Source organism: Myzus persicae, unplaced genomic scaffold, assembly GCF_001856785.1.
Source record: "Myzus persicae strain clone G006 unplaced genomic scaffold, MPER_G0061.0, whole genome shotgun sequence".
Lineage (NCBI taxonomy): Eukaryota > Metazoa > Arthropoda > Insecta > Hemiptera > Aphididae > Myzus > Myzus persicae.
Window position 1 is genome coordinate 30949 of NW_019102587.1, and position 239154 is coordinate 270102.

At 29.4% G+C, this 239154-nt stretch overlaps 4 protein-coding genes and 2 long non-coding RNA genes across 7 annotated transcripts; 2 read left to right on the plus strand and 4 right to left on the minus strand.

The window, feature by feature from the left end:
* Nucleotides 1-3139: 3139 nt before the first annotated feature.
* LOC111032624 lies at nucleotides 3140-11478 on the minus strand. Its single transcript, XR_002604324.1, has 4 exons — nucleotides 11128-11478; nucleotides 4476-4566; nucleotides 4035-4113; nucleotides 3140-3898 (listed from the first exon to the last, which is right to left on the minus strand). It is a non-coding gene; the product is annotated as an uncharacterized LOC111032624 (long non-coding RNA).
* A 19766-nt stretch (nucleotides 11479-31244) lies between these two features.
* Nucleotides 31245-32129, minus strand: LOC111032626. Its single transcript, XR_002604326.1, has 3 exons — nucleotides 32093-32129; nucleotides 31775-31880; nucleotides 31245-31699 (listed from the first exon to the last, which is right to left on the minus strand). It is a non-coding gene; the product is annotated as an uncharacterized LOC111032626 (long non-coding RNA).
* A 4576-nt stretch (nucleotides 32130-36705) lies between these two features.
* On the plus strand, nucleotides 36706-42375 carry LOC111032623. Its single transcript, XM_022313021.1, has 7 exons — nucleotides 36706-37165; nucleotides 37244-37370; nucleotides 37443-37592; nucleotides 38448-38672; nucleotides 40208-40475; nucleotides 41571-41718; nucleotides 41791-42375. The coding sequence occupies exons 1-7, from the start codon at nucleotides 37107-37109 to the stop codon at nucleotides 41828-41830; spliced, it is 1017 nt and encodes a 338-aa protein (XP_022168713.1). The 5' UTR covers nucleotides 36706-37106; the 3' UTR covers nucleotides 41831-42375.
* Nucleotides 42344-75048, minus strand: LOC111032627 (DC-STAMP domain-containing protein 1). Its single transcript, XM_022313023.1, has 12 exons — nucleotides 74973-75048; nucleotides 69427-69536; nucleotides 65370-65603; nucleotides 60092-60226; nucleotides 58035-58152; nucleotides 56680-56820; nucleotides 55863-56032; nucleotides 53025-53161; nucleotides 52755-52950; nucleotides 48354-48597; nucleotides 42893-43332; nucleotides 42344-42634 (listed from the first exon to the last, which is right to left on the minus strand). Exons 1-12 carry the CDS (start codon nucleotides 75046-75048, stop codon nucleotides 42344-42346), a joined length of 2292 nt encoding a protein of 763 aa, XP_022168715.1.
* A 464-nt stretch (nucleotides 75049-75512) lies between these two features.
* LOC111032620 (dual 3',5'-cyclic-AMP and -GMP phosphodiesterase 11A-like) lies at nucleotides 75513-166493 on the plus strand. 2 transcript variants are annotated; one of them, XM_022313018.1, is made up of 17 exons: nucleotides 75513-75645; nucleotides 126588-127127; nucleotides 151381-151864; nucleotides 157244-157408; nucleotides 158740-158829; nucleotides 158905-159110; nucleotides 160100-160281; nucleotides 161230-161297; nucleotides 161396-161488; nucleotides 161586-161636; nucleotides 162097-162243; nucleotides 164012-164119; nucleotides 164199-164308; nucleotides 164676-164766; nucleotides 164847-164947; nucleotides 165809-166109; nucleotides 166175-166294. In XM_022313018.1, the coding sequence occupies exons 2-17, from the start codon at nucleotides 126652-126654 to the stop codon at nucleotides 166292-166294; spliced, it is 2793 nt and encodes a 930-aa protein (XP_022168710.1). In that variant the 5' UTR covers nucleotides 75513-75645; nucleotides 126588-126651. The 2 variants fall into 2 exon arrangements, with proteins under 2 accessions (XP_022168710.1, XP_022168711.1); XM_022313019.1 differs by lacking the exon at nucleotides 75513-75645 and having other exon boundaries at nucleotides 126652-127127; nucleotides 166175-166493.
* LOC111032622 (WD repeat-containing protein 60-like) lies at nucleotides 166469-187067 on the minus strand. The gene is given in 16 exon segments (XM_022313020.1): nucleotides 166469-166920; nucleotides 169183-169303; nucleotides 169405-169574; nucleotides 175142-175200; nucleotides 175551-175696; nucleotides 175786-175949; nucleotides 176197-176288; nucleotides 176359-176453; nucleotides 177705-177859; nucleotides 178387-178683; nucleotides 181413-181547; nucleotides 181739-181879; nucleotides 181937-182188; nucleotides 182245-182486; nucleotides 186798-186945; nucleotides 187020-187067. Coding segments are annotated over 16 exon segments (2376 nt in total). The 3' UTR covers nucleotides 166469-166809.
* Nucleotides 187068-239154: the final 52087 nt, after the last annotated feature.

Here is a 239154-nt window from a genome sequence, read left to right on the forward strand (position 1 = left end):
TTGTGGTAGAGTTTAAATGTGTCCATAGTACATATACAATATGCATATATGTACATGGATAGGATAAACATTGTTTTCAAGTGTGATCGAAGAGTAAACTAGTTTCAAAAGTGTTTACATGCAATCAAAGTTGTGGTATTCTCGACATTTCTCGCCACTGATAATATTAAATTATGTTAATATAAAATAAACAATTTAAAACACAATATGACAAATGTTATTATAGTATTTATTTTTCACAATAATAACAAAAAACAAAGGGTATAATTGAATTCAACATTTGGCGCATAGTGGATTTATTAAATGTTTTTCATTATCATAAATCGTAGCCACAACCGTATAGAACTATTATGATTTATGCTAACTATTAAACTCTTCGATCACAGTACACCGTGCATAATAGGTGTAGGAATGTCCTATTCGTGTATGTATTATTATCTACATGGGAATATCTACCATTGTAAATGCACCTTTGCACACACAACGACACTACTATACTAGCTGATTCACCAGTGTGATATTTATGTTTTTACAAAGTTGAATTATAATTTGAAAAATATAAACTTATATATATAATATAAATAGTTAAAATTATTTTTATGATTTATGTCTGACTATGAAAATGAATTATAACAGATTAAACGGAACATTATTCAATTTTTATTACTATAACTGCTCGTGTACCTATATCTAAACCATTTCAAAGATTATTCATTTGGTAAATGTTTTGTTTTTATAGTTCATATAAGTGTAATAAAAAAACACGTGGTTACATGATTTATGAATAATGTCGTGTAGTTTGTAGGTGCATTGCAACACCAACATGGATTATGTAATACCAATACCATATGTGCATTTATTACACAATACTGAGGCCTTTAATAACTTTTTTCGTTAATCGTTATTCCTATTGAAATTCTGTGAGAAATTTCAAGAACATTACTCCACCATACTTTGAATATTTAAATTTCTTTAAAATAATACAATCTCTCTAAATATTCTTGGTTCTTTATGAAAAAATCTGTAATTCAAATTGTAAACGCTAAAAAAATAGTATGGGTACTTAAAATATTTCTTTTATCTCAAGTAAATACTATCAATGAGTTTCCATAGCATAAATAAAATGAGAAATCTTTAAACTTAATCATGTACGGCGTACACACCTACTATAAGAATAAACCCGAATAAAAGAAACCGAGAACTTGCTTCTGTTGTATATAGTTGATTTCGAGAATACCATCTTGGGTAGTTCGCTGGAGGTAATGAATGTGTCAAATCAAAATCCATCATAATAATTGTAGGAAAATGAAAAAGTAAGTAAATAGTAAACGAGTGGATTGGCAACTATTTCTATACATAGTTTATGTTATACTATGTTATATTTATATATTGATACATATTATGTCATAAAGAGTATAAACTATGAAAATTAATAATAAACGCAATAACTTTAAGTATCAAGTCATCTTCTACTGTTACAGAAAAAAAAATAACTAAAATAGTTTGAAGAAAAATGTTCACTTATCGTTTAAATATCTTATGTCGACAAATTGTTTAAAATTTTAAATATCTAATTTTGCCAAAATGTCTTCTTCAGATGGTTATCAACAATACACCGAGAAGACTATATTTTCTTATCAATATTATCAATTGCTGTGAATATAACTTATTATGAGGCTCTTTGTAATAAATTTCCAAATTTTACAAACTGGAAAAAAACTATTCATTATTTTAAATGTCTATTAAAAACTAAAAAACACCAAAATATTTTCCATTTTACCATTAATAAAAAAAAAAATACGTTATTTAGTGAACATTTTAAGTTGACATTTATTCCTAATGTTATGTAAATATTCCCCTTTTTGAGCTGTATTATATTTATGTAAGAATATAATTATAATATGATGTTTCCTACTTCCCTATTATATTTTAAAAAAATACTGGGAATTTTTTGATCCCTCAAAATTTTAAAAAGGAAGATCAAATTTGATTCCGGAAACCACCCTCAATGTTGAAGATTAGTTTAAAATTTCAATGCAATTTATCAATACCAATGGTAGATCGGGCAGTTGTGCCCCATCACAAATCCATCACAGATCAGTGAATGCCAATCTAGGGGTGAACAATCATAGTATAAGATTAAAATATTCAATTATACGTATACTAAAATCTATTACGACTAGAAATTCTTTTTATGAGCCACCTGCAGATTGAAGAAGTATCATAATAGTGGGTAACCACATCAAAAAAGTTGGAAAACCCTATAGGTTATAATAATTAATAATTTTTCTATTAATGTATTATAATATTCGTGTTAGATACGTAGTATCTATCTATAAAGTATAATACTAGTATTTATAATCAATGGTGGTATCTAGAACTACGCTGCAGACTAAAGCGGTGGGTCCAGAGTTGAACAAATATCCACTGGTTTGGCTCAAAAATATGACTACACATTTGGTAAATAAAATGTAAAATGTCAAGATAATGACTTATAACACATGACCACCCTCCATGATAACGCAGTTAGTTGTTCTATGAAAGGAGAGATTTATCAATTTTCCGCACCCAAAAGACGATAAACAGGGCCTGCTGTTACGATTATTCAATCTGTTATCAGCCGTTTACAAAACATGTGCCGTTTAATATCACAATATTCACAACTGACGGTGTACGGCGTGTGACCCAAAAGACTGGTACGGACTAAAACGAAGCGTCGGAGCTGTGTTTGGCAGTGCTCGGCGGCGGGCCGAACCGGAAACACCAGACACCGCCGCGACTTGGCTTATCGGCGGAGGCGGCCACGTGACGACGCCCATTACCGCCGAGCACGGTCCGGTGAACTTTGCGTAGAACATAATAATTTAATAATATTATATTATATTGTATAACTATTAACTATACCAACCATATTATTTTCTATACTTGTCTATAATATTATTCAATAACAGTATGGGCAACATTGCTATTACGACTCTAGCTGTTACTACTTAGGTCCTACACATTTTATTATTTTTTATATGTACTAGGTAATTGGTACACTGGGTTTATCGCAAATATTTGATCACAAGATAGTTTATCGAAAGATAGTTCATCGCAATAAATAATCAGCGATATGCATCACAAATTATAACAGTATAGTACTGTAGTACCTAGCTATTTCAATATTAATAGGTACAAAATGTATAATTAATGAAAAAATAAAAAAATGACGGGGCCTGGTGAGGCTTGATGGTTGGTCTCAGTCACTATCGTGTTCTGAGGTCAAACATCGGCCGGTGTCTCTAGTTCACCGATGGGTGACCATCCGAGTCTGTAGTGACAAATTTTCACCACATATACACATGTTCCTCGGCATGTTCCTCAACCAACCATACAACTTCTACAACAATGCTAATCGCCATAGTTACCGATGCTTAAGATCAATAATAAAAATTTTAAAAAATGATAACACAAATGTATTAAGCATAAAAAAATTGATTGTATTAAAAATAACAATAACTAATAGAAACAATTAGCAACATTTACCAACTTATTATAATACATTACACATTATCTACATTTTAAATATGAAACTTGAGCTTGCAATGCCAATAAAACATATCTTAATCCAGTGTTAGCGAATTTCTGCCCAATCCCTAAATCAAGCAATTATTCACTATAGCTGCTTCCTGTGGATTTATGAAAGAAATTGTGACTTGTGGCCACATAATAATTAGCACTTCATATCAGCCTATTAGCTCGATACTTTGCAGGAGACACTGTGGAAACGTTGGCTGATTTGTCTCCCCATAATGTGATTTTTTTATTAAGCTTATACAATTATGCTTTGCCAATGATACGGTTTGTCGTCATGCTTATTTTAAATTATTAGTTTGGCTAAAGAAAATTAAATAATCTGAAAATATAACATGTATATTTATAGAATAACCTTATTTTTAACGTTATCGTGCGATAAAAGTTTCTAGATAAAACGAGCATTTTATTTAAATGTAATAACTATATGATCGATAGTTATTCGGGCCACAACTCACCTACATAGGTAAAAGGTTATTGGGCCAGAATTCAGCGGTCTTCGACGACGTAAACAACACAGTGAACCGTAACTCAGCCCTTTAATCATCTCATCACATAAAAAAATAGATTTTATATATACCTACTATGGTAAGTGATCATTTATCGATCAATACGAACAACCAAATATAGCGACTAACTCAGATAAGATATTATATTATGATCGGCGATTAACGTTCAATAATATTGTTGGATACGCGTTATAGGTCTTAGCGATCAATTATTGTTGTTAGGTAAAATTATTGCGATTGATATTTGATTGTCATGCGATGAATTGTTTACGATTAATTGACGTATATCCATTGCACGTACTACTTTGTTAGTATTTGGGGCAGTTGATAAATTTCGTTCGTAAAACGTTGAAAACTAAATGTAATTTACACTACAATACGCCAACTTACCGAATGTTGCCCCAACTTGTTTTGCACCTGATACTTGGTAGAAGTGTTATGAACAGGATTACACGCATCGACAGTCTATAGTGAATTTCACCTAAAAACAGTTAAATATTATTTACAACGTTTTAGATTACGTTCTTTTGAGGAGGATGCGAGCATATGTTAACTCCATCTTACAAACATCCACCCTCAGCAGATCCAAATTTGTGTTGTTAGCTTTAATATTAGAATAAATTAACCTATTGTCAAACTTATATTTAAGAGAACATTATCTAGGGAACGTCGTATAACTGTGTTGATGTTTTAATTTTAAAACAATGCATAAGCATTTTAAAATAGTAATATTCTATTAGTTATAACTCATTTTAACATTAAAAGTCAATAAAATTCTACGAGGTGCCCTATGGATAATATTTATTCCTTTAAATTTAATAAAAAAAACAGAGGTTCTGCTGAACTCAAATTTGCTATATGTTGGACGTTTGATGGATACAACACATGCTGGTCGAAAACATCTTAAGTTTGTATATTTTTCAAAAAGTAGTTGGGTTATGTTATGCGAATTGCGTACAAATGTATTTTCATCAGTGGGCATACTATATATTAGTATACTAATGTACAATTTCAATATTTGTTCAATGTGTTATATGCAAAACCATTAACTCTTATTAAGTTGGGTTTGATATCTTTAGTTTGAAAATTCACAATTTATTGCAAAGTATAGGTAAGTACCTACTATATGGGACTGTTGAGCATAATTAAAAGAAATAACACGAATAGTTTAGTATATTCGAGAAACAAACATTATTTTGTTTAATTATTTCAACATATCCGTCATAATAATTTAATGTGTACCTATATAATTGTGTATTGGTACGTATAAGTAAATATTTATCATTCACAACAGAAGTAGCTACATCCGTTGTGTAATAAAATTACATTTTCCAAGGGCATATTTTGTGCTTTTAGAGGTCTTTTAACACATTGAAATGATATCTAAAAAATATATTATTTGAAGGTTTAATTATTTGAAATTGAAACCTTTGCTCTAATACCCAAGTAAGCCATGCAATAAAAACAAATGATTAAAATATATGAAACAAATAAAAAAAAATATATAATATTTTTCACATTCGTTTTTATTAAATTGAGTTAACTTTGCCATTCGACAGAAGAGACGTCTAAAGGTAATGAAACATATTGTACGTCATATGAATCAACAAAACCATAGCAATCTGAGATAAGATAAATGAAGTAAAAATGTTAAAAATTAAGTAAGTACCTATCCAATAAAAAACCAATTTTACTAGATAATCAACCTTGTTTATAACTATACCTGTTAATGTTGTTAGTTTTTAATTTTAATCGTATAAATTTAAAAAAGAGATAAAAGTGTTTTTGTAACTTTTCATTTAAAATAAGAACTTGAATTTATTTCTTTACAAGTTCAACATATTAGTACCTGATTTATTTTAATCTACAGGTAATATTATTATTATATATTATGTTAGAAGCGTTCCATTGTATAAGTAATGTAATCGTGACTTGATATAAAAAGTAAGAAGCACTAAAATTAAGTCTAGGTTTATCTAAATTAAATATAAAACATAAGCATAATAAGTCTTGAAAACGGTTTTGTTCTTGGAAATTGAAATAACATAAAGAATATAATGAGTTGTATTTGCTTTACAACTAAATAGTTTATACTAAATCTGAATAATGCAGTGTTATATTATTTCGCAATTAACACAAAGGAATTAAAGGCGATGTTTTTTTTATATTTATATTTTTATAGTTTATTTTAGGCATATGAAGCTAATTATTAATATTTGGTGATTTGGTAATTAAAGAATTATGTATTGGAATTTAAGACCAAAAATTAAAAAGTTTACTCTACGTACATACATACTTTAATTATGCATCATCAAAAAATGTAAATGTTTCATATTATTTTATATTCAGTTAATTTACAGATGTTTTGAATAGTTTTTTTAATACCGTCCATTGGTCTTGCGGGCAAGGGTTATTTTAGTTAATAAAATAAATTATTATTATTAGTTATACATATGTTTTTATTAATAATAACATTTCGAGCTTTATGTTAAAAACGTTTTTTTTTCATAAAATTCTATTTGGCTCAATGTTTATCGGTATGAAAAGTATTTCATATTTTAATTGTATGTAGTTGTAATTGACATGCGTTAAATAGTTAAATAACTGAATACCTATGTGCTTATGAATGTACATTCAACAGTGTAGAAGGTAGTGAAGATACGTACTGTCATTAACAATTATGGTTAGCATACTTATTAGTTATTTGTACTAGCATTGTAAAATGAGTTACAGCTACAACTCCTCCCTAGCATAAAATTAATAAATTATCTTACAAACGGTATAATATAAATTCCAATAATATATTTTGTTATGAATTATGATTGCTAACCGTACACAGAAATAAGTTAACTTTGAGATACCACAAAAACTATTGTAAGTTGTGACTAACAACATCTTGATAAGAACATACCAAAGCACTTACAACAGTGTTTATAGTTAATGTATATTGATAAGTTACGCACCTATAGGTTTTCGACGTGCTGTAATGACGTTATCTTTTAGACAAAGATGAAACTTTTTATATATATACGAATATCTACACATCTACATTTTTGAGTAGGTTTAGACCAGTAGTTCTCAACCTTTTTTGATTCATGTCACCTTTAGGCACTAGAATCAAACATCGCGTCACCCTAACTGTGTAATGTAAAAAAAAAAAAACCTAACATCAAAATAATAAATAATCTTAGCTGTATATATTAAAATTATTCTTTTATTAAAAAAAAAATACAGTACAGAAAAAAATTAAAGTTAAAAAAAAAATAATGATTTATATAAATTTAATGTGAAATTTGACCCTGGTGTTTTTTACAAAGTTGGGGAATCCTAAGTTTGATGGTGGAAAGAGCGAGTCTCATATCGTCTTCTATAGTTGTTTTTGTGAGTCTGTTGCGTTTTTTTGTTTTTATATTTGTTAGTGCACTAAAGCCATGCTCACATAACCAAGACGTAGAAAACTGAAGGAGCACATTAATAGCATTTTTCGATAATCGAGGGTATTCATTGTTAAGAGCCACCCAAAAGCTGTCTAGCGTATATAAAGATACGAACTTTGAGGTATGTTATGTACATGACAGTGGTGGTATAGGTGAATAATATATGTATTATAAGAAATAATATGATTGTTTTCGAAATTTTATTATTATTATTATAATTTTACTATTATCGAAAAATTTATTTTTTAAATTTTTTCTTTTCTTGTTAAAATTCTGCGTCACCCCTAAGCTAGGTCCACGTCACCCTAAGGTGACATGTCACCCCGGTTGAGTACTACTGGTTTAGACTCAATAATATTAATTATTTTTAATTTAAACAGAGAAACATATCATGACTAATGTGGCTAAAAATGCGGTTATTTCACAAGTTCATACATCTTTTTGATTTTCAGAATTTATAGAACCATCAATTCTCGAATAATAGGCATGTGCGAATATATTGAAGTGCATATATATATTATATTATTTGAAAATCTCAACAGAATCTGGGCGCGATTTTTTAAATTGACTTTTTGTATAACTTGGATATATTTTAAATATAAAAATCCACTGTGTAATATTTGTACTAACTTATAGGAGGTGAACGGTGAGCACAATTCTTTGGTGAACCATTCAACTTATAAACTATACATAGTTTTGTACAGTTTAAATGTATATGCCAACGTACAACACTTTTCACGATTACAAATGGCATTTTTAGGGGTAGGAGAGGAGCTTAATGTGTGTTGTTTGAATATCACAGTGAAAACAGAAAATCGTAGGAAACGATTAGAAAAAGAAAAATAAAATCATAAGACGCGATGCATATAACAGAGCACGTATAATATTACACCCGCCGTAAAAATAAAATAGCTTTAATAGTAATAAAAAAAAAATCGACACAATGAAATGTTGAAAACACAAAACCGGCGCCTTGTGAAAAAAAGAATAGAAAAAAAACAGTGAATGGTTATTGTGGAACTGGCTCGTGGGGAGGGATGGTGTAGGAGAGAAGCATACCAAACGCACCCGAGAGTACATAATATTATATAGGTATATAGAGTCGGTACTCGGTACGGGTTTTTGTTCACGCTGCTTTGAGGAGCCACGTCGGAGAGCCCGCCAAAAAAAAAAAAAAAATCAAATTCCGGGGCCAAGCCGGTTTTCTTGAAATAATACGAAGACTGCGGTGTCGCGCGGTGGTAATATCATCACATTTCATCGTCCGCCGCCGGGACGTTGTGTGGAGAACGCGGTATACAAATACGACGAGAAGCGGTAACCTCCACCCGGGTTGCGGGTATAGAGCGCGGGAGAACGCGACACGCGCGCGCAGGTGAATGAGCCGCCGTGGGAATCGCCGGCACATTTTTCTCGTCTCCTCCGCTGCATATTATCATTATCTCGTAATATCATTTATATTATATTATACGTCCTTTCCTCGCCACCACCACCACCACCACCACCACCACTACAATAATTAATACTACGCTACGCTACTACATAGATACAATAATAATATTATAATATTATAATACAGAATACTTATGTGTAGTAGGTGTATAGTATGCACGTGAGTTGTCGGCGGGCGGCCGTTTTACTCTTTCACTCACTCTACCTCTCACATGCCTACACACGCTCTCATACCGTCGTCTTGTTATTATTTACGAACGCGTTATAGTAACACTACTACTATCACGGCCATCGCCACCAGCGTCTTCACCACGCCGGGGAGGCCAATGCGCGACCGCGTGCACCACTCGTTTTCCCGCCAAGACGGATGGTAATAATAACCATAGCCATACGATTATAATATTATAGAGTACTTATACTACGAAGCGGAAATCACACACTACTTGGTTCGGAGTACACTGCACCGCCGCCATTCCACGACCCCAAAATCGACAAAATATGACAATGGTATAAAACCGTCCAATTTACGTGGTTTTCCGATGTATGTGCTCACTATACTCGAGCACGGACTTTTTTTATTATACCGCGCTCGCGTTCTTCCGTTATAAATTAATCCACTATTGTTAATAATACATAGTATGCCTACACAATAAAAAAAATAGAAAACTGTGGTCGATTTTTTCCCAACATCCAAAACACTTATTTTTCTTGGTACTTGGTTGACAAAACTAAATGAAAAGAAATGACTAGCCGTTTTGTGATAAGAGTCATGATATTATATAACACACAAGGTAACAACTAACAATATACATTCTTCAGAATAATTCTACAAAATCGGAGAACAACCAGCCTTGCTCTACTATTAATCATAACTCATAATAGGGTACGATAAATTCTATCTATCGTTAAGAGAAACTCTCTAGGTCAACTATTTACGCGTTGGCTATAACCGTCATCATAATACATATTATTGCCAAACCGAATAAATGTTTGTAAACGATTTTCTCCTATTCTTCGAAACATCATTAAACAATGCTAAACCAAAAAAAAAGGTAAGGCACGACTTCCTCCTATTCTTGTAAACACGTTTACCGTTTAAATCATCACATTGACATAGTAGTTCGCAGTAGTGAAGTTTAACCGCATAGGTAATACAAATAAAGCAATACCTGCCATTAAATTTAAAACCGTCAATAAACATAACGGCGTGACCATTATGATTCAAACAAATCCAAATTGTAAATTAATAATTACAATGGTAAAATATAATAAAATATAACGTATTTTACAAACAAATTCTTAGAATATTTTCAAAGCCGATTCTACAAAATACTTTATAGTCATGCATTTCGAATAATGTAGGGGACATTATTCTAGGGAATCACCTTGATGTATTCGTGCGATTTGTTGGCATGAATTTTCATTACAAGACTCCATAATTTATAATAATATATGTCATGAAGTTATTATAAATACTTGTAGAGATGAATTCCATAGCCTCGTTGAAGAACTATTAGATGGTATTATTATTATTGCACGTCGAATTGGAGTTATTTAATTAAAAAATGTATGAGAATTTATATTTTATGCGCGAGCCTGTCTTCTCCCAAAATTGATAAGATTCTCTAAATATTTTCATACAGAATGATACTTTTTAAGGCGTAAACTAATTTTTTCTAAAAGGTTTTAAGTTTTTAGAAATATATTTTTTAGATAATTTAAAGAAATTGTAAAACATAATTGAAAACATTTTTTTTGTAGTTGTCATTTTAATATTTTCACATTTTTTATTTCATATTCCGAAGGTGCATATATTTGAAACTTAATGAAAATATAAAAATATAATTTCTAACGACTATAGTTAATAAGTTATACGAGTTTTAAGGTTAGATACGTCAAATAGATGAATAGTATACAAATATTTTCTAATTTTGGTATTTTCCGGGGTACCCTATACCAACCTGCTCACCTAAAGTGTTTATACTTTAAACTTATAATTACCTTTAAACATTATATAAGTATAAAAAGTGCAAACCATTTTTTATTTTCTAACCAACTTTATAATATATAAATTATACATTATACACATGTATCATGTTCACAGCTTCCTGGCTGTTTAATAACTTATAAGTAATAATTTGATAAATAATAACCATCTCGGCGGGATTAGTTTCTGAAAATTCACTAACGGAGTCGACACGAAATACGCGTAACATTTAATTCTAAAACACAAAAATACAATACAATTATTTGACATTTGAACAACAAAAAGGTGTACTAAACCAACTAATTTGTAAATAGAAACAAAAATAAACAATTGTATAATATTATTCAAAGTGTATTAAATAATAAGTATATTACCTTCTTATATAGTACGTAGCATGTACCAATGTACCGTACCTACATTAATCGAAGAGCGTTTTACATATTATGCAGACTTGTAGTAAATTCATTAGGGTATAGGTATAATTAAATAATTTAAGCACAATATGCTTATATCTACACAGCATACATTGCGGTTCCGAGTACAATATAATTTTAATAAATACAATTAAATAATATTATGAGGAAAATAATTAAATTATTATTGTGCAACTGTAACAAACCTGGTTTATAAGTAAAAATATATATAATTTCATTAGGAATTGGTATTACAATTTAATTATGAGTTAAATGAAATACCATGTAACTATATATCGTGAACTGTATGTAAGTTCCTTCATTATTTAATATATAAGCATATTATGTTACACAAACATGTATAATGCATTTGGAAAATATATTATTTAGTCCCATGACAATTGAAATTTGAAAATCGACCAAGTGTATGAGTGCAAAACATATAAACAATGAGCCAACACTATAATTTCTCTTTAGTTTGTATGGCAAATGTCCGATAAATACTATTTATATGTTTATTAAAATTAAATTACGTTTTCAGATTTATACAAAATCTTCAAATAATCGTCTACATCAAAACCCAGTGCTAGTTTATTGGTATGCTACCAAAAAGTCCGTAGTGAAAAAGTCCAGGACATATAATTAGGTAAAAGGAAAAATATGATGTGATGCACAATCAAACTTTCAATTAGTATTAATATAAATTGTAACTAAATGATTTACCTGAAAAAATTAATAAATAATCTTGTAGGGTCCCAATATCGGTTAAATATATTATTTTAAATATTATTGTACCTGAATTTTTTTTTACATAGGTATATTATTTTATTGACGATAGTTAATTGAACTGATAAATCGTATTATTATAGATACGCAATATAATTGTTGAATTTTTTATTTTTAAGATTGTAATACATAATATATTATATATATCGGATTTGTTTAGTTAAGATAGTTAACTAGATAGTTAATACTTAATTAAACTGAGAAATATGATACCTTAGTATAATCATTGAATTTTATTTTTTTTAATTTATTATTTTAAATATTGTTACATATACATACAAGGTATTTTTACCTAGGAATTTTTTACCCCGGGCTTATCTACTACGGATTTTTTAGGCTCGGACTTTTTTATCCGAACTTTTGTACCACGATTCTAGTTTATTACATTGCATCCCTTTAGTTGTAAATTATAACTATTTGCATTTAATAAATTGAGATTCATAATATCGGTATACTTTAATGATAGTTTAGTTTATAAATTGCTAATATTGATCGTGATATGAAAGGATTAAGATTTACAAAATCAAAAGAAAATATTAAAATAATGAATCTATATAATACATTAAAAAAACACTAACCAAAATATTATGCGTTGTAAATTATTATGAACGATATATGCGTTTTCTGTTATTGCAAAAAGTAATAGGTAACGTACAAGGTTTGGATACATTTAATGTGCTAACTAAAATCTGAACAATTTCAATACATGAGCTGAACAAAGCCGGTGGCGGCGGATCAAATACAAATGAAAGGGCGGGAAGAATAGAACACTTGGCCTTGGTGCACCTTGCTCCCGCGAGTATTTCGCAGAAAATGACGTTCGCGACAATAATAGCCACTGATTTTCAAGAAGCAATATATTATGTTATGTTTTTGGCCGTGAATTCTAAGCCCGACAAAGGACATTTTTCAACACGAAACAATAGACCGAAAAAGGTACGTTGACCGCTATCGAAAACCGATTCATATCGCTTTATTGGTCATCGGTGAATCACTGGAACTTAAATAACTAAACAATATTCACACAATTATACCAACACATAAATACCTCTATATACATGGTCGGATGGTCTTAGTCACTAAATCTACAATATACAATAAGTCGATAACTATGATTCAGCAGCAATCAACCAATTACGAGTTGTCATCGTGCGTAGCCACGAACTAGCTAGTGAAGTCATTGTACGTTAGAAGTAGAGGGAGAATGTAAACGATCAAATTAATGAAAGTATTTGAACAAATTAAAAACACACGCTTATAATGACTAGTCTTAAGTCAAATACACAACCATGATCTACTGGATTGCAGCAGTAGCATAGGCGCAACTATAACTCTAAAATGTGGGGTGCTACAATTGTGAATGCTTCACAGAACAGTGGGGGGCTTTGCTCTCCACCTCCCCTATTACCAAAATTACATGATCTTGCAAGTTACTAATTGACAATAATCCACACTTGAATTCTGCATACACATTTTAATACACCTCATACTAATGATAAAAACAATATATATATATATATGTATAATATACTCTTTTTATATTAATATATTAGATTTGACCAATACAACATGTGGGGATTTACCAGTAATAAACAGTCCACCATATTATAGTTTAATCTATTTATTGCTTTTTGAAATGACCTATTGTCAGCTCGTAAGCAATCCATTTTTCCTTTATACATAAATGCTAATCTCCCATCAATTATAGGAATATGTGAAAAGCTATTGAAAAACTGCTATGCTTTCAGCAGTACAATGTTAAACAATAATAGGGAATAAGGTTTTTATTGATGGCTGCAATTACTACTTCCTTCCAAATTTGAGCATTTGCTCTTCTTCCCAGATATTTTAGCACAGCGTCTCGAGGATTAATATGTGCAAATTGAAGTCCCTGACAACTCGCGAATAAAACGAAAAAAGGTAGATAAATACTAAATATAGGAATAGAATCTAATTACGCACCCATAAAAATGAGGATACACACTGCAGTCTAATAATTTTATAAACATAATGTCCCAAGTTGATATCTCCAAGCAAGCACATACAATTTCACTTTCGTAAGAATCGTATCTAAATATTATGTATAATTTGATCTATAGCTGTTCCAATCTACATTTCCACTTTACACTAGGTACATTGTTTTCATACATTTCGGTATTGCCACTTCAAATTGCAGTGACTTCTAAATCCTCGTATTTTTGCCATGGAGATTATTCGCAACGAACCTGCGTCATGACATTCAATGACTTATAAATTATAATGTATTGACACCGTCATAAAAGAATTTACAATGGAACTTTGATGACGCACGTGTGCTGTGCGACATCGTATAATAATAATAATAATAATAATAATAATAATAATAATAATAATAATAATAATAATAATAATAACAATAATGATATCGTGTATCGACGAGCGTGCCGTAGGAAGTTATAGGTGTATCTATATTAAATCTGTACTGCGCGGGCACACGTGTGGCAGAGAAACGTTTCGAAACATCGCGGCAGTTGGTCACCCGGTTGATTAGCTTTCGATCCATTCATTGAACTCTTTCGGCGCCGCGACTTCGGAAGACAACGGACGAAAACATCAACAAAGGCAGCCGCGACGATGACAATACGCAGTGAAAACGTCAACATTATAATATGCGAACGGATCGCGATGACAACGACCCGTTACACGTCGTTATACCCGGAATACGTGCCGGGGCAACGGTCGCGGTTATCTCCGCCTCTGTGTATACGCTCTGTGTCCGCCACCGCCGTCATCTACGCAGCCGAATCAAAACAGTGTGTTTACTATATAATAATGTTATTATTGTTGTTGTTGCATTTTTGTAGTATTGTAGGTATGTATATACGTACTACTATCATCGGTCGGTTCATCGACATCGACGGTGGCATGCACGACACGGCCATTTCGTCGGAATCTGCCGCGCAATAGATGCGCACCTGTACCAGTCTTCGTATCGCGCTGCACGGTGCACATGATACCCATCGTGCCGGAGAAATTCCAGAGTGGGTAAATACAGTTTGTGCGCGCGTCGGGCGGGGGAGGGATAAGAGGCCCCCCCCCCCCTCACGCACCACCACGAGGCCCGATGCAGCACGAGTTATTTTCCCAGTATTCGCTACGTGCAAGATACAACTATATACTAAATAATATGATATACGCACGATACGTCACGTGCCATAGTACGACCGTAGACATCCTCAAGGCCGTTCTAGTAGGTATGGTCAATGATCGACCACGCCCACGGTGGACGGAGAAGTGACAGCCAACGAACCCGCAGCCGCTTTTACCACGCGATAAGCGTTATCATGCGGTTTCCGAAGATCGGAGATTTGCGTGAAAAAATTGACCACCGACGGAAAAAAAACGAGCTTAAAAACTATGCTACTCATTCGTCGTATTATATTTTAATGGAGTAAAACCGTGCTCCGAGTCCCTTTCTTTTTCCGGGACTTCGATTTTCAAGTTTGCAATTTTCTAAATTCTAACGTTGGCGGGTCCGTAAAGGTACGTTTCGAAAACTGTCGGCCGTCACGTCAGCTACTGCAGTAGGTCCGGCCGTTGAGGGGTGTGTGTTCTATAGGTACCTAAGCATATTATTATACTACGTCTTATATTATAGTTACCTTCGATCACAGCTTCGTGAACGTGAAACCTATGGCAGAAGTATGCAGCAGTGTTTTTATAAAACTTTTTCACTGGTTTTCAGCTGCTGGGATATAATACGATCAAAATAAAAAAAAATCCATGGGTATAATATTATGTACTAGTTAGTAGTCATACTATGTAATATAGTACAGAATGCATACAGATATAATACAATTCTTTAGGTACTACAACTACTGCAGTTATATACCGAGGTGTCGTGAATAGTCGGTTTTATTCTATTTTAAATTAATTTTAAATTTTCTCAAGCACGTTTAATATAAATTATTGGATTAAATGTTTATTGGGAAACATTTTCTCTTCTCACAATGTGTATATAATATTGTGTCCCACACTGCTTACATAATAACTAAATCAAAGCATTTATTATTTGTATGTAGTTATAGTTATTAAGTATAATAAGTATCGGGTATAATATTTAGTAAATCGATCATATTCATAATAAATAACAATATATACCTAATATTACAGAGCAATATAAAATAAGTCACTAATTACAATAATATTATTTATTTGTATAGTGTTTTCGAATGATTAAAATCATAATCAAACTTTCTATTATTGAATCATGACTGTCAACAATACAACATTGTATGAATTTAATTTACATAAAATTCATTCAATTGACGTCATTTTCTAGGAACTGGAACGTACAACGACATTAAGTTTATTTTAGAAAACAATTACGTTTGTAGTGTTTTTCATTTTCCCAAGAGTGTTGGATAATATTACGCATAAGAATATTTTTCATAATATTATAGAATAAGTAGATGTCTATAAATAAACCATATAAGAAATAAGTATATCCAAAACTAAATATATTTAATATTTTATTTTTATAAAATATGGTTTATGTTGATACAAACTTTGAAAAAGGTCAATAATATATTAATTTATTAGATATAAATGTATAATATTTACAAAGCATATTCTGTTATTATTATAAAACAGTCCTGTTACAAGGGGTCAATGATTGGCAATTTACGTTCATGTTCAATATGTATAATATTTTAGTCTTTAGAGTCCATAGTTTAAACTTATTTCTCAATTATTTAAAAATATAAAGGCTAAACTGGGTTGTAGTGTATAATACGTTTTAATTAAATTTAAAAAAAAGTCACGTGGCCATAACTAACATAAGTTTTCAGAAATAATATTTAATAGTGCAATACCATAGAGAGAAAAAGGTGTATAATACATTGTATTTTATAGAATCTATATCGGTAGTGTCCGGTAAAATACCTGCTATATTATAATTTGTAGATATTTAATATGTACAATTATTACAATAACAATAACAATCTAATAATAAACTCAAAATAAACCATCAAGGTCGTACAAACCAAGTTAACCCAGATACTAATGTTTTTCCTACCTATGCGTGGCGTTATTTTAAATAAAACCACACTTCTTAAAATCGAATTCGCAATTAGTCAAAACAAATACTACATACAACACTCCTTCTTCTGTCGATTCTGACCACCTGTCCTTAAGACTCTTGTCCTTTTTTAAATCTACAATCAACCCATTTATTTCTCTTCTAACCATCAATCACTTTTTGATTTCCAACAATAGTTAAATACTTAAATGTCAATATCAATAATTACCTCCAAACATTTAAAAATGAACTTACAAAACCAAATTTAACCTAAACTATCTGAATTGCCTAATATCCCTTTGGTCTCGTCTTCCAGTTATTGTAATTTTCACGGATAGAACTCGTTTTCTTTATTACATAAATATTGTAGATTTTCTTTACTACTTTACTAGTAATTTAATAGAAAAAGAGTCAATTTTGTGTATTTAAGCTAGATAGTGATAAATATTAATGATTATAGAACTAGAATAACAGTAATAATATTATATTCATAAGTGGAATGTTAATTTCATTGCGGTATATTATATTATAATTTATAACTTATAAGTTATAACCATAGCGGGACAGGCAGATGTTTTTAGAAAAAGAGAAGGACCAATCGAAAATGACAAGTCATGACTTATGAGGGGGCCGGTGTCTTGGTTAGGAAAACAAAGGAAAAAACCGAATGGAGATTAGGAAAACGGTTATATATGATCTAGGTCGCTTTGGGGAATTGGCAGTAATTAGATAGCTGGTATGAGGACTAATTTTAAATTATAATTAGATGATAACTTACAGTATTGAAAAAGCGATTCTAAAAGCTGATTAATATATTTACATGAAAATATCTAAGAATTCGTAAGGGTGTTATAGTTCATTGTGTTGTCATTTTAAACTTTCATTTATAATTTTTTTCCAAAAACGACTGTGCAATTTAAAAAATGATAATTTCTGTTAATTTTATAAAGTATAATAGTGTTTCCCGTTAAAAAACACTATTTGTGTTATCGATGTGTATCTTGTCACTGCCGGTCATTATATTATTATAAATATATCGTCGTCATCGCCAAACACGCGTTGGCGACTCTTGGCTTTGGTGGCGGTTCGAAGAGAACGGTAACGGTATATTTATATCTATCAAAATAGCGTTTTTAATCGGTTGACGAAAAAGCGAAAAAAATGCGCTTCCGGCAAAAGCGTCTGTCTGCTTGCCTAGTTACCCCCTCCCCCCCCATAGTCTGCGGTCTCGAACCCGTCATACGAACCGCCACGGCGCCGCCGGTCGTAGTAATAAAAATATATAATGTTTCTGTTTTCCTTATGTATATAAAAATAATTATATTGTAATATGTATTTTAAATCGAGCCTCGTGGCCGCGCGAGGGCGACGGCCGCCATGGCGGGAAATGCGTTTACAAGCGTGTACTCTATAGTACAGTTGCGCGCGCACCGACACCGCCGCCGGGGTCATTGTACCCGAAGAGAGACCGCCGCCATCACACCACCCCACCGCGCGCGACGATACAATGTTACTATTATTGTTATACGACTTCGGCGGCGACTATGCAACGGTCTCGCATGGTACGCGGAAAACGGAACGGAGGCGGTGGTCACAGGCAGGCGCGCAATCAATGAAGCGGCATCGTCGTCGTCGTCGTCGTCGTCGTCGACGTCTCCACAACTATAAAACAACAAGAAATAGGGTCACAGGAATTATCGTTTCGATTAATTATAATTATTATTATACGAATTATTTTCCAATATTATTGTTGATTATCGATAGGCGTACTACGATGCATGTCCGTTATGACACATTGTGTCGCCACATCGCAGGCGACTATTACAAAATTATTACAACACGCAATAGGATTGAGACACGCGTTTTTCACGTGGCTATCGGGGCGAGGGTGCACTCGCGCTCCGGGTTTATCGTGTGTTTAGCGCCATCTGTCGGCCAAAGTGCGTGCACGAGAATTTTGTTTGTTTTCGTCTTCTCGAACGGGTCCCACCCCTTCCATAGGATCTCGACAAAATCAGACCAACACTGTTTAGCCGTCGACGTGTTGTAACCGGAAACGAGTTTGTCGTCGTTGTTGTTGTTGTTGTTGTTGTTGTTGTTGTTATTATTGCTATTATTTCTCTCTTCTTATATTATTATTCGTTTCTAGAAATATTCGTTTCGACGTCCCCACGACCATAATATTGTTCCGATTTTACGAAGGAAACGCGTTGTCTCTCTTCTTTCGTCGTTATTCATCTGCCTCTACGCACTAATCTGACTAATCTCTGTATACAAATAACTAATAAAGTACAATAACTATCAACTATGATAATAAAATACTTCAGGGGGTTCATTGTTACCGGTTTGGCCGATTGGGGCATATTCCATATCATGATTTTTCAATGTACACAATATAAACCTGTGCTAGACGCCATAGTGTATTATAATGTAATAATCAATTAATATGAGATGGAAGTCTGATGTAATCGCCGCTGCCCTTATATGCACAATATAACATAATATTTTCATATACAAGACAACACAATACTTTATCGCATTAATAGCACGTTTACGCCTTTACGGACGAATGTTTACGTCGATTTCGGGGAACGGAATAACGACCGCTGAGGACCGATACTAGGAAATCAACCCTTGGAACTCGGCGGCTGTGCGTCGTTAAATATGAAGATTATCGTTTAGAAACCGAAGGATTTTTATAGGGCCATAAAACCCACATCCCGGATATTGACCGAGCGTGGTGTAATCGACCCTGACCACTTCTGTCTGCTGCGAGTAGTGCAACGCCCTTGTTATTGTTCACCAGTTGTTAGCGGTCGGCGTAGGCCGAAGACTTTGCAGCCACCGATAATGATAATATAATATAATTTATTGTATTATGTTCGGCACACATTGTTTATTCTTTAGCAATCGACGTCTCTGGAGACGACACTCGGCCAACGTCCGCCGGACGTCGGTAGATAATTTTAAACATAAAACCTTATACTTAACCTAACCTCAGTTTAAGGTCTATGATAAAAACGTGAAACATATTACATACCTACTTGGTATCAAAGTCTTTTAATATTTGTGCACTGAGACATAAAAAAAAAACAAAGAAAGTGGCTCTACGTTATAGTTGTACACTGTAATTATCGAGTGTACGGTGTACCTCGTCATCGTATGGGTCACTGTAATGGTTGTGTTGAATTTGAATTTAATGATGATAAATAAATCATTGTAGGTATGCGAAAAACGATTCTTAAGAAAGGTGGTTTGTCAGTTTATATATTTTCAAAGGATATGCTTGTTAAATTTGTAATCGCTACAATTGGTATTTGGTAATAATTTATTTTTCTATACTACTATTTTTTTGCCAAATATAATATTATATATTAAGGCGCGTCTAGACGGAATAGCTTTTGTCGTGAGGTTAGTTAATAGGTTTTGCTTAAAATTTAAGTTTTAATCTAATTCTTCATTTATGAGTGATGAGCCCTAAAAATACTAAGTAATGCTAATTTTTTACAAGAAATTACCTCAAAGTTGAAAATTGAAACGATTTTAATGCTTATAAAAGTGATGTTGGACACATAATTGAACTTGTAAGATCAATACATTCATCATTCTGTTCAGAATCTACAATAGACAACCGCTGAGAAGTGTTGTAATTATTCGTAATTTTCCACGAATAAGGTACATTACCTATCTTCATAACATAATTTAATATTTTATTATAATATTATAATTTGATTGGTCAAATAATATGTTACGAAGTGTTTAAATACAAATGCGTGTATTGTGTATAAGTGTTTATAAGCATGGAAGTATTTGAAGTTTATACAATTTATTCAAGTAACAACAACAATAAAAGTATAATAAGTGTAATTAAAATTATGATATTAAGTCTAAATTATTGAAATGAATATAATGTTATAATTTAAAATACATTTTTTTAATTAATTAAAAAATATCCAAACAACTAAAAAAAATTGTCAATTTACATGTAAATGTACAAATTTTACCATAATACTTGGAACATTTGCTATGTAGGCCCCTAGTAATTACATTTTCATAAAGTTGAAAAGGTATTTTTTAATTGTTTTTCAGTTGTAAATTTGATCTTGATGAATATTGTTCTTATAGGAATAGTTGAAGAGAAACTTTCTCCCCTCTATTTTATTGACCGGATGTCTAAATAACTTGACCATACTTGGATACACGCACACTTCCGGATCCCAACAAACGGAAATTGCGCAGCGATCTAGAGATCTATAAAATAGCATGTGATAATTATCATTATTGTCACGAATATGGTACTCTAAAATTATTGTAGGTACACATTGTAGGCTTGTTAAAAAAAACTGCATAAAAAAGAATAGGTAATAAAAAAATGCACTCATGAATATAATCATATAATCATTTCGAATGACCTAGTGGGCTCGGTTAGAGCCCATTCATTTTATTTTCATTTTTTATTCATAGAGTTCAACTATAAATTGTATTATCTAGGTGTGTGTGTTATTGCCTTTTTTATGAATGGCTTGTGAGTGTGACATCAAACGTACACACTACACACACAAATACACACAGGAAGTTGCATGCCAAGCAGATTAGAAAACTAGACAGACGGTTTTTGCGTGGGAAGGGGAAGTAATAGTGCAGACCGGAAGGAGGAATATAATGGCCAAAGAGTAGATTGATGTTAATAATTGAAATCTATGGAATCAATCTAATTCTTTTTTTTTTTAATATGTGGGACATTTTAAGTCCAACTAATAAGTAATTAAACTATTATTACTAATTATACTATACTATTTACTTTGCTTTATAGATGATTATATCTGTTTAAATAATAAGAATAAATATCATATAATATACAAATATTCAAATGTGTATATGTATACTGTTTACTTTATAGGGAAATATATAATTATTAATACAACACACATTACAATTTAAAGACTAACTTCTACGTAAATACACGCCTATTAGGAAAAAAGCAAGACATTAATAAAAATCACTGTAATTCATTAATAATACTACAATACTATTATACCTCGTTTGATCTAATGATTTAAATACATACATTAAAGATGACTAACAATTATTTTGCAGCAATTACAATCTAAGATATAATAATTATAATGAACAATTAGCAGATGTCATAGTGTCACACAATAGCCATAAAAACAATATTATACAAGAATGAAAATATTTCAAAACTAAAAGTATTAAAAAATATTTCGTTTAAAATTTTTTCATTACTCCAAACAGAGATTTGTATTATAGAGATTGCTATGAGCCATATTCTAGGAACTACTTTTATTACATTTTTAATGGAAATTTCAGTTTTACGTTCATACGTCAGAGTTATTGACGTTTATTAAGCTTTTAAACGTACAAAAACCGGTAAGAAATCCAAGAACATTATTACTTATTAGTAATACATCACAAGTGGTTCAAACTTCAAGTGAGAAATTAAATATACGATTGTTGCTTATTATAATTTTTATAGGTATACTACAATTATATTATATGAAAATAACTATTATACACAGTTATATAGGATATAATTTATTGATTATAATATTTAATTTGAATACCCTTTTTTTGATATGTAGACTGCAGATTATAATATTTAATTTGAATAAATTAAATTCATTCATCATTTATTTAAACGCGTAACACGTATATGTATAACAAATCAATGAATCAGATTGAATATAACCTAAGACCACACAGACATTTCAATCATTACCAAATTTTAAGATGTAAATAATTGTTTCACAATAAATGTTCAGTTAATATAATTATTAAAGTCTAGATGGTTTATTATTTTTCTTCGATAGAAACTTTGAGGTACAAACTACAATGATTTGTTAATACAATTTTAGTATTTGAACATTCTTTTAAATACAAAAAATTATGTTTTAAACAACCATAAACTTACTTATATTACATTATATTATATTAAATCGTGACTCACAAAATTTTCAAAACAAAATAAAAAATGTGAATTAAATATACATATGTATATTATACCTAAATATATTAAATTATTATGAATTAAGTATAAAATAAAAAGTAAACTGGTGCAAGATGGCTGTAATAATACATTTTACTTAGCCACTTAGACATAAACTTATATATTATACAATACACAAGGTGATTCTTGTAAGGATAAACAATCATTTTCTCGAAAAGTATGAATGTTTTTGGAAATACTTTTTTTCTTCACCTAATTTGAAGATATTACGGAAATACATTGTATTCTATTTTTTATTAATATAATAAATTGTAGATTTTTTTTAACTTTTTAAATGATAAAATAAACAGCATATATTTTTAATTTTATATTCTGAAGTATATATCTAGAATATTTTTTTGAGAATTTGAGTGTATTAAAATCAAATTTCAAACGAGTATTTAATTAGTTATAACTTATAACTATTTAAAGTTTTTAAAACGGAGTAGAATGTAAATATTTTTGTATTTTGGCATTTTGCAAGGCACCTTTATATATACCTCTCTACTCTGTAGTAGATCCGTAGACCTTACTTGTACTACATTGTACCGAACACAATAAAATAGAGAATAGGCATTAACCTTAAAATATTAACACTTCTTCATAATTTAAAATTACATATAATAATTTACGTTTAAAAAAAAATCACCTTATATTTAAATTAGGTACATTGATAATTTTAATTGTGTTAGCGTTACATGAATAAAACATGATTGTTTACGTGACACTTTTTAACCCATAATTTTTGTCAATTATAGTTGTAAATAATTACGTATTCGTTATTTCTAGTAATTACTCATTAGTTCACTTTATTTAATTGACTAATAAATCACTATTAAATATATGGAATTGTTTATAGGTATATGCATCTGCTATTACTATAGGTAATCCTAATAAAATGACAAAATTGTTCAATTACTTCGATTAAAAAACAGTAGTGTTAAATTATTATTATTACCTTTTAGGTACATAATCAAATTAAAATATATACATAGTATAATATGATAAAAAATAGATTGTGTCACCTAAGTATCATATTTATCAATTTCAAATGTAATAGAAAAGTATATTATAATATTATGATATCAGGTACATTATTTTCTCCTAAATTAAATACCTATTCAATATTAATTAAATTTTATTGAAGAGTGTTTCCTATGAAGTTCCTATGTCTATATACTTATTATTTTGACAGTCGGAAAACGTTTGAGTATTATTATATATTTATGTGTTAAAATAAATATATTTTTATAACCCATTAAATTTCAATCGTTTTCTATTGGCTAAGACGATAATTGAAATATCCTACAACGTTATGTTATCCTACTAAGTATATTTATGACAACCACAAATATGCACAATACAGTTTTGAAAAAATTATGATTTGAATATATTCACAATAATATTGCAGTACGCAATAACGTAGTTGTACATTACGATTTAGAGACGTGTTTTGAAACGCATCCTGAATAAGGTAAATAGGATCAAGCACGCAACCGGATGCACCGGATCTAACTGTATTTTTAAACTTTAAATTGCCTTGACAAAGAAAATAAATAGATACAAATTGTGTACATACAATTTCTCCTGTTATGGCACATATTACACTTGAAGGCTGACCGCTGAGGGCTGTGATATACCTTTATTGAGGGTTAACAAGTAACAGAAAATTTCTCGTCGAGAGTATTATATAATACCTTATATCATAATTTATTGTAATAGTTATACAACATGATAATTGAAGAAAATTGGTGTGAAAAGTGAATCTCAAAGGTTCAAAATTACAAATTTCATCGAATGAAATCCATTTAAATTACCTAACAATTAACAACTTAAAATTATACCTCTTGCACAGATATATTTATATGTATATTTAATATGTACAAGCCCGGGTTAAAGATCCATAGGACCCTGGAACACCACAAATACTTGGTTCAACTCTCAAATTTCAACCCTTATTACTAAATTGTTAATTAGGTACTTAATTTTTGGTTGTACATAATTTTATAATTTTAATTTTTGTACAATTAAGAAAAAAAAATAGTTATTTAATAATAGATTATAAATTAATTAAGCAAAGATACTTTAACACAACCATTGCAGTAACAAATTATTTTTAAGCATTAGGCACTACCTAATATCCTATTATAAAATATCAGTTTAATATGAAGATGGTGAGCTGGTAATCTATGAAGTATTCTAAAGAAGTATAGTAAAATAATACGACAGTCGACAGTCACAAGTATATTATTATGTTTTAAAATACATTCTTTCATGTAACAATATTGCGTCATGCTACTTCACACCTATAATTACTCTATGATTATAATTTTATAACATTGACTGCTTTAAGATTATCCTAAATACTATATTGTATACATTCGATTTTTAACACCAAATCAATATCGTCTAGCCTACACAATAATCAATAATTGTAAACACAGAATAAAAAAAGAACAGATTGAACACGCCGACTGTGAATGCAATTTCAAGTTTTACGTGTAAAAGTTGTTTGCTGTTTTCATAAAAATTTAACACCTGGTGATGGCGTTAAGCCAAAACTCTAACAGCCGTCAATATTATTGTGCTAACAAACACCCACAATAAATACAATACAATACAATACAATACATACGCATACTGCATTTACTATTGGGGAATTACTAATTAAGATATAGGTATTTAATATGCATTGGTATAATATGTTGTTTTCTAAAGAATATATTATTAAAATGTACTTAGTTCGATATGCTTAATTATAATTTAACCAAGGAAAAACTAAAAAAAACATTTTAATTCCTTTTTTTAACTATTAAATAAGACGGCTTGTTTACTTTTGCAATAATCAGGTATCGCTTGAATTTAATAATTACCTATAAAATAGAATAAGTAAAATATCCATTGATCGTATAGGTAGGCAGACAGTTCTAAAAACGGCGTATCAAAATGTTGTCATAATTTTGAAGTTATCTGGATAAAATACCAATTCAACATAATATATATAGATAATATAATACATTAAGTACCTAATATCTAGTAATACTTAGGAACGCCTTATGAATATGAATCAGTGGTCATATTATATAGGTATTTATTTCGAATTTGAAATCACATATACAATATACAATATACATTATAGATAATAATTTAGTTAAGTGTTAAAATACCATTAAAATAATTATATGAACAGAAAATAAAGACACCTAAGTTCCTGCGTTGATTCGTGCGTAGTCTGGCTTTGTTTTGGTTTTGTGATATCGGTATATTCCTCAATATATTCTTTATAATATTTCGGAAAAGTCATCAAAAAAATTGATAATAATGGTGACCATAGTGATTAGTTATACTATAGCCGACCGAACACATTAAAGTCCAATAATACATTTACGCTTTTTATTTCATTGGTTGGTCGATCATATTTAGTATTTAATAATATTATATAAAGTAATATAATATTATATTTTGTTTATTTCTATCAATTGCAATAATTGTAAAAAATATAATTAGCAAATTAACATATTCAAGAACTATTAAATTCTTCGTTTCCAGTGGTCGAAGTAGTTCAAAATAAGTGGAGGGATGGAAAATGTGAATTATAAAAAGTGGTGGCGGGATGCCATCCCACCGTATCCCCCACTTCTACCACTTTTCGTTTCAAAAAAACTTCAATGGTTTATTTATATAGGTACAATTTTAGGTTTAAGGTGTCTTGTTAATTAAGTATTATTATATTAACATTTCGTATTAACATGTTTCATTTCAAATTCAGTTCAAAAATATATTTTTTTTTTTGGTTAACAAACAAATGATTATTGCAAATATGCATATGTAAACAAAAGACTCATTCAAGCATGTTCCAGACACAGACACAGTATTTTTAAGCGAGAAATCAACGTAGTCAATGGTTGTAATTACCCATGTATGAAATGTAACATATTCCTAAAATATAATGAGATTACAAAAATGTATGATAATACTCGCTTTTAACGACAACAATTAAACATTGATGATTTGGCCTGCAGGGTCTGTGAAGTGCATAAATTATAAAAATGTAAAAAAATGAACTACTTTAAAAAAAAAGTTCCAACTCTTTTTTGAAAAATAATTGTATTCTTAAAATGACAAAAGTTTTGCAAAAAGCTTAAAAATACAAATGTTCAAATACTTTCAAAGTTTACTTCATAAGAGTTGTAATAATTTTGAGTAAATATTAGATAAGTTTTTAAAAATATAGAATTATTTTTGAGATAGTTTTTTTCCTATAAGGTTGAAATTTTTTATAGTTTACAGGAATATTTTTTCATGAAAATATTTACCAAGCAATTCAATAAGAAACATATGAAACATATTATATAATAGTATAATACACAAAGCTAGTTCCTCGGTTTTTATCTCTGATTCTAATTAAAATCGTAGTAAATATGTGCTTCATAGACTTGATAAACCAAAAAAATTATTTTGTTTTGTATTATTTCGCATTTATAATTCGAAGTTGTTTTAGGGACTTAGGGTCTTTTGAGGACTAGAGTAGCGGTATTACTTCGAGGGGCGGTGAATAAAATGATTTAAAATGCTGCAAATGCAAATGGTTTTGTAAAATAGAAATGTGTATATATTACTGTGTAATTTATGTGACATGCAACTTATTATTGCTCACTTTTTGCTCCTTGTCCAACAAATATGTCATCTTTGACGGATTGTTAAATAAATTGTATAGTCGTATGATTATACAGAGAAAGCGGCAACGACTAATACGTGTGCTTCAACTAGCGCAAAAGAAAAAGGGTCGTCCAGGAAAACGTTGCCGTCGGTGTGACAACGGTAGTGAAAAGTTTACTTTAACCCCGCAGAATTATGTCAAATGGGGACAGCTGTTTCTCATACACATAATATTATGGTCGTATCGCGATTAAATAAATGAATAAGCACTGTTTGGGTTTATCATACGAACATTTAAGTAGACCACGTATATGATTTACGTAATCAAGAAAGAGAAAGACGTAGACAATCTGTAATGGTTGAATAATTGACCCCGCCTATCATTTACCACCCTTTATACCATAATCCCGTATCCATACGGCATACGATGTTCTAAGAGTCTAAAAAAGATATTTATCTTTCAACTTAGAACGTAATCAACGACCACTACACGTCTGACTTGGATTTTCCCGCCTATGCCCCACGAAGTAGGTATGTATTTATCGTAAAACGGATTGACCACTTTTACTTATTAGTTATTCCTAATGTTCGGCATGTATAATTTAGATTTATCACATTGACCTTACAAATAGTCCGCGTAAATATGACTTATCGTCAATAACCAATGCATGCACATTGCATATAGGCATATAGCATACCAAATAGCGTAACAGACAAACAAACTGTACGTTTCGGGGTCGGGAATGAAATGTCCACGTACTTTTGATGAGTGGTGACGACAATAGCTGACAACCTTATTATTATTTACGTAGAGTCCATGAATACGTCTGCGAATAATGCTCAGAGATGGCGCAATAAATAAACCGTGCAGTCATGACGTCATCGATTGCCTGACACTTTATCGGACACGTCCGGGTACGGAACGGGGCCAAGGTCACGGAGAGGGTGACGACGACGGCGACGACCTCGACTGGGGGATCTTGGAGGAGAGTGAGGGGGGGGGGTGGACGAAACGAACACAATACACCGTCTGATAACAATAATAATACCTACAATAACACTGAAGCTTAACATATTAGTTGTCGAATTCACGTATTTTGTACTCACACGATTCAATGATGGTGACAGATCTGGTCTACAGCGTAGTGTTGGAGTGCGACGGCGAGCAGAAGATGCTGCGGGCGAACACGGGGGCGGCGGCTCGGGCGACAGCGGCGTAGTTCACTGGGCATTGTGTCACCCAAGTAGTACGGGCCAAAATCCAGTCCCGTGGGGTCAGGTGCGAGCTTCTGGTCCAGTGAAACGGTCCGGCTGCCGAGATCGTGGTACAGGGTTTTACGAAAAGAAAAATGTGAAAAATCGAATTGAAATAATATTCGTCATGCGATGAAAAACAAAAATGCCGGTTTTTTCGCCGTTTGGATGTTGTTGTCCTGTCCGCAGCAATAATTGTTCGGTTTTGCACTTTTGCACGCACTCGTAATATACTCGAAGGACTTTTGACGAAAGAACTCTGTTATCAATCATGTGGATAAATGCATGATAAACATAGGCACAATATGAGCAGGTTGGTTACGACGATCCGTGATAACGAGAATCGTTCTCGCACCCGAGTCTCACGTGCACAATAATGTAATATCGCCACTACGCTAAGATTATCATATGGCTGGAAAGCGTTTTTTGTGCACCGGCAGATCGCGCCGTGCCCCAGAAACCTTCAAAATCGTTTCTCTCTTTAACTCTACCACTTCTACCACAGTAGTCGGTACTATAGCGCCATTCATTCGGAAATATTTCTCGAAGTAATGCAATTTTGCGATTCTACTGACACCACACCGCGTTCTACTGGATGGCGCCTCATGAATTGTTAGCAACGATAATATCGGTTTTTCGCCATAGTTTTGTTTGTATAAAAATGAAATGAATCTAATGATTAATCTTTATTAAATACGCAAATTTCCTAGACCGGCCAGAAATTACCATGAAAATTAAACTACTGTTAAATTATGCACACACGGAAAGAGAATGATTAATATTTAATAATTACGAAATTCAACCCTAATGCCACTTTAGTGACTTGTTAGTTGTTGGTCTGAAACAAGTGCAATAAAAGCACTTTGTGTGACAGAGGCCGGTCATGGCCACCAGAGTACGCCAGTGCACCAGCCCGAATGCAGGATAAGTCAGTGGCAACGGCGGTGCATTAGTGGATTTTTACAAATATTTTTCACTTGGGTGCAGTGGCATAGCCAACTCAAGTTTACCACGTGATAGCCACTCCTGCCACCAGCTTAAAATTGTCATCGACCTACGTTTACGACCCGCTGCGACTATAATAATATTAAATATACTATGTACAGTATTTACCTACATGCCATGATATTATGGGAGCGTGTAGAATTCGTGTTTTACGTATTATATTAATTTATTATAGAGGCAGCATGAGCAAGCGTGAATCTTTTGGTCGAGGAGATATAGGAAAATAATAAATCAGCATTAATGACAATATTATTGATACTCATATAATGACATATTATAGAGGTAGTCAATATCACACCAAAAATAAAGAAACCGTAAATTAAAAACTGATCACGATAACGAGTTTGAGTGGTCGATAACACGACATAGATAACTGAGTTAAGAGGATTTTCCAAGTAATAAAATACAACAAAAATATGAACAGTGAGAGATATTTCATTGCGTAAAGATCTCCCTCAGATTTCCAACACCCCCTGTTTAGAAAAATTTGACATCGTCTTGTATTTATTTTTATACATTTTCTCACTGTATTGAATGTTTACAAAATTAACCCTCCAGGTGCCAGTTACTGCGCCCTATGTATTTTATGAATTATAAATACCCATACTACAACAAAACAAATATTTTGACAAATATAATATATATATTATTAGTTATTAATTCAAATTTGTAAAATAATGTTTAATTTAAATTTCAAATATAATTAAATCAAATTATTTGTGCTTATTCTAAGTGGGTAGATTGGTTTAATATTAGAATTGCGGGAAAAAAGCCCTGAAAAAAATTTAACGGGAAAAGGCCCCCCCCCCCCCCCCCAAAAAAAAACACACTACGACATGACTGCTGAAATATTCATTTTTGATATTCAAAACAAACTTTATATAGTTTCAGTGGTTTAACTAGGATTTTTTCAAGAGGGCTGTTTATTATAAATATTTAACAATATAAACATACAAATTAAAACTTTGATTTTTATTATTATGAACATATTTATACATTATGTCTAGTACGAATGTACGATCAATAGATATTTATAATAATTTATAATAAATTATAAAATTAAATTAATATTCTTTTAAAGTTTAATTCATGTAATCATATAATAATTTGATTTGATACTGCTCAAAGGGGAGGGGGGGTGTCATAAACCAAACACCCACTGCATGATTATTAGATACTGGTATTACTATATATTTAAATAGGAAAAACAAATTTGACATGATTAACAATTACTTGATACTACAATAACTGTCGAGCTATCATTGTATTTTAAAAACGAATAAAAAGAAAAACAATTCCTTTCTACATTTCAAAGAGCAATAGCAATCAATACATATAATTTAGAAAGTTTATATTGTAGAAATTATTAAATATAAATCTGTTCAATACTTTAATGCGCAATACTTATATTTGGCTACATCTAGTGAAATTAATTTCTAATGATAACTAAATAAGCTTTAATATAATTAAATAATTATAAACGCAATTAATAGTATGTTAATATCAAAAAGTGCCATTCCTAAATTTGTCTTCGGTTCTTGCTTTCATTCTGCCGCTATATCAATATTATAATAAATCTATGAAATAATATTTCTAATTGAAAAATATTTTTTAATAAATAATATTTTACGTTTAAGTTCCATTGTCAGAACACCACCAACCACTTATTTAATTTTGGTTGCATTGCGAAACAGCTGCAGTCACTTAGTAAAAATTTGTTTCTGCACAGGATTGGACTGAAACAGAGTCATCATTATTATTGTTATTATAGTTATTAATTTTCCTCCCCCAGTTTTTAATCATGTTTTAGTTTAAATTATCAATTACTAGGGTCTGCGCTGCTAATATAACTCTATAATCCCCCCCCCCCCAGAAAAAATGGCTAAAAAAATAAAATTGCTGAATAAAAATTATGAGTATAAAATCCCGAGAATAAAATATTACTTACACAGTATTTTGAAATGAAAGTGATTAAATAAATGTGTTTAAAACTTTGATTAAATTCAACTTAATTGAAAATGTCCACCAACAGCTGAAAACAAATCAAAATATTTTGAAAATTGTTTCAAGTATATGAATTGACGAATTAAACGTATGGTGTAAATTTTAAGTGCCTACTACAGTTATTCGTTTTTGAATTACAACAAAATAAGAAAATCGTTACATGAGAAATCGAAGACACTTCTAATCTACAAACCTCAGCTTAGACAACTTTTAGTTTAGAGAATTATAATAATAATAATAATAATAACCATGGTCGTACATTCATTAATATCTAATGGCTAGTTAAAAAAATTATTATTATTACGCGTGTGACATTGACACCCATTCTACTGTGAACCGAGTTAATAATAAGACTATACATTTTAATACTGAGCTTTGTATTTCATAAATTGTATTCGATTGATATTAATGTCAAAATTAAAAACAAGTGTGAAAAAAAATTAAATTATAAATCCATTATGACTGACGTACAACTGTACAAGTGTATTGTGTACAACGCATTAATCCGATTATCAGTGTCTGCAATATTCATAATAATATAATATATTATTATAATTATACTATAATTTAAAGTACTGACAATCACAAGTCGTATAATAAGTGTATATACGCGTCATTCGACAACAATGGGTTTCTGAGGGTTCATTGACTAGTATGCTCGGCGTCGTGTATCAATCAATGGATTTTTCTACGAGTAGGAGACGGAAGGTTATAATATGTGTGTGTTGCGTGTGATGATATTGTTATTTGTTATTCTTATTATTATACACTGAGAAGGTATTTAGGTATTATATTACCATTTATCAATTATGAAGAAAACAACTACTCTCCGATAAAGAATTTTGAATAGTGGAGTAAACTATGTTTTAGGTTTTCGGTTAAAGTCTATACAGGTTAGTTTACTATATATAGTGTGATAACTATAAACGAGGGCAGCCATGATAGGTATTTTATCCGCAGGTTGAAATTTGGCTTCAATTTTATCAATTTACACAGCTCGAAGACATTTATAGTGAGCAATATGTAAATAATGTTTATTACAATTATAATATAGGTTAGCCTTGGCAAAAAAAATAATATTATAAGGTGCCTCATCATGAAACTTGACATAATATAATATATTGTATCAACCGAGACCGTTGTTAGAGATCAACGTACGCCCATAGTATCTACCTATATATATAATAGTATCTACAAATCATTTTTATAAAACAACAATACCAATTACGAATTTTTTTTTCGAACTACGACTTAATTTAATCGAAGAATAATACTACTGCGATGCAAGAATATCCTACACAGCTACTCAGCATGACCAAAATGCAGATTATATACACATACATGGTAGCCCGTAGCCCGTAGGTATTTACATAATACAGAGAATTTGGTTATCCACTTTATAGTTATACCAATAAGTATACATGACGATTGATAATAATGGTAAAATATGTTAAAATAAATTGATTACTTAATAACATTATTGTATAGAAAATGTAGTATTTTAATACAATTAATTTAAACATTAAACAGATATTTTACTTGTTAAGTTAAAATCTTAGTATAATTGTTTACCTAACGTGATCTTTTGATCACACATTCTTATCATCTTCAAAATATTTCGGCTCTTTTTGTATTATTTATAGATGTTTGAAATTATTAAGTTTTTTTCTTTTACTTAGGTATGTATCAGTTTTCGATGTAAAAAACTTTGGAAGTATAATACTAAGTTCCTCATAAGTTGTTCTTTCGGAAAATAATCAATATTAAAAATACCTACATGATTACATTTTATTTATAGACATTTCCATTTACAACTTGATAAAATTGAATTTTTCAACAAAAATTAGATGAAATTTGGTTTTTTGTTATTTGGTCGGAATTCCAAATAAAAATATTTATAGGGATTTGAAACTTTTTATGAGGAGAATGTGTTGTCTCCGCGGTATTACAAACATACATTGCAAATTGTACGTTCACAATAATAATTATACTTAATTCAGTAATTTTAATAATAACAGAGTAAAATGGATTATTGTTAATATGAAATTTGCTATGTTATATATTCAGGATAAAACAAAAGAAAAAATTATGGAAAAAGAGAATTACATATTACTCAAACTAGTTTTTGACAAATCGATATTGTATTTTTGGTATAATTTATTATTAAATATTTTTCTTCAAATTTCTACCAAATATTATTAATGACCATTTTCAGAGCAAATTAACATTTTCAAAATATTTTGACCCTTTTTGAGACAATCATAAACATTTGAAATTTGAAATTCATTTTTTTTTTTTTTAAATTCATAGTATTATATTATTATAATATTATAATATATTGAACTATAAAAATTGATGTTGGTATACTCGTCACGTTCATAGCTATGAGATCTGGATTTTAATGTATAAAACAAAATAAAATATACGAAAAAGGTCTTGAAGTTGAGATATTACCCCTCCCAGAGGGCTACCCCTTCTCAATATTTTAATTGTTATGACCTATTATAGAAAATGTTATAATTTTAACAACTCAGACTAATGAACTTTTATTTTTATTTTATTTTTGATCACTATTTTTGTGATACCTTTTAGACATCATGGTACCACTGGTATACTCTTGTAAGTAGTAATCGCAGCAGGTAATGAAAAATAATATTTATAAATTATTATTATTTATCATTTTACTTTTTATTAATGATTTTATAAAATTAAATTCGAACATCAAAGTACGTCGTATAAAATTTCACTTAGGTACATAATTAAAATGAAACTTTCCAGAAGGAAGGGATCCGTAAAAAAGCAGATAGTTTCGATTTAAAAAAATTGTTTAGAAAAAAACAATTTTTATTTTTTGGGCTATCCTATATTTTAACCAGAATTAAGTATTTAAAAATATTATTTTGGAGAGGATATCTGGTTTTTCAAAAGGAAAATAAACCCAGGCAGTTCCAAGTAGGTTATAACTTATATTTTTTATGCAGGCTGTTGAATTTGTCTCGTTCTTGCACAAATATATTCATCATTTTTTTTTTATCAAATATTATCTAAACCGGATTTGTGATGAAAATGGAATTGTCTTAATATTTTTGCACTTTCAGTTTTTTCCACTACGTCTAACATTCGGAATAATAAATCAAATACAATTTATTTCAAATAAATCAATATATTAATTATGTCGTTGTATAAACCGTGATCTATACAAATCAATTAATTGATAATATAAATATTTGTAGTTTGTACTTTTAATATTTTATACATTAAAGTTTACTAACTAAAATTCTATTTAACGACTTATTCGTCTATTGATGGTTAATAACTCTTAACATGAAATTATGAGAATCGTAAATCGTCTCAGATGTCAGATGTTAGATTATATTATAAATATATATGATACATCATTATTTTCTTTTATAGAACTATTTCAACTTATGTGATACGGTTTTCTTATGGTTTGTCGCATTACAAATTGAACCATACAAATTAGTCAACAAAATAGGAAGTAGCAAAATCTGCAATATTTCATCCAAATGTAGATGAGTCTGAATGTGGGAAACATAATTTATTAAATATATAACAAGAAATTATTATTGAATGCATTTCAAATAAACATAATATCTATGACTCTATACCTATCAAACGTGTGTAACATGCGTTTATTTTAGAAGAAGACAATATACACAGTTGAACTGCATTACATACTTGAGTACTATACACCTACACGCGTCCATTATTAATTTTGTTTGTTAAAAATTATTATGCGATAAGGGAAAGAACGACTTTTGCTGAAAATTACGATAAATCGTATATTCAGTTGCCTATTGTATAACGCCTGGTGATCTCGAGTTTAGTGTCGAAAATGATAAATCACCTAAAATGTCATGTAATAAAATATTAATTAACCGTCTCTTATTTATTGTAAATTGTTATATTTATAAGCTATGATTACTCTTTGTAAATGAATAATCACGAAGTAAAAAATATTCTAGTATTTATACTTATATGAGTTAAGTACCTAGTATTTTATGTTTTTTATCTTTAACAGTATGTTTGCATGTTTGTAGGTACAATTTTATGCTGAAAAATTATAAGTCATGTTCTTTAATTATATGCAATCTCATTTATTTTAAAAAAGTAGATAATTTTTTAGTAATTCAATAAGTATTAAAATCTGAGAAATTTTACTGAATTACTATTATAGTGATTTTGTTTTTAATGTGCAGATTTCTATTGTTCTGCGGATAAATGGGGGGGAAATGGGCGAATAGATTAGATATTGGTTCTCATAACGTAAATCTCTCTATAAAGTTATATTTTAAATTATATTTAATACATTGACCATGTAAGTAACTCACTAGTTTCTATGAAAAAATGTTCCAATAAATTAATGCTTGTTTGAAATAATAATTTTTCCAGTAACCACTTTTTCTACATTGATTTAACACTTTAGTTCCACTGGCCACTTGTTCCAAAAAAGCATGGAACATAAAATATGTTTTCCAAAACAACGCAATAGAAATTTTAATTGTCCCTTTACGATCCCATAATACAATTTTTATATCGGGTATTTTATTATTTATTTATTTATCTAAACTATTTATATACACACATTAATATTTAATATCTTGAATTAGAAGTTGATACCTCAGATACCTACTCATTAATCATTATAGACCATAATATACGAGATTATATGCACTGAATAACACTCAGTGTCTATCACATTATTATATGTTTTCGTTTACTGTACAATTGTGGTGATAACAAATCAATTTTTGACAGAACTACGACTAGAGTACAGAAGACTAGGAGAGTTAAGACTAATTAGACTAACAATTTTGTTCCTATTATGTATTAATTAGTACATACAAAATAGCTAATTACTTGTTGTTCCTTTAATAATTTAAATTTTTCCGTTTGTATATGTACAAACAGTTACAACAGCTATTAACCATAACAAAATGGATTTTGAAAGCAATTTTCTGAAGAAATATGGAATTTTGAAATGGGATGAGTTTACGTAAGTATACATTGGTGTATTCTTTGCAATCATAGTACATCATTGTGTGTCTAACCTAACCTTTTTTGTTTTGTTAAGCGTGCTGAACAATGACCGTCTGTCAGTCAATGAAAAAATCACTAACAAGGTGATCACCGAGTCCGAGTTGCTACAACAGTTTAAAGTGGAGTTGAGTTTGCTTAATTCTTGTAAAATAAAAATCAAAGTAATTTTTATTTTTACAACCTTAAACAATGTTTTGAATATTGTGTACAATGTTAACATTTGTATTTAATAGGACGAGTTGGAAAAAACTCATGATGTTATCGACACTGGAATACTCACCCTTTTGTGCAAGCGTATTATTGACTTGTTTGACCATATGCATGTATTGTTTTCCATTAAAAAAGAGCTGTTATCTGATTATATCAACGTTTGTCAAGATAATGTATGTGAAAATTTCAAATATTTTTAATTTTTATAATTTTTAACTTGTTCTATTATTCTAATTGTGAGTTTCTATAATTGGTTTATTAAACTAGAATGGCTAATATAAAAAATTTTAATCGAGGTATCTAGTTATTTACTTTAAATAATTAACTATTGCATAAGAAAATAGTGAATATTTTTAAAAATTATTTTATGTGTAAATTAATACATACAGCTGAATACTATACCTAAACCTATATTGTTACGTAAACCTAACCTAACCTATATTGTTACATTAAGTGATAATTTGCGTAAAATGCTAGTATGCATACTGATTAAGATAGTGTCCTGATAAAAAAATTATTAAAAATTATAACATAATACCATAAAATAGAAAAATTTTGTACCAGTGTATGAAATTTATCACGATGCTAAGATTTACATTTACATTTACCACACGATGCAAATAAATGGAATTACTCTTTATTACCTAATTATTTGAAGTGGCTTTTATTACTGTTTCAGTATTAATTGATATTATAATAGAAAGTTTTTAAGTATTTTAATTTCAAATATTCTACTTGTTGTGGTATTTTACATAGATATGTATTAAAAATCATTTTGGTTTTGGTACATTTTAAACACATCAATTAATTTACTAAGTGCTGTATTACTATGATACTCATAAAAGATTGTTTCTTTAAATTCTGTTAAAATATTTCAATAAGTACATTATTTTCTAATGAAAATAAAAGAATCCATTATTTATTTAACATTGAACAAGTTTCACAAAGTGTTTTTTTAATTATTAAATAGGTGTGTATAGTAATAATAATAATAACCAATAAGTTGTATCTGTTAATTATTTTTTTAGGCACTCTATATAAATGCAGAGCAGTTAGATATTTTGTTAGACGCTGTTTTGTGTTTTGGAGATGATCAACATATTTGGATACAACTATTAAAGCTTCATTTGAAATTAAACAACTTAGATAAGCTGATGAATGTTTTTCAAGAAGGTGTTCGTTCATTGAAGGAGAATTCACTACCTTTATGGAAGATGATAATTAGATATTTGGGAGATAAGCGTCCAGATATGGTAATGATATATTCATAATATAATATAAGTTATAACTGATTGTGGTTCACCTCCTGATATTTAATTATTTTATAATTTATTTTTTAAACACAATATCTACTTAATGTTTAAATTATATAAATGTATTTAAAATTTTCTCCTTGGGTTTTATTATGTTGTAAAACAATTTTCTACTTATTATTATTATTTGTTTAATTGTTATCTAATGAACAATACACTTATGCCAGGTTTCATGAAAAATACATTAATTTAATGGTTAAATACAATTTAATGGACCAATCATAGGCCACTAAATCAAGCTTAAGGGACTTATCATATTATTGATTCCTTAAATGTTAAATGTTAAGCGATTTTTCATGCGACCCAGGCTCTAGTCCAGGGGTCGGGAACCTTTTCGTAGGAAAGAGCCATTCTTTTAAAAAAATACAAAACTATGATATCCAGGGAGCCGCACAGGTTTGAACAACTTTTTTTTAGTAGGCAATAAAATAAAAACATAATACATAATACGTCTTAAATTTAGAAAATATAGAAAAACTTTTTTTCATTAATTCATTATTATTATTATTATTATTATTGTTTATACAAATATAATATTATTTAATTAAACACAATAAAACACAAAACAACGTATCTATTTAATATTAGTGGGATTTTTGACACTGAATTTCTCCAGACAGCTTATTCAATTCTGGAAAGTAGTCTGTAGTTTTCAACTTCAAACAAGCATCAAGGCTGATATCATTCAGTTGATTTCTTAATTTATTCTTAATAAAGTTCATGTTTGAAAATGTTTGCTCACAAATGTAAGTAGATCCAAAAATGGTCAAAATTCCGAAAGCGACCATTTTTAATTGGCTGAAACTTTCGGGAAGACTATTCCATACGTCAAATATAACTTGCTCTTCTTTTTGACATTTAGCGAGTTCCGTCCATTTATGGTTCGCAGCTAAAAATCCTTTTTCCCTTTCCAGATTTTCAATATCCGTTTTCAAATTCTCAAATTTTGTAGACCAAAGATCTTTGGTTTTTAGTTCTATTAATTGCAATGAAAATAGTCTTTTGTCGACAGATGGAAACAATGGAAAATTAATTTGTCCAGTATCCGCTATGAGTGGTGATGTCAAGAACTTCAACGTAGATTTATATTTTCGAAAATCTTCAAAACGTCTACTAAACGAATTTTTCATGGATTGAATGGCCAATTTAAAATACTCCAAATCAATAATACAACCTGAGCTTTCCGTGTACTCTTTCAAAGATTCAAAATGATCAAGATTTCCGCTCTCAATATCTTCTGAAAAAAGCTTTTATTGATAATTATCCAAAGAGCTGCAGGTTGCATTAACAAGAGCCGCATGCGGCTCCGGAGCCGCAGGTTCCCGACCCCTGCTCTAGTCAGATAGTAAAAATATCATTCCATAGATACTTTAATTTGAAGTGAAATATATGATAAATTCATACATAAATTAATAACATTATAAAATATAAAAGCAATATTATGTGTAATTATTATATCAGTTCATATTTTATAGGTTAGAACATTACTTGAAGAAGGATCAAATATATCATACGAAAATATTTCTATGGAAATCAGACCTAAATATTTAAAATGGTGTATAGAGTTTGAGGACATAGATGTTACTCGAAAAATATTCAACGAGCTAAAAGTCTTAAAGCCACCATGTTGTAAATTGTATTTAACAATGATAGCTATTGAATCTGAGGAATCAGATTTTGAATTAGATACTGCAAGAAAATTGTATGATGAAGCATGCACTTTGTTTGGCAAAGATAACATTGGTAAGGACTAAAAACCCTTTCCTCTATTAAATTAATCAAATTGTATACTTTAGGGTTCCTCAAAAAAAAATAAAAATACAAAATTACAAATCATACAAGTAGTCCAACCAAAAATCACGATTCATAACTAGAGTTAGGATGTGTTTGACCTTAATAACTTGCCCTTATAACTCAAATATGATTATGTAATTAATGAAAAAACTGAATTATTCATTTATTCATTCAAAATAAACTATACATTTTTAATCGATTATTTTTAAAAACTACACGTTTCATGTTTGCTAGTTACGCCACAAGGTAATAGCGGCTTCTAGTGGGGCTATATCAGGCATGCTCCTCCCAGACCGTAAGTTATCTAGACAAAACTACACTATTCAGAAAAAAATGATAAAATAAGCATTATATTATTATAACTATTACGATTAATAGCAAATTTCATATTTTTGAAAGCCCTTGGTATTTGACATAGGAATAATATTATGTCCATAGAAAAATTTATTGTGTAGCACGAAGCAGCTAACCTACCTGTAGGTATTGATCTAATATAAAAATATTATTTGAAGTTTAAATTTTGAGAAAAATTATCCATAAACAAAAACAATTTGATTAGATAAAAAGTGTGTTTAAAGTAAAAAATGGAAAACAATTGAAAATAAAATGTAGTTTAGCTGCTTCTATGTCATACCCAAAATTTTTATAATTTGTTCAGCAGTGTGTACAACTAAATGAAAAATACATGTTAACACATTCCTTAAGTAACTAAAATTATAGCCCAACAAACTTACTCCCATTTCAGAAGCCTTCTTCAAAATCATAGCAACTCTCAGATTATAAAGAAATTATAGAAATCTCTAGAACTATAATGTGTCAACGGCCCTAGGTCTTTATTTTTAAATTAATTTAAAACATATCATAGCCTCTTATTAATCTTATTCCAAACTACAGTCATTAAATGGTTTTTCCTAAATGACAAAAAGCCCTGTAATGAATATAATATTCTTTATGCTTATTGCCCTACACATGTATAAATTGTATAATTTTCTACATTAAAAAACAACCTTGAAGTTTATTTTCATTATAATATTATATTTTTAGGATTGTGGATTGATTATGTACGTTTTGAACAAACTAAAGGCTCAATGGTATTAAAAAGAAGGATTTGTAATAAAGCAGTATTTACTTTGGAATACAATTTAAAGGATATTTTTGTAGATGAATATTATAGTCTTGAACGTGAATATAGGTTTGTATTATAAATATTACATATTATTTTACAACTATTGAACTATTATTCTTGTTGAATTTTATATTTTAGGAAAAAATTATGTGCTGGACTTATAATCATTGAGGATTGAAATATATACACAGATATATTATGTATATATATATAAAAGAAAATTGCAAATTTATTCAGAGATGTTTTATTCTCCATGTTATATTTATTTTTGTAAAAATTAATACTGTAAGTGGATCATTTAATAATTCGTATAGAATTTAGTTTCTTTGGTTTGTGTGCAGTAGTTTATTGCAAAAAGCAAGTAGTGTAATACAGTGAAACTTTTTTTAATGATTTACTTTTAAAAATCTCTAAATATATAAACTATCATCTCTGTAAAGCTGTAATTTCTCCTGATTCCTCTGGGGTTATAGTAGAGAAATCTCACTGTAGCATATAAACAATAGTAAATTTATCTATAGAAAGTTCACGATATCGATTTCTATTAACAAGTATTACGTTAAATATAATTTAATAGTTGTAACTTATTTTAACACTTGATTTTTTTTTTTTTTATTAGCATAGTTGTCATTTTTACAATATTAAAATTAAAAATATGTTTTTAATGAACTGTAATGTTAAATTTATATTTCTAATAATCAGTGTCCACATAACCCTCGGCAGTAGTATCTATATCTAAATTGTATTTGTTATCTTCTTTGTTGAATGTGTCTGAACAGGCATAACAGATACCAACATCTTTCCAACACTGTTCGCAGTGTATGTAAACGCAACCAATGGTGTTGCAACCATACTGTTTGCCGGCAATCGTTTCTGGTTCTCCACAAATCAGACATTTTCGACGACCACACTGAAACCACACCAGCCATCCGAACAATGCCGGGAACTTAAGTCTCAGCATCAAAAAAATGTCAAGATCTTCCTAAATAATAAGAAGTAATGGAAATGAAAGATAACGTGCCTAATGAATGTTGGCTAACATAGTTTCAGAGACAACGCAATTCGATGGTTCTTAAATAAACAACTTACCTATAATGCGTTGGAAATAATTTATGCATTGTAAATCACATTTGCCCCTTAAGTTGTCCCCCCCCCCCATTAAATTGCGTCTGCAGTGGATAACTATTGTTGTCTAGTAAACACAGTTTTTTTCAACTATACACAGGAAGTAGATACCAACCGATAATTTGTTTTCGCGTGCCAATTTCGACACCTTTTGCTTCATATACCTGAAGAATGCCGTTCGCTTCCTTAATGTCTCGTTGTACAGGTACAGCACTCGTCGTTTTTCTCTCTTCCTGAAGAATACAGCGCAGATCAGTCGTTTTAGTCGGCCTGAGTAACCGGCAAATACGGTCATTGCGAACACCAGCATTAACGTGCCGTAAATCTTGTGCAAGTAATACGCGTCCAACTTATGCGGATTTGGGAGACACACTGTATATATAAGTTGGTACACATAAATAATTTCCCTTACACTATAATATTCTAATGATAGGACTATAGGAGATATTATAAATTTATAAATTATAATAATGTAAGTGTTGATGGCAACTGACAAGTGTCCCCGTGCCGAGTATTTATTCGAGTAGTATAAAGTACTATACGTACCCAGGATTTAACGATGCTTTTTTATGTGGTTTGTAGACATTGCTTTATGTTTGGTATGTTACAATAAAATACCTAATAATAATGTAATCTAGTATTATGAGGACGCCACACCCGCTTGTGTTGTCGCCGTCTTGCAAACGTACAACAGCAAAAACTATTTTGCTCGAAATAGAACTACTCAAGCTGTAGTTCAAGCTAAGAAATCAAATGTTCACGCTACAAACAAGAGAATATTTACTGTACAACATCATTTTTATTTTTTCGATATCACAGTTACAAGAACAGTTCTTATTGTTTAAAAATTCATTATTTTAAACTTGAATAACTTTATTTGTACTTGCGACATCGAAAAAATAAAAACGAGTTGGGTAGTAAACGTTCTCTTAATAGAATAAAAATTCGATTGCCGAGCTTGACTACAGCTTGAGTGGTTCTATTCCGCGCATAACAGATTTTGCTATGTTGTACGTTTGTAACTAGGCTAAACAACACATGCGGGTGTGGCGTCCTCTAATGTACTGAAGGTACATAAGACATAACTAAGTGGTGTATTGTAAGTTGCCTATTTACGGCGCCGCTTTGCGATCGTCGTTCTATAATTGAATATTGAATATTGCAACTTTTATTTTCTTAGCGTAAAATGTGAAAAAATATCAAATTTTGCATTGTTTTAAATTTACAATATAAATTATTATATTTAATTGTCACATCGTGGTAATGACTGATATTACGTATGTACTATTATGACGTGTCTACTGTCTATATTATATTATAAAATATAGTTTCTGTTAACAGGTACGTAGCCGGACATTTTCCTATAAGGGACCAACATTTTTGGCTACTCCCTGCTTTTTGTACCCTTGCCCCCTCTTCTTATAACAAAATCTATGAAAAAATACTACTTTCAACAATGTATTGTCTGAATTGGTTAATATGTTTAAGAGGACTCTAGAGTGTTATACACTTATACAGTTATACCCACATGTATTATCTTCGTGTTCCAAAATATGTACAACATAGCAAAAACTGTTTTGTCCGGGAAAGAACCGAGGAGGACACAGTCATAACTAAGAAATACAATTTTCACCACATAAAAAAGAAAACAGAGTCTGTGACGTTATGTTTTTTTTTTGATATTGGAAGTAAAAAAAGGGTTTTCAAGTTTGAAAAACACAAAAATAATAGATTTTGAAACAATACAAACTTTTATTATTAATATCAAAAAAAATAAAAAAGATATTTCTCATACAATGTTCTCAATTATATATTGTATATAAATTTGGATTCAACTACAGCCTGAGTGGTTCTAAGGTTTTCCAGTTTTCAGTTTATTATAAGACGTATTATTGTGGTAAATTGTAGGGTAATAAATATTTATGAAATCAAATCTTGGAATTCAATTAGAATTTTCGATTGTTAATTATTTTTATACAGAGATAGGTACTCTGTATAAAATATAATAATATATAATATATATCTGGGATTTCGGACAATTAAACTCCATAATATTTAAGATTTTAAAAAATAAAATTGAGGGGGCTAGTTCAGGGCTACTTACTTTTCTTAGGGAGCCAGGCGGCAGGGCCCTTGACACCCCCCTTGGTGGCGTGACTGTCTATAATACGATAGGTACAGTAAACGGGAGATGTCGTTTTCCCATTTCCCATAACACATTAACAGACTTGTGTATACTATATATGTGATATGTATATATATAGGGTTGCCACCTCTCCGGGTTTCACCCAGAGAATCCGGGTTTACGTATAAATCTACGGGCTCCGGGTTCTGAGAATTTTTCTCCGGGTCGGAGATAAAGATAAGATAACATACGATTTATAGTCTTAAATAGACTTGTTTTTATTATTATGCCTTTTTTTTTATTAGTTTCCGGTAAAAATTATTAAAATGTGCAACAAATAATGTTAAGTATGATTTTAAATTTAAATAATTTTTCTTGTTTGGGATTTCTAATCATATTTTTATAATATAGTTTGCAATTTTGAATGATAAAATATGTGATTACTGATTATATAAATATTTTTTTGTTTGCATTTCATTACTTATCATTTTACTTCAACTAAGCTATAGATTATAGATTATACTATGTACTGGTGTGTATACTAGCGTCTAGCGGATGACATTTTTTTTTGCTTATCGGCCTGTCTCTGGGGCTGCTTTCTTTCAAAGGTGGCAACCCTATATGTATAAGATATTAGTTATTATAATATTGTATAATACACCATAACTATTCACTACTCATCAATTTTAACAACTCTTTTATTAGCTAAACTTTACTTAAAGACTAGGTTTCTCGTTTGGCCACTTCTACTGTGCAAGTGTGCCACCTATACTCTTCTCGTTAAAAAGAATCCTCGGCGGCCAACCATGAGTAGGAGTACAGTAATTAGTGGGGATGGCAAACGGATGCTGCCTGACCACCACTTGATGAAAACTGGTCGCCGATATTCCTTCTTAACTTGAATAGAGTATAGGCACCGCAACAATGGTTATGACTAATGATTTGATCGTCTAGGTTTTGGTATGTCGACGTGTTACCCACAGCCCAAGTGTAGTAAAAAATACGTAATGTGCATTTACGATTTCATCGGATGTACAATATAATATTACCTATTATAATATACTAGTATTGTCTACCTATATTATGTCAAAGGCACCACGCACATTTTATGTGACGTATTAAATATAGGTAAATATACACTCGTCGGCTGTCTTAATGATCGTATAATGTGTATGTACTTAAAATTACGCAGTGTTATATAGTTTTACGTCTACATTTCTTTAAAAATGTATACACACACGACGTACCTACTATACCTTGACATAAAACTAATTACGTACTTAATATTTGTCATCGAATGATGTCGGATAATTAATACTATCTCTACGGATGATAATATTTAGTAGGTAAGTAGTTAGGTACTAGGCATTAGTACCACGGGTTGGTTTCCACAAGATGCGATATTACAATTCCTTTGGATTTAACGACGACCATTAAAAGTTAACGATGACGAAGAATTAAATTAGACACTAATTTATAGTACTTAAGCTGAAATATTATGTAGATATATACCACGCTAATATGCTTATTTGTTTTTCCTGTCAACGTGCCTATATCATATATTAATGTTCATATGTTAAAATTTCTCATTCTCTTAGACTTCGGTATTATTTCAATTTTCAATTACCTACCTATTAGGGTATTCGGCATTCAACACTCGTGGTGTACGAATAATATTTTTATATTACAATTTACAGGTAGACTTAAATAATAATTGTCTATTATTATGTTGTTTACGTTTAAAATAGGTTATCTAAGTATATATATATATATACACAATACATTACATTATTTAATATAATAAATAGTTATTATTTGCTGTGTAAATCATTACATAGCAATGAGAAAAATACTGATTGTATTAGCTGTGTCCTGTGTGACTGCTTAGCCGTATAGGTACATAACAATTATTAATTAATATTATAATTCTAATAATAGGTAACTATAATATCAATATAATTAGATTATTGTTGTTTTTTTCTTATTGCGTTTATTAAATGATTATTAAGCATTAATTGTTTAATATGATTGTTTTATCATAAAATAATGATCGTATATATTTTTCTTTAATAAATATTATTTATTTATATGTTATGATTATTTTGGATGGTTAAAGTAGCAATATGGAAATCGGCAATATGGTAATCGTTATATTCTATATATGTTTATATGAACACTAAAAGTAAAAAAAAATACTCAACAAGTTGGAAATTGATAGCTCGTCTATTTTCTGTTCACAACGTATTATAATTTTTGTATTATTTTTTAAATCTATAACTTTTAAAGTAATGATATAACATATACTCATGCATTGCTTAATATAGCTTTGAAGACGTTTTTAAAATATGTACTATGTACATAAACACAATTTAAGAGTACACATTTTTCAATTTTTGAAATTTATTGAATATAGTTAACAATCTTTGATTTTTAAAATAGTCCAAACTATTTTTGTGTCATCATCAAAATGAGGGACTTTATTACCTCACAGGAAGTGACAACCCCGAGGAATACCACAACATGTCGAACTAAAGTTACAAACCGGGCTTTGATTACTCAAATAGGTTTTTTTTTATCCAGGATAGAAGTGGTTTACCAATACTTATACGATCTACAATATTTATAAAAGAAGAAACAACAGTGATTTATCAAATAAAACCTCTAGAAATCAATAGAAGTTAAAAAGTGGTTATTGTTATTTTTATATATTGATCACTGGTGAAAAATATGATGAGTTTTATATTGCATTTATAGAGTGATTATTGATTACCTATTCCAGGATTATACCCATTGCCAATCAGGACCCGTAGTTTAATTTTTAATTGATAAAATGTTATTTTATGTTGTTGTCTCTACTACACAACCTGATTATCAAATATTTTGTATTTATTTTGTTTTGTTTTATTGTCTTTGGACTCTAGCCAGTTTTGTATAATATGTAAATGGAAATATATAAATATATTTAAAGCAACTTAGACTCTATATTTTACACTGGGTACACTTAAATAGAAGTTCAAATTTGTAATAGCAGTTTGGGTTAGCGTTTTGTACAGTTTGTAAGTACCTTTCTTCTTAGTCAAAATAATTAAAACTTCTACAAATACTCAAGACTGAAAAATCGGTTGATGTTTACCATATAGATAACATTTCGATATAATTACATGATAATGGTAGAAAAATTAATTTAAAAAAAAGAATTTCATTCGAACATCCTAAAGTCGTCCAAGTTTCTTAAAAATATGAATTTTATTCATGTTCACGGTGTATATGTTATTAGTGTCGTTTCCAAAATATGAACACGATAAATGAGCGTTCGATATTTCCAAACGCTGTGCAATAGTAGCTATACTTGGTAAGTTTGATCTGCATACTAAAATGCATAATAGTTTGTGACGATTACGATGATATACTCACCCTTTGTAGCCTAAATAGTATAAAGTATTCTACTAACTTTCGTTGCTAAGGTTAACAGTGATGTTTTTCCTGAAATTGAACCGATCCACGACAGACCTGAGTAAGTTAGCGATCATACCGGTGCCTTTGACTTTGATGTACAGGTTGTGGTGTCCTGTCTGGAAGTAATCGATTTTTGCGTGTCTCTTGATTACGTCTAATGCCTCGTAAAATACGATGTCCAATAAAACCAACGACGAGGCAGCGATAATTTCAAACACCAATTTTACCAATGATTTTAACTGAAACAGTAATACATGAATTGAACACAGTACCTACCTATACTATAATTAACCAAAGTACCTATTCAATATCTATATTAAATCCATATAGTCTTAGATTAATTTACGTTGGGACTATTCAGATTATTTCGCCTTCAATCGTTAAAAATATGTGGGAAAGTAGCTGAAGTAGGCAATCGATCCGCTGTAGGTACATTATGTGTCGAGTATATCTCTATAGTTACTTTACTTCGCCATTGAGTAAGTCATTGAAATTTATGTGTTGAACTTGAATTCAATAATACACCGTTACACACAAATAACGATTCTGAGCGAAGACTATTTGTCACCTATACATTACTCTATAGGTATATTTTAAGATATTTTAAGATAATATAATATATATTAATATTGCTATTATAATAATTATTTATTTTACCTTTAAGAAATACGGTGTGTTGAATCAATTTTCTCGATAACATTGCATTTTTAGATTATTAATATTAAATTACCTTTTAATCGAAAATGTCATTTTATAGTCATCAGTCATCAATTATAAAATATATAAGTGACATTTGGAGGTAAAATATGATGTAATTATACCTAGGATACACAAGTTGACCCACAGTTATTTTATTTCCAAATAACAAGCTCATAACTCGCGTAGCTAAAAATGTCTGGACTCCAATATTTCCCCCCTTGGATACACCCTTGCTATTGATAAGTTTGCAAGGAGATGATTATAACATATATAAATTATTATTACCATAACAATATCAAATATGTATCATAATATTATAGTTGATAAATTAATATTTACGATCATATAGGTCAATTGAATTCTATAATAGAAGTCATTCTACTGCTTACGACTATTATTATTAATATATTTACAACGTTTCAACTTGTACTTATATGAAGTCACTTTTGTAGTTTTATATATTAATATTTCGCTTGAAAATTCGTCCGATAAATCTATGTTTTTGTCGACGTACAACGGATATAACATTGTATAATAGTGTAGTGCGGGGTTTAAATGTTTGGTAAGTAAATTTGAGTCTATTCTAACCCGTAAGAAGTATCTTATATAATATATCCTATACCTAAGAGTTTTCAAGTTATAATATTATGTGAATATAGCATAATGTAATTGTTTGAGCATGATTCAATGATAACATTTACTTTAATTAATGGTTAGGTATTGCATATATTTTCAATTTCTGTAGATAAAAAGTTATTATAAATAATAATGTATTAAAAAGAAATTTAAAAAAAAGACATTGTTTATCATAATTAAATAGTTAGAAAATACAAATATATTTCGTACAATTCTTGGTTACGATGAAAAATGTATTCAGTCGTTATAGATATAATGATATTTTAATATTTTAATATGTATAAATTATAAATGTGTAATGATTTATAATATTTTGCTTGGAAATTTTTTGACAATCCATAATGGTATTATTATAATTTGATAACGGAAAGATACCCATGACACCGGTGTAGCTAAATTGCCTATCCTAGACGCCATGACATCATAGTTCGTATTATTAAAATGTCGAACGATGACTTGCATCGGGATCATACATTCATATATTAGCTTACGAGATAATTTAGTATCTTGTTATTTCCATCTTTAATCACTCCTCTTTAGTTTATATACACTATATAATAAAAAATCAAACTAAGTTATATTATAATATCTACCATTAATAAGTTTAATAAAAAATGTAAAGTGGTTAAAAATTGGGATACTTATTAAAACTAGGGAATAGGGATGAACCGGTACTGGTTCTCGGTTCTTCTATTTCAACGATTCTTTGAGAATCAAAAAAATAGGTTCTGGGTTTTCTCAGGCCACACTGTCTAATGAGTCTTTTTTTAATATCTGGGTTGATTTTTGGTAAGAATAGAACTACAACCACGTCCCGTCTATTAGTATAAGGTCCCATGCTCACAGGCATATAAAATAAACAATATATAGTTTATCATCTATATTTGTAAACAGACTAAAACCAAACAAAGCAAGGATACTGATATTTCTCAACAAAAATCTAAATACCTAAATAAAACATTTACTAAAATAGTTTAATAAAATATAAATAAAAAGTTATTAATAAAGTTCTTTATAAATGTATTATTTTATCCTTAACTCCTATTTTCTGTTATTTTTTCATAGTGTTTAGAAGAAGAATTGGTATCGAAACCGGTGTCGATTATAGAAAGTAAAATTTTAGGAACCGAACAAAAACCGGAATCGATGATTTTTTAAGAACCAGCCCATCCGTGTAAAAAACTGTTTTCGACAACTGGAGCAACCGCCTACCACCCACTTATCAAACTGAAATCGTATCAACTTTATATGCCATCCTATTTATATAACCTATTTTAATTCATACTTATAAGTACATTTATCCATTTCGGCGGTACATAAAACAATATGTATTACTTTCGTCTGGGTAGACTGAATTTACGGACGGCATAATAATTACTAATTACACTGAATTTAATTATGTTCGCGTGATTTGTTATATGTCGTTGCCGTAGTTTTATCACTTGCTTGTTTTTCTAAGAACAACAGCTAACATTATTTATTTAAATATTATCTCTCCCTTTTTTTTGTTGAGTTTTTGACAATATGTCTGTGGGAATCCGTATGGTTTAGTGAGCTTGGTTAAAGGTTTGAAAAATCTATCAAGAAGAAAAGAAATGTTGTAATTTTTGTAATTTAATTTTTTTTTAATCTCGTGCGATTGACACCTATGCACAATACTGACATAATTTATCATCGTAGCAGAAAAAAACCAAAACGCGTCAGATTTCTGTCTAAAAACAGCTTAAATTAGCACATAATATTAACTATTCCAAGTTTGAGATCGTATTAACGTCGCGAGGTTGTCATTACTCATTACGTTTTGGATTTTGTTAATTATAAACTTGAATGCGTTTAGTATGATGTCATAATAATAATATTGTTCCCTCATATTTGTGTGGTTGGGTTTGTTCGTCACACAAATACCATCAGAGTTTGTATTTAATATACGATTATAGTATTTTACATAAACGAGAGACTACAGCGTAGGATGTGTTTTAGGATAGGTTTAATCCGCAGTGACCGAAACATCGCGGTTTAATGTCAAACCTTATTCCAGTGTTACCTGCGAAAATCGGACTTATGTGGTGGTGGATGGTTTAGACTTTGGAATCAATGCAGTTTGTCTATATCTATAATATCAAAACACGTGATTTGGATTCAAACCGGCAGGTTTTTTATGAAACATCATTTCTCCTTCCTACGTACGTTCGATACGATTATTTATCCTCACGTCTCCAGCCTCTATCAAAACAATATGACTGGTCATTTGCAATCGTGCAATACTTTATAAAATGTATATTATTTCAATGTCACCACTGTTCGCTATTTTTTTTTTATATAGGAGTTGGTTAGGTTTATTTGTTGTGGTGTATTTACAAAGAGTCTGAAGAGTTGAGACTTTGTGTATATTGTTGTGGCAGGACTCGTGAACATATTTAACGGAAACTGTTCACTGTACACTGACGATTGTATTAGCTATCCTAAATAAAATTCGATAAAAATCGAGTAACTAATTATTTAAAATTTTATTTTATATGCCCGAGTCCGAATTTTTGTCTTTTGATTTTTTAAAACATCTTTAAATAATCTAGAACCATTTGATACAGGCAGACGTGCTAAAATCGGTTGATTTTTATATCGCTATAATGTATATAGCAGTAGTGGTAAAAAATTGTAGTCATGGGGAGAGATGGAGCTAGCTGATTTTTCAACATGCATGCTGTGTACTTTGATCATTAAAAACATAATCATTTTTTAGTTAAAAGCACAAAATAAAAAGTTATTTAATATAGGTAATATACGTTGATCAGTTTGATTTACCAGTGTATTTATAGCTAATACTACACATTTACACTTGGTCTTGTATTTACAACCACCGATGAATCTTCAACTCTATTTTTAAACATTACTCATATTATTATAGAAACGTTTTACTTATTCGATTTTGGGTTTATACCTTTAAACCTATACGATTTAGTTAGGTGTCGTTTAAATTACGCGCGTGAGGCTATACTTGTTTATGGGGTAGCCGAACCGAAACTAAATGGAAAGACACAAAAGTGAAAGTGAATGTACCCACCAGGTGGTCACACTCGCGGTTAACAAGTTTGTAGCTCCTTAAGTCGATCGTTTTGCTCTTTTCGGTCTTTTTGAGGGGTAGCAACGTGTGCTTGCCAGTCTTTTTGCGCCGGGCGTCGATCTTCCGGTAATACCGGGTCACGTACGTGTTGTCGTGTTCGATGTCCGTCAGGTATTTGTGCATGTAACTCTGACTGCTGCAAACAAAAACGACGAAGAAAATAATAATTATAAATGATCGCGTTTTCGTAGGCGACGTTGACGCACTCACTCCAACAGAATTTTGAGGAACGAAAACGCCAGCAGACGGCGTATGCATACGAACACAAACTCGGCCGTCCGTCTTTTCTCCCGGAAATCTATCATCATGTCCCTGGTTACGTCGTAAGCGTCCCGAAATTGATCAGACTGAGTGTCGTAATATGGACAAGGGCAAAAACACGACAACGGGTGCGTTAATCTTTACGAATACTAAAATACATTTATTATACCGCTTATCGAGGGGACAACTCATGCTCCTGCGTTAAGCCTCATTACGCATAATAAGATAATAATATCACGTTACACACACACACACACACACAGTATACTTATATTTTGGTAGTATATCGGCCTTTAATTATGAGTATGACGACCTAAAGACGTCAGACGGTTTTCGATGACGGGTGCTGGGGATTTGCGCAGTTAAGCCTCAATCCCAAAACAATATTTAGCGCGAAATATCACGATAGCAAATCCATTAAGTTCGACATAATATTCAACCTAAAATAGGAGCGGAGTATAAATCTATATGGGTTAATTACCGTCTTGCAGGAATACGTTCACATTAGGCATAGATAATTTTTGTCAATGTTAAAGTTTTTGCGTATACATTTGAGGTTCGCACGTAACCGAAACATCAACTACAGCTGCCTTGATGAAATTAACATACTGTTTGTGATTATAAATCGCAATCGTTTTTTTTTATCGGGGAATAATTGTGCGCTCGAGAAGATAAGCGACCGGAAATCTACGATGACCTCCGACCGTGATATTTTGAAAGCAAAAGCAATTATAGCTTGTACAGTGAAATTTGTTTTCACGTTGTACAGGAAAATTATTATCTCAACATGTAATAATAAATAAACGAAAAAACTATTATGAAATGCTATACATATAAATTAAACATATATACATATAGCTTATATACAGTTTTAATGACGTGATGAATAGATAAAATATTATTGGCACATTAATTAAATGTTTGTATGTATGTGTTAGGTATTGTAAAAAAACATTAATTTTTAGACACCTAATAATAACGTGTGCTCATTTTTAGATTTTAAATTTTATACTGTTTGGTAACAGCCGGTAATTAAATTATTTATTGAAAATATATTATATTTATTTGTTTGATACTTGGTATTATATTTGTATTATATTTGGTGGTCATGGAAACGAATACAAAATATAATTCATATTATTGAAGCATGTTTTTCATAATCATTATTCACACGTCTTAATAAATAAAATATCCTAACACGAAAATAATTGTAATGCAGTAGTTTCAGTAGCGAAAAAAAAAAATTGGCATTTGATCACCACATCGACTAGCCTTAATTCCAATATAATTATTATCATCTCGCGGCAGACGTCTCGACCGCAGTTCCACCGGTTACAGCCGCGAAAATGGAGATATTAATAATGCAGTGGCAGAAACGGTTATTTTGGGTTATCGTTGTGTTCGAAATGTCCAGAATAACAGCGGATAGACATTTTAAATAAATAAACGAGTTTTTCGAAATTGGAATAAAATGTCTCCGTTCATTTTGCACACGATGTTCATTATTTATAGAGGTACAATGCCAGGTATACGCCGCGTTGGTATACCTTATGTACCTGCGTTGCAGTAAATTCCTCTGTGAATTACGAATGATACAAATGTTTTTCTTTGGCCAACGTGATGTCGTTATACGCGTATACTTTATACGAATCAGTGTCTCCGGCTCCACTTCCTACCCCGTCCAACCAATTGTAAATCCATACCGAACCTAAGCATTGGTTTCTATTCGGATTTTATTTAGACAAAAATATGTTGGTATTCCTACACGTGTTACATGTCGTAAACCACCGTTTGCGTAGGTACCTATTTGTTTCTTATTCATTCCCGAGTCCCAGGCTGCAGTATGAACACGGCGCTTAAGTCGAATTACTCGCAGATACATTTTATAATAAATTCAATAGCATAATACTTGCGGATAATGGTCTCAGTATAGTATATGCGTTCAATAACCGATCAATGCACAATATGAACAATTGTTCTGACGGCTTGGAAGGGTTTATTATTATTGTTATTGCCGATGGACAGCAGTCGGTAATTTGGGCGAATGTGATTATTATTTTAATTTAATTCAAAAACTTGTTGACCATTTGTGCGTGAACGCAGTTGTAGACCGTTTGAGTGAGAACGATACGCATCGCTGGGCATTCGAAATCCATTAGATTTAGGAATTTAGTTCGCATTCACAAGATTAAACGCTCACATTTTTTCATTTACTGTGCGACTTATTGAGATTGGTTTTTCATAGCGATTTGGCGTACTTATTTTTGATTTAAACTACTCCGGCCGAGCAAGTGATTAGTTCTTAAGCGCTAAAAGTAGTGTCTATGAAAACGGGGAGGACGATCAATGTCAATCGAACGGTATACGTGATCCTCGGTTGAATATCACGTGGACGGTATATAAAGTATAAACCGCTTACATTTGCTAAAACGGTTTATCTCTCTCAAGGTTAGATCGGCCAAATGTGTAAAAACTTAGCCACCCCCTCCCCCCAAACACCACCATAATAAGATGTGCAGATTTGATTGTAAAATTAAATTTGGTCATCTCTTAATTTAAATACTATTAAATGGATGATACGTATAATATGTATATTTATACCTTGTAAAAGAAAATTGATTATTTAGGCATATGGCCGTAGTGGCTGAGAGAAAGCAATCAAAAATGTAATTTGCCTACATCTATAAATAACTAGAATACACCTCAACTCGCCTCCTCACGATGGCAACGCGTGTAGAACAGTTGAGTAGCGTAAGACACCTGCTCTATATAGAATTATGGTCTAACCGAATGAGCTGACATTACCATTATTTTCACTTTGTTCAACTTGTAATTGACTTTTACGTGCAGGAATTCTCGTTTTAATTCGTCCTTGGACTTTGTCAGGTACACGTATCCCTTGCCAAAACCGGAATTTACCGATTTTCCAGAATTGCACACGTCTCCGCCACCAAACACTGCATCACGATAACACATTAATATGGTGTAGTGTAAGTATATAATGATTCCGCTGGCTGAACACTCGTATCCAGTTCCCCCATGAAAATTAAACTCTAAAAATGTTTATATTAATAGGTACCATTAAATTTGATAATAGATTAATTCACTGTGATGTTAAAATTTACAGACTGAAATGGATTATTCTGAATGTAAAATATGCTAAGCGTTAATTAGACGGAGACAACGCAATAGTGAGTAAAATTTCCTCTTAACAAAAAATTAACATATACTCGACTATCATTAAAGTTTTATTACCCAATTTAATGGGTGATGATTGATAAAAAAGTTATGTACAACTATTGTTGAATTATATTTATATATTAATCAAAAAATTATTTGATGAAAAATCTCGTAAGTAGTCGGTACTATTTATTTATTTGAATTTGTCATTTGTATACCGTCTAATATTTATATTAGTGAGTTTTGTATTGGCAATAATGTTATTATGACGTATTATTCTTTTCAAATAATATACAATGGCAGACGTGGCATAATTATTATTATATTTACCTAACTAGGCGTGTGGTTCTTAAACACGATGTATCGCAATAACCGACAGAGGGATGAAAAAAAAATGATGCAGTTTATCCAAAGCTTTACTCACGAGGTGCAAGGTTGCAGACGAAAGTGACTTGCATGGGCCAGCACAAGGCCCAGTTCACGGACCAGTGTACAGAGTTCTTGCAAGTGTCGAAGCTGCTCTGAAACGCTGCCTTGCACTTGTCGTCTGCCCGGGTGATGATGCCTGCAAACGATATTAATAATAATAATAACCACAACTACGATCACATGACGTAAAACATAGTAATCATTCGCTAAACCCTGTACACCACAACATCGCCGAGTAACGTTCGGCTCACATTTTTTTTTTAAGAAAACGAATCCAATCTACAAACGAAATGTACAAGTATTAGTTGCAAAAATCGAATACAGCCGCACGATGTTTCCTAACCACCTCCAGCAGTGCCCAGATCGAAACGTCAAGAAGAAGAACCACTCCGTCGTTGGTGAGGAAAAATTCGAAAAACAATTATTATAGTCACGCGCCATGTCAACATAAATTATATAGATATTATTGGAATTGTATAGACCTTTACCGTCTCGAAGTTTCCTCGAAAACATTGTAACGATACACGGTGGTAGGCAAATGTGCACTTTTTGAAAGTTGATAACGGCTTTTCTATTATCCCTTATAAATATTAGATTACGAATGTGATAATGTAGATATCACCGATCGTTGACGAGTGATTACCACCAGCTAGACTCTCGATGTTATACGTTCGAATATAATTTGATATATGATTGAGCATTTAAAAGTTCTAAATTTTTGGTGTTTGGTTTCCTGCAATTTTCAACTATATACGAGTAATTGGATTGTATATTTTGCTATAATATATTGAATGAATAATTGTTGTTTGTTTTTCACACATCACTCGTAGATGCTGATATTATATTATATACACTGTGTTTGTTTTGCTTACTACGAAAATGCAACATAAAGTAATACTTTAAACTTTAGAATTTGAATACTATACCAATGCCGTTATGTTGTAAGGAATATAGGACTATAGGAGTATTATAGGATACGACAATTTTATTTCTATAGACTCGGCGCGTAGTGGTATATTTATTGTTTTTCGTTTTCAGTTTAACGTCTCAAAATTGTTATTTTTTTTATTGCTCCTTTTAAACTGCTATTAGGACGAAAATTTATTACATAGCCTGCAATCCTCATTTTAACTGAAATAAAAAAAGTAATCTAAGTATAATTATTATTACATTCAGATCTTGAATTTTTATTCCTCGGCTATTACGTATAAACTATAGTAAAATATTAAACTTATTTTTGTAATTACATTTTGCAGTCTGAAAATTATACATAGACTAGTTTGTTTCCCGAGTCTAGTATTGTAAACGTCACACCACCGTACAGTTCATTTGTATAATATGTTTACTAACCTTTGCACTTTCTGCGCAATTTATCTCTGTACTTTGTTTCCACTTCGCTTGGCTCCGGAATCTTGTACATATTTTTCGTATGCTCGGACGATTTTGCATTGTTCATTTTTGTTGGTCTCTAATACAACAATACAACAATGAGCAATCAGCTGAAGCCTCCGGGTTTGAGTCATACGCAGGATAACATTTAATTAAGTTTCGTTTGAAAACGATTAGATCACGATATAATCTGTTTGTGATAGGTACCTATATTGTATATTAATGCAAAGGAAGCCCACGTATATTATTCATAGGATTGGGGGTGAAGCTCGTGTTAGAAAAATGAATAAGTATAGAGTATGTAATACGAAAAAGATTATGAACTTAAAAGTTTTTTTTTTATTAATGCAAACAAAACATTATACACATTATAATTATAATTTGTGGGATAAACTGAAACACAAAGAATATAATAGGGAACAATAAAATATTATTTTAGCTCCAATTTTTATTTATTGTCATTCACCGTCGATATCTTTATTTTTGGACACCATAATATAACAAGATATAGTCAAATACCACCGTGTAACATTGATTTACGAGAGAATGATTAAAAACGCTTGTAATCTAACAATTTCATAAATGCCAAAAAGTCTAGGAGAGATGATTAAATTATAATTTTTGTACATGAGAATCAGAAGGATCTAAATTCTAAGTCTATATTAATAAAAATTAAGGTTATGAAGTTTTCTTACGCACATTTTTGATAGTTTTTTTTGTTGATTTAAGCATTATATATTTTTTGAAAAATTAGATTAAAACATAATGGTCTAAGTTTGAAGTGGTCTTCACTTCAGTGGAATATGGTCCAGCTCCACATTGTTTGGATTTAGATCCTTTACCAATAACGGTGTAGTAATTGGTAAAGGAAAATTGTAATATAACGTATAATATGTTAATAATTTTATTAATACTTAAGTTATTATAATAGGTATTTAAACAATTTATATAGATAATGAAATTAACCAAAAAATAAAACAATAATGATATAAATATGAGATTTTAGTTGTTTGGTTCTCCTGAAAAGTTAAAATATAGACTTTAGCCCTTCTGATTTTCAGGTACAGTCGCACTGAATACAAATATAATTATAAATAATAATACTATGTAGTACACAAAATAAAATAAAATAAAATAAATCGTGACATCAGTGACAAAAAGTTGCCGGCTTTTGTGCCAGTCAGATTTTGAATAATGGAATTACGTTTTAAAGTTTTAAAGTATTAATAATATGCCGTAACGTTTTTATATGATAAAATAAAATACCCAAACGTGGTACTATATAATATATATATTATATATTATTTATAATTGTTTTTAATTTAAATTTTTATAGTGCAGAAAAACGTGAGAATTTTTTGTTTGGAATTCGTAGCCCTTTGTAAATAAAATATTTAATTAAAAATAAAAAGTACTTCTACTCGTTGCTGTCGTGAGTTTGCTTTGATAATCGTATAGGTAAGTACCACCTATGTATAATATACGATTTTTTGAAATTGCATTTACAGACAAAATGAGAATACGTTTCGTAAACCGGGATAACTTGCTATGGTTATACATAAACAGCCCAATTGATAATATTATATTTGTGTGTGGATTGTGGATATATATTACATACACACACACACACACACACACACACATATATATACAATAAACATATTATATAAGTGATAATGGATAAATTATATTGTGCCGCCGATAAAATTAGTTATAATAATCGGATGTAAAAACTGAAAACACAACACCTGCTCAAAATACCACGGCTGAAAAGCGAAATTCGTGAATGTTTCAAATGTTATTTGTAGAAGTGTTTACTGTAAGCAATATACACTCGGACAAAATACAATATTAAACACTTGATTGCTTAAAAAAAAAAAAATGTTTATCGCTTTAATTGTGTGTACGAGCTTTCAAGAAGAGGACGCAACGTATAAAGGACTCGTTTAAATCCTCCCAAAATGATATCAAAATAGCAATATTATTTTATATATTGCTATGTTTATTTTGTAACAAACCATTTCCAAATCGTCTAAGTAGTCGTTTCTCTCGTGTAGTTCGATACTGTCGCTGTCTGATTCAAATTCCTGTCGAATCGGATCTATCACGTCGTTGATGGAATTTATGGTTTCTTTTATCTCGTTTGTTTCAGCCTGCAAATATTTACAAACGTAATGAAAATAATGTTAATATTAATTTACAGCCATAGGTATATGACGTCACAACCTTAACATCGTAGAGATGAAATTACGCCGTGGTATAATAGTGTAATATTTTGTGACGACGATTAAAGTATTATATTTTGAGTACGGCGTTTGTTTTTCAACGGATAATTTTTAGTATTTTTGGTAAGTATCGAACGTAGGTAAATATTATAACAATTAAACGTAATTACTAAATATAGAAAATATGAGAAAGTTAATTATTGTTAAAAGAGCGCTGATATTACATCATACTATTAGCTCTAGGTTTATTTTAATTTAATTTTAATTAGGTACGATTTTCAATCGTTTTACAACATTGATCAAAAAAAAAAATTTAAATGTGATAAAGTTTTATCAGTAATTTATTTTACTTCATAAATTATTGAACATTCTATAAGGACTGCGGATTTCAAGTAGGTGGGTTTAATAATATGAAAATCAATAATATTTTATGCTATATGATGAAAGTAGTTGTGCATGAAACAATATATTGATGCATTGAGTAAATAAATTATAAACCGCATACATCACTAAGTAGGTGAGTAATTATAGGGTTTTATGTTAGAAAATATTAAACCACGCCACAAACAAAATTAATTAATTCTAAAAAGTAATAGAATTTATTCTGTTTATTAATAATAGTTCATTATCAATATTCGATTAAATCATATTTTTCTTGTGGAGAATATTTTGTGGCTTTTAAAAATGAGAAATTTAATTTTAATTGATTTATAATAGGAAATGTTGCAGTTTGAAGAAAACTAATTTATAATATTTTATAGCGTATAAATATAATTCAATATCTGCATTTTGATGAAAAAATATATTATATGGGGTGGCTGTGAAATAAAATTTGAATTGCATTCGACAGACAATTACATTTTCTTGGGATCCTCATATACGTTGTTATAGCTCGTGCGTCATATGGATTTCGTAAAAATCAACAATATAATTTTATTTCATATATTGTTTTTTTATTTTTAATATTACAATCTATGTTAGTCTATATTTTATTGAGGTTATTCAAGAAAATTAATAATCACAATATTTAAACTCGTGGGTCTAGGTAATAATGTGAGAAAAATAGCGATGATAAAAATGTCCATAATGTCCAAAAAATATTTTATAGTGGTACCTATACAGACACAATTTACATAATCTTACTTTTATTTGACAAAATGACTTCACTCATTGTCGAATTAATTTCAAAGTTTTAATTTCATTTGCACAAGAAAATATGAACAAAACCAAAATGTCTAGTTGTAGCACTTGTTTGTGTATAATTGACATGAGCAATTCGTCAGTGCATGTAATTAGAGGTTGGTGATCCAGATCGCGTATTTCGTCCTATCTAAAGCGTTATCTTAGATATTAGATTAAAGGATCTCTAGGTAAATTACGATACTGTAAAAAAAATAATTGTATCGTCTCTAGACAATACTAAAAATCGTATATACGTCTGATATCAATACGGCTACACGATTTTTAATACACTGTACGTTTACCGTAATAATAGCATAGGTTCGTATCATATACAATAACTTTATATAGTATGGCAGTCATGTGGCGTAGACGTTTAATTATGATTATGTTCTGGAGGAGGATGGATAATTTTTTAAATAAACCTGATTTAGATGAGAAATCCAATCGTTTTCGTTTGATGTCAAAAGGTGTACAGTATACAGAATTACAGACCTAACCGTATCGCGTCGTACATCATCGTGAATTCGTAAAATACTAAATTAAAAAAGGAAATTCTTAAACAATTAAGAATACGTATATTTTATTTATATAGAGATTAATAATATTATAGTATAATTTGTATTTATTTGTAAAATATTTAAAATTAACACTAAAATTGTGCAATAACACATAATTTGTGAATTTATTTGTCAACATATTTAAAATAAAATTAGTATCAGATTATTCGAAATTAAATGAAACGTATACTTATATCAAAAACTTTTCGTGGTTTAGACTACATAAAAATAGTTATTTAAATTGGGATCCGTTCCCTACGGCTTACATAGGTATCACTGATTTTTCACTTATCCAATTTTAATTTGACCATTTTCGTACCTGACCTAAAATTTTTTTTTACTTACAAGAATGAATAGCTTGACATTTTTTTAAAGTCGTTATTATTGATAATTATGATTATAGATTCAGTGTAAAATAACCAAATATAAATTATAACAACTAAAATAATAATCAGATTTGTATAGACAATTTTAAATATTGATGTATCATAAATCTATACAACTCAAAGATTCGAGTAATTCAACGATTAGATATTCCATTATTATGTGTAATACAGGATAAATTTAAATATATAACATATATGGAGGGGATTTAATGAGTATTAAGAGTCAGACTAAGAAGAAAATATAATATATATGTATATAATAAACCTAACCTGAAAACAGTGTATTAATGTTGGTAAATTTTAATTATATTTTTGTTTCAGACATGTAATACCGATTAAAGTTAACAAAATAAACAACAGTTGACAAAAAGATAAAAATAAAAACACTCGTTTACACATCGAAAATCAAAGGAGCCGTTTGTATTAATTATAACTAACAGTAGCAGAGAGTGGTTTTTGTGATTTTGGGTGAATTTTTTTTGTGCCCCGGGATGTCTCGTTCGTATTATGTTTAAACTTTGGTCTTGCGAAATATGCATTGGTTCTACGTACACATTTTTTATCCCATGCCTGCATTCATTGTCTACACACATACATATTTTTCAATAATAAACATACTAATTATACTTTAAATAATATACTTTTAGCTCGCACATTTGATACTGAGCCGTTAGAGATAAGAAACGACTAGACGCTTTAAACTTTTACTCAATTTTTGAGACGCATTTGCCTCGAACGCTTCCTCTGAATATTATAATGTACATCAAACGGAATAATAATGTTTTATGTAGTATTGTAGGATAGTGGTAATAGTATATCGAAGGGATAAAAACCCATTATTCACTAAAGAAATGCATCCGGGCCGAGAGCCAACCCGGAATATTTAACATCCGTCGTACTTTTTGTTGTATTTTTTATTTTATTAAGTTCCCGGAAAAACTGAGATATTAGAATCGTCGTCGTACACGTAAACGTGAATTGTATAGCACGGGAATTTATATGGGGTAATATTGTAAGTTGTAACAGAGTCTATGAAGTTTTCACTTATAGTATTACAGTATTGTAATAATAATAATATATCAGATCGACATACACTCGTAGGTTACAACTTTTTTGAAAATAAATATACAAAAGTTATTTTTAATGAAATTTATATTTGAATTCTAAAAATTCTGTAATTCTACAGAATAAAATTTATAATTTACAAGTCATAAAAGAAACTGAAGTACTTTTGAGAACAATTTCAACCAAAAATAAATAATATTTAAAGTAAAATATTTAATTTCAGTCGTTTCAATGCCACACAAATACAAAATAACCACGAAAAAAAAGTTTACTGGAAAGTCAAATAATTTTTTTATGAGAGTTCGAAGTTAGACTACATTGGATATTCACTCCTAAATTAACAAATCCTCATGGAAAATCTCAAAAATAGTCAAACACAATTAATTTTTACACACATTTTAAGCTTAAATTATAATAAAATTACCTATTAAAACAATATTATATTCTTGGGTACTCGAAATTTTTAGCTTAAATTATTATACTTAATACACTCAATGACATTTTCAAATGCAAGTTTTTCTGCAAAAATGAATTTAACCTAACTTACCGTAGTTCTAATGCCTAATAGACAAAAAATTACTTTAACCGTAGTAATATCATGAAATATACTTAGTTATATTATAGGCTGACTTTCTTTCTGAGCCGTTTTTGCTCAGATGTGTTTTTCGTATACAATGATTTTATATCATTAAATTCAAATTTAACACATCTATTTCAGCGAATCATTAGAGACATAATGTACAGCAGAGCATTACCCACTTATTTGCTTTTTTGAAAACCGATTTTATTGAAAATAAAGTTTTTTTATCACCACGGTGTATTTGCATTCACTTAAACAAAATAAAGCACATAGTATGCGATACACATATTGCGGGACTTACATGTAACTGGTTGCATGTAAGTATATGTTTACAAGTCAGTGATTTGGGTACAGATGATTTAATACTAGTATAAGAAGTATTAAATTAACTGCAAATAATCGAATTGCTTATACTCTCACAAAGGTTTTGCAAAAAGAAAACCATGGCCCGGACGGAAGATCAATCAATGTCTAGCACACAATATGAAACAGCGAATGGTGGTAGACACGATTCGAGTTTTACACTTTGAAAGAGCAGGTGGGTTAAATTATTTTCTCTATAGCTCAGTTTGGTCGATTCGATAAGTGAATTATATAAGTTTTTGTACATTCCCCGTAGAATTTTAGCCATTAAAGTAATGAATAACGTGTTTTTCTTATTGTGTATGAATTATATTTTGGTAAAATCTGCTTAGTTCAAAGATTTAAATATATACAATTTATCTGACGAACGATTATTAATTTAATAAAGAGTTTCCACCTATCGCGGGGCACTTAAACCCGAACTTAAAACATTCATTTATCCATTTCGCCGTTTCAACAAGTATGAAAATATCAACAATAATGGGTATTGATTTGGTTATAATATAATAAATTAATAAACGATTTATTGTACTTTATTACAGTTATTATTACAATTTATAAGAAAGTTGTTCATTGTTTTATTGTTATTACGTAATAGTTATATAATATACTGTTTTAAAGTACAAATGCAGGAAACATACTCATGTTGTTTTTATTACAGTTGAATAGTGTATTAAATTCAATATTAGAACAATCCATGGATGAGCCTCTCGTTACCCAAACCTTTACTCTGTAGGCTGGAAGATCCGGTTACAGCAAGTACACTTACTCAAATAGATTATTGAGTATATGTACGATTTGGCCACAAACCCTCTATGTTATAGTATTACAGTTGTGCGTATAAATTTAATTTTATGAACTTTGTTTGTCTTTATTATAGGTTATGTTATAGATTTTTATAATAATTAAACTACTATAATTTATAATGATGTATATACCTTGAGGTTGAATAGCGCTTCCTGGAAAGGTTTGAACATGAGTTCATATCGGATCTTGGTCAAATTATATACCAGCGCGCTGGAACATGTGAACACTCTGATCACTTCCGACCCGTTTCTCATTATGTTGTTCAGAGGGCCGGCCATTACGTACGCAAATACCATGGTCACAAGTACTCGTTGGCCGGACTTGTCACAGAATGTCGGCATCGCCAAAAGTCCCAAACACCGAACCTGTACAACATATTATAATTTAATACATTTATAGCAGCCGTCCCTGTGACGTTTGAATTTTTTTATTTATTTATATTTCTATAAAGTCAACGTTATTTATTGTTTGAAATAATTTAAGCATTAAAACATGAAACATGAAACACAATATGCTTTCAATGTATTTTTTTTTTAAAATTATTATTATTTATAGAATCCACAGGTGGCAAACAGCAGTTGCTGTCACTTTTTTTTTACAATGTTTGTTTATTTGAACACTGACAAGTAATTAATAAGTGAAAGCTGTGAAATGAATATTTGCTTAGTCGTGGAAAAATAAATTGATACTAAAAATGCCCAAAAATACATACGTTTTTGAGAGTGCTCGGATCCTTTAAATCCGAAATAAGCACTGCATTTAGGTGAAATGTGTTTCTATTAAGTATATTTTACTTGAAATGTGAAACTTAATTGGTAGAATAAATGTAAATATTCTCGCTATTGCAATTCGCGATGTGTTGAACGCAGTATGTATAAAAGTTTTTAAGCATGTGATATCACAATAATATAATTATAGCAAATGTTGAAGCATAGAAGTATATGCGAGGTAAAATATATGCATTAAAATTTAGAAATGAGTAATTACATAAAACTTAAAAAATAAACTAACATGGTGCCTATATATTATATTAGGAAAGAAACACAATTTTTTCGAATCTGTTCTTCGTGCTTCAAATTAATAATACTATTACAAGTACAGCAAAATTAAACACAGTAAAAGAGCTATTATTTAAAAGAAAACGAGTTTTTTATTCATGTTTGAAAATATGAGTTTTATATTAATAAGTATGATTAGTAAGTTGTGCATAAGCTATTTATTTTTTATTGTTATTTATTAATATTTTATAATTATTTAAAAAGTTAATTTAGCATGCTTTTCTAATTTTTAGTGCATAATTAAAATATACATATTCTAGTTTATAGTGGTTTTTCTATTATGAAGTATGAGACATAGCAATATTATTTTAATATGGTACCTACTTATATTAAGTTTTTGCCTCGTGGTGTCAAGAAAACATTTAATTTTATGTTATTACTTATTCTGCACTGTAGAAGTTATTATTCTTTATTATTATGAGACTCAAACATTTTGAACTTCATTCCTATTCATACATAAATAACAAAAGCATTAAGTCTATAAAAAAGTTTAATATTCTATTACTCGTGTAAGTACAGAAACATAAGTCATTATTTTATTTAAATACCGAAATGTTGAATCAAACAAATGTATGTATTATTATTTTTAACTGACCAGATAAAAACCTATTTAATAATAGTACGGTGTGGAAAGAACGTACTGAACAATATTTTTTTCTGGTGCGGGAAGGAAAACGGATCAGCATTACTTGCCAATATACTTAGTGTTAACTCATGTAAGGGCCGAGGCATGTGACTCATTAAGTTTCAATCATCCGCAACTAAAAGAAGTGTGGTAGCTGTTTGTACTAACTGTTTATACTAAGACGTTAAGTATATCAATAAAGAAATAACAGTAATCTAATATCAACACCTTTAAAATGTTAGAATTAAAAACCGCCACTGCAGTTAGTATGCATAATTCAGATGTAAGTATGTATATTCTTATAACAAATGAAAATATTAAAATAAATATATATCATGGATTAAAAATTAACACCCTTGGATAACATAAATCCGACTTAATTTCACCATTTGTAATATTTTAAGGTTTTTAGTTTTTTATTATTTTTTTTTTTAATACGATTTGTTTAAAACAGAATTAAACTATTTTTAAATGAAAATAGCTTTATGCGTTTTAATAAAATAATGTTACAACTCTGAATTTGAAGGGCTCTTGCTATATTTGCCATTTTATTGCGCATTAAAATTATAATATTCATATTGTATTGATGCGTATGATGGTTAATATTCCACAAGAGCTTAAGAGACGTTTTATTTGCAACGATTTTATTTATTTGGATTTTCGTTACAAGTGGACCGTCTTCTCACTACTCTTATTATGTGGACGTTATTGAGAATACGTTGGTTATTAAAATTCGTGACAAAATGTCAATATGTTTGCAAAGAAAAGTAAATTGTCTGTCTCAACATCGTTTATATATTTTGATTTGATAAAGCTTGTATTTTTTGAATGTCTATACTCTATAGGTACCTACTTGAAAGAAAAAAATTCACTTTGAATTATTTATTTATATGACACGTGTCACATTATTGAGTAAATATACACTATATTGATCAGTATAATGTAATATTCCAACATTATTATAATATTTTATAATGTAAGTTCTATGTACCTACATCGTACATACGAAATTACGAACTTGTGTAGAACACAGACACTTCGGAGGTGTCTGCCAGGATTGTTTTAAGATTAAAATATTCTTTTGGTCCGATTTACTTAAAGTCACAGTTTTTTTTATATAATATATGGAAAATTCACAGGATTAAAATAATATATTGTTTTGTTTTAAATCGTGCCCAAACCATGGATCTTCTATAAACCACTTTTAAAAGCTAATAATTCATTGCCAAAACCAAACCTATGTAGTTGATACCTTCTATAATATACGTTGTCAAAACATTAGGAAACCATAATATTAAACTATGATGTTGGGTCCCAACCTAAATCTGAATAAAATCAGTATTTTTAGTATTCTTGGTCACGTAGATGTTGACTACAACCCACAGGCAGTTAGATTTAGACAGTTTATTCGTAACTTAATATTTTCTGAATATAAATGCAAAGTGAATTTTTCTACGTGAGATAGCTACTCATTTTTAAGTAGATTTTGTGCTTTCGAAAAAAGGGAATTTTTCATGTTATGTCAGTATTATATATTTACTATCCACCAAACTTTTATTTTTTTTTTATCAAGTGCTCACTCTATTTGATGTCCGATATAACTAATACGTTAATATTTATAAGAATTTGAGGATGAGAGAAAACGAGACAGGTCGTTTATCGCCATTTTATGGGATGTACTTTGTCTAGATATTCCTCCATTGGCTCTATTTATATTTAAAATTTAATTAGTTGTATAAGTATTTAAATATTAGTTTAATATTTTATATCAACATTTATATTTTGGTTCCAAACATGCAATTAAATAGTTTTCTAATTTTTTGTGCACCTGAAAACATATAAAACCGCTATAATACCATAGAGTATTAAAACATTTTGTTTTTTGTTGTTGTTACAATGTAGTGACTAGTGAATATTATTAAATTGTTAAAAATATTAAATGCATAAAATAAAATGTATAAAAATGATATTTAAAAATTAAAAATGTAAAACTCAGGAATAACTGTATTACCTAGAATACTTTATTCAATAGCTCCGTTAAAATGTTATAATATTGATGTTATTCATAATTACTCTAAAATTCAGTTTCGGTCAAATGATTTTATCATTCCCCTCCCCCTGGATTTGACTGATTTTTTTATAACATGCACTATTTGGTTATTGAAAATATAATAATGATTAGATCTTAAACATTGAAAAAAGGATATGTGGGAGATCTATCATTGCCCCCCCCCCGCTTCCCACCATCGTTTAACCGCTGTTGCTAGAATTATATAAAGTTAATAATGAAAATACGTGCAATATCTTCGTAAATTTTGAGTAAAACTTAGCTATTACCGAACGGTCAACGGAACACAAGAGGTATATGTAATATATATTATTATTAATTATGTTATATCGAAAGTATAGTTATTATAAATATCAATCTATTAAATGTTAAACATCGACGCGTTGACCGCAAACGGTCGATTACAAACGATCTAGATTTGATTTGTATCGATTTACCTGTTGTGAAATGGCGTGGCCGATGCTCAAAAATAGACTGATAATGATGCCCATTAGGTGAGTGGTCTGATTAGTAAATTCTAAATCGACAATTACAAAATGGTAGAGAACTGAAAAAAAAGACATGTTTAATTTGCAAATAAAAAGTCGGTTTTACTTATACTCAGGCTCAGGAAAAGTCCATAGAAGAAACCCAGAATAATCTTGGACTTTCTGAACTTTTTACTTCGGCGGTCAGCTGTTTAAAAAATAACACCATATTCAATGTTTATGTCTTAACATTAATAATTATAATAATTATAGTTATAATAATAATAATAATAATAATAATAATAATAATAATAAGAATAATTATAGTAATAATATGTTGTTAGAAGAGCTTAAAATTAAAAGTATTATTTTGAAACAATGTGATGCATTACAGTATAATACCACACTCAACGGCTAAAGTAAGAGGACTTTGGGCAGTGATTAATGGGATGGTTGTCGTGGAAATGGTGTCAAATCAAAAATGCCATCTATTTGAAAGACTGGAGACAATTTATAAATCTTTCATTTTTGTTATAATTACAGTTTTAACACCGTTATCACAGTTCAATATAATCTTATGATTTTGACAGCAATAACATTAAACGCAGAATGAAGTTTTCTGCAATAGTGTAAAATGTTCAAAATGACCAAGATTGACTTGACAATTCTTCTCGCAGCCCGGTTTTATAGTTTGTATAGTTTATTTTAACAGTAAAGTAATGAAACAAATACACAAGTTTCAATTTATGAATCATATTTTATTAATACAAGAACACACATTTTATATCAAAATTAAAAACGGAAACATTTGACCAGCCTACCAATATTTAGTTATTAATTACGTTCGTCATAGCCGTATAGTTATCATACCTCTATAGGTATAATAACCGTATAGGTATCATACCCATTTTCAGTTTAGAAACTTTGGAGTTTTATCGTAGAAATTAGCTAGGACTTAAACATTGTTAGAACATATATTTAAAATTTACTTTATTTTCGTTATTCGTTAATTTAAATTGAATATTATTTCTAAAAATATTTTTTTAAGGAATGATTGTGAGTCTGGGACCCGATTTCCCGGAAAATACAATTGAATTATATCATTGACTCTCTACAACGTCTACGTCCATATGTATTATATATTATGATATATTATGATCTATTATATTATGAAGTTCTTCGAGATAGAGATACCAAAAAAGTTTTACAAGACTCATTCTTGATTCCATTCATCGTCATACCTGGTGGGAGTTTCTAATTATAGTCTTTCTGCGTGAGTGGATGAAAGGACCCTATAGTCGCTCAGTTGCTATAAATATTATTATATAATAACTGGTACCTATATGGTTTAATAAAAGCAATATTTTTTCATCTCTTTCGGTGAAATTGTTCATACATACAGATATTCAGTGTACAAGAGACATTGAAATTAAGGTATAAAAAGAAAATTGAAGAATTTATTACCGCGGTGGTGCAGAGATAGTTTACGAGAAATGCGCATAATATATTATTATGATATGGTAACAAAAATTTTTTATTACCTACATATCTTTGTTTTTTTCTTATTTTTTATTCTTATGGAATGGTCGTAAGACCACTGCAATATATAATCAATCCTAGTCGCATAATATTCGAACAATAATTATTCGTATACGAAAATAATTATGTTTTATTGGGCAGTCCATTAAATCGTTTATTTTGAAATAGAAAATTCGACATAATATTATTCTTTTCTAATAAGTTGAATACAATATAGCCATATATACCTACACTATTATGATGAGACTGATATTAATATTATTTTAATTTTACAGCAGGTGGTGTAATATAATTTCCGTGTAACGCGTGTTCACAGTCTGACGTTACATATAGGTTTACAATTTAAATGCACATACACTTTGTGTGAATAATTATTTGTGATCCACGTTATCAATATTGTAAATTAATATGCTCGCATCGCTTCTGGAGACCATATTATTATGTTTGTGTTTGAGAGGGGTAGTGACGTGTTTTGGGTGGGATAGATGATGTGATCATATAAATTGGTTAAATTTTTTTTATCAATAATAATATTCTAAGATAGCAATACCAGCTGGCACCACGATGCTATAGACAAAATTGTTGATAGTGTTGATGATAATCGATGATAGTTATTAGTTCCTCTAAAGCTTGAAAAAAAATAATGTAGGTTAACTGTAAACTGTAAATATTTATTATTTGTAATTAGTTGATAATAAATAAATCTATTTTACACTTTTTGACAGATTTTCTAATGATAACATAGTGTGCTAGTAAGGATAAGTCAACTTAAGGTAGGCTCCTATTAAGCTATTAAGCTTATTAGGTATTAAAATAATTTTTGTGGTGTGTGTGTGTGTGTGTGTGTGTGTGTGTGTGTGTGTGTGTGTGTGCGGTGGCGAGGGAGACACGCAGGTGCCAAATTCTTAATTACGTCTCTGGGAGGGTAATACAGTGCACACATAATTTATTTAAAACAAATTATATAAAAAGTAGAAATGAATTAAAAATTTTGAAAACACTTCATCGACAAGTGATGTGGTTTAAATGACGATACGTTATTATTAACGAAACAATATCACCAACTGGATAGTCGTCAAGGCCGTAGCCAGGGGGGGATTCAGGGTTCAACAACCCCCCGCCATCGAAATTTTTTTTGAAATTAGATTTAATTATTTTTTAAATAAAGATTAATTTTAAATTTAATTTAAATTATATTTTTATATTTTCATATTTTATTATATAATATAACATATTTATACTCAAAACCACACCCTAAATATTTTTCTGGCTACGGTCTTGATGGTAGTAGAACGCTTCGTGAAATATTATAAACAAATAAAAACAATTTTTTTTTTGGCTATATCGACACATATTATAATTTATAATACATATTATTATATTATTTGTATGTGTCATAAACCTCCCAGTAGATATGTGTATATAGAAAGAAGAGAGGCGTCTACTGACAGTTTTGGTCCAAATTTTAAATTGATACTACTCCACCTCTGCATTTTTATTCGTATTTTTTCAATAGAAAGTCCAAGGAAAGTAATGACGTGTATCAGTTTTATTATATTATTAATTATTATACGTTCTATGTTGTCCACATGTCATCAAATCGCGAAAAACACATTCTTATTCGGTCGAGCGTTAATCGCCATGGCACGCGTACATTATTGTCAATACGATGTCCTTTTTATATTATAATACGCTTTGCAGTGCGTTATAAATTCGGAGTGAGAATATGTCTGGAAGAAATAAAGAAAAAGAGAGAGAGAGAGACCCATTGTTTTAATTACATTTACAGCAAGGGTCAAGTAATTTAACGTGGTTGTCTTAATAGAATGCACGATTCACGCCATCAGTTGAAATTAATATTTATAATATCTCGTTTTAAAATATAATAGGTACGTGTGTGTGGTGTGAAAAAATTCGTCGTACATTTTATTCGTTGAAACAACAACAACAGTAGCAACTACGGTGATTGTATTCAAAAGGAAATGACGATAATGTATTTTGACTATGTTTATTATTCTAACCGGGCCGGCGAATACGCGTCATTTCGGTCGACGCTATTTTCTTCTCTTAAGCCTCTGGCTCGTCGAATATCATTAAAACATTATGATATTGTCGTCATAGATCGATACCGCCGAGGTTACCTATTAAACGTTTTGATGTGCTTACCGAATGCCAAGCACACGCGATATAGTCATATGTTTTATACGGTTCCACTACCTACACAGGTAAAATTGCGCGCGTCATAGAGTATTATAGTAATAACGCATACTTATTTGGCCATAAATCAAAATACGCGTCGCCCGGAATCGTTTGCTGCCGCCACCGTGACGTAGTCGGACGCACATCGCGGAGAAGAGGACATCACGGAAACGTGGCGCGTAGAATTATTGCGTTACGATAAATCATCGTCGTGAATCGGATGTGTGTATATTGTATATATATATATATATATATACGTAATAATATCATTACGGACGGTAATAATATCGTTACTAACAATTCAATCATGCAACAATGGAATAAACATAACATTAATTTAGATACCAGGGCACAGCAGTATAGAATTGAATGACAAAGCGGACCAAGAAGCCAGTAGGGCGTTAGAACTATAACCAATTCAATCTTTCAGGTCACAACTCATAGGGACATAAATAATCAAATTCAAGATATTATTAAAATCAAATGCAGTTGCGTTTTTATGGCAGTGCTCAAGGGTGGAGCGGGGGGGGGGAGGGGTCCCCGAACGCCAAATTCTGATTCACCCATAAATGGGTGCCGGTGGTAGAGGTTCAAAGTAGGTACCTAATTAAAATGATGAATTTGTATTTTTATGAAAAATTGAACGTTTTATAATTTAAAGTGTATTAATATCATTTTTTGTCAAAATAAAATATATAAGTTAGTGTAAAAGTACAATGTTGAGTGGCTTTTAAGTTTTATAAAGAAATGTATGATAAGAATAGTTTTGGGTTGTTGAGGTTTGATAAATTTTGGAGGGAGATGTTATTTATGGTGTTATGCGAGAGTACGTCACCTAGTATACTACCTTATAATTATGTGTATGTTGTTAAAATTTATGGAAAAAGGGCGTTACTTCATTATGTGTACCCAAAGTGCCATATTTCTAAATATCTACTATTCAAATGACAAACAAATTGGTGTCGAAATAAATCAAAGCTTAGGTAAATTAAAAACACAATACGCGATTGGCAATATCTCTGAATTAAAAATAAAAATAAAAACAATAGGTACTTATAATAGACTATAGTCTCTTTCTATAGGGATAGGACACACCAGAATAACACATGGTTTTCTGATGTCATAGAAAGATCCACTTGCATGTAAAACCTGTGGTTATAGGTTAGGTCAATACAATAATGATCAATAATCTACTGACGGAATGTGGCAGTACAAAGAAGAGCTAGAAGAATGTGAAATACACAAACCTTAGATGCGTTGCTAGGACTCAAACTTGAAAAAACCTAAGCTTATTATATTATAATTAATAAAAACCAAATTCTACAACTATAATTGTAATAATAAAAAAAAAAACTTGTTTAAGTAAAAGAATTGTACATAACTAATGACATATGCAGTTTATTTTAGATCCATAATAAAAAAAAAAAAAAACGGCGCATGACGTATTCGTGGTTGACATACGTAATAATAATATATAGCAGGCTAACATGACTCGCCAGGTATTCTATTATTATAATTAACTTCATAGGTATTAACTACGGGCAGGTAAAGTTATATTGTATAATATTATCCCTGTAGTGTTTTTCTGATAAAGCCAACTGCATATACATCACAGCAAACCAAATATACATTAAATTATACATTTATAGAGATATTAGCTCAGCGTCCGCACGGACATTGAAACTGGGTAAATTGTTTGGAATTTGTCACAGCATTACATAAAATGGAAATAGCATAATATTTTAATCTAGACCTAGCTAGGTGTGCATCGTACTTGCCTAGTAAATCTTTGAGAAACTCTCGGAAAAATCCACCAGACCGGTGTCGCCTGGTGGAGATTTTCTTGTACTTCATGATGGAAATCTTACGAACCGTGAGGTGTACGCTGTATTGGAAGGAGGAGTGGTCTTCGATGGGATAATACAAGAACCTCTTATTCTATGCACTATATTACAATACAATTGTCGTATCAAACGCCATATTACACAGGTGATATACTTTATTTCGGTCTGATGTGCCTCTGAAAAAAAAAGCGAACAGACGTGTCGTGGCAACCAACGCGTCTATTGCGTTATTATAAATATTACCTAAATAATAATACACACACACACACACACACACACACACACACACACACACACACACACACACACACACACACACACACACATACACTGTTGAGCTATTATCGTTGCAATAATTTATCGTCCAACACCGATGTGGCGCGAGTGGTGGTTCGACAATTCACCGCTCGCCGCACTGGCAGCACTGCCGCCGCCGCCCGGCGTAATGAAGACCCATAAGCACGTCGTTCCCACAGCAACCGTCGGCAGAACGCTACTTAAAGTTCAGCTCTCCGGTGCGTGCTGTCCGCCGAGACCGTAACCAACTGCTGTGCCACACACGTTTTCCAAGTTCACTTTCGAGACACGGCGGCCGTTACTACAGCAGGTAACTGATAAGCATTCCAATATTGTGTATTATAATTTGTTAAAATGTTTTTACTAAGTGACATCAGAATAGCGTTATAGTGTAGGTATTAGCCATCAGATATATTATTAAGATGATAATATTTTTCAATCACTTTTGTCCAATTTTCGATTTTATAATGCATCAGCGTACTGCTATAATTGTCTGCGTATGTTGGGAACTAACCCGACAGTTACTGTAAAATCGTAATATCACGTAGGTGGTAGGTGCGCACTAGACCTGAAATATACAATTATGTAATATTGTTTGATCATTTTTCATGCACGTATGGTACAAAAAAAAAAATCCACGAAACAGTATTTTATTGTATACATACTTACGTCATAAAACCATGATAAATAGCCACAACCAGCCGTTCGCCATGCAGTTGATTCCGCTTTGGGAGACCTTTGACAAACACCGCTAACGTGTTTCGAATATTTTGACTATGGTATTATATAATTCTGTCATCGAAACGCAACTAATGCCCGAAAAGAATATTGTGCACGTGTTTTTTCGGCTTGTGCGCATAGTAATCAAGTATAGGTATTATATAGTCTGTTTTATATAATTTATTCGATCGAGAAGAACACTATCGTTATTTTTTTACCCGACAAATTGTACAAGGTAATTTAATGTTTATTTGTAGTTTGTACGATAAAACGACGAATATATTAGCGGTTGTATTATTGTGTTGTAGTAAGAATTTTACAGGAATTTGTTTGCTATTAATTGTTCAAGATAATTCTTGGGTGTGCCTATAATGTTAATTTTTAAACAATCATAGCGACTGAATCAATTTTTAAGGGACAGCTAGCACCATTTAGTTAGGTCGAACTTAACACATTATTATATTTTCAACTATCGTCTGGGGCTATTGAAATCCCATTATTTTAAATAATTTACTTTGAAAAACTATTTAATTTACTAGTAACTACTATTGTAAATGTCAAAGAATCTATGAATAATTCAAAAGCAAATTTTTAAACATTACCAAGTACAATTCACAATTTATTATCTTCAGGTAATAACAACTATAATCATTATCATTCAATTTTCAGATCTTGTAAAGTCATTTGAAAAAAGTATTTTTGGTCTGTAAACATTAAGCGTCAAATATATTAGGTACCTATAAAGTTAAAGTATAATTTTTTTTTATTGATACAAGACTCTCAGCAACATGGGCTATTGGGTTTATAAAATACAACATGATGTGTACCTATTCTAAATGATTTTAAATTTTGGTTTGACTTTTGGCGATTCTGATGAATTGGATAATGTTGGCTATGGTTTGAGGGTGACTGTGGAGTATTTCGGGTAGTGATTTTGGCAGGTTTTGACTTGTTTTGATATTGTGGTATATTCAGGATTTAGTGAGAATGTGTTTCATGGTGACTTTTAATGAATAATTATGTTATGCAATTGTGTAATATTCCTACTACCTGTGTTATAATTAGTTAAAAATATGATTTCTTTTTAAAATAATTTATATAATGTTTTGAGAAACAAAAACTTGGTAAAATGATTAAATTGTTTTATAAATATTATATATTTATCGTATATTGGATTTTGGTTCAATGTAAAGAGTAATACGAGGATAATAATAATATAGAAATAATAACACATGGATTTGAATAAATATTTATAATTTTATGTTTTTAACGTTTGATACTTCTCCCAAATTATGTAAATTGTATACACATCTGGAAAGCTTAAATTTAATGCCTTTGATCAGCTTCTGGATATTTCATTCAAAAAACATTCCAGCACCACTTTTTTAGTAGTTCGTCGAAATTTAACTTTATAACATATTTATATTCATGTTATATACAATATATTATACCGATGAACCACACTCTTTATAGTAATGATTTTATTTAACCATATTTTCTAAAATTATTATAAACTGTTTGCCTAAACTATTTTTATTATAACAATAATTCATTTGTTAGGTAATCTGAATTTGCATCAGGCCCTTCATCCCTAAACAAACCATATGAGTTGTCAATTGTTTTTTGAACTAGAGCAATTATTTTTAGTTCAGGGTACACAATGTTGAACATTCAGATGTATAAACTGGAAACAAAATTTAAATTATTCGGGTTGCGATCAAGAGTCGAAGCCATCTATTTATTCGGTCTAAACTAATACTCAGTTGACGTAGTTATAGCATTGTATATTACACATGGTATATTGTAAAAAAGTCTTATTTCACCAGCCTAAAATTTTAATACCTATAATATGACATGATTATTAATTTAAAGTTTTTTTTATCTCAATTCATATTTAGAAGTCTAAAACAAAAAAGATAATACAAACAATTTATTTTCATTTTATTATTGATATATATATATATATATATATGTATATATATTACTATAGCAATTGAGGAAAATATTTTTTTGTATTAAAATAAACTTTTAAATCTATATTTGATTATTTTCAAAACAAAATTTTTCCTCTATTACTTAAGTATTATATGTACATATAGGTATATATATATCAATAATAAAATGAAAATAAATTGTTTGTAAAATTATTTATTTATCAAATTTTGATAAAAAAAAATATAGAATAAATTATCTGCATAATATAGGTATTATTAAATTGACAGTAAATGTTGTAAAAAGAATTATATTTAATAATAAATTTAATTATTTATCAATATAAAGTAATCTACTTCCATAATTGTTGTTTCTATTATTTCCAAGTACCAGAATTTGAATTTTGGATATTCGTGTATAATTTAATTTATTCAAGTTATATGTGTTTTGAACTAATTTTTATACTTTCCAAAAAATTTAATTTGATAAATATTTATTATGTTAATACAAAAACAAATTTTATAATGTTACACTATTGCACTTTTCGAAATATACAATAATATAATATAATATGCTTACAGCATTATTGTTTCCTATATTATAACATATTTTGTTACTTCAGTCCTTTTTTTAAGTATTAAATAAAAGAAATAATTTGAGCTGCTAAATATGAAATGAAGATACGAATCGTGAATAAAAATCGTTACATTTATATTAAACAGTAATAAAATAATGTCTACTAATTTGTGTTTTTAAAATTCTAATTACAAGCTAGGAGCCAGAAGATATATTATATTGCGTCAGTGTAAAATTGTATGGTACCTATACAATATTCTACTGTGATGAATTAATTGGAAACTTTGATAACCTATACATAATAACAATTATGCTCTTTAAATAAAGTTAAAAACAATTTTCCGATGTATCTATATTCAAAAAATAAAAATAAAATAGAAATATTGATAGTTTTTTTCTAGTACTAAAAGAGTAAACAAATTTATAAACGAGAGGGTAATTATTAAAAATTTTAATTTAAAAAACTTATTAAATTATAATTGAAAGTTATAAGAAATATATATTTAAAGTGTTCAGAAAAAAACAAGAGACTTTAAATTCTTATGAGATTGTTACCTGCAATATTTCTTATCAAACTTATATTAAATATAAAAGATTTGTAATCATGATTATCAAATTAATTTAATCAATTTGTTTTATCTATAGCACAGATAAAGTAAGGAGAGAGAGTAAGAGAGTTATAATGGTAACATACAGTGTGTACCTCAAGATCTTTCGCATTGAAATGGGATTTCAATTTAAAATGTTCATATATTTTTTTTACATTTCATAGTTTTGCCCAAAATGATTTTTTTAGTTGTTACTATTGCTTAATATTAAATGAAAATTGCTCTAAAAATCCCCAGAAATTTTTTTTCTTTATTGGTTAAGCATCAACTACACATGTTATTAGCTTTACAAGTGTTACATTTTAACATTGAAGGTTATATGCTATTATACAATTTAATTTTTAGTAAGTATAAAATTATATTTTGAAAGTTTGAATATGAACCAATACAGGTTGTCTGGGATGTTGAAATCTTTTCTGGCTTCATTGAAGTTAGGGAAGTGGATGATCCTACTAATTTGTATGTATTAATAATGAGTATAATACTATTTTACCAAATACGTACTTAAAACAACTGCAGTCAAGCAATATTTTTATGTGCATAGAGAAATCATTATGTAAGACGCATAATTGGCCGTAAGTTGTCGCCTGTTACAAATTTTTATATATTTTATTAACTTTTACAATAATAATGAAATACAATGAAAATCGAAACAAAATATAGAAGAGTATAAAAATAAGCGCATATCTTGGGATCTCAGCTGTTAAATTAGTTTAAATATTACGTGTATGTATGAACATTTATTAAAAATAAAAAGTAATAATACTATCTAAATATTTCATCATGTATACATTGTAAAAAATAAATATAGGTAGGTACACGCTAATAATTAAAGCTTTATAATATTAATTTAACAACAAAATTATCTATTAAAATGAAATCATATTAGATGATGCTCTACTAAGAATAACTGTTTTTTCACGCTTTGTGTTTTAATGTTTGATAAATATTATAAATTATTATTCAACACTATTGTAATCATAATTATTGGCACAAACTTTATCTCCCGAAAATAATTAATAAATTATTTTCATTTATAAAATCCATATTTGTTCTAAACATTTAGCATTTAACGCATATAAATATGTAAAATGTATATTTTTTAAGTATAAATGTCTGTATGATACAAATACATACAAATTAGTATCGTTCATGTGGTTTATGTTTATAACATTAAAACAGAATATCATACATTTATGTATAAAATTATAGAAACATATAAGTATACCTACCTCCTTAATTCATATTTTGATAAATTGAGTCAGTTTTTCATCTCTGGCATAGGTGGAGTAATTACACAGAAATTGAAATCATACAAATGATTTCGAGAAAAGTTGTTTGTAAATAAAATCGTTAATAGTTAAGTTGGTTAAGTGGTTTTGTTTTGATTATAATTTAATTACGACTATTGAGAACTTAATACTTGTGTATACAATTTTGATTATTCAATAGCATTCATTGTGTGTTATGCATCGGTTAAACGTAATTAAGTTGTAAGACGTACATCTAAAATAATGTCAATCATATAAATTGTTTAAATTCAATTAAGGAATGGTTTAAACTTTTGAAATTGAGTAACTTTTGTAGCAGTCTGTAAAAATTAAAAACGAGCATTTTTGTTTGCTGTAAAATATCTATAGAATTTACAATATTCCGTTAATGATGAAGGTGTTTTTGTTGTTTTGATGGATTGTATGAATTATTTTCTAAAGGGTCTGACTAGAAAATACACAAGACATACACAGAGATATTGTCCACAGCCGATTCGGACACTATCGGATATTCTATATGGACATAATTTAAGAGTTATAACTATTTGTTTACTACCCGACGACGTACTCGTCCGAGAAATATTGGTGAAGAGGTTTGTTTTTTTTCTTACTCATGGACGTCATTAGAAACGCACCAGTGTGTCTAATGTCAACATTTATCACCAAATAGACTCTCCAATATTGCAGTACGGACGAAACTGCACGTTTGCAATATATATAACGCCTTTGCCGTGGTAATAGGAATAAAAGTGTCTGTGAAATGAAAAAAAAAACATCATCGCGTAAAATATGGCCACTCGTTTGAATGAAAAATAACTTTTGGATAATGGGATTTTTGTCAGGGTCTTGACGGTTTGTATCATTTATTTTTTGTATTATATAATATATCTATATATTATTGCGACGCGATGAGTTCTCCAATTAGGAAAATAGTTTTTTATTTTTCTTAAACACCAGTCGATTCCAGTAGGAAATAAATTAGGCTTAATTTTTTATGCCCATAAAACTTGCACTCGTTTTTGACAGATTTAACCAGATTTCTTGCGTTGTTAAATAAATCAAACGGAAGGTAGTAAATCAAGAAAGGATTATATGCAGGAAGAAGCAATTCATATTGCTAACGTATTATATATTTTTTTTTTTTAGTAGACATACTAGTTATTTTATTTTTTCTCCAATAATGTAAATAATACAAGATTTACAGACTAAAGTAATGCATTTATTTTAATGCCTTCGCAAAATGATTTTATACATTATAAATTGATCAGCATGATCCCTAAAAGCAGCGTATTACCATTAATATTTTCTAGCAAACTAATTTTCATAATTTAATTTTTCTTTTGATATTTAGATTAATCTTAATTGAAATATAAAATTATATTTTCACTAATACGAATTTAGTTTTCATAAGATATTCTATCTAAATACTAAGATATTTTATTATGTTAAAATTAAATACATGTTTTGATACTATTCAAGTTTTAAAATAGATGCAATGTTTTTATCTATAATATAGTAACTATGTACATTTGCAATAGGTCTTATCATTTGCATTTATCAAGTCCAAATATGAGTATATGAGTTCGAAAATACTATGAATATTTAGATATGTTTATTTTATTTTATTAAACTTGAATACTAATTTATTTTTAATAAAAACGACTGATGTATACCAGCATAACAATCATGTTATTAATTTCAGTTTATATTTACATTTGCGCTACATCAAACTGATTATAATACAGTTGATATATTATATATTTTATGATTTCATGGACAGTCTAGAAACTGTTATTAATAGTTAATACACTATAATAAAATGGACTGAAAATAAAATAGTCAACAAATTAAAAATAACTAAGCAGGATTAAATTAAAATAGTTGAACTAATTGTCGTATTTTGAATTATACAGTTTATACAATTATAGGGATTTTGTTAAAAATGTAATTAATTAAGGCAACAATTTGGAAATTTTTTTGGTTTACAATATTAAAATGTTATAAAATTTGAAATACTATTGTTAAGATTAGTATATGATTATTGATTTAAACTTTGCTCTTGATTTTTGTTTATTATTTTAAAATTATAAGCAGTATATTATAATAAAATAAAATTTAATGCAATAATTAATATTTAAATTGTAATGTTTAGTAATTAGTATCCTGAATGATGGTGTATTGTATTGATTTGACCTAAATAATTGTATTTGATGAGTATTGTATTATTATACATGTATTTAGTATATTTAATAGAAATACATATATTTTTTTTTACATAATGCTATACTCTTATTTAAGAATTTAACAGGTAAATATTATATTATATTTGTGTTTTACACATAGTTGGTGCTCGATATTAAAGCTTGATCACGTTCACTTGTGACTTGACAACCTTATAGGATTAATTAGTATACCTTGCAATTTGCCATTCGTTTTAGCTAGAATATAATAGACTTTTTTTTTTCTTTAAAGATTTTACGATTTATATTATGAGTATACCAATTTATGTTTTTCTAAAATGTTTTGATCTCAGAATAAATATACTTTCGGTACATGATTTTATCATTAACATTTGATGTGGCTGTTCTAATTTGTTATAGTATGTTATTTATGCCAATAAATGTCAAATCTGATTTTACCTTGCTCAATCTTTCGTTATCCGGGTAGATAGAGTGACTAACCGTAAACGACGCCTTCCAATCAACTAGTCAAATGGTGTTTAATATAAAATCCACAAATCATAATCACATTTATGCATAAAAATGGATACCAATTTGGAAAGTAATAATCACTCGCGTGGACAACTTTTTCAATTTAATTAATGAATTCAAATCTGTCTGTAGTTATACACGGATTTTATAATAATTTTACTTAATTATGACATTAATACGCTGTGCGAGTAGCAAAAATAAATTTTTTTTGTTTAAAAATATATTGAATTTTATACAATCTAAACAATAAAAGTATAATTTTTAAATAATATGTACGTCAAGTGTTGAATTACTTAATTACTATATTTCACGCATTCGATTCAATAAGGATCCTCGTTTTTAACATAATTGTATTAATGTGTTGATACTTATATAGTTCATATTTATCGAAGTTATACAATGAGAGGAAAATAAATGTATTTTTCCAATAATGTTGATGCATCATGAATGTAATGCTGAACAGATTTCAAACAATACTATACTTATTTATTAAAGTTATGAAAGATTGTCCTACTTACCTGATTGTATGGGAAATGCAAGTTGAAATAAAATAAAATAAAATATATCGTTTCTCTAAAAACTAAAGCAAACTCAATAGATTTAAAGCGATAGCTGTAATTGGTACGTCATTTGTGTGTAGTGTTTCGGCGTTCTCTATAACTTTGTCTGTACATCGCTATAATTTTTTACCTACGTTCATATATTTTTTTAATATTAAAATCTTTCATACAATAATATTATAACGATTTCATACATGGGTTATGAAATAAATAAATCAAAGTTGTATTATTATTTGTTGTAGAATAGAACTACGGAACTATAGGGGAAAAATTCAATGTTAACATCGTTTTTATATAGATACAACATACGAATATATTATATAATACACCTAATATTTAGACTACCTATTTTATGTAATAGTATTTAAAAATGTTTAATTAAAATTAATTAGACATTATAATTTATGGGTTTGACATTAAAATGTAATTATATATTTAGGCGTAATATACTAATTGTATTATATTGATTTGTTTGTACAGTTTGAGAATTGTAAATGTGTTAATCAGCCCGTGGTGCAATTAGAACTTTGAGAACTCGGTGCATAATATTTTAGATGCTCTCGATCCATAGTACATCATATTATCATGAGAGTATGTGACGCGCCTTTTGATTTTCAACGATTTTTTAAAGATTGACAGATGGAAAATATTATATTATAAAATATAAGGTATACTCGCAATCAGGTAAACATTATAATTTCCACATTGGTCAGTATGAAGAAAAAGCGGCCGTTCAAATTTCCATCAAACCGTTTTCACAGGAAATCGTTATGCAATTCGACAAGTAACAACATTCCAGCAAAATTAGTATAAAATTCTATTCGTACATTTGTGAGCCTCGTTACTTCCGGTTTGCGTCACCTGTTCCCCGAGGATTTGCTAGGGTGGAGCCGTTGCGTCAAGGTTAGACGCATATTAGTCACCTATGTACATTATTTACAAATTCCTTGTACTAGGACGATTCTAAGGCCGTAATAAATTTATAATTTTCTGTAGTTATGTTAAATAATGATAAAGGGAGCACCTATATAGGTTTTTAGTCTATATTAAAATGTTAATAAAGGTATGTGATTGCCATATTCTTTTAAGCCATGAAAAAAAAAAATTAAAAACTGATTTCATTGGTAATATTTGTGCCGTCAATAATTTCACACTTGGCGTGTAAAATATTGTTGTGGTTCTCATCCATTGCAACCCTAGAGAGTTTTAAAATACATTTGGCCGCCGTAAAATCAGAAATAAACAATATCCTTACTATAATCTATAATATACGTAACTTTATAACATATTGTAATTATATTAAATAGTCTCTTTTTCCGTGTTTACACCGCAAGTCTTGAGGGGAGAGGACTCCGTTACTCTCATTCAGCATATTATATTATGATACCTAGATAATGACCTTTGTGAACCACTCTGAAGAATTTCGACCATGAAAATCGAAGTAATTGATCCATACATGATTTTCCTAATGTTCTGATTTCTGTTAAAATTCATTATTAAAATAAACTTTTTTTAACGTTTTACATGTCCTTCGGTTTTCCGTGCAATTGTTTTTATGTACTTAATGGAGTGCACTTACGTTAAATGCGATTTCTGTTAGGTTTTATTGTATGACCTAATTGACCTTTGTTTGATCGTAAGTTAGGAGATAAGAGAAAATGCTAAAACGAGGTAACTAAAAAAGTCAAGGTCGTAAGAGAATTGTTACACTTTGAATTTAACGAGTAATACGAGCAAAATAGAGTAATTTCTCTCGAATTACGTTTTCTGGCTGATGTATTTGAACTTACCTATTATTTAAATTCAATAATATTTTATGAACGGTAGTAAACAACTTATAAAAACAATTTAAAACGTTAGTTAAGAATGTGCAAGGTATATAGTTTATAGATAAGAATAAAATTATAATAATAAATTATAATAAAACAAATCAATTCAATTTTGTTTATCAAAAGAAGTATAAAAGGTCCCTAAATCTACAGTAATTATTTTTTTTCTACAGGTAATAATTATATCAAATTACTTTAGAGCTTATTACATATTTTAATTGTTGAGTAAATAATCAGAAACAGAATTTGATATACTTTCATATTTAAATAAAAACGAATTAGTAGTTGTAAATACATTTTTTATCGTCGTTTCAAACGTAATAAATTTGTTTTAAATTATATTAAATTGTACTTGTAATTTTAAACTCTACTGAAACAGATTTGTTTTTTTGATTCAGAGGAAACACGAGATTACAAATTTTAAGTGCGAATAATATTTATAGTTTCAAAAATAAATGTGTGTAGTTCATGAAATATTTAATGATTAAAAAATATACTTGTATAAAAGCCGATTTATTTTTGTTCGACCCATATTTTTATAGTACTTTAAAGATAGATCTTTTCTAAAATTAGGAATATCTTGACATTGAACTCAATAATAAAATGCGCCCGAAATACAAGACAGAGAAAATGTTACACCTATTAATACACGTTTTAATTCGCTAACGAAACAATTTTTGCGGAACGGATAAAAAATGGATCCAAAAAGCACACACGGTCAGACACGGACTAGTGCATCGGATGAGTTTCGACGTTTTAATATAATATAGCAGTGTTATGTAATGTTAATGATTATAGATTATAATAATATATTATTCGCTTTATTATTTACTTCACACGTCGCCCGTATAATAACTACATAATATTCACATAATAAGCCCGGAAGCCCGGTACACAATAATGTTGTTGTTCAGTGTTCTGTGTACCTAATATATTTGTAAACGTATTACGCATATATATATATATATTACGTTCCTATGTTGTGTAGTAGTTTTTCAAAAATGACCCCGCTGGATGGTTTTTACTAAACGTGACGCACACACGAGGCATCGCTTGAACAACGTTATCAAAAAAATGTATCCCTTGATGAGTGTGGTAATTTTGGGACATAAGTCAAAACCTCTAGAGGAAAAAACAAATTCGCATCGTTTTGTTCTGTCCTTTTCTTAAAATCTACCACGACGACGACACTGAGCCATATAAATTGGCCACATCCTTTACGGTGGCCATCGATCACGACCATGCGTATAATATATTTTATTTTGTGCTATAAAGTATATAATATGACGTGTAGCCGCGTGTTCGAGTATTATTACGAGGCGGTGTAGGAGTTCACTCTCATTAGTCATTAGTCACTTCTAAAAACAATCCCGTATATTATGATATTATATAATATAAGCACTATTAAAACTGTTTTCGGGATCGGGTCGAAGTCGTCGCGTATTGGTCGAGCTAGCCGCATGCACATCCGCGGTTGTAGGTCAGCTGTACGTCATTTATTTCCCCCCTCATAAAAAAAAGAACAGATCCATCACTGGGGTTTGTGCTGGTCCATACATAGTCCGTGGTGCCTACGAGAGAGGTGTATGATGGACTGTGGTCTTGATGGGCGCATATGCGGTGCACTCGTTTTATAGCATATAGACTACGTCGGTCTACTGCGGTCGGATTGGGCAATTTTTCTATTTTATCTCACATATATGTCATGCCGTCAATGTCGCAGATCGGTACCCCTCTAAGCCCCATGACCCACCTCCAAAACCACCGAATCGAGGTACATACCGCGAGACTATATATTATGTTTATATTATAATTTAATATTTATCGCAGGACCGTGACGAGCAGGATCACTGATATTTCTATTTTTCGACGTCGACTGCTCTGGACTCGACAGTTTTCTAGATTATAGTTGGAATCGATATTGCACCTGAAGTACCAATTACAAATACCACCAAATACCGCTATATTATATTGACCTATTGAGTTCCCCGATGATTCGCTGTTGCCTCAACGTCACGTATAGGTGCATCAAACCAACGGATTGATGCAAATCGATAATAAACAATTATATGTATTATATTACCGTATTGCAGTGCTTGTTTGTTATCTCAATGATTGTTACTGTTTGCTCTTACTGTTTCGTATAATATGTCACGTTGTATATGACGAGTGTTAGGTAAGACGGGTACGTGTTCGAGCGATTTAAAAACAACCGGAACAATACTCTATTTTTTAAACTCTTGTCGACAACTAATTGGATGGCGAACACGCGTTAAAACAGTTGTTTCGAGGGTGTACATAAAGATTTACGAGCTCTGCGATTTGTTTCCCGTGTAGACATGTAGTACAAGTCTGTGCGATAATGAATGATTATGGGTGGTGAATGGGTATAGGGTAGGAGCTTGGTTGTCGGGTCAAACTATGCGATGACTACTGCCTCCACTTAACCTTTATACCACCATGAATTTCATTATAAACTTTTGTCTGGAAGTACTTAGCATGTTCGTTAACTTTGTTGTTCGTAAATCAGTACCATGTGTGAAAAAAATTATTACCCAAAAGTTCTGCACCAAACTTCGTTTGTTATTTAGATCACTATGATATTATATGTTTAGGAGGTCTAAAATTTTGTTGATAGTGATCTACTGAGAATACATTTATCCTTTGATACGCCATAAAAAAAATAAAACTATTTTCAGTGGTCATCTGTTATTATCAGGAGGGAGGTTACTAAATTTATAACAGGTAATACATTTTAACACGTTTGGTCGCTCATGAGTAATATTATGTAAAACAAATGTCGAACAAAATATTATATTGACCCTTGTTATATATTTATGTAAAATCAAACAATTTTGAAATAAATGTCCCCAAAATAATCAATTACATACTTGCCATACTTACCAAGACAAACGGAATGTTAATGATCAGTTTAACATAACCCATTAATTGCACAGGACATTGTTTATCTAGGTTAGGTTCAATTAAAATCAGAACTAGCGAAGTGAGTTTTCAGATTTACCTCCATTAATTTAAAGCGTATTTTGCTGAAGTAGAAGAGGTATAAATGTTTTGGTATGTGTCAAGAAAAACCACTACATATTTATGGTAATGTAGACACTAATACATGACACTGCTCTAAGAAAAAATGTCTTAACCTTACAAAATAGACATTGCAATAAATGAATCTAATATCATCGCACATAATATTATATTGAACATTTGGGGACAAATTCAGATAAGAAGCTATTTATCCTAATAAATCAGATATCCACCGTAGTTCATATACTTAAGCACTGTAATCTATAATGTTTCATGACCTACCGACTGCAGCTGGTTCATAATGCACGTCAAGGACTAGAATATGTTAGAATATCGTCCGTATTAATGTCCGTATATATTATATTATATTGTTTTTTTTTGTGTTGATATTAATTTTTGGTTTTCCGAGTATCGTACTTGAATCACCGTATACGTTTTTAGCTACAATATCATGGACTAACAAATAATATTATTTTATAAGTTTTTTAATGCTATAATTCTTTATATTAGTCTCGAGATATTGCACCAGCAGGAAAACAAAACTGAGGTTATTGCACAAAGTTATAAAAGCACATTCTATACAAACAGTTTAATTTTATTCATCGTATTGAATTGCATTGGAATGAGAAAAGTTACGATACGGACAATGGCATTTTCTAATCTCGCGTTTTGGCATGCGAATCGTCTTGAAACAATTACCCCCCGAGACAATAATTGATTTCATTACACGTTTTAACGACAAGCGATGCAAACTTAAGTCGATGCATGTTATTTATTACTATTATCCCAAAACTAAAAAGTCAGAATGCGCAGTCTGTACTTATGTGCAGATGTTAAAAGCCTAAAAACATTGCATTATTATGTACCTACTTTGAATGTGCGGTGATCGTAGCTTACCCAGGTTCGCAGGAGATTATCGTATGCTTGTTCGTATATTATTAATGCGTGACACGCGAATGTCGGTGACGGAAGAACGGAAAAAACAATTGTTGAATCGATGGCCTCCCCATCATCCCGGCTGACCGTTCGGCGGCGGAGGATGTTGACGATTGCCCGTGACGATGAACCGACGGTGGCGCGGTGGGTCGATGTGTCGTGATGAAACGCGTTCGTTTTCAATACGTCCCCAAGATTTAACGATCGGTCGAAAGTTTCGATGGGAGAAATAATGAGAGAAGCAGCTCGAACGGCACATACCTATAGTATATTAATATTATAATATATACCTACGCTTAACGCCACAAAGGTATAATACAAACGTTCGTATTATAATTTAATTGTTACCGTCTCGCCGCAGTGTTTAATAAGATTAAAAGGTTTCTTTCAAGCTGGAGCTGCGTGTACCTACAATACGACAGTCGCGATAATAATAGATGGCCTGAAGTTAACACAGATGATATTATATTGTACAGTCGAGCCTTCGTCTGTCTCGCAGAAACATTAAATAAATGATAATCACTCGAACGATCCTGATCCAAGGGAAATGATTTTCTAAGTCCAAATCATGTTTCCCGAGCCGTGACGACAACTGGCTCGGATATCCCCACCACAGCACGGTACAGCCCAGTTTGGTCCATTTCAGAGCTTAATAATATACAATACCTAGTTCAATAACATCGTTCTCGTTGCCAATACCACCAGGATCGAAAAGCTCTTCGTGTCTATGCAATATCGTAATGTATTTGCCAGCACAAAATATTTTTGTCTTTTCGCTTCTCAAGAAACTTTGCGTAAGTGAATAACAATAACAGTTTGGCCAAATAAAAACAAAGCGTCTCTTTGCACGTGGTTTCCAACGCCGCCACCACTACTGATCACTCTGTCTGAATAACGCAACGCTTCCGGCTGCGTAAAGCTCTTTGGAAGGTTGTATTTTTACCTTTCCTTGGTAAGCTATAATTTTTCATCGCTATTAATTTTTAAAGTAGATGCTGTATTTCTAGCAGTTGAGTTCAAAACGAATAGATTATTTTTAATTATACGTAATTAATTGTTTGACTAACCTAACAAAATAATTAATTCGTTCAATATTTCATCTATTCGGTTCACTTGACTTCGCATCCAACAGATTATTTTGACCTCGGTTGATACGATGCATCATATATTAAATACTGAACGATTACTGGCATATTATATCACTGATGGACTCAAATCGGTATACGTGCAACTGGCGACGAACAATAAATGAGGACACTTGCAAGTTTATAAATAAATGCAACATCGGCACTTTTAAGGTGGACTAAAGGGCATTTTGGTTGGAGATAAGCTTTCAACTCATTGATTTTAACACTTTTATGGACTTTCGTCGAGTTTCTTTTATATCAGATATAATATATATATAGTGAGACTATTGTTTCGTTCCAACCCTTAAATGTGTTGGATTGTAAGGTATGAGTACAGAACACCGTAACATGTATTTACTTCAAAATTTTGTGAGCAAACCCACGCACATTTCATTTGTACAATAACTTGATATATAGTAAATACCATGAATAGTTATTTTGGGGACATGAATCAAACGATTTATGTTGCAAGGTATCTTCATAATTTCGTTATGACATCCAGGTCCTCTAGAACGACCTAACGAACAGGTTTTCACGGGCAAAATTATTTGATTTGGAATCGTTTATAAATATCATTTTTGTCATCCGTAATTTTCTGTCTGTCCGTAAACATTCGACTCCGTATAATAATATATAGGTACATAGTTGCAAATCGATACGTCCGGACATTCGGTAGTGACGCATATCTGACTCACATCTACGCGCTCGCGTCGTGAAAACGAAAATTTCGGTATTCGCTTAGAACCTACTACCGACGATGGGTGGGATTTTTTTCTGGAAAAGTCAAGCGATCGTTTGGGGTGACGAAAATTAGTTGATCAAAAATAATTTCTAACTGGCCATTTGCAACTTGCAAAACAGAAACCTCTCATCAAAATTAAATTAAACAACTGCAGCGATCAACAATTAATTTACCTTTGATTACATTTGTATTTTCATATAATTTTTAGCGTTATAACATTTGCACCAAATAAATATGAATTTTTTGATTGTAAAATTATAATCTCGTAAAAATAATAAAGAAAGCCTTATAATGTTGTATTGGTATTACACGAGTTTATTGTTCTGTTGCAAATTGAAATATAATCATTATTCAAAGTTAAAAAAATAGCTATTTTAGCATTTTTATAATCACTAATGACTACATTGTTTAATTTGAAATAGGTATAGATTCTATTGCTATGTATGTCTTAGACGTTTTAGACGAATTTTATTAAATCATAATACTAATATGATACATTGATACCTATATTTAATGTGTATTTTAAACAGTGACATCTGTATAGTTCAGCAATTATTTCGAACTTAAGAAACAACGCTCTGCCAAGAAATATGTTATTTCAATGTGGATGTCTATAACGGAGGATTTATTTTTATTAATTTATCATATCGAGCTGTATGGACAGACATCTTTCAAGGTCATTTTTCAAGAAATTTGCTATATTTTTGAAAATGTTTTCTTATAACTAGATCAATTTAGTCATTGAAAATTAAACTATCAAATTTAAACAATTAGATTTGCGAAAAAAATTATGAAATACCTTAATTCAAATTTTTTAATTCTTAGAGATTTTTAACCTGAGAATATCATAACAAATATTTAAAACTGTGATATTAAAAATAGTTATTAAGTTAATGTTACTGATAAAATATACATTATAAGTATTATACCCGTTATACTCTGATATAAAATCAGGATATTAAGTAAGGTTATATTGATTTTGTCCTTCCGAGTATTTGGAAGAAAACAATACCTAATATTAGAAAAATCGTTTTAAAACTATTTTTATCTAAAAGAAATATTAAGCTGGAAGATAAAAATATAGATTGATGGTTGTTACATACTATAGTGTACCTATTTAATATTTAATAACATCAAAAAAACGTGACCTACGTAGGTGCATGGATCTTGTGTCATATACTATAATTTGTGTTCAGAAAATTATCTTCACAATGATTATGTTACATATTTAATTAGGTCGTAGGTATTATTAGTAGTTTATATTATATGAGAATATATGATGATATATTTTATGATATTAAATGTAAGACCTCCAGATTCATATTACGATATAAAAATTTTATTGATTCATCAAAATTACGAAATCTATAAAAACCATACCAAGTAAAGAAGTAATAACGGAATATAAACTAGAGTTTCCTTTCAAAAATGGTCGTCAGTTAAATAGTTTAAAAATAAAATCCTCAAAGAGCCTAATTATTGTTCTATTTAGTTATTCTGTGTTGAATATTTAGCCAGACCTTTAGGACCATACAATTATGAACATTTCCAGTTGAACCAACAAATTGTTCTAAATTATTATTTTATTTTGTCACTTATATTTTTTATATTCCCCGATAAATAATACAACTAATTAATAAAATTAATATTTATGTCAATAATGAAAGGATTCAAATTTTTTATCTCCAATAATATTTGTGATTTATAGTTGTGTGAATAGTGACAACTCCACTGTTAAATATACTCATGTATATGTTATAAATACCTAATTAATTAAATAATTGAATAATTGGCTGTTAGACAAAATAAATGTGTTTTTCTAGACATCGGGGGTCATATCGTATTCTACCAGAAGATTTGTTTTTTCTTTTGTCTCACCCGTTGAATCGTTTTTATTATTCACTAAATTTATATTTATTTAGCTTAGTAGGTACTAGGCACCCAAACGTATGCGATTATTTGTGATTATTTATTACACGCCTGGATCTTTGATTGCCTTAACGAACAATGGTGTCTGCTTTTAGCTGTATCTAACTAAAAATCGTTAGTATATTGGTATATATTTTACACTCGTGAAAATAATATATTTCAAGTAAAACATTTTTTTCTACAAAATACAAAATAGCTTAATAATTGAAAAATTGATTTATCACTTCTACACCGTCCAAGTTTAATGTTGTGAAGTATAATTTTAGAGATATAGTAAAGATACATCATCATAAATAATAGACAAACATTACTTCTGGAATCCAAAACCTTTCCATAAAATTATTTCATTGCTAAGATCTATTTAGAAACACGCCACTGTTTCGTGTGAAACAACCATAATTATTCTGACCGTCTTTTTAGCCGATCAACAGCTGTTTGGGAATGGCCATTATCCGATTTTCGTTAAACTATGTACGAGGTTAGGATTACGTCGAGTCGTCGAGACAACTGAGAGATTTTTCAACAAAATAATTTCTCTCCAATCTGAAAAATTTGCCTTCTTCGATATTCGATACTATTATGATAGGCACTGAGCTTCAATAACAACCGAGCGAAATGCTGATGATGGTCAGTGGTCACGTCACGTGATTTCAGCCAATAAACTATAAATCACGCAGTTGTTAGTCGTGGTTTTAGTGACAAACTCAGAATATGACATATTATAGAAGTTGCGACTATATAAATGTAAAAATGGCATTACCACTGGTCTATATAGGGACGAAGTGGCAGTGACTATATACGTTGATACAGTGTAATTCCATGTCGATAGCTATACACATCTGACAGTCGGTCAATGTAAAACAAAAAAAAAACTAATTAAAAAAACAAACGCTGTAGCGTTTGTGGCTTGTTTGCTTCTCTATGCAGTGTGTTATAGGCGTATAATCGATGTCGGCAGCACTTAGAAACAGATTAAAATGAAATTAATATAATATTGATTGAACGTATTATATACAGAGTGATTCACCAAGTATGGGCTCATTTCCTAATTTTCCTTAAATAAAGCATAGTTTTTTGATTTAAATTATGATTTTCGTGTGCTTACACTCAAAGACCATATTATTTCAAAATACTTAGGTATCCTGTGGCTATCCTTAGGCACATATCCTGTGTTGATTCAAACTTATTTTTTTTTTAATGATAACACTTTTTTTTACCAACAATTTTCGATCAGATAATTATTTTTTAGATGTTATTACATCTAAACCAAACATTTAACAAGTAGTTTACCTGAGTTGTAGAACAAAACTTTCAGTGCAATCATTTTTCTTAATATAGGTTATACACAAGATTAAAAATTATTCAGAATTTTTTTAATGTTAAACAATTCTATTTATTTTATTGTCTCACTCGTGTAGAACATAGGCACATTTTCCATCCGAGGAAATTGCTTTCTTTATCCTTAATACCATTAATACGCTGCCGCCTCTACCTACGTAAACGTGTAACGTAATTTCAGCTCTTAAAATAATATATTGATTATTGAATTAAATGCCTGCGCCTCGAAGGGTTTATAGTTTTATACTCAAATGCGAAATGGCTAACATAATATGATACCAATAGACATATTTTATTGATTACCAAAGACAACCGCTTCTTGGTTTCGATGTTATTATATTATTTCATTAACTATCGCAGTTTTCTGCCGTGTTACAACCACCATGTACGTATACACACTGCAGTTTCTTCGGGCGTTTATTCGTCTATTGTGTTGGGATAACCATTTGTCGACATAGTTCAAATTAGACATGTCGAAAATTCGGCGAACCTGAGCGCTCTAGGGCAACAAATTAATTTGGATGATGTATACACAACCCGAGTTGCATATGACGACTACAGAGGGCAATATAAGTTAACCAATAGTGAATGCAGTAGAATACCGAATAATAGCGACTAGTAACGTCATATTTTATAAATTTATAATGTTATAGAGCATCAGGCCATCATCATATTATTTTTACCTTAAGTAAATTTGTGAAGGCAACAAATCAACAATTATGTTTTTTTTTTAACTGATGTAGGTAAACATATCATAGTACAAAAAACACTTTATATATTCGACGGTAATTTCTGGTGAAAAATTATATGATATTTTTATTTTAAAAGAGTGAACAAACAAATAATTAAAAATAGAAATTTTTTATCAAAACTAGTTAATGACAAAATCGGTTTTGTTTTCTTGTCGTAATTTAAAATTTAAAATGCAGAGCTATACATTTTTTACCAGATCTGTAGTTATATTAGGATGTTGTTGGTACCTATCATTTAAAAAATATTTTTGATCATTTTATGTTATTTATAGACATTTTCAATATTTTCTATTTCTTTTTGAAATTTTTTTTTTTGAAGAGAAGAACTCGTAAATGCATTGTTTGGGTATAGGTAGGTAAACCGCGACAGGTTTCAATGGTTTAGTACTTTAATGTAATGATTAGAATTTTTGGAGTTTTTTATATATTAAATGTAACGACTATCGACTGAATTTGTCAGGTTTGGTATAAAATACCATTCTTTTATTTTGATAATATATACAGGAAGACCCTTGGGACGGATATTTGCATATTTTGAAACCATTAACAGTTAATAAATAAACTACATTTACATAACATAAAAACTACTCGGAAAACGAAGAGTTCAATGGCCAATGGGCTGCAAATAACTTTGATAATCGTTTTATTTTTGCTATCTTAAGATAATTTGTGTTGCGTATATGACTGTAGAAGGGAACGTGTCGGTAAATTATTCGAAAATAGTATACTCAAAACATGGCTATATTCTTCTAAAAAATTTAGTCTAGGTCTTAGATTTGTAAAAAGAGTATATAATAATGAAGTGGATGAGAAATATTTAGTAAGAATCTAACGAATCATAAAAAAAATTATAATTATCTTCGAACTCTTTAAATTGAATACAACTGCCTGATGTATAGGGAACAAGGATCTCATAAAACAGAGCCACATTCAAAGAAAGGACTAATGTAGGTACTAATTTACAAAAAAGCATCTTCGTGGTTTTTTATTGCTTACAATTCTTGGCTAATCTCATAATAAAGTTACAAACCTTCAAAGCCTTACAACTCGATGCCATTTCAACGTGAAACCTAGGTTCAAGACTGTGATTAAGTTTGAAACCAATGCCAATTATACATTCATCGCAGCGCACAATATTAAGATCAGAGATTGATTAAATATGAATTAAACATCGACGTACTTTAAAGCATCAACATTTAACGACAGACCTATCGAATTAGATCATTTCTATAAATCTATTCAAATCGTATTGAAATTGCAGATAGTCATTAAAATTATCGACTTCTTATATGTATATAGTTTTATATAATTATTGGCAAAATAAAAGAGTCAGCATTGATCCTTTTCACTGTTAACGAACAGCAGTGCAAACAAAATAAGAGATAATGCCCACTTTAAAGATGAATAATTACAATCATTAACTAGTATTAGATGTTAATTTAAATTTCGCATCAGATGTTCTTTTCAGGGCTGGAGTGGCTCAACAATTCTTACCGGGCAAACAGATATTTTCAGGCATCATAAATTTATTTCAGGCCATTTTTTTCAAATTTAATTTCGTACCATTTATTGTCTTATTGCTATAGATGTGTGCTTACCATTTTTTGATTGGGTGAAGTATAAAACAATTTAATAATATTGGTGGTTCTCATATCACATTATTAATTTGTTTTCGTTGTTTTTACAGTCATAAAAAATAGCTAAATATTTTAAATATTAATTATTTTCATCACACCAGGACCAGGCCACTTCTTATATAAGCAAGCCAGGCCACCGGGCATTGTCCCGGTTGCCCGACGGGCCACTCCGCCCCAGGTTCTTTTCTTTAGAAACAAGATCCTTCTAAAATCTGTAGAAACCCAATAATAGAAACCTATAAGTGGAAATTAATTTACATTGAAGAACACTATGTATTATTGAGAAGCAAGGCATCATAAAAAATATTCATTGCTGAATCAGGGTTTAAAGACTTAAATAACTAAAAATGAACAAATACTCAGGTACGTAATAACTAATCAGATTTACAGTGATTAAAGACAGAATGAGAACGATTAAAATTTATCACAGGTTCAAAAAAATGTTAATTATAGCGACGGCTGTGCCCGTGGGTTTACTGCAGGGTGCTCGCATAAACTGTGGCTGACGTCGACGACGATCGTCTCCTCAATCCTATTTAATACTTTTCTTCTCGTATAGACACTAACATATTATTGTAGCGTATCGTATCGTCGAGTTGTGTGCACTCTCGGCAATCAATCAAACGCCAAAACCGTATTTATCGTTTGCGCGCGATTAATATAATATGTATATAGGTACTGCAGAGTGCTCCGTCTACGAAAGCCACCTGCACCGGGAAACGGCCATAATATATACATAATATAATACATATATTGTATATAGGTGAACAATAACGGACGATGGCTGTCACTCTCTCGTGACGGATAAAAAGTTTCGGTCGTTAGAGAAAAAACAGAAAAAATAAAAACGATCAACGTCGAGAAGGTTTTCCTTTCGCACAGATATTTCGACGACGACGGCGGAGGAGAAGCGCAGTAGTTGAGTGTATAGTGCGCGGCTCCTCTGGCCGGTATTATTATTATTATTATTATTATTATATCGTCTCTGACCCTTTTCGCCGCCGCCGCCGCCGCACATATACCCGCAATTTTCGACATACATACGCACACTTGAGCGAGTATACACTACGGGAATAGGTGACAACCCAATAGTTATGCACATTAACAAACGGACGGAATAAGTCCCCGATGTTTACACACTCACACGCACTCGTTTTCCGCGCCCCCGCGCGCGTGTGTGTGTGTGCGTGTTTTCAAGGGCACCCAAACCGTTTGTGAACACTTTTGTGGTTGCGTGTGTGCACATGCGATGCGGTGACACACCTTTAACGGCACGCCTCGACCGTGTGTTATTCACGTGGATTTGGCCTGTGGATACGAGACGAGGGGTACTATAGCGGTCCGCATTATTCAAGCGCCTATACGTGTTATTATGTCGGTATGTTATTGCATGACGAAACTCGGCGGGTAAATTAAATATGAATTTATGTTGGTCAATCAAACTCGCTATAATGTAAGGCAGTGGTTCCCAAAGTGTCCCCCCCCCCCCGAGAGAGGCGTAAGCACTTAGGCAGGCGAGGCGTGAAGTAATACTGTTTACACTTGTTTTCAAATAATTTCTGAGGTATGGTGTAGTGGCCACTTTTAAGATTTGTTCTCGGAGACAATACCTTGAAGATCGTCTATCGATTTTATCAGTTTAATGACAAATTGTTTCTACCATATTTTAAAACAATTGACATTTTTTTTTTATAGTTAGGTAATATTTTATTATAAAATTAAATGTGTTACCTACTGATCACATTGTTTCAAAAGTTTAAACATACAAAATAATAAATTATTACATTTTTAATTTCTGGAATAAACGATGAAAGCAAAGCACTCGGTATTTTACGTACGATACAAATTCATGGTGTAGAATGACCAATGACACTATTCCTCCACACTTACTTTTTTGCAAATGTACTCGTGTTTAATATTGCATAACTTATAATTGTTGCACAACACGATATGTTATGTATTATATTATTATGCAGGTTCACTAGAATGTATAATATTGAACTTGTATAATAAAAAAATATTACGTATGCGAAATATAGGTATAGTCAGTACTACAGCAGTTGATCACATAATATGTATTGTACGAAATATTGACAATTCTACATATTATTATTAATCGATTTAACTATGCATCAGAAGTCACAAAAATACTCATGTTCAAAGCCCTATTGTAAAATACCGAAAAGCCATTTTGGAATTAGGACGATTAATATAATATAATAGAAATGTATACATATGTAATATTAACAGCCCTACGTTATCATGGTTAAATACGGCATTTATGCTTTTACTATTACTGTTGTTTTATAATATTCAGATGATGGTATTCATTACAAATCAAATACGTTTTACTATTAGTTACGTTAGTGTTTTCGGTCCAAATTCAACAATATATCAACAAGCAGTACCTATATCAACGAAATAGTTACATTTTGATTATAATCGAAAACGAGTTGTTGTATTTATTCCACTCATCCCATCTCTTTTGATTATAATGATAATATATTACCGCCGTTTAGCTACTAGCATATATATTATATATACTTAAGCGTATTCTAGACGATAAGTAACGCAGCGGCCAGTGTTGTTTGCCAATTATCGGAAGTCGTGTTCTCGTGGATGAGTAGATAGAAGATAATATAGGTGGTAAAAAACGCTAACGTAATAATAAATATTACCTTTATCCGTTATATGCAGGGTGATTCTTCAACGATTGCGCCATCATAATCCCATAAGGAAAAACATATACCTATTTGGATGGAAAAACATTCTAAACATTTTGTTTATGTGGATCTCTTCACTACGCGAACGTGTAGGATAAACATCCTATATATCGTAAACATTTCCATGTTGGTGTTCTTTGAAAAAATACCCTGTACATTTAGAGAGCAATGACGTCAACAAGGACTGAAAACACTGCGCTTTACGAGAAATATTGTTATTGGACCAATGCCCGGCTGAATTGTATACACTTACATATAATAAATAATAATATACACTTATACTCAAACTGCAAGTTACGCGTTTCTCCAATATTCTTAGACATTATAAAAATATTATTGTCTCTTTTCATTGCATCTATAATACGTACCTACTCGTAAGGTTTAAAGTTTCATAAAATATATCATGTACTTGAAATATTTAATGAATCCTACCAAGCCACCAAGGGGATTTCATCGATTCCGCCACGAAGCACAGTGGTAGTTTAATATTAATCCAATGATTCTGCCAATTTAAAGTTTTATTCGTTTAGATTACCTACTTACTCGATACTGAGCTACTGTGTTTTATATAAAAAAAATTGTCAACTTTTATGTATTTAAAGTTTATATAGATTATTGGGCCGTGGAGTACTCACCTCCGCAAAATGTAAGTCCTCTACCTCGCTCATCAAAACTTTAAATACTTTTAAGTTATAATTAAATAACTAAATTTTTTTTTTTGTGTCTATGATATTATAATGTGTTCGATATCGTAAAGACACCTTTGAAGCACAGGCTAGATGTATTTCGACGTGGTTAAGTGTTTATGAACGTCTGCCGTCTATACCATTCTATAGGTGTCTGTTACTTTGTTAAATTGTAATCTCGAGTACCATCCATCGTTTAAGGGTCAAATATTTTCAACGATCGTTTTTCATAGCAAAAATCTTGTAACTACGTTGTAAAATATTGTTACAGAAGAAAAAATCGTTCAATTCTTCGATTAAACCTTTTAGATATAGTTTATTACAAAAACGCCTTTTTTCGGAACGGTTATGATATTATTACTATTATTATACATTCGGTCGCATTCAAATTAATAATAATAATAAATAGTGTATTCATATTATTATTTCGGGAAGGAAACCGACCCGATTAGGACGATATATATAATATGTTATATATTATTATCGTTGTGTGTAATACTTGATCCGTACAGACACGGTTTTATGTTGATCGGTTTTAAACGTATATATTGTCTACATCAGATAAAAATATAAACGCCATCATAAACTTTGGTATCGGATTTGAATATTATATATGAACACCTTATACGTCGTTATAATATCTATCTATCCCGCATAGATGACCTACAGTGGTTGAATAACAAAATTGTGAATATTAAGATATTTTTGATTTCGTATGTGTGCATATACCTACGTAGTTATGCTATATGTATATAATGTATATATATATTATATATAAACTTATAGCCTTTGTGTGCTATATTAATTATGTATGTTAAATTTCACAATTTTTTTTTAAAATGGTTATATCGCATCCTGTTGAAGATGAATAGCTTTTTTTAGTTTTAAATTGGATTTGTCAACCCTAATTGATGAGGCATTGACGTGCTGTTCAATGTCTAGTAGAAAAAAAACTGTATTTCTCTAGTAAAACTGTGTTTAAGCACTTTAAACATCTCATAAAATAAAAAACTGGAAATTAAACACACACACGCAAGTATAAAAATAAAATAAAAATGCAGTAGTATTTTGGTATAGCCAGGATATCTGTTAATTATTTTTCGAAAGACAGTTCAAAATGTAGTTTTGTATCACAAAAGCGTTGTTTATATAAACTTAAGATTTTCCATATTCTACCTTATTGTGTTAAAGTTGAGTGTATTTTTTTAATTATTTCTGTTATATATTTTGATCTTTAAAACAGATTATATTTCTTAGGTAATTTATCAGTAATCACCTTACTTATTTTACAGTTCTTTTAATTGTATTAACATTTATTTTGAAAATTTGTTTTTCTCATTTAAACGCAATAAACATGCACATTATAATCATATAACTATATAAGGTAAATGTAACATCCAATTATTATGTTTAGTAAGGAGCACAAATGTTGGTACGATACAAGAAAACGTATTCTAATTTTTTAATTTTTTAAGTGAAATATTATACATAGGTATTGATAAAAAAAAATAGAATTGTTGGTACTAAAGCATTGTAAATAATTTATAAATGGCAATATTATTTTCCCTATAACATAATATATATTTATGTGATATAAATTGCAGCATTATTTTTTGAAACTTCCAGCGGTGAAGGTTAAAAAGTAATTTGTTATTGGCTTAATTATTTTTGTAATTCGTTACGCCAATCAAAATCTAAATAACAATTATTTAATAGTTGTAAAATTTTCATAGCTCACATTTTATTTTACATTCACCCATTTATATAATATTTGGTTTTCTTCGATACTGGAATAGCTGTAACATTACACTACGTATAATGTCTAAGTGTCAAAAATTCACCAGTTAGCACATTATGATGGGAGATTTGCATAATTCAAACGTTACTACTGTATCTTGAAAACTTTTCAGCGGATGCTAAAATATATTACTTGATTATGTAATAATTTTTACGTTCACCTACAGATCTCTACTCGGTGAAAAATGACTTCCTTGAATTTTATCCATTATTATTATTACACGTGTGTATTTTCCAACTCAAATTTTCTCGTTCTAACAACATTCATAAAACTTTGAACTTCCTCCAACATTTTTTTCATCATAAAAGACAACTTTCGATTGTATTTGTATTAGTACTTACGAAACGCGCACTAAATTAACGTCATTATAATTTGGTATTTTGTTTGTATAGTTGTTTTTTTCCAGAAATTTTCTTCTCCTTTGTCCTCTTACTACGAATTATGTACCTATATTCATAATAATATCGTGAATAAAAATTCACATAATTTTCCAGATGGTCTCGGTAGCTGTATATACACGTTGAATCGTATGTCATTGTATGTATGTTTTTTAAAAATAAATACACATCAATAAAATTGAATTAAAAAAAAATATAATCATATATTTTAAACTAAACATCATTATGAAAATTTTACAATTTTTAAACACTCGTTGCATATCTACTTCATTAATTTAATTTTAATAAAGTTTTAAGGTGATGCACTCTAAAGTTTAATTAGTTAATTATTAGTTTTAATTAAAGTACTAATAGAAAAAAATCATAAAGTAGAGTAATTAATAAAAATATATATAGTATTTTTAACTATCTTTTAATACCCTTTTCTAAACTTTAATCGGATATACGTATAATGAATCACGCAAGACAAAAAATAAATATTTTGATTATTTTTGGGATAAGATACCTTTACAAAGCAGTTGCCAAACATAGTAGTTATGTGTTTTGAGTTTTATTATATAATATTAAAATTTATCAGTATTTATTGTAAAATTATATTAATTGATTTAATAATTATATTTTTTCCCCATAATATCCATATGATTAACCTATAATTACCTAATTAAAATATATTTAATTTGAATACTTAATTTGGTGGCTTGAGTTCTAAGAGTATTTGATTAATGCACTAATAATATTGCAAATGCGTAATAATTAACTATTTACTACAAGAAACCTTTAAATTATCGATTCATCATTATTTATTATAATTTATAGTAGTTATTAATTATTATTAGACCATGCATACAACGGCATAAATACATCATCCTATGTATATACATATATTATATTAACATTACAATATCGTTAACATTATTAAATTCTTGAAGTCGAGAACACTTCGTCATTGGCGTATTAAATTAAATTATTAGAAAAACCTCGTCGTCACCATTTGCGAAACGCGACGAATAAGAGTTGTACATGTAGGTAGAATATAGTTAAAGTAAAACACACACACACACACACACAGTACTTGAAACGTATTCAAAACGAAACTCTAATGTATATATTTTAAAATGTATTCCATTTTGAGTTCCACGGCCATTAGTGCGAAACATTAAGGCATAAAATGATACTAAAGAATTTTCTTAGTCACGTGTCTTTTTTTAAAAAAAATATATATTTTTTTAATTCACTCCACTGACACTCTGTGGAACGCGTATGCTGAGGAAAGGGTGCAACAGAAAATTTTTATTGCACAGCATTCGAGTCTTTCATACACACCATAATGTCTTCTCTATGCAGGAAAGTCACGTTTTGTTTTTTAGATACAATTCACGTAATGTTACGAAAATATTCTATATTTTAATGAGAACAAAATGTTTGTCCTTGTAGAAATCGCACTATAGTTTATTAAATGAACACAAAAAAATAAATAACGAATGCGTCTAGACGGTTAATATTAAAGCTGTTTATAAATAAATCGAACGTTCAGTCGCGGTGTGTTGTCCTTATCACAACCAGAAATAGCGAAAGATCTTAAACACATCTCTTATTTTGTGTTTAGGATTTATAGTTTTTTTTTATTCTAATTTATAATACCGTAAATTGATTATAAGCTGACATCAACCGACCGCGTGGTGCTATATGTGTTAATAAGTGTAGTACACTACATTTATTTCGTTCTGAATATTTGGTTGTATTTTGTTTTTATTGAGATAGAATAATCCACAATGCCATAAAGTTGTCTAAGTGATTTACACTAAAGTATATTTACAACATCTGTCGCAGTATCATAACATTTACACAAATTCGTTTTATACAAACAATATAATAGTGCTTTCCGAACAGATCGAATGGGCAAGTGGACCGATTTGAAATTTTTAAACAGAACCTAGGTATAAATACAGTATCAACAATCGTGATACTCTAAACTTTGGCTCTAGTAATTATATCATTATAATATATTTGAACATTATCAACTCGGTAAACACTCGCAGCTCAGAGTGATAGATCGTATCGTAGGGCAGGCGAATCGTCGACCTGAACTACCGTCGGAGTTACGTGCCCCGGGAAAGTTTTTCAAGTTTAACATAATTGCGATAGTTTATGAGTGTGCTATAGTAAGAGCCGTCTATGCATATACACGATTTATATGTATACACATTATATTATATACTCTCAGTGTATGTCAATATATGTGTGTGTGATCTATTATAGGTACAGTTAACAATAATAATTTTGTCTATAATATACAAGCGATATGTAGGTCAATAGGTAAAGCCGTTCACGTGCATATAATAATATAATATTGGTTACCTACGTGTGCACAGTCGAATTTCTGGCACGACGTCTTAACTCTAAACAACATCTATATGTGCAGTAACTAATAACAATAATATATTAATATCGAGTACTTTTTTATGTCATGGCATCATGGAAATTGCACAGTGTGGAAAAATAATGTTTCCGTACCGGTGAACTGTGGCGTTGTTACTGACTAAGGTTTGTTTGTTATTGTCATTATTCGCACCGTATAAAGTTCTGCGATTTAATACGAAACGGGTCATGTATCGGTCGTTTGTAAGATTTTTACCGAGTAAACCCTGCTGTGGTTTGACCTATTTTCCATTGATTTGAATAGTTTAAGTGTCAATATCCAATTTAATGTTGCGTTTATTCCCCCCGTATTTATATGTGTACCTACCCACTAACATTAATCCTGTTCATTTTTAGCACCATTTGAGCTTTAACTGGATTAAAAAATAATAAAGCCCCCGCCGTGAATATTCTTTTTTATATGCTGTTACATTTATTGCGTCCATAACGCACAAAAAGTATTAATACAAAAATAATGATTTTATATTTTCTCACTAGGTAACTATTTATAGGTATAGACTAAACCTATATTATATTATTAAAGACGTGAGTGAAGTATAACTCGGTAAATTCTATTAATATTACTCAACATTGTACAAGATATTTTTCGAAATACATTCAAGTTTTTTTTTTTACTATTTTGGAGAAAATTAAATACCGTCCATCTTATTTTCGGTAAATATATTTATATAATGGAAAACTTGTTTGTATATTTTTTTTAAATCATAAAATATATTTTAAACTTTATGTTTTGAAAAATTAAAAATAAATACTTAAATTAAAAAAAAAAATTGTACAAAGATAAATATAATTGTCTGCATAGATTTAAGGTCTCGACAATTTAATTCTGCATATTCTGATTTAAAGTTCTACAAAGCACAGTATAATAATTATGAAGTAATAATCTATTATAATTATTATCCAGCAACCTCATCGAATTCCATGAAATATAATTCGTCGTTTATGTATTAATAATGTCTAAAATAGTATTAACGTTGTTTATAATTATTTAATCCGTTACCGCATAAACTTGTGCCCATAGAGAAAACGAAGGCAACAAATGTGTGATATACTCGATAGAATATTTGGGAAAGTAATAAGTTTAGATTGTGAATATTGTGTTAGTATGAATATTTGTAGATAATTTTTAAGGTCTGAAACGAGAAAAATGGTGTTTACACAAATTTGCATACATAGTGGATTTATAGATTTCGGTTTCCGTTGCAAAATATTACCAAAACATATTATTATTTTGTGGTTGTCGTACAAACTTGCGCGTGAGTATCTACCTACACCGAAAACTGTATGAAAAACATATTTTTTTTTATTTACTATAAGTTATTTTTTCATTTTATGAAAACGTACGAACTCACTGTAGAGTATTATAATAAATATAAGGACAATATTGAAATTACGTTACGAGAGCATGATAGGTGAGTATTGCAGGAATACACCTAAGGTAGTTTACGAAATGTGCACACTCCTTTGAAAATTTGTTCACTTGTGTTCACACGGGTTCATGTGATCGAGTCGGAAAAATCACGTCACGTAATAATAATGAAATCATTTTTCCTTCGACTCGACAAAACAAGCGACCTTTTGAACAGTGTAAACGTCGTTTTTTGCAATAGAAGGGTACGACCGAGATATCTATTCTCATCGGGATTTTGGTGGTTAACCCTTGAAAATGATAGGTATATTATACAATTCCAATATAATAATATTATGAAAATTATATAAAATTAATTATGATATTGCTAGCTGTTATGGTATCAACACTAAATTTTAATAATATTATTATTAATAAGTGTATTTATCTAAATATCATAATATCTTACACCAGTTAAATCTATATTTATACAATATTTTATTATAATATTACGAATACAGTGAATATCTACACTCAAAATACGAGCCACGACCATAATCGATATCGATCAGTTAAGTTGTTGTTGACTTTGAGACTTTAGCCTTGAGGACTGTATTATATCGATAATTGTACTATAATTCTATCGATAATATATTATGCCGTACTTGTATCGTCGACATAAAATGCAGAAATCCTATCGTATTCACACCACACCGGAAGTGAAGGGAAAATTTCTTGGATATTTTAAACGGACGTCGACTTATTATTTTTTTACTGCCTTGGTACCCTGCTGTGAATATTATCGTCGACAAACAACGCGTCTGAGGTATATATTTTAATAATATTTTATAATTCTAGGCGATAACCGCGCGAACGCCGGGTAAAGAAGGTCTGGGGGATGACGTTCGGTGGGATGGAGAATATACGTAGGACGGAAAATTCACTTATATATAATATTATTACTCGACGTCGTTTTGGATCGTCTTCCGGCGGCAACCTTGAGATAAAAACCTTCCACGGATCGTCATTCCCGACACGTCCATCTCGTCACCCCCCACCCTGACCGCACGATCGTCGTCCACCGTCTCCGCCTTTGCCAGGCCAATTTCATCGCTCCGCGCTTACACAATGCCAACGCATTTAGGACGGCAATCCGATTAAAATTTGGGTAACAATAAGAAATCGAAGGCGCATACAGTCACTGTACAGCAGCTGTTGTTATTGCTGTTACCATTCGATCCGACTGCGCGTGTAGTCGAATTGTCAGACTCACACTACCTTCGGGTCGGCAGTGATGTTATTTAGCGAATAACCAACCGTACAATTTAAAAAAAGAATAAAATGACTAACACAGTAATAATATATATAATATACTGCAGGCGCTACAAATACAATATTACGATCATATTCGCACCCTCCGCGAGACCTTGTGTTCGGACATTCCTGCATATAACATACACAAACAATAGTGTACGCAGTCACCAAAAAGTGCACTGATACGTCATTATCAAGCTAATTATTTGTTATGATAAGGAAAAAAATGTTAGTGTAAACTGCTGCATTAAAATTATTGATGTGCACATTCTATACCAAGGTAGTATACCATATTATGTATTTTAATCGTGGTATTGGTGTACAATCTTTGGCTTACCGATTTTTTTTTTTTTTTTGTTGGAGAACTACGCTAAACCTTACTTGGGAGGTGGTGTGGACGAAAAACGTCCGTTAAATCCAACAGTAAATGATTGCTATATGTCTAATATACCTGAAAATCCACAATTGCATCGGTTGCGCACTTGAGCAAGTATAATAATTCCAACATTTGATATAATAAGCTTGAAAATATATATATCGGTAATTTCAAGTAGTTAATCTAATATATAACATGTTTGAACATAAAAATATTGATGAGCACGAATATAGGTATGTACTCATGTATTATTTTCGTTTGATTATAATAATACATTTAAAACTACAAGATATTGTTGTAAAAAACTCATTAATAGTATTTTTAACCGGTACCATTTCGAATATAACAAATGAAACAATCCGGGTACCAATTCGGAAATGTCGACCGACCTAGGTTCGTTAAACACAGTGGGTGTTCGAACGACAGGACATTTCGACGTCGACGTGTTTTTGGGTCTTTGGAGTGCAACATTTCGTTTTTTTTTTCATAACTGTATTGTCGTATTAAATTAACAACTCGATTATACGCGAACCCGTATGATAGCATAGACAAAGAACAATTCACAAAAAAAAAAAACAACCATATTTTATGTTATTTTATGCATTTATACAGTATGGAAAAGTTCACAGTGTCATACCACATCAAGTATGTACAATAACGATTACACCGTTAAAAATGCACCACTCTGTATATTTACCGTGTCCCACACAAGTGCCTATATATAATTTTAAATGCTTTACGTGCGCACCACCTCCGACCTCGCCACCGACTCCATCGTAGCAAAAAATATGGACTTTCGTTTATCCATAAAACAATAACAACGCCCAGCGTACCATCGAATTACCGTGAATGTAAGCCGGAGTAAACGTCGAATGTTAAAAATAGAAAAAAAATTATCATATTTTACATGCGTGTCCTTGATGTTAAATCCTAGTGTTGTTTTTTTTTTGTGTACACCACGTCGCGTTTTCTGTATGCTACTGTATAGTTTTAACTATGATGCGAAGGTGTATGCACACACAGCGTTTTCGTCATAATAAAATATGGAAATCGTAACGGAAAAAACCACGAAAGATTTTAAACTGAGTTTATTAAATAAAAATGTTGCGTAGTGTTCCAATGCGTAATTAAAAAAAAAAAACAATTGATTAATTTATCGAAATGCATGATGCACGAATAAACTCCAAAACACTAATTCAATAAATTAAAGTTCGTTATATCAATACGCCAATATCGTCAATAAACAAATATGTTTATATTATTATCAATCGATTTTAATGGAAAGACATCCATTAAACGATAATAAGGTAGCAATACAGGGTCGTATCTTATTAGGCCAGTTCTCATTATTACCCTCGAGGTTTGAAGAATAAAAAAAATTATACGTCTCTCTCTCGATGTCCCGTTTTTTTTCAAGCTTTAAATCTTCGCACTGCACACTCTCCTCGGAGATATCTCAAAACATCATCTTTTAGGCGATAAAAACTTTCACGAAACGGTTCAATATTTTAAACTTATATATTGAAGAAGATAAGACAAATCAGACGTGAACGATGTTGTGTTGAATCTGTATATCTAGCAGTGTCGATAAATCATGACAGCTTTTGAACGGTATACATTTTGATTTTTGTTCTCTGAAGCCTACGGATAACAAGCAAACGGATTTTGTAAATACAACTTCAGCATCTGGTTGATATAAGTGTGAACTGCAATAGTTGGGGAAATCTCGACAGCTTTTTTCATCGCCTAACGTGCAAAATGAATTATTTTATATTTTTGTAATGGTTATTTGTTTTTTTATTCGGAATTTTTTTCTTTTCAAAATCCTTCCTACTATTACAAGTAATTTTCATCTGACTTTTCATTGATCATAAGTTTTTCTGTATAATTTTTAAAGTAGTTACGTGCCTTACAATATAGAACAACACTATGTACTACATTGTTACTATAGTATACGGCTTTTAAAACTTATCTGTATATTAGATTAACTGATGTTGAACTGAATGAAACTAAATAATAAAAAAAATAAGAATAACTTTAAAGTGATAGATTTTTTGACTTGGCTTTGATTATCATTTGTAAAAATGTGCCGGCCTAACTGTAACAATAAATTGTTATTTTTCCCATAAATATATTAGTAAATAAATATACATACCATTATCAACTAATTATAATAGAGATAAAATGATTTTTTTTTTCAAAATTCTTTATTATGCCATCTTTTTCAATATTGGAGAATATGATATTGGATCAAATAATGGTAACTTTATGAATAAACAAAAAAATAACTATCTTTAGCTATCTATTCAGTTTTAAAAATTAAGGTATTAAAATGCTCCTAGTCTCAAGCAATATATTGGTATAACTTTCTGTTGAAAACTTTACAGTAGATTTTGAGTCCAGCTGGGTCATTGCCCGTGCAAAGATTTGTTTTTTTTTATAAATATATTAACTGTAAAAAAAATTATACACCCTCTATGTCTCAGGGAATCTGTTGATAAGACTATTAAATTTGGATAAACCTAAGCGGATAAAAAATATAGTGACCAAATATCAAAGTTATTAAATTATATCATAATAACAATTATATTATATATGCAACCAGTTGCAACCATTTAAATAGAAAAAAAAACTAATTTTTACAATTTCTATATAATAATATGTAAACACTGGCAACCTTTTATAAACAAAAAACAATTTAAAGAAAAATCGCATTGAAAAAAGGCCTTTCAGTTTTTCCCGAATTTTCCCATTTTCCGGGCAACTTTTCCAATTTCTCTTTCCGTGAAAACCTCATTCGGAATATAATGAATATAAAAAAGAGCAAAGTCGGTCAAGCCGTTCTCGGTTGATGTGGTTACCAACAAACAGCTTTTCCTTTTTTATTGTGAAGATTGAAAACTATACAAATTTCCGTTAGGTAATGTCATAACGAAATAAAATAAATGTAATAATAATTTTATTCATTAATTTGCTTCGTCGAGTATCGAGTGTTTATAAGATATAAGTTATTATGTATATAAAACTAATGTGATCAAGAAATAAGTTAGGAAGCATTTCGTACATTAAATTAAATGAATATATTATACTTTGTTGAGACGGCATGAGATTTCCGGGAAATGTCTTAATGTACAGTTTGAAGTATACGCTGTCATTAAACTTTTGCCAGAACGTGTTTATCTTCGATGCAATTCATAACATTAAAAACTTAAGTTTTCCCCTTAAAACTCGATATTTCATAGTTGGTTGCTCACTTGTACATGGATGATATAGGAACGCATGCAAATCATCTTGTTTACAAATTATCATGTAAAGCGAATAGCATCTGTGACTTATTATTAAATTATTAGATTGAACATTGTGTTACATAGTTGCTATTTTTAATGGGTTATTCACGTCTGGTATAATTGATTAAAATGAAATTATATCTTAAAATTAATAATAATTGTGTAATGCACGAATCATGACAAGTTTCAAGTTTCTAAGTCTTGAACTAAACTTAATATATTTTCAAGATCTGTTGTTGATTAATTTTCTGAACATAGTTTTTATTTTTATAGACGTGATCTCAGCGTTCACTGTTCATCAATATATTTATAATTTTTTTTATTCTTGAGGGTGATAATAGACTTCATTTAATGTATATAATAAGTTTTTCATTCTGGGAAAATAATATTACAATAATATCCTCAACTGGCCATGAATGTTGTATCATTTCAGTTTAAAAATGTTATACTATGTAACTTGACAGTTGACAGCAGCCAACAGTCTTGAGATTTCATCCTTTAATAAAGAATGTATATTCAATACATTGTATACAATGATACACTGAGATACTGTTTTTTAAATTCAATTTCCTGAATATAATAAGTATTTAGTTTTGATAAATTCATTGACATGTCAATGAATTCGTCGTTCTTTGGATAGTTGTCATGAAAAATCAAAACAAAAATATGTCTGGTAATGTTTTTGATATTGCGTATTATAAATGTAAAATCAACGTTTATAGTCTAAACTTTACGCATACGTAATTGAAGTCCCAAAGAAACATTTATAACCCACAAATATTTTTAGTATTTAAAAGGGTACATTTGATTTACATAAGCGTGTAATACAAACAATTTCATATGTTAAAAGGACTTCACACGGTCATTTATTTTCTCTATCTTACAAAAGTTCATGTCAAATTGTACTTTCTAACAGTACATTTTACTGTGTAATTTCTGAAATTAGAATGAATTCACCTTTTATAAAATCTAAAAGCAAGAATATTATCTAGAGCATCTCGGATGATTTTATTGATATTATATTTTTAGTACATTATGAACATTTTTAATCTATACATTTTTTTCTCTTAGCTGCATGTTACAAACAATAATTGTATGTAAAAATATAAAAATCTACATTTCGAATACATACGACAAGTATTGATTTGACTGTTGTATTGTACTTTGTCAGGTAAAGTCGTATAGAGTTAACGGAAACCAGAATGCTAAAGGTTGTTGTAACGTCTTGTAATACATTATAATCTCATAAATCCGATTTAAAAACATACTCAAAGACAAACATAGCAAATTAGTTCACTATATTAGGCACATTATTTATGGATGAATAATTATATTTTAAGACCATAATAATTTGTTAAGTTAAATATTCTTTTTTCGAGTTCAAATCGTTTATATATTACAAATATAGCTTACACTGTAAGGGTTAAACATTTAAAAACACTCCACTAAGTGCGAATTTGGTGGTATGACAGTAATACTATATCATCCCTGTAATTACCATTTCGTAAGAGAGGAAACCATTTCAAGTCATCAAACATTATAAATAGTAATTAATTTAATGGAAACTGTATAGTTGTCCAACTTATGTAAGCCGGGAAATATTATTTATTTTATATTATTTAATTTTGGATCCTTAAATATTATTAACGCTCCAAGAAAATGATTTATGAAGGCCCAAGGTATTATACTATTTTAACATAAAATTTTGTTTTTTAGCATAACTTTTTATTTAGGCCATCTGTAACAGCTGAACAATAAGCTTAATTGATGAAATATATAATAATACGAAAATAATAGAATGAAGATCCAGTAAAGGTACTTCATCATAAACTGTTTCATAAATAAATATTAAAAACGTAAAGCACCTGTGTCATATTAATATATTAAACTGAATTTAATCCATAATAATAGATAAATAATACCGAGTAAAAATTAAACCAAGAATGGTATTAAAAATAAAGAGTAAATAAAATATATGTATGATCGCACTGAAAAAATATCAATAATATTTCGATCAAACTGTACATTTTTTTTTAAGATTTGTTAAAGTTTAAGTATTAAATAAAAGGTTAAGTTTTGGACTCTGTTACAACAAATTTATTTTGTTTACGAGTAACCGTGAAATATAAATATTATAATAAAAAAAAATCGAAAACAGGACTACTTTGGATCTTTAAGTTGTAGGACCACTTCGGCAGCTTCCACCAATACAAATCGTTTTTTATTGTGTTTTCAGTAGTAAAAATCAATTGTTACACCTATAGGTAATATATATATATATATTTATTAAATTCGACGGGTGATTTGTTTTCCTGGTAAATTTATCGCCATTTTGACCGTCTCTGCAGGCACATGACGATGATTGCTGCAACGACGGTTATCCGAATTGGATCACGTCTGAGACCGTCTTCGGACCACCTCGCCCTTCCTCGATGCAGACGCTTGGGAAATCCGCTCGTCCCGAGTGAATTCGGCGTTTTAAAAGGAGTATTTCGATTTTTTCGCGTCGGGTTTGTCCGGATTTTGTTTCAATCGTTCTACCTTTATTGAGCCTTAAAACAAATTATTCGATAATCCACCCCGGAGACTTACAGGATTTCTCTATAATACTTCAGTGACGGGTGGTGTGTCAAAAATACAATAACACATTTCGTTTGAACGATTTTCCGAAGCTAACCGTAACATCATACTATAATATTATTATTAAGTATTTATGTTCTGTAATAATATGGGTCACCACGATGGTCTGAAAGCAGTTTTAATTTTAATTTATTTCGTTGTCACCATAAGAGTGGAGAAAAATATGTTTGCCCTTCGTAATAGGTACAGTAGGTTTATTATTATTTATTATAGCTCCGTTTCCTTATACAGGTCCTGCCGCTCTGTTTCGCGATACAAATAATATTATAACACCCACCATGTGATATCATAACAAGATTATGTATTATTCTGATGTTATTTTATTCATTGAAAAATAAAATACTTTTCTGGATTTCAATTTCACTACGGTAAAAATCGGATTCGTTTTCAAGTCGTGTCATATAGTGAACCGACGTTTATATGTATATGAACATGCTGCAGACAATAGGGTAAAGTAGTATTCGATTCTCTCGGTATGCCGGAGAAACTCGGGGGTCAGCCAAATAATTTTATTTTTGAAAAGAAATTTAATAATCTACTTAATCCCGTCCACAAATATACTAAGACACATCGCAATTGGTGCTAGTTCTACTCCAGTCGCCATTTTGTTTGCTCTCATTGTGTCAGTATTTTTCACGATTCCCCTTCACCTTGAACTTATTAAAGTTTTTTTTCTTATTATATTTTCATGCTTCTTCAGCCATATTGTTATACGACTATTTTCATTGTTAAAATCTAACGAATTATAATATTATTATATTGTGATCGTGTCTGTATTATACGATTGGCTAAACATTAAAGTTCGTTCGTATCGTGTATAAAATTGAAAAAGCTCATGATAAAAATCATTGATTTTAATTTTACATTTATTTCGGCAGTAGCCCAGTAGCCTATAGTCAATTCTTATATTATTTTATGTATGTAAAAAAGTTCAATATTGGTATAATAAATATAATAATTGAAAATTATTTTTTCGTGCAATAGATTATGCAGACATTATTCTTGTAATTGGTTTTTCAACGATGTTAAAATTTGTCCGATTTTTCCTACAAAATGAATTACTTATTTATTTATTATAATTATAATTGCTTTTTATACAGAAATAAATATGATGTATGAGCAAAATAGGCAGACAAAGTTTTTGGGTGGATGGATGGATATTACATTCGACTAATTAATGAGAATGTTATTACTTATATACCTAGTCTTTTTAAATTGTTGTATTTAATTAATTTTTTTTGACAATAATACTTTTTTTCAAGTTTTAAGTTTTTAAATTTTATAGTGAATTTTTTGATGATTTTGTGTTGCAGTATTGTGTGCGTTGAAATTAAATAAATAGCTTGATTCAATACAACAGCATATTTTATTTTGTTATCTGCAATTATGAAACTTGAAAATTGTGTTAAAAAAAATAAGGTTCCTGATAAGTTCTAATGTCTACGTCATCATGTAGTTAATTTTTTTCAATATTCTTGAGTTATTTACAATCTTAAATTAACTCTCATATCCTTTTGCATAGAATATTATAGAGTATTTTTCTCTTGTTTAAATTAAAAAAACAAAACATTCACTACTTATACATGTGTTGTTATTACGATTAACGATTCATTAAATAATCGGTTATTGCTGACTAAAGTTTAATTGCGATTATAGGGAGGAATTATAGAACTTGTAACCCTGTTACCATTGGAAATCTGTGAAGGTCGCTAAAACGTTATACTTATAATATGTATGAGTGCGGTGTTCATTAAAGTCGACTAACCTTATACTCATAATATATATATATAGTACCAGTCGTTTATCCTAACCCGGATGATTTTATACTCTACATAATAATGAATATGGTTTTTGTTCATTAAAATGTCGACACTTATCTCTTATAGACCAATTAAATATTGTAAGTTTATAATAATTATTATAGGAATAACTTTGAAAAGTGTATATAATGGTCAATACTTATCGATTATATGAATTCGTGAAAAATAGGGGATCCAAATTAGGTCAATGGCTATTGGTCAATTATTCATCTGGAGCATTAACTATCTACTAAAAACTGTTCATATACTATGTATAAACGAGTATGTATATAAATTTAACTTAAATTACTTCACTCGGCAACTTGATTTTATCACCAATTTTATTAGACATTGTACAACGCTTTATATCTGATCTAGAATCCAATACTTTCTCTGCGCCCAAGGTGATACATTTGAAGTGCCTACTACGTTTTTGTTTTTATTTTATTTGTTGAATTTGAAATATCTTTGACAAGTGTTTAGTATATTTTTACCAACTTCTTAATTAAATACTATTCAATTTTCAATTCTTTTGAATTTACAGTAGGTACAAGTTTTGCGTTGTACGAATCCAACTAGAGCTCACTATAGAAGCCTCTTAAGATCACGTTGCTCTAACGAGTGCCTTAATTCAGTCTTGGTATTTCTAAACTTACCAAAAATACACGAAGTTAAAAAAATCTAGTGTTATCTATAAAATGGTTCAGTGTAAGATTGTGGCAAGTATTTTTATCTTGTAGTTTTTTCATTTTATTTATCATTTTTGTGACACCATTGTAGCCTGGTGATTGCCATAAACTGGTGGATGACCATAATAGAATCATTGTATTCTGTTTACCTATGATACACAATATTCCCAAAAGTAAATCGTTTTATCCGTACTGCATATTATATATACTATATATACTATATTTGTTTTTCGTATCATTACCCAGAGAGACATTATGGCACGACTTCGACGGTTTTTAAATGTTTTCAGTGTATTTTTTTTTTACACATTTTTAATTTCTATAATTTAAGTAAATCCCAATAAATATGAAAAGTATTGACAGAAACCTGTTAGTGTATTAGGTATATGAGCACTTTTTAATATTGAGTTGGGCATTGTATGTGTTTGGTTTTTTTTCCACAATCATTATGTAAAGTAAAAAAGAATAAACCGAACTGTAGTGTTATCTCCACGATACACTTGGCCTATATAATTATACATCAGAATATTGTGATGGTACTTGAATATTGATCGTTGAAAGAAAACCATCTTCCTTGACGCCACGTGCAATATTGTTACATGTGTTTTCATTCCTAATGATTGAAATTAAAAAATAAAATAATCAAAATAAATCAAACTCAACACATGATATGGTCAGTGCATGTAATTATAATACAGCCATCGTGTCAAACGTTTTCCGCTAACAAAATACACATAATTGTGTCTTAGTTTTATCTGACTGTGTGGATAATATTGTGTACTGCATGACTTGTTTCTGAGTTTCTCCTCTGAAATCATATCGTTATTACATTTTTCATTTATGAATATCCTTGAAGCACTACTTGGAAAATTATATTGTAATTCTATATCATACTATTATTGTGTGTGGTATTCTTCCTCAGATTCAAAAACAATGGGTAGAAAAAAATAATTTTCTAATATATTGTGTTCAAGCATTCAGATTTAAGTATTGATTTTCAAATGATAGTTGATGCTGAAATTGAAATTATGAGTTTTAAGTTCTTAGTGAAACGAAAATAATAAGTAAATATTATACTGTTAGTAGTAATTGATCGTACATTACTATGGTGGGGTGAATAAATACATTTTGATGTAAATAGAATACTACAAACGACTTAATGTGATATATTTATAATAAATAATAATGAAATAATAAGAACTTACAATAAAAAGAAAAAGGTTTTTAAGACATTTAATTTGACTTAAATATTATAGATTAAAATTGTATATTTTTTGAAATAATAATGAATAACTATCTATATTCTTTATATCAAACAATGTATTTGTTTTTCATAAACGTTTTATTAGTTGTTTCATTTGTTATTAATATCAATATAATTTTTTCAGAGAGGTATTTTTATAGTACTGGGAGAGTAAATTACGTTTAAAATGCTATGCTTGAGGCGATTTGGCTATTCAATTTTCTCTTAATATTAAAATTTTCAATCATAATATTAATTCCTTAAAAAAATAAATTATAAAAAAAGTGACTTACTGCACAATAGTCGAATTATGGACACTATTAATACTTTGAAAAATTACTCGTCAATAGAACTGTACCAATTATACCTGGGGATGAAATCATACCAAAAATTCAATTTGTATTCTATTCTTATCATTCAACAATGTATACCAATAACATTTACACAAAAAATCATCAATGAAATATTATCATCAATTGAAAAAAAAAAACATGGACCAGTTGTATTTTTTTGATGTCACACAGGCGTTTGACTGCATCTCGCACTATAAACTGCTTTTAAAATTAAAATAGTTTATACACGCTCCATATTTTTAAATTTTAAAGTCGTATCTCGAAGAAAGATTTTCCGCGGTCAAAAAATAATGATTCTTATTATCTTAATATAAAGTCAACACTGGTATACCCCCTCTCCCACCAAGGGAGAAGTGTATACTGTATAATCGTCTACAATATTTACACCACTCATCTCTACAAAATAAATCGAACAACTCAAACAACTTATGTAGATGAAACTTGCATCAAATAAATATATCCTATAATAAATGGAAAATCAATATGAAATAATTGAAATCGGTCCATGTTATTGACAACTTTAGTAGAAATGAAAACCTTCAACCATCGCTTAGCCATGTGGCTATATAAAATATAAATTCGAAACGCAATTAAATACTAATAAGAGTTCACCTGAACAAACGGCTTACCTACTTGGGCCGAACACACCAAAACCAATGAAAACTATCTAACATATGACTTCATGCGTAATTATTATAATCCACCCACTATACTACCATTACATTTTAATATATTATAAAACAATAATAAGTAATAACACCTCCTTTGTATGAGAATCGATGATTTCGATACAGTGAATTTGAAGCAAGTGCGTTTACCAAAAAGATTGAAGGCGTCAGGGTAGGCCAACCAGATTTGGATGCACGCCTGAGGCTTCAGGCAATGACCGTATGACAGTCCTACTGTAACGATATGATTTGACCTATCCAAAGAGTGAAACAGAGAAGAGACGGCAATACCGTGCAGAAGTTATATTCAAAAACGTAAAAAAAATAAATTATATAAAATTATGGCTTTGTTTTCATTGGGTCACTAAAGACATTACAATTAATTTTGCATGGAGTTGACTAACTGTGTATAACGCGTAGGAAGAGAAGGATAAAAGTGAGGGAAAAAGAGTTATTTATTGTAAGTGCTAAGAGCAGTGGCCGATAAGAGTTTAGTGACGGAAATGCTGACCGTAGTGGCATGTACACTCTTGATCATACAGTATTAAAATTTGGGGTCAAGCCAAGCCCTCTATTATAATACTTCTACAAGATTTTTACACTATTTATCTTAGACAAATAACTGGAGTCCCACAGCATCTCATAATAGTATAATCGCACTAAATAAGGGCTTATGAATATCAACAGTTAATTTGCAACACGACACTATAAAAATTCTTATTTCAACTCCACTCAAACCCCTAATCACTTGTATGATAGTCCTAAAAATCAACCAAAGAGGCAGGAAATACATTTACCACGAGATTCTTTTGAATAATAATGCAAAACAATTAATTAACAAAACAACACATATTAAAATTAATAGAATCTGCCGTGCATGACCGGTTTCCCCACTCACACCCAACAATTTTTCGGTATCGCTATCTAATGTATCTATTATTATTACATTTACTTATCACAATAAAGTTTTGTTTATTGCACAAAATAAGAAAGAAAAAATAGAATCCGATGGCAAAGAGTGTTATAGGAGCGAGATAACCGTTTTCTACGTCACAGTCGAAACGCACACACGCACACACATTCGTTCACATCGGCTAGTTTCCGGGATTTATGGCCGGAAAACTGACAGAGTTCGTCGAACTTTTCCAGGCGAAATCCCTTCCCACTAACGCCCACCACTTCACATACCCGAGCTAGATATATTGTATTTATATACAATTCCGACTCGGAGCGATGATGTAGGTCGCTGGAGTTGATGGTACCTAAGATAGTGGTGAGTGGTTGGAAAGTTTGATCCCAAGTCGAAGAATGAGTCTATTATACGCGTAATAATAATAATGATAATAATAATAATAATAGTAATTGTCACGGCGTGGAGGCTTTAGAATGGGGTGAAACTCTTGTCTCAAAACCTGCCACGCAATCGATCGATCGGCACGTGAACTGACGTCACCATCGATATCAATCGGTGATTTATTATATAGAATCAGTGACAGATCTCATATTAAAGTGCAATTCTAAGTAAAACATTTTGTATTACCCATAATATATTATAATGTAATGCGTGACAGTTCCAAAAAAAATAAAAATTACCTTTTTGAATTACAATACATAAAAGTAAAATTTTGAACAAGAGGTATAGTTAATAACTATAGGTACCTATATTAAATTTTAGATTAGTCATGTAGTGACTAGAGAACCAACATTGATCCTCTATACCATACTTCACTGCTTAATATATTTTATATTATATACACTTAGAACTTACTCATATTAGCCTAGACTCTAGAGGCTTAAGTGTTGATTGTTGAAGAAAAAAGTAAATTTTGTAATATCGGATTAAGGTTCATGTAATTATAATGCATTACCTAGGTACTTTTGGTTGATGGTATTATGTAACTACAGTAGGTATATAATGTTTTTTTTTAAAATATGTGTCCAGATGTATTGTTCTGTATTCATAACAAAGCTATTGTAATATGTAAATGTTAATGTGAATTTTATTTGTTTGGGAATCCAAAATGTTGTGTGCTGAATAAAATTGCCCTATATAGCATATTACTAAATTTAGTAGAAAATGTTTAAATAGTAGTACTACGTAGTACCGAATAACGTACGATAATAATTATAATATAGGTAATAATTAATTAAATAGGTAGTAATTAATTAAATAAATAACTAATATAGGTAGTAATTTTAGTAGTTTTATTTACTAAATTTAAAGAAATAAATGTTACAAAAAATGTATAAATGATTGCCTCTAAAAGCCTAGTGGAAGAGATAACAGATCTTATTTATACAAATCATATAGATCATATAAATAAGGATAATATTCAATTAATATATCCTTATTAAATGTGTATATTATGTTAATTCAAATAATAATTAAGATACTAATAAACGTTATTACATTAATATAGTACCTATACAATATTCCAATGAATGAAAATAATATAAATTATAATTTGGATCCTTTAACCCAAGTTTCAACTTAGTAATCTACAATTTTATTTAAGCATATAACGCTATAGGATATCACTTTCATTTATGATTCTATTCAAAAATATTTCTTTTAATGTTAAAGATGTATTTAAAAACTTGGGCCATTATCTACCTATTTATTGTTACTGAGTAAGATTGATGTTGACTAAAATTCTTAGACCTCATGTATTAATCCTTTGTCCTACCTTTGTCTCCATTGTAGTATTGTACTTTGGTCATTATTTTCTGTTTATCTTTTTCTTCTTAAAAGACCCATCATTCATATTTCTTTTAACAATTTATTAGTTTACTCTTCAATGATTCATCTCTAAAGGTTCATCACTTTCACATTCCGTATATAAAACACATTTATAGGGACATCGATTTCTTAACAATACATTTTAAGTAAATATTTCGTATAAGTTGAGTAAGAACTCAAGGTGTCCGTAGAATTTCGATTGATCCTAAGATAGCATTACTATTAATGTCAGCGAGTAAAAAATAGCCAATACATATTATCATCAATAAACTAAGCTTTGCTACTATTATTTTATGGGAAAACAGCAAAATGAAAAATACTTAATGGCACAGTTATATTCTTTTCACAACTACTATCAAGTAGGTTCATATTGACCGCTTTTGGACATTACAACTTGTCGACATTTGGACTACGAAGTGAGAATCCTCAGAGGTTACCTTAACGGGCGTCACCACAATCAGAAACAGATTTACAACTCGATCTAAAGTCTGAACACAAGAAACAATATAACATTTTCCTCGATGGAAAAAAAATCGTAAACTGATCCTTACATGCGTACTGAAGTTTTTCGTGCACACACACCCAACTATATACATTTATATATTTTATAAATATACGATATATGATAATAAACATATTATGTATCAACCATTTTTCGCGTGCAGCGAGTGTTGTGCACGTGTGTGGCTGAGTATTATGTAATACAGCCGTAAGAGGAACTCGTTTTGAAGAGGATATTATAAAACATACTATGCGAGTTGAATTCACGAGATTACCTCCGCTGTCTTTCGTGAAAGGTCACGCGTGTCAGTGTGTCACGGTAGTGGACGGGATGGGTGGCAGTTTTTGAGATTTTGGCAGAAAGGAATTAACTATTAAGGGTCGCCGCGATCCAAGGAAGAAGACTGTGTAGAATATGGAGGGGGGTTGGAGGTCGCAGCACAACATAATATATACTGGAAACACGCGTATGATGCAAGCGGTGAATATCAATTATTATTATTATTATTGCTGGTATTGTTTCGTCGTCATTGTGACGTCAGCGCGCAGTCGCATGGCCTCACGGCACCACGGAAGCCGACCGGAAATAAGGGATAAAGATTTCAGTGGAAATGATGATGGGTGGGGGGTGGTTCCGGTATATAGTTATTTGGATTCTCTCTCACCGACAACCCTCTTTACTTTTATCCCCCCCCCCCCCCAATCACAAACAATCTGCTCAACAACCTTTGTGCACCGAGTATTATGTATACTGTATGATTTTTTTTACGCTGAATTACCTACCTATTAATTTAATTATTACTTTAAATATTACTCGTTGGCCACGTAGCTATTTAATGACCGGATGTATTATATTTTCAGTTTTTAGGAGTATAAACTTATAATTTTTTTATGTACTTCCATATTTTTAAATATAAAGTTTTGATCTTAATCACACTATATACACTTAAACACATATAATATATTGCACAATGACAGGTTAACACTCAATAGTACTATTGTATAACTCACGGTACTCAGAGGCGTGTCTCCCAAGAAACCGTCTGCACAATAATATTAGTATTCAATTAAATTTTATGCTGGTGCAGTATACAATTGATAGCAACTGTGCAAAGCAGCATTTTTCACCATCTTGCCGCAATGCAGTCAATAAATTCCAAATATTATGTTTTCGAATATTGAACGATTTTTAGATTCTGAGCGAAATGGTGAATGCATTGGATTTATAATAGTTTTTTTGTGTCTGTCATTTTCTGCACTAGTACAAGTGCTTCAATATTCAACTTTGAAAGTTGATTCTAGTAGAAAATTGGATCTAACTAGTATTTGGTTTGGAGGGTAGAAGGAGGCCAATAGTAAAATAAATATTCACAGTATTTTTCAATAAAATTGGGAAAAACAGAAAACATATTACTGTAAAACGGTAAAATTCACATACGTAAAAATATTGTTCAACTAATTTGGGTTATTTGTCATGTTTTAAAAATATATATCTATACAAACTTCTATCCACTATTAATATTTGTATTTAAATTTTGTTGCAATGATAATATAATTTACAAAATATTTTCGTGCTCTTTATATAGATTTAATATTTAAAACGTTCTACTTTTCTAATAATCTTTTATTGACTTATATTTTTTCGTAAGTCCAAACGTATAAAAATAAGAAATTAAAAAAATTTGGTAGTAGCAAAATTATTTTACAAGTATTAGAACGAATAAGAGAATTATCATAAGTGGTTTTTACTGAAATCAAATCAAAGGTCAGAGTCACATTAGTTTTTGAGAGCGTTTGAAATTTAAATTCAGACGTAATTGAATAGGTACTTAAATGTAAAATAATAATTTCCTGTCAAACTATTTTTGTTATTTCACTGTTGTAATTAAAAAAATATTAAACATTGATTTTCAAAATATTTTACTACTACTAAAACTAAAATTGTCCATACACAATGAAAGTTTTAAAATATTTATTCTAATTTTAACTCCAGAAACCTTTTTACATCACATATGTCGGTTTTGAATTATAAGATAATAACAATAATATATGATATAATGTAATATTTATTTATGTATGATATATGCGATGTTTTCTCCTAAAAATGAGTTCATTCTACTAAATTACTAAGTATAATATAAATAAATTATAAAACTAACTTCGAAATAAAAGCATCCACAATGTCGGAATTTTGTATCAAATCGTTAAATTCAAATGAACACATATGGCATGTAGCTTTCTTATTATTTATATACTTAAACCCTACTATACAGTTGTCGACTAAATTCACTGGTTTTTTAAAATACGTATAATAATATATTGTTTAGTGTGATATTTCGGAACTATTATTAATAGAATATTGTTTAAATACACGCTAACTGAAGTCGTTTTCTATATTGTTACTTTATTCAATTTTTTTTATAACTATACAATACTATTATCTTTCCTAGTTTGTTGAAAAATAAAGGTTTATAAAATATATGATTAAAAGACGTGATTTGTTTTTTATTTTAACGCTTGAACAGCTTTGAACAAAATCAGAATAATGGTTACTTAACATGATCAGTGATAAGTGATTACATAGTAAACTTTACTTTTGAATAATTAATTGCCTATATTGTACTCTATGATAAATTTAACTAAATCTTAAATCATTTTATTTTTATTTTTCGACCTACTTGTTACTATCTTATTTTGCTCTAATGTGATTTGTCAACGATTTCAATCCGCAGGATTGAGGCAAAGCGTTCAATGTTTTTAGCAGGATCTAGTAGGCTTATTTAGTAAAGACTGTCTGCAAACTAAATAAACTTCAGTTTAATCTTAAAAAACCTTAAAGCCTCGAAAGTGCATTATATATATATTGTATATCACACATGTACTATACATGATTACATGAACACATAATGTGTTACACATTACACATGCATACATGAATAACGATAACATCTACCTATAAAAACCAAAATTTGTTTAGCAAACATTTTGGTATCACAACATATAAAGTTAGAATGCTGTGTTAAAGCCATAGAAATGAGCTTAGATATTGTGTTTGATAAAATGTGAAAGGGTGAATTCTAAATACCAGAGAATATATGCTCATAGCATAGTAAAGTTGGAACTTTGGAAGTAGTGTAGATACATGAGTGGTTACATTTTTTTATTAACCATATAATTATCACTTCACTAATATATTATGAACATTTTAATATTTCATATTGAACACTTCGTGTTTTTCTTGATTCAATAACGGCACAAGTGTTTTTTTTTTTTTAATGACGTGATTATTGTATTGATAATTGTTTTTTTTTTTTACTTTAAACCATGGCTAATTATTATTTATTTCATTATTATAGTGACCTAAAATTGCACTCAGTAGTAATAAAATCTAATCCTCAGACCACCTAGTAGCCATAACCTCCGTCTCGCTATATACTAATCAATTAATCTTAATTAATTTACTCACTTAAATCGTATTTTAATTTATTTTAATCTTTAACCAACCATAGTTTATAATACGCCACGCTCCAATTCATTGTACTTGTACAGAATACACGGTATACAACAAATTTTCAGCAGAACCGATTTTGTGTAGTTAAATTTAATATTTTCGATAATTTACTGATTATCGAATTTAAAGTTATATAAAAACAAGTTATGAGTATGTGAAATATTTAAAATTGGAATTAATTTAATTATAGTAAAAATAGACGTATAATATAACTTTTTTAATATTCTTACCTTTTGAGGTGTATGGTTAGTAACCAATTTTAATATTGAAGCTAAAACACAACGTTAATTCTAATGTACATAAAATTGTTGTTATGATATACGTATCGATTGCAGAGACAACATAATAATAATATGCAAGCATTGTGTTCTCTTGAGAGATATGAGACAGGAAAACTGAAACAATGACAGTGGTGTAGCGATATTGCCTATACAAGACGCCGTGTCATAATAAATAATCTATTAAAATCATGTCGGTACTTAATCGAATTCGTATTTTGATTATGTTGAAGACAGTAAGGAAATACAATCAAGTAAATTTATTAATAAATTATAAAATATTATTAATTATTTCTTGCTCCAATAGTTAAATTCTGCCATCGTTTTTAATCCAACTGTTTTAGGAATCTCATTTGACAACTTTTATAGTCATTCAATTTAAAGATATTTTAAGTACGATATTTCCGGATTAAGTATTAAACAATAATACATTATATTTTGACTGAAAGACGTAACATACATATTCATTTAGGCTTGATTATGTTTATTTAAATAATAAAAAACACTGATCGCTATTGTTAATATTATTATTGTAAGTTTACATCTGTATATTATCATAAATAATGATAGTAATACATTATAATTTAGCCAATAGCATTTCCGATTACTGCAAAATTTATTATTAAATACTAGTGAAACCTAAAACATTCGATACATAAAACTATTACTCGAAATACCATAGATAATAATACCATGTAACACACATTAATATCTAATTGTAATATTATTCTATATTATGTTTTCTATTCAGCCATTTGCACACCAAAACCTAATCATCATCGGGTTTCTATCTGTTGTGATCTGGACGCTGATGCATGCGGGAGAATGAAGGGGCTGACGTCGCCGCGTTGAACGGTGACAACATGACACAAATCACGCTGTCAGTGGTCGAGGAATGGCTGGACAGCCACCCTGACCACTGTCAGGACTACTTCCTCCGAAAAATTGAACTGGACCTGATCAACAAATGGCTCGTTTCACACGGATTCCTCAACATCAACGATTACATCTCATCAGCCACGTCCACGTCTTCATCAGGCAACGTGAGTCCAACCAACGGGCTGGCAATACAGCAGCAGATATCACCGGCTACATCTCCGAACGCGCCAAGTATCCTGGTCAACGGCACCAACTCGCTATCCGTGTCCCAGATGTACAGGTCCAACTCAAAGAGATGCCGGCGGCACGACTTTGCCCGGGCCAAGACCCGGAGCGTATTGCGCACACAGGAGATCGGCAAGGACGTGCCAATCTGCTCCAGTAGGAGATCGTCGCTGAAGGATATGAGAAAGTGAGTCTTATCCGTAACCGTAGCATGCAGGGTGGGTCACCGCGTTTTCCCTTAACTCCAAAATGGAACAGCAGGAACACTCGGTGGTTCTTCTTGCGTATATTATAATTGTCGGGTATATTTTGCACGTGCCATTATTACCATTCCTTGTATTTATGTTATAACATCCTTTATATTATTATACTTTTTCGAAAATGTTCATATTTTCATATTTTGCATCATATAGTGCAGTTTTATAATAAACTATTAACATATCAATTAAATCTAATAACTGCAATCCTATTGATATTATAGCCATTTTCTCGACTATTCCGACTCAAAACGGCATTTCTACCAAAAAACAAAAAAACTTTTACTTTTTAGCTTTTGAGATTTAACCTAAGAACAATAGTATATAATATGACAATATTTAATATTAAAAAGACTAGAGAGTAAAATTAATAATATTAATAATATTATAAGTACTGTGTGATTAATTGTATGCAATTTTTGTATTTTTGTTGAACTATTTACCATTGACAAATATTGAGAAAATTCGTCAAAGTCAAACACATATTGCATTCTATATTACTAAGTGTAAAGTATTATAATTTACATCATGATGTTATTAATTTGTTGACAACGAATGTGCAGGTGATAAGGTTTCCAATCAAAAGTTTTAAACCACGTTATTATATTTTGTTCGTTAGATTTTACGTAATATAGTAGACCTCTATAACAAAAAGCATTTGTTTTGGTATCATAAAGTATGTTCTCTGAAAATTGGTTAGACATTAGTGGCTTCGTATAGAAAGTAAACACGAAGTACTTTGGAGGATTTGTTTGTGGCTATTTATTAAAATGTAATAAGAGGAAAAATATAACTCCTTTCGTTTTATGAGCGACCTATATAAAAATATTATCAAAAATATACTTTTACGTTTTGTTTTTGAAAACTTTGAAAATTGTTTTAAATATTGAAAGCGTGGAATGACGTTTACATCGTGTATTACAAGACAACTTTTATATTGCATTATTATTAACAAATAATAATTTTGGTAGACTTTGTAAAAAAACATTATTTTAAATTTAATGTTAAATAAAAATTTTTATTACAAGAAAGTTCAAGGTATTATAATATTTAAGGTAAATAATATTTATTGCAAATTAAATTAACTCTATTTATGTTTCTAATATAACAGTTAAAACGGCTATGATAATATGTTTGTCATAATAAAATATTAAAATAATTGTATTTATGCTTCTCACTTGCCTTTTAATGAAATTATGTTTATTCCAAAATATTATTATTTTGCTATTACGAAATAATTTTTATAGGTCTCTGTTAAAAGTTTTGTAGTAATTAAATCGTGTGAAATGTATAGGAAGACACCCTTTTGTAAATAATTTGCCGACCATAATTAAATCGAAAACTAAAAAATAATTAAATTGCTTATATATACCATATGGTGTGTGTTAAATAAATATTTTTTTAATAAATTAAATTGAACCAAACTAACGACCGTCAGCAACTTATAACTACCTACATTATTATATAATTTCAGACGTTCTGTGGTACCTTTGAAATTATGGTTAGGTTAGGTTGATGCAGATAAATTTCAGATTAATAGACTATGTGCATTCAAATTAGTCGTAATCAATGATTGATATTATATAGAGTAAAATCTTAACTAATAGATGAAGTTTCGGACAATGGTCAACTATGGGTAGCAATGTTATTTTCTTTTTCGGTTTCAAGGTTTAAATATTGATCAAAAAACGAAAACCTTTTCTACAGTAGTTTTCGTATACATACGACAGCTAAACGTATATTCGATTTGTATTCGTCTCTAGTCCGTTAAAATAATTATACACAATAATGTGTAATAGCCGCTACAGGTATTTTCTAACAACAATGGCAGTGATTATGTGAACACTACGAATCGAAAACTCCACAACAAACCGTGTTTGGCGTACTGTGTAAGTCTGTTGGCCGTTAATAATAACGGTGTGGAGATCGTTGAATTAATTTTACACTCGACCCTGCATGAGATACCACGACCTTGGACTATAACGAGAGCATGATGACATTATAGCAGGCTCACATTTTTAGTATTATAAACGTTTTACAAACATGCGTACAATGTTTTAGTGCGTGTTAAATTCATATTTTCCGTGACTTTTAACCTATATGAAGACCATAAAAAAATATAAGTGCGTACTTGAATTTCATTTAAAAAGTGCCAGTAGTCCACACACCACTGTTATGCATCATATCCGTATGCAAATATGCTCTGAATGCAGCAGTTTTACATTCTGTACACAGAATTTAGAATAATACTCAGTATACGAGAGTACATTTTGCGCAATATTGATGTACCTATATTGGTTAAGTACTTACCGTTGAATATTATACGAGTGCGAAATATCACAGAGGGATTAACGACGTTTCTTTTTAATAATTCCAATCGGACAAACATTTGAGTATACAGTTGAGTTTAATTTATGCAAAGTTCCATATGATTATCTGGGACGATTCTCAAACTGGTGAGTTAATGGTCACATATCCTAATAAATTTACACCTCCACATTTGCGCGTGGAATCCATATTGAATTATGTTTTTTTTTTCAAATTTGTTCCACCCTACAGATTTAATTAAAAATGTTGTTAAAATACATTTTTTATTGAAACGTTGATATTTAATCTGCTGTAATTTTTAAATTAATAATTTCAAATTGTTCAACTAATAATACGATTAGAGTGTAGATAAAACGTTTTTTTTTATCTGTTTTTAGATTACCATTGTTTGCTCTGCCGCATTATTATAATGTTGTTTTAGGTTATTGATCATTTTAGTTTTTAAGTTATTAATAATGAATTCAATGTCGATGACAATATTTATTTAATGTTTCAGTAGCTCGTACGTAAGCATATGAATTTTTATGAAAAGTTAAAAACTTACAATCTTTGGATATAATTTGCTAAATATCTATACAAATAAGTTTTTATTTGTAAATTATTGTAAAACTCTCAAAAAAATAAAAACTTCTTTTAGAAGCTGTCTCGGAAATTGACAGAAGCTAATTTAATTATTTTTCTCTCGTACATTTTTAATAAATTTATAATACAATAATCAAACGTTTTTAATAAAATCTTCTATCCGAGTTGAAAATCTTGTCATTTTAATATTGTGCTTATTACATTTATAAGTACAGTGACTACTAGAACCTTTTATACGCATAACCTATTTTTGAAATATGTCGACGACAGTAAAACCTCCAATGTAGCATATTATTATATTATATTTGTACACCATTGTAAACTGTGTACAAAATAATCTCATTTATTTTTTATATTTCATGCTATGGAGATAAATAAAATCGCACTTATATTATTAAATTATGTTTGTGTTATATAACAAATCAGCCGTCAACAGTATCATACTTTATGATTTCAATGCACTATGATGAATGATATTGAACGTGCGACGGATCTTCAGCCAACGAATTGCAGACCGTGTTCAATAAAATTCTTACGTTTGTGTTCTGATATCACAACACGGGAAAGGAAGTTAATTTTTCACGATTGGACGGGATGAGAAAAAAACGCTTCGGTCTTTTTTATCGAAACTGTAAAATACTCAGGAACCGTGTAGTTATTGTTATACTTCTGAGGATTCCGGGTTTTGATTAAATTCAGTCGTTTAGTGTTTCCGATCACGTTTATATTATAGCCGGTACTACGAGTATTCTTCCAGCCAATGGTTTATATTATACAGAAATGCCAAGTTGGCGCTGTACAATACGCAGACACATCCCGAAATTGGACGAATAGTTCACGATATATTTTTGGGGGTAGGTTTTTCTTTCAAATTCTATCCGAAAGGATTTTCTAAAACACCTAAAATAATATTTAAAAACGATTCGTGTGTCTATAAAATGTTTCTTCTTTCGTCGGGTCGGGTATCCCCCCCCACGTTTATCATTTTTATAACCCCTCTGAAGAGGAAACATTTGCTTATATTATATACTTCCACACACGATTTTCCGTATCGGGCAGAGTGCGCAGTGGTGGAGGATCCAAAATGACTTCTCTGAAATTTAATTTCGTTTCTCGAAAGAGTCAGAATGAAGAGGGTGAGCTGTGACAAACATGGTTTTTACAGTGTCCGATTGCGAAATTTTCGAGGCGTAATAATAACAACGACCGTTGGAAAAGGGAATTTCGTTAATTGCTATTTAAATTTTGCGTTCACGTGTTCGTCGTCAGATAGCTTTTCGATTAATTCTCTTAAAATTGACTCCCAACAAATACACACACACACTCGGTAGACACGTAAATCGGATGGTGCAGCTATCAGCTCTAGAGACATAATGGTCTGTTACACATGATTTTCGTAATCCGTCAATATAATATAATCATGATTCAAGAGTGATTTTAACACGCGCTCAACCCGTGTGTCGTCCCTAAGTCTCCGTTGAAGCAATCACGTGTTTTGTTAGTAATATTTTGTTATTAATGTATTACAAAACCTCGAGAGCATACTTAGTATGTATCTAATATTTTGTAAACCATGTTGAATGTACCTTGTTTCTAGATGTAAACATTTATGTATCGAGTATAATATTATACCTAGATACTTTGTTTCAAGTAATTTGTCCATCCCTATTAATAATACGATTTGAAGTATGCCTTAAAAAATAATGAAGTATATTTTCATGAAATAAAAAATCATAGATTAAAAAATAACTGTTTAGTTACAATATACAGGTACTAGAGTACTGACTTTATTTTTAAAAGTATATTTACTGTAAAGAATAAGAATAAGAATAAGGTATTAAAAATGTATATACAATGAAAAAGCCGTTGTTTTATACATCTTTATACTACAGTTTAAAGATATTCATAATATCATTAAGTCATAACACGTAAAGTCACTAACTAAAAACTATAACTTAAACATCATAAAACGTTTTAAAACTAAATTAAAAAAATTGTTGATGTTTTATTTTTCATATCAAGAATAAATGTATAAATAATTTAATAATAATTGAATGAAATTAAAATTAAAGCAGTTATAAATACAGCGTTATTTAGAGTTTTAAAAATTTTAAAAATGCTAATTTTTGTCTACTTTTTAAATTTTTTTTACACATTTAATAATTATAAACTGTATATTTCTGTTTTGATAATGTGTGTTTATTTAGTCGATAGTATAATAAAATCACTTAAAAAAAAACACTGTGAATAAATGTTGAAACGTTTTGAAGATACATCAGAAATGTATGGTAGGTCCAGTTTTGTTTAAAAAAAAAGTTGAATTCCCCATTTGACTGAAAAAATAAAAAGTTAGACTCCCTTTTAAATGGGGTTTTTTTTTCATAGCATAAGGTATTATCATATGACACCGGTTTGTCATTTCTTCACGAGACACATTGTATATTTAAATGATAAATACATTTGGTGGGCTCTCATCAACCAGTGTATCATTCCAAACAGGAACACAAATAATAATGCGTACCTACGTTCATCACTGTATTATGAATGTCATCCTTTGGAGTTAAAGAAAAGTTGTATTGGTGCGTGCGTGCTCTTCAGTATTATGATTTATGCTGCTAATAAAATATTTATTTCAGTAGTATTTGTACTTATGGGCAAATATAATATGAAAGTTTGTTACTATTGCGTATCCATAAATAACAATTTACCATTTGTCTGATTGAGAACAGCAAACATTATTGTATAAATATGTAATAGGTATTTAATTAGTCAAAGTGGTACTATATGGCCTGCACACCTCTTTTGAAATATCAGAAAATTAAATATAATATTTGTATGTAGAACAATAATTCAATACAGAAGGATACACGATACTTATATTATTTTCCTCGATTATAATTGTATTATTACCTATTATTATTATTATTATTATTTTCAACGTTTTTAGCATTATACTAGCTCGATTTTGAATCTAAAACTTTCTCTAGTTGTATTCTGTGAATGTGATATACTTGTTGTACATAATATACTGATAATGAATATTAGAATAAAACGTTTGTGACATGTAATTTACATAAAGTTTATTGAATACTTATAAATTATAATATTGCATTACATATAATATATTTTTGATATTCAAATTTATAAAAAATAGTTCAGTTATATTTAAGAACCACAAATCAAATATTAGGCATAAAGTTTGTGTAAGTATTATATAGGTAGCAAGTATTTTTTTAATAAAAACAATGTTAGCAAAAATTATTTTATTCATTCTATAGAAAAAATGGATACAATTTCAAGTCCACTCGTTGTTAAATTTTAAAACCTTTAAAATGGATAAAATGTAGAACGGCATTAATTAGTTTGACATTGTTAGGGGAAAGAACTTCAGTCTTCTATATACGAGACGATAAATCTGAGAGTGAATATTATTTTTTTTTATATTGGGTTTAATGAAAGAATGAGTAAGACAACTAATTAATACTTGATGAAAGTCACATGGAGCACAGCCGCAGTTAGAAAAGGTATTTACTATTTTTTTATCCCTAATTTGATAAACAAATTATTGCTAGTACACAGCCTTCAGGAGGATTATAATTAGTGTTATTACTCATTGTATCATCGTATAAATGTTGATGCAAATAAAATTGATTCTAATAGAATTATAAAAAAAATGTAGATATCGTGATAAAAATATAAAACATATAGTAACCACTTTCATTCACTCATTCTATCTGTGGCTATTTGCAGCCGGGTTACATGAAGTAAAAAATATTGAATAAATCTTGAGACGACTATGACAACCATGGTGTTTCATAGAAACCTAAAAGTCATGGAAATTATAAAAGACATTGTTTTTATTAAATAAATAAGTAAATTTAACTTTATTTCTAATAGATAATAAAATGTTTTAGTTCAGTATAAAACATCAAATATCACATTAGAAAATAAATTTAGAAAAATAACATACTTGATACATTAACATTTAAAAATTAAAACATGTAAATTATAAAATGAACTGTATTATTAACTGTACTATTGACTGTATACAATTATGTTATCTTTCAGTCTTTGTCTAGGCATCACATAGACAAGACATGTCTTATCTAATAAAATGTTTAAGTATATACTGGTATTATACTTTACTGGTAATATAATTATCTAGTCTACTATTCAACAATATAACCAAACTGTTTAGTGTGTGCAAACCATAATAATAAAAAAAATACACAAAAACCTAAAAATTCAACGTTCACTATCTGACTACCTATGTATCTAAATTACTAAATATATCTCTACACCAAATATGCAAAAAATACTCTAAATTTTACATTTCAACACCAGCCTACATTTAATAATAAATCTCCAGAAACTTTCATCGGCTTGAACGACATTAAATAATCATTTGTCTCTAATGTTTCTAGCTTGATTCCAAAAAGAGACTAAGCATTAATAATCGATATACAGATATACATGAAAACTTGTCACACAAAAAATAAATTATCGCTATCTGTAAAATCGTTCAACATTTGAACATTTTTTTTGGATCCCTTATAATATCTAAAGATCTTATATGCATATTACTCTCAAGTGAACCATTGGTAAATTACTTAATTGAAAAACCAACAATCCCTTTTAAAAAAAAGTTCTCTAATTTAATTAGGAATGAAAATCAGAGATTAAAAACCACATATAAAGCACTAAATCACAGGAAAACTAAAATACAATGACTATGACTAATGACTATATAGAACTTAAAAATTCAATTTCACCAAAAATCACTAATATTAGCAAGACTAACTCATAAAAATGCTTCACATTCAGAATTATATACAAAAAATCAGCGAACCACAAGTGATTTAAGATAAAAATAAATTTTAGATAATTTTGGATCCTCCTTTCAATTAAACAACAAACCGATTTACCATAGAGCCTTTAACAAGAATCCTCACCGACATCTAGGAGACACTGAATAAAAAAAACACTTTTCTTAGAGTATTGTTGTACATCACGAAAGCATGGGTGGTCCGACCTTTTGTAGTTGACAGGCCAATTTACACATTTTAATAAACACTGGGATCGCCAAAAGAAAAAAAAATTATTTCTAGGGAACCATCAGAATTGTTGTTATTATTATTATTAGTTGGTGATATGACCAATTAACGCCGTCTCCTGCTGTCTTTTTGTTGATTTTTTTCAATCACGCTCGTAAATGCTTTAAAATATTATTAAATTTATTTACTACATATTATTATTAAGTCTTTTAAAAGGAAGAAAAAATATAAATAATTACCACAGTTATCGACAATGACACTGTTTTTGTAATTTGTAAGTAAAATCAATGTACATCAACATTTAACTTTAACAAACCATTAAATAATAAGATAGCATTAAATCTCTTGGAAAATCAAATATTCCTAAGATCTTAGATTAATTTTTGAACACAATATTCAATGAATATTGTGATTAATAATATATTATGATTTAATAATGTAGTATAATTTATATGCATACACACTGCTTGTAAAAATAAAAGGAATTGAAATGGGTATTTAGTGTAAAGAAACGTTTGCAAAAAAAGCTTTGAATTATTCGCATTAAGTTAGGTTTTAATAATTTTACAAAACGCAGATCTGCTGTCACATGTCAAGTGTGCAAATATATTTGTCATCTCATACATGTTTTAGTATCTTAATGAACAGATTGTAAAACATTTCGAGTTTAATATACGATTTTGATTTTAAAACTTCTAGTTACATAAATTAACTTTGAGAAAATAGAACCAGGAATAATTAATTTTAAAACTTTAAATAGAACGTTTTTGAATATTAATTATTATTAATATAAATAAATATTAATACTCTCAGGTTTCAACGCGTTTTAACTTGGACATTAGTTGGTTAATGATTTTCTAAACCTATTAATTTGCCAATTGTTTTTTTACTTCCGCATTTCAGTTATAACCGAAAAAAAGCCTACAGTTAATTTTCGATGCGAAATATCTAATACACCTTTGAAATAATTTTCCATAAAAAATCTGATTGTTTTGATTTTGCCTAATATCCTTTTATCTTTCATGCATATTTTCTATACAAAATAATTTTAATATTCACATCTGCCAAGCTTTAAACGGCGGCTCATTGTTTTTGCTAACATTTTACTAAAACTTAAATTAAAAACGAATATAATAAAAATGTTATAACTTATAAGCATTAAGCAAGACATATTTATTTTTGTAACACGGCGTTCCGAATAGGCAATTGTGGTGCATCGGTCTCAAGGTGTCCAGAGAGCATGAATTATTAAATTATCGCAGCCACAAAAACCGTCTCGCATATCCTATTTCTCACACTCAATTGGTCCTTCAATCATAAGGCGTCGTAGTAGCTACGGATTACGTGCTTAGAATAGTGTAAAAAAGTACGACGGAAGTATCTGCTCTAAACACTTGACACACACAATTCGTGTAGTTAATTATAAACTAGTATAAATAGTATAGTGAGTTATTGTGGTCATTTTTTAAAATTCGATATTTACTAATATTTAATAGTAAGACATACTGCAAAGCATTATAGCACATTATGTTTTTTGTGGTAATGTTTTATATATTAAACATAGTAATGAAGCAGTCTTTTTATTCATTCTAAAAGTCAATATTTTCAGTTTTAAATTCGTAAGCGAAAAATAAAAATAAAATTTTGTATGTTAGTTGTCAAACATCTTTAAATTAGCCTTAAATTGCAAAATTTAATCAATGTCAATTTGTATGTTTATCAAAAACGACATAAACAAATTACAATGTAAATCAATTTACTAGAGATATATATTTTTTTATGTTTTGCTTACTATTATTAATTAATAATTTTAAAATATATATTAATTTTCTATTTAATATGTTTCCTCCATAAAAAAAATAAAACATGCCTAATATTTCGAAGTATCTTCAAAGTATGAATAATTACATTTTAAATTGCTTGATCAACAAATATTAATAAGGTATTTAGTTAACTGGATTGAACATTTGAAACTTGGTGATAGTATCACTACTTGCATAGTTATAAGCCAACATAATTAAAATTGCATTTAATTTTGTTAATTGCTTAAAAATGTATTTGTATTTTATTTTTTTATTGGTCAATAATTAGTACGCGTTTTTCATCAAGTAAATGTGTATTTAATATGTGTACATCGATTTTAAAATATTTTCTTTTCAACAATTTATATAAACATATTTTTTCATACTTACTGACTATGAAAAATGAATTAGTTTATCGATTTTGAATTTAACGACGTCTAAGAAATACTTAACATTTTTTTATTTATTTTTACTTACGGTCATGAGCACTTTAAATCTTATTCGACTTCAATAATAAGAACAATTCAAGATACGCCTGGTAAAATAAAACTACACTATAAAGGCAATTAAAAATTACCGGTGAAGATGTAATAAATTGTGTTGTTGTAAAAATACATGACGTATTTTAATTATTTATTCAGGGATTCTATATTATATTTATAAGATGCTAATGACTTTCCATCATCTTGACTTATCATTTAGTTAATTCAATTTATTCTTGATAAAATATATAAACATTATAACCTTCCACTAATTTTTATATAGAATTGAAATAGAGCAGCAGCTGATAATTGTTTTTATGAATTAACTATTAACGTTTTCAATGTTTTTCATCCATATTAACCCCAAGGTTAGAATGATTTTCCCAAATTTAAACTACTAATTCATGTATATAATTTTTTTTACCGTATATCAATTCACTATTTAAATTGTTTTATTCGATATTTCAAATATATGTTTATTGTGCCCCTAGTATATGAAAGGGTATAATGACAGCCAACTTAATACGCCTTCATCGTTGTACATTACAGTGATTTTCTCGAATATAATTTCCGTTTTTAATTATTCGTTTCGACCATCACCATCGACACTACGTGCAAATCGAACTGTTTACTTATCGTCACATATGACGTATGTCGTGTCATCGAACGCTTCTTAGCTTACAGCGCTGAATTAGACAAATATATTACAATGTAGTTTAATTATCTTAAAAGCAATAAAGTATATGAGCTTATCGTAGTATATTATAACTAATTTGGTCGTGTGTTTAAACAATTTTTAAATTCCTTAACAAGTTAACTGCTTTATAAATGCCACACACATAAGAACAACATTCTATGTAAAAATGTATTTATCCTTAAGTTTAAATTAAATTAATTTCACTATTCAAGGTCTCGAATAAATAAACATCGACACAGTAAAATACAGATGTCTTTCACACATTAACAATTTACAATTAACGATAATAAGTTATCCCTGTTCTTAAAATTTAAAAATTAATTGTAAATGTTTGTCGACAATAAATTATATATTTTCTTGTAAATTTTGTATTCTGTGTAGGTACTTATTTTTTGTTGATTATTTTAATGAGATTTTAGCATATAAATTATTTTATAAATACTTACAGGTGTTCCATTTATCGTAAGACACTAATTACAATTTTTATTAAGACATAAAATATAATATTTTAAAAGAACGTTGTTTTGTAACTACTTGAAATCATGTAAAAAAATATTTATTGGAACATTTGTACTTTTTGTAATAATACAAAAATACGATAAAATAACGACTAGATCACACATTAGAAAAATACTGAGGTACCTAGAGAGATGTAATCTTAGATGTAGGGAAATGTATTGATTTTTTTGAAATGGTTGATTTTGAGTAACCTGTGTTCATTTCAAATATAATACGTTTTTTTCGTAGACAATAGTTTAGTAAAATTATTATCTTGGTCAACGTTAACAGATATTTTGAATATTGTTCCACACTGTTTTTCACTATCATAAAACTATACAATCAGTTTATGTATTTATACGTTATGTTGGGAAGGTTAGTAATTTATTACAATACATTTTTTTTACGTTTTTGATTTCCATGATAAAAAAACATTTTTAAATACCTTTATAGAATTTGGACATAATGTATGGACTAACTTATACATTCAAATTTTTTCAGCATTTGTGACACTGAAACTACTCAAACTCTTTCCCCCTTACAATGACAAACTCACTGACAATTATGCTAAAAATAAAAATTTCACAAATAACATTTCACTGAAAATAACTGTGTGTGTTGATCGATGCATATCATTTTAAAAAAAGTTGTATATTTCCCTGTATTTATTAGAAAAAAAAAAAGGGAATGCCTTTTTTACAATTTATTTTTTTTTTTTTAAACAAATTTAATTTCAACGAAAATATATTTAAATCAAATTAAAGCATCTGTGAACTGAATCCTTTAGGGAAACTAATTTTTCTCAAAAAAAGCGTATGGATTCCTACTACCTTATCTTTTTTTTTCAACTCCATGGAAAAACCGCGTATGAAAGATAAGTTTTTTTAACAACTAGTTTATAGTGTACCATATAGTTAAAATTAGAGTTGAATTTGTCGTTTATTACATCTACGGTGCGTAAAATATATATAACGATTTTAGTGAACTGTCTGCAATTAGAAAGTAGCATTTTTTTTGAGAAATTTTACAATCGATGGATTATCGAAAAGCTTATAAAATGTCAATAGCATTAATGAGTAATGCAATTCAAGCACAATTTTTATCAAACTTTCCGAGTACTTACTACTGATAAGTTTGTTATGTACGCTAAATAATCTAAATGATGTCTGCAGTTAACCATAAAAAATACCCATTCAAAAACGTAAAAATAAATTGTTTATTGAGGATGTATCTTACATTATGTTTTCATTTGGTGTCCTACACGCATCGAATAAACGCTGAATGTAATCTTTTAATCATCGTGTAAATACAAATCAGCTTTTATGTTACCCGGAAATGCGAATAAGCCAGTGGGTATTATGTGTTGTATGCGATATTCCTATACCAAACCTACATAATATTATCTATATTATACTGTGGCTAGACGTATAAAAGGACAAAACGACCTGCAGATAATATTATTTCAGGTATTTATTCATATTAAATGCATATAATTACATTCTCTATTACATAACACAGAAATCTAAAATCAGCTGGTTGCTTAAACGAAAAATATAACGATGAGATAAGTCGTTGATGACTCATGATTATGGTACAGGCAAGAAACGGATATTTGAATGGAGCATTGAAATGTGTTAAGTCTAGTATGGTCTATTTTTTTTATCTTTAGTACACTTGAGCGATAAAGTATATAACAATATTGATTTATAGTCAACCAATTATTATTATTTATTAAATTTAAAAATGTATAACTCTTGAAAAGTACACAAAATTATTATTCCTGGTGTAAGTGTCTGAAGAATGTGGTTTGAATTCGCCATTCGGGATAAATCCCAAAAATTGGTCAAAATGTTTAGAGTGGTACATATTTTATAATAATAAAACCTATTGGTACATTATTCGGCTATAAATAAATAATTTGTAGCCAATTTTCATTGATGATATTTATACAAATAAATGTAGTAATCAAAACACTGTTTCATGTTATTATTTTGTTGTCTCTACACAACTTAATCTTTAGTGAAACAATATACTCTCTTCACAAACAGATTAATATGTGACATATAATATAAACATTATATATTTATAAATGTTTTTTGGTAGTGGTCTCGATTTATCATGATTCAGAGAACCTACACTTACGAGGTAAGTGAAACCTAGAAACATTGAACTAAAATATTTATTTTATATTTTATTAACTATTGTATAAGGTTAATACAGGGCGGATTTTTGATACATAAATAAAATGTATGGAAATAAAGTGTGATAAAATAAAAGTTATAGGACAAAAAATAGAAAACTTAAGACAAAATAATATCAGATATTTACAAATGAGTAAAAATAAAATTATTACCGCAGTATGAAATTCAATTATGTATAATTAAGTGTATTGAAATCACTTATTAATCTAATCAATAGGGTATCGAATAAAAATAGGATATATGAATAGCTTCATATAAAAATGCGCTGGATCTTGTCCCACTAGGAATTCGGATGTTAATTTCATGCAATATTCATGGTGCATCAGTTGTTCCTTCAAGTGTACCTTTCATAATGTGATGTACAATATTGTATATATTCATTAAAGTCCCGGCGGGGGCCTTCTACATTATTACATCTTACATGGTCTAATTTGATCTTATAACGTACACGAATGTACCTCATTACTTATGGGTGTTATTGACAAATTATATGAAAAAAATATAGTTTAATATAATCCAACCTAACCATATTATGGTGTATTTACATTATCGTCATGAATAGTTTAATGAAAAGTTTCATGAATATATTTTGCTACCAATATGCGAGTTATTTAAATCGCGATATTATGAGGTCATGAAAAATAAAATCGTGGGTTGTAGTGTATAACATACTTGTAAAAATTAACGATATTGTTTATTATTATTATCTGATTAATATTAAAGTAACTAGTTTTGTTTATTTAGGTCATTGATGCATGATCAATGGAATATTTAAGTAAAAAATTGACATTTACTCAAATATACTACCCATTTTGGTCCATATAATATACACGTATTATATAATTTCGTAAACTATGAGGGTAGCCTCTAATTATTGATTATGGAGATAAAATTAAACGTACTTTTATCCTCAACACCACTCAATTTTAGGGAATTAATTATAATTTATAATTTACAAAGTCTTAGCTGAGTGTTGAATAGATCACAGAGTAAATTTCAGTGATGTATCCCTAGTTTAAAGAATTTTGTATTATGATCTACAAAATGTTGTCTTATCTAAGAAAATAAATCAATATCAACATTGTAATTATGTTTTACCTTGTGTTTGTTTTCAATATTTATTAATCATGGTCGTCAAATAGAATTCTATGTTATGTAAGTACAATAATCGCATGGTAAACGTATTACGCGGTGGTTGATTTAAAATTACTTCAAGTATGTCGGTCGTTTCACAAATTACAAGAATTTGATTTATCCCGTACACTGTCTAAACGCCAAAATTGGATCTATTATGTTAAGATCGAGCGTTTATGGTGGAGTCGATAGGACATTTCACGTTTATAACGCGTTAAAAATATAAAAATATAAAAATAAAAATAATAATAAAACCGAAATAGCCGGGTGTACTGCATAGTCTATACACACACACACACACACACATTTATATATATATATTATATACAGTCAGTTTTTGTGGCTGCGTCATCAGGTTCCCTCGTACAGAACTGTTATTGCGCGGAATGTCATCGTCGCTGTAGTAATAAAAGTGCTTGGCGATGGAATTACATTCAGAGACCGTCCGAACGTATTTTTTCTTCATTCTTTCTTTCGTTTGCGATTTTATGCAAGTTGGGTTGTAAAATCAGCCTCTTCTTGCTTTAGTCGTCCCATTCACGCGCACATTTTTGGCCGTAAAATACGTATTATTATTATTATTATTATTATTATTATTATTATTTTATTATACTATTATTATTGACGTTTTTTCTGCGACACACTGTTTCCGTTCTTCTTTGTTCGAAGTATATATTTTTACTTATTATGGTACACTGGTGGTCTCAACCGTTTCGTGGTGCATCCTATTCAGAAACGGCTACTTCGACTTATTTTCTATAAAAATAGTCCACAGATATATGTGTAATTATCATTTGAAATGTAAGATTATTAAATATGAATCCTGAGTTCGTATCCTTGAAGTGGTTTATGTCACATTCCGCTCTCTTATATCACACTAGCACGTTTTAATATTTATTTTTTTTATAAGATTTTTGAGAGTTGATTATTGTATCTAATAAAGTACTAAATGTAATTTTTATTTAAAATGCATTTTAATATAACTTATAATGTTAGTGAAATGTACATTTTAACTAAATTAGGTTATTTATAAAAAATATAATTCCTTGTTAGTTTGACTAGTATATTATTTACTTTTTTAGTGAATGAATACATTTATATTGATTTTCAGCTTATGCGATTGTTTCAGTGTTTTTTGAATAAGCACATTCGTAACAACATAAAATGATATACTAAAAACAAACAATTTATCGATCAGAAAACTAGACTCCTAGAACAAATATCCGATTTACAAGAGTCGGATCTAACGCTATTTTTCTACATTTCATAAACATGCTTTTTGAACGAACGAGTAAACAAGTAAACAAAAACTGCAATGTTTGATTTTCGACTAATGGTTTGTTCCATAAAATAATATTATGTTTACAACCAATGGGATTTACTTTGTCCTTTTGGCTTCCTCGAAACAACAACACACTCTAATCCACAACAAGTCGCAGTCTCAAATATGGCAAAACAACAAAACAATTTTAATTTTTAGCTCAAAAACAACTCATTGACAATTTTTTATGTGACGATGCGAGAATTTTAATATAGGCCTAATCGATTCTTAATTACACATTGCGTTATTCGTAATGGATTTGGGCGTTTAACATAACTCTTTTATAAACGTAATAACTACACAGTAGTATAATATTAATATAATAACTTAAGTATCGAATAATATGAAAATGTTTCAGAATCGTGAAAACATAGAAAAATATTTATCCAAGTGGTGCCATTCGGCGATGGCAGGATGTTTCTATTATGGTTTATGAAAAATAAAATATTCCGCCTTAAATTTGACACACTTAGATATTTAATTGAAGTGACGCTCTTGCATACGTTATTATGCATGTAGTGAGTAACTAATATTTATGATACTTGAATGTTCATAATCTCAAGTTAATAATTGCATTTATTTCATTGCAATGAATATTAATGTGTGTATAAAATAGCGTACAGGACACTGTATCTAACACTTTTATAAATTACCACTTCAAAAATAACTGTTTTATTATTAACTCACTAATATTTAGTGGGGTTTATCCATATATTTACTGAAGAAGTCAATCGTTGTACATATTATTTATCATAGATGGTTAGAATATGTCAAAAAAATGAAACGAAAAAAAAATAACAAATGTAGACTTCAATAGAAAATACTGATTTTATATATTATGTTCTACTGCTGACAGATATAATTTCCTATTCATATATTAATATATTTACCATAACATATGCTTTTTTCTTATTTAATAGAAGAATAATAATCTTCAAAAGTAGACAATTTATAGAGCTTATAACCATATTATAAATTGTTGTAGGTACAGTTTGTGGATGGATGAGTCTTTAAATTTTAGTTTGGAAAAATAATCTTCGGAAATTAGGTCAATGGTCATTTTAGATTACATATTACGTCAACTTTGCGAATACGAAAAACTATTCTGAATAATATGGTAAAGTTTCATCAATGTATCTTAATAAATATTTGATGGTCCCAAATAATAAAACGTTGAATGGAAAAAACAAAAATAACATATAAATTAAAATCTCAAAGTTTCAACATAATAATAGGTCTACAAAATAGGTTATACATTTAAATATAAATAAAAGATAAAATAATATAATAATACACCTATAACATAAAATATTATACATCACTTTTAGCTGGTTTGTTAAGAATAAAGCAATAGGCATTACATTATTTAAGCGATGAAAGAATGATCTTATAATGTTGTGTCTCATATTTTTATTTTGGGCCCATCATTACCTTTTGGAGCAATTAAATAGCTTTAATTTTAATTAATATAACACTGTGGTAATATTTCAGTACTGTTATTGTCTATCTTGGTAAAATCCCTCACTTACTCGCAATTAATAGAATCGGGTGAAGGACAATAATTTATTTATTTTTATTATGATATTATTGAATTAGTTAACATTATGATTGATTTGGTTTTATGCCAAATTAATAATATCATTGCTAGTTATTATTATTATTTTGATTTCATGTTCTAAGCCGTATATCAAGAACCGTATTATCTGCAGGATATAATATAATATATTGTATTGTTATTGTCTTGTATTTCGCGAGTTAAAGTACTATATGGCGACACGTTTAGTCTTCAAGTTTCTAAATAATCATATATGTGTGTTTGTCAATGTAATTGTAGGTTATAGAGACAATTAAAATTGGGGGGGACGAGGTGACCGAGTGGTCTGACTCTTCCGCTGCGACGCAGCCGGTCGCGGTTCGATCCTCGGCCACCGGGCGGCATTTTTCTCCGGACAATTCGCGGTGACCGGAGAGCAAGTGCTGCCATCCCCCACCCCCGGGGCATGGCAGAAACCTACAGGTGCCCCATTCGAAATTCTGCCAAAACAAACACACACGTGTTCTCCCTACCGTTCCAAAAACCTACAAACCATCAATACAAAAAAAAAACCTACAGTAACTACTAATAGCTAATGGCCTCAGTTGCCGGGCTCAGGATCAATTAAAAAAAAAAAAAAAATTGGGTGCGATTTTTTTTTAAAGATAGCTTAATTGTTTTAACATAGTCAGTACTATGATTTTAGATCGTAAAAAATAATGATACGCTTTATTTAAAAATGTATGGGTAAATCAATCCAGGCGAATTCCTTCAGAATCCGATATTAAGATGTTCTAAGGTAGTATAGTTATTAAGTTAAATTTTCAAGAATAACTTGTCTTTAAATCCCGGTGTCAAAAATAATATACTTTCTCATATCAGGTGGCTTTCGGGAAATTGCTTTGTTTCGATTCGCGATGTCAAACCCAGAGTTTCACGGTCCATGTGTAATATTATAGGTAACAAATAAAAAACTGAGGAAATGCACTTTTTGTTGCGGTGTCTATTTTCACGAGAAAAATATGATCTGCTCAGACTTCCGGCTTGAACACGTCTTGAGAAAATCACATAACGTTGTTGTGTTATCCTTCGTGTCGCATTCAAAATACCGTTTACCGTGTGCTTACTGTTTTTTTCGAAAAAAATTTAAACAAGGTCACGCGTATTATAAATTCTACAAAGTTACTTCAAATCCAAAGCATATATTTTAGCAGTAAACACTCCGTTGACCTGAAAATGCTTTATACTAAATCGAGGCTCAAACACTGTCAACAACTAGTGTTTACTTTCTGGGCGTTGACATTATAACACAATATATAAATAAATAAACAACAAAATTACAAAATTCCAACAGTGCAGTAAGTCCGCAACACCGTCAAATTGGATGTGCATCATGTATGCGAACAAACTTAATTATGAAAACTGTCTTTTTTTAATGGGTTTCTGTTTTTTTATTTGTTCGTCTAGTTGAATTTAGTTCGCTGGCCGGAAACCAAACTTTGATTTTAAACTTAACATCTATTTTTTTTTTTTTTTTACCAAATATTATGGTTATTTTTTTTATTCTAAAACATGCGCACATGCATTTTTAATTGGTAACTTGCCAAAATATACACCACGCCCTTCAATTTTGTATTTCGAGGCAAATTTTAGAAAAGTTTTTCTTTGGAACTTTGCCTTTTTTGGTAGTAACTGATTATATGCTTTTACTGTTTAGAATCCAATAGTAAATTTTAGACTTTTTGAGGGACATTTAGACAATGCATAGTAACATTTAGATGCAATAAAAAAAATCCCAACTGTTTTATTATTTGTATTAATTGCATGTTTGGTTTTCATTATGAATAACAGTTTCGTTAATCGTTAATTCGATTAATCGTTATTATATCGTTTAATAAATTAATATAGCAACGATAATAATAAATGTTGAACTTAAATACACAATAATAATTCAAAATGGTAATCTACTTTCGGTTTCAATTTATTTTATGAGTATACTGTATACTCATTGTTTAGTTTAATCGAAATGTATGTGTAGTATATTTTTTTTATGTAGCTTTAACGCTATAAAACAAATCGTTTAAGTTTTGATCATTTTATATACATTTAGATTTCTGAATAATATATCAAAAGATCTATAATATATTATTTTTAATTAGATACAATTCGAACATCAATTTTAATTCTCATTATGTTAACATTGACCACAATTTGGATGTTTCATCGAAAAATGGTAATATTTAAAATTCATACTAATAATGTTTATTCACAACTGTGGTCAGTTTTACTGGGATTTTCAACATTTACGCTTAATTGTCCATCACTTTTCCAGCAAATTAATCAATGAAAGATTATTTTTTTTAGCTATTTTATTGGTATTAACTATTCTATCACTACTACTCTTTTAGCCAGCAATATAATCATTTTAAAAAGTATGCTTAAGTTTGTACTGGAATCGTGGGTGTACAAATTTAGTTGTGACGTTTACAAATATTTTACCTGTCTGTATCAATTTTACATATATATCATTTTTGAGATATAAATGTAGCATGCATTACATACCGTATTTAAATATGCGTATTGTGGGCATATATATTATATATACATACACAACATGCTTCCGACTAAATGCAGTAAAGCTTTAAAAAATAAAAATAAAAATATCATAATACGCATTATGTACCGTCCTTAAATCTGTGTACCAATTTGTTCGTTGTGTTAAATATCATAGCAACAACAAACATCTTAAATTATTATGATTGTTGATTGACGCTTCAATTTGGGCAGATGCACTTTTATATGACGTAAGTTCCAGTGATGGTAAATAAAATGCCAATTACCTGATATTTTGATCAATGCCTACTTTATTATACCTACGATTATTAGTTTTACTAATATGCACGAGTACGGCTACTCATTGTAAAACGACGATCAAAGTTGTAGGAAAACGTTAGTATACTATGGTCAATAATAAAATGTATTATTAAACATTTGTTATTTATAATAGTTATAATATATTATCATACGGTCGACAGCCAGTACTATATTATACACAATATAATAACACTTTGTTATTCTCGTGCGACGCATTCGGAGCCGTTACCCATTTTTATTTCTCTTAGATATTATAATATATGTTTATACATACATGTAAATAATATATAATACTATTATCATATCGTAGAGGTCTCGGGGGTAAAGAATGTCGGTGAAATACCGGGACGCGAGAAGAATATCAAATAAACCGTCGTTTTTTTACGCTAAGAACTCAGTCGCTAGACGTATTATCGTTTTTAATATGCGAGTGGTTAATCTATCAAATTATAATTTAATATGTGTACTAAAAAACATTATCGTATTTGTGCTTACGTTTAGTTTTTTGATTCGTATATAATAGGTAGGTATAATATTGAAACATGACTTGATAATATCCTACTATATTACGTATTATCGAACTAATAAAATAACAATATATAATTCGCTGGCAAACATTAAAACATATTTTATAACATAATAATCTTCAGAAGCAAATCGAAAACTGAGACTGATGTCACAGTTAAATCTTACAAAGGATAGTTTTAATGATGGACAAGGGAACCAATAATTTTCCAGGATACAATCGTCTGAACTCCAGGATAAAAATATCCTGCATATAATACCAGTAGGTTGTATATTTTTTCTAGACTTGTAGGGAAAAAATTTCCTTCGAGGACTAAAGGTTTATCTTATGGTATAACTATAATATTTTAACTGGGGTCAGAATATAATAGAAAATTATAACTATAACTTGGGAAGTTTTAAATATCAAAAGCTTATATGGCAATCTTGCTCACCATTCCTCATTAAGAATATCTTAGGCTTAATATCTGCCTGTTACAATCCCATAATATTGTCAATTTATCAACCTTAATAATACTAATTATTATGATAATATATTAACCAACAGTGATTCCTTTTATTTCAAATGTGAAATGTGTCTTTTAATTTTTATAACTGATATTCTACCTTCACTTTGTCTAATACCTACACTAGACCACTTTAAGCTGCACATAACTTGAAGCTATAATTCATTTTTAAACAATGCTTTACGCCGTAAAGTCTTAGGTGTCATGTAGGTTTCATAACACCTTGAAAATAAATAAATAAATGGATTCATTAATCAGCATCTACCAAAAACCCAGACTCGTGCTTTGCTAAGAAGGGTGAAAAGCTGACGAGTTGAATGGCGACGAAGACCTAAACGTATGATAGCAGAATAACATTTCTCATCATAAATACTACCTATTTCATGTGAAAAGCTCTGAAAAGATTAATTAACGTAGGACGAACCTATATCATTTTTATGAGACAAATAAATTTATGTAGAAATACTCTTGGTCATCATTGTTTTAGATGATTTTGCCGTTTGCGTATTGTTATTGGTTTTAATTCTATTATTTACTTACGTCACTATAACGAATATACGTCCTAATAACACTAGACAATAAGCACTGCATGTCGTTATAATATCGCTAAGAGAGTAAACAACAATAACGCGACAAAACATAATGCCACATATACAACGTGTAAATCGTATATAAATATATTTTGAGAGAGAAAGAGAGAGAGAGAAAGAGTAAGAACGCTTTTCAATCTTTATTTTTGTATCTGTGTTTGCAGTAGCTGGAAAACTTCGTTTCGATTGTTTCGTTAATCGTTGTACAATAATATAACAGAGTAGAGAGTAAAGCGATATGCATTCATATTTTCATACAGTGAGTAACGGGTTTAAAAGTCTACAATTCATTTATTTTCATGTTCCGTATGAATTTTGCTTGTGCAATACACAAAAAGCAAAGTTAATGAATAGTGACATCATATTGGAAGACTAGAAAGTCTCAATCAAACCCTTCTAACTCCACTAGTAGATTACAGTTATCAATATTTGTCATTATATTATTAAGTTATTAGTAAACAGCAAAATTATTTATCGTTAGTAATAGTATTCCGTCAGCTGTTAAGCTCGTCGAAAAAATATTTTCATTAATTTTGCGGGTTTTTTTTCTATGATATTATTATTCCATTGTTAGATAAATTTACATGGTGAATAGCTTATAACCTAAATATGTTTCTATAAAATAAACAACCTTCATAGTCATTTTATTTTTTCAAAGTTTTTTGAATAAATATATGTCAAATTTAACTAGTACATAAAATATTAGATTCAAGTAAAAGAAGTTTAAAATGCATCAAATTCAATTTTAATCAAAACTAAATTACGTGTTAAATTTATCTTGACATGATAAAAAGTTTACAAGGCATATTTTAAAATATTAAAATCTGAATTATAGGAGACACAAAAAAATGAAAATTATTAAAATGTTTTAATTAAACAGCTCAATATGTTCATATATTATATAGTTGTACAATTATAAATTCACGATTCACATAACTCATTAAAAAGTTGTATGTTAGGATATTATTCCATAACAAATCTGGAAAAAAGTTTACAACTCATTATTATATAATTGAGATTTTTTTTATAAAAGAAAATAATAATTTTTAAGTTCAATTAAAATTGAGTAAAGTTATATTTAATCAAATACATAATTAGTATTTTATACAAATATTATTACTCTTACAATTAATCTTATAAAAATATAATTACACTATACGTCTTTACTAAACAAAATAAGTTAATTCATAATTTATTTAAAAATACATTTTCATTATTATAGAAATAGCCAAATCTTTAATCACCAGGGTATTATACCTTTTGATCTCACAATTTCGTAACCACACACTTCGTTTTATTATAATATAATATTATTTTTATTATAATATCGTATATTGCTATTATTAATAATTATTGTGCTTGTTAAATAAAGTGATTTTGATATACGTCAGTAAATTTATTGATGTTCATAAAATGTAGAATCTAAAGAGTTATATGTTTTTTCTAAATGGTGTATAAACTCGTAAGTAGTTTTTTTTTTCAATTACAGTGACTAGACGTTTTTAATGAGATATAAAGTCAAGATTTTCCGTTAATAATTGGAGATAGTTCACACATATAATTCCTAGACACAATAATAGTACATAAGTTATTGACTTTAAAATTTAAGTAAACTATCGTTGAGCAAAAGAAAAAACAGTGTAATTTTCCACAATATATATTATTGTAATCAACAAACGCATAAGGTTATATAAAAAAAAAAAATAATAAAAGTAATGTCTTCCAAATTTATTTTTCTGATTGTCCAATTGTCACCGTTTGAAATTGTAATGGGACTTTCTATGCTTAAACTAAGATTAAAATTAATCGTCCTCGCAAAGATTATACACCAGTGTCCAGTAGCCATCACAATTTTAAGGCATATTTGTTTAGGGCAATTATTATTCTTTTCGTGAACTATGATAACCCGGTCCGTGTAGTGATATATCACAAAGAGTTTTGCACGATTTCGAGAAATAACAATTTAATCAATTTAATTTACATTAGAAAAAATAATAAAACAATGAATTTCTTAGCTCTAACACGCCGCAGTAAAAATACAATTGTTTTGGTCAGGTTCACGTCGTTGCCGCCGAGCCCGATCAGCATGCTGTCGCTGCTCATCGATTCCAAGGTGCGACTCCCCAGGTGGCCGGTGTCCGCGCACAATGTGGACACCAAGCGGGATCTGCGGCACGCACAGGGCGAACGGGACTTCTTCCTGACGGTGGTCCGGGACATCGCCACCGATCTGGATCTCAAGTCACTGTCGCAAAAGATCGTCGACGATCTGGCCGTGTTGCTGGACTGCGACGCCGGTTCGCTGTTCCTCGTGGACGGGCCGCCGCGGGGCTCCCGGCGCCGGTGTCTCGTGTCCAAGGTGTTCGACGTGCACAGCGGCGCCCGCGGCCAATTCCTGTTGCCGGACGGCGTCCAGTGCGAGGTGGCCGGCGGACCGGCCACCACCACCGACAACGAGGTGCGCATCCCGTGGGGCGTGGGCATACTCGGCCACGTCGCGTCCACCGGCGAGACGGTCAACCTGGACGTCGCCTGTGAGGTAAGTCGGCCATCGGTTTAACTATATAATATAATCACTCGCGAATGACCCAAAAAAATTATCCTTTTTTATTATCGGATTATGGTTGTACGACAAATCATTACCCATAGATGTTTAATCGTTCAACTTGAACGGTTAGTTTCAAAATAATAACAACAAACAAAAAGAATAATAATAATATACGTATTGGGTGCCTGCCGATATATTCTTATTAAAGTGATACTATTTTATAATTGCTCGATTTAATTATATACATATCATACAGGAAAATGTGTTAAAATAAGTAACTGTTTTTTTCTTGAGCTAATATATTTTAATAATTCTATTACGTTAATGCAAAAATCGATATTGAATTGACCACTTATAAAATATTATCACTTAAATTAAAAATGTTAAAAATACCGAATTGGTAATATTTAGTCCTAATTTTAATATTTTCAAAATCGATATCTATGTTTATTTACTAGGTACCTTAAATAAAATGTGAAATTATTAACTTAAACTTAGTTGATCATTTAAATATAAAGGATTGTAAAGAGCTTAATCAGCAATAATTTGATAGTATATAAGTTACACGTGTTAATTAACTATACAAATTGTCGTATTTTATTTTAACATTTAAAAAAACTTAGATTCCATAAAGAATAATTATATAATATTTTTTGTTAATTTGACATGCAATACTGATATGTGTATTTAAATGATAATACATATCTATAGCAAATAGATATTCAAAATAATACCGGTTTCTCTGCATGAATGGAAGTTATTTTATAGAAAAATTAAATGAATGGTATGTTATTCAAAATAAGAAATATAAATCTCTAAAATGTAATTAAGATTCGTACTTTATTCTCAGTTTTAAAAGTGCAAACTTACAGGTTCCTCAGCGATTAAAGTCATGCAAGAAAAATAATGGACACTCTTTTGAGAAATGTATGAATTGAATGTTTACATTCTTTATATACAATAAAAATACAGAGTTGTGTAAATTTTTAATGTGACAAATATAATAAAACATGTATCATTAACGAGCGACTACACAAACAATAGTTAGTAATTTATGTAACGTCTTATACTCATGAATAGAGATATTGTGTGTGTAGTGTCGTATGTTTGAATAACTTGAGCGAAACTTTAATAGTTAGTTAAAACTAAAAAAATTAGGAACTTAGTATTATACTAGTCTACTACTAACACTTAATAATAATAAAACTATCGTAAATGGGTCCGTGGGTCAAATTTTAAATTGTAATTTGGTCAACTTTGAAGGATACTAAAAATGTATTAGTCCATACTTATAATGATTAATAAGCGAAGATTTATATGAGTGTTACAAAAAAGATACTACTTTTTTTCACCTGAGTTGATTTCCATTATAATTGAAGATAATCCAGCAAACATATTTAATGTTATTCTTAACTTTGGACATTTTGTAATTTTGGCACATTTTACTGTCTCCACATTTTTTTAGTGCAACATAATATATTGTTTTCTCAAGGTCTTCCATTAAAAAACAAATTGTTTAGGGTAGGTTTGATTTGTACTGAAAATGCAGTTTATTTCTCAGCGGCTTTTATTTCTATAATATTTCTGAATAGCAAAAGATAAAGCAAATGAAAATAAATTAATATAATATTTATTTACCAAGGAGCTTTTAAGAAATATGAAAATATTACATGCATTTTCAATCTGGCAAAACAATTCAATTAATAAAAACGATTTATATTTTTATTTTGTAGAACTAAATATTACTATAAAGAGTATACCAAGAAATATAGTTGATGATTTAAATAAGTGCAACTTGGAATAGGATAGTTTAATTTATTTTTAATTGTTAATAAATTACAAAAGATAATTGTATTTAATGTAGAATTGTAAAACGTAAAAAGATTCTACAACAGTCAAGAAAAACAATTAATATACGATTTTACTTATTTTTTAGTATCCATTACAATTTTAATGTTGTTCTAAAACAAATAACGATCAATCTTCGGAAAATGTATAACTAATTTATGCAAACAACTAAAATTATATTTATTGTTTCTTTTATAAATGTATAGTTTTTTTTATTATATACATTTAATAGTATTGTCTCAAAAATTAATTATATTGAATGTAAATTGCTGCATTGTAATTATATGATGGTCACATATATATATATATTAAGCCTCCATAACGTGACCATTGGTTTGTTTTTCTTAAAATAGTCTTAAATAATTTAAATTAAATTGTACAATTCAATGTCTTTTATAAATACAATTATATTTTTGATGGATTCTTCGTCGGGGCCCAGTGCGTTGTGAAGGTGTTCCAGTATATCGGGTTTTAGTCGGGTCTCTTTCGTGTCTACAATTTATATTCGGTGATGATATGTTTGATTGAAGTTGGATATCCGCATGTAAGGAATGTTTTTGGTCACTCTTTTTTCATTAGTTCATCAATATTATCGCTGTTAAAAAAATGTAAACGTCATTACCAAGAGAAAAATATCATCAACATAGACGGTTATGTTGTAATGAAATTCAACTAGACTTTTTTCATTCATGTGGACTGTGACGGTGAATTGATTTACCAGTAATGGTATCGTAAAAATGACTTGGTACGCATACGACCAAGAAATTTTTAAGAGAATCTCCGTCGTATTTGATACCGTGTAACGACTAAGAGAACTATTGGGTCCATGGTTAACGACGTTATTGGCTTTATTTAATGTTTATTTTTCTTTTGCTTCACGCGTTTGTCTGAAAAACTACACCTACCTAATGTTTCATCGCCGCGTTTGTCCCCAATTCTCTTTTTTTATCTATTTAATTTTTAATATTTAATTTATGTTAATATTTTAAAAGTTGAATGTTACTTTATTTTCATTCAGTATTTAAATAGTTTGTATGATCGCGTTAAAGTTTAGAAAGGAGTCGGGTTGAAGCTGTTTACGAGGACAAACACGGATATTCACCCTATATAACGCATATTATGTATATATATATATATATATATATACACTGCGTTTCGGACTAGTGCCCAGCGTATCGTAAAGCGTCCAGATATTATTTATATAGTATCATGTAATAAAAATCGGTTGGGTGCACAGCGTATATTATTATATTGGTGGTATATATTAATACAATATTCCGAGTGCTCAGAAAGATTTTTGGCCTTTTTAAGCGCGTTATTCGTATATTATTATTACCGGCGTTATTATTTATTATTTTTTATTATTTTTTATTTTTACTGCATCTCTCTCAGACATTTGTAGAAATTTACTACACAGCTATAACATACTGCTGGAGGCCGTACAATTGACGTTTATTGATACGTTTCGTATTTCGTCTGTGTGCGTTTGAAAAATAAACTGGGTCATCCACGCCACCCTCCAACTGTGTATATATATATATAATATTATATATATGACCTAACATGGTCGACGTGGGCTAATGAAATTCCAGTTGTATATATACGTAGTGGATCATCTTCGACAACCCCCCCTCTCAACCGACACCACCCCCGATTATTGTGTCATCTGTACGATCGCATAATATGTATAGTGATGGTGGGAGGCGTCCACGTGACGGATACACGTGAACCTATTCTCCCGGTTGGGGAATTTGAATTTCCGTAGATATATAAAGGTATACCTATGTCCCAGAAGTCCCACCATCAAGGTGGTATTGTGGTTTGATTTCCGATAAGTTTCCGAGTGAAAATTCATGTAGAGACAGTTATTGGCATAGCAAATTGTATAATTAACAAAAACCAATTTAAAATATTGTTTTTTTCTTTTTAATTTCTTTTTATTTGATTATGGCTTATAATAACCAGAGTTAAAAATAATATCTAGATTGTTAGAAATTAATATTATTAGTACGGATTCGATTTCACAACCGTTGGCACAGCGAGGAAGGTCATACGAACATTAATATCGTTTAATTAATATAAGCTCGAAAATTTGGTTAGTAAGCGCTATTTGAATTGTATTACAATAAACATTATTGCTATTATAGTATTATTATTGTCAGTTGGAGATTATTCATAATGCCAATAAGTACCTACTTAGTAAATACAATATTAACCACATTGTTCCACCGCATGATGGAAATCGATTTTATTATGATAAATGCACTCGAAATTAATATTAAGAAAAATTAATCGTAACTGGCCCATTTGTTTTTAAAAGAAGTTCACCAATTCAATGAAATAAAAATATTAGTAAATAAATAAGGTATTTGTTTCATGAATATAATTAGTATTAGAAATTATGTTTTTCAATTTTTTGGGTTCTATAAAAATATTAATGATAGTCGTAATCGTACAAAATAATTTCATCATTTTGAATTTGATTTTCTAATAGTTTGAAAACTAATCGTTTACAGTACCTATAGCATATTATTTATTGTAATATTATCTGAATCAGTATATTATGCAAACGCGTATCTTAAACTCGGAATACAATTTTCAATGGAACGAAATGTAAAATATGTAAATTGTATTCATTTTAAACGAATGCAAGACTTTTAAATATGTTTGTCCAAAAATAAAATTAATAATTTTTTAACTTTTTTCATTTAAAAGAAATAATATGTACATGCGATTAATTTTAATATCAGTTCATTTATTTTGCCGTCACTGAGACTATCTTATTTCAGATTTTTCCTTATTTTGTGCTTTAGCAAATCATATTATAAAACATTAAGTATAATATTTCGAGTCGTGTGATTTTAACATTTTCTGAAAACTGAAAATCCCAACAGTGGAATAATATGTTATGATAGGTGGCAGTGTTGAAATACTTATTGTAATATGCAACGTCGGAAAATGTCTTTTCAATTCCCAGAATTTTTTGTCCTTAGGCGAAATTCCTAAATCATAACATCAGTGCTCGACTTAGGGGTGGGCGCAAGGGAACGGAGTACCCCAACTTGTTTTTCAGATATTTTAGAGTACCCCTAATATTATTTTTAAGGAGAAAACATGGAATGCATTTGTCAAAATGACAGAGATACCATCATAATTTGTCTTACCTATGCATTTCATAACTGTGGATCTACAATTTAGTTACTATTAACTAGTTATTACTAAACTATTAATTAATTTACATTTATTATCATTTTGAGTTTGATATTATTTATAAATAATGTAATATAATATTCTTCATTTTTATCTTATTTTTAAATTAATTATTTATAAATATTTTTGATATGATTTAAATAGGGGCATTAGAGGGTGTGGGGGATGACCCTTACGGCTCAATAGCGTTTAACAAGTGATGGGGACGCTCTTTTTTTAAATTAAACAGCGTCCCCCTATTTTAATTTTTCCCAATTCGAGCACTGCATAACATAATATAAACTGATGTCCTCATAAAATATTGAATTGCAGGACCCGAGATTTGACGACGAGGTGGACCGCATAATGGGATACTACACTTCGTCGTTGCTGTGCATGCCGGTGAAAAATTCGTACGAAGAGATAATAGCGGTGGCGCAAGTCAACAACAAGAACCCGGACAAGGACGGAGGCCATTTCACCAGCATGGATGAAAAAGTAAATATTTTACAATCGCGGTGGAAACTTTTGCGGATGGTTTTGACTCGCAGTTACTTCGAGAGACGAGCACTAGCTGTTCTGCATAAGTGCAGTGGTGCAGCTGTCAGGCATTTCTCGTGTATGCCTACACATTAAAAACTTCGCGAGCAACATTTTCTGCTGCTGTAGTTATGAATTATTTTACTTAAATCTGCAAATCCTAATATACATTACCTAGGTACATGTGTATATGTAGGTATGTGTGCGCGTGTGTGCACGCGTACTTACTTCGTTAATATTCCATCAGCGAATTGATGACACTGCCACTGCTGGTTTCTGATCGGAGACGGTTATAGTAACATTATTATACTAACGTTGTTTTTGTTGTCGATATATTACAACGATAAGAACGTGACCTACGACGATGTATTGGCAAATAATAAATAATCTAAGACTCCAGATGACGTGATTATCATACTACTTAATAATTATTTTTCGTTAACTACGTCGCTCCTTGAAATTGACATGGCTTAATCACAAGATTCGCTACTTGTATATACATTAATATGAGTCTAAGCTAATTATGTTAAATAGTATTTGAGACATATTTAATTTTTAGATATTGATTTTTGTAACCTTACATAAACATTTCTACATTATAATAATGTGATAGACTAAGATCCCAAACACGATTCAAATTCATATGCGAATATTGTGTACATAATTTTACGGACTAATACAGTTCTGTCTGTATAAATGTATAATTATATGTTAGATATACATATAACATATTGATCGGAAGTTGTTCAGCTTTTGAAGTTAGACTGTAAGCAAGTTCAAACTATTCCAATTCCATACAGTTTTACGCCAAGAACTTTGCTGCGAAATAGTATGATGTTTTCTGTGAAAGAAAGTTTTCGTTAGATTTTGAATGGGTCCATAAATCGTGTTAATTAATCATTCATTAGGTATCAATTGTGAGCATGAAGTAAAACGTCTTCTTCGAAAAGTTTAAAAGAATATTTTAAAAACATAAGATTTCATTAGATAAACATTTTCAATCCAAAACGTAATCGTGATATGATACCTATCATAAAATGTAATGATTTTTTAATAACTTTAGAGATATAGATGTTAAAAATTAGATTGCGTTAGTATTTGCTTGACTGAGACATAATTAGTCTCCAAAACAAACAATGGAAACATGCTGTTGAAACCGATTTGTAATCTAGGATCTAAATAATCCCATTGTTCCTAGTTTACCAAAGTCATAGAACTAATCTATACAGTACTGTTGAGTAGTATTATTTCAAAACGATATAATTTAATCAAACTTTCTGGGATTATAGCTTTTCGAGACGTACTTACAGTTTGTCGGTATAGCTATTACAAACGCACAAATCGTCGAGGACTCCCGAGCCGAATACGATCGAAACAGGGTAAGTCATTGAAGCTCGCGGAGAAAGTTAAACTTATATGTAAGTTTGAAAAAAATCTAACCGGTGTCGTTGCAGAACTTGTTGGAAGTGGTGCACGATCTATTTGAAGAACAAACGTCCATCGACAAAGTGATCATGAAGATAATGCAAAGGGCTCAGAGGTTGTTGAAGTGCGAAAGGGCGGCCGTGTTGCTGGTAGACGAGTCTTGCGACAGTACCAGATTTTCGAAGCTGTTCGATTTGAACTCACCCAAGCACAATATAAAAAATAACGTTAAAAAGTAAGATTTCACGCTTTATAGAATATAATATATATTATTTGTATAATGCAATTTAATATTATTGAATTTTAGACATTGTCAAATAACTGTTTATTAAAAATATTATTTGGTTCGACTAAAAACCTAAATATTGGCTGAATTAAAATATGTTATTTTTTTGTATTTTTGAGATAAATGGCTAGTATACTGAAAATATATTGAAAAATAATGATTGAATATTTTGAATCAATTTTTATTGCAGTGAATTGTTATATGATTATTCTTAAAAATAGTATAACGTATTAGTGGAGCGTTTAGTCTAATTTAAAATTAGTTAATTTTTGAAAACCAGTAATATTATTGGCTACCATAATTCCAAAAAAAAATAATACTTTTCAATAATTTTTTATTTTGATGGTAGGTTGTACTATTTTTCAAATGCTTATAAAAAAAATGTTACTTATACATACATATTTTTAACTGGGGTATAACAACTTGTCTCTGCAGACTAAAATTTATGAATTGTTGAATAACAAAAATATAATTTATATGACCGAAAACATGTTTTTCTCAAATATTTGTATTACCTACAGTAGACCAGTTACAATTTTCTACCAAAAACCACCCCCAAAATTGAAAATCCAAGTTTTATTATTGCTTCAAAAAGTGATGACAAAAAAAAAAATAAGTGAAAACCAACATATAATTTAAAAACTAATCTTTCCACTAGAATCAAAAATACTGAAAAACCTACATTTAAATGTACCTATTAGTTTTTCACGTAGATACATTAATGTTTTGGGACACCTTGTTCATATTTATTACACATATTTATTCAGGATCTGCAGGATTATTTCACTTAAAGTTCTTCTCTCTTCAACAACAATTATTTATTAATATGTGCTAAGTCTCTTAGATGCACCTTTTACACATTTATAAATATTCAACACATATAATATATAGAAATTGTCTCAAATATTTACCTATAACACTCCATGTTTATGAAAAAGTTCTAGGCAAAAAGTGGAAGGCGAGAACGTATCTCGATACCTAGAAAGCCTTGCTGAGAGGGTGGCTTGTTCAGGAGAGGTGCTGAACATCAATGAGCACGAGTGCAGCGAGGGCATAGTAGATTCAGGCATCAACTCACTATTGGCAATGCCCATCAGGAATAAAAATGACCAAATAATCGGTAAGCGTAGTTCAAGTCATATCACAAACGTACTCTTTAATATTATTTATCATATACTCAGTTTTAAATAATCATTTTTTCGAATAATTAGCGCGGAGAGACGAGACAATAAACTATACATATAAATATACATACGATTTAGGTACCCTATCATGAAGTCATATTGTATTTCGGTTTGAATGAACTTTCGTTAAACAAACAATTTAGTTAAATTTATTACTATAATAATATATACTGTCATCTAAGTATTTTAAATTAATACCATTATGAGTAAAAATTTATCTTTGGTTTTTAAAATTGATAATAATTTAAAAAATATCAAAAACGTATTATTGTCTGTCTGGTATATAATTGTTGTTAGCACCTTTGGTGATCGTCTAGTCCGCACATACCTTTCGTCAGCCCACAGTAGTCCGAGAACTTGCAATACCCCGTGATGATAATGTCTTGTTCTAAATTGTTTCTCCCTACCACGTAACCATATAAGAATACAAGATATGCGTATTCGACAAATACTATGCTACTACAATAGACGAATGTGTAATGATATCACGTAGTCCGAGCATCTCACATCTGTATTGTAAACGGCTGCTGTCCGTCCAGAACCAGAGCGGAATTTACATTCGAAAATAGTGTGGTAGTATATTATTATCATTATTATAATATTGTCATACTATTATTGTCTCGGACCATAACTATATTGTCACATTATATTCAATTTCCAAATGGTATCCATATAAAGTATTTAACAAAATCTATATTGCTATCGATTTTTCGGATGATCAGACCCGAATCAAAGTGTTCTCAATGGATACACTTCAGTTAAAGAGAGTGGGTCGACGTGAGCACATTCGAACAAAAATATTATTCTGTTGGTTTTTTACATGCATTATTACATTTATTGAGGAATACAATTTCGTTTCACTAAAGCAATTTCATATTTAACAGGTGTCGCCAGTATAATCAACAAATTGAATTCGTCGCCATTCGACGATTACGACGAACAGTTGTTCGAGGTGAGATATTGTACTATATAAGAAAAACACGTGATGTCGAAGATTTAGTATGCGGTTAACTTATAAATATTTATACAACCACGTTTCACTTGTTATAGGCTTTTACAATATTCTGTGGACTGGGAATACATAACACACTAATGTATAGTGAAGTAGAAAAGGCGATGGCCAGACAAAAAGTCTCCATTGAAGTAAGATCAGCACACGGGCGTGTGAAAACGAATATATTATACGCCATAAGAAAGTTATACAAATGTTCGTTATATTTCTTTTATTTGTTTGTCTTAGGTTCTATCTTATCACGCGACAGCTTCTAACAAAGACGTGGAACGTATCCTGGTAAGCTCTATAATCTTGTAAATTTATTTTTTAATATTCCTATGCTTTTAAAACTTTTTTGGCTTCGATTTCAAATAGACACTAACATCCCCGAATAAACATTCTATATATTCGTGTACTGTGAAAATAATGAAAAAACTTTTACTCGCCAGTCATTGAACTCTAGACCGTTTTTTTCCATAGTTTAATGCCCCCGCAAATTTGAACGGATTGAAAAGTGTATTTTGTTATTATTCTAGCTTTGTCTCGTCGCGTGTGGTGTGTACCTATATACTGACGCTGACAACTTGTAAAGGGGGAAAATATATCTTTACACTATTTCACATAAGACCCAGTGTCAAATCGTCTGTTTTCAAATAAACATCGGCAATAACAAAATGAAAATAAATCGCGCTGTCAATATTAAATATAGTAACGAAAAACTGCAATCATACAGGAAATAAATGTAATATTTTCTTAGGGCATGCCGGTACCTGCTGCTGATTCGTTGAATTTGTATTCTCTTGCGTTCGACGATTTTTCACTTAACGATGACGAAATGCTGATGGCCGCCGTGAGCATGTTTTTGGAACTCGGACTCGTTAAGACGTTCAACATTGAAAAAGAAGTGAGTGCATGACGAGTAAAACATATGTGTTCGACAATCCATATAATATGGATTGTGTACGTAAATTACTACTTGGAGTATATAAGAAATATTTTATATCTGACCAAGTGCAGTCAACTGCAATAGTGGGTTTTTTAGAATATTTTTACATTACTGTTCAATTTATCTATTGTTTGTAATTAATTCATAAACAAAACGTTTTATGCATAGGTATGTTGTATATGATATACAACACAATAATATTTATCGGAGAAAAAGTTTTCTAATGGAATGTTTCCAAATAACAAAAATGTTATGATATTATGAATTTTATTGTGATAGCTAAACGAGTATCAGTGATATAAATAACACTTTATTGTGTAAATTACTACCTAAACAAACTTGTTTAAATGAAAAAACTCCATCTAAATTTAATATCAATGTGTTTACCGATAAGTTGTTTGTTTCAATGGTAAATTTTTTTATGTATATTCAATTTAAAAAAAAAAACTAGTTATACTATGTTTTAAAAACTTAAATTAGTAAATTTTACATTACCAACTTAAATAAATATTAAAATTGTTTTTTCTGGACAGTATTCAAGCAGAAATGGAGACATCGCTCTTTACATTTTTCGAAGTTAGAATAAATATCTAGCTAAGATTTTTATAGGCTTTCAAATATTTGATGTACAAATAACGGCCTGCGGCTGTAGAAAGTAAGTTAATGGCAAGAAAATAAGAGGAAATGAAATATGAAATATGTCTTTATAAGATGTGAATAATGAGCATTGAACAAATTGGTCTGGAAAAGTACTTGGAAATACTTGAGGGGAATAAAGATAACAAACCTAAGGAAAAATTACTTGTTTGGCTTAATTTATTATTTATATATTATAACGGTCCAAAGTAAGGTACATTTTATTGTTCAGTGTAACAATGCTTACTAGTTACTTATCACTGACGACAATAAACAGAGCAATACAATGTTTTTAGTTAAATATGCATTGAGTACCTACTCACATTGACTACCTGTATAAACTTATAATTATGTATTTATATTATGTTTGTTTAAGGTAGGTATACATTAATTATACACGACTCAATTGTAATGTATCCCTATAGTTATTTTGTAGTGCAAGAAAAACATTATATGTTTTATTACAGTGGAAAGATGCTTTATACTTATTTTTATTCTTTAAAACGGTGTTCATCATGATATGAGATAATATAGTACTGTACATACAGACACCTTAAATTCCAGGTACAAACAAATGAAAAGTACTTAGGTACTGTTTAAAATAATTTATCAACTTCACAACACTTGATTTAGCCATCTATTTTTGTTCAGAAACATTTTATTTCGCAGTCATAAGCACTATAAATTATAATCAAGTGTTTATCGTAATGGATTAATGTAGAACATATTATTACCTCATGTTCATATTAAACATAAAGTATTTATCTGACATTAAAATGTAAGATGTATTATGTTATATTATTAAAAATGTATAATTTTTACTTCTATGGACTATTTTTTAAGATTTAGTTTTAGAACAACATTTTCAAAATAAAATTGTTCATCATAATTGATTTTTGATTTTTCGATTCTCGTTATATAATTATAAAGTACTATTAAATCGAATTTATGTTATAAAAGAAATGATTTGTTTTCAGATAATTATCGTTTTTATTATATTGATATTCAATTACATTTTCTGTTGAAATCATGAATAATAATAAAGCAATTAAATTTGTCCAATAATACCGATATGCTATTTATATTTCAGACATTATATCGGTTCCTTATCACGGTGAAACGCAACTACAGGGACGTGCCTTATCACAACTGGAGACACGCTTTCAATGTTGCTCAAGTCATGTTCGCTATTATGATGGTAAATATATAAAGACAAAGATAGACATAATTTAACCAGAGTGTAAAGTAAAATATATTATACTCGTATATGTTTGAAGGGATGTGACATGAAAAATACGTTCTCCGATCTTGAAGTTCTGGGAATGTTTGTCGGATGTTTGTGTCACGATCTCGATCACCGAGGAACAAATAATTCATTCCAAGAAAAGTACGTTTAATCCAGTGGTTAATTTTAATAAAATTAAAATAACATTCGTATTTAAAACTATACAAATGTTTATTTATTTATTTTTGAGATCAAGATGAGTAATAAATATTATATTCAAAAGTATAAGTCATAGATATTGCACACGATTGAATGTCTATAAAATGTGAATATTTTCTACAGTATTTTCTTAGCGAGGTCATTAAACTTTGAAACAACAGATTTATAGTACAAGTTCGCTTAAGTTTTAAATTTGATTCTAACTTACTGTCTTACTCTTTGTTTTACTACGAACAATTAAACGACTTAAAAATTGCATTACAAAATTACAATCGACACTCAGTTTTAATTTATTATAATTGTGTTTTAGAGCCAGATCAGCATTAGTCTTATTGTACGGCACTACAAATACAATGGAACACCATCATTTCAATCACGCAGTGATGATACTCAGTAGTGAAGTAAGTCGAATACAAATTAATATGTATCGAGTAAATTGTTCGAGTACAGAATTTTTATGCATTTTATATTTTTTCTTTAGAATCTCAATATATTCTCGAGTCTATCCGCGGAGAGTTTTTCAACTGTGATGAAAGTATTAAAACATAGTATACTGGCCACTGATCTTTGCATGTACTTCCAGTGAGTAAATATGAACATGTTTTAACCGCCAATATAATAAATTCAAATTATTATACAAACTATTTTCATACTGCTGTGAAAATAATTTAATCACAATAAATATTATAGTGGGCATGGTTTGGCACGATGGCTGGCCGCAGTCACTAACTTGTTCTGAGGTCAAGCATCGGCCGGCGTCACTAGCTCCAGGATGAGTGACCACCCAGGTTTTTTGTGACAAATCCTTGCCCCATATAATACAAGTGTAATTGTAAAAATTAGCTAATAACCATGCAGTTGAAACCTTAAAAGAAAAAAAATATTATAGTATTATACATGAGTCAAATATTTACAAAAAAGTTATACATTTCGAAGTTTCAATTAGTTTAGTATCTTATGTTTACTAAAATGACTTACTGTTATTGATATGATGATATTTTTGTTTTTATAGCCTTTGTCTCGTATACCTACATTTGTATGTATCGGTTCGTTCATAAATCAAAAAATTGTCAACTCTATAATATCAATATTATATAGATACCAAAAATTATTAAAATTATCATAAAAACTGTTTTTTTATATTTTGAATAGTGTTTTTTCGAAAAATAATACTCAAGTTTTAACATACCCTATTACTGATAGGTGTACAAACACATTTAAATGGGTATTATTGTGGTAAATATAAAACTTTGTTACGTTACATAGTTATAATATTTCTTAGTATTTTTCATAATATAATATAACTTTTAATTTAGGTATTGGAATAATAAAATTGTCCGATGCTTTAGTGAAGTCTGATTTATTATTTTTTTAAATCATATTCATATGTTTAGATTTGTTTTGGTATCGCTCCTCATTTTAGGTTTGATTTTATTTTGTTAGACTGAGAAACAAGTTCTTCCGTCTAATCGAATCTAAAGAATATAGTTGGGACGAAGACTCGCAACGATACTTGCTGATGGCAATGTTGATGACGTCGTCTGACTTGGCAGCGTCCACAAAGCAATGGCACGTGCAGAAACGAGCCGCCAGACTGGTGACAGATGAATTCATCGAGCAAGGCGATAAGGAAAGATTTGAGTTAAAAATCCAGCCACAAGCTCTCATGGACAGAGAGAGGCAACACGAACTTCCACAGTTGCAGATCAGATGGATCGCAGATATATGTCTGCCTTTGTACCAGGTCAACGATTTTTTTAGACGTAAAAACTAAGAATGTTTTATGAATTCATTTTTTTTTTTTTACAGGCATTGGGTCAAATGAATCCAAAATTAAACGTTATGAAGGAAGGGGCGATGAATAATATGCAACAATGGAGCAAATTGATTGACGAAAACTACAAGAACGCGAACGGGGAGCAAAAATAACTGAATGGACTGTGAAAGATATGGCAGAAAAAAAAAACAGGGAATGAAATTCAGTATTTTTTTCCTCAAAAATCTTTAAGTAGACTGATCGACAACTAGAATCGTATTAAATTATATTGCTATGAAGCTAATAAGAATGTATGGGAATTTCTATGATAAATGAGTAATGACATATTATAATATTATGTTTGATTTATTATTTGTTATTATAATACTATATTATTATATATTTTTTTTTACCTTTTACACACCAATAGTATATACAGTTATAAAAGTTTATAGTTATGCACATGGCAAATAAAAATAAAAATAATATTACGTAGTTGTACATACATGTATGTAAGACGGTATTTTTGTTCCGTAGAGTACTGTGTACCGCACGAGTAATCGATATTATTTTTTATTATATTACACGTTATCAAAGCTAGAAAAATATATTATATATTATAAAATTAAAATCACTGTTGTTGGCACATTATTTCTATATTATGTTAGTAGCTTGCAACAGTTGACTTCTATAGACCGGCCAGAAATATAGTGAGCTGGTCGCTACGATCGGTTGTCTCGTTCCTCTGTTCCAACTTCAACAGATGCAATTCTACTGCACCGTCAGCGAACGCCAATCCCTGTCAACCGAAACCAATCAACACTTCAATATTAAAATTTCAGTGATACTAACTATCGTAAATTCGATAGTTTTGAGATGATTATGATTTAAATATTACACTGTTTGGTATTCTGTTTGCCCGAAAATAAATGACAACAAAATATTTAAAAAATATTCACAATTTGTTCAAATTATAGTTACATCTCGATATTAAAAAAAAAAATCTTAAAAAAAATTATAATTTATATATAACTTAATAGTTTTTATAGAATATTGTAACTAAAGTATCTGGTATTTGAAACATGAACCTACGAATTTGAGTTAAATCAGTAAAATATATAGTATGCAAATGTAGCATCAAACATCCCATTTTTAACAGAATTGAATGTCGTAACTATTTATTGACTTGAGATGCGTATATAATTAGAAAATAATTCAATAGATTAGAGCAGTCATTTTAGTATTTACAATATTCACAACGACTCAGTCTAATCTGAATAAATTGTGTTAATTTATTATCAAAGAACGACAATTTAAATAATTATTCAAATGTCCACAGGTACAGAGTTCTTACAAAATATGATAACTAATATATTTTTTCTTAAATGAGATACTTCTGAACAAAATTATTAATTAATAAACTTTAACAATTTAAAAGTTGGTGTGACTTTCTCGACAGACAATAAATGTATATGAGGAGTTACAAGTAGTAGCCTTTAGGTACCATAAACTGTATGAGTAAAAACACAAAAAGTTAATAACATAAACATGGTTGAACATTCTGTGTTTGTACATTTTCATGTATATTCGTTTTATATGATAATATTTAAAAACAAATTACATTTTAAATTACTCATCCTTGCGTATTATCTATTGATAATTGGTTTATCATTGCGTTTGAAAATGAAATATACAAAATAAAAATGTAAATAACCGGGAAATTAGCTTTTCTGTATAGTTTCTGTTTAGTTTTTTTTAGTTTATCTCGTCACTTTAGTGGATATGAAATATTTTAATTCAATGATAAATGAAAAAGGATTATTTGCAGCTATGGTGTGTTACTGTGCGATGTATATAATCCGCGTATATTCAACATATTTTTTTCAAACATTATAGAACGATGTTATTGAAGGATTTCTAAGATCGCGGTTTGATTAGATATTTTTAAATTACTCTAAATATTAAATATTTGGAAAATATGAATACAATTTATATGTTATAAATACTTAAATAAATTACAACATAAGATCTTTTTTTATGTGTGTGCATCCAATTTTGTCAACCTTAGAACATCAAATGCCTATTAATATATGTAAACGACAATTTTACCAATTGATGTTTTTAGAATTTTGAATGACCAACATATGAAAATCATTTTATCTATCATATTTTTGCACTTTTTTATTTACAAATATGTTTATCATACGTAAATCAGAAAAAAATATAATACAAAAGTTAAAAATTTCAAATGTTCATGAATAAAAAAAAAAGCTCCAACATATTTTGAAAATCATAATTTCATGAAAAGGCAAATTTATACATTTGACTTGAAATTGATGGATATTAATATTTCAATTAAAATAAAAAAAACAAAATTGATTTGGTCAAAACCTGGTTTTGGGTAAACATTTCTTTTTTACCATACATTTTTTACTTATGGACCTTAAAGTACCAATTACATCCAATTTGCTAGCAGAAACCACTCTTGAATTTAAAATTGAAGCAAATCCAAGATCTAAAAGTTGGTGACATTCACTGAAAAAAAACACATACATCGTAGTACTCACAATTAATGCGTTCATTGCTCTGCTCAGAATCTAAAAAAGGGTAACGAAATTACGGAACTGTGACGTCAATCTTGCGTTAATGTTATTCGAATAGGTAGCAAATTTATAACGTCCATCACCTGCCCTAGGAGACAATTAGCATATTCTGACCCTCCAAATTATACATTCAAATGTTGAGTTCATTATGTGGATCAAGAAGAAAAATTAACCTTACCGTCAAATGATAAAATGTTTCAAAGCTATTTGAAAAAATGGTGTACTGAAGTATCTCGCCTTGGCCTTCAATGCGATAAATATTTTAATTGTATAACTATTGTTTAACGGTAGTATAATATCATTATATATATTTTTTTTTATCAAAACTTAACCCTCAGAATTGGAAGAAACATTTTTTTTTTAAATATAAAAATATTGCGTTATAATACAATAATAGTATAACAACTATTTCATTATATTGTGTTAAACCATAAAGAGTGATTAAATAGAACACTGACCAAGTAGCTGTTTCGGTTTTTTGGCGATGACGTCAAAGACATGGCCGTAATAGACTTTCCTCGAAATGGTACGGACATTATGGGTGTAGAGGTTTCGTTGCAAACGTCCCACAGATGTACCCTGAAAACGACAATTTCATAGTTGGTATATTACACAAGCAAAAATAATATAAGCGAAACATATTTATATAAATATAACTGAACGGGTCTATGATAGATCACCTGGATAATGAATCCAACCCGAACACGATGCCGGGATATCCGGTGCACCATCGAGCCTCCATGATACGCGAATGGGCAGTCAGTCCGTCCTTTGGCGATGCAAACAACCGTTTCAGCGCTTCTGGACGACTAACACGGTACAGCATAACTTCATTGCTCGAACAAGCTGCCTGCAAAATATGTATCCTCTATTTTTATCGGTTCATAGAAAAGAGTCTAGTATTTTTATGTACAAGACATTACGCTTATATCACTTAGTGAACAAATTGTAAGACCATTTGATATAGATGATAACTTAATATACAAACGGAGCAGTCAATCTGATTAAGATATCAGAAAAACGTAAACATGATTCTAATGATAATATTTAAACAGTACACAAGTCTGTAACTGAAGGGCGAACAAATATTTTAATCAATAGTGATTTACTTAATATCGTTCAAGCTGTACGATCATAGTTGTACTTTTATGATGACTATTTTTCAAAACAAACCAGTAATAACAATTAATAATTTAACAATTATTTTCATTAGAGATAAAATACGTATATTTTGACAGAATAAAACATAATAAACACATATTATTGTGATATTTGCTGGAATAGAATAATATTTTATATATTTATTTATTCAATTAACCTTAAAATATTAAAATAATTAAATAAAACATTTAAAAATGTATATTTGTTAGGTGGGCATTTTCTTTTCTTAAATTAAAATATTTTAATTTTACAATCTGCTCATAAATATATGGCACAAAAATGTAGTACTCTCATGTAATGTTACCTATTTATTTTACGTTTATTGCTTTTTTTATACTGAATATTATTAGTGTAAAATTTGTTTTGAATATTTTAAAATATGATTATTATTTTTAGAATGTACCCATATTACAAAATTATATATTTTCAATAGTTTGTAAGTTGAACAGTATGATTCGTCTTCTACAAAATTATTTTTTTATTATTATTATAAATATTATAAATGTATGAATGTATGATATTTAAAAAGGCCTATGGAATAAGTTCTAAAATTATCATATTATTCAAGTATAAATTGAACCAAAAATATCACACACAATACTAAGTAAAACAAAGTAACAATATACCATACAGACGTAAAAAATATTATAAAATTTAATGTTCTTTCATGTTTGCTTAGTTTAACTTGATTAACTGGATAATATTAATTCTTTCGTTTAAATCCAAATTATATAATACTATTTTGTTTTTGATCCGATGATTTATTCTTTTTTATAACATCACACAATTATTGCTTAAATGTTAGACACAGCGTAACAGAAAATATATTTTTTTTTTAAAGTAATTATTTATATTTTATTTTATTTCATTTGTGTTTAATATTTATCAACTATCCATTAAAAAAATTATATATAACAATTTAATATTATTGAATAACTTGAATATTTAAGCATTATCATTTATAAAATGTACAGGTCGTTCGACACACTAAAAAAACGCAACAGAATCAGTATCACACCCGTTATCGCTTTATTTCGTTAAAAGCGATTTATCATATTTCCTGTTTAATTATATGCAACTCCATTTATATTTATATAGGTAATGAAAAATCATTTCATTTTTCCTTAATTGACTCATTATAATTAAAATATTATAAAAAAAATATATACCTACCATAATATATATATAATTGTCTCAGACGTTAGGACATTAATTCTTTATGTATTAGCTTTCTTTATTTTTGATTAAAATAAATCAAATTTACATAATTTAGCTGTAGAACACGTTTTTAGTAGTTAAACAGAATTAAAGTGGTAATATAACTTAGATAATAATAATATATACGTATGCATTACACAGAAAAGAAATAATTAAAAAATAGTGACATTGTCTCTTGTTTACAAATTGTCTTTAAATGTGCAATCTACTCTCACGTTGTTTGCGGTAGGTACTATTACTTACCTACCTATAATTAGGTCAGAATGCGGCAGCAAGTATAATATACGAGTATTTTAATGTTATTTTTATTAATTCTGGGCAAGCAAAGAGAGTATATATTTGTTGTCCGTTCTGGTTACGATACACCATTAGTTAATTAAACACAAACATGGTCAACTCGCCGTACTGTGCACGGGGGAAATATTATTAATATTTGCTACACAAGTAGATTAAAACATCGTTTTGGATAAGCTACTCAGACTGAAGTGGGTATCGTCAGGTGAGGTTTGTGTTAAGACTTAAGAACAAACGAAAAAACTTTCGAACAATGAAATAAAAACAAATATAAATGATGTGAGATCTAATTATAGCGTTATAACCGACGAAAATGCACACAATTTTATAATATATAATATTAACCAACGAACCATGTTGTAATATTTGTATACCTTTTTAAATAAAATGTCTGCATGTGGTCGTAAGTATAATATTTTTTAATTACTCTAAACTTTAACAAACTAAAATTATTATATACAGCTGTTTTCGTGATCTTTACGGAAACATAATAATTATAATTTATTACCCTCTTACATGTTAGCTGCCAAACCATGTTTTGGTGCAGGAATTATATTATATAAAATGTGCAGCTACTTTCAGTTTTATCGTGTTCGAATAAACATTTTTTCATGACAAGTTGAAATTACTTTTGTTTGTTAAATGGATAAACATAATTTTTATTTCATATGTACAAAATATTGACATTTTGAGTACCTAGAATATGAAAAGAAAATCTCTGATTAAAATTGTTCAAGTCTTTGTAATTCTACGAGGTATTCTCAAAACGTAAACATTACTTATGTAAACTATAATATTTTTGTTCAAACATAATAAATATACATTATTAAGTACCTATATAAAAATACAGACCATTTGTTGGAATTGTAATGTTAAAATGCATAAATTATTTAAGTGCGTACTTGTGTCTAGGTAGTATTACTATACGTCATAAAGTAAACTCAAAATAATGGTAGATACCATATACATATACGATATACATCATTATATTATGTGTAATATAATGAATGTGAATTATATTATAATTACTGTTAACGTAGTCGTAGAGAAGTACAAAATGTTCCTTGCTACAGTTTTAACCTTTATCGAATGGGAATTTATATTCGGGTCGGCATTCTAGTGAATTATTAATAGGGGACTCAGTTGAACGCCTGTGAGTGTGCATGATAAATACACTTTAAATAGACGTGCTAGTGTATTCGATTACCTTGCTCGGACCGCGTATGCCCCCATAATATGTTATATGAATTTAACTACAACTGACGAGAGCTTAAAAATTTTGTAGCACTAGGACTTAAAAAGAGCTCAGTATTGTTATGTCAGTCATCAATTTAAGAATTCGTTTGTACATTTTACTTTTTAACAATGAAATGTACAAGTTTTTGGGTAGAATATGACATTTTTTTCTGACCATTACAGCTACCATAGCAACTAAACAATAACAAAGAAAAAATACAGTTAATGTTTTAACAATATAATTTAGCTTTATAGGTACCTAGTATCTAGATTGCACTTAGCAGCCAATGAATAATATAATTACGTTACCATAGCAGCCAAAAAAATGTGACACAAAATCTGGATTAAAAATTAAATATTATTATTTTATATTTTTACACACGAAACAATCGTTGGTATAAATTAAAATTATCTCTATTTATATATATATATATTCAAGCCAAATGCCACTCACTCACTCGTCGCTATATCCCATAAACTACAAAATGTACGAACTTGAAATTAGATATACCTCTTATGATCTATAATAATATGTGCAATAAGAAAGAATATTAAAAATGTTGATTTTAAATAGTGCACAAACACAGATTTAGAGATTCATGATGGAAATTGGAAATGTATTCTAGCATGCCGCATGGTTTAGTGATAACATATTTTATTTAAGTCTCCAACTTTCACTTCTTTTCCGTGTATCCGTATAATATGAAAATATGAAAAAAAAAAACATTAAAAAAAATATTTAACAGAAAGTTATTAATAATACTAATATCTAACAAATACACCAAACTAAATACCAAACTTCTCATTTGCAAATCATTAATCAAGCCCATGTGGACTCATGGCTTACAGTTATGGAGAAATGCAAAAAAACCAATGTAAATAAAATCCAAACTGCTTAAAATAAAATCTGTAAGATTAATAACTAACGACCCACCATATGTCTCCAACTGCACTCTGCACACATATTTAAATATTACAGTTCCAGTCGAAGCAGTAACATTTTACAAAAGATTCCATAAAAGACTTCCATATCAATCTAATCCTCTAATATCCAATTTAGCTTCTAGCACCATCCAGGCAATCTCTCATGACGACTGAAAAGAAGTAGGTGTCGAGATTTACTAAATAAATAAATGCAACTTAAAAAAAAAATATAGTGCTTCCACTGGATGGCTTCTTCCCTCACGTTTTTATGTACAAAATAGCATATCTCATATTCTTAGTGTACAGATTGTATATTTATTATCAAAAAAAAAAAAAAACAGTCAATTATGAGGAACTAGAAATATTAAAACAGGTACGTCTTTCGAATTCGTCATTTCTAATATAATATTATAATAATATAACAGTTTAAGCCAGCCGCCACTATACGTAGACTGTACAGTCTCTTTTCATAATTTTTGTCTAAACGTTCAGTGTTACACGGCGCGAAGTATAGGCAATATAGGTACTTCAATATGTATAGATGGAAATTGAAAAATAATCAATTATTTATTTTTGTTACTGAATCGAGTGTTACTTAGAGATATAAATCAGGTAAATTTACCAATTAGAAATTTACTGGTTAGGTAAATTAATAGGTTTTTAAAAAATATCTTATTTAAAATAAGATGTGCACTCTCAAATGATATATCTTCATAAGGCTAATATTTATAACAAAGGGAACAATATCATACAAGTTGATATAAAACATACAAACTTACTGAAGTGACTATTTGAGGTACGACGTAAGATCGTAAAATATAATTCTGAGAAAAAAGAAAAACTGTTTTTACGCTACCAGTGATACATGGTTATTCCTCTTTCATACTGATTATTTACATTGGTAAAATAATTTTTTTTTTTTGCAAATGTTTATGCATGAACCCTTTATCATCTGATAACACATTACACTCATACCTCAATTTGTGATATTTTGTGACTTACGTCGTTTCTCAAATAGATGGTTCAACTTAGGATAATATTATGTTAATGTGAATGATGTATTTACAAATAATAATATTTTCTATTTTATGTTGTTCGTATTGAATTTACTCTTATTATTAATACTCATAAATCATTAACCATTTTACTGTCCAACTGATTTTCACACTGAAAAATGTCTATGATACATAATACAACAATTTGACTAACTATTGCTTTTTATTCTATCACTTTATGTTTTATTGTAGTTTGTTTTTATGAAATCTAGCAGACGAGTAATTTTTAATACACTTTGTTAAATATAACCTGCATGAAACACAATTAGTTGATATGTTTTTATTGTTGTATAGTATTATTTTAAATCATTAATTAAATAAATAATTATATAATTTAAATATTTAAGCCTGCATGGCAACGTGTTTGATTAAATATTAACCAGCTTTCCAGTTATATTAGTATTTTAATACGGAAGTGAAGCACCTGTTTTTGATCCAATGAAAGTTTTTTTCAATATTTTTAAATGGATATGTAAATATTAACAATTCAATACATAGTAAAATAAATAAGGGAAATAAAAATACTTACCAAAAAAAAATTCAAGTCAAATGGGCAGATGTCCAACGAGCTCACGGAAAAATGTTCACCTATAACATGTATACTTTTTTACTTTATTCGTACATGGAGGTGTATTATTCGTTTACTATTTGTACTATGAATACAAGGAAGTGGTAGTGGTGTATAAAAACAGATGTTTATTTAAAGTCATACATTTTTTTGCTGATAAAAATCCAAATATATGATGACAACAAAAATTGATGTTAACGTTTTAATTTAGATTATAAGGATACTTAGAGAATCAGTTGAAATCTGAATTGAATCTGATTTAAAAGAAAATAACTATATGTATTTTAAGTTATGTGGCTGATGTATTTTATAATAACATTATAACAGTAACCATTTCAAGATCGTTGTATTTTTAAGCTATTTTAGTTACCTGTATTCTCGTAGGTGAAGTACGATGGCCATACTTTGTGTCCCCCCAAATTGCACCGAAAAATCAGTCCACAATTAGTGCCAATAAAAGCGTCTTGATTGTTATTTAAGCGCAAGCATGTGGCCGTGACACCATTCGACAAATATCTGAAATCAATAATGAGTTTAAACAATAAATTATTTATTGTTGTAAAACGGTTTGATGATATTAAGTTTAAAACACAGTTTTTTCATACCTAGGAACATTTTTACTGGCGTTGATAGTTTGCATTTTAACCAGTCTCACGGAACTCCATGGTGCAGTGCCGGAACTTTTGTTTTCTGAAATTTAGGAAGCGTCTTCCCAACTATTCACGACCGTCCATACGGCCAACACAAAATCTTCGTCTAAGCTACAAAGCTGTAAAATCGATTCGTTAACTGTATCTGTTTAGTAAATAAGTCCATGTACCGATGAGAAAATTATAATATTTGACCGTTATAATGTAAACCATAAAAATGCACTGGTCTGTTTTGTGTTTAATATAATGGCGGACAGATAGTGATAAAGATAAATTAAGAAATACTCAGACAAAGTTAAAATAATACATTATGAAAGTTGTGCATTTAACGAAAATATTAAAATATTCTGCTTTAAAAACACTTACCTCGTCTGGTAATTCTTCGTTAGTGATATTGTTGTATATTACCGTGCTTAAGCCAACAATTTTTGACCTGTGACCTTGGTCGACTGATAATGCTAAACAAATTCAAACAGCGTTAATTTATACGAAGTGATCATTTTTAAGATTTTCTAACGTTCGTTATACCTGTATTGTAAGACGGCGAACGTAGTGGACAAGGGAGATCGTTAACTTGCTGGTGATGCAGTTTGGATTCTCTTAAATCCCAGACGCATATACTACTGCAAATACCCAAAACAGTTTTTTTAATGTATATTGTACGGTATCATTTTTTTTTTTTTTTTTTGATACAACTGAATTAAATGTTTTATTGTAGTTACTATAATAAGTAGGAATGAATCTTAAGCGATTTAGTCATAAATGTTGTCTTTAAAAGAACAAGAATAACAATAATTATAGTTTTAAAAGGTTAAAGGATTCAGAATAAAAGGTCAAGTAACTTGGTCATACTAAGTTTTAAAATGGTATTATTATGATTAATATATTATAATGACTACCAATATTAAATTCTAATTATTTTTTATTTATTTATTTCTAGATTTTATTTACACAAATCAATAATTTATAAATCCTCTCCTTGCAGAAACTACCAATTCATTGTTAATTTTTCAATAAGTATCTTACAATTATTTATTTTAATTTTAATTTTTTTTGGATGTGCAGATTTGAATGAAGTGTGCGGTTGGAATGGTTGGATACGTAACCTTTGTTATCATGCGCAATGTGATCGATTGTAATTTTTGTATTCTGTTTAAGTTTGACAAATTAGCCACACTTCATACCTGGATGCCGTAAGTAATATGGGCATGTGATGTTGCTTATAGATTAGTAGTTTTTTTATTAAGATTAAGTTTTGAGTGGTTACCAAGTAAATAATAATGTGATTAACATCTAAGGTTTAGAGTTTTACATTTGTTTCATTAAAATTTTTTGTTGACATTATAATTAAAATAATTTATGATATAAAACAGATGTAAGTACATCTTAACTAATCGATATTATATAATTTATTTAAAAAATCATTGAATGTATTTTGAATGTTTTCAGTTTTGTCTGTTAAAACCTAGATTGCGCCACATATAGTTCTTAGTACATTTACTTGCTCTTGATATTAATATTATTGATATTATTATTAAATTGATATTATTCTTGACAAAAGATACTTATTATTTACATTTCAATTTAAACAAAATTTTTAATTGAATATATTATTAAGTTATCAATGTAAAGTATGACTATTCATCGCTACCTATTACATAATACTATCATAGTTTCATTTTACATTCCAAATAATGCATTTTTTTTAAAAAACATCTTTATAAAATTACTTTAACTTAAAGTAGTATTTTAGGGTGTCATTTAATTATTAGTTTAACAATTATTAATTGATTTAAAATACAAATGTACCAAAATGTAGATAAACAACCATATCAGGTAGTACCTACTTAATTAATTTATAATTTGTATTTTACCCATCTACATGTGCAGCTGTAACAAATCCTGTGGTCGACTTAAAGCTGGTGCAAAATGATGTAACTTGGTTAGGACATTTCAGAACATACTCAGGATATTCTGTAGTTGATACACTCCAGATACATATAATATATTGATACATTGAATCCATTACCTGAAAAGAAAAATACATTGTACATCTATCAAGTATTCTCTTCAACTTGATTATTTTAATTAAAATTATACATTTTATAGCAATTAGGTTCAAAACAATATTTAATCACAATAATTTAAATATTCAGAAATCAATTTTCCACAAAGATTTATGTATCATGTATGTCAACAATAGATGGCATGTTAGGTTTGGTTTTAAATTGTCTGAGACATTATTTTAAATCATAGCTGATATAGTATCTTTATGACACAATGAACTCAATAATTATCATAATATTTTACTAACCAAATAAATACCGGTATCATTCAGTTAACTGGTATTTAAATACTTTTGATTTTTGCCAATTAGATTTTTCATTATTTTAGTTTTTTTGATAGACTTGATTTTTTATTTATTTGATATTTTATTTAAATACAAATAAAATTACTGAATAGGAAATCTATTTAAGAAAATTAAATACCAGCTTAAAGATTTTAATTATGAGTTATTTAACTAAAATGTAATATATAATATTATATAGTATATACTTCATGCATCGTAACAAGTGACTCGACATTTGACATGACCTTCGTGAATTCTATGGATGTGACTGTACGTTTTGTGAGAAATTTCAAGGAGGAGACGGCCGGTCTTAGGTAGCCATTGCTGAAGTCTAAGTCAAAGTCATTAGCAACTAGCCTATGTTCAGCTCGATCCATTGACTGCTGTTCCAACATCGAAAGCATCATTCGGGCGACCTCGATCACCCTGTCAGGATCTACCAGGGTTATGTGAGTTCGACGATGATTATCATGTGGTTCAGTACCACCGACTCCCTGTTTCGCCTGTAACAAAAGTAATCGAGTTTATAAAAGCTTCACAATCCTATACTATGAGACAAACATTTGTATACTATCTATCTAGCATCTACAGCTCATGATATACATATTCTAAATAATTATCATGCCTAACAAGTGCGAACAAATAAGTGCCTATCAAAAAAATGTAAGGACACAATAGTGTTCCAGTGATATTAAATTTAAAAAATTGATGACTATGACAGTTAAATTATTTTTAAATAAATTCAGTTAAATATATAAAAAATGGTTGGATTAAAATATTGTATAAATTTGTGAACCTTGCGTTATGAATAAATGTGGTTTTATTTCAACTTTGAAGTCGGCCATTCAATCAAATTGCAATAATATACGATAAACTATAAACGATGCAGAAACTTAATAGTCCTACGCATTACTTAGTATTATAATGCATTTCAAAATATTTTTGATAAATGTACCATAGTCATGAAACAAACGTATTTCAATTTTTCACGGACGTCTTCCCACAAAAATAAAATCTATAACCGCAGTAATGAAAAGCCCATAAAATAATACATACATATTGCATAATTATTTGAATGCACATGTACATATTATTATAGTATACTAAATTTGGAATATAAAAGTATATTGATATGTTATCATATACGATAGTTTTGTCTTACGTAATTCTGTAAATTTCTGTCATACAAGAGACGATACTGATCAGATGTAGTGAATCAATATAAAATATATGTGTTTAAGATTTTTTAACACGGGAATTGATTCTGTAACCTTATATCCAATTATCCAGCGGTTTTTCTTAATCTTTAGAATACATGACAGAGCAGGTTTCAATTTAATGAATCCTGTCCCGGAAAAATTGACCAATGAAATAGTAATACACTATCTGCCTGATTTTTTTATATATTACTACATTATCTATAAAATAAAAATGAAAAGCTGTCCGTTAATAACCGAATCACTAACTTATACTGGACCCATGTGGCTCATTTTTATTTTTGAAATGGTAGTATTATTCTGAATAAGGTTTTTACCGAAAGAAAAATTGGAAATATTTTGGAAAAACTGATACGTCTTTTATCAATGGAATTTTTCTACAAATTATTTTTTTTTTTATATAATTAGTTTCTTTTAATTACAAATTTTAATATAAAACACCATTATGCGCTTAATATTAAATAATGAAGCGACCAAATTTTGGATCATATAGGAGTTGCAATTTCGTTTATGTAAAAATACTATATTATAAGACCACACAAATACGGGTACAAAACAACTATTTTGCTGCCTTCTGAAGAGACTCAACACTAAGATTACAAATTATGAGAAACACAATTCTATTAATTTATATTGTGTTTTTTTATAACTAGAATAAATAGTTTATTTTGACATTTTTCTGTTCTGATTTTTCGTTCATACTTATATATTATAATTTATTTATTTAGAAACATGATATTTTAAATTTTTTATGACTAAAATAAACAAAAACAGAAGATGAGCAAATAGGCACCACATTTCTGTACATTAGGTGTTGCGTCGATTACTAAATGGGTGTTTTAAATTTGAGTTGAATTATATAAAACCATTGTAGGTATACGAAAAATTATTCTGAGTGAAGATATTATAGCTAATTTGTTTTACTACTAGCAATACAGTAGATTAAATTAATTTTTTCATCTAAAATAGCATTTTAAAATGACATTGTGTGTCTATTTTATAAAAGTAATAATGTACATCGAAAGTTTCAAGTAGTAGTACCTGCCCACGAATATTATTTTTAAATACCTATAATTGTTATTTTTCGTTTAAATGTCTAATATTTCTCTAATTTTTTTAATTTTTTAGATTTATTAGTTTCATATCTTTTTTTAACATTACAATCTTTAACTATACTAATTAAAAATTGTATACATTTCAACCACTACATAGTTTAAAAATATTGTCGATTTTAACGAATCTTATCAAAATTGTAACTTTAAATGCTTATAAAATCAAGTCTTTGTATGTTTAACATTTGTAAACAGCTATTATAACAATTTATAAAATGCCTTGTATTACATTTTCAAGCTGTTAGACCCAATGAAAATGTTTTATTGATATTTACAAAAAAAAAAAAAATTGAAAAAATTGAAAAAAAAATGTTTAAATAGCTCAAGAAAAAACAAAATATTTTAAAACTTTTCAGCATATTATATGGAATAATATGGCCAAACATAAACATTAGGTGAAATTGTAAAGAATCTACGGTTATTTGTTTTTGGTAACTACACCAAAAAAAAAAAAAAAATGCATTTTGTCAAACTCTGGCCTTGCATACAGATTAACGAGTTTTCTTATTTTTTGTTTTGTTTTTTTCTTACGATAATTGTTTTGTAGTTGGCCCCTTAAAATACCAACTATATTCACGTAACTAACAGAAAAGATTCTAAACAGAAAATCATAGTAGTATTATATATAGTAGTATATTTACTGCCCCAAAATGTGATAACAGACACAAAAATAAAATAAAACTACACAACATTGTGAAATCAATACATTCGTTGCTCTGCTTAGAATCTGAAATAAGATCCAACATGAGTAAAGCTAAGAATTTCAGCTATGGTATAATTATATAAATTGTACAGTATTATACGTTATGGTAGTGGTGACTTCCTAAAAATTCAGTAAACTATAAATGGATTTTACTTGTTTATAATATGTTATGCGTATTATCGAGTTTTTATTTTATTTACTCTCAAATATTCAATTGATGAACAGGCCATATCATTTGTCAAGACTATGGGATGTTGAGTCCATTTTTCGGCCAAATCACATTCATCAGTTTGTACTTCCTTCTCCGCGTTTTCGTCATGAGTTTGTGTTTGAATCTGAAAGTATTCAACTATTTTAATGATAAACCTTTAAAATCGTATATTTATGTTATTTTCATTGCAATTGTTTGTTTTTAAAATATGTCTCATTACTATATTTATCTAATTTTGAGGAATAAGGATAAAATACACTGTACATTGGTACAGTAAAAATACATTATGATTTGTACTTAAAATTGTAATTTTACCTGCGTCATGTTTGAACGTCCATACATTTTTATATATTGTTCATAAGGTATTGCTGGTAAATCTAACAGCGAAAAGCTAACAGTGTCTAGCTTAATCATCTCCATCAAAACAATTCCCCTAGTTTGGATTTTGTCCTTTACCTACATTTAAATTTAACCTTAAAGTAATTTTGATCATAATGTATAGATTAGTCATACTTCTTGTTCTCGCTTCCTCTTCCCGGCAGTTTTAAAGTTGTTTAGGCCCATCTCAATAGTCCGTTCTAACGAGTTTATTTCAAACTTCTCATCCAAGAATGGTTCTAATTTTTCTTCCACACACACGGGAAGCGCAAATTTCACACTTCCAGTGTCATTTGAAATTTTCTGGCTTACCATGGTTGGTTTCAACGGCGATTCAAGTGTTAACGAATCAACCGAAGTATCAGATTCAAAGTCAGATTCATAATCCTTAAAATATGATAATATAGTAAGAAAAATATATTTTGTACATTTTATTATTTTACTTCAAAGTCATCTTCATATTCTTGGTTATCTGATACGTCTGATGAATTGCTGTGAGCCGCAGTACTATTATCAACTTTGTCGATTGGTTTTTCTTTGTTTTCTTTGTATAAGACTTTATTTTCGTTTTGTTTGATACTAACTTTTACTTGTTTATTTTTAACATCGACCGGGAGTTTTTTTGTAGTAACATTTCGTTGCGGGTTTTCCACTTTCGCAAATGGGTGGGTGTTACGTTGATCTTCTAAATATTTCAAATAAAATTTACATTATAATAATATATTCTTCTTGTGACATTTTTGAATATTTTAAACATTATAATATAACCCTAGAATTTTCGTATACCATAATAATAATATGAATAAATGATAATCTATATATTATTATAATTCCTACATTTTTATTTTGAATCTCAACATTTACGTCAAATCAGTATTTTAAGCTAGTCAGATTATAAAACGAGGTGAATTTTACATGCTATATATTATTATAATCGTTTTAATAAAAATAATAATTTTCGAATGGGTCAATATAATTTCAAATCATTAACAGAATATAATTATATAGTAAGTATGAATTATTCCAAAAGAACATACATAATATACAAACTATAAATATATTAGGTAAATCAAACAATATTCAAATAAAAAAATCTCATATTTAATAACAATAAATGTCAATTATATTGCTTTAGAGCAACTTTCATGGTATGGTTTACCGTTTGCCATCTAGGTACTTAGAATAATAATATGGAAAGTATATTATTCCAGTTACATATGTTTAATCAGTTAACAATTGTGAAAATGATCGTCCAGCAACGACAAATGCCAATAAAAAGGGGTTTCTTGTTTGTTCGGAAAATCTACTACAAGAATTATGGTTCTGTTTACATTGTTTACAATTATTAAGCAAAAATAAAAACAACTGCGATAAGGTCAAATAAAAACTTGAACCAATGTCCTAGAAAGCAATATTAAATTGTGTTTATTAAATATAAAGAGATAAAAGTAATCGTAGTTGGGGAGAGAACAGACCGCTAAAACATTCGAAAACTAATCTTGGTTCAGAAAACAATCGAGTTGTACTGATCAAAAGACTTGCAAAAGATCTAGTTCAGATTACCTACTTGTACTGTTTACAACGTTTTACCTGCTATCAACAATTATATTTTATCCATTTAATGATGTGAATATCAGCGTCCGTGTCTTTGAAATATTATAACCCGGTAATATTATAAGTTATAACGAATGTATTTAAGACAGATTTGAATAACACAACATTTCATGTTCCGTGCATAAAAATATACATTTGTGTATTATACTTAGTAACAATAAACCTTGTTAAACAAAAACGATCCACTCAATTATCAATATAAACGTTTGATAGCCTATTATTCAGATATTAATAATTTTAAAAGCCATTAATGTATGTATTGTTTTACGTTTTGGCACAGATTTGCACACAATTATGAAGCATGTCAAACTCAATTCGCGAAGCAATTCACATTTTGTAAAGTAACCAATTTATTGGAAATCGATATTCTATGTTAGAATTCTCCATTATTTACAACATCAAAAATGTTTGTCTATAACTTGGGTTAGGGGTACAACAAATTTACAATGCGCTCCATCTTGTACAAAAATACAAATAATAATCATAGCCCTACTATAGAATTATCTACTGAAATAAATAAGAAGTTTGGTAACAGTATCAAGATAAATTATATAGTTTGTAATAAAATATAAAATATGCTGATCACAAAATATTTTGGATTTTTGACTTTAGTATGAAGTATGTCTTTCAAACGAAAGATCGTTATATATATTAAAATATCAAAGAATAAAAAAAAAAAATGCAATGAGAACATGGAAATAATTGGAACTACAAAAAGTAGGATGGATGTAGGTTTAAATATTAAAATATTATACGACCATAACAAAAAAATATAAAACGTAAATTTATACCCAACGGCAAATATTATTGTCAAGTACTAGAAAATATTACTATCATCTAATTGCTGAAATTTATAAAATATATTATGGAATTTACATGTAACTATATAAGATAATCAAACCTATAGTGACTGACTGACTGATGCAGATAGAGCCTAAAATATTATTGCTAAAGACTTGAAATTCTTGTAATGACTTCGTATCATCATGCAGGGGTGCTCTAACAAAGATTTTCCAAGGATTTTTGGATTGACATGGAAATCAAAAACAATGTTAATGATTATATATGGTTGCCATTGGTTATAGATTATTATTAGAAAATTAGAAAAACTAGTAAATATCAGTATTTTTTTTTTTTTTAAATGGTTGCTATCGGTTACTGATTATAATAATAGTAGTAGTAGAAAAACTAGTAGAAGTTAGTATATTTTTTTGTATAAAAATGGTCGCCATTAGTTACTCAGGCAGACTGTGGGGTATTTACAAGGGGGAGGATATGGGAGATGCATCCTCCGTGGCCTTTTTTTTTTTTACTAATAGTTTGTATCTCAAGGAAATTTATGAATGTACCTATGTATAATTTATGTATACATTGTATATACTTATGTTTGAAAAAACCCTCTGTATTAGGTATTCGGAAGTTTGCGTACCTAAAACTAAAACTGTTTAAGAGAACGACGTTACGCACCTATTTTATGATATGTAATAGGACAAGTTAACGCTCTTTGCATACAGATTCCTTTGTATTAATTGTAGAAACAAAATTAAACGAGCAGGTAACATTAATAATTGAAATATTAATAAATTCTGATTCGAGAAAATAAATAAGCGATATTCTAATTATTTATACCAATTATACCATGTATTACGTACAATTAATATGTTAGCAAATATTATATACCTACCCTCAATTTTAGGAAATAATATGCATTTAATAATTGAATTACGTTAGTTATTGTTCGAACGTTCAGCTTTCAGTTTCAACATTTCAAATTTAGACTTTTCACTGTTATCGTTGTAAGTTACTAAGATATGGTAATCTTATTGCAATTTCGGTAATTAAATAGTACAATATACTAAATGGTAAATACGATTAATATATTATTTTACTACATTTAAAAATCGTAAATTTCTGTTAATTTTCACTGTTACAAGTGTTACATTTTTAAGGTGTTTTTAACACTTTTAACATTATCTATACAACTATACACCTTACTTAACCTAAGGCTCAAAAACTACTTGATATGTTTTGACAAAATTTCAGAAATTATTCTTAGATATATCAGAAAGTTTAGAGAGTAGTTCGAACCGTTCAGAAATATACCAAGAGCCATAATATTTGAACTCATATACACTAAAAACGAGATTCACCGATATATTCCGTGCCAGTAATTTATTGTTCATTTTTTTCCGGCCGAAGTCTGGCTATACTGCTAGTCTAGTGTACGTATTTTATTGATATCGAACTTAATTTATAGGAATATAGTACCTATAATATTTTATAATATTTATTTTAAGTGCACAAGTACCTAACTGATCATTTTATTTGTAATTCTTATTTAATTGTAGCAGTGTAAAAATTACAGTCAGCAATAAAAAAAATCATATAGTATTACTTAATTTTAATATTTTTAATTTAAAAAACATGATTATAATATAATTTAATAATCAAATAAAACAAGGTGTAGATATTACAAGTAGCTTGTTTTTAATTATTTATAATATAAATTATACTTAAATGGATTGGTAACCAGAATTATTAATTCGACAAGTTTGAATATATTCTTTGTCCAAAGCTTAAAACAATTTTTGTTTGTTAACGTTTTTTACGTTACCGTAATTTTTCTTGGTTATTCTTTTCAATCCTGTATTTACCAACCTTTCTTTATTTATTTAAATTTTCATTTATACTTTCTAAAAGTCATAATTTTGTATCACGCGTTTTATTAACAAATAGAGCATAAACACTAACTGGAATTATTAAATATAATTTGATGTTAGAACTATTTATTTTTATTTTTTATGATTCATTAATGGGTACAATTGTAGGTACATTATTAATTATGATTTACAAGACTCTTCAAAAATATTTCGGATCTAAATATAGTTTTTATTTCAAGTGTTTTTTCTCCTTTCCTTTTATTTATGCATTGCATTGTATGATATGATACAAACTAAAGCATCGTCAATTGAAAAGCATATATATATATATATTCGAGGAAATATATAAACACACTTGAGTACTTAAAATTTTTTCAACACTACGGGAGAAGAACGATATATTTTTTTTTTGGAAATAAATAATACAAATATTGTGACCTCCAACGAATGAGCCAATCACTCATATAGTTTGTTCATTGACGTATCAATTGAATGTTCGTGAAAATGATTTTGGTGATGGTGCAAGCCACTAGGAAGTAATAACTTATTGTCTCTAGCCACCCCTCCTCCCCCAATAGCCACCAGGCGTTAGAAAATAATAATAATAATAATGTCGACAACGGCCGTATGATCATTATTTAATATATTAATAATACATTGTATACGACATTATCGAATTTGGACTAAAAGGCGATACCATCCGTCTCCTTGGTAATACTGACTGTTTTTGATCGGTGGCGCAGTCGGCGCCGCGCCGGTAGTCTTTACCGCCGGCACCGGTACGTTCTTTTTGCCGGTCGCCGTCACCCCGGGCCTGGCTCGGCTTGGCGCTGCTGGTTGTGCGGTCGACTTCTTCGCCGGAGGACGAACCTGAAAACAGAAATGTCGTTTGTATTAAACGTAATTACAATTATAAAAACAACGGCAAAATATCCAAATCTCACCGTCGTCGCCACGAATCCGTTAAAATTTTCGACGGTTCTCCGGGCCATTTTGGACAAAATTGACCAGCTCAGTAGAATAACGATTTTACAACAATATTGCGACAGGGTGGAAAAAATACGTTGTGTTTAACCTAGACCAGCTGTCCTCGGGTGCCCGCAATCCCACTAATATAATATTATACCGTGGTATGTGTACATGGCAACCGTTTGTTGTGCGACCGATGGCCGTGGTGATGGCGATGCCTAGCAGCGGCGGCGTCAAGAGGTTATAATAATATGCTTTATTGGTAGGTATATGTAGGTGGGTAGGTAGGTTGGTAAAATATGGGACACATTCATCAATATCAATGATATATTTTTATAATGTGGTTTTGGAAGTCGATTGTGTTCATTTCAGTAGTATTCAATCGTATGGTAAAAAAAAAAAATGATATTTATGATATTTACAAGTAACATAGATTTTTTAAAATTATTATATTATATTATTAAAAAAAAAAAGAATCATCACTTGATTCAAAAAAATTTGATTGAAAATTGAATCATATTGGAAATTGGATTCCAGAATAATTAAAGAAAACGAGTAAAATAGATACTGTGAGAACATTACATACTAGAAAATATGTTGACGGGCACTCTCATAAAGTCATAACAATAACAACTGTAAATTACAAGAGCTGACATTTTTTTCCTTTAAAATGAAAACATAAAACACCATAAACATAACATTACTATTCATCCAGAATTTACTTTGTCAATTATATACTATTAAAAATACATTCAGTTATGTTAATAGTACCTATACAAAAAGAAGAGTATATGAACGAATGAATGATCGGAAATGTTTTACTCTGCACAAAGTTTCATTAATTGACATATTTTATATACATTATTGTGATTGTAATTTTTTGTTAATATATCACTGTGTTAAAATAATGTGTTTTTTTCTTGTCTGTTGTTTTTTTTTTCCAGGACAATGGTTGTTGCAAATATTTTAAGTATAAATCAGTAAATAAATAGTATTATATCAGTCGAAATATTATATTATTTATTAAATATTATATTTTCAAATATAAAATATGTTTTTTTCTAGTTTGTATCAGAAGTTATTTTTTATAATTCCATTACATAACTATAAGCGTAAGAAAAAATGAATGAAAAATTGCCAAAAAAATTATCACATTTACTATTTACAACATTTTAGTTGTGTAGTTTTGTTATAATTCAATTAATTTACTAGCATTTCTTATAAATTATTTATTAAAGTCTTGTACAGACTAAAAATAAATATCAAAATCAATGAAAGAATTTTTATTTTATAACGTTAAATTATGTAGGTAGAAAAAGTATTGCTTTATAAATTCTAATTACTTTCCACATTTTGCTCAGAATTTTAAAACTCAAATAGTTACTCAACAACTTTTTTTTAAAAAGTATTCTAAATAAAATATTGTGAATTTAAAACTTAAATTTTAATATTTTTACAAATAATACCCAACTACAGTATTTTTAAATTTTAACTTTTGTATATTAAATTTAAGGTTTGACATTTTAATAAATGGTAGTGGAATATACATTTTAATGTGGTTAGTAAAATTAATTTTTTAGAAATTTAGACTAAAATTTAGCCATTTTTGAACATCAGTGAATCTAGTAAATTATAGTAAAGTTCTAACTGCATTTACATTTTTAACAAATGTAATTAAACTAAATGTTTATCTACTTACTATTGACTAGTTACTACTTTATGCTAAATGCTAGTTGTATTAAAATTTGACATTCTATCAGAATATGAGGTTATTCCTCCCACGAGACTTCGTTAGGTAAAAGTTTCACTGTATATCCTTTACTGAATTTTAATAAATGTAAGTAAACTTTATTTCATGATTATTTTTTTTAATTAATATAGATGAGTGGCATAACCACGACATAGTGTTATAATTATTATCATAAATTCGTAACGGGTCTGTTTAGAATCGATATTTCTTTCGAATTCGATGATTTTTTGTACAATACCGTAGAATATTACGCTTGCGGACGAATTGAACTATCTTGTACATCTATATAGGTACAATCAAATAAAACAACGCACTACTGTGGCATATGCGTATAGTGTTATTCACTATGACCTCTCCAATTCCTACCTCACCGTTTGCACACGATGGATGTCCCTTGGACGAAATAGGTTTCACCGTGAAGCGTTATTGTAATATCGTATATCGACGAAAATTCGGTCGGCAGCCGGGATAACACAATAAAACAGGGTTACGGAAATCGGCTCGACAGGATGTGTACGCGGCTCGCACGCAGATACGTTAGACCGATAAAAAAAAAAACCCGACGCCGCCGTCGCGTTGTAGGTACAAAATAATATATATATATATGTATATATATTATATATATATATGTATATAGGGAGAGAGAATATAATAATATAATATAATGTACGTGCACCGTTGGCATTGACCGGCCACCACCGCCGACGATCACTCAGGTGTGAATCCTGCCGTATGTAGATACATACGTATATGTTATTATTATGTGTAGTACCTGTGTGCCGCCGGGAATTACATATTGTTTTATTTTTTCGGTCTGCGGGTGCACCTATATATGTGTATATATATATGTATATCATGTATAGTGTGTACAAGTTAATTCCATTGTGCCACGCATTACGATAAAACATGTTGGTACTCGATATGCGAGCTCGGCTACTCGAACACATACGACACTATTATAGTATTTATTTTATTGTAGAACGGGGTGCAAATATATCCGGTTTAATCTCCTCCGTCCATCGGTTTCAGATCGGTGAACGATCGTTTCGGCTGGACTGTCACTGTTGCAGCAGCATGCCGCCGCCGACACGAATTATTAGTCGTTATATCATTATAATATTATTATGATCGTCATCACCATCCATTGATGTTGGGTGTGCCAACCAGGAAGTAATAACAGTCAAAATAAAATTGTTGAAAAAAAACCTAAACGGAATTAGTCAAAAAATAAAAAATATTAAGCTGACTAAAACACACCGACAAAATGTAGGTAAGTACACCCCACTACAACTGCCGGCCGAAGACGGAAGCGATGTTTGAATGCGCTCGTCAAGTCATATATTATTGTATATTGTTTAAAAATACAAAGATAATGATGATAATGTGATTAGTTGAAAATTTGTGGTTTATTAATCAAAAATTACAAATTCATTATTATTTGTTATTTAGAAAAAACTGGCAACTATGGCTATTGGCTGCCACGTTTATTCATTGTCATTTTTAATCGCTATAGGCTTAAATCGCTTAAACTTATATGAAACTTTGTATTACATTGTCAAGCAGTTTTACTAACAAACAAACATTTTTTCATGCATAAATAAAAAAAACTGAGAAAAGTGGAACATATTAAATATATAATATAAACTTGTAATAGCATGTGTTATGCTAACATATTTAAATGTAATGTATTAATTTTAAAAATACATATTATATAATAAATATCCCAAAAGTAATTAAAATATTCAAATATTTTTATATATAAATTATGCCTAGAAAATATGCCAAAATAAATAATTGGTGAAAAATGCAGGTATCTACAACTACTTACTAATTTTTAAGTTACAACAAATAAACAAAATCGATCTAAGTTTAAAACAAAAAAACTGTAATAGGTGTGTTATACTGATTAATGGCTATGCGTAATTCATCCAAAAAGTTGTTGCTATAGTATATTACAATGACTTGAACATTTTCCAAGCTATTCACGAAATAATATTGTGTAAAATAAACAATTGGACTTTGAGTTTGTGCCAGTTGGAGTTTATAACCAAATAATTGTAAGCATATCTACACATAATCAGAAAACTACAGCTGGTTATCCTTATCAAATTATGTATTCATACTTTCTTTATGTTTATACGTTGGTCGTCATACATAATATAATAACAGCATCGTACTATAATAGGCATACATTTCGTTTTTTCAGATTAGTCCCAACGTTTCCTCATTACCATAGACAGCGTTTGAGCATTTCAAGTCGAATCCCACATTCCCACACCACACAATTTTGTTCGTCTCCCTATGATTTTCGATTGTACGCATCGATAGAGCTCGTCGTCGTCGTCGTCGTCTATACCTATACAACTGTTTACAATATTTGAGTCTCGGATATTATTATGTGCGTCGTATGCGTACAGTAGTTGTGCAACAAAATTAATTTTATGAACGAACGGCAGCAGTATCACACAATTCTCTTGTCTGCCGAGCATTGTTCGAACACACACAATCGGACGGGAAAATTACCGTATAAGTAGGTACAGTATTATACGCGTATACCTTTATGTGTCTTATCCGGAGCGTTATCGGGACATTAACATTTTGCGCTCTCGTGTAGCCATGGCATATAATATAATATTATGTTGTCGGGTTTGCGCGTGTAACGGGTCCGTCGTGTATTTTTACGATATGTGATGTGTCTGTGTGCGTGTGTGTGTGTGTGTGTGTGTGTGTGTGTGTTTCTATTCGTCTGTGTGGTGTACAAAAATACGATTTTGGCCACGTGGACGAAAAGCGTCCGTGGAATAATGTTTACCGTACAATAACCGTTAAATCTTGATGGTTTGAAAACGACCAGACACGACCATAACATGCGCACCCCCACCCCTTTCACAACACACACGACACAATAATATATGAAACGTGAGTATTTTATACGCGTATATAAAGTTGTTCGTAATACTACAAGGTATGTACTATGCAGATATAGTATTTACTCAAGGAGATATGGATACCTATGTGAACGGACAATATAAGACGATAAGACGACCGCCACGTTATATTTAATCGAGGCGAAAAACGTCCGCATCACTTATAGGCGCGATTGGACTTCGATGAGTGAAATATAATATGTAGGCTAGGTATAGCCGTTGTATGAGGTTTGGCGTACAAGTGTCCGAAACTAGAATTGGATTTGCATACTAGAGCTTGCATTTCAAATTCCAAATTATCTCACAGATGACTAACAAAAAAAGTGCGTTTAAAATATTTATTACATTATACTTTTAATAAATAAAATAATCACAAGTGTGATATAAATAGGTAAGTCATAGGTATACGACGCTATAACCGCGATTAAAACGACGCAAAATACGGAATTGACATTACGACGAATGTTATGCCCCGAATATATACGTATGTACATTAAACAAAGCCATATTTTATATCGTTGTAGGAATCGATGTGCTATTTTTTTTCGTCGAAGATATATTCGATTCATATTTAATGATCCTTATAGTGATTTAAACGGCAATTTATTTAAAATTTATTGTTGTGCATATTTTTTTCATAATCGACCACAGCTAATAAACACATTTAACTAGCAATAAATGTTATGTATCATTTCGTATTGACTTTATTTATTATAAGAGGTTGACAGCGTATATTGCAGCTTAGAATTAAAGATAAATCGTCCGTGCCTCTATCGAAGAAACTATCTTTCCCATTACAGATTAGTGATTTAAAAAGCTTATTCTGCGTCGCTATGAAAAGATAATAAGAATTTGTCTAAAACATTGATACCCCCCCCCCCCCCGTTCGTTCGTAATTTTTTTAAATTTTTTTGAAATTGGAGTCATTCATGGAGTACCTACTGTATACTGCAGTAAAATTAAGTCTGTACACAGGAACACCAATCGTGCAGACAGTTTTTATGGTCCTATAATAACTTTGCTTCACAATTAACTGCATATTATATACGTTTATACATGTCGACCTTAAAAGTTTTCATTTTACGTCAAAATCGAAAATCGCCCTATTTCCCGTTTTTCGAAACTCTTTCGTCCGTGTGTAACCTTATCCTCGTCAGAACGTTCACGTCCGTCCAGTATAATAATATAATATTATGTCGAGGACAGAACTCGAGCGCTCGCATTACAAATGCTTCCCTCCATACGTATTGAACACACATATTTTTAGCACTACACATGGACACAAGACACTACTCGTTTTTAAGGTTTTTCTGGACAGCTTGGGCGAGGGGAAGATGCGTCAAGTTCCGTTGACAATACACGGTTCGGTTGCAACACATTGTTGCAATATTATATATTATAGACGGACTACTGCAGTATAATAATATACGATTATTATAATACGCATGTGTACGTGTAAAACGGAGTTTGATAATAATTCGTTTTGGACTTGCGGCGGGGGACTCTCTGATTATACATAAATAACGCATTTTCAATTCACGTCCTGCGTATAGCGGCAATTGTAACAGCGGGTGTGTGCCCTACCCCTCGATTAACAGACCGGAACTACGGTTGAGCCCGAATAACTCTCCATCCGCCGTGTAATTGTTTAAATAGACTAAGTTTCTGCTGCTCGGAATCATAAATGATTATATTGTTATCGGGCGACTCTGTGTTATACGCGCGTGGTGAACAATTTTAAAATTCACAAAAAAAAAAAAACGATTGAAATCATAATAATCTATAATACTAAAACCAAATTATATTGTATTTGTATATTATACCGGGAAAGACGTTTTCGACGTTTTTGTTAATGGCTGAAAAGTTCAATGTTATAATTTTAGTGATATTGTTGTACACAAATAAACCAGCTATTTCCTCACTGCGGGAGAGGTTTTTATACACAATTATTGTATGTATATACACTTACACATCGTTAGCTGTGGGTGAATAGTATTTGTATAAGATACGAAATATGAACGAAAGTTGTTTTTTCATAAAGGTAAATCGAAAAGTAAACGAATAAAATATTCAGGAGTTCCATCAAATTTTATAGACATTTAATTTAATTTGTCCATTTTTGATAGTTTCATTTTCAGTCCGACCTGGGTTTATTAATAAAATATATCAACATATTATATTGATGCGTGCAAATAAATTTCGCAAACAACGTCCCTGAAAATGCAGAACTCAATTAGATTTTTAAATTATAAATGACAAATGTAATTCTGCAATCAGTTGTCATTATTCGTTGTTATACAAGCACAGAGAACATATTATAATGCTTGATGAATTTAATTTTGTATTTTGGGCAAAAAATGTTTAATAATAATAAATTATATCGAATTCTATGAATCGGCATTTTACTTTCTATTAGTCAAGATTGGAATGTACAATTATATTATGACATATTAATATATTATGTGTGGGGTTATATTGTAATTTTTAATACAAAACAAGATAAATATTACGAAAAAAACTTAATTTCTTTTCGCTCAATATTTCAACTCTAGTTCATTCATATTTCCTATACAATAAATTTACCAGGGGACCCATATTTTGATCGGTTATACAAGCTTATATTTTATCATATTAAAAATAAATAATTATGTAGCTTATTGCTGGAAAAGTCATAGATAATGTACATCAAAACTAATAAAGAATTAATGAAGACAATTTTATTTATACATAACACAATAGGTACAAATTAAATGACACTCTACATGGATAAAATAATGAATAATGGTAGACTTAATCAAATGACCTATGTCTTTTTAAATATATTTTTTAATACATATTTTTTTTTGTAACAGTTCAAACAGCTTTATGAGCAATTACATATACCTACATTTTGCACTTGTAAATTAATATTTCTAGTTTCATGCAGATACTATGACTGCATTACAAGCTCACTTCGATGGTGCAATTGTCATCGAGTTTAGTGGATTTATTCATTTAGTTAAAATTCGCGCAGAAAGCATAAATTGATGATCGCATGATAAAATATGTGCATATTATAATATAGTTACTATTGCATAAAATATAAGTAACAGTAAATTGTAAACGTAATTATTGCTGAAGTAATAATTATCTGAACAGAATTATCAACACTATCTTGAATACGTTAAGGTCGTGGTCGTTAGTTATTGTTTATAATTTTATCACAATATCATAGTTGTTTATTATGTCAATCTTGATTATTCGGTGTTACAATATTTAAAGCTATGTAATATGGGTTCTGTCTTTGAATAAATTCAATAAGAAAATGTCGACGTCACGCGATGTCAGTGGCGTACTGCTTTCGTTATTAATTATTCACGATTTTCAATATGATAATAAACAGGATGAGCCAAAGGTTTCTATACAAGTCTATATGGCAGAAGGAAATGGGAAATCATGGTACCCCCACCTTTTCCCTGTACTCGAATATATATACTTGACGAAAATGTAATTTGAGTTATTAATAAACTGGCATAAAATCTAAATAATAACTGATAAATAATTTACACATGTCGTGTCATGATAAAATTTGTAGTTTTGTACTAAAACACAATTAATTGATGGAGGGAAAGAAGACAGTAAAAATCTATACCTAAAATCGTAAAAAAAAAACTTTCGTACTCCAAATAATCAATGAATAAAATATACCTAAACAATAATAATACATTACATGCACACAAATATATGCACGCAAACATTTTTTGATATTATTTCAGTAATGTCAACGAAATAATTTAGTTATCGATATAATTATATATTAGGTACGTTAAATACGTTAGTAAAAATAATTAATTTATTAAAAAGTATAATTATAAGAAGGTTTATATGTGGCTTAAAAATTGTTTTTTTGAAAATATTTATTGAAAATACATCTTTTTTTTAATTACTACAGGCTTTCAAAATATATACTGCTGTAATTTTAATTTTGAACCCTTAAGCCTAAGTGTAGATTATACATAATGTATAAATTTCATTATTATGTTGATTTACATAATATTGTATTCACTTAAACAGTCACCTAAATGGCCCAAAGCACATAAATACATATTGTAGGTGTTTCGATTGTAATGAGTAACAACGTTATAATATTTATAGGATTTCAGCAGTTCAAACGAAACTAGGTCATCAGTTTAGTATATACCTATGTTAAAAGCAGATTCAAACAATGGTACATATACTTAATGTTTGTTGATAGGTACTTATATTATTTAAATCAAAGAGAAAAATGATTTAACTGAATATTCGTTTTTCGTTGATAATTTGTGTATTAAATAAAAACATAACAACTACCATAAATTGTGAACTACAACAAAACATGGAAACACCGTAAATTCTATAGCACGAGAAGTGTTATTCCTATAGCAATAATACAAGTCCTTTAAATATGCAACTGTAGAAGACTAGGTAATATACGGTTCGAGATAAGAATTTGAATTTTTTATAATTTGGATATTTATGGTTTAAGCTGATAACTAGACAATATAATACTATTTATACTCATCTTCAAAACTACGTATATAAGTATAGTGTTATCATATTTCAGTAGACTATTATTATAGTTTAAAGTTATATAATATCTATGTGATAAATTGTATATAGACATCACTAAAATATCTTCTACCCCCTGCAAAACAAACCTTATCAATTATTATATACTATAACACATCATAATATTTTATTAATAGGGAAACCTCGAAACTATGATAGCTAATAGGTAATTAAAATAACATATTAAATAAGGCAATTATTATTTTACAATGTGTTATTTTATTCATAACTGTAAAATGGTTATTAAAGTGTGTAAAACATATACCAAACTAACAAAACAAGTAAAAATAATATTAGTAATAATAATCAATGATATAATTTATTTTTATAAACTAATATTCATCTAAATTCGTTTAAGCCAATAGCAAACATCCTGGACGCCGTTAAACGACAGGCATTAAAAATGTACCCGATGTGAAGTTTAATTATTATATTTATACCCCATATTAGGTACCTACATCAGCTGTTATAGTTGTATGCAAGTATATTATAAAACATATGTTTTTTGCTATAGTGCATAATGATACGCTCAGCTGTGTTTTGTTTCAAAAACTAGTTATTATTTATTTTATTCGCTTCAAAAAATATCAAATAATACCCTCTCTGACACAAAGGATATTTTATATTTTTCTTTTTTTTTTGCATTATCGTGCTTGAGATATAAAACATTACATTTTCATAACGTCACTATTATATTATTAATTGTATTGATATTTTTTCACATGAATAGTGTTTGAAAAATGAAAAGCGATAAGTAACAGTTTGAAAAATAAATCTAACCGTTAGTATTTTATATAAATTGTTGTCAAATAAATAACGAAATTATAAATAAATAGTTTTATATACATACAGTATAATAAATATAAGAATATTAACATATAAAAATTGGATTCAGCGTTAGATAATAACCTGGAAAATAAATAGATTTAAAGTTTTTTTTATGTTTTGTTATTAATTTATGTAACAGTAAACGAGATCAAATTTAGTGAACGATGATATTGAAGCGATAAGATGGTTGAAATGTTTACACTGTAAAGTACGAATCGACATGGATAATATTCAAATAGTGACCTAGATGGTACCTATTATAAGCTGGGAGAAGAAATTACGGCTGCATAACCGAAAATAATAAATCGTCTCCAATAAAGTAAAATGTCTCTAAACAAAAACGTCTCCTAACTAGTGATAGGGCCTTTTCTCTAACGTAAAATAATTCAGTGATGATCAATTTTAGATTGTTTTTAAAAAGCAGTTGGCTGTTGGCGTAAACTTAGTGTCGGCGCTTTTGGAAAGTTGCTAATAACTTTTTAAAGAACATCTAATAATTAATTGGAAAAATATTCGGACAATTTCCAGAAAATGACCAACAAGATAGTTGGATAGGTATATTAATGTGATGGTTACAATATGTATGTGTGCAGCTAAATTCATTGACACTAAAAAAGTCTTTTGTCTGTGTATTTTTTATACTTTTAAATTAGGTACTGTATGAACTTATGAATTATGATTAACCTTGTATTAAAACTTTTGAATGAAAAATAAAAATGTGATCAACTTAAAAACAAAAAAAAGTATAATCATTAAAATGGTCTATAAATGTATACCCAACTCTGCAGGTACTGCGTACATATTTGTCATTATCCTGTTTTCTCTACTTTTGTTTTAGTTTATGCCGATTATTTATAGAATATAGTACTGATAATTTTTGAAGTTTTACTTTCCAAAGCAGCTACTAGATTTCTACACGATACTGCAATCATAATTGAAGATTGAAGCATTTTTACTACTCTAATGAAAGGCACAAAAATAAAAAATAACACAAATCATCGAAAGATCAATACATTTACTCGTATTGTTCCGCTCCGAATCTAAGACGTGTGGAGAAATATGGCTAGATTACTCACTCCTCGTCCTTGAACAAAATTGTAATTTATTTTATAATAGTATACGCGATATGTAAACAAACCGCTTATATTGAGTAACTCATCTGCTATTATAATAGATAATATACGACCACAATATACGTTGTGCCGTATGTCATACAAACGTAATTTTTTACAATCGATCATTAAACGACACTCGTCTTACATAGTTGTTCATAAAAATTAACACTTTCGATTGTAAAACGATACGCTATATGACGTTCGGTGCCGATTTTAACAACCATATTACTATATAGCCCCATCGCTAAACAGCTGCGAAAGTGCAAAACCGTAATTGTTGTAATGCCATCTACAAAAAAAAATGTAACCATATGTTTTTATTATTTTTGAGATGAATCCTCGTCCGATTTCACCGGTTCTATTAAAGCGCTGAGCCGGGCTTCTTTAAATTATTATATTATTATTATGTTCAGTCAGAGTATTTTTCCGCCAGACCGTGACGATTAAAACAAAATAACACTTATCGCGTGTCGGGATCACAATGGAGGTTATTCGAGAAGACTCGGACAAGACGAGACGGTTTTTTTCATTTTTTTTTCGTTTCTTTATTTATTTTTTTCACGGGGAAAAAACGGGGAAAAGGCACGTTCGTGTTTCGCGTACTTACTTCCATTGCATATACATAACGCCCGACCTCTTATTCTCAACAATATCCCGAATTATCTTAAAAACGTACTTATATTAATCGTATTATTTTAGTATATTTGTCTCTAACTGCGTCGTATCCACTTGTGTTACACATTAAAAGTGAATTTATACAATTCTTACGCACAACCATCATATTCAAAAAAAAAAATACCAATGACGTATAAGCTTCAAAAAGTATACATTTGTAGACAAACATAATATTACTACAGTATTTCAGCACTCCTCCGATATTCGTTAGGACTCTCATTATACCGTTATAACGTGAACAATAATAATTCGCCATAAGAAATTCGACAAAGTGATAGTACCGACTTGTGTTTATCATTTGTATGTGTTGTTAACTCGAATAGGAAGAGTGACTACAAGTGAAATATTTTCTTGATTTTGAAACATAAATTTGAATAAGTCTACAAGTTTTAAAAAACATGTTTAGTAAATAATAACATGGTTCTGTTAAATTCAGGTCAATTTCGTGGAATTGAAATTAAAGATTTACCTACCAATTATTTATGGTCGAATAAACTGTTTTGAACTAATCAAAGGAGATTTTTTGTCAAAATGATATGGGTGCATGTAATATGTTGAATGTATCGTTAATTTGAGAATGATTCAATATGTTTTCAACATTTTCAGTTATTATTATCCAAAAGGGGATGTAGTTAGGTAGTCTATGTGAATATTTTTGTTCAATGGGATATGTTAAACAGAAATTGGTTATTACATCATAAAAACTCAAAGGGGTTGTTTTGAAATATCTTTTGAACAGAATATGACGAAATTCGAGCATTTTTAATACCTATAATATACAGATGCTGTAACCTTCTATTATGCGACCTACACTATATGCGTACCGGTGCCTCTCTTTTAAACCTGTCAATAAAAAATTAATATAAAACTTGTTGCGTAAATATGTTTGTATTCTAAATGTATATTTACCAATATGATTTCGCATTGTATAAATAAAAATTGAAATTAAATTATTATTATAGTTACCTTCAACAACAGACTGTAATTCAATTTAATGCACGTGTGATTAGCAACGTAATTATTAGCTCTTCTAAAAATAAAAATAAAATATAACGTTATCATTAATACTACTGATGAAGTATAATATGTTATAAGATATGTTGAATATTAATCATCATATTATATCGTATTAAGCGATGAACTATACCAAGTAAAAATTGGGATGTATAAAGTTAAATTTAAATAATTATTATAATCTACTATTGTCCAAAACATTAACAACAAATCAGTCTCGTTTGGAAATGTCAAGCGTTGTACTTCATAATTTAATACACAAATATTTGGGCAAACCGTTAATCAGAATACTCGTGTATACCAATAAGTAAGTAAATTTCAATTGATCCAACGTATACATAGAGCAAAAACAAATTTTGGTATACCGAAATAGTTTCAGACAGAATGACATTACAGCAGGTATAACCTAACCTATTATGTAAATATTATTCACGATACACGTTGGATACAATATTATATTATATTAATACGTAGCACATAATGAACCTATTTTATCGACCCCCCACCCTTCCTCCCTGAAAATAACATTGCATTATTTTCAATATAAAATGATCGATTCGATTAAAGAAAAACCCATACAATTATTTTACTCACGGGGTTGATGTGTTTGTTGTTGTTTAATATACCGGGAAATCGTTCCCCCGTATAAAAAAACACGCACGTGTGTTTTAATGATCCCTCCGAAAGACGAGTATGGATACATATTATTATATAACATAATATCCGTGCGCGTGTACAGGTGCAGTTTTCGACCTACAAAAAAAAAAATAACACATTAATATCGTATTATATATTATAATGTAGTACACCTACCCCTTCGTCTATTGTGTGGTAATCGCACCGTATCCGTAGTACGATGGTGTTTGAACTTTTCATGCGAATCGACTGTCGGCGTTGATTAGTCGTGCAATTAAATATTATTACATCGTGACCTGGTAAAACGTGAAAATCAATTCCATACAACAGTGCAATGGTTATTCGTCTAAAGGCATAAACGAACATCCCTAAAACCGGTTATGTATACAAGTGGGGTGATTGGTCGCTAAAACGTATTTAACGCAGATCCAACAAAACCCCATCTCCTATTGTCAACGCAATGGTGTTTTTTACACTACCTATAAGTACCTATGGTTTTTTTGTTGGATTTGTGCATTTCATTTGTTGGTTTCGTATCTTGTCAACTGGAGGGATGATGGCTGGTGAAAAATAATAACCAGTTTGATTTTGCGTCATCGGTGTGTGTTGTATTATGGTCATAAAGAAATACCTAACACATTTTGTTGAAAAAAAACTGTCGTAGCGTGCAGGAGGTGATTAAGCATTTACACGATATAAAGACATGATTGGACACGAGACTGCGATAAATCCAAATCATAGACAATGGGTGCGAGGGAAGTTGCGTGCAGCCAGCGATCGGTGGCGGGTATCGATGACTTCCGTGACTTCAGCGGTCTTCGAGCCATATCCTTCGATCCGAGTCCTAGCACGTAATAACATATAAGTTGATACCTGACAAATCGCTTTTGTGCGACAGACTTATCGTATATGATATTATATACTTAATACTTTATATATACCCGTATAAGCTGTCAGTCTGTCACAGCTATGTGTTTGAATAGTAGTTGTAGCGTCGATAAAAAAAAAACAATAATAATAATAATAATAATAATAATAATAATAATAATAATAATAACAATAATTTGACAACAAAAATACTGTTTGCAACTCTCATACCGTAGTAAACGATTTCTCCTTATAATATCATATCGCTTATAATTGATTAATAAAGTAAGTTGTGTAGGTATGTATACAATATATATATATACATAAGTCTGCGAATTGAACATCAGTGATTTATCGAGAATCGTATTAGAAATTGAACTTATAAATAAAAAGTTTCATGTCAAATATTTATTGGTTGATTTTGGAAATGTTTTTTTTTTAATTAAAATTATTTTTCCTTGGAGTAATTTGAAATATTATTTATATTTTCTAAAATTAGTTGAAATTAAAAAAAAAAAAATTAATCATTTTAATAATTATATTTTATACGATTAAGGATAGATGTTTAGTTTTTTTGAAAAAAAAAAATAATAATATAGCATAATATAGAAACATAGAATATACCTAATATTTTTTGTACACCTTCGCAAGGTGATTAAAACATTTCCAAAATCTAACTACAATTACAAATACTTTCACGATATCACAAAAACATAAAAAAATCATACCTTTGTAAAATACTGATCCTCCCATTTCCCAATGTAAGAAAAAGTTTGATATAATGGTAAACATAATGATAAGTTATAATAATTTGTCATCATTTATTTGCATTAGTATTAAATAAAAGCTTAAATTTATAATTATATTGTTGTCAACCTGCAAACGACATTGTCAGTCTTATGATATTATTTTATTTTTATTATTATTTATTAAGTTTTTTTTTTTTAAACTTTTTAATATCACAATAAAATTGTATAAGTTAATAATAAATGTTATCATACAATAAGACCTACATTATGTATTGTTAAAAAAGAAATAATGATAAAGGCTTGTTAATGATGAGAATTGAAGTTAATATAGATGAAGTATACGAGTATTAATTTTAATTGAAGCACATTAATTGGAACGGTCTACAACTATGAAGTTTTGTTATCGACTAATATTATCATTATTGAATACACTTGTAGGTTATATTTTTTTGAAACATATTTTTATCCAGAGATTTTTTCTCGGCAACTACCTACTCGTCAATTATAATTTTTTACCATATATTACATAATGACAAGCTGAATAGTATATTATAATATTAAGCTGAAACCTGTTCGACAATATGATAACAAGATAATCTGGAAAATCTGGATTCATAGTTATGATGTTTCATGCAATATACAAAATATTATACAATAGGATCCTAAAATACGTGCGATGATCTGTCTTTTGCTATGAGTTTCGCTTATGCCATCGCCTATGACATGAAATTATATTAATATGTGAGTGCTACTTCAAAGGGTAATATCTAGGTACCTGTAGTAGTGTAGTGCTTGTAATTTTATTATTATATTTTATGGATATTAAAGTTTTTAAATTCAGGTATAAAAAAAAAAAAAATTATAAGAATAATAACACTCGCTTGAAAATCGATTATCAAAAATAATGATTCGGAGAACCGACATAAAGGATTTTAGTTAATATTATGCAGAGTGTATATTTATAAATATCACAAACAATATTAAATGAACGGAAATTAACTTGTTCGTCGTTTAATCGTACCTGTATCGTTAACCGCATCCAAACCCAACAGTACACTACCGTTAATTATGAAATTCAAGGGCAAAACTCTCATGACTTATTACTAAGTACTACTAGTACTTATATATTACATAATATAGTTGCATAAGTTGAATTGCATTAGTGCATTACTGTCCTCATCAGTGCCACAATCGACAATCACTATTTCGAACACTTCGGTACGAACATTGTTTAGAGGCCCTTTCCCACGCAATATATAGATACGATTAGAGTAGCTTAAACCACGATTAATGAAAATTAGCCCCCTAAGTACTGGTTGACAAGAGTTTGATTTCATTAGATGTTACATGTTTATATCATATATGACATTGTAATCATATAAAAAGTTAGCTTAAACGTCCGTAAGAAATCAAAACAAATAGCACGACACGGTACGTAACACGGTAACCGAAACCACTAAGGAGAGAAACAACAGCTTTTGGTAACACCACGACATAATTTTGAAAATGGTGTTAATGCTGAATATTACGTATTGTATGTCGTCCCTTATTTGTATTGTTATACTGAATTACTAACACTTGTGTACCATGTATACATGCTCAAGTTCCTCGTGATAGCAGGACTCCTCTACAATCGCTTTTTAAAATTTGTCAATGTAATTTGAGTAGTAGAGCATGATGTAGTTTGCGTATATTAGGTTGTAAAATAGACTCTTTGCTTAAACATATTTGAGTTTATAATGTTATAACAAACATTTGAATCGTGTTAAAAGCAGGGCTTAAAACCGTTTGTAAAATTAGAGGTAATCAAGTCCTGTAGGAGCCAAGGAATTTTCCAAAACCTTTAACCAGTTAAATAGGTGAAAGAATCGGTAGTTAACGGCTACTCCTCATCAGTATACTATAAAGTTATTGGTTATTACTAGGGACTTCATGCCCTTAAAAACCTTAAAATATGCATGCATTTATGCCCTAAAGAATTAATAAATATGCTATTAAAATATGCATTTAAAAAAAATTATATTCTTTTACAAAATCGTTAGGCCGATCATAAGGTTTTGGTTTAGGTCTAGGTATTTTTTAATTATTTTATTGTGAGTACACTCGACAGAAAAAGCACGAAAACAAAATACGAGGAACTCGCAACACCAACTGTCAACTTTTACTATTCACGGGACCGTCTGGCCTCTATATCTACACCTAGTCATAGTCTATAAAATGTTATTTTTTGGTATCATTATCAGCTTATCGCCTATAGGGAATCACGAGTGCGGTGTACCGATAAGTAACAATACAATTATAATGATAGGCAAGGAAAACGCAAACATTAATTTTTAAATATTTATATCCGATCCACGAAATCTATTTAAAATTAAATTTTTTGTATAAAATTAAAAAACTTACTCCTCATATAAATAAGATTGTCAAATATGCACTAATAAAATGAAATATGGTCAAATATGCAACTATAAATTTTAAATATAAACTTGTATTTCTATGAAACAAATTTCTATATTATTTAGCTATGTTTTTAATGATTATTTAAAAACATGCGAACTCCTAGAAGTCTCGAGCCCTTATAGTTATTACCAATAGCCGGGTCTTAACTGTTTATAAGTTCGTTAAATAACCGCTAACTGATTTTAAAATGTTTAAATACAGCTTTTTACGTCGCAGTTTTTGTTATCAATTATGAATTATAGAAAATGTGTATACAGATATGATTGAATATCTGTACATTTTTATACTTACTATCTAACAATAAAATCCGTGATTTAATCTGAATTTTGACTTCATTACCTTCTGTCCACCCTTTTGCACCTCCCAAAGACAAACCAGTCTTTGATTATAACTTAAATCAAGAATCTAATATTTTTAGAATTATTTTAGACTTTGGTCCCTCACACTACTTAACAGCTACTTCTTAAACAATTTTAAGTAACAATAAATCAAAAACTAATGCTTCAGCGTAGAAGAAATGTATGGATACACATTATAAAAAGTTAAAAATAAAAATAAAATTACAGTAAATGATTTTTAATAATAAATATAGTGATGACAGACAATATAATGGTATGATTATGGAAAAAAATATTAAATTATATAATGTAGGTGTCAGGACTATAAGTGATGCTAATGTCATCATATTTAATAGATCGGAAAGAAATCGAAGTCGGGATAATTATTGTGTGGGAACATATAGCTTTAGATAAAAGTGATTTTTTGTCAAACATAACTATGAGCTGGGATGAAGAAAAGAGAGAAACATCTGTGATGATGATTTGACTTTAAACTGGACATGATCAAATAAATAAGGAGAGTTAATGTGGCCATTGATAAGGTTGTATAAGAGTGACATAATACCCACCACTTCATGACGAGGGACCATGGTGTCATGGTGAGAAAGTCCAGTTGTCATCGACTTAAATACATTCAATTATATTTACATTTATTGGATCAATATTTTAGAATTTTAACAAATTTCAAAACTTTAAGAAATATTTTGTATTGTTATTCACTGATATAACCACTAACCAAGTGACTATACGAAATGAAATGTGGGGTGCTAAGTACGGAAACTGATACGAAGGAATAAGTGTCATTTTGGGACAGAAGTACCTAAGCTATATGCGGCTCAGTATTACGTTTAGTAGACAGTAGTTAAGAACCAAAAGGAGTTTTATATGCCGTCCGGCATTTTTATTTTATACTTTAAATTTTTATTTTTTATTTTATTATACGATATTTTGTAATGATAATAAATATACCCTCGCCTACATCAACACATCGTTAAAAATGATCGATTTCACACCTCTAAGCATAAGTGAACCAAAATATTACTGCGTGTCTGCGTTCAGTGTATATTTGTGTTAAAACTTCTTTTAATATTTTTTCTTTGCTACATAATATAGTTTGAATTTTGACACGTCTTTTAAAAATACTTGTATCAAAAAAATCCATATAATTTGAAAGCTTAAATATTAAAAAAAAAATATAAATTATAAATATATGTTTTAATTTCTATAGAAATTTAAATAATTGTGTACCAAAAAGACCATTTCAAAGACCGTTAAAAAATTAATTGGGTTCTTTGAAAAATAAATATGCTTTAATTAAATTGAATATGGTATAATTGGTTTCAAGTTTAATATAAGTATAAAACATTAAAATATATTATATATTTCGATATTCTAGGATTGGTATCTATCCGTCTGATGTCCACAAAAAAGTTGTCGTGGTTACTAAGTCAACTGTTGCTATTTTTAAATAAACATACCATGTCCTTCTACAACTTAGTTGCTGTGGTTACCTAACTTCAACTATTTGGTTTCATACATTTGATGAGTATACGATAAAATATATTATATTAAAAATTAAAATACTAAAATACTAAAATGGTTAAAAGGCTCAAACTATTTAAGTAAACACTAAAAAAAATCATTTTTATGAATTATAGTTCATAACATGTGACATGTCATAAAAATTAATGAATTTTATTTATTCATTTCCCCCAATAATACAACATTTTCATTACTTAATCACAATTACAATTCAGCGGTATCTATCAGGTTTAAGAATATGGATAATTAATTTTCTTTGCGATTATTTATAATTTAATGAAACTGCATAAATTAAATGTTATAAGTTTTGTTTATTTCTTTACTCTAAATTTATTTTTATGACTTTTTAAAACGTGGTTAAGATTTGGTTACTCAAAATTACAATGCTCAATAAATGATTATATTATTTTTTCATTCGTTATTCTTCTTATTTATAAATGATATAGAACAAACGCTAACTATGAAGGAATAACTACTGAGTACAGAAGCCTGCAGTATAGTCACTATTAGGTTACTATTAATGATTAATTGATGATAGTACATTTCAAACTTCATCCCTCTGATATTACAGATTTTATTGAAAAATATTTGTTTGATTTTTTTGTCAAGTTAAGTACAGTTATTATTTCTGGATTAAATATTAATTAACATTTTTTGTCTCTTGTTTAAAAACAAAAATTAAGTTTATTATTGATATGCGTTAAATTATCTGTATCCCATTAAATAAAGCCTATAAAATACAACTTAGGACTTCAAATATAATGCCCTAAAAAAATAAATCCGAAAAAAAATTTCCAATTTGCAAAAAAAATTGATATCTAGTCTGTTAATAATATTATTATTTGTGTACAAAAATACATGTAATATTAAAAAATATATATACTATGATTTCAAATAATCTCACTTTTTAAAGAAAAACTATGGCGGTAATATTTTTAAAAGCTATCTTTTGCTTATAAGTTTGACATTAAAAGCCAAATTAACAAGCAATAAAATTGTCTGATTCAGACCATCGTAAACGAAAATACTGTCATTTATTTTAATTAATGTAGATACTATCAGATTCAGTGCGTGACATATAGAAAAACATTAGGTTTAACCATTTTTAGGGTAGGGACTAGGTTAAGTTAAAATTGTATAAAAATGGACCCACTACGGTAATTTTTCCGTTGTTGAATTTGGAGTTTTATATCTTGTACCATTTTTAGTCATTGTGTGTGGATAACAAGGCGACAAGTCATTTTATATTAATTGTAATGTGGTTCATTTTTTTTCTCACTATTCTCCCTTCTACTATTTGTTTATTTACAATACAAATTAGTATTGCTTTGCACTTGAACGTCGTCGATATTTGTTACTTGAACCATATACATAACTGAAATACAGTGCTTAACGGTACTCCACCGAGGTGTTGGTACACGGATCTCGGTTGGGCCGGTATAAAATCTTCGAGTCGCCCGACCGTAAATGGAGTAAAAGAAAACAACTATACGGTACTGTACCTATATTATATAAACATGGTGGAGTACTATGAAAATTAATCTCGAAATGAAAACATTCTTTAAAATTAAAAAATATATTAGAATGTAATTCATATAAACTGCCAAATTCAGGTATCCGGTTTGATTTAAATGTAGTTGTAAAGATACGCGTTGTCAACAACAACAGAAACAACAACAATCTGTAGTAGTAGTAGTAGTAGTAGCATTGATAGTAATAGGTAGTAGGAAGTAACTGTATTTTCTTGCCGAAAATAACAATATTGAAATACCATAATAAAATTTTACCACCCTTGATCAACCTTCATTTTCGATTAAAACGTTTTGGCCGTAGTAAATCGACAAGTGACTAGCTTTACGCCTATACGCGCACTACAACGTATTTTTGACAGCGGTTAGAAGACGTGTCAAAATTATTGAGTTTGTCCTTAATGGAATCGAGCTCGCCTAAATATTTAATGTCCGACAAAACGGCGTATAAGGGCGAAAGTCATTAAATATGTATAATAATACATACAACATATTAAAATATTGTGTAAAATAAATTGTAATAAGTAATAACATTACTGCGACGAATAATAATAATTATTATTGTTATTTTACTATTTAATTGACCATCAACTTATATAGGGGTGACAGAGGGAAAGTGTACAGAATGTTGAGAATTACAATAATGATATGTACAAATGGTCGAACACACATAACTGCTCGGACTTTAAGGACAGAGATCAAAATGAAATATTCCCGTCGAATTGTTATATATTAATATATTATTATTACATAACGTTGGGTCTATTTTGTTTGAAACATAAAATACCCACCATATCAGTACCTTTCAAAAAGACACTAATTTTTGAAAATGGTTTAAATAAATACTGGCTGGGTATTATAATAAATATTATTACAAGTAACGGGTAGCTATAATAATATATTAAAATATCATATAATATAATATGTTTATAATATTGTTGTTGGTTTTTCTCATCGCGTGCTTATTGATGGCCAATTACAGCGTACAAACAAAATATACAGTTTATAGTAACAACAAATAGTAGTAGTAGTAGTAGTAAATAGTCATCGTGGCATAACATCACCTATAACGATCGATTGTAGGTATAGGTACACAAAAAGCGAAATAAAATCATTACGACGACCACCCGGTCATGTCGCTCTCGTATAATTTCATACGCCGATGTTCGTTTTAAACAATCCTTTTTTTCCCAATCAAAACTGCAAACGCGGTGTGACTCGATAAATACCCGCCGTCGTACTGTATGGGTTTTTTAAAATATTATTGCACTGTTGGCACAAAAACCAGTCATCATTAAATATAGGCATTTATATTTGTATACGATGTATAAAATATTGTTTTAACGGCTGAAATTCTAATTTTTAAATTTAAACACGTTTTGCACATAAATTTGTCAATACAATACACGAAAAAGGATCGTGAAATAAATCGTTGTCATAAGAATTCATAGTCCTGCTTCTGTTATTACTCTATGAACATTTCGACCACTACGTATTTAGAGATGAATCGATAACGCTAAGGTTTTTTAGAAACCTCTAACAGTAGCGGCCTCTCCAGTAACCATATTCCTGACAAGATAAACAAACTCGTAGACAGATAATAATAATTATACATACCTATTGCCACATTGATTTATATTACGTATTACTTCATTATATATCTAATGTTTCTAATTATGCAATATGTACTACATCCTTTTTATACCTATCAAATCTTCAGCTTTGTGAACCAAAGTTATCATTTATACTGCTATAACTAATTCTGTAATGGGTGCACAGCAATCGACGTAACTACACGGGTATCCTGAATCCTGAATCCTGACCCTTCTCGTCAGAGAAACGCACATAAACATTGCACTTTATACACGATGACTTATTAGGTCAAACATTATTTCAAACAATAAATCCATAGGTTCATGATACGTTTGCACATCATAATATTTTAAATATATAAATAAGCATTAACTGTAAACCTGAAAATGAAGCCTTTAATGAATATGTGACGGTATAATATACGACTGACAATTTTCCCTACTCTGTATACGGGAATCAAGGAAAAAAATCCTCCTAGTAAGGAATTAAGAGGTAAATAAGTAACTCTATATTATGTAATATAAGTATACATGCAATTTGCATAAATACATAATATTATCGTACATTTCCAATTGTCGTAATATATAGATAAACGTACGAACTAGTCAAGAAAAATGATAAAAATACACAAAAAAATGTGTACAAATCAAAAATAATTTATTAGCATTCTTTGCCAATGTTATGGCCTACTATATTATATTACTTATTTAAATAGTTACAAGCACAGTTAAAACTTGCATTCTACGTTGTTTATTGGACATAATTTTTTTCCAGTAGCCGATGGGTTTCTGGAGATTCTATTTTTACAGCCAGGGCTTTTTTTTACTATATCCTTATCAAGGGCATTTTTGGCGAACATAGTTGACATGAGTACTGCGTATATTTTGATAATCGAAACCTATACGACGACGTCAGTCACTGTAATGATTTAAATCGCATTAATTTGGACAGAACATATTACGATATTGTATTCAAATTTAAAAGTTATTTTGGCCACTAAGCACAAAGAAGGTGCTAATACTGCATTATATGAAGCCCTATAGGGCATTTTTGAGTTTCTCATCATAATAATGAAAACCCGTGTCGGGACTGGATGAGTGTAGGACATAGATCCACCCTCGGCAGTGGCTGTATATTTTACAGTGTATTTTATTCTCCGAAAATAATACGAGTGATACATCGCGCTTTTGCCATCACACTTGTAGTACGATAATATATTATTATTATACCTACCCTCAAAGCTTACAATAATATTGAAACGGTAAAACGAGTTAACAATCAAGTTACCTATACCTACTATGCACTAATGAAATGATTCCGCGTATATTATATTACCGGACGTGCAGTATATACACATATTGTGCAGTGTATAATAATAGAATAACAGCGCCGTTTTCGGCTTCAGAGTTAACAAAATATCAAATATAATATGATATTACGGTGCTGGTTTCGGTGTCTTAACAAGCGTATGTGACAGACGACGCAAATATTGACGGCTACAGTAGAACGATCGATAAGCGAATACAATAATTATTATAGTAAATAGTATCTGATATAGAGTGTATTATTATATAAAATAATAGCGAACTATAGTCGTTATCGATACATTATCAATACAAACCATGGGCATCTTATTGGTTGATCGATCAATCATCTATATTAATGTAATATTATCATTTTTGCGAAAATATCGACATCGACAGTCAAATTCATGCGTACATCTTTTTTATTCTTGGCTTTAAATCTACATCCGCAATATATTTACACATGCAGATACGATGAAATTGAACAGTGATTTAATCTGAACTCACCTACCTATATAATATATCTGAGCACATATTATATACGAATGCGATATTTAATCATATATATGCCCTCGAGAGTATACTGTGGCTAACACTGTAAAATTGCATGTTTCCATATCATTGCTGTAATATTATGCAAAACGAATAAAACATATACGCATACATTGTAATTGTACGGTTAAAAATGACTCATTTTGAATAAAAGTTATTTCATATACATGCACATAATTACATGGGCGAATTTTACTCTGTTAAAATAACTTTAGTTTTATATAGTATAAAATATTATTAATACATTTCACATAAACAAGTATTTAATATATTACATTATTGTGTATGAGTCATACCACAATAATTAAAGGTGTTTTTTTTTCTTTTTACTATTATATTTTATTTTATTACTATTTTTTTTATTAAAATGGCAATTATAGCTAATAATATGTGTAACTATTTTTTCTTATTATTACATAATGGCATTACTGTGAAAAAAAATATAGTGGACAATGATTTTTGTTTTAAAATAACATGATAATTAATATATAAGATAAATTACATAATATATATTTTATTTATATTTTATTGTTTTTTAAAGCCTCTTCGTCTAAGGTTATTGACTGCAACATAATATATTTTATGTCACAGTTTTGTACTAATTTGTTTAGACTGACCGAAAATGTCAACAATTGAAACAAAAATAATTACTAAATCCGCTATCTAGTTTGTTATTCAAAAAAAGACAATTATATAAGCAGATAATTCAAATTCTGGTTACGATTCTATCAGAGCGTGCGAGTGCCGTTTATGATAAAACGTTAGACTTGCAATAATTAACCATTCGGCGCAGTGTACGAATGCGAAAAAGTTATCAACTACTGCTGTCTTTGTGTGAATAAATTATACGTGACAATAATTCTCCACTTTTCCGAGCAATCAGAGCACAAGTACCTAACTCGAAGTATTTTTATTTTTATTTTATGATTATATTTTGGGGAGATGAAAAACGTGCACACTAATCTTGAACATTTTTGTGGAGGGTCGGTCCAGACAAAAAATGAAAAACTAAAAATAAATAATAACAATAATAATAATAATAACATGTGACCGGGAGCTTGCAGGTAACAGGTAATAACTTATAATATGATACTAAAAATCGCGTTGAAGATTCGGTTCGGCGACAGAGACACTGTTCGCTCGTAATCAATACTCGCGATAATACCGGGATTCGCGAAAACTGCGTGTTAACGTCGCATGGTATTAGCGCACGCAGGTGAAAATAATAATAATTTTATTATGGTCGCGGTCACGGAGGCGAGCTCGAAAGTTGTGCAATATTGTACAGCATAATAGTGCATACCTACCTATATAATGACGTACGTACAGAGAGTATTACACGTGCGAACCGGGCTCTCCTGTACACGTACCCTGGTATACCCATATTATACCTATTGGTCGTTGGCTATCGTTCACGCACCGTTTGGCACAAAGATGCATAATAAGTGTTTGTGTGAGTGTGTGTGTGCGTGCGAATGAAATACTCGATATGATATCGTCGATATCTATCACATCATAATACGAGTATAATGAGTACCTGTAATATACTGCAATACTGCATAGGCGTTCGATTATAATAGGTATATCTCGTATAATAATGACATATTATACGTATATCATGAATAATAATATCATGTCGTCCGGTCAGGCGATCATTGGCTATAATAATATATTTTACACTAAAAATAATAATAATAATATTATATCTTGCGTGTGTGCGCACAAGTGTGCATACGAGGAAAACGCATATTTATTATGACCCAATTCTATGCGGTGGTCGTAATAACAGTGGTCGAGTACGCGCGGTCCCACGAGTACCACCTTCATATTTGCGACGTTCGCGCGCATCCTTGACCGTCCGAAACGGTTTCTATATACAATACTTATTATATAATGTATGAAGTATAACACGGAAAACAATAAACATGGTCGAATGTGTACAGAGTGTTAAAAAGAGTGCGATATTGATAATTAATGATGTACTCGTATAATGTATTCAGAGGGACAGCTTGGTTCCCTCCGCGGAGGGTTGCACTGCAATGGCTGTATTATGGCCCAGACGGGTTTTTCTGTTCATGATCGATTGCATTTAGCATCAACGGAAAAACAAATTTGGAATTCGTACCAAGTGTGGAAAGTTGATAATGTAAATTATGATTATTTTATTAACAATAATAAGTTATTCCGTCTAATAATAAATATATAACAGCTATACCTATTATTATTATTGACGTATAATATATTAATATTATTGTGATAGTCCAAATTTTTATAGAAATAGCTGATATAATGATATATTATTATTGATATTTTATAAAAACTTAGATACGTTAAATGCATGGGTTGGACATGAGATACACAGTTTGCACTTTGCTAGGTACCAATAAGTTATACAATTTAAATGAGAAACAGCATAGTTCAAATACAATTTACAATATGTCAAGTAACTATCAACGTAAACCTATACTAGGTACTAATGATTTAAAATTTTGAGATCTTGTAGAGCGATTCGTTTTCGTACCTATGATATCGAAAATTAGGGTCAAAACCCACCACTGTAGTCGAATGTTTTTAATACCCTGACTTAAGTATAACTGACAATTTATTTCAATAGCTATATATGTAAGACTAACATAATAATGTAACGCTATACGTTTTTGTTTTTTCAATATTATTATACTGTCGTTATTTCGTGAAAGCAGAAAGGAGTAAACAGACTTGGTAACGCTAACGATCGTGTCACACAGAAATATTATTTTAGTTTTGAATTATTATTTTTTTTTAATACAGACTATAACATTTCAAAACGTATTAAATATTAATTATTCACTATTCGAAATTACAGTATATAACTACGCATTTGGAAATGTTGGTTTAGTCCTTCAAACTGGATAGTAGAAAATTCATGTTATCCACTATTATCATAATACAATATTAATGAATTTTTTTTATTCTTTTGTACTTATGTTTGTACAATAGTTTATAATATATATAATATATTGTATCGATGAGTCAAACTTTAGTTTGTTATAGGTAGATTGGACACCTGTCAAGAACATATTTGAGTTAAATATTTACTTTTCAATTCTTCACAGCAGTACTTTCGTTTTTATAAGTGGTCAAAATTACTTTAACGATTCAACAAATAATCAGAATTTGAACATATCGAAATGTTTAATATATTATTTTAGTTTATATCAAACTTTTCAACAATTTTGAAAGTAATCTTAACGACTTACTACTTATTGATAATTTAAATATGGAATATCCAGAAATAAAATTTAACTAAAAAACATTAAGGCGACATCACATAAAAAATATTTTATAAAATAGTATTACAAGCAAATATTATAAAATTTGGTAAAATAATATTAAAGCTATAATCGAATTGTTATTGTCGTCGACAAACTTTGGTTTAAATTAGTGGAATATGTAAAAAATATCAGTTTATGGTACCTACCTTTAACTTCTTTGTTTTTAATTATTAAAATTAAAGTAAAAAGTAATAAAATGTACATTTATACATTATATTATAATTATAATAACTGCTTGAAACGCTAAAGCACTAACAGTTAATTGACATAATAGGCCTTTGAGTTAAAGGGACTGAAGACTCAACATTTTTTATACATATATATATATATATATATATATAGTTAAATTATGTATGAGTGCAGACTACAGACTACAGAGTACAGAGCACCTCACACAGAAGTTATTACACTTTGTTGACGTAATACACAAGCAGTTCCGGCAGCGTCGTCGATAACACGAAAAAAAATTAGTTATTACACAGCAATTGTATAATATTATGATTATTAGGTAGAACTGTAGTCTGTAGATAGCAAGAAATAGGTATATAAAACACGAAGAGACCTATTTTAACATTTCTAATTTTTTTTTCAGTTAATAGCGTATTATTTATGAATTTAATTATAATCGCATCTGTAACATAATACACTTATATTATATTTCTCCACACAATAATGGAAATTTAAAAATAGATTCAAATGTTATTTTACAAAAAATAAATTATGAATACGCTCATACATAATAGGTATATGAACAATTGGCATATTTTGATATCGGCGTACAATCTGTGAAGTATTCAAAACGTCTATTAGCGCCTACCAAATAATAAAAATAATAAAAACTAGTATAGGTATTAATGTTCAAAATATGTTGTTATTAGAATATGTTTGTAATGTATTGTTTTTAAATATTTAAGCTGAGATCTGATACTGAATCACTGGATAAATACGTTTATATGATTATAATACGTTAAATGTATAATTGTATAAACAAATTAATAGGTATTTTTCAAATTGTAAAACCTGCGAAAAAAAGTTTGCAATATTGACAATATTATGTGGGTAGGTATCTGAAGAATTTACATATTTACGATTTACTCAAATAATCTGAGTGGGTCTAAAACAATAAAATTCTCTGTAGATGAAGCACCCCCGAACCCCCTATAGTTAAGCCTATGGTATTATTAGCATTATCTATTTTAATATAACATTATACTCACATATTTTCAAGTATAATTTATTTTTATGCCAAAACACTGAAAATATAATATAATCATAAAAAAAAAAACTAAAACACCGACAGAACATGGAAGTCATTCTGCTATTCGGCTGTATAGGAGATTTTGTATTAATACAAACAATACAATAAGTCTATACATTATTTTTCATGATGTAAGAAAAATTCAAACTTAAATAAATACAATTCAGTGTTATGTCTCACGAATAACACAGTAATAATTACAAGAATAACGATATCTATCAAATAATATTATCATTGGATGGCTTTATCGTTATTCGCTTAGTACTATTTCTATAAGTCATAACTAAGTTGTATGTATAATATATAATATATACATTTATGTATTTATATATACTGTTATTTATTTACATTCAAGTTTTCCATGTGGCAATGTATTTTGCCACATCAGCACAAGGTCATATACTCATATACGATTTTAATTTTGTTTTTATTTCTATCAATAATATTTACAACGGATTAGTGAACGGCTACCTCAATACGCGTGTGGATCATGTACAATGTACATGTTAATATGTTTGCTAACATAATATTATATTATTTACGTATGGAAAACGGAAACGTAAAAAATGCATTAATGGCCATCAATGTGGTGCAGACATCTTGCGATGTCTTATCAGAGATTGTAATATCGTATATTTAACATGCTCCAGAGAGAAAAATGAGTCGACGATTTTTAAAACTATACAATTTATATACACGCTGAAGTATATTTTACAGTTCGGTGGTCATGTAATAACATTTCGAGTAAGTTACAATCGTGGATGGATTCTGAGTATTTCAGGTACCCCTATATTTTTCAAAATCAATATTAATTGGAATTAATATTTTTACAATAATTCATACCTATCGGTACAATTTTATATTGTGAATGATGAATACATCATAACATTGTTTTGGGTATAACTATAAAAGACAATAGTGCCTTAAATAGTACACTCACGTGATTGTAATCTCATTTATTTGCGCCTAATATAGTAATAAATTGAGATAGCTATAACAAATGAACGAACGAACGTAATAGGACTGATAGTGCTACTCGAGGGTGGAGCGTCTGGCTAAGTCTTATATAAAACGCAGTCATCGTTACTACGACTTCGTCGAAGCCATTCGCAGTACGCCTAGAAAACATCGCCAAACCAACACAAATAATATGATGAGGTGGAGTAACAGACGTCGATTTCTGATCGGATTCTCTGCGTTTTTTTTTTTTTTTAATGGGTAAAACATTCCCATGTTATATTACCATAAGTAAGAACATAGTCGAATGCATTATAATCGTATTACCTTTAAGACCTAAAGTTAAAATAAAATAGATGAAGTGTTTTATCAGCCAAAAACGTTGTTTGACAATAAAGTAGTAACACGCAAATAATAAAGACATATTTTTTTAATATGCAAACTTCACTTCACCTATATATATCAGCTAGCTGATTTCGTGTACTTCAATGTCTGTTAAAAATACCAACTCTATATATGATTCAAAGTTTGTGTTCAATTAGTCATTTAATAATCGGCGTACTGATGTTATGACAAATTCTCGTAGATTTACTCCTTCTTAATATCCATTAAAGAGTTTCAACACAGTCATATAAAATACTGGTCTAAAATAGTTATATTAAATCATAATAACTATTTAATTTTTTGTAACCAATAGCAACCACCCTATAATAAAAAAAATGTATTATTATTTATTATAATCATTGTTTCTAATATTAATATAAAAAGTTCACAAATTTGAAAAAAAAAATTAAGGCCACTTATAGAGATAAAATATAGCCTAATAGATTTTCGGGATATTGTAGCTTTCTGATGATACACCTTTTTTTTTTAATCGTTTTAGTAATTCCGAAGATTTATATATTATTGTAGATTTATGGACTTTGGGCACTTGTTGTTGTCATAATTTACAGTGATTGGTCCTTTACTAACAAGCCCTTAGCTATTTAAAGTACATAATTAAAAAATAATTTTAAATACTATACCTTGTATTAGGTATTCATAAAAGTAAAACGTGAGAGGCTGTTGGTGATTTTCTGTTCGGACTTCATTATGAAAAAACACAATACCTATAAAAATGTTCAAACTTGTGAACAATTATGCCATGGAAGTTGTTTGAACATATTATTACAGATGGTGAAACATTTATATTAAACTCACATTAATTTTTTTAGTAATTTAAAAAAATTCAAACCAACATGTTAATTCATTATTTGATTTTCATTGTTTCCGCTGAGCTTTATTGTAAACGTAATTATATTATGCTGTATGATGTATACAGGTAGTAGGTACCTACATGAACATAATAATTATGGACATGTCTGATTTTCCCTCAATCTGTATATAGCTAGTCCGTGTAAATCTGTGTAATATAATGTGTACACAGTTGCTGTAGTTTATATAAAAATTAATCGTTTGCAGCCTTAATGGTATAATAGTTTATGTATAATGTATAATATATAGGTAATGTAACATAAATAATTTTTATAAATTGATTAAAAAAAAAACTTCTGTTATCGTGGTTATACTATTAATCATTGATATTCCCGCGCTTGGTGGATGGAATTAATCATGTCATTATTTTATCACGAGTAAATAACTACACTCAGCAGTTTATTATTTAAGTACCTAATATTGCAGTTTAATATTATGTACGAGTTTTTCACAAAACAATATTACAAGAAGTCCTAATTCAATCAAAATAATTTAAAACTGAAGTGATAAGTCTCCAAATCCTTTTAAGGTTTCGCGTAGGTAAGCTTTTTCGGATTAAAGTCGAAATTACGAAATTATTAGGGCGAATGAAAAAAAATTAATCCACACACGATAAAAAAAAATATTTCATTCATCATACACTTTTGTTTTTGTTAAAACAATATTCAATAAGGTATAAAAACATAAATCTTATGATCGTTGAAACAATCTAAAAATAATTCCCTGATCCTGGTACAGTGAAATATAGTCATCTAAAATTGAAAAAAAAATATATTACAATTGATGACACAATATGATATATTAATACATCACAATATGATATCATCTTCTAGGAATAAGGTACCTAACCTATACAATAAAATTCATTACTGTTAGTTGTTAGGTACTCATTATATTTTTAGATTCCGAGTGAAACAAAATTAATTGATTTTACAATTTAAAGTATTTTCGAGAGGTTAAAGTTTAAAATTTAAAATAATTTTCTGAATATTTTTGCAAAGCTCAAAAAATAACCGAACAACGGGAATTTGTATGAACTAACCTAACTTTGTATTTTACTGTAGTAGATAATAAATCATCGGGAATACATGACATTTTCATTCAAAATTTCAATGTTTATATTAACATTGAAATATTTTGACTATTTCTGAGCTATTTATTGTCATGAAAAATTTTTGATTTAATTTTTAGTTTTTTTTTTTGTCTGTGATAATTGATGAATAAAAATATTTTGCTAAAAATCTTAACAATTTAATACAAGGTACCTCATTAGTTGTTATAACTGGAATTTAAGTTGAGTGTAAATGCACAATAGTTTTTAATGATCGTTTGTAGTTAGAATTTTAACGAAGTGTAGTTCGATCTTAAATTCTTAAAATGTATAAAGTGTTCAATTTTTATATCAAAGCCATGATATTTTTATAAAGGTTTTCTTATAAGTTGTATGACCCATACTAAATCCATGAAAATAAATATTTTTTTAAAAATATATGCAATGTTCCTGTGAAATATAAATCGACCTAACAGTTGAAGTAAAGTTAATTACTAGGTCCCTAATGATAATATAAATTTACTATAAACTATAATTATCCAATAGGCTGACAAATATTATAAAATATACTTGACAATATTGACTGACGTGCTGTCTCCGCTCAGAATAATTTTTCGTCTACAATGATGTATTATTGAATTCTAATTTAATACATCCTTTGCAGTGACCCACTCGACACCTACTGTACAACAGAGCGTTGCCCACTTACCCCATTTTTACTCTAGAGTATAATGTAGTTTTGAGTTCAACGTTTATAAAAAAGACTATACATAATTATAATATCTTGATATTTAATAACAAAATGTTTCAATATTGACAAAATGAGTAATAATATAAAATAATATTGTTAATAAAAAATATAGAAAACATATAAAAAGTAAAAAGTATACAATATTAAGAAGTAATTTACCGATCTGTATATTATGTTTTAAAATATGTTCTTTAAGTTTAATAGTTAATGAGTAATAACAGAACGCGCTGACTGAAATAATTCAACTGTTGAACAATAACATTTTATACATGAAAAGTTTGTCTTTTTCGTTCTTAAAAAGTTAAGAAAGTAAGTTCCAAGTATTATATAATATTATTTCTTCTCACATAACATCAATTATTTTTTACCTGACATAAACTATCGAAAATGTGTCCATTATTATTTCAAGGCTGAAAAAGGTACGATAGTTTTTGTGTAGAGACCATTTCGCGTGTCAAAGACAGTTTAGATGTTCTATTAAAATAATTGTTTGACTTCAATATAATTTACTGCCAGCTACCTCGTGGCGCATGGAACGTTACGTGTCTGAAATACAAATTGGGTTTTGCATTTTCTATTAGTTTTAAGATAAAAAATTCTATTTGTCTCACGACCGCGATTGTACAGTTGAATGGGTCTGCTGATTTACCTGGCTACAGTTTTAGTCAACAATCAATCAGATAAATCAATAACACACTTGATTTCTGACTATATTCGACAGCACGTAATACTAAGACTTATATTGTACTAAATTGTTGTGTTGACCTACAGAGTATCTGTAAACTGTCGTCCTATACGACCTTAAGCGTTTATCGTTTATGATGGAAATTCAATCAGAACACAAGTTTGGTCGGTCGTTCAACGCGAGCTGCTGCAGTAGTCGTTTAGTTTTGAACAGAAATATAAGTAGCATATACCATCGGGAGAGTTAATGCGGCCGCCATGCTATCGATGAAAATAATTGTTTGCCTCTATTTCGTTTCGTTTTCATATTGTAATTTGTATTTTTTTCGTGGTTTAGACCGTTAAACCGGAGAAAGAGGGGAAATAAATCCTTTCACATTTATTGTTTTACGAGGTAATTAATTTCAAGTTATCGATTTTATAGTTTTGGTTTTCGGTCCGATATAACTATACCTCCATTACTCGGTTGCGCACGGGTTTAACACATACAGGTATAGGTAGGTACACTAATAATTTAATTAAAAATTATTGTTTTACACCCGAGATGTAATTTTCCGTTATTACGAAATTTCAGGAATGAAACGTTAATTTTTAAACAAAACTCGCTTGTAAAATAATTATTTAAGGCAATATAAGAATACGTTTACAAAGACCATCAAATTAAATTATGTAATACCTACGTGCGCTTGCATGCGCGCACTCGTAGGTATATTATAATTTATATTAAAGAATAATGTTTTTAGAAACTAATGCTTCCTAGGTTATAACTTTTAATACATACATATGTTATTATTATATACATGCTGTGACAAATAATTTTTATTCGTAATTTAAACACAAATCAATAGATGATTATAATGTGCGTATTCGTCCTCTGAGATAGATGGCTTATTACAAAATATTTCAATAATATCAATAAAATCTGCAGAGATCTGGAAGAGTATAGTATTGTATTTTGTTTTTATTGCACTCAATATATCGTTCAAACCAATATCATATGTTATCGTAATGTTATTAAATTACATTCGGTACCTACATAATATTATAATTTTATAATATAAATTACGTTAAAGTATCGGTTTTATTTGAAGTGAAACAGGCTCTACTCACTACTGTATGCAGATAACCTAACCATAGCTGAGAAGTCAGTTTAGAAGAAAAAACAAATATTATTCTACAATTCATAATGATTATATTGCTGTTTATTATTATGCGCAAAAGAAATTATTTTGCAAACTCGTTCAATTGAAAAACAAAATGTTTAACTATTACATGTAGGTATATGCATAGTATATTTATTTATTTAATTTATATTGTTATTATATGACTCCTGTTATTATAATAATTGTCGGTGCAACGTTAATTAATTTTACGTTTTGTCCAAATAAAATGTATTATACGATCAAATCAAATTTATGGTTTGGCAATATTTCAATAACCATTATAACGGTTCATATTATAATAAAAGGGAAATTTATTTATTTTTTATGTTTACGAAAACAACAGTTTTTCATTGGTGCAATTAACTCAAATAATGGACATTAATCATTTTATTAGTCATTATTTATTATTTATACATAAAGATCGTAGACGCGGCGCTTGTGATTGCTCAGAGAAACCATTTATTTTAAGTGACAAATACAAACGCAATAATGTTAATAATTTTAATGAAACAGTACAGAATGAAAACACCAAAGTTTTTAGTTTGAATAACTATATAATTATATTATAAAAACAAGTATAATAAAAAAGATCGATTCCCGAGTCACGTTGTTAACTGCAATTTGATTTATGGAAGATATAATTAACGAATAATATATATTTATTATATATTATGTACCTATATACCTCTAATATATAAAATTATTGCACATCGACGAGATAGCTATCGCGTTTAATTACGCTAATAGTTGAAAAAAAGGTTGAATGAATTGAATCGCTCAGAAAACGAATGCGGCCAAGTAAAATGGTTATGATTATCGTATACTGCACAAATACGCAATAAAACGTTAACGAGTGTGCCGAGTACGCGTGAATTACTTTTTTATTACGATTTCGGACGGCATTACGTTGGACTTTTATTATATAATATTGTATCCCCCTTATATTATATTGTTGTGATTTTCTGTCGTACCTAACTTTTCTGTTACACCACTATGTGTGTACCGTGTGCCACAGCACAATAATATAATAATATATATAATATAATATACCTGTACGACGCATATGCTCCACAGTTCACAATATTTCGTCAAGTACCTATAATGTGTATAATTGGTGTGCCTGTGATCGACGGGAAAAAGCGAATACGTATATTTCCTGTTATCTTACCAAGTCCCACATTACCTAACTCCTAGAACTTCTAGGCCTTCACCGGCCGGCATAGGCGCACGCATATGATGGTGTATAGCCGTATAATAGTAGTCCTCCGTGGTCGGCTCTTCAGTCTCTATTAATTAGTTGCTGCACAGTTCAACGAGACAATCTTTAAAAAATGTATGGGAGGGAGGTGGGTGGGCTGTAGCCTTTAAAATGTCTGTCTAGACTTAGAAATGCCGAATTTTCTAATGTCGAACAAATTTACCGAGTGCTTGACTGTTGATTGAAAGTTCACTATTGTTGAAAAGTAGGGGAGAGTTTCATACTGCATCTCAATTTGATCCCTGAAAATAATGTCAACAGTGTTGAAATTTAGCCCTTAACATAATACACTCATAGTATGACAATATGCAACGATCTAATTTGTACTTCTTTCCGGTTCATCTAAGATTTTTGGTACGACTGGAGATGTCGGGTGCGTTTTTTCTCTGCATGCATTCAAGCCTTATATTTTATTCGGTTCATCGAACGGCTGCCTCGACGTACTTCAGTTCCACAAGACAGATATTTTTATTCTTATGATTTTCCAATTCTATTTTCTAGACAACCCGTTCTTGATATAATAATTAATAATATTATTTTAAATTTATAAATAACGGATACTATAAATAATAAAATAAATACACTAAAAGTATTAGTCCATTTAATAATTTTTTCAAATCAGTAATTCATATGTACTGAAAGTTCTAAATAAAAAAAAAAATAATAATTGAATTCGTATCATCATTGGTCGGGGATGAAAAAAAACGTGTTCACACCACTGCGATAAAAAATTATCTGAACGGTTAAACACAAAAAACAATTATCAATAGGCAAAGAATAAGTTATAATTTGGTCGGTGAGAATGCAAATAACAACATCGGTTTTTATTTTAACTAGTGTCTATCGACTAATTAATTTTCATAACGACCACTGCGGTTAGCAGATAAGGTATTTAGTAAGTTTTTTTTTTGTTTTATAAGTATGACATCCAATTATTTTTGTTTGATTTTTTAATATGATTAAAATAGTTTTTTTAAATATATTTAACAAACTGTATCCGATTATCGGTAACGATAGTATATAAAAATTAAGAATTCTTAACAATAATAGGCAACCTTAATATTATGAGTAACCTATTAATAGTATTTTATAACTAAAAACATAGAAGACTATCTTAAATCGTATTGTATATACGTATGGTTTGAACGGTGTATCCAACAATAACAATGAAATTATCGTAAAAGTAATCTCTTCATTGCATAAAAAAGTATTGAAATATAATACTTTACTTTTCAATATTTTTATAAATAAACTACTTCTACGACAGAATAATATGAGTTAAAAGTCGGAGTTGTTCTCTAGCCCTCAAGATACAAAAACAGATAAATACTTGTTTGTTAATATATAGCATTAATTTATGGTAATATTAATTTTATCAATCTGACAAAATTTGGTTAAGCCCCTAGCAATACTTTCAAATATTTATCTTGGTTCAGGTCCTCAAAAACTAAAGAGCTCGTTCCGGATTTTTTTCAATGGCGTTTAGACTGTGTAGACTCGGCACGGTTAGGTCATCAGAAAATATGTCCAACGAAGGGAATAGTTGACAATTGTCTGTATGGAGGGTCTGAGGATTTATATTATTAATTTAATAATGGTGTATAACGTTTCCCTAGTAGATGTTTGTCTCCACGTTTCGGCGGTATGTCAATATGATACAATATATCATATATGTAATCATATAATATTATCTATAAACTAATGGACGTCGTCGACGAGAGATTGCTCTCGTTCAGTTCCCATAATAACAATATTTCGACAAAATTGCCGTCATATAATAATAATATTATACTGTAGACTCGCCGGAATATTATGATCAATTTTCCGGAAAACACGGCGGCGCTTGCGGTAGGTGTCATAAGTAAATGAATAGTAATAGCAGTGACTACCAGCGGACGGTTGAAATACATCATCAATCATCCTATCGACGACCCCGCCGGCCAAAAACATGTTTAATATAATATACGAATACTAATATAGGATTACTTGCCACGTTTTGTAATTCGTCTGGCTGACGGGATTTGTCAACCTATAACTCAGAAAAAATAATCTCCTCGTCATAATATGTACATATGTTTGTATAACAATTGCCGAAGACGACCATTATACATAACTTGTTATAATAAATACATAGTTCTATTTTTTTACAAAAAAAAATCATAAAGGTATTTTGTTATTTTTAATTTAATTTAAATATTTATGATTGTATAAATATTATTCGTAGTCCCCCTTTAGAAATATGTTTAATATTGTTGGTATATTGAGAAAAATGTATTAAAAATAATCAAATATCACTTTTTGGGTGAAAATATAGTTGAATTTGTTTTGAGAACAACAACTGTGTAATCGCATGTGCTCACTCTGTAATCTTTCATATGCGATATCAATTTATATAGTGTGGGTATATTTTTTATTGAGTACTTCATGAGTATTACTTATACTTTTAATCTTTATAGCTATATTTTATATAGAGGGTGGATATTATATATTATAGTATTGTACGTGATGTTACTTTAATTGTTGTGGAACATTGAATGAAAAAAAAACACGTGTTTCAATATTATATTAACACCACGGCTCTTACAATGCGTCCACGTGATCAATTTTTTTGAAATGCAAATGAATACTTTTATTAATTCAAAACTCTCAATAACTAACATCGTCCTAATAATATAATATTATATCATAATACATTTTTATTCAGCGGCGTCCTCGTTAAGATTTTATATTATTTAATAACAAACAGTAAGTAAGTATGTAATTATGTTTATTAATTGTGTCTGTATTTCATGGTATCTAGCAGACACTACGCCAGAGAGTTGTATTCAATTACTGCAAAAAAAAATGTCGAGTCGTGTCAAATCTATTGTGAATTTATTGGGAGAACTAAAAGAAAATTGATTTGGCGTTTAATGGTTAGCGACCGAAAAATCAAATATGTGACTTCCGAGTCCAGAATGTAATTTGATTTGCTCTGGAACACCATATAATTAAACCGCTGATATGGTCCGCCAGTAGCTGTAATGTACACTAAGAGTTATTAGTTTAACATGGGTGCACGAGTAATGGAAACAATTATATTCTTTCGATTGGTAAATATTTTTAGAGGGCACAATATTAAGAGGACATTTCTTTCCTGCACAGTACAAATATTGCAATGTTGTTCAAGTATATTATAATATAATATGATCATAATAATGTGACCGATTCATTAAACTTCATATATCGGCTAAAGCCTATATGAAATGACACGCGTTCGAGGAGTCAAATGCACAGATATATGTACAGTAGAAAGCTATATAGTTTGCGAAACAACATCATCTAGTTGATTAACCGTCGATAATTGAATCTGTCAATTTCCGATATCCATGAATATTAATACACATATACATATATATATATATCAATATTATATACAGTACACACGCACCGAGAACTAAAACCTTAATGATTTCAGTTCTGTTTTGTAGTATAACAATTAAAACTATAATTACTGTTCACAAAATTAAAAATGTATATTTTTGTTAGAATCAAGTTAAATTACCATTTCCAATACCTATAATCTGTACACGAATTAATATCAAAAAATGTATCAAAACAATCAAAGCCATCAACACTGGAAAAAAGTCTTTATAAAATAATATCAGTACTTGTATATTATATTATATTGGTTCTAGCTTATAAATAATTTAAATAAGGCGCAGGATTTTAGTTCCAATATTTTCTTTGGTTTCCAGTTTTTTTCGGTGCGGTTCAGTCCTTGGTATGTTGGTGCACTATACTATAATATCAACTACGTCGATGAATAACAAATTAAAAAGGGGTAGGGGGGTTGTTCACTTAGCCCTATTTACGTGGTGGCTTTATAATAATGTGTATGAGAGGTGGCTGAGAAAATATGCAATTCTACAGCGATCTCGCGTGTGCACGAACAATCGTCGTTGTATGATTCCAATTTCCTACCGCCATAAATAAACACCAAACGATTTCGCTTCCATCAATTATCACGTATCAATTATTATTAATAGCGGTGTGTTTGACCAGAATTCGAGTAACGATATTAATATTGTTTGGACGTCACATCACAATTGCCTGTAATAAGCGTGGCAAGTTTTAAGGCCCACCCTATATAACAACCGTTACCGCGCCAGTCCCAATTCACGACTTAGGATTTCTGTAATACAACAATATTATAATATGTGAAACCCACGTGCGCGTTAATAAAATTTCCTTGTGCGACGACTACAACGTTTATAACTTATTGGATTCGAGTACATCGTTATACACATAATACGTTTCGACACTTATTATCAAAGGTATGAGTACCTACGAAGCTACGACCAGGCGACACACCACTCTCGATGATCGTAATATTATTATTGACATCTGTAAATTAAGTTTTTACGTCCGTTTCGATTATAATATAATTTTATCAGAATGGCTTTAATTTGGTTTTTGATTGGTTTTTTATTTTCGTCCACCGCGCCGACGATCCGAAAACTGTCTCGCCGTATACTCGCCCGCGACCTCGGAGAATTCTTAATTTAAATTTCACGGGTCATTGGTTAAATTGAAATTTGTGTGGTTCGTCCAAAAGTAAAAACACGGTTAGGGTTTTGTTCACCATGTTATAGTTCTCGACACACATTATTTTATACAATATAATAAAATATGATACAACAATAATTCGACATAGGTTTGTTTATAATTGCGAATAACCACGTGACATGTGTATGTCGTTGAATTGTACTATCAGTTATTTTCGAAAGGAAAAATGTAGTATACGAATTATGAGTATAATATTGAAAATTAAAAAATGTTAAAAATATTTATTGTTCAACAAAATTTCAGAAAAAAAATGTTATTGTTGATTTAATTTACATTTTCTATTGTTATAATTTTTTAAGTTTACTACTATTTTGAATGATAATCTGCATTTTTAATTTCAAATTTTGAAGAGAAATATATTCTAGAGTACTTTAATACACAAAAATGGAAATCCGAATGAGCATTTAATTCGTTGGATACCTATACTAAGCATTCAAAGTTTTGATGAGCGAAGTAGTGGGTCAGCATTTGGCGGGGCCTCGGTATACCTACACTATTTCTAGTCAATCAACTCAGCTAATATACAAACTATAGATATTTTTTTTGTTATTAGCTTTCAGTTTAAAACTTTTATAGCTCGATAATTATATGTATTTTAAATACTTATAACTATTTGTTTGAAACTCTATTTTTATACATTGAAATCGAAAAAAATTCTGCTTCGGATGTATTTAAGTAGTCATTAAAAAAAGTAAAACTTTAACATAATTTTAGTTAATCATTATGAGCCCAGAGTATATTTTTTCAATGTAAAAATACTATTAAAGTTGATTTAAAATTTAAATTAACAATACAATATTGATTTGAAAATTAAAAATCTAAGCGTGTGACGAGAACAAATATTCATTATCACTTTTCATCATGTATTTTATATGTCTAATGTATAAATAATAATATTTGGGTGCATATTTTATACTTATATAGGATAAAATAAATAAATCTCACTCAGATCCTTTACTAACTTCGTTAATTACCATATTCCATTAGTTATTATTTTTTTATAACATATGAGTACCTATACATACAAAATTGTATTTAATAATTTTATTATTTGTCCACCTTAAACTAAAACATATCTTACTTAATATCATAATATAAGAATATATCATGAAGTATTGCATACCAAGGAATAACCAAGGAACATATATTTATATAAACCGATTTTTAGTTGTTAAAAATATGAAAAATTGATTCAGGAATTTATTATTTAGCTGAATATATGACGTATGTATTATTATGTAATATATCATATTATTGTTCATTTTTACAACTACAGTTATTTTACATCGGTTAGTTGGACGACCATATTTTTGAGTATAAAATATGGTAATATTATGTCTTATGCTCTAGGAAGTCTATTTAACATCATTCGAATTCAATAATCTAAAATTTTAAGCTAAATAGGTACCTAATATTATGTTTATTTCGTTTATACTGCGTTAGGTTACACATTTAAACATTATGCGTTTGTTGTTAACATTCCTTCCATACCAGCTAGGGACTAAATCTCGGGTACGGCGGTATAGTATATTATATTGCCGAGCGTTATACATAGATGTTATGGTTCTTAATTCGTATTAATTAATTATGTACCGATAATTATTATGGCGTTGTATACGTGCAAGCTGTGCGTATAAGAACTTATTAATAGTCTATTCGCATTTGCCGTCAGTACGACTAACGAATACACTATACATATACAACAATATCATACTCATACCCTTATATACAATTATGCGTGTATAGTATGACGGAGTTAATTACAATTTGGTTAGATTTACATAATTACATAATTTTATTTATTGGTTTATTTATTTTTTAAACATTATAATATCATCAATTAATTTTAAGGCGCTCGACGAAAATAACACAAGCAAATAAATAAAGGAAAATGTCTCGCATAAAAGTCATTATCACAATGTTCTTATTTGAAATATTTTATTGTTGTGAGTTTAAATCTCGTGTCATAAATCAAATGCGAACAAGAGTATTTTTACGAGTTGCTAGTTACGTATGAATATAATAACAATCAGAGTTCATAATTTATTGTTATTTGTAGTTATATTGTTTGTATGTTATTATATATATTGATACTTATATATAATGTAATATAGGTATTATTATAATTAATACCATTTATCTTGGAATATGTTTTAACACAATGATTTTTTTGTTCTAAGATTACAATGTATTATCTTAATAATAACTAATAACGATTTAGCTACGCTATTATAAAATGCTGGCAACCCCACAAACGTTTGGTTATCTATTATCTCTGTTATGCTCTGGTGTTTGTGTAATAGGTAAAATAATAGGTAATTTAACTTGTTAGTATAGTACCGACATTTATATACCTAGTGAAAATACAAATACTTTTGTTTAGATTGAATTTTCAGTTATTTGACAGTCAAGGGTTGTATAATAATAAACACATTCTATAATTATAAATACCTGAACTGTATTATTCGAAATAGGTAATCTTATACATTTTAGATGTTATAATAACAGACGTGAGAACTTTACTGCTCTACTTGATAGGTACGCAAAATCTATGCTAATGCGATGTGCTTGATTGATTTTCTGACGAACGAGTAACCGGAAGTATTATAAAAACACATTTGGATATTACATTTACTAAGACAATATGTCAGGATTAATAGCTTTGAGAGAATGTTTTTCTTATGTTTGTATTTATAGAACAAAGTGATAACCATAAAAAATGACAACCTGACTATCCAAGAAAACATATCTGTACATAAACTACACCGTGTACTTATACATCTATACATAAAAGTTATAATGGTTTGCGAAACGACAACAATAGAAAGTTATAATATTATGATGAAATGCTGTCATTATCGATGTTTAAAAATTAGCGCATTGGTAATAATTAACAGTTTTGCATCCGATTCACTCACCATCGTTATTACTATTACCATAAAATCGAAAGTACTTCAATATTTATATTCAAACTATTCTTAGGCGCGCTCAATTCACTAAACGATCTATTGATAACTATAGTCGTTACCTAATAAGGTGGCAACATACATATTATATCTGTACTATTAAAGATTTTTCGTTTTATTTTTGTAATAGATAATTTATTTAAATATTAAATTCAAATTCATGTGAAAAACATTGTTCCAAATTAATCGAGTTTTTTTATTCTGAAGTTTGTTAAAAAAATGTATTATTATTATAATTTACAACATACTGTGTTCGAGTTCTCTATAGGCTATATAGACACCTATATTATTATAAAGGCGCCGAGTATATTTTTAAGTGAAGAATATTTCAATAAATTACTTTTTACGTCAACTTTGCGTTACGCGCTTGAATAATTTTTTTAAATTGATAATTTAAGTTTTTTTTTACAAATATTCTGACACACGTTTTTATAAATAAAACATATAAAGTGAACCTTCTACTCTAAATATACAAGCTTGAATATAAGTTCATATTGATTCATACAATTTTTCTAGAAACATTAAAAAAAAGCGTTCATACAAAATCAGTTTGGAAGTTATATATAGGTATAGACGATACACCAGCAATCGGATTTCCTCTGTGCACGGTAATAATTTAAAATATAATATAATGCGATTGTTATTTTAAATTCTAAAGCAATAACGTCATCAATGAAATTAACATAATATTTTAAAAACGAGCTTGAGTGAAGTTTCGCATTTTAGAACAACAATTATATTATATTAATTGATTCCTAATATTATTTTACAAACATTTAACATCTACCTACTTATAAAACATGTGAAGTAGGTACCTATCACTGTTCTAAAGTGTCTTAATCAAAATAGAATATTATCATAGAAGTACAGTACATATATTATTTTGTATTAATTTCGATAGAGAAACCAAAATGATTTTGTTGTATTAACTAGCTCGTCATACATATTTCACTGTCTTTCCGAGTGATTGGTTTATTTTTGTGGTTCTACGAAATTTTCTCAAAACTATTGACAATTTATAAAAATTACCTCTCCAAAATGTATTATATATCCACGTTTTTCAACTAAAAAAAATATTTTGGCTAGGCTACAATGAAGCTTTTGACGTATTTCACCGTCACAAAAAAAAGAAATTTCTCGTACAAACAATGAAAGGCGCTTATGTCAAACCGACGGCTTTCCCCTACAACGTTTAGAAGAATATAAAACGTTAAATAAGATTAACATTTATTAATTTTGGTAGAAATCCTCAAAATAGATAACATATATTATTAGTGGACACAATTTGTTATGTAGGTATTTTCAGTATTGTGATAGTAGATTATAATTATTATTTCTTTGCAGTTACCGGAACTGCGGTGTATTTTAGTAATGAATAATAAAAACGTATTGCTGTATTGCCGAGCATATGCGATAGTTTGATAATACTTTATGTAGAGCTTGTTACTTAAAACTTTATTTCGGAGACTGAGGATGCTAAGCTACCACGAGTATATAAGTAATTTTCAAAAAATAATACCTGGGGAGACAACAGGTACCTATACGCTCTGTGTGAATGCACAACTTTTATGCAAAGAACATTTAATGCACAAAAACAGTGGTAGTTGGTTCATGGTAGCAAAAAAACTTTAGTCTTATGCTCTTATCAACTATCTGCTGCTATATTATATCAACATATAAGGTGTTGATGTGTATATAAATGAACTTTGTTCATCCCCACTTGGAATTTGGATAACAGGTTCCGTTAAGTGCCACATGTTGTACAGGTGAAATTTGTCTCACATTGTGCAGAGTAAAGTATGTAATATAATTATTTCAGTCTAGTGTTATTTTTTGTATGTGAAATAAAATTGTGACGAGTATCATATGGGCGTTTAAATATAAGCATTTCGTGGTTACGATTTTTAATAAAATGTATTGGGCATTGAAAGAGAATAATCTTCACTGATATCAAGTCTACGGTGTATGTTGTTTTTTTTATGGAATTTGCTCAACTCTCAGTACGACCAGCAAGTGTTTGTTTTAAAATATCATGTGTTGGATGAATTTTGTTTTACATTTACCTCGAGCATTCTCCGACTTCACAATATACTATACTTACGTGAACATACTATAGTATACAATAGGCCAGCGCATATTATGACTATATTTCTACGTAGCCTATTATCATAGTATTTGGTAGCCAGCTTATTAACATTTACTCCAGTCTATTGATATCCACTTTTTAAATGTCGAAGTACCTAATAATATATTGACAATATTCTCGTGTTCATTATAAGATTAAAGTATGTGCCTATCGTATCGTATTCTGTTTTATCAATACAATTCTACTGATAATTTAAATTATTCAAGCATTATTGGTTTTTAATTTTAAAATTTCGTGATTTACAACTTAAAAATATGCATTTTTTAAAAATCTTATGTAGCTTACATTTAAATTGTTTTAGCATTTCATTTTATTAGAATTATAAATTAATTTGAAATCTCATCATGCAAATTGTGAGTATAAATGTCGAATATTTATTGTTCATTCATTATTATTAAATTATATTAAGTTTTTTTTTCTTTATAAATTATACAAACGAATTGATTGATCATTATACTTCATTAGTGTTCTAAAACATATAATTGATTTCCAGAAGACAAGAAACAAAAGATTAGCAGCAAACGGAACAATATGATTTATACTTTGTAAGGTTTTAATTGTACAACAGCACGAAATGATTAAGTTCCATAAAAGCTTATATTATAGACACTGTGCCCTGGGTTCTTGGCTACACACATTTAAAAGTTTGGTGTGTTCAACTTTACTTTTATAATAATATTGTACACTATATAAACCTAAGCGCCCCTTGGCTGTAATTAGTTTATTTAAATTGACAAAATGTTGGCTGATTTTATAATAGTAGTAGGTACCTATATATACAAAAAATAAGTTCGTAGGTTCCCTTATTGTAAACAACCTGTATATAAAACCTCAAAATTGTATTGTTTTAACGTTGTAAAGTTTTTGTAGACCCTTAGACCTCAAACCTCAATATATAATATAATATCAATAAACTTATGTAGGTACATGTAATTTGTGTGACAAGATGTTTAATTATTAAGGTTTAATACTTAACTATGTGGCGTTTTATATTATTATATAATAACAAAAGAAACATTGCTTGTGATTAATTTTACTGACAACAAAGTTGTATAAAAGTTGTATATTCTTCAATGGGAAATTATTTTCTGAACAATAAAATGCTTCATTATTCACAAAATTAGTTCAAAATCCTTGCATTTAGTCAAATATATTATTTTAAATTTAATCAATATATTATTATAGTAATATTAAGAATACATTAGAAATGTGCCAAAGATATTATTATATTTTAGAAGTTATTGCCCAAGGACAAACTACTAAATGTATTTATTTTTGTAATGATTTAGGTTAATTTAATACTTTATAATTCATTAAGAATAAGTAAAGACAGTTTTAGTTTGATTTCTTAATCATTTTAACAAAACAAAATTGAGAATCCTTACACTTACATCTTCATAAAATCTTCTACTTCAATATTGTATGTTAATTAATTCAATAATGTTAATTTTAAAAACATGTATGTAGTTACCTTTAAATGTGAGAGGAATAACATATTTGAATCTATAGAATGATTGGTAGTATATAGACAACTAGTTATACTTGTTTTGGTGAAAATGCAATATTATAATATGATAAGTATATAAATATATAATGAATTATACAATTTTACATTTTTGAAGTAGCAGTAATTTATAGTATTAAGAGATGTATGCAACAAAATCAAATTTATCATTTTTATTGATTTAAATGGAAAGTATTAAATCTATTTTATCTATTCTGAGACAAAATATTTTCTTTATTTTACTATACAAATACCAAACTAATAAATTCTTGTAAACTACAAAAGGTATGAAAATATGATTGAAGTGAAGTTAAAATATCCTGTCATATTCTGTGCAACTTAGAAATAATAATTTGTTCAATATTTGATAAAAAAAATTGTAAAAATAAATTTGATATAAGATATATTAATAATTTGGTATTTAAAAATTAAATATTTTTAAATATAATATTAGATAAGTACTTTGAATAATGTAATACATTATTATTTTTTGTACAATAATGCACCGTGGACATTTTCCTTGATTACCTTGATATTAAGTATTAATACTGTATGTTAGTGTTTATTTAATTAATTATTTCGTGTTATTTTTGAGAATAAATATTTAGTAAATATCAACTACCTAAATAGTTGTACATTTAATCGTGAAATAACGAAGTGATTTTTCTAATAATAATATTTTTAATTCTTTCCTTTCGGAAAAAAAACTTTTTACTTGTTATTGATATTATAAATCGTTGATACACGTGCTTACTGCTTATACATACGCATTTGTATATACATAGTGAATACACAATTACAATAAGGCATATATATCTTTTATTCAAAATATTTTAATTTATTAAATAATATTTGGAAACATAATGAAAATATGCCTCGATCTAAGTCGATGTTAGCTAACTGAATCAATATTATAATATTTATAGATACATAACACATATTATTCTAAAACATTTTGTATGAACTTAAAGCAAATTAGTAATAATTTTTTAGATATTTTACGAACACATACATGCATACTGCAGGGGATACGCGAATAGTTTAAATTCTATTTGAAATGTTATCGCAACTCAAATAATTAATAAATGTTCAATGTTGTCATACCGACTTGATTGCGTTTTAGGTGCACGCGAAACATCAATATTTGGAATGTTTTAATCTACAATAATTATTCATTTTTTATAACTTGAAGTAAATAATATTATTAGAGTCTTACAATTTCTTCAAAAATAAATACAGGTTAAAAATGAAAAATGAAAATTGAAATATTTTCAAAATAAGGAAATCAAACATTTATTAAAAATATATACTTATGACTAGAAATTTAACACATTGCATTTCTAAGTATTAAAATTAAATTAAATATTTTCTGAAATAGAGAAATATACTCATAAATGTAATAATAATAATTTAAGATACCAGTGATAGTAACTTATACTATTATATAAAATCCAATTTTAAGTTTTATTATACATAACTCCTTCAAGAACGATGCGTTGCTCAACGCAGTTGCATATGAACTTGGAATTCTATATTTAATAACGTATACCTACATTTATTCTTGTTTGTAATTTTATCGACTTCTTAGTGGCTTGCCTTTTTATATCACATTTCTTGAGATATATTTTTTTACTTGTAGGAACAATGCAACCACTAAATATAATAACACTATTAATAACACTATTGGATGTCAAACAAAACAATATATGAATACATGTACATATTATGACATATATTATACATACACCTGATATTTGGCAACTCTCCATAAATCGAGTGCTTATTTTTTGTCTTTTATAGTGTGTGTTTGATTTCGAGATGAAAACGACAATGTCTTAGTCGAAAAAAGCGTTATCATCAAAGGAAAAAGTATAAAAATGAATGTGTTTACTGTATGTGCGTATTTTTTTCAATTTTGGTATGAAAAAAAATTAATCCCACACAGCGTATTACGGCAGTTTAATATATAATGTACGGGGAGAATATGTTTTTAGGTCGAGACTATATGAACTTTTGAGGTGGGTTTTGAAATCGATAAGTATGAGGATCCAATAATAATGTAGTGTGCTCATATTAAGTAAAATTTAGTGAGCAGGGTCATTAAATAAAATCGGAACTACCTATATTACATATAAACAGATGAGCAAATAATACATTTATTTCGATAGTAAGTATTAAATATGCAATATAATACTATAATATTATCAAATATGTAGAGTGCGTTGCCTCTGGTTACATTGTTGTTCAGTGTTTGATCGTTACGTCATACAAATAGGGGTGAATCGGTTAAATTATTATTGGCATAAATTGACGTCGCGTCGAGGGGAAAATAATGCAATCGCCTTAATGACTAGTTTCAGTACGATATAAATAAATATATATTATTATAAACATGACTAATTAAACAGAAGCATTCAAGTTTCGTTTATACATAATATTGTAATTGTTCTTCAAAAACGCCATGTGCGAAATCCATGGACTATTTTCAGACAGGATTACTGTATTATTATTATGTATATTTTTTTCGGAGAAAGCGATCATCATTTGCTTGTCGATAACATTTTATGTTCCGTTTTTGTTTTTTTTTTTTTTTTACTTCCACGTGCAGAAAATCTGCTACTTCAGAGACTTAAAATAAGATAAATGTCGCTCGTCTGTAATAACGTTTTATTTACCGTTCGATCAAACGGCTTAACCTCTCGTCCAGTAACATTTTTAAGGCAACTTACTATACCATCTAGGGCGATGGTATGAAGAAATTGGAGTTTTGTTGTAAATATATCGCAGTTGCTTCACAAATACTCCGATACAGTGTGAAATCTGTAAAAATAATCTGTTGTCTAAATCGAAATAAATTCATATTTCAGTAAACAGAGTTTATATTTCTATTCAGAGTTATTCACTCGAACATTGAGCTTAATTTGTTTCCAAAGCCTATGAAAGACAAAGGCAATTTTTTTGTAAATAAAATACACTGCATGTCAATATTTAGATAACAATATTCCATTTTATTTTCACTAATAGTTTTGGTTCGTAAGACCAATAGAAGACATTTTTTTTTTAAATAAGGATATTAAACTTGAGATATTAAAAATTACTTTACTTAAGTGATTTTTTTTTATACTCGGGATAATATTGAATTAAAAAAAGGTAAGTGCAATTTACTTTTTATATACTAACGACATTTTATGTTCTTGATTCATTGAATTTATATAATACAAAACATACTAAGTATATACATTATTTATACTGCATTTTAGACACTCGTTCTATTATACACTGCGAATAAAATTTAACTTATTCTGTTCGCGTATATATACCTATAGATCTCCAAAATGTAATTTTAGAGGAAACTACTTACAAAATCGACGTAGTAAGATTAAAATGTCAAAAACTAATAAAAATAGTTCCTAGACATACGGTATAAGGTAGAGTACATAGACTGTCTTTATTATCGTGAAAGGCCGCGTTCCGTTTGAAAAACTAAAATCTTATAAAAATACAATACCTATAATATATTATAATAATTTAATATAGAAGATACTTCGATGCGTGTTTTATTCTGTTATGGCTTACCTGTGTATAGTACTTACATTTTATACAATACTGCATATAATATAAGTAAAATTTGATGAGATTTCCGTGTTGTATATTATATTATAACTAACTCAAGGAAAGCAAAATCTGATATTATCTCATTGGTTGCTCGATTCACTAACATCATTATTATTACCTAAATATTCTCTCACTCACTGTAGATAAAGTTAGTAGGTACCAACATATACGACGTAAATCGTTTATATACGACGCACTGTTTAATTGTTTACGTTATGTATAGCCCATATAATACCCATGTTTTCTAACATATATTATTATACTGAGAACGAAAAATGTCAAAAGGCTTAGCTAAAGGGTTGTAAGGGCTTTTTAGTTTTAAATTTGAACTCATAAAGAAAGTCCTCCAACTGTATATTTCTTTTTAAAAATTGACTGAGCTAAAACAAAAAAGTTGACCCGACTTTGGCACTCGTTTGACCCCAGGCACGATACGTCCCTCGTATGAGGGTGGTCGTTGAGGAATTGTACGTACATAGGTATAGCCATATATAATATACGCATTGTATACTTTTCCATCTGTCTACAAGTTGGAAAATGTAATATTTTATTCATAGACATATATGTTTATTTTTGTTACCTCATTTTTATTTTTCATCACTGTATTTATAACCACGTTTGAACACCGCATTTCAAAAGCACAAGGGCACTGCATATACGAAAATATCATTTTATTTTTTTTTCAACAATTGTTATGGTCAGAACACGCTTAATAGTACATTATATTGCTACCTGTTCCGTTTGTTGGGAGCCAAAACCTTTTACAAAAATTATACCAAAAGACTTGACGCAAAAAATTAAGAAAATATTCCACTTTATGTTTAGGTGGTATAGCAATCGTGAACTAATAAAATGTTCTCTGTGTAGAAATTCAAACAGCATTTGTTTTACAGGCGTTTGAACATAACTCCATCAAAATACATATTGCATTATTATGAATATGTTCGAAGTACCAAGCGTAAGAATATATATATTCTTAAGTGTTCGGGTTTCAGCGTTTTCCTTTTTTTATGTATACATGTTTATTATTTTTTCGTAGCTTTTATTTAGTCATTTTTCTAGGTATCCTTTTAGTTTAATAAAAAAGTACTTGTTTGGGTACAATAAAATTGTAT

Coding starts and splice junctions, on each gene's coding strand:
- LOC111032623 (XM_022313021.1), top strand. CDS start 37,107: ATGGATTTTGAAAGCAATTTTCTGAAGAAATATGGAATTTTGAAATGG. Junction 37,593..38,447: donor TCAACGTTTGTCAAGATAAT/GTATGTGAAAAT, acceptor TTATTTTTTTAG/GCACTCTATATAAATGCAGA. Junction 41,719..41,790: donor AGTCTTGAACGTGAATATAG/GTTTGTATTATA, acceptor TTTATATTTTAG/GAAAAAATTATGTGCTGGAC.
- LOC111032620 (XM_022313018.1), top strand. CDS start 126,652: ATGCGGGAGAATGAAGGGGCTGACGTCGCCGCGTTGAACGGTGACAAC. Junction 160,282..161,229: donor TAAAAATGACCAAATAATCG/GTAAGCGTAGTT, acceptor CATATTTAACAG/GTGTCGCCAGTATAATCAAC. Junction 164,767..164,846: donor TGATGATACTCAGTAGTGAA/GTAAGTCGAATA, acceptor TTTTTTCTTTAG/AATCTCAATATATTCTCGAG.
- LOC111032627 (XM_022313023.1), bottom strand. CDS start 75,048: ATGAAGTACAAGAAAATCTCCACCAGGCGACACCGGTCTGGTGGATTT. Junction 65,604..69,426: donor GCCACGCCATTTCACAACAG/GTAAATCGATAC, acceptor TATGTTGTACAG/GTTCGGTGTTTGGGACTTTT. Junction 60,227..65,369: donor AAGCGCTATTCAACCTCAAG/GTATATACATCA, acceptor AAATATTTGCAG/GCTGAAACAAACGAGATAAA.